This window comes from Brachycentrus maculatus, unplaced genomic scaffold (genome assembly GCF_059751285.1).
Source record: "Brachycentrus maculatus isolate JH-2025_06_01 unplaced genomic scaffold, ASM5975128v1 h1tg000194l, whole genome shotgun sequence".
Lineage (NCBI taxonomy): Eukaryota > Metazoa > Arthropoda > Insecta > Trichoptera > Brachycentridae > Brachycentrus > Brachycentrus maculatus.
Window position 1 is genome coordinate 342,297 of NW_028280945.1, and position 288,358 is coordinate 630,654.

A 288,358-nucleotide genomic window follows, 5' to 3' on the forward strand; every position below is an offset into this window, starting at 1 on the left:
TTTTTTCAATAAAAAGAAAAGGAATGTTGATAAAGAAAATAAGAAGAATAAATAATATAAATATGATGAAAAAAAATTGTTTTATATTTTCCTGATGAACAAATTTTCTTATGTATAAGTGGGTTTGCTTTTAAATAAGAGTGGCATTCTAAGCAGATTTTTTAAAATTTATCTTAATTGTGTTTTTTCTGTCGTCCACAACTTATTCATCTGTGAAACGACTCTTTCTACGGGGCATTTGTTCCGAGCAAGCATAAAGTGTATTCAATTTCTCTAAAGTTTTTTATGGTTAAATTTGTTATTACGAAAGTGTTGGAACAATTCAATCCAGCTCTTTTTTGAAAACGGGACATTTCGACGTCCCGAAACTTTACTTAGGGACAACGGGATAGGCTATCTAAAAACGGGACGAATGGTCACTTTATACTAAGAGTATACATATGATATGTGCAGATATGAGAATATAGTGTATTGAAGAAGATGCAATCAGTAACGAGAGTTTAAATACCTCGTCTGCGCAACACACGTTTATAAACTGATTGCGCAAAATATAACGATGCCATGTAATGAACATTTACATTTTTTTAAAAACTAAATTACCACGAGCCACATTTTGGGAGGAGGTCAATTTGCAAATCGGTTTTCTCAAACTAATTTTATTATTTATTATGCTCCGTAAAATATATTAATTTAATAAAGTATGTACGTGCAAGATGTGTTACAACATATCGACTCTGTACGTACGAGTACATATACTAAAGGAAGCTTATAAATGCAACATTACAGGAGACATTTTATTGAAGATTCATCTTACATAAAAAACCGGGTTTATTTGGGTGGTTATTAAAAAGACGATATTTAAAAAGACGATAGAAGTGAAACTTCTTTTAAAAAAAGAGAGATTTAGGGTGAGCGATAAATAGAAAGCATCCTTCAAAAAATTCAACAACACAAAATTTGCATAAAAATACTATTATTTTTTAACATCTCATCAAAGATGAAGAAGAATATGGAATGTTTTGAATATTGAAAGCATTAACTTTGTGGATCATCTTGATATATTATTTCGAGAAATAAAAATACTTTGTGTTCTGACTTGTACACTGTTTATTTTTATATATATATATATTTAGTAATAAATGTAACCCTGAAGAGGGCAACAGGTTGTTGCCGAAACTAGTTGGTTAAATAAAAATGTGAGTGGATCAGAACACAAAGTATTTTTATTTCTCGAAATAATATAAGAATATGGAAGTCTGGGATTTTACGGGGCTGACGACCGTCATAGGCTGGTTCACCGATTCTACCCATTATCGACAACCACACTACTCAAATTCTTGGAAGTTCTATATATATGAACCAATTTTGAAACATTATTCTTGAATGACTATAATCACTAGAACTTGAATAATGTTAGTGTCAGAATGTAAAGCTTTCTTTTTCTTTTCTCTACGTTAAATCTTTCTTCTTTTTCAAGTTACGAAATGTGCCTAATAAACGTGATGCATCCTGAAATTTCACTCGCAATTCTCGTTCAATAATCGATTATCGAATCGCCGCAAAAGACAATTCACTTTAAAAAATCTATTTTCTATTTGATGTTAACTTGGATATAAATACCAGGTTTCATTTATTTTAATGTGAAAAGTATTTCAATGGATCATTATCAAATACCGCATGTGAAAATTATCATGAATTTGAGAGTTAAGCCCATGTTAATTCTTGCCATATTTATAACCCTTGCGGATGCACCTAATTGTGCATAGGGCACTGCATCCACATTCATCCATTTATATATGTGTTTATTTAATATATTATTAGATTGAAACCAATATTTTTAGCTTTTCCACTTTATTTTTATTTGACCAGCGATCGGGTTTCGTCGTTACCGACATCATCAGACTGGTTTCAGACATCATCACCGACATCATCAGACCAGTCTGATGATGCCGGTAACGACGAAACCCGGTCGCTGGTCGAATAAAAATAAAGTGGAAAAGCTAAAAATATTGGTTTTAATCTAATAATATATTAAAAATGTAATTCCATCACGAAGTGTCAGTGGATAATATAAATCTATTATACTTATGTGTTTATATTTTTCACCAAGCTGATATTTGAATGTATGGTGATTATTCCAATTCTTTATTGATTCATTTGATTTAATACAGTATTTTTACTTTTTTTTTAAACATGCATATTATAAACCAGCAAATTTGATGAAAACTTGATACCTTGATGAATGTGATATATTCGTATCTCAATTTGAATGTCCAGAAAATCATGTTGCATTTTAAATTCACGAATGAGATAAGCATATTAATTCATTGAGATTATTATGTAAAATTGGCGCAAATAATCTTAATTTCATTCATTGACATTTCATTGCATCATCGTGTTGCATGAGTCGGATACAAATCAAAAATGGCTAAATCACGAAACGAATAATTATGATTTTTGAAATCGGTTTACAGAGATTCAATTGCAAAAACGAATAAAAAATAAAAAATAAAAATAGACAATTGATCATACTGGTGCATAAGGTACTGTATACAATTGACGCGGTATTAACTTGATCGTGAGTAAATACAAATGCAGGATAATCAGTCCTGCGCTCTAGATTTTTACAACATTTGTATGTGATACAAATAAAAGAGTTTTTCCTTAATAAAAAAACTTCTTTCATCTAACCATGGATGTCTGTAGCGAAATTCTTATGAATTCAAGCACTTCGAATTTGAACAATATATATGGAAGTTCCAAGAATTTTAGTAGTGCGGTTTTTTCTCTTTAACACTTTCTTCTTCTTCTTCTTCTTTTAAGACTAGGTCCTGTCATTCTCGGGTCGGTCCTGGGAGGTGGAAGACCAGCTATCCTTCCATCGTTTAGGTGGTCTTCCTGGGGGTCTGATCCCGCCTATGCTGCTGTCCGCTGCCACCCTCACCACTCGATCCGAACTCGCTCTTCTCACATGATCTCTCCAGAAACGTCTTCTTTCTCTTTCCCATCGCACAACATCTTCAACATCGCAGATTTTTCTTATTTCTGAGTTTCTTACTCCGTCGCGAAGTGTTAGGCCTGCAATGGGTCGTAGAGTCTTCATTTCGGATGTCCTAAGAAGGCTTTTTGTTCTTTTCAAAACCATAAAATTATTTCGAAGAAAAAATCATTTTTAAATGCGAAAACGGTGTTTTAAGAAGAAAATCAATTACGTTAAATGTTACCTGGATTTAGAGAAAATTAAGTTGCGACTTAACGAATGCTGGGCCTTAAGGTACAGGAGTCCGTCAGGACGATATTATGAAAAATATTTAAAAATTAAATTGAAAATAATGTGTACACTATTTCAGTAAGTCGATAAATGAATTTGGCTATATTTGATTTACAACGAATTAAAGTAAGAGTAATATTGATAGTAGAAATACAATTCGTTTAGTAAGTTGTAGCCGATCTTATCTAAGCCTTGAAATTAAATAAGTTCATGTTGGAAGAGAAGAAGAGACCATGGCCCATTTTTATTATTAAAATACCTTTTAATTATTTTGTGCATTTAAAGTTAATTAATTAAATACCATGAAGTATAATATGCACTACTTTTGGATATATTCTACAAAAAAAAAATCCCAAATATTTTTTTGAATTACCTACGAATAAGTTATTTTGAGTGTGTCCAAACCGTTGTTCATAAATCTGGATTTGTCCACCTTTCTGAGTTGTTTATATTGACATCTCAACATAGATGAATAAGAATAAGGAATCTGGATATTTACAGGGCTTACGACCTGTCATATGATGGTTGAAGTGATCATTTTACATACACAGTGTAACATTTACCATTCTACTCACGATTCACAGCCACACCACTCAAAGGATGTCATACCACTCTGTCTGTGCAAATATTCTTCGCCTCTTTCGCATTCATGCATCTTCTCATACACACTGACCTGGCCATTTTCAAGTGTTTGACATACCTGATCGTGATTCCCCGGTCTTCCTCTGCTTCTTTTCCGATTATATTTGCTTCATAAATTTGTTTTACCGTTCTTTCCTCACTCATTCGTTATACATGCCTAAACCATCTCAACATAACTTTCTTAATTTTATCGATAATGCTCACCTCAGTTTTGCATTCTTTCCTTATTTCCCCATTCGAACATCTATCTTACATCGTTTTGCTGCACATTCGTCCGAGGGATCGCATTTCGACTGCATTTAGTCAACTTTCATCCATCCTTTGTCAACTCCGTGCTTCGATTCCATATATTAGGATTAGCACTGTTGTGTGCTGCCAGCTTACGTCGATAGGTTTTTGTTTGCTATAACTGATTTATATGTTGTCCGTCTCCAAAGCGTATTGGTTAGTTAAAGTAAGCGCTAGGCTACCATGCTGGAGGTCTCGGGTTCGATTCCGGAGGGCAAAAAAAAATATTTGTAATTTTTCAGTCTATTATTTAGTCTAATATGACCCTGCAACGGAAGGCTGATCGCCTGGCTTTCGTGTATTTGACGACCAAGATAACACTGCTTCTATACGATGCAGTGCCCTATGCACCGTTTAGGTGCGGTTAATGGTAATTTATTTATTTATTTAAATTTATGTGCAGAAAAGAAATAAGTACACTGGCGGGCTTATTGCTAAAAACCAATATCTTCTTATCAACTAAAAACAGACTAGTGATATTGATTAAAACGTTTCATACCATAAATTGCTGTTTGCAATCAGAGGGTAGATATTATTTGAACATTTGAAAAAACACAAATTGTAAATTAACATTAGAAAAAAATATAAATTACAAAAGATGATAATAAGGAGGGCAAAGGAAAAAGGGAGTTTAGGGAAGGAGATTAGAACGAAGATTTCAGTGAACCATTAACTTTTTTTTAAAGAGAAATATATGTTATTTTTTGACATCTCATCAAAGATGAAGAAGAATATGGAAGTCTGGGCATTTACGGGGCTTACGACCGTCATAGGCTGGTTTGAGTGATCACTTTACACACGTGTAACATTCACCAATTCTACCCATTATTGACAACCACACTACTCAAATTCTTGGAAGTTCTATATATATGAACCAATTTAGAAACCTTGTTCATGAATCACTAAAACTTCACTAGAGACATCTATTGGTGAGATGTAAAGAAGCTTTTTATTAAGCAGAAACTCTTATATTAGTATGTGAGAGCCGAATCCCGGATTATAATCACACACATGAGAAACGCCAGAAAATACTATTTTCATTTTTATTATTAAGCTTATAATTTGACCAGATAATTTATTTACAACATTTTGAGTGTGTCCAAATACTTGTTCACAAAATCTGGATTATCTCCAATTACAGGAGTTATTTTCATATTATTTTTTGACATCTCATCAAAGATGAAGAAGAATATGGAAGTCTGGGCATTTACGGGGCTTACGACCGTCATAGGCTGGTTTGAGTGATCACTTTACACACGTGTAACATTCACCAATTCTACCCATTATTGACAACCACACTACTCAAATTCTTGGAAGTTCTATATATATGAACCAATTTAGAAACCTTGTTCATGAATCAAACCAGCCTATGACGGTCGTAAGCCCCGTAAATGCCCAGACTTCCATATTCTTCTTCATCTTTGATGAGATGTCAAAAAATAATATGAAAATAACTCCTGTAATTGGAGATAATCCAGATTTTGTGAACAAGTATTTGGACACACTCAAAATGTTAGAAATATATGTGTTTATATTATTAACACAAATATTTCATTTTCATACTATTTCTGTGAGCCTGAGCGGCTCATTATTAGAAATAGGTATCAAATTGTGGTAGAATGGGTTCGAACCAATAAACTGTGTCTTAAGAGTCCGCGACACCAACCACGGGACTACAACCCGACACATCATGTATTTTTTATTTCCATAAATTGAATTATCACGAGTGCACTGATTCAACGCTAGAGTAATTTATTTAGATTTCGTGCGTGTATCTAATCCGCTAATATTAAGTGGAAAATATATATAATACAAATTATTTTTTAACGACTTTGAGAATAAAGCAAATTGCAATGTCATTTTCGAGATGCGATCTTGACCTACAAAACGGGCTCTACCTTAAATATAAATTGCAAAGTTGAGAAAAAACAGGTGGCTGTAAACAAGACTGGCGGCTGCGTTACAAAATGCAAGATGCATCTTCTCCCGATCTTCATTTCAAAATGTATTTTTTTATTGACCTTCTCGTGATCCGATAATTATAGTTGTAACTTGAATGGGCCCTATTAAGGACACCTCGTAAATTATTTCTACATTTAATAAAACATACATTTTATTTAATGTAGTTTTACTCAAATCCTCAGGCCGTATGTATGTGTATGAATATATTATACAAAGGAATTTGACTTCATTTTAGAATAGGTATTAAAAACATATTTTTATAATTTTTTTATTCCTTACCTTTTAATAACTCTTTTCTTTTCAAAATCATTTAATTTTGAAGAAAAACATTTTTTTCAATAGAAAAACGGTGTTATAAGAAACTATTTCAATTATGTTAAATGTTACTTGGGTTTAGAGAAAATTAAGTTACAATTTAACGTATAGTTGGGCATAAATTCGCCACTGCCCTTTACAAAATAACGTTTTGCATTTTATAAGTAGCACGCAATCATTTTACTCATCAATTCATTGAAGTACCTACACTCTTCACCCAAAGCCAGTTTGAATAATATGAAATCTCCATATATAATTTGAAGGACAAGCTTCATTATCCTCGACCTTTCAAGATATAATATAATGCAACATTTACTTGTACAAGGGAAATTGAATTACATCGATTACTTTCGATGGGTGATTGACAGTTTTCATACAGAAGCACCGTTCACTTCTTACTGGTAGTAACATGAGTAAACTGACCATTTATTTTTGTCCTCAAAACGGGACATCTACCAATTTTTACGTTATTTTATGTATATTCAAGAAAACACGTCTTTATATAAATAAGTTAGTCTTTGCACATGAATCACCAGCCACCCGCTGTAGTCATTTGCACCGAAATCAAGATAGGATTTGTTCAGCAATGTTATATGAAACGGCTATACTACAAACAATCGTTTATTTTTTGTACTTTTTAAAAATGTGCGTGCGGACATTTCGACGTCCCGAACTTTACTTGGGGACTTCGGGACAGGCTATCTAAAAACGGGACGGTCCGGTTCAAAACGGGACGTATGGTCATTTTAAATATGAGTAGCAAGTGACAACTAGGGAGTGGGGAAATTACCGGAAAATAGCATTACCGGTAAATCGCTAACAAAAGTTTACCTGTAATTTACCGGTAATTATTAAGGCGTCAAATCGTGAAGATTGTGCCATTACTCAACTCGCAGGTTGACTCGAGAGAGTATATTAAACTAATTTATAATTAAAGTATTACCTAGTAATTAAATTAAATATAATTTTACTTTATGGATTAATATTTTACTCACTCGAGTTCCCAGCCGAACCACCAGGGCAACTGACACCTTAGCGCTAAATCAACATAGATGAAGAAGAATATGGAATGTTTTGAATATTGAAAGCATTAACTTTGTGAGTCATATTGATATATTATTTCTCGAAATAATATAAGAATATGGAAGTCTGGGTATTTACACGTATGTAAAGTGATCACTAAACCAGCCTATGAGAGGTCATAAGCTTCAGTTTTAAAAAAAACACATATTATTTTTGATATTTGTCCGCCTCCGTAGTTTAAAAGTCAGCACGCTACCATACTGGAGATCCCGGGTTCGATTCCCAAGGGGGGGGTCAAATTAATTGTGATTTTTTCACTCTAATATTTATACAATATTACCCTGGACTGTTGTCTGAAGCGGAGGGTTGATCATCCTTCCTTCATGTGTTAACGATAAAGATAACAGTGTGTTTACATGATGCAGTGCCCTATGCACCAACGGGTGGGTTTGAAGAAGATAAAGATTTCAAATAAAATATAAATTTTCGGTTTTCAGTCATGATCGCTAGTAAACTGGTACAAGTATATGCTAGACCTACAGTATGAACTATGGCCTATCGCGTATTTATAATGGATGAGGAATGGCATAATTCTTTCTCACAATTTGGTTTAGTTTATATTCTCCCATTATGGAGTGAGTAAGAATGAGTATTATCGCAACACACACAAAATTGCAGGTTGGGAAATATTATTACTCTCTGAGACATGATTTGCCCGATTTCGGCATTTTTGCGAAGATAAATTTGCATTTTTTTATTGTATTGTCACTACCTCGTTATCTGAACGGTTTTGATGAAATATTTTCGAATTATTCAAATGATAGACGAACTGAATGTTTGATTGCTATTGTTAATTTCAATATCAAATGGGTCATGGACCATTTCTAGAATACCTCTTCCGTTTTAAAATTAGACAAAATATTCTCAATATTATTAATATTTAAAGCATTTACTTTGCGGTTAGTCATTTTTACTTATTAATTTTTTTACAAAAATGTAAGTAATATTAGTATATAACCACTCACCGTAGAATGAGTGATTATATACTAATATTACTAACATTTTTGTACAAAATAAATTAGTAAAATTAGACAACACTCTGCTTGTGAATGTGATCAGACGTCATCACAAGATGTCCCCCATTTAGGCTGGTAATGTCCAATTATTGAAAAAGAAAGATTTAAATTGGAAACAGAATGTGCAAAAGAAGGTATGCAGTTGACAAAAATTGATGAGGCAATAGGACATAAAGAGACATCAGATTTAGTGGTGTCTTGTTTAGAAAATATGACAAGACTAATAAGAAAACTAAATGAGCCATGTGACAAACCTTGATTGATATAAGATATTAAGTCCATTGTGTCTTTTGTATTATTTTATGTTTTGTATTGTTTTTAGGGATCAACCTTATTCATTAAGTATAAACAATGGTTCGTACTTTTCTCCTCTAAGCACATGCCCCAGATAGGACAGCTTCCTTTCCGACTTAGCGGTACTGTAATTCAATCTGTCGTACCTCCATTAATATCTTTTCAGAGTTTCTTGGTTCGAACCCACTCTACCACAATTTGATACCTATTTCCAATAATGAGCCGCTTAGGCTCACATAAATAGTATGAAATTTAAGTAATTTTGTAAAGAATAAAAACACAAATATTTATCTTTTTATAATATAATATATCGCTCACTCCTTTCAAGAACGTCATAAATCAAAAAACTTGATTTTTCAGGAGAACGTTTTGAAAAAAACTAACTAACCATCACGCCGCTTCCCCGCAGGGGTAGGCAGAGAGAATCGAACGCCACACCACTCTGTCTTTGCAAACATTCTTTGCCTCTTCTACATTCATGCATCTCCTCATACATACCCGACGATTATTACGACTCCTAACGAGAACGTTTTGAAGTTTGAAAATTTAATACAATGTATTAAAAATAAATATCATGCCACTTATTGAACTTTTTACTATGCAACAGATCTTTTTAGGTAAAACCTGAATGTTTTTTCTCCATTTGAAAAATATTTAGAATATTAAAAAAAAAACACTTAAACAATACCTTTTTTCCAAAATGCAAAAACAACACTTTTTCTTCCCTGTAGCGGGTAAATATTAAGTTAAAAATATGCCTCTTTTGCTGGGATATAGTACATTTTCTGGGCATTCCGAAAACATGCACAACTCAAAATTGTCAATTTTTGATTTATGACGTTCTTGAAAGGAGTGAGCGATATGTATAAGGGAGCCTATTTGGTGATCCCGACTTGATTTGAAAATCCCATCTTCTGAACTGCAATCAGACGTTCTACTGTCCCGAGACGAAAAGTGATAATATTATGTAAATTTTATACATAAAAGTTATCGCACGCTGCAGTTTTCATTGAATGCCAGCGAAAGTTTAAGGTGGAAGCCAGTACAAGAATCAGGAGAGGAAATAGTGCTGGTAACTCTATGTAGTTAAATAATACGTGCATTACGATTCCAACAATGTCTTCCTTCGTTCACATAACACATCTTGCAATCCGTTCAATTAAGGAAAAAGGAGTTTTATTGTAACGATCTATGCAGAGTGATCATTAATGTAAGAGACCGGGTCAATTTCGATTACGTGTAAGGAATAATCATAGATTTGGAATTTATTAACATTTTGGACGAGTCCAAATCCGTGTTCCTTGGTCACACCCAAAATGTGAATAAAATAACTGGTCAAATAAGCTGCAAATAAAAACAAATTACGAGTATGTTTTCAAGCGTTTCCCAGTATGTTTAACCCTTCGCTGCATCGTGTATCAAATTTGTTACATAGCCAAAACTTCGTGTTAAAACATATATCATGTCTCACAAGGTTAATCATTGCATGTTGTTGCAAATTTGATACATAAATATTTTCTTTGTAAAAAGTTTTTCATTATTTTTTATTTGTTTTTCCTCTAATGTTTAGAGTAAAATACTATAGATTTTTTTAGTATTTAAAATGAAAAAAAATCATGCAATGAAGGGTTAATAATTAGATAAAACTATTGCACACTGAAAAAGCTTTCTGAAATCAACCATAGATACTGCCGCGACTTCACACATGGAGAGACGTGAGATTTATACGAGTATGATATACGGATGAGTTCCAAAAAAATGAGCAGTGTGGTTGTCAATCATGTGTAAAATGATGAATGTTACGCTGTATAAAGTGGTCACTTCACCAGCATATGATAGGTCATAAGCCCTTTAAGTACCCTGACTTCCATATTCTTCTTTTTCTACTCTCACGACTCGTAGGTTTTTGACCAATCTCGAACTGTTCCACACCCTCTACTCACCTGATCTCACTCGTTTTGACTTCAAAATCACAAGATCTTTGAAAGGAAGACAAAAGGAAGATAAAGGAAAAAGCGACGAAGAAGTTTAAGGACGTCACAGAAGAAGCGTTCCAGGACTGATTCCAAAAGTGAAAACACCGATGGGAAAAGTGTGTGCGTCAGAGAGGTAAATGCTTTGAAGAAAACCCAGATATATTACTTCAAGACAATGTACATAGAAGATAAGCAATTAGATTGACAAAAAGAAATAAAAGTTTTACCATCACTGATCCCCATCAAAATCATTGTATATGTTTGTTTATTTCTAACAGATAACGCAATTACAACTGATGAATGGCCATTAATATAATATGAGAATGAGATGAACTCACAAAACGTTGTTCGATATGAATAATTGTGTCCATTAGATTCCACTCTATCCTCTAGTGCAGTGTTCCGCAAAGTGTGTGCCGCGGCACACTGGTGTACCGTGGTGATTACTTAGTGTGCCGCGGAAAAAGTCACTTACCGGTAAACAAGCAAAAATAATTTGTGGAGCTGATCGGACATTTGAACAGAAAATTTCCGAAACAGAGCTAGCACATTTTTGGCTGCATATAAAAAAATTAATATCCACTGCTTTCAAAGCGTGCTATTGCAATTATTTTACTATTTGCACGACTTACACAAGCAAATTAGAATTTTCGCCTCTAACTACTATTAAACAAAAACAAAAAAGAACGCCTGTGGACGATCAACGAAGAGATGAGAGCAGCCTTATCAACAATTGCTCAAAATTTTGATCGCCTGTGCTCAGTTAAGCAGGCTGAGATTTTGCATTGAACATAATATGTAATATATGTTTTCGCATTATATTCTTCTTCTTCTTCTTCTTTATCATCTTGTTGTAGGCCTTGTGGCCTGTTTTTAAGAGGGATTAGCCTCCTGCGATGTCGATTCCCAGCTATCGACACATCTCTTTGGTGGTCTGTCCGGGAGTCGTCTACCATGGGGTTGGCCGTACAGTGCGAAATGAGGGAGTCTGGATGGTTCCATTCTCCTCACATATAATAAAAATAATAAAACCCTTATCCGCACCCCAATGGTGCATAGGGCACTGCGTCATATAAACGCAGTGTTATCTTGATCGTTTACACATGAAGGAAAGGTGATCAGCCCTCCGCTTCAGGTACCAGTCCAGGGTAATATTGAATAAATATGACAGTGAAAAAATCACTTATATTTATTTTACCCCCCTTGGGAATCGAATCCAGGACCTCCAGAACGGTAGCCGAGCGTGCTGACCATTACACTACGGAGGCGGACGGATATACGCATAACATTGTCTCCTTCGTTCCCTTCCCCACCTAACGACATCTTCGATTTCGCATATTTCCCTGATCCTGGCGTTTCTTATTCTATCTCGAAGACTCATGCCTGATATGCTTCAATAATTAATCAATATTAAAAAAACTTGGTGTACATCTAAAATTTCTTGATTTGGCAGGTGTACTTTGAACAAAAAAAGTTTGCGGAACACTGCTATAGTGTGCCGATGCCGCATGCTGTTGGAGATCGATGGATTATTTGAAATTTTGAAAGGGAAAGGTGATGCCTAGATGGCGACGATCATACCTGTACACACCGGGGGTCAACTCGAGTAGGAACTGGAGATAGAAATTATCAGAGGTAGGTACCTAAGGCTTCAAAGCTAACAGAGCCGAGACTGGTTTGGTATTGGCGCCAGCATCAAGATGAAATAATTGAAGATACCAAATACCAAATAATACCAACATTTTGAGCGTTTCCAAATACTTGTTCAGAAATGTGGGTTTTATCCACAAAGGAGTTATTTTTTTGATTTTTTGATATCTCAATAAAGATGAAGAAGAATATGGAAGTCTGGATTTATGTCAGGCTTATGACCTGTCATAGGCTAGTCAAGTTATGTTATGTATATTAATGGAGATATCAATATATGTACAAAGCATAACTTGCAACTAGACCCTGTTTTGAACTAGACCCTGTTTTAAACTTTTTTTCACTACTTGAGTATTATATTTTGATTATTTTGATGCTTCCATCTACAGGTTTAAATATAAACTTATGAAAAGTTTTTAACAAACGATATTTTAACTAAACGATATTTTAACTAGTAGATGGAAGCATCTGTAGCTTCCGAAAGTAAGAAAATATAATACTCAAGTGGTAAAAAACAAGTGTTTTATTCATAATTTAATCATATCATACCACAAATTAAATGTCGGGTTTTGTAGGGACATCGTACGATTGGCTATAAAGAGGAGGGTGTATATTTACTAGTACCCTGGTAATAAATCATACGGTATTAATTAAACCATATCCGCTCCCTAGGTGGAGCATATGGAGTCCACAAACTGTCTCCAGCCTTTTCTGTCGGCTGCCAGGTCCCTTGCATCCTCCCAAGTCAGATGCGCGTCCCGAAGTTCTGACGAGAACTGCCGACGAATTGTCAGCAGTGGTCGTCCTGGGCGGCGCGAGCCTGATGCCTTGTAAAAGAGGCAAGCTTGATTAAGGCTCTCAGGAGGCATGCGGAGTACATGGCCAAGCCAAATGAATAGCCTTTTCTTGACGACAGTTGTGACCAAGATTTGCTGCGTCCTACGCCTTATCTCTTCAATCCTCACAAAGTCAAACCACCGCACGCCTAAAATATATTTACTAGTACCCTGGTAATAAATCCAAATAAATAAATATAAGTATATTTACTAGTACCCTGGTAATAAATCATACAGTATATGATGTTTTATTCGACAGTCTGTATTATAACTCTAAGCAGGTACTCGTTCATTCATTTACACAAAGTGAGTGTTGTAGCTTGTAGTTTGAAGGTGACCTGACCCCACGCGACCCTAAGATGGAAGATAGAATAGGACCTGATATCGCTCACACCTTTCAACAACGTCATATATGAAAAATCGTCAATTTTCAGTTGAGCATGTTTTCGGAATGCCCAGAAAATGTACTACATCCCAGCAAAAGATGCATATTTTAAACTTAATATTTACCCGTTACAAGGCATAAAGTATTATTTTTTCATTTTGAAGAAAAGGTATTGTTTTATTATTTTTTTAAATATACTAAATGTTTTTCAAATGGAGAAAAAACCTTCAGGTTTTATCTAAAAAGATCTGTTGCACAGTAAAAAGTTCAATAAGTGACATGATATTTATTTTTAATACATTGTATTATATTTTTAAACATTGAAAACGTTCTCGTGAAAAATCAAGATTTTTGATTTATGATGTTCTTGAAAGGAGTGAGCGATATGATAGTCAGCCCGTTCGAGAAAGCTGTTGGTTTCTAACTATTGTTCAATTGAAAGTTATCATTTCAATATGATTGACTAAGCTTGACATTGAATACGTTGAAATATTTCTTCTTCTTCTTCTGGCCCCTAACCGAACTCAATTGGTGCATAGGTTACTGTATCGAATCGACGAGGTGAAATATGTTTGATGAGATGGAGGTTACGTAAGTGAAAAAGCTTTGGGTGAAAGACGTTTGTATTATATGGGATGTGAAACATTTACCAAGTTATTTGAACTGCGCAATTTCATGTGGCATTCAAAGAGTAAAACTAGTGTAATATAAAATCAAAATGACTGATTTTGTAGGTATTATTTATATAAACAAAAATAATGTAGATTATAAATTCCAATGATTAGGGAAAACTTTTTTATACAACTTGAGTGGTATAAAAAAACTTTTTCCTTCATCATTGCAACATGTTATACCACAAAGTAAATGCTGAAACAATAATTAAATAGATTATAAATATATAAAAAAAATCATATGTGGCTCAAAACAGATGTGAAAAACATGTTGAGGTATGCTAAAAATGGTTTTTACTGTATCCTGTACAAAAAAGGGTTTCGTCACACAAGTGTAGTTTTTCTTCTAAAGAGTTCAATTTTAAATATTGCGGTTGTGTTTGATTGCGTATAAAAGGATGATTTTTTAAATGTGCTGTACCATTTGCCATCTTTTGAATACTTATCAAACTAATAGTATATATTTCCCACGACAGATGGCACTAATTAATTTTAAAGAACTTCTAGCAAATAATTTATAGATTTCTTCCTTACCGACAACATTTGTGTATGTGTTCCAGAACTGTCAAATCTGTCAAAAGTCAAACTTAGCTTTAGTGAAAATGTTCACGCTTTGGACTTTATTCGAAGCCTCTATTTTATGCTTAAATGCCATTTGTATCTTAAATGAACAAAGATTCCTTTCGAAAGGTAAATTTTAATAATTTGTTATTTATTCCGGTGTTAAATTAGTCCTTTTTTATTACCCTTAACCTTACTAATGAAAATATTATTTTTTGATTTGCAGTTGGCTGGGGGAGTTCTGGACAGCCTCAGGGTTATGGAGAAGCCCCTTCCTTAAAACATCAAACCCTTAATTTAATTCAATCAATCAGAACTGTTACTAGAAGTAAGTATCTTTAAAATTATATGAATAACTCTCAAACTCTCAAATTTGTGAAAAGGACCCCCTTTTATTTAGTCAACCTTTATTCTGCCAAGTAGCCATCTTAAGATCAAGGTTTTAAACCAGAGAAAATATGAAAATTCAATTTAATAGACAGTTTGTTTTGTTGTAAATATTACACAGATCAGTCGCTTAAATCTTCAACACCATAGAAAGTCTGCCCTGTGGTTTTATCATAAAAGTTTGTGTTATCTTATTGCTTGTGTAACAAGTAACATAAATTATATATTACATCCCATCTTATCACATACACAGTAGTACTCAAGTAATTGGACGATACGTTTTATAAAAAGTCTAGTACAGCAAACCTTATCATTTTGATTTTTCTCTCAGTGGTAGTCATTAGCTGATTTGAGTGATTTCTTTATGCATTGTGTAACATTTACCCAACGCATAAAGAGATCGATTATTTAAATTCATTTGGACATGTGGATCTATTGAACAATGTTAGGGATATCCTGGAGAGACCACATCTCCAACGACGAGGTACTATGATTGATCGAGGAAAAAAAGCACCTACTCACGACTATCTTCAAAAGACGCGCTGAATGGATCGGCCACGTGCTAAGACAAGAGGGTTTCCTGCACCAAATAATAGAGGGGACGATCGAGGGAATAAACGCCAGAGGACGCCCACGCCGCGAATACCTAAGCGACTTATATGAAGACATGGGCTGCTCGACATATGAGGAGCTGAAGAGGACTTCCAAAAATAGGCGAGAATGGCGAAAGAGATGTCATCCGTTGCTACAGACCAATCCGCAGGATTGAGACCGGAGAGAAAGAGAACATTTACCATTCTACCCATGATTTTCATTCATTCATTCAAACCCTTATCCGCACCCCAATGGTGCATAGGGCACTGCATCATATAAACGCAGTGTTATCTTGATCGATAACACATGAAGGAAAGGTGATCAGCCCTCCACTTCAGATACCAGTCCAGGATAATATGGAATAAAATTAGAGTGGAAAAATCACCTATATTTATTTGACCCCCCTGGGAATCGAACCCGGGTCCTCCAGAACGGTAGCCGAGCGTACTGACCATTACACTACGAAGGCGGACTAAACTGATACCCATGATTTACTACTATCAAAATTTAAAGATTTTCCAAACGCAAACTTTATTTGAAACGTCACCCCTGAACACATAAGGACTACTGTATTTGTGGCTAGATGGGATGTAATGTATAATTGATATCACTGATGAATAGCTCCTAAATGGGTGGAGTGAAGTCCAGCATTTGCGAACAAAGATTGGACATACTGAAAATATTGTACCCATATATATTTACTGTCGTAAAAGAATCAGTACTTTTCTACAAAATATGTACTGTAGAACTGGGCTACTTGAACTTTGATGTGTTACTTGAGCCCAGTAGAAAAAAATATTTAAATCTGTATTTGGTCTACAATAATGAACGTATCGACATGATTCATTGTTTCCCTGACAGGTGACACTTATTGTCACGATACTTCTTTGTTTCTTTGTACTGGGCTCAAGTAACACATCAAAGTTCAAATAGCCCCGTTCTATAGTATTTAAGATATTAACACATTGTCATCAGGTAGTTTTTTCATCAACCCCGACTCTAATTAGTATACTAATTAGGGTCGTATACTAATCACAAGTAACCGCAAACTCAATTCCAATTTGTACAATGTTTTTTGGTTACAATGTCTCGCGCTCTACCAAAAGTAAGCAAATATAATACTTATAATCGTCTCCCGCCCTCTTACAGTATGTAAAATACGATTTTAAGGGTTTCTCGCAAATAATGTGTTAAATTAAAAAGCTTGATTTTATGCCGAGCAGTGTAGAGGTTGTAATTGATTTGATATGTGGGTATGGGGTTAGTTGTCTATTTACCATTAATACTCGAGTGTCGCCATAGAGGAGGCATGCTTGGATTGCCGTATAATCAAAATAAATCCTTATTTCTCAATATATTTAAAATAATATTTTTTTTAAACTTTTTAATTGAATTGAACCAGATCATAGTAGTACAATTAAATATCAATAAGTTACAAAATTTTATCGGTTTGGTGGTATGCATTACCAAAGAACTTTTCAGTACAAGGGTACTCGCTATCTCATTCAAGGCATGAGTTTAAACAATTCAATGGTTTTATGATAGCAATAAAATTACTTAGGTATATGATTTTACCTCTATGATTTTACTTGTGAATTGACATGGGATATGAGTTTACTTATGTACTTGGTATAAACTATTTTACCTAACTATTTTAAACTTAACTATCACTACACTTAGTTCATATAAAAATGTAAATTATTGGAAGAACTTTTCTAAATCGATGGCTAATACAAAAGTTCAACTGTATATTTTTTATGATTTAATTTTTAATTTGCATATTTTCTTTTTGTTTCAGTTCCTCTGCTCTTTTTGAACATCGTGACAATAATATTTAAATTAATTCTTGGCTGAGAAGAAAAATTTATATATTTAAATATTTCCTGTATTAAATTTAAAACATGCATATATTTTTTATAATAAATCTCATCCCTTTGTAAATTATTGTTTCTTTTTAACCACTTAACAGTCGAATTTTGGCGAGAAAATTGGTCGGTGCAGGAAATCATCACCAAAAACTAGAACCCGGACACCGATTGGGTTAGTCAATAAAAACAAATACATTAATATATTTGGCTCGGGCAAATCAATACCACCAAGTTGGAATACGATTTGCCCGAGCAGCACTCGGACTCATCAATGCAACACAAACTCCTTGCCCGAGTCACGCTCGGGATAAACTGGCAACTGGTTAATGAGATCTTAAGTAACTTAAGCTTGTAGTATCACGAGCTTAAGTACTCTCTTATGGTAGAGAAAGTCCAAAAGAAGTTTCTAAGGTATCTCTACATGAGAGAGTGCGGCCATTATCCTTGGCTCTACCCGACCGAGTTTCTCTAGGGTATGCTCGGCTACAATAGTTTAGAGACTAGAAGGAATGTGTATTTGATTACGCATTTTTATCGATTGTTGCGCGGTATGATCGATAATCCTGAAATTATCCAGAACATTGGTCTGTATGTTCCCGATAGTTACCTAAGACAGCGTCGGCATAGATTGTTTCACATTCCTATACACAGGACCAACCTGCCGATGGTTATGCCTGTAGGAAGAGCAACTGCTATGTTGAACAATATCTCATTGGATATTGATCTGTTCCATGTGTCTGAAGAATTCTTCTACACCTTTAGCAATAGTTCTTGCATATTTTATTATGTTACTTTTTTTAATATCCACTCTACAAAGCATCATTGCAAAAAAAGACTTAATTTCTATTTAACGTCTACAAGCCCATTCACTTCAAATACAATGCTATAACACCTAAGCATGTGTTTTTTTGGTGAACTTTGATGGAAACGACTGTAACAAGGCAAGGTGATCAGTTGTGTGCTTTAGTTACCAATCCAGGGTGTGAAGTTTTATAATGTGATGACAAAAATAATCAAAATTACCTTTAAACTGATAAAAGTAAAAAGTTTTATATTATCCACTGACACTTCGTGATGGAATTGCATTTTTAATTTATTATTAGATTAAAACCAATATTTTTAGCTTTTCCACTTTTTTATTTGACCAGCGACCGGGTTTCGTCGTTACCGACATCATCAGACTGGACCAGTCTGATGATGTCGGTAACGACGAAACCCGGTCGCTGGTCAAATAAAAAAGTGGAAAAGCTAAAAATATTGGTTTTAATCTAATAATAAATTAAAAGTAAAAAGATTTTTTTGTTGTTGTAAAAGTACACTTTCAAATGACGTTAAATGCACAATAGAAGAGTGAACACATTGATATGAAAACATGATAATAACGCATATCAAACAAAGATGTTATAATTAGTATGTCTTTCCACAGATGTCTTATAAAATTATTAACGTAGTTGTCTCTTGGGTTTCTGAACTATCGACTCTTGACGACTCTGAATGTATAGCCCCATATTTATTAAAATAAGTCATTTAGAAATACTAATTTGATTATATTACAAAAATCTAACCCTAAAGGTGGAAACTGATCAGAGCATTTTGTCGTAACGTAACATTCGCGGTGAGCATCTGAACATCGTATGAAGTACTCGGAACAAGCTTGGCTTACTGTACTATACGATTGCTCGCATCGTAACGTGTTACGTTACGACGAAATGACTCCGGTCAGTACCCACCATAAAGAGCACAACTTTCTCATGAATAACTTACTATTGTAGAGGTTAATTTATAAACACAATACCAATGGGAATGCGGAGTCTGAGTGTATGTTAATGCAAGGAACATGAATTCCTTGTGATTCGATTTTTTTTTTCGATTTATGAATATAAGAATAACTTTTTTTACCAAATAGTATTCATTCGCTTGCTACCTATGTATAGATAAACATATATGTTTATTCATGTTTTGCTGAACGATTATTTTTTTTAATTACAAATGTCCAAGTATCTCTGATATGTAGCTACAGCTTATGCAATGCCGCTTATCCTGGCCCTAGACTTCATACATTTTATAGCCTATTCCTACTAGTGAGTGGGTTTAATCTTTATGTTTTAAAGTAACTATATTTTCATATAATTCATGTGGGAAAATTCTAGCCAAAAACACTTTCTATCTTTACAAAGGCATAAGTTTAAACAATGTATCGATAATTCACATTAGCAATGAAGTTACCTAGGTACATGATTTTAGTTAAATGATTTTATTTGTTTGTTTACACAGGATATGAGTTTACTTGTGTACTATGTAGGTACTAGGTATCTTACCTAGCGGGATATTAATTATAAATATGTCACTTATAATGTAAGTATAACCATACGTCCCGTTTTGAACGGGACCGTCCCTTTTTTATATGGCCTGAACAACATAATTTGTTCATATTTACAGTATTTATTCCTCTTATTTTCTTTATCAACATTCCTTTTCTTTTTATTAATACATAAAAACTATGAAAAACACGCATTTTCATAAATATACACACTATTACGTAAAAATTGGTATGTGACCCATTTTCAGGACCAAAAAAAATGGTCACGTTAAGCATAACTGACTTCAAGGAAATTGAAATATTTGCAAAATTCATGTAAAATATGTTGTATTTTTTTCTTTCAATGTTTAGTTTGGAACTTTTTTGATTTTTATGTATTAAAAAACTGCCAACCAATTTTTTTAAATACAGTCAGGAACATTTTAAGCAATTCTTTATTATTGTTATTATTTAAATCTCAAAAATGCCCCGGCAGGAAACATTTTTCCCTATTTTAAAGAACACATTTGGTTTTTGCTAATAAGTACAAAAAATATTTATTTTAACATCCGAGATCCTCATTAAAGGGAACTGCTGTATCAAAATCATGTGTGCTGGTTATGTAAAACAATCATGATAGATGGCGCTAATATGTAAAATTCAAGAAATCATTTGGGATTACACAAAATAGCTTACAAATAAATAATGAGAGAAAACTTACATCTTGGCTCCCTGATTCTTTCGCTTTCTATTGATGCAGCGGTAACTTGACTGCAAATTTCTTGAAAAATTACTGATGGTCCTTCCAATTTCGTTGGTGTTTGTCGAGTCTATAAGAATTAAATGTAATAATTAAATAAAAAGAAACTTAACAAATTTCAAGAGTTTCAATGAAATAATAATAATAAAACCCTTATCCGCACCCCAATGATGCATAGGGCACTGCGTTATATAAACGCAGTGTTATCTTGATCGTTTACACATGAAGGAAAGGCGGTCAGCCCTCCGCTTCAGGTAACAATCCAGGGTAATAATATTGAATAAATGTTACAGTGAAAAAATCACTTATATTTATTTTACCCCCCTTAGGAATCGAACCCGGGACCTCCAGAACGGTAGCCGAGCGTGCTGACCATTACACTGCGGAGGCGGACAGGAAAAAAATAATAGAAAATTAATTAATAGAAAAAAATTAATAGAAAATATATATAAAATATCCATTTTGAATATGTTGTATGTTAAATACGATATTTTGCAGATGTTTTTCACGGATTCAGTATTTCAGGCGAAATTATGAAATCTATCACCGCATAAGTCCTTAATATCAGGCTGGTTTTTTTTTCACTGATATATTTAAGGTACATTGAATTTATGTCGTTATGATGATTAAATTTAATTGATTCCACGCATCGCATGGAACGCACGTGGCTAAATGCTATTATGTTTATTTACCTTTAGATATTGTGTCACATGTCACATGCTAAGCGTCTGACTTACTTTCCTTCATTAATATTGCACAAATGTTCATTGATCAGGTGACAAAGTGTGATTAGAATGATGCTAGTGAAGTTGTGAAAATTGTTTACTACGATAGGTTGTAAGGATAGCCAATGTAATTTTATTGATATCTATTCGGAATTCTACGCACAGCCAACCATAGCAAAACATTTTTTGGCAACCGACAACGTTTATATCTTAAACAGTGAAGGATTATGTTTTTATTAATTCCATTTTTAAACAATATCTTATTTATTGTTTCGGCATTTACTTTGTTGTAAAACATGATGATATTATTTAAGAAAACACTTATTTTTTTACCACTCGAGTTTATTTACGACGACTATTTTCAGAAGCTAAGGTTCCATCTTCAGGTCTAAATGTTAACTGTTACAATGATTAAAGAAAACACTTTGTTTTTTACCACTTGAGTTTTATTATAGACTACATGTTTCAGAAGTTAAACTTCCATCATTCAGGTCTGTATAATAACTAAAATATAAAATATAAAATTGTTCTAAAAATAAGGAAAGGGGAAAGTAAGGGGAAGGGGTTAGTCAAGGGACGGAGTTTGAAAACAAAGGAAAAATGGAAAGCAATGGTGAAGAATTTTGAAACAATATATTATTTAATAAATTATTATTAGAATTGAGGTTTTTTTGGATTTCTAAATTTTCAAGATAATTCATAATTTGGCCTTTATATGGAACAAGGTGTAATAATTTTAATTTATGAGAGTGAAATGACATACATTACATTTACTGTTACATTTACATTTAGACCTGAAGATGGAAGCTTAGCTTCTGAAACTAGTCGTCGTAAATAAACTCAAGTGGTAAAAAACAAGTGTTTTCTTTAATAATAAAATGATTTCTGTTTAGACATTCATTTTTACTTTGTTGAAAGTAATTGTATGTAAGTAAAGCACGGAGTTAGAAAAATAAGGTTTAAAGTAGACTGAATGCAGTAAAAATGCGATCACTTGGACGAATGAGCGAAAAAAAGATTTATCATAGATGTTCGAACGGTGAAATGAGGAAATATTGCAAGGCATTATTATAAGCATTATCGATTAAATTAATAAAAATTTGTCGAAAAATAAAATAGGGCAATTAACGAACAAGGTAGTAAGGTAACCTTGATTGTATTTAAACAAAATCGGGTTACAAATACATTCCAACCTCAATTCGTCAAATTTTTATAATTATCCAAATTAAATTAAATAAAAGCCCACAACCGACCCTGCTTAGTTTATTATGAAAACAGCTCTTTGACCTGCAAGTTGATTTATATTCCGTCTTATTTTATATTACTAGAAATGTGAGTGCTGGGTTTGAATGCTGATTCACTAAAGGAAATACTATCAGTAAACTATTCTCTATGATATCCGGAGTTCTATGAAGGAGAAAGTCAGAAAGTGTGCCCAACTGGAGCCATATTCTATTATAAGTTCTGAGTGTAAATACAAATCGAATTAACCCTTTTGAATTGTCTTTTCGGCAACCCTTGAGTCGAAAGATCCCAAAAAACATTAAAAAAGTATATAATTTAGAATTAGCTTCACATACGGTGTTTGAAAATGATGCGGAATGCATCGAAACACGTGTCACAATAGATTTTAAGAAATATTGGTATTTACTAAGTAAAACATTAATTAAAAATTAAATTTTTCTGGGAATTCTGTGTATATACAGGACTGGGTATGACCTGTCTAGTTATAAGTGCTAATATAAAATTATTATAAGGCTATTTTCGTTAGTTCTAATTGTGACCACATAAAAGTGGTATCTCTTTTTAAATTTAGGTATTACTTGGTGAATGCCTATATTTCTTAAACTCTATTCTGAATTGTGTCACGTGTTTCGATTGCAAACACCGTGAAAATGATGCGGAATGCGTCAAAACACGTGTCATAATAGATTTAAAGAAATAGTGGTATTAACCAAGTAAAACTTAAATAAAAAATGGATAGATATTACCTTAAAGTGACGGCCTTATCAATTAATGAAAAATGTTATCTTTATTGAAAAAACATACATGTTGGTCAGTTCGAGACAAACCACAATATTATTTTAATTATCTTTTAAGAGAAAAATTCATGATTTATACAAATATTTCAATTTCATACTATTTCTGTGAGCCTCAGCGGCTCATTGTTGGAAATAGGTATCAAATTGTGGTAGAGTGGGTTCGAACCGAGAAACTATGACTTAAGAGTCCGCGACGCTAACCACGGGGCCATAACCCGACACATATCATTTAGAATTTTATGAATCATTGTTACTAATACACATGTAACTTTATAAAACATCTGTAAGTTTAACATTCAAAGAAAAACCAGTTCTACCCTCGCCTACTAAGGTAAGTATATATCTACTTGTACCGACGCACAATTTTTCAGAAATGCACCCTCCTTAACAGATGGAAGACAGAGAAAGTCACGATCAGAAAGAGAAGGGTGTCCAGTACACGTGTACAGTTATATTTGAGGGTAGCTCAGATCGATAAAAGGTACTTTTCAACAGTTGTGCATGCGTAGCTATGCACCGCAACTACTTACCTAATTTAACCCTGCGTCACCAAAGTATCAATTTCTCAACTAGGGCTTAATTTATCTCGAATATGTAAAACGAAATTTTGTATAAGTATGCCAAAAATTATTTTATAATCTTCAACCTAATGTTTACTGTTAGCTATAAAAAATGTTATTAGTAACGAACTACTAATTGTATTGTACAATTACATTTTTTCAATTTTTTCGGGGGTGTGGCTGAGAAAAGAAATTTTGCTCAGTGAAGGTTTTGGAATTGATAAGTGACGCTTAGCAATGAAATGGTTGATTTCGTCAGTATATTCTGCAATATTCGCTTAACCCTAAAATATGTACATAAAAAAATGGCGATTGCTTTGAAACGAAGAAAAAATGGTTTGAATCTCAATTTCAAGCCCTACTTAAAACAAATAAACATTTTTAAATAAATGCTTTGAATTATGTACATATATAAAATAAACAAAAAACTTTACAAACATCTATACAAATGACGAAATTCTACCTTTAAACAAGGTTGATCTTAAAATGTACCTAGGCCGTAAATTAATGTACAAGTAGTTACAAAGTATCAAGAAACAAGACGAAAGTAAAAAAAAAATATCAGATACGAATGCCGAAAATTTACCTTTGGACAAGATTGATCATGAAATGAACTCAGGTCGAAAAATTAATGCACAAGTAGTGACAAAGTATATAGAAATAATAAAATAATGATAAATCTTGACAAAAAAAATTGTAAAATTAGCGTTTTTTTTGGTAAAACAAAAAAACTCAATCAATAAACTTTGCTTTGAAGAAAATAAATAAAACAACACCAAAAAACCATAAATATCGATACGAATGCCAAATTCTACCTTTAAACAAGGCTAAACATAAAATATACCCAGCTCGAAAAATTATTGTACAAGCGCAAGTAGTTATTAAGTACATAGAAATAAAGAAATATTGATAAATCTTGCTATGGTAAATAAAAACTCCTCTAAACATTTCGAAGATCCATTCCAAAGTCCCTAAAGACTACAATGTTCAACAATGCAGTCTACTCGCTCTAACATATGCCGCAAAGACAACAATTGTCGAAACATTCATGCCATTAGCTACAAGTCGCACAGATATTTAACGTTTGGAGTAGCATTGATAGAGAGAAAAAGAAATTATTGGATCCGCAACCAAACTAAAGTATCTCGCTGGTGAAGTGGAATTGGGTAGACAGACGGACAAAACATAGTCAGAATGGAGACTAAGAAAAACTAGGACAAAGTACTCCACCAACAGAAAACTGGGGAAGTTCTGATGAAACAATCTGCCATGCTTAGTATCGAAAGTGTTACGTCGGTACACAAAACTACTTTTCTCTTCACGCCGATATCAACGATAAATACAAATAAAGGAATTGTAGTTAGTATTAGATGAAGATTATCGCTTTATCTGTTATCAGATAGACTTGAGATTTTTCTATTGGCTTACTCACAGATTGGTCCTAGCAACAACACACATGGAACTGTTCACCGTAAGAACCTGCACGATTTTGTCTCTTTGTAAATACTAAATTGGCAATACATTATGTTTCTTTGTGTATGTACTACAATAAATTCATAATAACATGTTTATCATGGTTTAAAAAACATATAATTAACGTATAAGTAGTAACAAATAGCTACTGTTAAATTAAGTAATTAATATTGGCTATTTTGCACTTATATATGAAACTCAACCAAGGTTTTTGAAAACCTGTGTTGAGTTTCATCCTATATAGACATGAAAATATTAAATTGATGAAAAAATTGCAAATATATATTTTTTAAATCAAAAATATTATCGCAGACAAACTGAAGTGTTCAAATATTTTCACGATCTCTGTACTACGCGCTATTAATCTTGCTACTAGTTTACTCGTTAAAAATTACAATTTCAAAATTCAAAGATTGGTTGCGAGTAAAAAAGGATTGATTTTGTTTTTTTTTACTTATGTCAAAATTGTATCCTGCCTTATCAAAAGCAAACTGAAAATCATCGTACTGATGAGAATCCGGAAACGTGCTAAAAATAACGACATACAAACCTAACTTGATCAAACTTTCAAAAGAGATGCAAGAAAAATATTCGCTGTAAGTTGTGTTCTTATGGATCTTACTTTCAAAACATTTTTATCAATGAATAAAATACAGTTTTATTAAATTTACCCGTAATATAATAAAGCTCTAAAATTATAATTAAGGTGTAACAGAATTGCATATAATTAAGGTGAACAGATTTGGCTGACAAGAAAAAAAATATCGTTGTAATGTGCATATTTGGCTCTTCGGCTAATAAGTTTGCCGACTATGCTGGGAAATAACTAATAACATACTAATATTATCGGACATTAAAAGTTCCGTGAACGAGATAACATCCAAAATGCATTTCAGAAGAAAAAACTGAGACAATTATGTATCCTAGCTAATCGGTAATTTAAAAAAAACTTTAATAAAACAAGCTCTATTCTATTTTTTTACATCATCGATTTTAAGAATCGATTAAATATGTAGACTTGAATTCTGCTTACATCGATGTCCATATATATTTTTTATAAACCTTTACTTTTATTATTTATTGCGTTTTTTTGTGCATAAGTTTTTGCTTGAATATATGTCAAGGCGATTGTATTAAATAGGGTGATATTGTATGAAAATAATTTAAAATGAATTTAGGAGGAGAAGAACTGACAGTAAAAAATGTTAGAAAGCATATTTTATAAAATTTAAAAATACGTAGGAATAGAAGAAAAGTGCGCGATTTTTATATGTATATCAGCGTCTTTACTTAGTTTATTTTTATGTATTTATTGTTATTTTATCACATACGTAATTACATATTACAATAATGTGCCCTCATTGACTTTTCCTGTGCTGGCGGCACATTTTACAATATTTATAATTTTTAAAAAAATAATTAAAATCGTTTGACCTGCAATCAAATACAACATGGCCGAATGATGCGATCTATTTCAGATCTCCCCACCTCCATTATCCATTTATAAATAACCCTAATATATTTAGTTTCTATTTCTAATGACTCAATGGAAAATGGATGCAGGTTTTACAATTTTATTGCCTTACTCCTGCGATTTGAATTGCAATATTTTCGATAATAAATTATGCATTTTATTTTTGGTATTTAAGTTCTCCATTCTCTAACGAACTCTGCATTTTCTTCGTTTATGGCTATTTAAATTTATACTTAATATTTTTATGTTAATGCAGCAAAGAGCTATCATTTCGTGTATCAGTTCAATGGAAATGAAATTAAAATACATACGTTTCGATATAAAAATATTACATAATAAAATCTGTCAGTTCACATTAGTCACTTACTTTAATCTTACCTCTGCTTTACTCCAATTATCCCTTTATGTGAAATAAACGCCTTTTATTCACTTTTTTTCATAATCTTTATTTGTTCTTAATGGTGCGTAGGGCATTGTCACGGTTCCAATGCGATCGTTATTATATAAAAGCAAGGAGACCTGTTCTGCTCCCTTTTTCATGGACTATGGTATTGGATCATATTTCATGGGATGGTGAAATAATCTAAAAAAAATGGTTTTACACATGTTTAAATGTTGTTTTTCTACTAAATATCGCATTCCAAAGTAGGTATCTAACACAAGAAAGCTTTCAGTTATGAATCAGACGATTTTCCGTTTAGAATCCTGTTAGAAGTTCCTTTGTATATGTACAGACAACAAACATATTAAAATAGATATATTGACTCACAATCCTATAATACTTCGATGTTGGGTATAATTGTGGCTCAGATGGTAAATATATTCTGCAGACCCTCGCTCGTCCCCCACTCAGACTCGATTTGATTCACATTTCTAGACAATGTGTAAAAGGGAAACAAAACATCACTTGATGTTTCAATTTTAAGTAAGTGAAATATTTCAAAACCAAATTTTAATGACATTACTTTTCAGCACAGACAAACAGCACACAGTGTTGTATTTTTTTTGCTTTATCTATGTAAGTATCAAATAATAAAAAAAAGTTTGCACATAGCAATATTATTGTTGCAATTTTGGACGCATTGAATTGAAGTCATAGAGACAAAAACCATAAACGTCAAAAACTCCAGTTTTCCAGGATACAGATAAAAAGTAAATACATTGATTAAAACATAGATATATTATTTTTTTGACATCTCATCAAAGATGAAGAAGAATATGGAAGTCTGGGCATTTACGGGGCTTACCACCGTCATGGGCTGGTTTAAGTGATCACTTTACACACGTGTAACATTCACCAATTCTATTCATTATTGACAATCACACTACTCAAATTCTTGGATGTTCTATATATATGAACCTATTTAGAAACCTTGTTCTTGAATCACTAGAACTTCACTAGAGACATCTATCTGTGAGATGTAAAGAAGCTTTTTATTAAGCAGAAACTTTTATATTAGTATGTGAGGTCAGAATCCTGGATTATTTGAACAAGTATTTGGACACACTCAAAATGTTGTAAAACATAGGTATTTAAATGTTACGGCAAAGTTTATATGTATTTAATATCACAGCTTTGAAAGACATACGATTTTATTTAAATATGTTACTTTCTACATAAACATGGAATATATTTAAAATAGGTACGGAAATTAAAAATTGTCGGGTTGTGGTCCCGTGGTCAACGTCTCGGACTATTTAAGTCAGAGTTTCTCGGTTCCTATTTCTAATAATGAGCCGTTTAGGCTCACAGAAATTGAAATATTTGTTAAAATGATAAAAACACAAATATCTCTCTTTTTTAAATCTATTTTTAGGTGACAGTCCTCTTATAATTAATGCGTTTTATCATTATTATGTAAATGAATATAAAAAACCACTTAAAAAGAAAAAAAAAACACTTAGAAAGGTGTGTTGAGATGGTTTGGACATGTGGATTGAATGAGTGAGGAAAGAACGGTAAAACAAATTTATGAGGCGAATGTTAGTGGGAAAAGAAGCAGAGGAAAACCGAGAAAAACATGGCACGATCAGGTATGCCAAATACTTGAAAGTGGTCAGGTTGAGTCGTAACAATCGGCGGGTATGTATGAGGAGATGCATGAACGTGGAAGAGGCGAAGAATGTTTGCAAGGACAGAGTGGTGTGGCGCTCTATTCTCTCTGCCTACCCCTGCGGGGAAGCGGCGTGATGGTTAGTTAGTTAGTTGTTTTAAAAACCACTTATTACAATTATAAATTATAAACTTATAAAAAATCGTTATTTAAAAAAAAACAACCAATTAAAATTATGTATGCTATGGTAGTTTATGCATTTTACCTATAATATTTTTGTGTGCGTTTTAGGAAGAATATAATTTAATTAAAAAGGAAAATGAGTTATTCACGTTCAAATACAGAATACTTATAATCGAATTCATAAAATCGGGTAAAAACTAAACTATGTACCTAAGTAAAACTCCGCATAAAATGTGTAGATTGTACGAAGCCCTTATTTTTTAAACAAAAGGGTGAATATGCATGCTATGTGTATCTTCTTCAAACCCTCATCTGCACCCGATGGTGCACAGGGCACTGCGTCATATAAACGCATGTTATCTTGATCATTAACACATGAAGGAAAGGTGATCAGCCCTCCGCTTCAGGTACCAGTCCAGGGTAGTATTGAATAAACATTAGAGTGAAAAAAATCACTTATATTTATTCGACCAACCCCACCCCCCGGGAATTGAACCCGGGACCTCCGGTACAGTAGTCGAGCATGCTAGCTATTACATTACGGAGGTGGACATCTTACCACTACTTAAATTATCTACTTCTATTGATAGTACATAGTATAAATTTTGGATATGTGAACTATGGTGAATAGGGTATCTCATTTTGTTAATACTTAAAAATGGATTATATTAATGAAATTAGTCCCGCGGTTACTATTTTCATTACATGTTCAGTTATATTCGGTAATATCTATTTTTTCTTTAAAAAATGCATACACTCATACGTATAATTTCTCCAGAATCTCTATTCCTCAAAACATGCTAAAAAGTGTGCAAGTCATGAAAATTCCTAAAATCGTAAGTTACCCCCCCCCCCTGTGCTTAGTATATCGCAGAATATAAGTCAGTATAATTCTGCCTACCTACTGGGGATTCGCTTTTTGTTCGCGGCTCTATTTCGCCGTCGTTTTTCAGTCTTCAGTGAGTACTTCAGTAGTTCAGTGGAGTTCAGTTGTTCGGCGTTGAGCCGAGTTCAGTCGATTCCGCGCGCCGCCAGCAGATGGTTGTCCGTCGAGCTACGCTCTAATCGTAAAGTCGCAAGACACGTGTCCGGCGTTTCGTGTTTACACCCAGAAAGAGTATCTATTTACTGGCTATCATATTTAAAACTGGTCAAACTTTCGACACTTTAAATTCTTTTTTTGACGTAGGGCAACACGCCGTCGGTTTTATTTGAAAATCATTCGAATTTTGACGTTTGGCTTTGTAAAACTTCGCGCTTTTTTGGCACTCGATGTCGCGAGTTTTATTCGAATAACTGAAACGATATTTATGTTTTGTTAGTTGTGGATTATTTGTTCTAATGTTTAGTAAGGGATCTTCTCCAAACGGGACCTCTGAGTTGAAGAAATCGATAGAGATGGAGCATCTGAAGAGCAACGGCAAAGAGAAGTTGGACCAGCTGACGGTCGACGGGATGAATAAAAACTCCGACACCCCCGAGATCATCGGGAGATTTAGGAAGATCAGTTCCGCCAAGTCCATGAGCAATAATAATGGCAAACCCGAGTTTCCGGTCTCTGATAAACCGGATGGGGATGATGCGGAGGCCGGACTAACCTTCAAGGCTCCCGAAGGATCCCATGCTCCCAGCTTCGACGAAGTCGACAAGTTCCAGGATATTTCGGAGAAGGCCCAAGTGTTGCCCGCGGGTGGAAACAGGGCTAAAATAAAAAAATCGAGCTTCCGGAACACGGAGAAGCCGTCCAGGTTTAAGGATAATCCTTCTACCACGAGATTTCAAGTGCAGGTAAGAAAGTCACACTTTTATAATAATAATTTATAATAATAATGAGTCATCTTTTATAATTGTTTTGTTTACTGTAAGGAAATGTATATATATATATATATATATATATATATATATATATATATATATATATATATATATATATATATATATATATATATATATATATATATATATATATATATATATATATATATATATATATATATATATATATATATATATATATATATATATATATATATATATATATATATATATATATATATATATATATATATATATATATATATATATATATATATATATATATATATATATATATATATATATATATATATATATATATATATATATATATATATATATATATATATATATATATATATATATATATATATATATATATATATATATATATATATATATATATATATATATATATATATATATATATATATATATATATATATATATATATATATATATATATATATATATATATATATATATATATATATATATATATATGTATGTATGTATGTATGTATGTATGTATGTATGTATGTATGTATGTATGTATGTATGTATGTATATATATATATATATATATATATATATATATATATATATATATATATATATATATATATGTATGTATGTATGTATGTATGTATGTATATATATATATATATATATATATATATATATATATATATATATATATATATATATATATATATATATATATATATATATATATATATATATATATATATATATATATATATATATATATATATATATATATATATATATATATATATATATATATATATATATATATATATATATATATATATATATATATATATATATATATATATATATATATATATATATATATATATATATATATATATATATATATATATATATATATATATATATATATATATATATATATATATATATATATATATATATATATATATATATATATATATATATATATATATATATATATATGTGTAGATTTAGTAAATTAGGTTTTTAAAATAGTTTATTTTATGTAGCATAAGCTAACTTAAGAAATAACAAAAATAATAAAAACATAATTAAGTACTTAGATAGTATTAAAATATTATTAAATATAAATATACATGGACTACACTCATAATTAATATTTTACTCTTAATTAATACTTACATTTAAATATTATTATATTCAATAATTTGATCGCTGAAATAACGGTGCGGCGTTCAATGTTTTGAATAATCCATGGAAACTCGTATAAATAAACCAAACAATGTTTTTTGCTTTTTTTTGTGAAAATTGTGCCATATCGCTTACTCCTTTCAAGAACGTCACAATTTTCAGTTGTGCATGTTTTCCGAATGCCCAGAAAATGTACTTTATCCCAGCAAAAGAGGCATATCTTTTACTTAATATTTACCCGCTACAGCGCAGAAAGTGTTCTTTTTGCATTTTGAAGAAAAGGTATTGCTTAATTATTTTTTTTTTAAATATATTTTATATTTTTCAAATGGAGAAAAAACCTTCAGGTTTTACCTAAAAAGATCTGTTTCACAGTAAAAAGTTCAACAAGTGGCTTGATATTTATTTTCAATACATTGTATTATATTTTTAAGCTTTAAAAACGTACTCCTGAAAAATCATGTTTTTTGATTTATTACGTTCTTGAAAGGAGTGAGCGATATGTCGTTGGTATTTCTTGTCGAATATACAGCCCCCATTGCACATTCCATCATCTAGACATAATATCTCCCAAAAAGGGTTGCAGCAAATCAGCATCTAAAAGACAATGAAAATCTTTGAATCTAATCTAAATTTAAACTCTTTTTTGTACATATCGCTTCGTTATATTCGTTAAGAATTATTTTAGACGAAATTCTACCTCTGGACATTAAAAATGGACCTGTGTGGTCAAACGGATCTGCGATGCGAAGTGATGGGGCAAGTGAACAAGGCTGCAGCCATCTCAGGATGCCTGAAAAATGCTATATTGAAAAGCCCTGAGATGAAGATCGGTAGCAAAATTAAGATTTACAAAACTTGTGTCCGACCCATCATGACGTATGGAATCGAAAGTAGAGCGGACACCGTTGCCACAAAAAACGCACTTAGAGTGTCAGAAATAAAGACCCTAAGAAGCATATCAGGCAAGAGTCTTCGAGATAGAATAAGTAATGCCAGGATCAGGGAAATATGCGAGATCGAAGATGTCGTTAGGTAGGGAAGGCAACGAAGGAGACAATGGAGGTATGCGCATATGAGGAGAATGGAACCATCCAGACTCCCCCACATCGCACTGTACGGCCAACCCCATGGTAGACGACTCTGGGCAGACCATTAAAGAGATGGGTCGATAGCCGGGAATCGACATCGCAGGAGGGTAATCCCTCTTAAAAACAGGCCACAAGGCCTACAACAAGAGAAAGAAGAAGAAGAAGAAGAAATTCTACCCTCATTCAGTTAAATTCATAATATCTAGTAAGTTACTAGCACTAAAGACTCATGAGTATATTAATCGGGTTGTGGTCCCATGGTTAATGTCGCGGACTCTAAGTCACAGTTTCTAGGTTCGAGCCCCCTCTACTTGACACTTTTTTAAACGGCCTACAAAAAAGTATAAAATTAAGGTATTCGTCTATATAATAAATACATTTAAAAAAATCAGCCCCCCGCTTCAGGTACCAGTCCAGGGTATTGAGTAAATATTAGAGTGAAAAATCACTAATACTAAGCAATATTTCATTTACAATTATTAAAGAAAACACTTCGTTTTTTACCAATTGAGTTTTATTATAGACTACATGTTTCAGAAGTTAAACTTCCATCATTCAGGTCTGTATAATAGTTATTATACAGACCTAAATGATGGAAATTTAACTTCTGAAACATGTAGTCTATGATAAAACTCAATTGGTAAAAAACAAAGTGTTTTCTTTAATCATTGTAACATGTCTTACCACAAAGTTAATGCCGAAACAATAAATAAAATATTTCATTTTGTATATTTGATATCATGAATTGTTTAAAGCAAGGAAACCTGTCTACCATATTTTTACAACATTTTGAGTGTGTCAAAATACTTGTTCACAAATCTGGATTATCTCCAATTATAGATAATTGTAAATGAAGAGTTATTTTTCACATATTATTTTTGACATCTCATCAAAGATGATGAAGAATATGGAAGTCTGGGCATTTATGGGGCTGTCGATCGTCATAACCTGGTTTAAGTGATCACTTTACACACGTGTAACATTCACCAATTCTACCTATTATTGACAAACACACCACTCAAATTCTTGGAAGTTCTATATATATGAACCAATATTGAAACATTTTATCTCACCAATAGATGTCTCTAGTGAAGTTCTAGTGATTCAAGAACATTGTTTAATATTGGTCAACATCTTTGATGAGATGTCAAAAAATAATATATTTTTTAAAAACTTTAACATAATGTTTTCAACGTTTTATTACGTGTACGGTATCACATGTAACGTATCCAGCATGTTAATTGTGTATATTAATTATATATAATTTTGTCCGCCTCCGTAGTGTAATGGTCAGCACGCTCGGCTACCGTTCTGGACGTTCCGGGTTCGATTCCCAGGTGGGTCAAATAAATAAAAGTGTTTTTTTCACTCTAATATTTATTCCATATTACCCTGGACTGGTACCTGAAGCGGAAGGCTGATCACCTTTCCTTCATGTGTTAACGATCAAGATAACACTGCGTTTATATGATGCAGTGCCCTATGCACCGTTGGGGTGCGGATATGGGTTTGAATTGAATTATATAGAACTTCCAAGAATTTGAGTAGTGTGGTTTATAAACATCTTTGATGAGATGTCAAAAAACAATATATTTTTTAAAAACTTAACATAATATTTTCAACGTTTTATTACGTGTACGGTATCACATGTAACGTATCCATCATGTAAATTGTGTATATGTATTTTTTATTTGATAAAACCTATTATTTCGTAACGGAATCTTATTGAATTCCTAACAGAAAATAACACATTACACGAGTGTTCAATGTGCGTCCATGATGAATGCACCGTTGCACGTAGAATTTAGTGTTTTTTTTTCTTTTAAATATATTATTTTTGGATATTTGTAAAATTGTTAGACACGCTTAAAACGAAACCGTATCCAAAGTCCTACAGCAACCATACTCAATCTGCGCCCAGGTAAGCTATCATGCGCGGTCCTAAATATATTTATAAAAGAGTAATATATTTATAAAAAAAATTGGAAATTAGTACCTGAAAAATACAAGACTGTACAAAATTGTGACTTCCTGCACCTTACATCACATTTATATTTATTTATTTTTTTTTTTTTTATTCATTTAATATATTTACATTTTTATTTATAACATAATAACATTTGAATCATTTATACATATGTAGAACTTTTATATTTCGATTCGCTGTGCCTCTCCATAAAAGAGTCTGTGCTCTTGTGCTTGGAAAGGGACTTACACTCGTGGTTTAATGTTATATAATAAAAGATATAATAGTTTTTTTAATATATTTTTTTAAAGATTTAAATGTATAGAGCTTTAATTTTTTTCTTGAGGATTTTTATATCATCTATTTTTTTTATTTCTTTAGGGAGTTTATTGAAATGTTTGATTGCCAAATATTTGAAGTTTTGCTGAAATTGCTTGGTGTTGCATTTTGGAATAGAAAAATCGTTTGAGAATCTCGATGATAAATTCTTTGTTAAATTTAAATAGTTGTCACCCTTTAGTATTTGAAAAACTGCGGTTTTTTTATAAATGGATTCTATATTTGGGACTTGAAATTTTTTAAATAATAATTTTGTTGGAAATATTTTTTTTTTTCAAGATGACTTTAATTATGGTTTTCTGAACTATTTTCACTGAGTTCAGTATGTTGTTGTATGAGCCTCCCCATGCAATAATGCCATACTGTAGTAGTGAGTGAACGATAGCATAGTAAACTCTTTTTAGGTTGTCGATGGTTAGTATGTTTCGGATTCTAATGAATATATATATGCATTTTCTTATTCGTTTTACTAGTTCATTAATGTGACTATGGTATTTCAAATGTTGGTCTATTATTACACCTAGATATTTTATTTCTTTTTTTGGACATAAAACAGAACATAAGTTTTTGCAATTTGAATCCCTGCAGTCACCATTGTGAATTGTAATTTTTATATATGTCGGTATTTTGGGTTTATGGATACAAAATGGGATATAGAATGTTTTATCTGTATTTAGGGATAATAGATTATTGTCAAACCAGAATTTTAGGATTTTCATGTCCTTATTTGCGCGATCATTTACGGTATTCCAGTTGGGTCCGTTTATAACTATTGCGGTGTCGTCAGCATAGGATATTATGTTACCGCTGATGTTTTGGTGAAATATGTCGTTGACGTAGATGATAAATAGTAAAGGGCCTAAGACTGTACCCTGAGGTATACCGAAATTACTAGTAAGGGGTTGGCTATAGGCTTCATTGATTTTGACAATTTGGGTTCTTTCGAGAAGATAACTCTGGAAAAGTTTTAAGGCTTTACCCGTAATTCCGACAGATTTTAGTTTTAATAGAAGTTTATCATGAGAAATACTGTCGAAAGCTTTTCTTAGGTCGACAAAAATTCCTATACAGTTGAGTGATTTATCGAGAGAATCTTGAATGATGTATGATAGTTTGGCAATTGCATCTTGTGTGCTTCTTTTTTCCATGAATCCATATTGGTTTTCATTGATTATATTAAATTTATTTACATATGTGGACAGTCTTTTTTTAATGATTTTTTCAATGATTTTACCTATGTTTGATATGAGAGATATAGGTCGGTAATTTGTGACTGATTCTGGATTTCCAGATTTGTAGATGGGGATGATAATGGCTTTCTTGTAAATTGAAGGGAATATACCGGTTGTGAGGCTAAGGTTTATGATGTGTGTCAAAGGTTTAGAAATTTGTTTTTTTATGAATTTTAATGTATTAACAGAGTGTCCGTCGTATCCCGGGGCAGATCCTCCTTTCATATTTGTTATGATTTCTTTAATTTCCTCCTGGGATGTTATTTGTAATGATGCTAATATATTATTGGAAGTTGGAGTATCTGTTTTGAAAATATCGGAATTAGTTTGAGTAGGGATTTTTTGCGCTAAATTTTTACCAACACTGGCAATTTATTTTTTTTAAATTACTTATAAACATATTTAAAATATTTTTTTTTGCAAAGAGCTTGTGTCTTGTCGGTAGAGTTCTTTTTTAAAAGTTTTTTTAATCTATTTTAACCGAATATACACAAAAAATAAAACTATTTTACAATTTTCATAGAATTAAATCTTGATCATTTACCCATTCCTTTATTTTGCCTTTGTTCCGTATTTTATTTTGACCTCTTACCTCCGTCGGCAACAAATTAAAAATGTTTGGAACGATATATCTACATTTCTTTGTGAATCCATCGTATTCTAAAATGAAACGTGCAAAATACGTATACAGGAATCGACTTGATGTAGTATTAAGGGTAGCATGCAGCAATTATTTTTTTTTAAATTTCATCTATTTGAGTATTTTAGAAGATAGTAACATCAAGTCATTCATATAAATGAGTTGCACAAAATAAGTGCTCGTACAATTCCAATTAGAAAATACCTCAAATGTAAATTTGTATTAATACCTGGATGAGGGACGGGAGGAAAAGGGGAAAAGGGAAAGTTCAAAGATCAAGTCATCGACAATTTTTTTGAAACTAGAGACACGCCACGATAAACAAGTATAATAAACCATTTTTCGTCTAAAATTGTTGAAAATTTATCACAATGTCAAAAATCGCACAAATTTTGAGGTAAATGCTTTAATACACTTAACTTTTTTCACTATTGTAATTTTCGACGAATAGTATGCTGATAAACGATAAAATGTTTATTCATTCATTCAATCCCTTATCCGCACCCCAATGGTGCATAGGGCACTGCATCATATAAACGCAGTGTAATCTTGATCGTTAACACGTGAAGGAAAGGTGATCAACCCTCCGCTTCAGGTTCAGGGTAATATTGAATAAATATTAGAGTGGAAAAACCGCTTATATCTATTTAACCCCTCCCCTAGGAACCAAAACCGGGACCTCCAGAACGGTAACCGAGCGTGCCGACCATTACACTACGTAGGCGGTCGATGGTCGATGGTTAATGGCGGTCGATGGTCGATGGTTAGTATCGCTGTCCTGAATTGCAGACGTGATCACACTGTCACCATGAAATTAATAGTTTATTTAATACTTTTTTATTTGATGCAGTGCCCTTTGCACTGTTGGGTGCGGAAGAGAATCAAAAGATCAATACGCTTTTTAACATTGTGTTGTTTATAAAAAAAACAAACGCAATCGTAATCGTTTTACTCGAATGACTTATGACCTCCGCGTAATCAAACATGACAATAAAATGACAAAATGTATTTTAAGCTCACTTATTTTAATACATTGTTGCACAGATGTGTCCAATCATTTTTCGATTAAATGTTTAGGATAAATTCGTAACTTGTTCTCTTTTTTTTTATTTCCAACTTAAGGGGGAATTCGCAGTATTCGAATTCAGAACGCGGACGATCGCGGAAGAGGTCGGTCGTGCCTTTATGAGCGATTTAATAAAACGCGTATTGGAATTTAAGTTTTTTTTTAGATTATATATTGAAAAAATGTTTTTGTATTTTTTTAACTCTTTACTTACCTTACCTCCTTAACAATAATTATTTTCTTTTCGAAACCATATATTTATTTTGAAGAAAAACTTAGTACATATTTCAATACAAAAACGGTATTTTTGGCAAAAATTCAATTACGTTAAATGTTGCCTGGGTTTAAATAAAATTAAGTTGCGATTAATCGTATATTGGGCCTTAAGTATAAAACTTAAGTATAAAATTGTCAAAGCATCATTATCAGACGGGAGGAATATCTAATTTAACATACTTAACCTATAAAGGATTGTATTAGACTCGTTTTGTGTTTATAACAGCCGATACAATCAATATTTTCATTCATCATTTTCTTGTGGAAAATTCGCCTTCGTAAATACGTTGTTTTCGTAAGTTGGTAATGAGTGACGTCACGGAAACGATGTAATTATTTTAATATTGGCAACATTGCTTAATTATTGGCGGCTCTATTTGCTGATGTCTATGGTCCAAAGAGGTGTTAAGACACCTAATATATATTGATACATCGGCCTTAAGGCTCGAATTCAGGGTTCGCGTACAGTCAAATTAAAAATTGATATGAAAATATTCCGCATAGCAATTAGCTTTAAAAAAAAGCATCAAATTTACTTTATAATCGAATTTCGAAATAAAATTTAATTTTATAAAATAAAACAACTTTGTTTTAACCACTTTTTACTGGTACACTTTTTCCAACCATTTTCGACAAGAACCTTGTCATCATCAGGGTTTATGTACTAATTCTAAAACATTGAAATACTCATAGTTAGGTTATAGTTAATTACCCTTCCCTTACGATACCAAAAACTTCCACGCACTCCGTACACCACATGCAAATGTGATTTGAAAAAATGTGATTTGAAAAATGGGAAAAAACTCCTAAATGTTGCTTTAAATGAGAATTTCGCAGCGTCCACTCCGGACGACAACTTGTGAGCTTCAAATGGAATCGTCCAAAAAAATATAGTAAAAACAGAAATAAAATTTAATTCTTAATAAGGTTTTTTTCCACGTAAATACGTGGAAAAACCTTCTAAGGCAGGGCAAATGCCCTGCCTTAGAAGGTTTAATCATTGATTCAATGGAAACCTCCCAAAGGGTAATCTTCTCATATAAAATCAGTTCATTATGTGACGAGACAGAGTCGGCTTCTTGCCCATTTTTTTAAATTTAAAAGTTAATTTAACTTAGTGTTTAAAAGCGGGTATTTTTCATATTATTTTTTGACATCTCATCAAAGATGAAGAAGAATATGAAAAAAGATGAAAATTATAGCATAATAATGCTTAATTAAGGTGGGATAGCCAATATATAGCCTAGAATTAAATGTTCTTCAAACCCTGGTAAGATTTTATGCATTATTTGTTGATATCTCATCAAAGATGAAGAAGAATATGGAAGACTGGGTATTTATGGGGCCGACGACCGTCATAGGCTGGTTCAAGTGATCAGTTTATACACGTGTAACATGCACCAATTCTACCCATCATTGACAACCACACTACTCAAATTCTTGGAAGTTCTACATATATATTTGAACCAATTTTGAAACATTGTTCTTGAATCACCACACTTCACTAGAGACATCTATTGGTGAGATATCTAGATTTGTGAACAAGCATTTAGACAAACTTAAAATGTTGTGAGTGGGTATTTTATTCAGGCTAAAGGCCTTAAATAACGGGTATTATACAAACAGCGCAATTATAGTTAACGTTTTTTGCCAGTATACCCACAATATATTGTCGAAATTTATTATTTTTATTACTACTGCAAAAAACGGTCATTATACATCGGTACATCTGAAAATTAATACTAAGCTTTCTGCTATCGGATTGGTAAAAGGTATTTTTCATTTTCATCAGAATATTTCAAAATATTTGTAGTGTTAACAATATTCGATTATACCAATAAAATATGGTTTAAATATTTTTTTTATTTTAAATCAAAATATTTTTTCTAGCGATACGGACTTTTGATAAATAAACCGATGGGTACCTAACGTTTATTTTACCGTTTGAAACTTTGCTGGATAAACACTGATAAGGAATGAGCGATAAAGTTTGGAGTGGTATCGTCAATCTGCGGCATGTGTGCCTAAACCTTAATCACGATGTGATTTCAAAGCCCTTTAACTGACACTTTAATTATATTTTTTATCTTTAATTTAATTATGTCGTCCTCGTTCTGTTTTCCGTCTCACATTCGTCACACACACACACATATATATATATATATATATATATATATATATATATATATATATATATATATATATATATATATATATATATATATATATATATATATATATATATATATATATATATATATGTGATTTCAAAGCCCTGTAACTGACACTTTAATTATATTTTTTATCTTTAATTTAATTATGTCGTCCTCGTTCTGTTTTCCGTCTCACATTCGTCACACACACACACATATATATATATATATATATATATATATATATATATATATATATATATATATATATATATATAAATATGACTAATATCTGTTCCCGACGGATTCTCCAGTTCTTTGGATACGTTGCGCGTGGCAACGAGGATAGCCTGGAACGACTAGTTGTGATCGGTAGCCTGGATGGAAAGAGAGGGAGAGGAAGATCCCCACACGATGGACCGATCAAGTTAAGGCAGCAGCAGGCACCTCAGTGGTTGGAGCGCTACGTGCAGCGCAGTCAAGGGATAACTGGAGAAGAGTCATTGCTTCTGCAAGGGTCACAACCCTCAGCAATGAGGATTAAGACGGAGAAGAAGAATATATGACTAAGAAAATATAGAGGCACGATCAGATCAATCAGAACCTAAAATCTGGCGGTGCAAAAGTCTGCGTAATCGGAAGGCATGTATGACTAGATGTATGGATGTGAAGAAGGCGAGGAGTGTTTTTCAGGACAGAAGAGTGTGGCGTTCCATCCTCTGCCTACCCCTGCAGGGAAACGGCGTGATGGTAGTAGTAGTACATAGTAGTAGTAGTATATATACTAACGTACAAGCACAATTTGCTCTTTATTTTCTAACAGCCGAATAAGGTTCAATGTTAACATTTATTAAATATTCAATTTATTTATGTAAATTCATTCTGTATAAAAAGTTAAATAAACAAATAAATAAATAAAAAACAAATGTAAAAATAAAAAAAATAATAATTTAAGAGTTGGGAAAGAACCCATTCATATTTATTTATTTAAGAAATTTATTCATTCACCGGAATACTCATCGGACAAATGCCAAAGACCTTCTAATGCAAACCACGACGCGGTAAATCTATTATCTTAGGACGTAGTTTCAACAAGAAATTTCAATATATTTTTTTTATTTCCCTGAAAAAAGTTAATACGCCTCTGTTGTATTGGCGAGTTCTACGCTATGGAGCACAATGAAACGATTATTTTATTGGGGGTAAAAACCGCTATACATTATATTCATGTATTGTACTTATGTCATTGTATGGACATGTGTGTACCTACCTATTTATTTATTCAACTTATATAATCGTGCGTTCATTTCTAAAAACGAATATAGTTTGTGAGTGTGTAGTTTGTGGCTATGTTAACCCATACTGAAACATAGATGTTTTCAACAATTTTTTGATGTTAAAAACAATCATTATCTGAATTTTGGATAATTCATAAAACGTGTACTTCCTTAAAGGTGTATTCTGAAGTATACAAAGTCTGTACGCGATCGGCTGCGCCAGAAGTCACACGTTTTTTCCAACGTTTCAATAATAAAAAAATACTCCTTACCTTTCAATTACTCTTTTCTTTTCAATTCTTTATATTTATTTCGAAGAAAAACTTATGGAATTTTGTTAACTCATAGTGAAACATAAATGTATTAATTTTTTTTAAATGTTTAAAATAATTATATTGATAAATTTATATAATTTATATACTGCCTTTTGCTTAAAACATGTACTTCCTTAAAGGTGTACTAGAGTACACATACAAAGTCAGTACGCGACCGGCTGCATGAGAAGCCACATGAGTTGTCCGCGCACTATTTAAAAAAATGTATTGAAATTTGGTGAATAAATATTTTTTTAACTCCTTACCTTATAACTATTAATTTCTTTTCAAAACTATATTTATTTCGAAGAAAAACTTAAAATACCGTTTTTGTATTGAAAGAATAAGTTTTCCTTCGTAATAAATATATGTTTTTGAAAAGAAAAGTGTTATTGAACTGTAAGGAATTAAATAAAAATGACAAAAATATTATTTCAATATTCTTCTAACCCTTAACCGCACCCCAACGGTGCATAGGGCACTGCATTGTATAGAAGCAGTGTTATCTTGATCGTTAAATACACGAACAAAAGGTGATCAGCCTTCCGCTTCAGGTACTAGTCCAGGGTCATATTAAATAAATATTAGACTGAAAAATCACTTAAATTTATTTTGACCCTCTTGGGAATCGAACCCGGGACCTCCAGCATGGTAGCCTAGCCACTACACTATGGAGGTGGACTAATATATATATATATATATATATATATATATATATATATATATATATATATATATATATATATATATATATATATATATATATATATATATATATATATATATATATATATATATATATATATATATGTGGATATACTAATATGTATATTTCAATATACTCTAAGTATATTCTAAAAAAAGTCAAATTCCAATATATATGTATGAATATTTAAAAAAAAAAGGCTGTAAAACACTTCCGATCTCTAGCGCAGCTATCAGGGTTCTGAATTGAAGATCGCGAGTTGCCCTTAACAGCTTAGATATTTTTAACAAGCTTACATATATTTCAAACAATCTTTGTGTTGTCGTGATTACAGGTGAAAGCTTAAAAACGGATTCATCATTAATCGAAGATTATATGCATTCTTGTGTATGATGTAAAACCTCATATATTACTTACGTTACGTAAATTACGTCGCAAGTCTAAATGTAACCGGTTTCAAGTTCACGACCTTTAGGGCGTTTGTGCACTACACGGAATTTTACCGTCAGGCACTTCAGTTAGCATGATAAAACGGATGATTTGACTTGGATTGGCTTGTGCTTTAGTCTTTCTTTCTTCGGATCGGTGCGTGATCACGGTGCGCGTAAAATTCGATCACGCTAAACTGTCGTAGTTGCTTTTATTAAAAAAAAAACCGGACTGCCGGACGGTAAAATTCCGTGTAGTGCACCAGCGGCTTTAGGACGTTTGTGCACTACACGGAATTTTACCGTCCGGTACATCAGTTTGCATTATAAAAATGGATGATTTGGCTTGGATTGACTTGTGCTTTTGTCTTTCTTTCTTCGGATCGGTGCGCTTGATCGGAGCGTGATCACGGTGCGCGTAAATTCGATCACGCTAAGCTGTCTTAGTTGCTTTTATTTTAAAAAACCGGACTGCCGGACGGTAAAATTCCGTGAAGTGCACAAGCGCACTTAGGGAGTGTGTACCACCATTTGTATTCAAGCTCTCTCCAGGGATGTATTATTCATCCAAGTACTTGTTTATTTTAGTCATTTTCTAAAGAATTATTATTGAAAAGAGAATACAAAGAATGGATTACATATCATAATAAAATAATAATGATTTTACTTATATCAAATTCTTTTCTGCCGTGTCAAGCCCTACATTGGTACCACCCGAGGCAACAATTAAAAAAATACTGAATTAACCATCACGCCGCTTCCCTGCAGGGGTAGGCAGAGAGAGTTGAACACCGCACCACTGTCTTCTCTGTCTTTGCAAAAATGATTCGCCTATTCCACATTCATGCACCTCCTCATAACCTGGCCGCTTTCAAGCATTTGACATACCTGATCGTGCTGAAGTTTTTCTCGGTATTCCTCTGCTCCCTTTTCCAACTCCATTCGCCTCATAAATTTGTTTTACCGTTCTTTTCTCACTCGTTCGTTCCACATGTCCAAACCATCTCAACACACCTTTCTTAATTTTATCTATAATTCTTATCTCAGCTTTGCATTCCTTCCTTATTGCACCATTCGAACATCTGTCATAAATAATTTTGCCGCACACTCGTCTGAGAGATCGCATTTCGACTGCATTCAGTCTACTTTCATCCTTCTTTTGCCAACTCCATCCATCAGGGTTAGCGCCAGGACTCTTGCTATAACTGATTTCAGTGCACCATTCACTCTGTTGTCAGCATTCACTCTCCTTTCTTTATCTTCATCTATCTTTCCATCCCTAGGAAACATACTTCCCATTTATACGAAATCATCTACCTACAAAAAATACTCGAATTAATTAAAGAATTTTAAAATATTAATTATTGATGATAATGCGTGCATAAAGACTTGATGATCCTAATACTTTAACGTTAATTAAATTCGTGTGAACGTTATTAGCGTCACGCGAATACCACTTAAATGTAAACGTGAATTCCTCACACATGTAGTTTAATGTTTCGTTCATTTATAATTGCCTAATGTGATGACAGTTTTATGGCGTAGATACTAGATAAGAAAGATAATCTAACTAACTAACTAACCATCACGCCGCTTCCCCGCAGGGGTAGGCAGAGAGAATAGAGCGCCACACCACTCTGTCCTTGCAAACATTCTTCGCCTCTTCCGCGTTCATGCATCTCCTCATACATACCCGCCGATTGTTACGACTCCTAACCTGACCACTTTCAAGTATTTGGCATACCTGATCGTGCCATGTTTTTCTCGGTCTTCCTCTGCTTCTTTTCCCGCTAACATTCGCCTCATAAATTTGTTTTACCGTTCTTTCCTCACTCATTCGTTCTACATGTCCAAACCATCTCAACACACCTTTCTTAATTTTATCGATAATGCTTATCTCAGCTTTGCATTCCTTCCTTATTTCACTATTCGCACATCTATCATACATCGTTTTGTTACACATTCTTCTGAGAGATCGCATTTCGACTGCATTCAGTCTACTTTCATCCTTCTTTTGCCAACTCCATGTTTCACTTCCATACATTAGAGTTGGAACCAGGAAAGATAATCCCTTGCAAATAATGTATATTTAATTAATACGCTGGAAGCCAAGCTAGCGGTTCAATACGGCGTGCTGGTACCGACACTAATGTATGGAAGCGAAACATGGAACTGGCAAAGGAAGGATGAAAATAGAGTGAACGCTGTTGAAATGCGCTCCCTCAGACGGAGGAAAAATCATTGTATGAGAATTAAAAACGAAGGAATATAAGGCTGAACGAGGAATAATTGAAAAGATTAGGAAGAGTTCTTTACGGTGATATGGACATGTGGAGCGAAAGGATAGCGAGAGAATGACTAAGAAAATATATGTTGCGAATGTGAGAGGGAAAACAGAACGATGACGACCGAAAAAGACTTGGCACGATCAGATCAATCAGAACCTAAAATCTGGCGGTGTCAAAAGTCTGCGTAATCGGAGGGCATGTATGACTGACTAGATGTATGGATGTGAAGGAGGCGAGGAGTGTATGTCAGGACAGAAGAGTGTGGCGTTCCATCCTCTCTGCCTACCCCTGCGAGGAAACGGCTTGATGGTAGTAGTAGTAGTAGTAGTAGTAGTAGTTATCAGCTTTAGTGAGTACACCACTGTATTACACCAAAAAGGTTCTGCTCCCAATTTTGTTAAAATTCAATAAGTAATTTAATTCACTACGTTTCGAGTGTGTCCAAATACTTGTTCACAAATCTGGGTTACTCCACACAGGAGTTGTTTTACATTTTTGACATCTCAACATACATGGTAAAGAAGAATATGGAAGTCTGGGAATTTACAGGGCTTACACGTGTTAAACGTCCAGTGATCACTTAACCAGCCTATGACAGATCGTTAGCCCTGTAAATGCCCAGACTTTGTTATTTATCGCACTTGATGGTGCATAGGGCACTGCATTATATAAACGCAGTGTTAGGGTACTGCATCCTAAGTGGAGCTGAAACTATATAGAAGTATGTGCATTTACATGGCTTGCGACCGTCATTAGCTGGTTTAAGTGGTCTCATTCTTCAAACCCTCGTCCGCACCCGATGGTGCGTAGGGCACTGCATCATATAAACGCAGTTTTATCTTGATCGTTAACACACGGAAGAAATGTGATCTGCCATCCACTTCGGGTACCAGTCTAGGGCAATATTGAATAAATATTAGAGTGAAAGAATCACTTATATTTATTTGACCCCCCCCCCTGGGAATCGAACCCGGGATCTCCAGTACGGTAGCCGAGCGTGTTGACCATTTTACTACGGAGGCAGAGTTTAATGTGTCTTGCATAAAAATAATGTTTTCTTTTATTCTCTTATGCGAGTATGCATGTAAGATGAATTAATTAAAATAACATTTTGTGTGTGTGTCCAAATACTTGTTCACAAATCTGGATTGTCTTCAATTATAGGAGTTAATTTTCATATTATTTTTTGACATCTCATCAAAGATGAAGAAGAATATGGAATTCTGGGTATTTAAAGCTTCTTTTAATCTCACCAATAGATGTCTCTAGTGAAGTTCTAGTGATTCAAGAACAATGTTTCTGAATAGGTTCATATAAATAGAACTTCCAAGAATTTGAGTAGTGTGATTGTCAGTAATGGGTAGAATTGGTGAATGTTACACGTGTGTAAAGTGTTCACTTAAACCAGCCTATGACAGTCGTCAGCCCCGTAAATGCCCAGACTTCCATATTCGTCTACATCTTTAATGAGATGTCAAAAAATAATGTAGTTAAAATAACATGATGTGTTAGCAAAGTCATGTACATCTCTACCAAGTAGATATAGTGTGACGCGCGAGTATGTTAGTTTGCTCCAAAAACGTAAACCGTCTTTTAACCGTTTTCTACAAGGCAGACTGCTTTGTGAGTCAGACTCGTTCCTCCATGTCTCCTCGTCTCGCAGTGGTGGAATACTCAAATTAAAACATTTAAAAATATTATTATTAAAAAGTGTTCACTGTTGTGTGATAGGTTATAATAAATATATTAATAGATTTGGCGTTTAATTTGTAGAACTCCATATTAATTTAAGTATTAAATGTTAAATCAAGCACTGATTTTTTGAGTCTACCAAGTTGTATTTTATTGTTTAAAAAAACACATAAAAATTAATTTTATGACAATTGTTTCGTCTAGTTATGGCATTTTCTTTGAAGTGTTCACCATTGTGTGATAGGTACTATTAAAGTGGTTTTTTATTGTTTGAAAAAAAATTATATCCATTTTGTGACAATTGTTTCGCCTTGTGGTATTTTCCTTGAATATGTGCAAGATCGAAGATGTCGTTTTGATACATACATTCGATCATTATGAGGCGAATGAAGTTGGTATTAGAAAGAAGGGAAAATCGAGAAATATTTGGCATTATAAGTATTTTAAATACTTGAAAGTGGTCATATCAGGAGTCGGATATGTTTGAAGAGATGAATGAATGTAGAGGAGGCGAAGATTGTTTGCAAAGACAGATTGGTGTGGCGTTCTATGTTCTCTGCCTACCCTTGGTTTAATTGTTAGTTGGTTAGCTATTATGTGCATAAATATAAAAAATTTTAAATGAACGTTGAAATATCACATTTAAAGAAAAGTCATTTCATAGAATTTTAAATTTTTAAAGTCTAGATTTCGGTATTCCAGCACTGCGTCTGGAAATTAACCAGCGACAGATATTAGTCCGAATTTGGTCATGGAATTGCTATGCGCTAATAATAATGGTGCCAATGTATTGAATCATACTGTTACCAGCGTAAACAGATGACTGACAAATTAAAAATCAAATTTATGCATATCAAATATCAATTTATGTACAAGTACTCATTTTTTCAGCTGTTATCAACGAAACCCGTAATTAGTTTAATTCTTTTTTTTCATTTGTATATTAAAAATCTGTTTTAGTTTAGTAAAAAAATAAATTTAAAGGTTTTTTTTTACATTTTCTCCCACTTGTATTGACGTGCGCTCATAGATAAACGTAGGTTTCTAATAAATATTATTTTTAATATCAAGTTTTTGGGAATTGTAAATTCTGTCACATCACTCCATAGCTGCATGAAATACACTGCTTTTTGCTTTACCGAAAGGGTAACTATAGAATCATTGCGTATTATGCATCGATTTATGCTTGTGTAGAAATAGATGCATAATACGGAGTATCTAAAAAACTGTGTATTACAAATGAATCGGCTGATGCTGGCAAATGACGTCTCACACTTCGATCAGCTACAACTGCCATGGGTAATGAAATCTACCAATTCCCAAAAAGTGCGCACAATTTCTAATAAAAAGGTCTTCTATAAAGAATCCATTTTTGAAATCTAATGATAATGTCCACCTATCGATAAAAATCCATAAGAAATGAAGAATTACTTAGAAGAGCTGGATCACACAGAGAACTCTTGTCCAATATCAAGGTTCGGAAGATTTCCTATCTGGGTCACGTATTTCTTGCAGAAATACTACATTCTGCAAATCATAATGATGGGGATAACAGAAGGACGCCGAGGATTTGGCAGAAAGCGAACATCGTGGCTTCGCAATATCCGCGACTGGACCATGATGAGAGGAGTGGAGGGGTTGGTGGAACCTAACACGGCACACAAAGAAGAAGAACCCTCCATTTACCTATGGGCGCACATTGTACACCGACCGTGGCAAGCGATTTATGGTATTCATCGGGTCAGACATGTCTCTCTCTACGTTAGATTCAGTACTCAGTGCAAAACGGGTCGTTGACTTTTTTATGCTAGAATTACTAGAGCAAGAATAGTTCTCGCTAAACCGCTCACCATTTTCCGTGAGATATATGTATTAATCATCGTTTTTTGTTCGTAAAATTGTATGCAAGTGCCTTAATAGTCGTTCATTTTTCCTGTTTTTGGCACTTCAATAGGTCTTTTCTACAGATATTGTTAGCGATTCTTTTTTGACATAACGGAATACAGTAAAACCTCGATATAACGGACTAATTGTGGTGGAGAGGGTATCTCTTAAAGCCCAAAGTCCGTTATATAAAAAAAGTATTGAAATATGTAAGTGAAAAAAACATTTTTTTTGAAAATATGAACACTGTATGTATGTAGAAATAAATAAATTCAAACCCTTATCCGCACCCCAATGGTGCACAGGGAACTGCATCATATAAACGCAGTGTTATCTTGATCGTTAACACATGAAGGAAAGGTGATCAGCCCTCCGCTTCAGGTACATGTCCAGGGTAATATTGAATAAATATTACAGTGAAAAAATCACTTAAATTTATTTGACCCCCCCAGGGAATCGAACCCGGGACCTCCAGAACGGGAAATATAGCAAAAGAAATATAACAAAACACAAACAAAACTGACACTCGACTTGAAATGACGTTTCCGTTTGATTTCTAATTAAGCATGTATAATATTAACAGGACATTTTTTTTTTAACATTTGATTAATTTTTTTTGTCCGTTATATCCGAAATTCGTTAAAAAGAGGTCCGTTATTTTAAGATTTTACTGTACTGTTGAAAATGCAACTCCGTTATGTAACTCGTCTTTGATGGCCTCTTTAATTTCGCATTTTTCAGCATAGTTATTTTTATGATTTTAGAAGATCAAAAGAGTATGTTTTCATCGATATCTCAACATAGATGAAAAAGAACATGGAAGTCTGGGTATTTACAGGGCTTACAACCTGTCTTTTATTTTTATAACACAGCGCCAGCGCTGCAGCACAGCGGTCTGTTATCTTCGTTCGTTGCTCATTTTTCTAAAAAATTTTAACAGATGTTATGAAAGGATATATTATTTAGAGAAATAAAAATACTTTGTTTTTTTGATCCACTCACATTTTTATGTATCCTTATCGAAACCCAATAATTTGTACACTGTTTCTATTTTATATATATATATATATATATATATATATATATATATATATATATATATATATATATATATATATATATATATATATATGTTTAGTCATTTATTAAACCCTGGAAGGGCAACAGGTTGTTTCCGAAACTGGTTGGTTGTTTATAAAAATGTGAGTGGATCAAAAAACAAAGTATTTTTATTTCTCAAAATAATATATCAATATGATCCACAAAGTTAATACTTTCAATATTCAAAACGTAATTATAGGATGTCATTGATTGATTTGGCAGTTACTTTTTGGTTATATCTATCTATTTTAAATTTACGTTTTACTTGGTAAATACTAGTATTTCTTAAAATCTATTGTGACACGTGTTTCGATGCATTCCGCACTACTTTCAAACACCGTATGTGACGCTTAGTCTAGATTTTAGAGTTGTGTCCTTGGGACGTTGAAGGATGAAGAGGGGACAAAAGCTGTTTATTATTTTTAAAATCAAATATTTATTTATTATTATATATTTTTTGTTAACGTCCCAAGGAAACAACTCCAATATTTAGACTTATGTTCACATACGGTGTTTAAAAATGATGCGGATTGCATCAAAAACGTGTCACAATAAATTTTAAGAAATAGTGGTATTTACCAAGTAAAACTTAAATTAGAAATTACAGGATTTTGAGAACGTACCTACTTGCGAAAATTCTACAAAAAATATGTTCAGCTAACATGTTTCTTTTTTATAACTCTTTGATGTTCACAAGATATTTGAGAATTTTAATATGTATAAATGTTTTTGGTTATCTCATCTTAGAATATGTAGACCATGTGTTTATATTTAGACAATAAACACATGGTTAGATTCGATGTGTGTTTTCAAAAGTCCTCGAGAATTTAATGAATTATAAAAGTTCTGAAATGTACCTACATATATGTATTGCCCTGCCGAGTAAAAACGTCATTATTACAAAACGTTAGTTTTGCCAGAATCAAAGTTCACAAGTTAATTTGCCTTATAAAATACAATATTTACAGTTCACCGATTTAAGGCATTATTATGTTTTTTTATACAGTATGCTAATAATGCTGCTTTTCGTCATACAGTTATATGAATCGAATAATGTAAAATATGTTGTCATTTCTTTCACTTTGTTCATTATTGTCAGTGGGCGAATGTACGTTAGTAATTTGGTATTTAAAATACATGCATTTGTGATGATACATCTCTTCTTCTCTATATACCCCGAGATAAATGTCAGATGTAAATTGGTTCCATCAGATTCGGAATATGATTCATGCAATTTGTAGTTTCGAGTGTGTGTACCTACCTACGTACGTATGTAAGTTCTTAGTATCCCCTGTGACTGGATAAGGAACAGTTGTTCAACCATAGTTTTTACAGTTTACTTAAAAGAAAGTCATTTTAATTTGTTGCCCTGCTATCATTTTTAATCCTACAAATACTTATTAGGGCTATCCTTAATTATTTCACAAAATAATTCATATACAGGGTGTCCCATAATCCTTGAGGGGTGTTAGGCCAGCTCATGACTCACCAAAGCATGAATATATGACCTCAGTAAAAGTGTCTTAGTTTCCGAAATATTTCCACTTTTATGAATTTTCCGAACATACATGCTTTAGATCAGTTTTTCGAGTGCCACTTCTTCAAACTTTCATATTTTTGGGTTCTTATGTTTTAAAATCCTGAATATTCTGTTGATCACAGTCCAAAATATTACCAAAACTGGCTTGCTTTGACGGCAAAAAATATGAATGCCCGGTGAATGAATTTTAAATAAATCTTAGGTATCTTTGACTCTTCAAGATAAAATCATAGATGAACCTAAATACTTACAATATTATTTTATTGTTTAAAAATTTTCATAAGTAAACTCTTATTTAAAAGCAGGCCTTGAAGGCATTGCGAATTCGAAATTATTATTATTTCTATGTGATTATGTACCGTAATGATGATTTCTGAGCTGTTCCGAAGAATTTTACACCATCTGTACATGTTAATGAGTTTCTCTTTCTTAAAATTTTTCGCTCCTTTTTTATCCGCAAAACTTTAAAAAAATGTTGAGGTAAATATATATAATTATATAGGTGTCGGTGCATACATTGCATACTTACAGTTATGGGTTAATGAAACTGCAATTAAAAGAAGTCACTGCATCTTATATTTTGACATTGAATAATAATGGATTCGTTAGTTCAACGTTTTACAAGCTTTGTATTTATTTATTAGGCATTTATATCCCTTGGAGCTAGTGACAAGACAACAACGCCTCAATGAAGGTATTGATGAAAAATTATTGCCCCTTTTTAGCTAGTAATAAAATATCATCGCCCCTCTGTAGCTAGTGATGAGAGATCGATGTCTCTTTTCTAGCTTGTGATATAAGATTTCTACCTCCCTGGAGCTAGTTAAGAGAAATTATTCCTGTTTTGAGAGATTACTGACCTTGTTTTAACCAATAAATAAGAGATCATTGCGACTTTTAAACTACTGATAGGAGATCAATGCTCTTTTGTAGCTAGCAATGAGGTATCGACGTCCCTTTTTTCGCTAGCTTTTGATGAAATACATGCGTGTCTCTGGAGCTAGTGATGAGAAATCATTCCTCTTTCGAGAGATTACTGACCTTGTTTTAGCCGAAAATAAGAGATTATTGCCCCATTGAAACTAGTAAAAGGAAATCAATTCTTTGTAGCTAGCAATGAGATATCGACGTCCCTCTTTTAGTTTTTGATGGAGTATCTGTATCTCCCTAAAGCTAGTAATGAGAAATCGTTTCACATTGAAATTGTGATGACAGATTACTAACTCTTTTAAAGCTGATAATAAGAGAATATTGCCCCTTCGATACTAGTGAAAGGATATCAATGCTTCTTTGTAGCTAGCAATGAGAGATCGATGTCCCTTTTTTTGTTTTTGATGGAATATCTGTGCCTCCCTGAATCTAGTGATGAGAAATGGTTCCACTTTTTACTTGTGATCACAGATTACTGACTCTTGATAGGAAATCAATGCTTTTTTGTACTTAGCGATGGGAGACCAATGCCCTTTTTTAAAGCTAGTTTTGAGAGACATATATCTAACTAGGAGCCAGCTATAAGATACTTTTCTGAAATTTTACGATATATAACTTTATGACATTTTTTTTTCAAGATGGCGACAGCAGATGGAGGTCACACGAGTGACGAGCATTCGGGGGACGAGAGTGACGATCCCCTCACGCCACACCACGACTCCTATGTGCACGACACTAAGTACTTGAAGAGCTTCAGGTAAGTTTATTACCCATTGATACGGTCAAACCACTCCTAGATAAATCGCGCATATGTAGTGGTTGATGTTCAGGCTGAAACGCAACGAGACAATGGTTTCACGATCATTTAAGTCGTCCTTCTTGGGATGTAGTTTATACACCACTACATGTGTGATGTTTTCACTTTGGTAAATTTAGTTTGAAATTTAAATGCGCGGTTTCAATGCTGAGGAAGCGAAATCTACAATATATAAAAAAGAAAAAAACTCACGTTACACCATTTTAAAGCTTACGGGTACATATCGCTCACTCCTTTCACCGACGTCATATCGCTCACTCCTTTCAAGAACGTCATAAATCAAAAATCTTGATTTTTCAGGAGAACGTTTTTAAGGTTTAAAAATATAATAAAATGTATTAAAAATAAATATCAAGCCACTTATCGAACTTTTTACTGTGCAACAGATCTTTTTAGGCAAAACCTGAAGGTTTTTTCTCCATTTGAAAAATATTTAGTATATTTAAAAAATAATTAAACAATACCTTTTCTTCAAAATGCAATCAACAACACTTTCTACCCTGTAGCGGGTAAATATTAAGTTCAAAATATGCCGATTTGCTGGGATATAGTTCATTTTCTAGGCATTCCGAAAACATGCACAGTTGAAAATCGACGATTTTTGATTTATGACGTTCTTGAAAGGAGTGAGCGATATATCAAAAATCGTCAATTTTCAGTTGTGTATGTATTCGGAATGCCCAGAAAATGTACTATATCCCAGCAAAAGCGGCATATTTCAAACTTAATATTTACCCGCTACAGGGCAGAAAGTGTTGTTTTTGCATTTTGAAGAAAAAGTATTGTTTAATTATTTTTTCAGCACCTGGAAACACTAGACACAATGGTTTTGACAAAAAGCTGTATTTACGAATAAAATTTTGATTGATGAAATGTGTAATTATACATATATATGTGTATATATATATATATATATATATATATATATATATATATATATATATATATATATATATATAAGTGAAAAATCACAAAAACACGTACCGGAGAACATAAATATTAATGATTTGAAAATTTTCGAATAAAGCAATTATGTTTGCTTTGAGTAATGAATGACTCAAACAAATTTCGTTACCATCACAAAAAAAAATCATCTGAAAAAATGTCCCGGTGTATAATTATTTATTATTAACATTATATTTACTCTGGAAATAAGGTGTTAACCCTTTACTGCCCAAATGAATGAGATTCAATCCGTTTTGGGAATATATTTTTATGTTTATTTTACGAACTAATTTAAGGAACGAACTTAGTTTATATTTTGAGGTAATATTGATTATTTTGAATTACTAAGAAGTATAGGTTTAGATATAGTTTTCTTTTTTTTCCTTACAGAAAAAATGTTTTCACTTTTTTGAAAATATAATATGCGTATCACTCGTAACTGTTTTAATATGCGAAATTTAAATATGTCACACAGCTTTTTTGCTTCGCAAACCTTCGATAACTTGATTATTTTTTTTTCACTTTTAATCTTGACTAAGCTACAGTTGATTTTTTTAAATGAAAAAAACGATATTATTACATTTTTAAACGCAGTTTTTTTGTATTTAAAAAAATATATATTTACTACATTAATAGTGTCTGCATATAGTCAATATTTATGTGAAAAAATGATATGCAAAACACATTACAAAAAGACGGGAAAAAACTTATTTCGTTGCTATATTTTCATGATTGCTGACAGATTAGACCCTATTTTATGATGTTAAATCTGTTTTTAAAAATTGCAAAAACATTATATTAGAGTACACTGTGTTTTTGTCCGCCTCCGTGGTGTAATGGTAAGCATATTTAGCTACCGTGCTGGAGGTTCCGGGTTCGATTCCCAGGGGGGGGGATGAAAATAAACATAAGTGATAATACACTGTAATATTTATTTCAAATTACCCTGGACTATTCTCTGAAGCGCAGGAGTACCTTGCCTTCATGTAAGTAGCGATCAAGATAATACTGCGTCAATACGATGCAGTGCCCTATGCACCATTGGGTGCGGATAAGGATTAGAAGAAGTATTTTTTTAGGTCTATTGTAATTATAATATAAAAGGCTTTGAAGGGTCAAAAATACGTTTTTATTCACTATACAGCTCATTGAATTAATTTGCAACCGGAGGAACATTGCCATCGTAGAATATTTTGTATCTCAGTATGTGTCTTTTTCTCTGTGTATGTATCGTACATATTGTATATACGCACACAATATTTCCGTATGATCGTATGCAAATAAATTCATCGCTCACACTAGCAATGTAGATACGTCTTTTGACTCCATTGTTGCATTATTATGCTAATCTCTCGATTCAGAAATGTATATTGTATTTGAAATTATTTTATTATTACCGGCACACATGTCGTGTTTGCACAGAACCGTTCATTTTAATTTCACCGTGTGTATTTTGTAATTGAAATGAGGTTTCTATTGTAAAAATCGTTCTGGAACCCAGCCGTAATTTTGTCAATAAGGAAAACTTGTAAAAACCATATGTGGTGTATGTTACAGACCAGATATCACACATAATTATCAAAGAAAACAACGCAAAAAATAATAACCAGCTCTGATATTAGATTGGCCCTCAGGGCTAACAAAGTAAGGGCTTCAGATCATTAGTATCAGCCTAGGTACAAAACTCATGATAAAAAAAACATATCGCTTACCAGTTTCAAAGCAACTTTTAAGAAATGACGCAATTAACCTGGGCATTTTTTTTATCTTCTTCTTCTTCTTAGTCCTTATGTGCTCCACTGCTGGATATAGCCCTCTTTCTTGTCCTTCCATTTTTTCGGTCGGTTGCTGCTTGCAGCCAGTTTTTACCCCCCACAGCAGCTCGGCTGTCCAAACTCAAAACACAGTAAGGGACATTTTTGTAGTACGTTTTTTTTTGCATTTTTGGATTAAGTAGATTCTACTAAGCCCAAAAATGCAAAAAAACGTCCTAAAAAAATGTCCCTTACTGTGTTTTAATTTTGGACAGCCGAGCTATCTCGTCAGACCATCTTTTTTTAGGTCTTTCGACGCCTCTTTTATTCTCCCAAGGTCTTAAAATTTGAGGGGTTTTTGTCGCGCAACATGTCCTGCCCATTGCCAATTAAGTCTTGCTACCCCGATCTATGATATCCGCTATTCTTGTTCTGCTCCTAATGTCCTGATTTTGAGTACCTAGGTAATATTAAATGAAATCGAAATATATCCTTTGGTAATTTTTATTTCCCTTATAATCGGTGTCGTGTATTAAGTACCAACATTTTCAATAAGTGTGATACACTGTACACAATATCATATAAATAATACATAAAATCGAATTTTACTCATCTTTCCGTCTTTTGTAAACTTTAGTATCGAGGTTATATTAAACAAAATGGAAATATATCCTTTGGCAATTTTTATTACCCTTATAAATGGTGTCGTGTATTAAGTACTTATATTTTCAATAACTGTGATACACTATATACAATATCATATAAATAATACATGAAATCGTATTTTAGTCATCTTTGCGTCTTTTGTAACCTTGAATACCTAGGTAACATTAAACAAAATGGAAGTTTATCCTGTGGAAATTTTTATTTCCCTTATAAATGGTGTCATGTACTAAGCATATTTTTTTAAATAAATGCATTTATTTAAAAAAATATGCTTAGTATATGACACCATTTATAAGGGAAATAAAAATTGCCACAGGATAAACTTCCATTTTGTTTAATGTTACCTAGGTATTCAAGGTTACAAAAGACAGAAAGATGAGTAAAATACGATACATGATGCACAGTATCATATAATACATAATATCTTCTTTATGGCGTCTTTCCGTCTTTTCGCTTTTCGTAGAGGTGGAGTTTGCATACTTATTGATATTTTTTATTTGGTTTCGCAGGCATTTCACTAGGGAGGCTCTACCGCGAATGGACAATTACAGGAACATAATGTCCCTTCACGCTGCGTACAGGCCGACCCTTGACGAGCTGCACAACGCAACCCTTTCTTCAAAGGTTTGTCCCTTACTAGTACTTAATAATAAATAAAAAACAAATATGTATATATAACACACTTTATGATATCGTACATAGAACTACAAGATCTTCACACAGAAACACATCAAACAAAATATATAGAACTTCCATGAATTTGAGTAATGTATTTGTCAATAATGGGTGATTTTGGTGAATGTTACACGTGTGTAAAGTGATAACTTAACCAGCCTTTGACGGTCGTCAGCCCCGTAAATGCCCACACTTCCATGTTCTTCTTCATCTTTGATGAGATGTCAAAAAAATAATACGAAAAATCCTCCTATAATTGGAGATAATCGAGATTTGTGGACAAGTATTTGGACACACTCAAAATGTTGTCAACAAAATCCAATACATTTGGTCAAAAGAACTTTGATTACTATCCAATAAAGTTGTGCAACCTGCTTCCATTATCATCTATAAAGTCATTAAAATAAGAAACTATTAAATATAAAAGTACTATTCGTAAGTGGATAATAGAAGTGGGCAGATCTGAAAAATAGATCGGATCATTAAGCCATGTCGTATTTGATTGCTTAAATAAATTTCTAACATTATAATTTTAGAAGTAAATTTTGTAAAATGTGCCCTCGGCACGGGAAAAATCGGTGAAGGCACATTATTGTAATTTTTATTTGTAATTTTTATTATTATGAATATTATTTTTTAAATCAATGCGTAAATATGTTATGGAGGAATACCTAAAATCTTAGCCTTGTATTTATAATATTCATAGATATTATGGTTACTAGAAGCAATGTGTACTAAGTACACAACACCGGGAAGAGAAGGTTAAACATCCATATTGCATGAATTTTTGAAACTTGCATATATGCGACGATCCCTTTCACATTGATTGGATGCATTGCTGATTGTGGCGCCATCAGTTGGAAAATTTACTAAGCATAAAACTTAATTATCCTATGATTAATTATCATTATTTGCAACTGTAAATACCTGTTACTTTGCAGTTTCAACTTTATATATTTTTTTTATTTATTTTAATTGTACCTTTTTCAACATTTCGATGGTGGGGTGGTCAAGGCTTACTGTCATTTGTCGTATAAATAATTTCCCTTCATTACGCTACCACTGGGTGTGTCAGAGGCAGTGGCGTGCATAGAGTTTTTGCTCGCTGTATGCAAAGTAGGAAAATCAGCGCATTAATTTATAATTTAAAAAAAACGAATAAATGACTACCATCATAAAAGTGTTATAAATCAAATGATACGCGTTTTGTAGTTAAAAGATAACGAAGACGACTTCCGTTGACAGGAAGTCGCACACATGAACATTTTATCGTATAGAATGAAAAAATCATTTAATTTTCTAGTGATCTAGAAATTTGGGTCGTTTGTCAGTTATGCGGATAATAATTACAACCAATAGTGCATAGGGCACTGTATCAAATTGATGCATATTCAGTTTATCATTGATATCTCAATATAGATGAAGAAGAATATGAATGTGTGTGTATTTATAGGGCTTACGACTTGTCAAAGACTAGTTTAAATAATCACTTTGTGTACATGTGAAATTCACCATTTTAGCCATGATTGACAACCACACTACTCAAATTTCGAAGGTTGTATTTATCCTTTAGCTTATGGCAGGTCGAAAACCCTATTAATTCCTAATTTTCCATATTATTATTCACCTTTGTTGAGATGTCAATATAAATAACCCCTACAAATCCAGATTTGTGAACAAAATTTTTGACGCACTCAAAATATTGTAAAGTGATCAGTCATGCTTCCGGTATCATTCCATGGTAATATAAATAATTATTTAAGTAAAAAAAACGCTTATATTTATTTTCATCCCACTAGGGATCGAATCCGGACCTCCAGAATGGTAGCCAAATGTGGCAACTACTACGCTATGGAGGTGGACAGTAAATAGTTTGCTCTTGTTATTGAAATTGTAAATCATTGAAATAATTTAGTAATTTTTCAATATTTTTGAAATTGTCAATAAATTTATTTCATCAAATTATAATTACAAATCATAATAATATGCCTTCACTGAGTTTTCACATTTTAAAATATTTATTTATACAATTTTAACGAAAGCAAATCGTTTATCCAATCAAATACGACATGGACGAATGATACGATCTACCCACCTCTATTATCTATTTATGAATAGCTCTTTAATAATTTGTTTATATTTTTAATGACTTTGTGGATAGTGGAAGCAGGTTGTGCAACTATATTACAAAATAATAAAAGTTCTTTAGACCAAAAGAGATACGTTTGTTTTTAATATTACTATAGTTATATTTCTATGCGAGTTAAGGTAATATAGGCACTGTTCATGTGCCTGTATGGAATGCACGCCACTGACAATAAAATACAAAAGACATTGTTTAACCTTTACGTGGGAATATAACTTACCTATGCATGCTATTAATAGACTCAACTTGCATAACTTGCAATCTTCACTTCAAGAGAAAATACAACTAACTGGTTTTATGCGGGATTCTATATTCAGTCCAGGATTTTGATAACGTTAGTTGGTCGGCCATGCCTGGAAAATTCTTCTAAGGCAGTGAGTGGGCTTATTAAATACACACAAAAATGCATTATTTTACCCCTACGAGCAATGAAATACTACATATGGTACTGTATCAAATCAGGGGTGTCTTAACCTGATCTTCAAAAATATATACCCATATGGTCAGTACTGTCGTCCGGATTCTTGTATCTAGTAGAGGATTATATTCTTTTTCTTCTTCTTCTGTTTGTTGTAAGTCTTGTGGCCTGTTTTTAAAGGGGATTACCCTACTGCTATGTCGATTCCCAGCCGTCAATCCATCTCTTTGGTGGTCTCTCCGGGAGTCGTCTGCCTTGGAGTTGGCCGTGTAGTGCCATGTGGGGGAGTCAGGATGGTTCCATTCTCCTCATATGCGCATAACATTGTCTCGTTTGTTGCTTTACCCACCTAACTATATTTTCGATCTCGCATATTTCTCTTATATAAAAAAATCTAGAATAAAAATATATATATTCATGTTAGTACTACATAAACGGTCAGTGTGAATCCCTGCCCGCATATTTTATTCTTAAGACTAGCAAGTGCCTTGGTCGTCAAGTTGGCAAGCCTGCGCGGCGCTCTGTCATAATCTGTGCGCGATGTGTACTGAAGTTTTCAGACAAGATTTTGAGTACTTCTTTGAATTATAAGAACTACTTGTACAAGTGTTTTATTTTTTCCATTATTATTTTAATTAAATGTTTAAATCATCCCGTTTTTTCGAAAAGCTAATGCCAAATCGGCTGTCCAAACTTAAAACACAGTAAGGGACATTTTTTTGCAGTACGTTTTTTTACATTTTTTGACTAAGTTGAATCTACTTAGTCAAAAAATGCAAAAAAAACGTACTGCAAAAAAATTTCCCTTACTGTGTTTTGAGTTTGGACAGCCGAAATAGATAATGAATACCATTTGAGTCCTTTATTATATTTATAATAAGAAATATAAATGAATTGTTTTGATTGGCACTATTATTTTATTATGGTATTGATCGTATAATATATAATATTGTATTATCACCTAAGCAAGCTGCTCACCTATGATCTGTCGGCCTAATTTTGCTTGATACAGCTCAACAGATCTCAATTTTCTCATACAAAAAATAGTAATTTCAACCATCTGTTGACCAGTTTCGGAGCTACAATTATCAAACATGTCCCCATTCGGTACTTATTAATTATGATTCTACATATCGTAGTCGTATAGGAGAAAGTGACTTACTAACAAAATGTATAATGTTCAGGAGGACCATTTAAATCACTTTTGCTTGGTAAAAAAATAAATATCAATGCAGTTAGTCATTTTTAACAAGTCAATAAATTATACTTCCAAGTTTAAAATCGTTTTAGATTTTTTTCAGGGCAGTATTAAGCCAGTAAGATATCAAATAGTCAATGATCACGTTTTTTTAAGAAATGCACTTGGTCACTTTGTCCTGTGTGACGATATGGTTATAACTTCTATGCACTATCTGTGGTGTATAGGACACTATATTTCATCAATGTCGTATTAAGTTCGTAAAAAAATTGCCGTGATGTGAAAATTTAAATATAAAATAACTATTAATTTTCTTGATATTTCAACAAAGGTGAAGAATAATATGGAAGTCTGTGTATTAATAGTGCTAACGAAATATCATAGGCTGGTTTAAGTGATCAATTTATACACGTGTAACATTCACTATTCTTCACATGATTGACAACTACACTACCTACTCAAAAATTCGGAAGTTGTATTATGCTTCACTTGACACCTTTTTTCATATGCTTGTTCTCAGCGCCATCTATGGATGATTTAAGTAAGTTTTATGACCAGTTATACTCGTGAGCCCTATAAATGCCAAGACTTCCATATTCTTCTTCGTCTATGTTGAGATATAAATAAATGGTAAATAACTAAAAAAAGTGGAGAAAACTCAGATTTTAAAAACAAAACTTTGGGCACTCTTAAAATATTGATAGTTTCACTATTGACTATTTCAAATATGGTAAAATTTCATCTAAAACATACTTTAACATGATGCAGAATCCTCATGACAGGCCTAGAAACGTCAGATACCCCATCCAAGCTTAGCACGTTGCAAAATATAGACGCAAGTGCAACCTTGTGGGCAGGTAGGTACCCAGGATGACCGTTGCAAAGCCACAAAGTAGGTACTGAAAATACCAATGGATATCGTGTTACGGCCATTGGGTAACAAAACGTGGCGATGAATCGCTCCAATTAATATCCGTTCAACGGCATCAAAAAACATTTTACACGTGATCGAGTCCTCTGGTACCGGTGATCTAATAACGCTCACTCCTTTCAAGAACGTCATAAATAAAAAAAACTCGATTTTTCAGGAGAACGTTTTTAAAGTATAAAAATATAATACAATGTATTAAAAATAAATATCAAGCCACTTATTGAACTTTTTACTTTGCAACAGATCATTTTAGGTAAATCCTGAAGGTTTTTTCTCCATTTGAAAAATATTTAGTATATTTAAAAAAATTATTAAACAATACCTTTTCTTCAAAATGCAAAAACAACACTTTCTGCCCTGTGGCAGGTAAATATTAAGTTAAAAATATGCCGCTTCTGCTGGGATAAAGTAATTTTTTTGGGCATTCCGAAAACATGCCCAACTGAAAATTGACGAATTTTGATTTATGACGTTCTTGAAAAGAGTGAGCGATATGTACTTTTGTACCTTACTGTATCAAGTCATGTGCAGGGCAAAGATTAAGAACATTTTCCAATTTTGATTATATCCTATTTACATAATAAAAGTAATATTAAAAAGATTTTTTTTATTAAAAAAAAACAAACTAACCATATTTCAACAAAGATGAATAATTATGTGGAAGTCTGTGTATTAACAGTGCTTAAGATATGTCATAGGCTGGTCACGCCGCTTCCCCGGGGTAGACAGGGAGATTAGAACGTCACACCACTCTGTCTTTGCAAACATTCTTCGCCTCTTCCAAGTTCATACATCTCCTCATACATACCCGCCGATTATTTCGACTCTTAACCTGACCGCTTTCAAATGCTTGGCATACCTGATCATGTTGAAGTTTTTCTCGGTCTTCCTCTGCTCCTTTTTTCAATTACATTCGCCTCATCAATTTGTTTTACCGTTCTAACCTCACTCATTCGTTATACATTTCCAAACCATCTCAACACAAATTTCTTAATTTTATCGATAATACTTATCTCAGGGCTGCATTCCTTACTTATTTCGCTATTCAAAATTCTATCATACATCGTTTTGTCGCAAATTCTTCTGAGAGATCGGATTTCGACTGCGTTCAATCTACTTTCATCCTTCTTTTTCCAACTCCATGTTTCACTTCCATACATTATGGATTTTTTAAAGCATTGAAAACAGTTAAATCTGTATGTTGTAAAAACAGTTTTTACAGCTACAGTTTTGTCGAAAAAAAATGACTGGTCATATTATGCGCCTTATAAAAGTTGAGCACATGTAAATGTAAGGGTCTCTGCTAATTAAAAAGCTAAACTGAATTCAACCATAGATGCTGCCTAGAACACACACATGATAAAACGTGTCTATTTTATCTTGGTACACTGTTAAAAAACCTTAACTCTAAAATCCCTGTTCTTTAAAGCATTTATCCTGCATAAAATACCCGTTATGAAATTTAAAGTTGAATTTACTTGTAAAACCACGTAAATATGACATTTCAAACTATTAAGTGTTTTTTTTCCAATTTATAGAACTTTAAACTTTATAATATACATCATTATTCAAAATTTCATATTTTCGAGTTAACGTTTTTTGCCAGTATACCCACGATATATACTCGTATATAGATTTCAGTAAATACATAATATGAAAAAAAAAAGTTTTTTTATAAGCCTCCACTCGTACGCGAGTGATTTTGGCTGTTACAAACAAAATACATAGTAAAAATAATAAAAAGGGTAGACGAGGAGATAGAGAAGAGAGAAATACAAACAATTTATAATTAACTTAAATTAAGTTAAATATAAAATAAATTATTCAACCTACATAAAAAGTACCGTTCAAAGATAAATTTGTTCAAAGATAATAAAGTAGGTAACGTAATTTGGTGGTACCTTAATAATTTTTATAGGTACTTTTTTATTTTGTTTTATAACCTTTAGAGCTCAAATCACTCGTAAACGAGTGTAGGCTTAGTGAAGAAAAAACTAAAAAAAAACTACTTAAATCATAGTATTAAAAAGTATAATTCAGTTTTTTTTATCGCTTGTTATGTATTGTGTCAACTTGAAGGTCGTTTTTTCAAAACTAGTTATCGGCCCTGAGACCCATCTGGACAGGTGTAAAAACGCGAATCGATATTACTTGAATTTATTAAAGGGTAGGTACTAGAGCATTGTGTGAACACTGCCATGCTAAGTGAAATTCAAGGTACGAACCTTAAGGCTAGACCTGTATCTGGTATCAAGTAGTTGCAAAACCAGTCTTTTGCTCGAATTCACAAAGTCTGCCGAAGGATTGACCTTGAATAGGGACAAAAAATTGCGTATTTCACCCCCATGTACCTACTCAAAAATGCATTTAAATTCGTAATTTTCCCTATTGAATTATAGTCGCTCAGTACCTACCCATGTATCGAAAATCCAATCGTACATTTCGTAGCGTTTAATGAAATTTTCTATGACATGAAATGGAAAAATCTATTATTTCTACGCTTTCTTTATGCTTTTGTACACCGAGATGCGCCAATTTGATAGTTAGCTTTAATTAAATCGCATTAAAAAAAAAAACAAAAATTCCAGTGTTGAAAATTATTACCAATCTTAGCTTGACGAGCACGATTTTCGAATTCGGAAAAGTGGCGAATACACACGAAAAAAAAAGTTTTATTCGCAGAAAATGACAAACGCATGCAAGATTTATACAGGAAATTAAAAACAATGATAGATTGATAACGTGAAGCATTATGTTAATAATGACTTATGCAGAATACAGCCACACGCTAAAATCAGTGTCTTTACAAAATACAGCAAGAAAAAAAACGCAAATTGTAAGAAAATCTCATGAATAAATTAAGCCAAAAAATCTAGTTAAAATATGTTTTTTTAAACATTTACTGTTTTGTATGGTGAAAAAGACTTAAATTAAATTGCCTTCACGTAATTAACGATAATAATAATTAAGATAATACTGTATTGATGCGATGCAGTGCCCTATGCACCACTGAATTCGGATGAGGTTTAGCAGAAGAAGTACAATTGTACTGAATTGTGAATGACAAATCAAATTAGACATGTATAATTTCGATTCGAATTCTTACTTTGAATAAAATGTACGTACGAATTACATAGCTTATACACAAGTTAAAATTTAATTTAAAATACTTACCTTTTTGCAATCAAATGCCAAATATTCTACATATTTAAAGTTGATATATTTCATACTTATCAGTTATTTAGTTATTTATTGATTCGGATTGTTGAATGACGTGTTTATTATTTATTATTATTTTAAATTATTATTTGAAAAAAGTAGTCAATTTGCAGTAATAAGCTTACTAGTTAATCTCGAAACGTTTGTTTTTTAGCGTTTAGATCTTTCGAATACGTTTTTAATTTAAAAGCGATTCGTTTAGAGACTGGTCGCTCGCTTTCATTACCCCTTATTCTCTTGTAAATATTGTATATTTACCTCCTCTCCTTTCTGCGATCCGGCGAGCCCTTGAACATTGGTATTTCCTGCAAATGGTAATCTCTGTCCAAGGTTGTATAAAACTCCTGGAAACGGGTATTCCATCTTCCCCTTCTGTTTGACCGCACTGTTAACCCTTTCAGGACAACTGGTTACTGCTGCTAACCACAAATTTAAAATAAATTGTCTAAGTGCCTACAGGTTTCTAGTTAAAACCATAGTGCAATATGTTTTGCCTATGTAACAGAAATAGTGTTTGTATGGATTTCATGTTGGTATCATTGTCTTGGAGCTTATTTCAGGCTATTTATTGTGGCGATGTGCACATGTCGGGATATTTATAGGTTATCTGTATCTTAGTTTATCAATTTTGTCAGGTTATTGAACGAAATGACAATTGAGTTATAGTCATTATAATACTAAAAATAAGTAGTGTTATATATTACCTCATATTTTCAAGAATAAATGCTTTTATTTATACTTTATAAAACATGGTCTTTGTTGCTAACTACCAGGCACACGATGTGGATTTTTAAATTTTGTTGAGGGATAAATATTGTATCAACCTGTGTGCACAATTTTCAGTAAATTTTCAGTTGCTGTATACACTTACTTGTAAATAATTTCTGGAAATAAAAATGTGTTTAGTAAAATATTTTTTATTCTGCCCTCAAAGGGTTAAACAAACCGGGAACTGGTTTGTTCAGCACGTCGAAACGCCCTAGCAACTAGGATCTAGCTGCAGCAGAATGCTGTGAAATAACTGACGGTCGAATGCGGGCATACTTAAATATAATTGTTACTGTAGAAAAGAGGATTATTCACTGAATACAAGAAACCTACGCACATTTCACACCTAAATTCATTCATTCAAACCCTTAACCGTACCCCAATGGTGCATAGGACACTGCGTTATATAAACGCAGTGTTATCTTGATCGATAACACACGAAGGAAAGGTGATCAGCCCTCCGCTTCAGGTACCAGTCCAGGTTAATATTGAATAAATATTAGAGTGAAAAAAAAAACTTTTATTTATTTGAACACCCCCGGAAATCGAACCCGGGACCTCCAGTATGGTAGCCGAGCGTGCTGACCATTACATTACGGAGGCGGACAAAGAAGTATTATTTTTATAAAATTATATACATAAAGGCAATGCGATCAGTTTTATGCTTTAGGTGCCAGTCAGGGAAATATATAAAATAAATAACGCAATAGAAATATTTTGACTATCATAGAATTGTTTTACACACTGGTAAATCCCGGTTAAATGAAATCTCAGATAATCGAAATTCTTAAGGTGTATTATCACAGTCCTCTAAGTTATGACTTATCCAATGGATGGCTATAAATTTTATTTTATCGGCGCACACATAACCTACTTTGAGGGACATTATTCTAGTCTATACTGATCTTGATCAATGATCGGTGATTAAAACGTCGGAAAATATTGTTCTATGACCGATAACAGTTTTTTATGACCTAATGGACGTACGAGAATTGCAATGGTCTATTTTATGCAACGTCGAATGGCACTTAATATATGCATAATAAAAAAATAATTATAAAACTCTTATCCGCACCCAAATGGTGCATAGGGCACTGCGTCACATAACGCAGTGTTATCTTGATCGTTTTTACACATGAAGAAAAGGTGATCAGCCCTCCGCTTCAGGTACCAGTCCAGGGTAATATTGAATAAATATTACAGTGGAAAATCACTTTTATTTATTTGAACCCCCCTGGGAATCGAACCCGGGACCTACAGAACGGTAGCCGAGCGTGCTGACCATTACACTACGGAGGAAGACATATTTTTTTTTTTAATACATGCATACTCTAGTTTACCGTATTTCGAGTCTACTGTCATCCTTCTTTTGCCAACTCCATGTTTCACTTCCATACATTAGGTTGCAGCCAGGACTCCGTTGTGTACTGCCAGTTTAGCTTTAGCCGATAGAATCAAATAAAAAGAATACAGAAGCATATGGAAGTCTGGGCATTTACGGGGCTGACGACCGTCATAGGCTTGTTTAAGTCATCACTTTACACACGTGTAGCATTCACCAATTCTACCCATTATTGACAACCACGCTACTCAAATTCTTGGAAGTTCTATATATATGAACCAATTTCTAAACATTGTTCTTGAATCACTGAATCATTGCCCCGCAAATGCCTAGCTTTCCATATTCTTCTTCATCTTTGATGAGATGTCAAAAAGTAATATGAAATATAACTCCAATGATTAAAGAAAACACTTGTTTTTTACCACTTGAGTTTTATTATAGACTACATGTTTCAGATGTTAAACTTCCATCATTCAGGTCTGTATAATAACTAAAATATAAAATATAAAATTGTTCTATAAATAAGGAGAGGGGAAAGTAAGGGGAAGGGTTTAGTCAAGGGACGGAGTTTGAAAACAAAGGAAAAATGGAAAGCAAAGGTGAAGAATTTTGAAACAATATATTATTTAATAAATTATTATTAGAATTTAGGTTTTTTTGGATTTCTAAATTTTCAAGATAATTCATAATTAGGCCTTTATATGGAACAAGGTGTAAAAATTTTAATTTATGAGAGTGAAATGAGTGATTAGTATCTATTATGTGATTTGCAAATTCAATATATGATTTAATAATTTATTAAGAAATATATTGTTTCAAAATTCTTCACCTTTGCTTTCCATTTTTCCTTTGTTTTCAAACTCCGTCCCTTGACTAACCCCTTCCCCTTACTTTCCCCTCTCCTTATTTATAGAACAATTTTATATTTTAGTTATTATACAAACCTGAATGATGGAAGTTTAACTTCTGAAACATGCAGTCTATAATAAAACTCAAGTGGTAAAAAACAAGTGTTTTCTTTAATCATTGTAACATGTCTTACCACAAAGTTAATGCCGAAACAACAAATAAAATATAATTCCTATAATTTGAGATAATTTAGATTTGTGAACAAGTATTTGGACACCCTCAAAATGTTAGTGATGTAAAATACTTAAAATGATATTTTGAGTTATATAGATTACAACGTATATTTTTAGTCACGTGAATTGTAAAAGCCTTATGATTTTTATTGGATAACTTACTCCCAAGTATGTGTTTATTTACGTTTAGTTTCACGCCCAAATGTTTATACAAAATTTGAAGTATTAATAATAAATTGTGTACTTACCATGTGCTTTTAGTTTTTCACTCAATAAAAATGACTCAGTATTGATACAATATCCGATACTTACTTGATCAGTATATGAAAATGTTTTTTTATTTTATTTATCCAAGTGTTTCAATATTTGAGAATTTCAAACAGCATGAGCATTTTAAGCGCTCAAATAATATTATAGAGTAGCACACGCGTGTTTATAACAAGTTTGTAGATTTAAAGCAGGTATCTTTCATTATTATTATTATCTTAATATTTTTATGGGGTACAGCAGTGCATTTCTTTATGATAATGCAGGTAAAGTGTAGCGAAAGCTAAACTGGCGGTGTACAACGAAGTCATGGTACCAACCCTAGTTTTCGGGAGTGAACCATAGAGTTGACCAAAGAAGGATGAAAGTGGACTGAATGCAGTCGAAATGCGATCTCTCAGACGGATATGCGGCAAACGATGTATACTTGATGTTCGAATGATAAAAGAAGGAAATAACGCTGAGGATAAGCATTATTGATAAAATTATAGAAAATGTGTTGAGATGGTTTGGACACGTAAAACGAATGAGTGAGGTATGAAAAGTAAAAAAAAATTATGAGGTGAATGTAGTTAGAGATGAAAGCAGAGGAAGACCGAGGAAAACTTGGCATGATTGAGTATTTCAAAGTGATCTAGTCAGGATTTGGAAAAGGAAAATCGGCGGGTACGTATGAGGAGATGCATGAATCTGAAAGAGGCAAAGATTGTTCGCAAAGACAGTGCGGTGTGGCATTCTATTCTCTCTGCCTACCCTGGCAGAGAAGTCGCGTGATATTTATGTTATGTTTGTATAGGTGCGCATAGTAAGTAAATTAATTTTAATCCCTACAGACCTTACGTCCCTTAAAATGTGCGTTTTTTGGTACCCAAACCCTGATGCTCACAATCGTGATTTAGAGAAGAAATATATTATGTTCTGAAAATTAAAATCTTTCATTCCCATACTGAGATAAAATTCAATTATATTTGCGAATATATTCGGTGAAAAAGAAAATACTCGGTAACTTTACCTTTCTGACAATATGGACCGTTTTTTAAATGTAAAAGTCGTTAGAAAATAAGTCCAGAAAAAAAAGTTAAAGGACTTTTTTTCAATTGCAATCGGCTGGCTAACAGAAAAAAATAAACTGAAAAAGCCAGATTTCATGGAAGTCATTTTAATATTCTAAAACGTTTTCAGCTTTCGGAATTTTGACGTCCGAATTCCGACATTGCATTTCCCGCCCAAATCTGACACAAAGTGAGTGTTGCAATCAAATTTTACGAGTTCATCTCTTTTAGAGTAGGTAATATTTTGGTACCGTAGAACGGGGCTACTTGAACTTTGATGTGTTGAGCCCAGTACAAAAAGAGATTTAAATCTGTATTTGGTCTACAATAATGAACGTATCATGACAATAAGTGTCAACTGTCAGGAAAACAATGAATCATGTCGATACGTTCATTATTTAGACCAAATACAGATCTATTTTTTTTTGTACTGGGCTCAAGTAACACATCAAAGTTCAAGTAGCCCCGTTCTACGGTACCCACTCCGCCACCAGATGTTGCTATGCACGTGATTTAATTTCGCCCTTCGAAAGGGAAACCTCAAAAAACCGGACGGGAATAAGTACCTACCTACCTACCCACGAATGTCCTAACACGTTCCGGTATATTTTTACATTAATCACACGCGTTTAAACTTTAGACCGGTTGTCTGAACGCTGTCGATTATGCAATATGGGGTGCATTCCATTCCGGAGATGCAAATTGAATTTAGACCGCCATTATGCAGTCATTTGGACGATTGACACAATAATTTCTGATAAGGAAGGTCGAAAATAATGACGCCCCCTAAAAAAAATATAATTATTAGATTTGCACAATGTCCATCACCATACATTAAGGGGACACTCGCAATCAGTATGCAATCGGCAGCCCTAGAAGCCGGTTATCGTTTCTGCGCACAATTTAAAAAAATATATTTATTTGAACATGACTTTTTTAAAGAATACATATTGAAAAAATATTTATATCATTCTTTTTTAACTCCTTACCTTTCAATAACTCTTTTCTTTTCAAAACCGTGTATTAATTTTGAAGAAAAACTTATTTTTTCCATACAAAAACGGTGTTTTAAGAAAAAAATAACTCAGTTAAATGTTACCTGGGTTTAAGGAAAAAATAAGTTACGATTTATCGTATATTGGGCCTTAGGGCGGGATAATCGATATTATGCAACTTAATTTTCTTTAAATCCAGGTAACATTTAACGAAATAGAATTTTTTCACTTTTTAGCGCTTTTTTGGGTTTTATTTTTTTTCCAAATAATTATGTTTTTGAAAAGAATGAAGTGATTGAAAAGTAAGGAGTTAAAAAAAATGATAAATATACGAGTATGTATATTGAAAAAAAAATGTTTTCAATATACGTACTCGTGTTTTAAAAAAAATCTAAATTCCATATATCGCTCACTCCTTTCATGAACGTCATAAATCAAAATACTTGATTTTTCAGGAGAACGTTTTTAAAGTTTAAAAATATAATACAATGTATTCAAAATAAATATCAAGCCACTTATTGAACTTTTTACTGTGCAACAGATCTTTTTAGGTAAAACCTGAAGGTTTTTTCTCCATTTGAAAAATATTCAGTATATTTAAAAAAAAACAATTAAACAATACCTTTTCTTCAAAATGAAAAAACATCATTTTCTGCCCTGTTAATATTAAGTTGAAAATATGTCTCTTTTGCTGGGATATATGTAGTACATTTTCAGGGCATTCCGAAAACATGCACAACTGAAAATTGACGATTTTTGATTTATGACGTTCTTGAAAAGAGTGAGCGATATATTCTATTGAAGACTCTTTCTTCCTGTACTTAAAAATACTGTATTCCTTAAGATTTTTTCCAAGTGCTTGATATTTTTGAATTCATACCGCCGTTGATTGGATCTGACCTCGACATAGCGACATATAATTGCATTCTGTAACCTGACGACCACGCGGTGTACGGGGCTATATATAACCCAGGAATTATTGAATAAACGTCAGGCCGTGCTGATCTTGGACGCTGGGTGCTCGATAGTACCTACATCTACATACTTGAGATGCGACAATCATCATACATCTCCTATACGTACTGCTCTACTGGTAGGTGCATCGCTCATCACTCATAGCAGCTGTCCTCAGCTAAGGACGAACATTACAAGAAACCGTTCGAGGTGTGTGGAAAAGATTTACAGCATTTTGAGTGTGTACAAATACTTGTCCACAAATCTGGATTTTCTCCGATTAAAGGAGTTAATTTTCATATTGTTTTTTACATCTCAACATAAATGAAGAAGAATATGGAAGTCTGGGCTTTTACGGGGCTTACGACTTGTCATAGGCTAGTTGAGTGATCACTTGCGTGTGGAAAAGATTTACAACATTTTGAGTGTGTCCAAATACTTCACAAATCTGGATTATTTCCACTTATTTTTTTATAAGAGTTATTTTTTTTATTGACATCTCAACGTAGATGATTGAACAGTGGAATTGTAGAATGTTTCACGTGTGTAAAGCGTTCACTTAACCAGTCTATGACAGGTCGCAAGCCCTGTAAATGCCCAGACTTCCATATTCTTCTTCATCTATGTTAAGATGTCAAAAATTCACGTATTTGAACACTCTCAAAATGTTATAAGGAAGTTTTTTCTTTAAATCTGAATTATAAACAATGCGCCGGTAGCGAAAGAGTTAAAAGCGCGATGAAATCTAACATCGCATGCAATAATGGATAGATATTGCACAAAATTATCTACTCAAGTGTGATGTATGCTTCATAACTCGAGTGCCTACTTTGCTTCATTCATGATAATGATTGTATTGACAGATAAGTCACTTTGATTTGCAGTAATCACCTCGATAACATCTCATTTTCCCGTTAACACTACAAAATTGGATTACTATCGGATTTCACGCCCGTGATTCATTCTACAGGGTGACCCATACTTAAGTGAACGATCGAAAGGTAAAGACAGTATCGCATTTATTGACATTTCTCTTTTTTTGTATTATATCTATAAAGTGCAGGCATCTACAATAGAAGTCGCATACAAAAGATCTTTTCGATTACAGCATAAATATATCTTCCAAAATTCGAGTGTGTATTATAAAATAACAACTTTATAGTTTTTTCCACATAAGTTTTATTTGACCAGCGACCGGATTTCTTCGCAACCGACGTCATCAGACTGATCTGTCAGCCTTTTATTTTATCATATAAAATGCTGTTCCACCAAGAAATTAATGTCAATACATTTTTTTTATCAAATAGTGTGGTTGTCTGTCACTCACGGGTTGAATGGTAAATGTTAGTGTCTACAATGATCAATCATACCAGCCAATAATAGGTCGTAAGCCCTGTAAGTGCCTAGACTTCCATGTTCGTTTTCATATGTTTTTGATCTTTCAATAAAAAAAAGTTTTGTCACGTTTTTTATATCCAACCTCTTGGCTTCCAGTGACGTACGTAAAAGTTCTATCAAAAGCTTCTTTTTTAAAACGTCAGTCAACGAGCGAATCGTTTGGTCCAAGAAAATAGCCAGAAAACTAGAGAATGTCAATTCCGGTTTACGGTTAAGATGTCTTCTATTTTATTGCTTTTATTCTTGTCTTGTAAAGACACATTTCTGTTGGGTATGTCTTATTTTCACATAAAACGTTTTCAACCAGTTCGAAGCGTCCAACTTCCTGGTTGGGATGACTGGTTTTTCATCTCGGCGAACATTACTCACGTAACTTGACTAGACCCATATTCTCGAATTCAAACGCCTTTTTAACTATCTTCTCTAAATACATTCAAACTGAAAACAATATAATTTTCTATAGAAATACGCATACTACAATAGCTTCGCTCAAACTTGCTTCTTTAAAACTGATATTCTTCTTGGCTTGACTAGACCCATATTCTCGAATTCAAAGGCCTTTTTAACTATCTTCTCTTAAAATATATTTAAACCGAAAATAATATCATGTTCTATAGAAATATTTATACTACATGGCTTCGAACATACATATTTGCTTATTTAAAACATTCTTTTTTCTCTTTCAAACCCTTTTCTGCACCCCAATGGTTCATAGGGCACTGCATCATATAAACGCAGTGTTGATCGTTAACACATGAAGAAAAGTTGATTAGCCCTCCGCTTCAGTGAAATATCAGTGATGTTTTCACTTTAATATTTATTCAATATTACCATGGACTGGTACCTGAAAATTTACATTATCAGTTACACACACAAAAAGTGAACGATTATTCTTTTGCATTACATAAATTAAAACACAAAAAACATTAATAAAAAATAAAAATGAATAAAAAAAAGATCCCGCAAAGGCATGGTATTATTATTTTGTATTCTGTCCCAACTACGCAGCATGAAAACCGTACCAATTTTCTATAGTCTTGTCGCCCTTTTTATTAAAACTTTTTATTCTGATATCTACAATTTACTATTTTTATGCTGTAAAAAACGTACGATATTCAGCATTAACGTTAAATTCTAATAGTAATGATTTCCGCGGTGATTTGCAAACTTTACTTTCTTAGAACCATTTATAATTTTACCAGTTCAATCTTGGCCACGACCAAAAATCTTACCAAAAAATCCAATTGTATGGATTCACCGCCTGTATATCGTACATTGGTTCATTGGTTGTACGAATATTATGCCATGAGTCATGATCGTGGCCAATCTTACACTGAGCGTTCTTTGCATGTACTATATACAGAGTTACGAGTATTTATTATCGCAATAAGATTTTGCGGTTAGACTTGATTGTATCATATAAAGCCGGAGGTAATAGATTTTATAATGGACTTGCAAAAAATTATAACAACATAACTGTAAATGCGAAAAAGTCGGCGATATAAAGCTAATATTTTCAAATCCCGACAAAATCGAATGCTTTTCACTTTTATTTGATTAATTTCTTTATAAATGCAATTTTTATATTTAAAATCAATGCATACAATACGCAAAAAAAAATTAAGGTAGAATTTGGATATACGTACACATATCGCTCACTCCTTTCAACAACGTAATACATAAAAAATCTTGATTTTTCAGGAGAACGTTTTTAAAGTTTAAAAATATAATACAATGTATTAAAAATAAATATTAAGACACTTATTGAACTTTTTACTGTGCAACTAATCTTTTAGGTAAAACCTGAAGATTTTTTCTCCATTTGAAAAATATTTTGTATATTTAAAAAAATCATTAAACAATACTTTTTCTTCAAAATGCAAAAACAACACTTTCTGCCCTGTAGCGGGTAAATATTAAGTTAAAAATATGCCGCTTTTCCTGGGATGTAGAACATTTTCTGGGCATTCTAAAAACATGCACAACTGAAAATGGACTATTTTTTATTTATGACGTTGTTGAAAGTAGTGAGCGATATATGAAGTATACTAGTACATGACTGAAAATCATGTCAAAGGGATCAGTTTACTTAAGACTTTACTTGGTAAATACATACCACTATTCTTGAATAAATAGTGGTATTTACTAAGTAAAATTAAAATGTAAAATAGATATTTATTACCACAAAGTGGCGTAAACTGCCGTATTAATTAATGAAAATACTTAAAACTCAACTGCAATTCGGCTATGCATGTTTTTTTTTACTGAACCAGTTTTCAACGCCTCAATCAAGCCTTATGCTATTCAGTTTACAGTTAATATAATTGATCATCTGATTTCTGAAATAGCATACGTTATACTTATCTATTTCATATACTTACATTGTAATTTATAATTTATCCAAGCTGATTTATTTTACTCCTGTGAAAGATCTAGCTTTGAAATATTTTACAGAATTACCTCACTTTATCCTGCTGCCCATTCACATACATCATCGATTCCTAAACGTTTTTGGTGCTAATCTTTTTGGGGAAGAAAAATCACTTTTTTCTTATGTGGACCCCTTTGCCCACTAGAACCTCTAATACCCCTTACAACTTCTTCAGCGCTCCATAAAGCGTGATATTTCTCATATTGGGAATCACTTACCTTGATTATTTTATTTTTTAGTTTAATGTTCATGTAGTCAAACGGTATCGTATTTTTAAACGGATATTTGTTATGTAACAAAAATAATAACCGTATTTAGAAATTCCGCTAATATTTGACCTTGGAATGATAGTTTTTATAAGAAAAGAGTTTAGTTCATCCTACCCTCATCAAATTTAAACTAGCAAATTAATTTGTTCTGTATCCCATATTCGTAAAATCCTTAACGCAGGCCAGTTTCGTTGCCTTTAAGCGAAATTCCCAACGACAATCAGATAAAATAAAGAATAACTCTTTATTTATTTATTTAAAATTTCATTTCTTCGAGAAAAGCTTATTTTACATTTAGTTGATATTTCATTTAAAAAATCGATTCCTGATCAATGTAATATGAAAATATTTCATAATTAAAATTAATAATAATTAATAATTAATAATCAGTCTTGATACAGAAGCGGTTAGCTACGAAACCGGTAGACATTATAATTGGTTATAATAAAATATTTATGGTGATTTTAAAACAAAGTAAAATGGAAAATCACCAAGTTAGTGCTTCAAATATAAATTATATGAAAATATTTCGTTTACCTCGCTGAAAATACCAAACACACATGATATGTTAGCTAAAAATTACAATAATTGAAGGTTCATGCGACGATAAATGGAAAAAAAATGTATAACAGGGGTGCCTTTTTCTTTCACTTTTTGTCGTTATGTTTAATAACAATCGTTAACAATTTTTACAGAATAGACCTCTCATGAAAGTTTATTGACTTTTTTTTAAAACACTAACTTTTTTTTTAACAATCAGATCTGTACTATAAGAAGACTGGTTTATTTACGATATGAAATTGAATGAACTCATTTTTTTATCTGAATTCCACGCCGTAGGGATTTATATTCGCTATATCATATATTATTATAACAATAAAAATTCTCGGTTCATTTTATAACGGATATCTATATAACGAATATCTCATGTTTAATTGGCTGCCATAGTATTCGTTTTAATTAAAGGCACTATCAGTTATATTGTCACTATCAGTTATATCGGCTCTCCTGTAATATTGATATAGGTACCTAATCAGTTATTAGTAACAGGGACGTTTAAAGTTATGAAAAAGTCATATGATATTCGGGTGAAAAAAAAAAAGTTTATATATAAATATACACATACGTATATATATTTCAAACGAGTAAAGGTATTCAAAGAAATGTCGTTCCATACTTATAATTTTATAAATTACGCTTGGACACATAATTAAACCTTTTGTATTACACTAACTATAGAGGTGATTCTTATAGAATTTTCACAGCTAGAGTTGTTCTTGTGATGAAATCTTTATCGATTAGTGTGCTTAAATCATGTGTTCTTTTTTATTTATTCATTATCATCATATACATAATTACAAATAACAAAAATCGGTAGTGTGCCCTCACTGAGTTTTCCCGTGCCGAGGGCACATTGTACATAACTTAACACATTAAAAAAAATGTGAGTGTAATTCTTAAATGCATATTTGTTTAACAACATTTTGAGTGTGTCCAAATACTTGTACACATATCTGAATTATCTCCAACTATACGTAAATGCTCAAACTTCCAAATTCTTCTTCATCTATGTTGAGATATATAAAAATAACATATTTATTTATTTAAACCTCATACACAGAAAAGAACTAGTTAGAATAATTTTAGTATATGTAAGATAGCAGATATCGCTCACTCCTTTCAACAACGTCATTATTTACCCGCTACAGGGCAGAAAGCGTTGTTTTTGCATTTTGAAGAAAAGTTATTGTTTAATATTTTTTTTTAAATGACTAAATATTTTTCAAATGGAGAAAAAAACCTTCAGGTTTTACTTAAAAAGATCTGTTGCACAGTAAAAAGTTCAATAAGTGGCTTGATATTTATTTTTAATACATTTCATTATATTCTTAAACTTTAAAAACGATCTCCTGAAAAATCTATATCTTTAATCTGAAATGTAAGAATGGTTATAGCATATAATTGTTTGACTGTCATAAATTGTTATTTGTTGAATATTTCCTCTGCAGAGGCTCGTCTCGGAATAATTTGAAAAATAAATTTTTGTTCCATTATTTTTTTAACCTTAGTACGGTAAAAAGTCTATGCGAAGAGCGTTAAACTAAGTCATGTTTAGAGTTAGCGGTCTCGCACTCTAAGCTAGCGTTATATTTTTCGACCTATTTCTATTTATGGGACCGCATTCGCGAGTTTTGCGTTTAAAATGCCGCCACCCGTCACCTCGGCCTTCGCGACTGATCGCCGTCCCACTTAGGGCTCTAATTCGAGATGCCTTTCAATGGGCCGATCGCATCGCCACTAAATGGCCCAACAAAAGGCAGAGGATCCCGACAATCTGGTCCCATTTGTCGCATTATACGGCGTGTCGCATCTCCGCGTAACGATGCCCCGCGACCGGACACTTCGGCGGGCGGTGGCGGTTGCGGGCGCCACCGCGATATCGAGACACGCGTACGGAATAAAACCCACTAACCAACTAACCATCACGCCGCTTCCCCGCAGGGGTAGGCAGAGAGAATAGAACGCCATGCCACTCTGTCTTTGCAAACATTCCTCGCCTCTTCTGCGTTCATGCATCTCCTCACACATCTTCATCCCTTATCCGCACCCCAATGGTGCATAGGGCACTGCATCATATAAACGCTGTGTTATCTTGATCGTTAACACACGAAGGAAAGGTGATCAGCCCTCCGCTTCAGGTACCAGTCCAGTCCAGGATAGTATTGAATAAATATCAGAGTGAAAAAAAAAACTTATAATTATTTAACCCCCGCTGGGAATCGAACCCGGGTCCTCCAGAATGGTAGCCGAGCATGCTGACCATTACGGAGGCGGAAAAATCTCCTCATACATACCTATTTATTGTGTATTGTATTTCTTATTGCCGTTTTTATAGCTTGTACGTTTTAATTTTTAGTTATTTTAATTATCAAACACTCAACGAAACGTGTTTAACGTGTTGCAAAATTGTTTTCTATTTTCATTTTATTACTTCTGTACTATTTTAATTGATATTGTTTATAATGAGGCATTATTGTACATTGTACTTCTTACGGATAATTTCTTATTGCCGTTTATATAGCCTGTACGTTTTATTTGTTAGTGATTTTAATTATCAACCATGCGACGAAACGTGTTAAACGTGTTGGAAAATTGTTTTCTTTTTTAATTTTATTACTTCTCTACTATTTTAACTGATGTTTCTTACAATGAGGTATTGTGTAATGGACTTATTACCAATAATTTCTTATTGCCGTTTTTATAGCTTGTACGTTTTAATTGTAAGTGATTTGAATTATCAACCATGCGACGAAACGTGTTAAACGTGTTGGAAAATTGTTTTCCATTTTAATTTTATTACTTCTCTACTATTTTAACTGATGTTTCTTACAATGAGGTATTGTGTATTGTATTTATTACGAATAATTTCTTATTGCCGTTTTTATAGCTTGTACGTTTTAATTGTAAGTGATTTAAATTATCAACCATGCGACGAAACGTGTTAAACGTGTTGAAAAATTGTTTTCCATTTTAATTTTATTACTTCTGTACTATTTTAACTGATGTTTCTTACAATGAGGTATTGTGTATTGTACTTATTACGAATAATTTCTTATTACCGTTTTTATAGCTTGTACGTTTTAATTGTAAGTGATTTGAATTATCAACCATGCAACGAAACGTGTTAAACGTGTTGGAAAATTGGTTTCTATTTTTAATTTTATTACTTCTGTAATATTTTAACTGATATTGTTTACAATGAGGTATTACTGTGCATTGTACTTCTTACGGATAATCTCTTATTGCCGTTTATAGCTTGTACGTTTTTATTGTAAGTGATTTTATTTATTTCTGAAACACCTTACTAATTCCAATTGTTCAGTCCAGCTAATTTTCAAAAGTGTTTCCGTCGGTTTTACTTATTTTAACTGTGTTCTAATTTCGAGATTTTATCACGAATGGGCGGCAAAATAATGTATGATACGTGCTAGAATAGTGAAATAAGGAATGAATGCAAAATTAAGATAAGCATTTACGATAAAATTTATGTACAAAGGAGTGTTGAGATGGCTTGGAAATGTCGAACGAATGAGTGTAGAAAAAACGTCATAGATAAAAAAACTCTATTTTTCAGGAGATCGTTTTTAAAGTTTAAGAATAAAATAAAATGTATTAAAAAATAAATATCAAGCCACTTATTGAACTTTTTATTGTGCAACAGATGTTTTTAGTTAAAACCTGAAGGTTTTTTCTCCATTTGAAAAATATTTAGTATATTTAAAAAAATAATTAAACAATACATTTCTTCAAAATGCAAAAATAACACTTTCTGCCTTGTAGCGGATAAATACTAAGTTAAAAATATGCCGCTTTTGCTGGGATATAGTACATTTTCTGGGCATCCCAAAAACATGCACAACTGAAAATCGACGATTTTGATATATGACGTTGTTGAAAGGAGTGAGCGATACGTGTAGGTACTTCTTTTTCTGATTACATTTTGCTAAGAATGCTTCCCGGCAATTGAAGATAATGTCTCGACAGGATATCGGTTGACGCATTGCTTTTTATAATACAAATAGTACAAGTACGCTCGTCGCATTTTTAATTAGCGAAAGATTTATTACCTGTACTCCTATATTCTCTACGCACAATGACAAAGAGATTTGGCGTAACTGGCTGTCAACCATTTCTTCCGCGTTATGATCAAAGTGGCCAATGTTTTTTTGTTTTTTTTTTTTTTAAATTGAAAATTCGATTTTTTATATTAATTATTAATTATATAAATGATTACCTACCCGGAAAATAGGAATATTTTTATTTGAATATTTTAAGCATTAACTTTGTGGATCATTGTAATATTAGTATGTGTTATTTGTAGTAATAAAAACACTTTGTTTTTTAATCCACTCCCTTTTTTTAAATAAAAACCAACTAGTTTCAAATTATAATTGTTATTTTTTATAAAACAAACCCTGAAGAGGGCAACAGGTTGTTTTTTTATGCATTAATTTTAAATCAAACACAGATTTTTTGAGTCTACTAAACTGTATTTTATTAACAAAAACACATAAAAAATTAATATTGTGACAGTTGTTTCGCCTTGTGAGGGCATTATCAAACGAATAATGCCCTAACAAGGCGAAACAATTGTCACAATATTAATTTTTTATGTGTTTTTGTTAATAAAATACAACTTAGTAGACTCAAAAAATCTGTGTTTTAAAATTAATATTGTACATAAATTAAAATGGAGTTCTACAAATTAAACGCCAAATCAATAAATCAACAGGTTGTGGTCGAAACTAGTTGGTTTTTAATAAAACAAATGTGAGTGGATCGAAAAATAAAGTCTTTTTATTTTTCTAAATAATATATAGGAATATTGATTTATTTAGTTAAATTTCATGTAAAGAAAATAAATAAGTACATTGAATGCATGGCCACGAGGGAGCAGTTAGTTTAGCAAAGGAAGCGCGTCAAAATGGTCCTACTATACAAATTTAATAGTAAACTAATTTAGAAGTTAATCTCGTCATTAAAAAGTAAAACATAGATCAATCTGTGAAAAAACATTGGAAAGATTCTAAACAACATCGAGGAGCATATTACGCCCATATTCAAGCCGATATTCCACTCAAACCATGGTACTGGAACCTATCTCCATATAGATCTTCCATCTCGTTGGTATGTCGCATAATGTCTGGTCTCTGCTAATTGCCTGTGCATCTCTTTAAGATAAAGTGCGTATCAACCATATTGCGAATGTGGAAAGGATAAAGTAATGTAGATATTCTGTTATTATTAAAGAAAACACTTGTTTTTACCACTTGAGTTTATTTTTATGACGGCTAGTTTCGGAAGCTAAGCTTCCATCTTCAGGTCGAAATGTAAATATTTAGTTTACATTTAGACCTGAAGATGTAAGCTTAGCTTCCGAAACTAGTCGTCACAAAAATAAACTCAAGTGGTAAAAAAAGTGTTTTATTTAATAATATCATCATGTCTTACCACAAAGTAATTGCCAAAACGATAAATAAAATAGATATTCCTTACTGGTGTTCCCGGGTTCGATTCCCAGGGGAGGGGGGTCAAATAAATTTAAGTATTTTTTTTTCACTCTAATATTTATTCAGTATCACCCTGGACTGGTGCGTGACGCGGAGGGCTGATCATCTTTCCTTCGTGTGTTAACGATCAAGATAACACTGCGTTTATATGATGCAGTGCCCTATGCACCATCGGATGCGGACGAGGGTTTGAAGAATGAGACCACCTAAACCAGCTAATGACGGTCGCAAGCCATGTAAATGCACATACTTCTATATAGTTACAGCTCCGAATTGAGATAAAAAAAATAACTCCTCTGTTGAGCTAAGCCCAGGAATTTTGTACAGAGATTAGAACACTATAAAATATGATGTTATTTTAAAATTGAGTTCAGTGCAGTTATGTGGAAAGTAACGACACAGAACTAACATACTCGTACATTGTTCCACAGAAGAGTAATTATAACTTGTCCACGTTCCGTTGGTACACAATTGTTATTCTCAGAGTCTTTATGCCGCGTGTCGCCTGATTGTTTAACCATAGTCCACTTTGCGGAACAATTATTCCTTTCCAAGTAATATTTCTGCACGGTATGCGTAAGTTTTTACGACTCGGTTTAAATTGCTTCTTTGTGCATACGTTACTCGTGTTTTCTTACGGGTGTTTATTGTAGGATAATGAGTTCACTGCACGGCGTTATAGGGTGCATTCTTGACATACTTTAAGAGAAGCTTTTTCATTTTATTTTTGAACACATATTTTATTTTAAAAAATCGGTATATATATATAAACATGTATCGATTTTCAATAACCCGCAAAGCCTCTATTTTTACAGGCTTGTACCAAACTTGCGTTATTGTATCAATTTAGTAATAATAATTTTAATCAATTTGGATAATTTACATAGCGTAATTTTCGTAAAATAATAGTTTTTTAAAGGAATAACCCGCAAAGCCCTTACTTTAAGAGGCTTGTCTTTAGGTAGTATAGTAAGGATAGAAAAGGCTAATGTGAAAATACATCACAAACGTCCAAACCAATTATAAATAAATCTTTCTTGAATTAATTTTGCGATTGGCGGAAATCGAACCCGCGACGCCAGTTTCGCAGTCGAGCGACTACCCAACTACGCCACGGCGTAGTTGGGTAGTCTGGTTCAACTCACTCTGGGAATTGAACCAGAGCCTCCAGCATGGTAGATACACGCACTAACTATATAACGTTGCGGAGGCTACAAAGATTAGGAGTTTAAAAAAAGTTTTTTAGTGCGAAAGACGCCAAAAGATACCCTATAATTTCCACGAATTCTGCTGTACTTTTTTGTTAATCCGTTCAAGGCAACCTTATTTTTTAAATTGATAGCTCGTAATCGAGGCCTTTTTAAATACTGAGCGGCAATTTCCCAATTTAGAGCGAACTGCCAAAGTCAATTAGTTCATTAGGTACCTCAAATTAGAGCGAAAAGTCAACGTTATAATTAACCCCTCCCACATCCCCTTAGGCCATCTTAATTGAACTAAATTTCCAAGTACTGCGAATTCGCAACACGAAAAAGCAAAGGTGTGTATCAGGTTTTGTTGTAATGAGCTCAAAATTGTGTTCTAGGAACAGTGACGAACACAACAGGTAAAGTGAACTCCATCATTCGTCCGTTTCTAAATTCGTTCAACTTTTTAAATATTTTATTTTGACCACTTTAAATATATATTTTTTAATTATTTTTAATTATTCTGAGTGTTTGTGATGTATTTTTCACATTTACCTTCCCTACCCTTACTATCCTACCTGCAGACGAGCCTCTTGTAGTAGAGACTTTGCGGGTTATTCCTTTTTAAAAAATCGTAGTGATTTTCATTCTAACACTGCGTCAATACCATGCAGTACCCTATGCACCATTGCGAGCAGATAAACAGTTAGAAGTAGAAAATAACTCTATATTTAAGGTGAAAAATACTGTGAAATCTTAAAATCTGATTATTTTTTGTTAATTTTTGTTTGTTTAAATTATGTGGGTAAGAGTTGAGCTATTCTACCTTGCAGCCACTGAAACGCAGCAATATAATGTAATTAACTTGAGAGAACGAAAGGAGCCCTACAGACAATTATGTAGCGATATGTTGAAATTATTTTTTGGATTTTGCATTCTGTTATTGGCCCTTCGGTGAAAATTGCACTTTTTTCATTATAGTGTTTCAGTGCCATAGTACCCTGAACAAGGGGCGTGGCTTCCATATAGGCAGAAAAGCAGTGCCTATCCTAACTTACCCTCGTGACATATAAAAACGCAACCAGTACCTACCCTACCTTACTAAGTAGTACCAGCTTACCTTACTACCTACCTCTACTGCCTACACTAGTAAATAGTACCTAACTTACCTTAGTACCTACCTCTACTGCCTACCCTGATTAATTACGACAGGTGCCGTGGCGTAGTTGGGTAGACTCTCGACTGCGAAACTGGGGTCGTGGGTTCGATCCCCGCCAATCGCAAAATGAATTCAAGAAAGAATTATTTTCAATTGGTCTGGGTGTTTGTGATGTATTTTTCACATTTACGTTCCCTAGCCTGACTATCCTACATGCAGACAAGCATTTAAAATAGAACCTTTGCGGGTTCTTCCTTTATAAAAAAAATTAAAATTCTCTGTGCACGCCACTGCCTGAACGTGGCTCCTGTAAGTGTGGCGAATCGTCAATAGGAGGCAATATTTACACGGTATAACATAAAACAACATACTCGTACATTGTAATATATAGCATAATCGAATATGCTGGCTTTTTAATGTGATTCATTCATGAAAATACTATCTATGTGTGTTAAGATAATGACGATGAAATTACACTCTAGACTCAAATACAGTTAATGCTAGAATTAGTTTGTGTTTACAGTAATCAGCTATTTTTAGATGATGAATTCTGGAAAATACCAGTCACACGTCAAAAGTAGTAAAGCGTTATTATATTTATGTTTGCTTTAAGCAATGTCTCTAATCTTTCAAGAATACGCGTAATTCATACATACCATTATTGACACTTCAAACTGTTCTGATAGAAAACATTAAGTCAGCTAAATTGATAGTAAATCAAAACGTAAAAAAATACAAACAACACTTTTTGGAGTGTTAAATTTTTAATTGAAAAATTATAATGACCATTTTATATACATACAGGCGTTTCCGTGAAAATTTCACCCTAAGGGCGCTGAAATATTGACGACACAATTTATGATTTTATTATCTTAAATATTACAATTTTTTATCTGAGGGAAATTTTATGACCAACATGGGATAGCTATGTTTTTATTTAAATGTTTCTTCCTATTTTTTTCTAATTACTTATCATTTTACTTATTTTTATACTTTTAAGGTTTTTGTGCTTAATTTTTGTGTTTTATTTTCTTATACTATATACATTTTTCTTTGTTAAAGAAATAAAATTGTTCACATTTATATCTTACTTTGTATTTGGCGCATGTTTTTAAAATTATAATAATTAACAAATAAATGATTTCCTTGAGAATCCGTCGGAACCTTTTGATTGAAAAAAATAATTTTGACTCTTATTTACTGTTATCAGTTTTCAGTATTATTCGTACTCTCGGCGCTCTTTTTCAGATTTTCAGGAACGTTCAGGTCGTTTAAAATTGTTTATTTTTGGTTTCCCATTTATATTATTTTTAATCAATTAATTTTTCTTTGGTAAATACCAAAAAAAACTTTCAAACAAAGATAGATATTACCACAAAGTGACTGTCGAATCAATGAATGAATTTATGTAATTTTTCGCAACTAATTTCAAAATAAAATTCTTCGTATTTCGACTGAATATCTGGATATTTCCTGGATCGCCGGGATAACGCTCGTCACCTTATGAACATAAAACCATATTTTTTATTCTTTAATCATCAATATTTGAATCACTTAATTTTCATTTTAAAAGTTTAGAAAAAACCTTTATCACATTTTCTAAAAGGTTTATGAGTAAAAGGGTGACTCCAAAGACGACATTAGTAGATTTATTTAAGAAACGAAGGGATAGAGAACGAACGTATGAAAAATACATACATACCCAAACCAATTGAAAAAATCTATGATTTCTTTTGCATTGAATCCGCGTCATCAATTTTATAGTCTATCGTCTTCCCATCACTTTTTAGTTGGTGCAAAAATGACTTGTTTTTTTTTAAATAATCTTCATCCATTTTTTCCTTATCTGCAACCTGCAGAGCACATATCATATGAACATGTTTTAAAAAATATGGTAAAAATATATTGCCATCAATAGGAATCAACTTTGCAATGTTTTGTTTAGTGGCCGATATCTGGACAATTTAAAAAAAATTAAAAATACATATTTTCTTACTTAACGCTTTTTTCCGTTACATTTATTGATGATACCGTACAAGGCTAGCTTTATGTTTATTTAATTATTCACACGATGTACTGGAACGTGCATTATTAAACAATATTAATATTAATACGTTTCAAACATTTCGAATTCCTACATGTCCCTAGATTATTATTTGCATACTATGAATAGGAACAAGATTTTATTAAAAATAATTAAGTTTATTATGTCGTAAATTGCCCTGCCTTAAATAAGTTTAAATATAATAAACATTGATAAATTTATTTAAACATTGAAACGTACATTATTGTAAAGTATTCATATTGACACGTTTTAAACATTACGCATTCCTACATGTTCCTAGATTATTGTTTGCATACTATGAATAGGAACAAGATTTTATTAAAAATAATTAAGTTTATTATGTCGTAAATTGCCCTGCCTTAAATAAGTTTAAATATAATAAACATTGATATATTTATTTAAGGATTGAAACGTACATTATTGTAAAGTATTCATATTGACACGTTTTAAACATTACGCATTCCTACATGTTCCTAGATTATTGTTTGCATACTATGAATAGGAACAAGATTTTATTAAAAATAATTAAGTTTATTATGTCGTAAATTGCCCTGCCTTAAATAAGTTTAAATATAATAAACATTGATAAATTTATTTAAACATTGAAACGTACATTATTGTAAAGTATTCATATTGACACGTTTTAAACATTACGCATTCCTACATGTTCCTAGATTATTGTTTGCATACTATGAATAGGAACAAGATTTTATTAAAAATAATTAAGTTTATTATGTCGTAAATTGCCCTGCCTTAAATAAGTTTAAATATAATAAACATTGATATATTTATTTAAGGATTGAAACGTACATTATTGTAAAGTATTCATATTGACACGTTTTAAACATTACGCATTCCTACATGTTCCTAGATTATTGTTTGCATACTATGAATAGGAACAAGATTTTATTAAAAATAATTAAGTTTATTATGTCGTAAATTGCCCTGCCTTAAATAAGTTTAAATATAATAAACATTGATATATTTATTTAAGGATTGAAACGTACATTATTGTAAAGTATTCATATTGACACGTTTTAAACATTACGCATTCCTACATGTTCCTAGATTATTGTTTGCATACTATGAATAGGAACAAGATTTTATTAAAAATAATTAAGTTTATTATGTCGTAAATTGCCCTGCCTTAAATAAGTTTAAATATAATAAACATTGATATATTTATTTAAGGATTGAAACGTACATTATTGTAAAGTATTCATATTGACACGTTTTAAACATTACGCATTCCTACATGTTCCTAGATTATTGTTTGCATACTATGAATAGGAACAAGATTTTATTAAAAATAATTAAGTTTATTATGTCGTAAATTGCCCTGCCTTAAATAAGTTTAAATATAATAAACATTGATAAATTTATTTAAACATTGAAACGTACATTATTGTAAAGTATTCATATTGACACGTTTTAAACATTACGCATTCCTACATGTTCCTAGATTATTGTTTGCATACTATGAATAGGAACAAGATTTTATTAAAAATAATTAAGTTTATTATGTCGTAAATTGCCCTGCCTTAAATAAGTTTAAATATAATAAACATTGATATATTTATTTAAGGATTGAAACGTACATTATTGTAAAGTATTCATATTGACACGTTTTAAACATTACGCATTCCTTCATGTTCCTAGATTATTATTTACATACTATGAATAGGGACAAAATTTTATTAGAAATAATTAAGTTTATTACGTCGTTAATTGCCCTGCTTTATTTAAGCATTGAAACGTACATTATTGTAAAATATTAATAATGACACGTTTCAAACATTACGAATTCTTACATGAATATAAGAATTATTATTTACATACTAGGAATAGGAGCAATTTTTATTTAAAATTATTTTTTATTTATTTTTTATTTATTTATTTATTTTCATAATACATAGATACATAGATACATTCAATATACACATTCATTTCATATACACATTTATTATACGTATTACGGCTCTTTAGGCTGGCCTGTGTTGAGCCGAATACTAACATGGTAATACAATTTTTTTATTTTTTTTTTTTTTATTTATTTTTTTTTTATTTATTTATTTTTATTAAATTTATTAGGTCGTAAATTTCTGTGCCTGAAATAGGTTAAAATATATAAAACTATGATATATTTATTCAAGCACAACTTTAAACAATATCCGTATTAACACGTTTGAAACATTACGCATTCTTACACGTTCTTAGATTATTTTTTAAATAGTATGAATAGGCACAATATTTAATGCAAATAATTAAGTTTTTATGGCGTAAACTGCCCTGCCTTAAATAAGATTAAATAAATTACACATTGATAATTTTTATTCAAGCACAAAATTATACAATATCCGTATTAACACGTTTCAAACATTACGAATTCTTACATGAATATAAGAATTAATATTTACATACTAGGAAAAGGAACAATTTTTTTTTAAAAGTATTAAATTTATAAGGTCGTAAATTCCTGTGCCTTAAATAGTTTAAAATATATAAATCATTGATATATTTATACAAGAACAACTTTAAACAATATTCGTATTAACACGTTTGAAACATTACGCATTCTTACACGTTCGTAGATTATTATTTCCATAGTATAAATAGGCACAATATTGAATAAAAATAATTAAGTTTTTATGGCGTAAACTGCCCTGCCTTAAATAAGATTAAATAAATTACACATTGATGATTTTTATTCAAGCACAAAATTATACAATATCCGTATTAACACGTTTCAAACATTACGAATTCTTACATGAATATAAGAATTATTATTTACATACTAGGAATAGGAACAATTTTTATTTAAAATATTAAATTTATTAGGTCGTAAATTTCTGTGCCTTAAATAGGTTAAAATATATAAAACATTGATATATTTGTTCAAGCACAACTTTAAACAATATCCGTATTAACACGTTTGAAACATTACGCATTCTTACACGTTCGTAGATTATTATTTACATAATATAAATAGGCACAATATTTAATAAAAATAATTAAGTTTTTATGGTGTAAACTGCCATGCCTTAAATAAGTTTAAATATGTTACACATTGATATATTTATTCAAGCAGAAAATTATACAATATCCGTATTAACACGTTTCAAACATCACGAATTCTTACTTGTTCTTAGATCACTATTTACTTAGAATGAATAGGAACATGATTTTATTTGGAATAATTAAATTTATTATGTCGTTAACTGCGTGTTTTAAATAAATATAAATATATCAATGTTTGATTTCTTATCCGTCGCAATGAAGGCCAAGCAAAATGCATTAAAATTCCTTGCAGTTCTTTCAAAATTAGCACATTTAAGAGTATTAGAAAAAAAAAATTATTTGTTTATACATACTTTAATATATTTGTTCACAAAATCTGGATTATCTCCAATTACAGGAGTTATTTTCATATTATTTTTTGACATCTCATCAAAGATGAAGAAGAATATGGAAGTCTGGGCATTTACGGGGCTTACGACCGTCATAGGCTGGTTTAAGTGATCACTTTACACACGTGTAACATTCACCAATTCTACCCACTATTGACAACCACACCACTCAAATTCTTGGAAGTTCTATATATATGAACCAATTTAGAAACCTTGTTCATGAATCACTAGAACTTCACTAGAGACATCTATTGGTGAGATGAAAAGAAGCTTTTTATTAAGCAGAAACTCTTATATTAGTATGTGAGATCCGAAAACCAGCCTATGACGGTCGTAAGCCCCGTAAATGCCCAGACTTCCATATTCTTCTTCATCTTTGATGAGATGTCAAAAAATAATACTTTAATATAAGTTCTATTACAAATGTTAATCCCTAAAAATATAAATATTTATATTTTTCCTGATTTACGTTTTAAATTTGTGATTTTTTAAAAGAATATTCATATTATTTATTATATCGGACACTGGATTATTCACCCTGAACGGATGAGATGTCAATTTTAAAGGTGTTTCAACTTGATATGAAACACGTATCATTCTTCCCTTTTTATGTAGTTATGTAGTGTTTAAGCAAAACTTGTATTAATGGATGGGCCAACATAGTTAGTATTTTATGCTGCCCGGGTTGTCATGTAGTTATTTTTTAATAAAGAAAATTACGTTTTTTGATAAGCATATATTTTTCATTTTTAATTAATGTTTTACTTATTATTTTTTGATATCTCATCAAAGATGAAGAAGAATATGGAAGTCTGGGCATTTACGGGGCTTACGACCGTCATAGGCTGGTTTGAGTGATCACTTTACACACGTGTAACATTCACCAATTCTACCCATTATGGACAACCACACCACTCAAATTCTTGGAAGTTCTATATATATGAACCAATTTAGAAACCTTGTTCATGAATCACTAGAACTTCACTAGAGACATCTATTGGTGAGATGTAAAGAAGCTTTTTATTAAGCAGAAACTCTTATATTAGTATGTGAGATCCGAATCCTGGATTATAATCACACACATGAGAAACGCCAGAAAATACCATTTTCATTTTTATTATCAAGCTTATAATTTGACCAGATAATTTATTTACAACATTTTGAGTGTGTCCAAATACTAGTTCACAAAATCTGGATTGTCTCCAATTACAGGAGTTATTTTCATATTATTTTTTGATATCTCATCAAAGATGAAGAAGAATATGGAAGTCTGGGCATTTACGGGGCTTACGACCGTCATAGGCTGGTTCGAGTGATCACTTTACACACGTGTAACATTCACCAATTCTATCCATTATGGACAACCACACCACTCAAATTCTTGGAAGTTCTATATATATGAACCAATTTAGAAACCTTGTTCATGAATCACTAGAACTTCACTAGAGACATCTATTGGTGAGATGTAAAGAAGCTTTTTATTAAGCAGAAACTCTTATATTAGTATGTGAGATCCGAATCCTGGATTATAATCACACACATGAGAAACGCCAGAAAATACCATAATAATAATAATACACAATGTTGTAAATAAATTATCTGGTCAAATTATAAGCTTAATAATAAAAATGAAAATGGTATTTTCTGGCGTTTCTCATGTGTGTGATTATAATCCAGGATTCGGATCTCACATACTAATATAAGAGTTTCTGCTTAATAAAAAGCTTCTTTACATCTCACCAATAGATGTCTCTAGTGAAGTTCTAGTGATTCATGGACAAGGTTTCTAAATTGGTTCATATATATAGAACTTCCAAGAATTTGAGTGGTGTGGTTGTCCATAATGGGTAGAATTGGTGAATGTTACACGTGTGTAAAGTGATCACTCAAACCAGCCTATGACGGTCGTAAGCCCCGTAAATGCCCAGATTTCCATATTCTTCTTCATCTTTGATGAGATATCAAAAAATAATATGAAAATAACTCCTGTAATTGGAGACAATCCAGATTTTGTGAACAAGTATTTGGACACACTCAAAATGTTGTAAATGTTTTACTTAGTAAATACTACTATTTCTTAAAATATACTGTGACACGTGTTTCGATGGATTCCGCATCATTTTCAAACACCGTATTTGAAAATATACGGTGTTTGAAAATTATGCGGAATGCATCGAAACACGTGTCACAGTAGATTTTAAGAAATAGTGACATTTACTAAGTAAAACATTAAATAAAAATGGATAGATTTTACCACAAAGTGACTGCCGAATCAATTAATGAAATAATTTATTTTTCCTTATAATTTGCGCAACATTCGCGTTAATTATAATCGAGCACCTGCCCTAATTTGTTCATTGTAAGGTCACCGAGTTGATCCCCTGATGAGTGACTCACTTGCGTTGAAATCGCTGATTGATGACTCCCGGCCGAACAGCATTATTGTTCTTGATGATAATTAAGCAAACTCCTCCGCACCATGAACTGGCCTATGTGCAAGTACCTACACGCTCGTGTGTGCATGCATCTGACCTTTGTCTCAATAGGTAATCACAAAATGGATCAGTTGTGCATATCTACTTGTATAGTATTGTATATCTGGTCCTGAATTCAAAGGACTCTTTAACATCATTGACCCCTGGTAGCTCAATTTTAACAGATACAAGATTGAGACCAATTTTGAAGATACGAGTATTATTTTACATTATTTTTGACATTTCGATATAGATTTTTTATATAGATAATAAAAAAAACATAAATATTTCTCTTTAAAACAAAAAAACAGGTTTTATACCATTTCAGATACAAAAGATATATAGGGAGTTTAGATAAGGAGGTAGAGGGAAAAACTAAGGGAGAAGGTTTGATGGACAGTAAGGATTCTAATGATAAATAGTAACGTCTCAGATGTTTCTTAAAAGTTTACAAGACACTTTCTCTTTACTTTTAACTTAACTATTTTTGAGACCTTAAAGGGCCCAATGCAGGAGAGGTTAAATTGTTCGCAATTTGATTCGTTATTCTCTTTCTTCCAGCCAGGAACTGCCAACGGTTTGCAGGACAAAGGCCTAGCGGCCGAGGGCGCCCTGAAGTTCGGTTGGATCCAAGGAGTGCTGGTGCGATGTCTCCTCAACATCTGGGGTGTCATGCTGTTCCTACGACTGTCCTGGGTCGTGGGACAGGCTGGAGTCGGTGAGTTCTGGCTTTCGGTATTTCTTCTTCTTCCTGGCTCCATGCCAATTTATCGTCTATGTAGACTGTTGGGGATACGACGGATTCTTCAGTTCTTTGGACACGTTGCGCGCAGCAATGAGGATAGCTTGGAATGACTGGTTGTGATCGGTAGCCTGGAGGACAAGATGGAGAGGAAGATCCCCACACAATGGTCTGATCAAGTTAAGGCAGCAGCAGGCACACGGTGGTTGGTGCGCTACGTGCAGCGAAGTCAAAGGATAACTGGAGAAAAGTTATTACTTCTACAAGGATCCCAACCCTCGGAAATGAGGACTAAGGCGGAGAAGAAGAGAAGACTGTTGGTGACAGCTCTCCTCGTCCTCGGGTTGTAGGACCTTGACGAACTTGTTTCCTCTTTGCTTGCCTCTGGAATTCCGCAAATTGGTCCCGACACATTGCCAGTCTCTGGATCACCAAAAGAAGAATCACCCTCGCTGTCAGACAGGGTCTTGGCGTTTGTTTTCCCATGAACCTTTGGTTTATTTGACTATAAAGTTTTTATCCACCGACGGTCGTCAGACGTGGAACCAGAAAACCATTCCGCCACTCCCTATAATTTAATTACCTGATTTTGCGACAGAATTTAATTAATTTTATTCAAGAAGACATATGCGCAATATTAACATTGTCGTGGTTGATTCGGCCTTAAATTCTGCCATCCTTTTTCGTTAATATGAGTCATTTGACATGTCGAATAATAAAGTCGGAAGAGCGTGTACAAATTAGGAATTTGGCCTGATTGAAAAATTCCTAATTTGGCTATGTTTCTGCCATATGTACAATGCATAATCAGTTTCGTTCGCATAATCCAGATGCCATTCTGTGTTGCATAATTTTATTCCAAATTTCCACAGTATAACTGATTGTAACCCTGAAGTAGTTAACCAAATTTTATAACCAAATTTTGACCTGTTTCATCAATTCATTGCTTTACTATTAAAAAATCAATAATTTGACTGATTCCTATTGTACACCTATTACCTTTAGATAAAACACGTAATTCTTCAGAAATGGATAGGACACAGCGGTTAGGAAAAGAAGAATAAAAGTATTTTGTTAAAAAAGGAGTTGCATTGATTATTTACCTTGCTTATTTTGTACAAGGTTATAGATCATTTAGTGGATTTTTGTATCATCTAAATAATTTTTTATTTTAATTTTAATCTGTGCTGGAAACAGGAGAGATAATATAGTGTGGGCCAATCAGGAACTTCGAACTTCTCAGCATTTGTTCATTGCTGGGAGGAAACCACGTAAAACTCTTCAGGAGAAGCCGGACTGCTGACTGTCGTCAAAAGACCTTCCGTTCCACTAAAAGGGGTTCGGCATTTTGTGTCCTAGCTTGGTTTATGGTACCAATGTCATTCACTATTTTGATCATATTTGATACCACCTCTCGTGACAGTTCCTTGTGAACTATCACGGATCCGATGTCGAATAGGTCCTCACCCAGGCTCCCGCAACGCGCCTCCAGCTGTTTTACTTGAAAGCTGAAATGGAGGCAAAGCAAACTTAAGCAAACAAAAGCGGTAAACTCGTAAGCTTATGTAAATTGGACAAATCTTTAGACATTAGTAAATAATTTAATATTTTAATTTTTCAGTTCAGGCCGTTGTCCTCATACTTACCACAACACTGGTAACAACGATTACCGCGCTGTCTATGTCCGCCATCAGCACAAACGGAGTCATAAAAGGAGGTTTGTAATATGTATTTTTAAATCATTAAAATATGCCGATTTTTGCACGTGTTGCTTGCTATATGCCAATGATTGGGAAACTTATTAGCCAAAGAGCCAAATACGCACATTAAAAAATTTTTAAAAAAATCTTGAGAATCAAATCTGTTTGCAATTTTAATACACTTTAATTATAATTTTACACCTTTATTAAATTACAGGCACACTCAAAAAAACTTTATTTCACATATAATAAGGATTTTATTAATGTTTTGAATATTGAAAGCATTAACTTTGTGGATCATATTGATATATTATTTTGAGAAATAAAAAGACTTTGTTTTTTGATCCACTCATATTTTTATTAACCAACTAGTTTCGGCAACAACCTGTTGCCTCTTCAGGGTTTAATTTATGACTAAACATAAATATAAAAAAAAATTATTGAAGAAGAAGATTTTTATATATATGTTTAGTCATAAATTAAACCCTGAAGAGGACAACAGGTTGTTGCCGAAACTAGTTGGTTAATAAAAATGTGAGTGGATCAAAAAACAAAGTCTTTTTATTTCTCAAAATAATAAAATTTATTCATTGCTAAAAAAGCTTTTGAAAGTAAGGTAGGTGTATCCATGAAAGCACTACTAATTACGAATAAATCATGCATCTTCCCATACAAACCCGCCGATTATTCCGATTTCTGACCTGACTACTTTCAAGTATAATAATAGGTCGAGTAAAAAGAAATTCATTATTTTTGCATGAAATTGAAAGTCTTTATTTACCATAGTTAGAATAATCCAATTTAGATCAAATATGCACCGTTTTGTTCGATAACTTGTTGCCATTTTGAAGGTAATTTTATTATGCCTCTCTTATATAAAGCGAGAAACAGATTTCTACAGCCATCTTTTGCAAAAATAATGGATTTCTTTTTACTAGATCTAATATTTGAAATACTCGATCACGCCAAGTTTTCCTCAGTCTCCTCAGCCAGTCACATTCGCCTCATAAATTTGTTTTACTACTCTCTATTGACTTAATTGCCCAAACCATCCTAACACACCTTCAAAATGAAGTTGTTTTTCACGGAAATTTCGCAATTTCGCAAATTCGCTTATGGATATTTTAAAATAATTATTTGGGTGACCGAATCCGATTTAAGCATAAAAATACAATGAAAAAGACAAATGCTTTTCTTGTTTTTCTACGTTGTTTATACTTAGGGACATTATTAATAATTATGTTGGTTATTTTTGAGTTTATTATGACAGATAGCGCGTTGTCGTCATCCGACATTTTGTTTTGTCGTAGAATTATGTGGCTTAGGTACTGTTTTATACAAAAAAAAACTCTTTAAATTTTTAAAATGTATTCACAACATTTTGTGAGTGTCCAAATACTTGTTCACAAATCTGGGTTTAAACCACTTAGGAGTTATTTATACATTTAATTTTTGAATAAAAAACTGGTCAAATTATAGCAAGTCATGTGAACTCATATGCCCGAGTTTCATCGTTACCGACATCGTCAGATGGTGAGCAGTCTGTCGATGTCGGTAACGAAATGAAAGAGTTCAGGGGGAAGGACAACGATTTTTTGCTTAAAACACCGTTTTAAATTATTCTAAATAAATATATGGTTTTGAAAGGTAAGGAGTTAAAAAATATAAAAATATATTTATAACTGTATATTCTTTAAAATAATTGTGTGTGAAGAGACGTATGGCCCCTCGCACAGACGGTCGATTACTTAATTTGACGTTTGCGAGTGAGGCCTTAAAAGCATACGCTATAAAGTCACGTTTTAGAAATCGGTTGGATAGAAGGTATTGCTTCTGTATTGTTTTACTGTCACATTGTATTTTGAATCAAGTTTTTCGTTAGGTAGGTATTATTGACCCTTACTGGTCCAATGTCGAATCTCATTCGACATTATTTTTTTCCTCTTAGGTCCCATTTCGGATCTTATTCGACATTTTTTTCATCATTAGTATTATTTATTTAAATTCCAAGCTTACATTTTTGTCATTCGTATCTATTAAAACAGTATGTGGAGCAGAAGACAAACGATTTTTCCAATTTGAATGCAACTGTCTACCTAGATTTTTTTTTAAATTTTGGGGGACCGGAAAGGGTTAATAAACACAATGCAACAATGCCAGTGGCAGCGAATCGATTTCGCGACCCGTGGTCATGTCCGTACTTCCGGCTTTTCAGCTTTCAGGATGTGATTCTGCCCATCCTTTTATTCTTTCCTTTCATCGCAGCGTTGCGCTAAAAGTCGGCGGATATTATGTCGTCAAATGACGGCTGTCAACCATAATCACTTCATGATATTGTGTACACTTTTGTAACCATAATCGCACATTGCAAATGTTTGCATCACAGTGATGTTTTCACCATAATAGTATAGTACGTTCGCCGTGTTGCCAATAATTCCTATACTGATTTATCTTTCATATTATTTTTTGACGTCTCATCAAAGATGAAGAAGAATATGGAAGTCTGGGCATTTACGGGGATGACGACCGTCATTGTCTGGTTTAAGTGATCATTTTACACACGTGTAACATTCGCCAATTCTACCCATTATTGACAACCACACTACTCAAATTCTTGGAAGTTCCATATATATAGGGTCCGCCATCTAAAGTTTTTTTTTTCAACTAGTGCTTATTTCGTGAATGGTAACACTTAGCTCATGTCTGATTTGACAGATAATTAGTTTTATCATTCCGCTGAGCGAATATGGTTGTGTATACGCTTGAACAACGCTGGAAAATATTGCGACATTACTTTGAAAATCATGGTAATGTTGCAGAATGTGTGCGAAAATTGCGTACGGTTTTTGGAAGAAGAGAAGCACCGTCAGCTCCGTATGTTCGTTATCTTGTGAAAAAAGTGAAAGAAACTGGCATCCTCATCGATAAACCAAAGCGTGAAAAGCCAAAAACAGTGCGTACACCCGAGAATATCGATGTTGTGGCAGAAAGTGTGCGTGAAGCGCCATCAACATCAATTCACCGTCGTTCTCAACAATTGAACATTTCGGAGACATCATTGAGACGAATTTTGCATAAAGACCTTGGTATGACGCCATACAAAGTCCAATTGGTTCAGGAGTTGAAGCCAACTGACCATCCAATGCGTTTTCGCTTCGCTGAGTGGGCCTGCGATCGACTTACAGAAGATGCCGATTTTGCCAAAAAAATCATCTTTTCGGATGAAGCTCATTTTGATCTTGGCGGGTATGTAAACAAGCAAAATTGTCGTATTTGGGGCACAGAAAACCCGCACGCATACATTGAAAAGCCGGTACACCCAAAACGAGTCACTGTTTGGTGCGGATTTTGGTCCAGAGGCATAATTGGGCCATTTTTCTTTGAAAATGAGCAAGGAGTGGCCGTTACAGTCAATGGCGATCGTTATCGGGCCATGTTGAACGGATTTTTGTTCACAAAAATTGAAGAGGAGGATATTGGCAACATTTGGTTTCAACAGGACGGCGCTACGTGCCACACAGCCGAAGCTAGTTAGTTTTTTTTTTATAGCATTTTCAAAAAAAAAAAGTTATTTGGCGGACCCTTTATGAACCAACTCAGACACATTGTTATTGAATCACATTTATCATACTTATTATACATATATCAACATACTAAAAAACTATCGTATCAAAATACTATTATCAATAGCCTAGAACTTAATTTTCTTTTTTTTTAATTTAAAAAACTAATTTTGATTTTTTTTCTTCATTTTTGAAAATGTTACCTGGGTTTAAAATTAAAAACCCAGGTAACATTATAAAAATAAATTTTATCATTCGCAAACATAAACGGTAAATAATATGTGTAAGTCCCTCTCCAAGCACAAGGGCTTTATTGGAGAAAATTCAGATATATATTTTTTTTTAAATAAACTTTATTAAATTTTTTTTTAATAAATATTTATTTCCTCGAAATAAATTTTTTAGAAAGGTTTTTAAAAGAAAGAAGTTGTTAAAAAGTAAGGGGTTGAAAAAAATTGAGAAATTGATATAATATTAAATAAAGTTTTTTTTAATGGGTGGGTCCAATTGGAAACCAAGATTTTCTATAACAGACCAGGAATGTGGCAGGAGCTTTCATAAGTCGTCAGATTCCTAATCATCGATCCGATTTACCACACTAATATCACTCTAACATTTCGCAGGTTCAGAGAACAATACGCTCACTCCTTTCAAGAACGTCATAAATCAAAAAACTAGATTTTCCAGGAGATCGTTTTAAAAGTTTGAAAATAAAATGAAATGTATTAAAAATGAATATCAAGCCACTTATTGATCTTTTTACTGTGCAACAGATCTTTTAAGGTAAAACCTGAAGGTTTTTTCTCCATTTGAAAAATATTTAGTTTATTTTAAAAAAATAATAAAACAATACCTTTTCTTCAAAATGCAAAAACAACCGTTTCTGCCCTGTAGCGGTTAAATATTCAGTTAAAATTATGCCGCTTTTGCTGGGATATAGTATATTTTCTGGGCATTCCGAAAACACGCACAACTGAAAATTGACGATTTTTGATTTATGACGTTCTTGAAAGGAGTGAATATATATATTTTTAAAATATTTATTACTTGCCTTAGAAAATTCTCATCGCCTATTTATTATGTACAAGGACTTGTAGCATATATATGTAAAAATGATTATGGATTTGTATAGTTAATGATAAATGAATAAGGTTGATCCCATAAAACAGTACAATAGAAACAATAGAATAGACACAATGGATTCAATATCGTAAATCAATCAAGATTTGTCACATAACTCATTTATATATCTTATTCGTCTTTCATATTTTCCAAATAAAACACCACTAAATCTGATTGATCTTTATGTTCTATTGCCTCACCAATTTTTGTCAACTGCATACCTTTTTTTGCACAACTATTGTATATCATCACTCTAAAAAAAAACTTATATTACGGGGCTCGGGTATAGGTAATAATAACTCGTAATTAGGATGCAATCGGTTTATTCAACAGGTCACCATGACAGTTCAATGACAAGTGTGTGTAGCATCCCCTGCATTCGTCTCATAAGCGATATAACGTAAACATTCCTCGCGTACACCCCGCCCTGCCCCTAGCGGGCGCTTGAGGTCATGGTTCATGTTGCTACAAATATTACGCCGTAACACTTACGATTTAAGAGCAATTTTATAATTATTTAGAACTCTAAACCATTGTTTTTTCCAGGTGGAACCTACTACATGATTTCCCGTTCCTTGGGGCCTGAGTTCGGCGGTTCCATAGGCCTTATCTTCTCTATGGCGAATGCCGTAGCCTGCGCTATGTACGTGGTCGGATTCTGCGAGTCCATGGGGGACCTTCTTAGGTCCTTTGGTGTTTCTATTGTCGATGGAGGCGTGCAGGTATTAGATCCTTTTAAGGAACCTATCGTTACGATTTTATTCACAGATTGCTCGGCCGAAAATTTCCTGGTTAATGCGACAATTTTAAGTTCAAAATGTCAATTCTGTCTCAAAATATGGACAGTTTAGTTTTCTATTAATAATAAAGGAAAGTTGTAATTTTTTTAAAAGTAGAAATCAGTAGAAACTGCTAAAACAATTTTTTTGATGAGTCAAGAGTTACAAAAAGTAGATTATCATATACAAACTCATGATTGATATATACGTGTTCATACTTCTTATGGCATGCAGATGTAATTGTTATAAAAAAAAATTAAACCAGTATTGTTAGTTTTAATAATAATAATTGTCAGAGTTTCTGAGTTCAAACCTACTTTTCATAATAGATCACTTATGTCTAAGAAAAAAGTAATACGGGGCTCAGGTATTGGTAATAATAACTCGTAATTAGGATGCAATCGGTTTATTCAACAGGTCGCTATGACAGTACAAGGACAGGTGTGTGCAGTCTCCCCTGCATCAATCTCATAAGGGTATAACATAAACATTTCCTGGTACACCCCTGCTGCCCTGCCCCTAGTGGGCGCTTGGGGTCATAGCTCAAGTTGTTAGAATTACTGGGCCGTAACAAAAGGATAAAATTGGAAAATTTTTGTGTATAATAAGAACACAAATATTACTCCTTATTTATTTGTTGATGCCATAATTTTTTAAATTGTTTTCTTCTACAATAAATACATCTTTATTTTGTAATTATTTTATCATGTTATGTAACTGTTGGATACCATGTTTATTCATATCGTAGTCATACAGGTGAATGTGACCAACTAACAAAACGTAAAATGTTCAGGAGGGCCATTTAAGTCATTTTTGCTTGGCAAGAAAATAAACATCAATACAGTTAGTCATTTTTAACAAGTCAATATATTATACTTCCAACTTTAAAATCCTTTGGGATATTTTTCAGGGCAATATTAAGCTAGTAAGATATCAAACAGTCAAAGATCACGTTTTTGTAAAAACTGCACTTGGTCACTTTCTCCTGTATGACTACGATATACAAAAAAAAGAATAATATGAATAGTGGAACAAAGTTTCACCCCTGTGGTAGATCTTTAATCCAATAATCAACCCGTGTCCTTTCGGTATCATCTTCTATAACAACAGTTTCAAAAATATCCCAAAAAATTAGTTACGTAGATAGATTGATCGATACCTCCATTCAAATTTTTATTTTTTTATTTATTCTAGGATGTAAGAATAATTGGTTCAATCACTATAGTCATTCTGACGGTGGTTGTGGTGGTTGGAATGGAGTGGGAAGCCAAGGCGCAGCAGGGCCTGCTGATCATCCTCCTGGTGGCCATATTCGACTTCATCATCGGGACAATAATCGGACCCAAAACTGACCTCGAGACGGCCAAAGGATTCTTGGGATTCAACAGTGAGTATATACCGAAATTCTATCAACAACATTTTATTCAATTCATCTTTGGTCTAAGTTTATTTTAACAACATTTTGAGTGTCTCCAAATACTTGTTTACAAATCTGGATTATCTCAAATTGAAGAAGTTATTTGTCTTTTTTTTACATCTTAACATAGATGAAGATGAATATGGAAGTCTGCATTGCCTATCTTTATCCTTTTCCACTCTGACCATTTTTTCTCATAACTGATCAGCTACTCTGATAAAAAAAATGTGACGTTTTTCTAACATTAAAATAAATATTTTGTTTCCCTAATTTTGGGACACTCTGTCTGGCAATTCGTACGACGTATGAGAAGTAATTGTGTATAATATAGGTAATATATACAAATAAAGAAGTGTTATTCTCAAACAATCTCATTGAAGTTACTTTATAATAATGTTGTACCCCGTAGCAACAGATTTTCGACTTCACCTAAAAGGGACCCGGTTAACCATTGACTACCTGGACTGGTGAACAATTGAACGACTGACTGTCCCAAAAAATATTAGCGTATGACAAATATTCTATCACCCAAAATGATAATCTATTTTTCCTAGATTATATCTAAGTAATGGAAAGTTTTATTGAAGAAATGTTGGTTAATTCAATATGTTGCGATGATTAACCGCATTTATCTCAATTATTTTTTGGTAGAATATACTTGGGTGATAGAAAAATCAGTGATTAAACTTATACCTGCGCCAGGCCAGACATTGTAGCCCACGGAGCTGCCTACTAGAATCATACGGGCCAGAATGTCTGGCCTACGGAGTGGTAAGAGTTAAAATTTATGTTGGTTTTAATTTTGATTTTTGATTTCAGTGACACTAATGAACCAAAATCTTGGTCCCGACTACAGAATGCATGATGGAGTTGACCACGATTTCTTCTCCGTATTTGCTATCTTCTTTCCGGCTGCTACCGGCATTCTGGCGGGTGCTAATATCTCTGGCGATTTGAGGGTAAGAACACCTTGTACTGGAAATAGTTTGTTTGGTCCAACATAAAACATAACCAATACAGTTATCTCATTTGATCTAAAAAAAATATTTACTGTTTTTTGTCGTTGTTGTTGTGTAAATCGGTAGTGTAAAGGCAAAGGGGTATATCTGTCAAAATTTGTTCCACAAAATGTGTAAAATAGTGTATTCCATAATCTGGCAAAAGGATATAGCTGTAGTCGCGATACTTTTTTAGTTTTCTTAAGATATGTACATATAAAAATACATAAAACAAATCAGTTATTTAATTTCACAAGTTTTTTTTTGTTCTCCTGTAAAATTTGGTCTGAGACAGATATACCCCTTTGCCTTTACACTACCGAAATATGGTATTGATTTGCTTTCCTGTATTTAAAGAAAAAAAACATACATTATCAAAATGTCTCCTTTTTTCCCTTATTTCTTTTTCTTAACTCGATTTTAGACATTGTCTAAATATACTAAAATATCCTTTATATTATACTTAAGTATTTTTTATACCTGAGTAGGGGAGCCGGGGGAATTGGAGCCTACTAAGCAAAAAGTTCAATAAATGGCAAATTTATGGATACTTTGGGATCTACAACATTTTGAGTGTGTCCAAATACTTCACAAAATCTGGATTATCTCCAATTACAGGAGTTCTTTTCATTTTATTTTTTGACATCTCATGTTACACGTGTGTAAAGTGATCACTTAAACCAGCCTATGACGGTCGTCAGCTCCGTAAATGCCCAGACTTCCATATTCTTTTTCATCTTTGATGAGATGTCAAAAAATAATATAGTTTTGTTTCTAGTCGGACCGCTCCCATTACCCTCCGCTCCCCTACTCTTTAAAAGAATTTAAGAAAGTAATTTTGGTTGTATCATACCAGATGATGAATACTGCAATAAACTGATTTGAATGACATCCAGCTTAAATATCAAGGAAGACACCACATATTAGCATCTGGTCAACCGCGCAAATCTAACAATAATTCTTCTTTCCAGGACCCTCAAGGCTCTATCCCCAAAGGAACACTATTGGCCATCTTCGTGACAACTCTCTCCTACATCTTAATGGCTGTATTGTCTGGTTGGACAGTCGCCAGGGAGGCCACCGGAGACCTCATGGACTTGGCGAACGGAACATACCTCGACTGCGCCAACAGGACTTGCCACTATGGATTACATCATAGCTTTCAAGTAAGCCAATATAGATTACATTACAGCTTTCAAGTAAGCCAATATAGACTACATCACAGCTTTCAAGTAAGCCAATATAGACTTTATCACAGCTTTCAAGGAAGCCAATATAGACTACATCACAGCTTTCAAGTAAGCCAATATAGACTACATCACAACTTTCAAGTAAGCCAATATAAACTACATCACAGCTTACAAGTAAGCCAATATAGACTACATACAGCTTTCAAGTAAGCCAATTAAGACTACATCACAGCTTCCAAGTAAGCCAATATAGACTACATACAACTTGCAAATAAGCCAATATAGAATACATCACAGCTTTCAAGTAAGCCAATATAGACTACATACAGCTTTCAAGTAAGCCAATACCACACATCTGTCCTTTTAATTTTATACAGTTTTTTCCGGTCAATATTGATTTAACCACTTAACAGTCGAATTTTAACAAGTAAATTCACCGGTGCAAGAAATTGTCACCAACAAGTTGAAACAAGACTGCCCGAACACCGCTCGGGTTAGTCAATAAAAACAAATACGTAAATGTATATGGCTCAGGCAATTCAATACCAATAAGTGGCAAAACCATTTTCCTGAGCAGCACTCTGGCTCAATATAACGAGAAATGTGATACATTTATTTTTATATTTATATTTTGCAGTTACATATAAAAATAAAATAAAAATACTGTTAGCAAATGCAGTATTAATAAGATATTTAGATTCTAATATAAGATTGTATTAATCATATATGCAATAAGGGAGGGTGTCAATAATATACCTATTAACCTTATGTTTATCAAGAAAGTAGACAGAAAAATGGCAGTTATTTTTTCTTTTTCGCACACATTGTCTGATTCCCTTCTTTGTCTTTTAAAAGAATGAAATGAGAAGTGCTTCAATCGACGTAATAAAATTAACACAGCTAGTAGTCATATGTTTGCTCCATTCATTTTCATTCATGCGATCCCGTGATACGGTTCTAAAAATAATCCATTATCCAACTCATTATTTGCCATATAACATACTATTTTATAATTATATTTGTATGAAATAAATAAGTATGTAACTGGGGTACTGTTCCGTTCATTGTGATTGTTGTATAATGTCAATATTTGCATATTCACCGTACGTATGCTGCAATTCCTTGTGTATACATGTGACAATGGAATGGAACTAAATTCCTACTGAAATGCATTATATCTGTACATCAGAAAGATAACTCCATAGACGTATTTATGTGGTATGAGCACAAGAAATACAACAAAACCTCGATATAACAGAATAATTGGGGGGGAAGAGGTGTCCGTTTAGTCAAATGTCCGTTCAATCAATCAAAAAACTTTTTTTTTAAAATATGAACACTATTTAACCATTTTACTGCAGACCGTCGATATGTCGAAGTTTTATTACTGCGTAAAAACTGCGTACCGTCGGGATATCGACTTTTGCTGAGTGTGATTTTAGATGTCGACCTGTGTAGACGTGTCGCGGTGCAAACAATTTTTAATTTGTCAATAATAATAATAAATGAACTTTAAAAAAGTATATAGCGGTGAAAATAACACTAATTTATTATCAGTCTCATACAATGTCGAATTCGTCAAGAAGCGATGATGAAAATACTTGCGGAACTTGTTCTGCTGTGGAACATAGAAAATGTTTATTTTAGTCACAGTGAGGATGATATCAGAATGTTTACAAATCGAAGAATGCATATTTGTAGTGAAAGTAAAGCTTCCGAAGATTATTCTACTCCTTTGGGCGGTCTTGATACCGACACTTTTGTTCAACTTTTTTCCGACCTAAATTTTTCTACATTACATCTTTTCCATCTTTTATTTGAGTAGTTTGATATGTTCGCTACACACAATCGAAATAATTGCAAAAATCCCGCTATATTTGATAAAAATGTCCACAATTTTGTGCACACTTAATTAAAAGGTTATTCTTCCTCTAAAATTCTTCGCCAATTTCGGCATAATATGTGGAAAAAGACTCAGCAGTAAAATGGTTAAATATAAATAAACAAATAATAAATAAAACCCTTATCCGCTCCCAATGGTGCATAGGGCACTGCGTCATATAAACGCAGTGTTATCTTGATCGTTTACACATGAAGGAAAGGTGATCAGCCCTCCGCTTCAGGTACCAGTCCAGGGTAACATTAAATAAATATTACAGTGAAAAAATCACTTACATTTATTTTAACCCCCTTGGGAATCAAACCCGGGACCTCCAGAACGGTAGCCGAGCATGCTGACCATTACACTACGGAGGCGGACTAAATAAACAAAACAAACAAAACAAACAAGACGAAATAAACAAAACAAAACACAAACAAAGAAATTCTATTTAATACTCCCCTTATGTACTATCGCTCCGGCTGGGTGTAGTCTATGAGCAGGATGGGATTATGTCTCAAAATCTAGTGCTAGACGAATGACATGAGTATGATGGCCGCTAAAAATTGTTTACATACGGTGACACTTGAATTGAAACATGTATAATATTAACATCCGCCTCCGTAGTGTAATTGTCAGCACGCTGGGCTGCCGTACTGGAGGTCCCGGGTTCGATTCCCAAGGGGGGGGGGGGTCAAATTAATATACGTGATTTTTTTCACTCTAATTTTTTTCAATATTACCCCTGACTGGTACCTGAAGCGGAGGGCTAATCACCTTTCCTTCATGTGTTATCGATCAAGATAACACTGCGTTTATATAATGCAGTATCCTATGCACCATTGGGGTGCGGATAAGGGTTTGAAGTGAAGTAAAAATGTATTAAGGAATCGGGGGCGTAGAAGCTCTGACTTGAAGACTTTTCAATCAAAGCCTCAAATATTGAATGCTTTAAAATGTTTTCTTTTCCATTTAAGGTAATTGAATTGGTATCAGCCTTTGGCCCTCTGATCTACGCAGGATGTTTCGCCGCCACCTTGTCCTCAGCTCTCGCTTCCCTCGTATCAGCTCCCAAAGTATTCCAGGTATTTTTATTTTTAATTTATTTACTCATGTGTTAATTTTATTTAGTGTCGATAACTCTTCTAGCTGGCAATATTGCAATATCTTAAGTAATACATATTATAATACAAGGGAATGTGGAAGGTAGTTCTACCCGACTGAGTTTCTCCAGGATATGCTTGGCTACAATAGTTTAGAGACTAGAAGGAATGTGTATTTGATTACCCAATTTTATCGATTGTTGCGCGGTATGATCGATAATCCTGAAATTATGCGGAGCATTGGTCTGTATGTTCCCGTTAGTTATCTAAGACAGCGTCGGCAAAGATTGTTTCACATTACTATATACAGGACCAACCTGCCGATGGTTATGCCTGTAGGAAGAGCTACCGCTATGCTGAACAATATCACGATGAATAGTGATCTGTTCTGAAGCGGGATTCTTCTAAAACTTAAACAATTTATTAACTTTACTGATTGATTTGCAAATTTGTGTTAATAATATAAACATCTTAGTCATGTATATCGTAGTCGTACAGGAGAAAGTGACCAACTAATAAAACGAAAAATGTTCAGGAGGGCCGTTTTAAGTCACTTTTGCTTGGCAAGAAAATCAACATCAATGCAGTTAGCATTTTAACAAGTAAATTAATTATACTTCTAAGTTTTAAATCATTTTTGGAATTTTTCAGGGCATTATTAAGCTAGTAAGATATCAAATAGTCAATGATATCGCTTTTATAAAAAAATGCACTTGGTCACTTTCTCTTGTATGACTACGATATATTAATAATTAAATAAGTTGAATTGAATAGTAAACGCAGCAAAGGAATAATGAATATATTCTGGCTCAATAACTTAAGAGTTTGTTCTAAACTGCAAATTAGTACCAAAGTTGTTTCACTGTACCACTAAGACGCTGTTTAGAGCGCCTGCAGTCAAAGTAAATATTCCCACGATGATTACCAACCTTCGGCACGGAGATTGACAGGAGAATTGCTTTTCCCTTACGAAGTACTGTATTATACATTTTAATATATAGTGAAACCTCTATCTATCGTTCCTCAAATAATCGTTTTCCCGGATGTGTCGTTTATTTCTTCTACCCCGAATTCATTTCATACAAAAATAGATCGCATCGATCGTTTCTATCCACCATTTTACCGCATTCATCGTTTGAATTATGTTACACATTTGATATAATTTGTCTGTTTTTTTACTTTTTTTTTTAATTTTCTGAATTTTGTTACTTTCAACGACAATATTTTAATGTGCGGGATACAGACTATCGAAAGCTTGTGCGATGGATACAGCAGAAGAGGTCTGAAGATCTTTGGGTTCTGTTCAACTTTGTATTTTTTTTTTAATAAATACATTTATCAATTGTTTATTAGTTATTATATATTAGTTATTATACAGACCTGAATGATGGAAGTTTAACTTCTGAAACATGTAGTCTATAATAAAACTCAAGTGGCAAAAAACGAAGTGTTTTCTTTAATCATTATTACATTTATTAACATCTTAAACTTGAATTCTTGAAATTTCTACCTACTAATGGTTATGCAGATTGGGAGGATGGTATCTTTACTCGGTCGTATCTCCTTGTGTATTGACTTCTTTATCCCGCATTCATAGTTTATTTCAATAGGTCCCTTTAAAAACGATAGACAGAGGTTTCACCGTACCTGAATCATGATGTGTATAACGACATCATGATGTGTATTGACGTTTTTTCCAGGCTCTGTGTAAAGATGAGCTGTACCCAGGGATTGTGTGGTTTGCCAGAGGATACGGAAGGAATAATGAGCCAGTGCGAGGATACGTTCTTACATTCTTTATTGCGATCGGCTTCATTTTACTTGGTGAGTTATTCAGCCCACAAATATATTCACATTGTTACAATATCATGACCACCATATTGATAGCCCTCCATCTTGTTAGTATCCTTCAGTTGCCCGCACTTACACACTTAGTGACACAGTCCTCTTGTCTTAGTTGAGTTCTTCTATCTGAGTGATATTTCATCCTCGGTCCTGGAATCTGTCTTGGCCCCTAGGCTCTTCTCATCTGAAAATATGTTTTTTACAATAATTATGACCTGTCAGCGACTGGCCCAAGTGAATAATTTGTGCACTTGTATATTACGTGGCTCGGGTATAGGTAATAATAACTCGTAATTAGGATGCAATCGGTTTATTGAACAGGTCGCCATATGACAGTATAATGACAAGTGTATATAGTCTTCCCTGCCTCAATCTCATAAGGGATATAACGTAAACATTCCCCGCGTACACCCCGCCCTGCCCCTAGCGGGCGCTTGGGGTCATAGTTCATCTTGCTACAAATATTACGCCGTAACATGTATATATTTGTGCATTCATTATATTTTTATAGTTTAAACTTAGTAACTTACCGTTTACGCCTCTTGTGAGCAAGGGTAGGCAGAGAGAATAGAAGACCGTACCACTCTGCCTATGCAAGCATTCTTCGCCTCTTCCGCATTCATGCATCTCCTCATACATACCCGCCGATTATTTTAACTCCTGATCCGGCCGCTTTCAAGTATTCGACATACCTGATCGTGCCAAGCTTTCCTCGGTCTTCCGTTGCTTCTTTTTCCAACTACATGTGCCTCATAAATTTGTTTTTACCATTCTTTCCTCACTCATTAGTTCCACATGTCCAAACCATCTCAATACACCTTTCATAATTTTATCGATAATTCTTATCTCAGCCTTGCATTCTTTCCTTATTTCACCATTCGAACATCTATCATACATCGTTTTTCCGCACATTTGTCTGAGGGATCACATTTGGAATGCATTCAGCCTACTTTCATCCTTCTTTTCCCAACTCCACGCTTCGCTTCCATACATTTATGATTTTTGTTCACAATAATGCTTAAAACAATTCATAAAAATAAACAAAAGAAGAAAGAAGAATGGTTGACAATATTGTGAGATATTTTGTGGAAAAAATAGCTAGGATCACAATTCATTTCAGATAAAAACTTGCCGACCAACATAAATTTAACCTTGTTAGTCTAATCTAAAGTTCATAATGAGGGATTTCTCATAATGTCGTTTTATTGTCTATTAAATTAATATCAAAAATCACAAGACTATCAGTACGATTCTTATTGAAATCTGAAGATAAATAAGGGAGATATGAAGGTTTAAACTTTAAATATTTTGATGAAACCTAAAACGGCATCAAATTATACGTCATCGGATGTGTTATGGGGCGTATCCTTTTATGTATCTCCTTTATCGAGCTGTAATAGTAGTAGTGTGGATTCGTGACCAACTTACAAAAACAGGGTTGTCAAGTTATGGTCCCGTGGAAAGTGTTGCGGACTCTGAAGTCAGAGTTTCTCGGTTCAAACCCACTCTACCACAATTGAATACCTATTTCTAATGATCAGCCGCTCAGGCTCACAGAAATAGCATGAAATTGAAATATTTGTGTAAATAATAAAAACACAAATATTTATTACTGGGCTCAGGTACCGGTAATAATAACTCGTAATTAGGATGCAATCGGTTTATTCAACAGGTCGCTATAACAGTACAAGGACAAGTGTGTGCAGTCTCCCCTACATCAATCTCATAAGGGTATAACGTAAACATTCCCCGCGTACACCCCTGCTGCCCTGCCCCTAGCGGGCGCTTGGGGTCATAGTTTAAGTTGCTAGAATTATTGCGCTGTAACATATTTCTCTTTAAATAAAAAAATAATCATATTTTTACGCGGGCGAATTTTGCAGAAGAAAATGATGAATGAAAATATTGATTATATTGAGTGTTGTAAACACAAAACGAGTCTTGAACAATCCTTTATAGGTTGAGTATGTTAAATTAGATATTCCTCCCTAGTGATAATTTGTCCGCCTCCGTAGTGTAATGGTCAGCACGCTCGGCTACCGTTCTGGAGGTCCCGGGTTCGATTCCCAAGGGGGGTAAAATAAATATAAGTGATTTTTTCACTGTCATATTTATTCAATATTACCCTGGACTGGTACCTGAAGCGGAGGGCTGATCACCTTTCCTTCATGTGTAAACGATCAAGATAACACTGCGTCTATATGACGCAGTGCCCTATGCACCATTGGGGTGCGGATAAGGGTTTTATTATCATTATTATTATTAGTGATAATACCCTATTACAACTATGCATTGTGTCATTGATTGAAAAACAGTTTACTTATTTCAATAGGAGTTGACAACAAATTAACTAATGCAACAAATGGACACTTCTCTTATTGTTTTCTAGGTCAACTGAATGTGATAGCTCCCCTTATCTCCAACTTCTTCCTGGCGGCCTACACCCTCATCAACTTCAGCACCTTCCACGCCAGCTTAATCAAACCCGTCGGATGGAGACCTACATTCAGGGTAAATTAAACAACAAAAATTGTTTGCAATATTTTAACCTTACACACTATCTGCGGGCGGATTTGCACTCATAAAAGGTATAAATATCTCTGAAAAGAAGTGATAACATTTGACCGTACTATATACATCGATATGAGATCAAAAGATGCCGCAAAAGTCATGCGTAAAAATAACTCACACGCAATTTACGACGAGTCGAGTGAAAAGGTAAAATTACCCTTCTTGACGAACACCACCAGTCGAGTGAAACGATCAAATTACCCTTCCCGCAGATAGTGTGTTACTGCCGGCAGGTACATGTACGGCGGTACCCAGCACGCCGCGAATTTTACGACAAAAATAAAACCTTCTAAACATATCATTATTGAAAGTGTAATAACGTTTATTTAAAAAACTTGCGCCAGTCGTGCAGTCATTTTTCCATAATCATAAAATTAATTGTTCATGGTGCCTCTTTAATTTACGTTTAAAGTGGTAAAAACAAATTCTGTTTCAATTCTAAGTTATGCAAAGATATTCTCATTAGATGTCACTATGCATTCAATATATTTGTACATTTTAAATAATTGATTTTCTTTAGTAAAAAGCCCATTTAAAACGGCGCGTCTTAAGACGTAATTTTTGTATGAGCGGCGCTCCGTTCACAGAAAATCATGCGTCTTAAGACGCTTTTGGCAGTTAACCGGTTAAGTGTGTACTTGCCAATTATAGGAGTTATTTTTCATGTTATTTTTTTGACATCTCAACATAGTTGGAGAAGAATATGGGAGTCTGGGCATTTACGGGGCTTACGAATGTCATAGGCTGGTTTAAGTGATCACTTTACACATATGTAACATTCACCAATTCTACCCATGATTGACATCCACACTTCTCAAATTCTTGAATTCTAGATAATAGGGGGTTGAATTAATTCTCGCCGTTTTTTGTAGTATTTTGAATTGAAAATATATTTTTTTTTAAAAGTAAGAATTTATTCAAAGTATTGCCCTTCTTTCTCGACTACTTTGGCCCATCTTTCAGGAAGAAGTCGTGTTCCCCTATAAAAGAAAACCTTGTCTTTTGAGGCAATCCAATTTTTAACCCATAACTCGACTTCTCGATAACTTTTGAAAATTTCTCCTGATAATCCATGCTGCATGGACCGAAACAGATGATAATCGGATGGTGCGACGTCAGGAGAGTAGGGCGGGTGTGACAGAAATGATAAATAATTTAAAAATAACACGCTCGGCTACCATACTGGAGGTCCCGGGTTCGATTCCCGGGAGGAGTCAAATAAATACAAGTGATTTTTCACTCTTATATTTATTCAATATATCCCAGACTGGTACCTGAAGCGCAGGGCTGATCACTTTTCCTTCATGTGTTAACGATCAAGATAACACTGCTTTTATATGATGCAGTGCCCTGTGCACCATTGGGTGCGAGTAAGCGTTGAAGATAATATTCCTTACAAAAATATTGTGGATGCGACCTGACTTTATTATTGTATGTATCTCTTCTCAGTGAAGAGCCAATTCCGAAATGTTAAAATCATTTGTTGTTTATTTTCAGTTCTACAGTATGTGGCTTTCTCTGTTTGGGTCCGTCCTCTGCGTGGCCGTCATGTTCCTGATCTCTTGGTGGACCGCTCTGCTTACCCTTTCTGCAGTCCTGACGCTGTACCTCTACGTCTCTTACAGGAAGCCCGGTAAGGCTTGTCTTCAGTGTTTTTATTTTTATTTCTTTTGCTCATCTTAGTGGTTCATCTTAGTGGTCACTGATGTGATGGATATCCACGGGTTACTGTAATTTTTTTCATTGCTAATGACTACCTGTTACTTTTTCGACCTACCCCTTGGAAAAGTAATCTCTCATTAATTGATTCGGCATTTACTTTGTGCTATTTTAACCTTTTCCACTCTGACCATTTTTTCTTATAACTGATCAGCTACTGTGATCAAAAAAATGTGACGTTTTTCTACCATTAATTCTTTCTTTTATTCCCTAAAATAAGATTATTTGTTGATAATTTTATGTTTGCTCTCCACAGATGTGAACTGGGGCTCTACGACGCAGGCCCAGACATACAAGCAGGCACTGCTCTCGGTGCAGCAGTTGAACAGTGTTACGGAGCACGTCAAGAACTACCGACCGCAGGTCCTGGTGCTCACGGGCATGCCCGGCGCGCGCCCTCCGCTCGTGCACTTCACCTACCTGCTCACCAAGAACCTGTCCCTCATGCTGTGCGGGCACATCGTCAAGGTAAGGCCTGCTTGCCCTTTTGCAGTACCGAGTGGGATCGATCAGCGATCCTTCTTAGTTGTAGTTCTTTGATCCATCAAGAACTGTCGTGAACTTTAAGAAGCATATCATGATCGTATGACCATAAGTCATAAATTAAACCCTGAAGAGGGCAACAGGTTGTTGCCGAAACTAGTTGGTTGTTAGTAAAAATGTTAGTGGATCAAAAAGAAAGTCTTTTTATTTCTCAAAATAATAAATCTTTTTTGTTCCCAGAAGATGTCTTATAATTATGTCTTTATAAAAACCTTTGATCATGTAATTTTCCTAAATTGTTTAACATGAATTGTACCTTACAACAGTGCTGTATTTCCTCCTCAGGGTCAGATCAACAACAAGATGCGCTCAAGCTTGAACAACAAGGCGTACCAGTGGTTCACTAAGCACAAGGTGAAGGCCTTCTACTCGCTCGTGGATGATGTCTCTTTCCAAGCCGGCGCCAATGCCCTCATTCAGGTAAGCTCTTACAACAATACGCTGGATATGTTTGTCATCTTTGCTTCTATGATTCTATTTAGTTATATTCTAGTGAATGCGTTCATCCCCCAAATCAATATATTGCATTAAACACTACATTGGGTCTAGAATTATTAACACTCTGTCCACAGTTGGCACAACGTCTGTGACACCTTTTGTAATGCCATTTGCGCATTTGGCACACAGCTTGTGGCAGTAAGAGTGGTGACATTGTAATGATTTTTGACATCAAATATAGGTAATTTAAAAAAAAATCGTGATATAAAAATATATTTTCATCTCGCTCTTATGAGTTCCTGTGTTAGAGAGTGAAAGAAACACACTGTAAAGATGTTATTTCTTTTTTATTGTAGGCCTGCGGAGTTGGTAAACTGAAGCCAAATATTCTACTGATGGGATTCAAATCTGATTGGAATAAATGTCAAAAAGAAGAACTGACAGACTACGTTGATATTTTGCAGTAAGTATTTTATATTTTGCTTACTTTGATAAGCTGATCATGCACATATTTTCTGGACAAAATAAAGGACATGCAAGTGAATTCTCACCTTTTCTACCCTCATTAATTTATAACCACAATTTATCATGTGTTTTCTTCATGTTTTTGTGTAATGAACTATCAAGTTATCACCATGTTGATCCGATGCAGTGTGCTCTTTGCACCACTGGGTGTAGATATGAGTCAGAAAAAGGGTCAGAGATAAGACATCACTCGCATGATCTTTAGAGGTGTATTGATATCGGGAGACTTGCAAGATGAGATAACGAGTTGGTATGAATTGCCTATTCCGGGATTCGGAGCTTCGGATATCATGTCTGGTACTATACCAATTAACCTAAGCAATCTTTAGCCTTAGTTTTTTGGGGATCGGTGCAGTCGTGGAGATGAAGAAGAAGTCAGATTGAGTTAGGATTTATTCAGATAATATACAAAATGTGGCAGTAGACGAGTTTAAAGATGAATGACCCCACAGTCTATAAATTAATCATACCCTATCAAATATAGTCATTTCATGAACTCTGTTGTACTTTTCCAAATCATATCAGTCACTTTTTATAAGATTGTAATGGGTTATTTTTTGATAGCTATCGGATTTTTTTTATTTTTTAAAACACATAAACATCAGGAAAATGCATAAAATCTTTATTTTAATCGATAGTACGGTCTATATAATTTAATGTTTGAAGATTATTTCATTCAAATGTTGACTGCGGCTGCGCCTGAAATGGTCCATCCGCTTATTCCAATTTTGGCATACATTTTCCAACATTTCGGCCGGTATCTCACAAATAAATGCTTTAATGTTATCTTCCAATGCGTCAATCGAAGAGGGCTTGTTAGTATAGACATGAGCCTTAACATAGCCCCATAAAAAAGCGTGTTGGTGGTTTAATGTCCAACAATGTAAATTTGGTGCGAAATTTAGTCACAATAGCCCGAATAGCCGCTTCAGTGGGTCGATTAAACTGACCAAATGGAAGAAATAGAAGAAGACTAAAATGGTAGAAGCGCGCGATGAATTTTCTTAACAGAGCACGCATTTTGATAATAAAATTCAATGATTTGCAAGCTTTGTTCGTTTGTAAGACGATTCATGGTTAAATTATAGACCAAACTGAATATCTTTGACATGGACACAAAACACGAAACGTTCTTGAGCTGTCAAAATCAGTGTTGTCAAAAACAAAACAGTTAAAAAATCGCCCTTTATATGTGATTCCTTTCCTAAAGTGATAGAGTTGTTTTCTGCCAGCCAGGTTAATCAAAGATCTTCTAGCTATACAAATTTTTTTTCATTTTTTTTCCATTTCAGTAAAGCGTTGGATGTCCATATGGCAATCGTAATTCTGCGGCTGCAGGAAGGCTTGAATTACAGCCATATCCTGGAGGACGGAGAGCAGGCCATCGATGTGAGCGACACCACCAAGGATCAATCACTCAGCAAGTCCATGGCCGCCCACAGGGACTCCAGTGAGAGTCTAGTCACTGGTCAGAACTACACACAAATTTCACAAGGTCTGTATTCATCCTAGACCTGTTTGCGCATCACATGATGATGTCACATAGTAATAAAATATTTTCAATGTGTTACCATGATTGATGGTTTTAAATCGTAGCATGATGGCTGAAATTCTTTTTGAAATTCGTTTTGTTTTGTGTTGATAGACAGTTTTAGGCGAAGAAATCAAAGAGAGTCAAACAGTGAAAACATTTTTATTAAAACAATATCTAAATGTCTTTAAAAATGTATTAAAAGTTATAAATAGGAATATTTTAAAGCAGGTGCTTCAAATATTGATTGTACTCATCAGTATTATTTTAGAAATACAATTAAAAGTAGAATGTTTTACCCTATTACAGCAAGCAGCGTCTCCGATATGTCGACTCCCGCTACACCTTCCATGCCAAGAGCTAATGCCGTATCTGATGATCCCAATGCTGACGATACCCCCAACACTTCTAACAAGTCCACTGCTCATAATACTTCCACTGAAACCAACAGGTAACTCAAATCTCATATCGCTGGTTAAATGCCAAAGGACCACAACGCAAAAAAATAATTAAACGCTTTATTCCAAAAATGGTATCTAAATTGTCAACCTTTTCATATTCGAAAAAGACACCCATGATTCTAGCATTAGAAATGTCTATTTCTAACACTAGAATAAAAAAAAAATCTCCAAATAATATGTATATTACAATGATCCACAAAGTTAATACTTTAAATATTAAAAATATAAGTATATTTTTTTGAGAAATAAAAAGACTGTGTTTTGACCCACTCACATTTTTATTAAACCAACTAGTTTCGGCAACAACCTGTTGCCCTCTTCAGGGTTTAATTTATGACTGAAGAATTTAAACCCTGAAGAGGGTAACAGGTTGTTGCGGAAACTAGTTGGTTAAATAAAAATGTGAGTGGATCAAAACAAAAGTCTTTTTATTTCTCAAAATAATATATCACTATGATCCACAAAGTTAATGCTTTCAATATTAAAAAAATAATAAATATACAGGTAATATCTTACTATGTTTGCAGTAAAAACTCTTCCAAGATGGCGGACATGGTGAACGCAGTTGTGGGGGCTATGGGCGGCGGCGGGGGCGGAGGCGCAGGGGGCCCTAAGGAGCGGCGCTGGTCGCAGTACAAGGGAACGGGGGGCGGGGAGCTGCCCAAGTCCACGCTGACCAGCCTCACTTACTTCCAGAGGAAGCACGGCGCCGACGGCACCATCGATGTCTGGTGGCTGTATGATGACGGAGGTAAGGAATTGGACCAGCTGACAAAAATCCTGCCCATTGCCATTTGAGTTTTGCCATGCGATTCATGAAATACTCTACTTTGGTTTTTTTCCTGGTATCTTCATTTTGTTAGTAGTAGTAGCAGTAGTAGTGCTAATATTTTGTAGTAGTAGTAGTAGTTATCTGTGGTAGTTCATAAGGAACTGTCACGAGACGTGGTATCATACATCACTCACTCCTGTCAAGAACGTCATAAATAAAAAAAATTGATTTTTTAGGAAAATGTTTTTAAAGTTTAAAAATATAATAAAATGTATTAAAAATTAATATCAAGGCAAGAGAGGTGGCCATACATCGCTTACTCCTTTCAAGAACGTCATAAATAAAATAAAAACTTGATTTTTCAAGAGAACATTTTTAAAGTTAATATAATACATATAATGTATTTAAAATTAATATCAAGCCACTTATTAAACTTTTTACTGTGCAACAGATCTTTTTAGGTAAAACCTGAAGGTTTTTTCCCCATTTGAAAAATATTAGGTATATTTAAAAAAAATAAAATAAACAATACCTTTTCTTTAAAATGCAAAAACAACACTTTCTGCCCTGTAGCGGGTAAATATTAAGTTAAAACTATGCCGCTTACGCTGGGATATATGTAGTACATTTTCTGGGTATTCCGAAAACATGCTCAACTGAAAATTTAAATTGATTTATTTCTGACGTTCTTGAAAGGAATGAGCGACATGATAAATATAGTGAAGGACATTGGTACCATTAACCAAGCTAGGACAAAAAATGCCGAGCCCTCTTCTAGTAGAACGGAAGGTTTCTCCTGGGGTGTTTTGTGTGGTTTTCTCCCAGCAATGAGCAAATGCTGAGAAGTTCCTGATTGGCCTGTACTAGATTATCCCACCTGTTCCCAACACAGATTAATATAAAACATTTTTTTTAAATTAGAACGAAACAAAAATCCACTTAATGATTTATAAACCTTATACATAGTAAGCAAGGTAATTAATAAATGCAAATTCCATCTAAATAAAAAGCTGACAATAACAAATTTTACTCAAACTGCCGTCTCAAAAACCTAAGCACTTAATCATGTAATACATTTTTATTTCAATTTTGATCAAATGTTTTAAAAAGTCTTTAACCTAGCCGGCTCGAACAGGGGGATCAAAAGCCCACATTTATGAATTTTTATTCGATAACTTTAGTATTATAAAAGCTGCGTACTTCAAATTTTTTTGTAAACTCAAAAATAAAATTAATGAAAATTTTCCCATTTTCATAATTTCCAATCGTTAATTTCAAAACATTGGTTTTGATAAAAAACACAATCAGTCAGTACCACGAGATCTACATACTTATATATCACCACATAAATTATTTTATTTTCAAAATAATTCATATTTAAAGCCTTTACTTTGTGGTTAGTCATTTTTACTTATTTATTTTCTTACAAAAGTGTTAATTATATTAGTATACATATAACCACTCACCGAGATTTTTACGTCTACCGGTTTCGAGACGTACCCGTCTCTTCGTCAGGACAATCACTACCACAGCATGCAAACAATACCACCCTTCACCACCATAGCACCATTTACACACTTAAAATTACACAAAATGTTTAACACATGCGATTTTTGGTCGATTTAGGGTCGATAACGATTAACGGGATAGGTTAATTAATATTTTACTACTCAAGAGGTTAATAGGTCATTTTGGAAACAAACCATCATTACATCGACTAGTAAATATTACGCATTTTGAAATTAGCCAGTCGATATTTGATACGAGTTTAATTTTATGAAATATCAAATAATAATTAGTGTAATATTATTGTACTTTGTTTTGAATATTGAAAGCATTAACTTTGTGGATCATATTGATATATTATTTCGAGAAATAAAAATACTTTGTGTTCTGATCCACTCACATTTTTATTAACCAACTAGTTTCGGCAACAACCTGTTGCCCTCTTCAGGGTTACATTTATTACATTTATTACATTGTTTGTAATAAATGTAACCCTGAAGAGGGCAACAGGTTGTTGCCGAAACTAGTTGGTAAATAAAAATGTGAGTGGATCAGAACACAAAGTATTTTTATTTCTCGAAATAATATATTATTGTACTTCTTCTAGGTTTGACTCTGCTCCTTCCGCACATCATCTCCACGAGAAGTAAGTGGAGTAACTGCAAGCTGCGAGTATTCACCCTCGCAAACAAACAAGCTGAACTTGAGTTTGAACAAAGAAAGTAAGTCACACCTTAATCTAACCAGATACACCGGTACTATAATACCGTTGACGTTTTTTAAAGATTTATTTGTTTATTTATTTCATCATCTTCTTTTTCTTCTTCTTCTTCTCCTTTTTGTAGATCCTAGGGATCTGTTTGTGCCTCCGCATGTCGCTCTTGGGATGTCGACTCCCAGCTGTCTTTCCATCTTTTCGGAGGTCTGCCTGGGGGTCTGCGTCCTTCAGGGTTGCCTTGGAGGGCAATACGTGGAAGTCTGTCTTCTGACATTCTGTTTATATGTACCTTCCAGTATCGCCTTCGTTGTCGTCCCCACCTCACGATATCCTCCGTCTTACACATGCTCCGGATGTCGGTATTTCTTACTCGGTCTCGCAATGTGTTTCCGGTTATGGATCGGAGAGTCTTCATCATATACATAATTACAAATAACAAATCATAATCATCTGCCCTCACTGAGTTTTCCAGTGCTGAGGGCACATTTAATAAAATTTATTTAATCTTGTAATGTAAGAAAATTGTTTATCCAATCAAATACAACATGGCTGATGATGCAATCTGTATAAAATACAACGTCTTTTTAACCACTTTTTATTGGTACTTTTCTCCAACCGGTTTCGACAAGAACCTTGTCATCATCAGGGTTAAACATATACACGTACTTGTTTAAACATGTATATTTTGAACAATCGTGATAAGGAGGTTCTTGTCGGAACCGGTCGGAGAAAAGCGCCCATAAAAAGTGGTTAAAAACAAAGAAGATTTATTTTATAAAGTTTATAAAATGTGCCACAAAGTATCAGCGAAAAAGGTTCAAAAATATATTTTAGACCTGCCCACTTCCATTATCCACTTATGAAAAACACTTTTATATTTAGTTTATCTTTTTAAACAGGTTGTACAACTTTATTGCATAAATCAAAGTTTTTTTCACCAAAAGTGGATTTTATTTTAAGTGTTTCTGTGTTACGGATCTTGTAGTTCTATGTACGTTACCATAAAGTGTGGTAATTATAATTAGTGGGCTTTGCCGTGAGGTCCTTTATTTTTTTATACTTATAATTGCACTTTTTTTTTTCAGCATGGCGTCCCTTTTGGCCAAGTTCCGAATTGATTACTCGGATTTGACACTAATTCCAGACATCACTAAAAAGCCCTCGGACTCTTCCATCAGCTATTTTGACAAACTTATTGCTGACTTCCTGGTACCGGAAAATCCTGATGACCCGGATAGCGGTAAGCATTTTAATCCTTAACCGGTCAACTGCCAAAAGCGTCTTAAGACGCATAATTTTCTGTGAACGAAGCGCGCGCCGCTCATACAAAAATTACGTTTTAAGACACGCTGTTTTAAATGGGCTTTTATTAAAGAAAATCAATAATTTAAAATGTACAATTATATTGAACACATAGTGACATCTATTGAGAAGATCTTTGAACACTTAGAATTGAAACACAATTTGTTTTTACCCTGCACCATGAACAATTAATTTTATGATTATGGATAAATGACTGCACGACTGGCGCGCTCTTCATTTATTTGGTAAGTTTTATAAAAAACTTTATTACACTTTCAATAACAATATCGCTCACTCCTTTCAAGAACGTCATAAATCATAAAACTTGATTTTTCAGGAGAACGTTTTTGAAATTTAAAAATATAATTTAATGTAGTAAAAATATCAAGCCACTTATTGCACTTTTTACTGTGCAACAGATCTTTTTAGGTAAAACCTGAAGGTTTTTTCTCCATTTGAAAAATATTTAGTATATTTAAAAAAAAAAATTAAACAACTCCTTTTCTTCAAAAAAAACAAAGAACTCTTTCTGCCCTGTAGCAGGTAAATATTAAGTTAAAAATATGCGTATTTTGCTGGGATATAGTACATTTTCTGGGCATTCCGAAAACATGCACAACTGATAATTGACGATTTTTGATTTATGACGTTCTTGAAGTGAGCGGTATGTTAAGAAGGTTTAATTTTTGTCGTAAAATTCGTGGCATGCTGGGTACCGCCATACATGTACCTGCCGGCAGTTAAAAGGTTAAGTGTCAGGAGGTATTAAGTGTCAGGAGGAGTGTTTCCGGTAGGCAGATGCGTGCATTCTACAATATATAGGCAGAAAAGCAGTGCCTACCCTGGTTTACTCGCATTCCATGTAGAAACACGACCAGTGCCTACTATACCTTATACTTACTCAACCCTACTGCCAACCTGATTAAAAACTTTTTGCACACCACTACCGGTAGGCCATATCATTTTAAGAAAAGTACTACTACTACTACTACTAACATCACGCCGTTTCCCCGCTGAGGTAGGCAGAGAGGATGGAACGCCACACTCTTCTGTCCTGACATACACTCCTCGCCTCCTTCACATCCATACATCTAGTCAGTCATACATGCCCTCCGATTACGCAGACTTTTGACACCGCCAGATTTTAGGTTCTGATTGATCTGATCCTGCCAAGTCTTTTTCGGTCGTCCACGTTCTGTTTTCCCTCTCACATTCGCTACATATATTTTCTTAGTCATTCTCTCGTTATCCATTCGCTCCACATGTCCATACCACCGCAAAGAACTCTTCCTAATCTTTTCAATTATTCCTCGTTCAGCCTTACATTCCTTTCTTATATCGTCATTTTTAATTCTGTCATACAATGATTTTCCACACATTCGTCTGAGGGAGCGCATTTCATTTTGCTTTCATCCTTCCTTTCATCCATTTTTAAGAAAAGTAAAATCTTACAAAATCATTTTTCCAAATATATGGTATATATCGCTCACTTCTTTCAACAACGTTATAAATGAATAAATAAATTATTTTTCAGGACATCGTATTTAATGTTTAAGAATATAGTAAAATGTATTAAAAATAAATATCGAGCCACTTATTGAACTTTTTACTCTGCAACAGATCTTTTTAGGTAAAACCTGAAAGTTTTTTCTCCTTTTGAAAAGTATTTAGTATATTTAAAAAAAATAATCAAACGATACCTTTTCTTCAAAATGCAAAAAAAAAGACTTTCTGCCCTGGAGCGGGTAAATATTAATTAAAAAATATGCCGCTAATGCTGTGATGTAGTACATTTCCTGGGCATTTCGAAAACATGCACAACTGAAAATTGTCGATTTTAGATATATGACGTTGTTGAAAGGAGTGAGCAATATATTTGAACACTTTTTACTCTTACTCTGGACATTTTTTTTACAAAAATAGAACATGAAACAAAACCTGATACATAGGGCACTGCATCATATTAACGCAGTGTTATCTTGATTGTTCAGCCCTCCGCTTCAGGTACCAGTCCAGGGTAGTATTGAATAAATATTAGAGTGTAAAATCACTAATATTTATTATTACCCCCTCTGGGAATCCAACCCGGTACCTCCAGTACGGTAGCTGAGCGTGCTGGCTATTACACAACGGAGGTGGGCAATATATGGTATCTTTATTGTATATACCATGTATTTGACCATATATGTATATGTTCGCCTCCGTGGTGTAATGGTTAGCGTGTTTAGCTACCATGCTGGAGGTCCTGATTTTGATTCTCAGGAGGGTCAATATAAATATGGTTGATTTTCACTCTCATATTTATTTAATATTACCTTGGACTGGTACAAGAACAGCAGGGCTGATCACCATGCCTTCATGTAATTAACGATCAAGATAACACTGCGTGGCTATGATGCAGTGCACTATGCACCATTGGGTGCGGATAAGGGTTAGAAAAAGAAGAAGAAACAATAAATCATTACTTCAATAATAATGACCTTTTTAAAAATAGATACATACTTTAACAATTTCATCACCTGTAATACAAGAGTTGGTCAATATGTTAAGGTGGAGACTGACCGGAGCATTTCGTCGTAACATAACGTCGTAACATCGCTTGCGGCGAGCATCAGCGAGCATCCGAAACTATGGATGGGGCGCTCGGCTCGGTGTACTGACTGCCTGAATGCTCGCATCGTAACATGTTACGTTACGACGAAATGCTCCGGTCAGTCTTCGCCCTTAGAGATTATTATAACCACAATATGTTGTTTTGTCCCTCCAGCCCAAATCACGGACGCGGACCTACTGTCGGTGCGCGACAAGACCTACCGCTACCTGCGGCTCCGCGAGCTGCTGCAGCAGCACTCGATGGGGTCCAGCCTGGTGGTCATGACGCTGCCAATGCCGCGCCGCTCGCTGGTCTCCGCGCCACTCTACATGGCCTGGCTGCACATCCTCACCTCCAACATGCCGCCCTTCCTGCTGGTGCGGGGCAACCACACCTCAGTGCTGACCTTCTACTCCTAGGCGAGCCGGTCTCTCCAAGTCTGCACGCGCCCTAACCTAACCTAGACCATCAGTAAACTCTAACCTAACCTAGACCATCAGTTAACTCTAACATAACCTATACCATCAATAAACTCTTACCTGATCCAAACCATCAATTAAATCTAACCTAACCTAAACCATAAAAAAACTCTTATCTGACCTTAACCATAAATAAACTCTTACCTAATCTAAACCATCAATAAATTCTTACCTAACCTAAATGGTTAATAAACTTTAACCTAACCTAAACCGTCAGTAAACGATTATAAACCTCCATTGTCTTTTAAAATACTTGAATACTTGATCTCTCCAAGTCTGCACACACCCTAACATAACCTAAACCATCAACATTTATTTCGATCAGTTTTTAGCCCCCACAGTGACTATGTCTGTCGTCGGACCTTTTCAGGTCTTCCAATACCTCTTTTATTCTCCCAATGTCTCCATCTTAAAATTTTAGGGGTCCATCTTGTGGGGTCTTGTCTTGCAACATGTCCTGCCCATTGCCACTTTAGTCTTGCTACGCGGTCCATGATATCCACTATTCTGATTTTGCTCCTAATTTCCTCATTCTAATAGAAAATATAACTAACAATTATAATAAATATCTAACTCACGGCAATGTGCATCTATATTGCTTAAATTTATCATTGCATTTTAAGTATATCCAATATAAATTAGTTCAAATTTCTGGCGTAGAAACCAATCTTTACTATTTATTATTTTAGTTGTTACGTTTGAATGCTGGCATATTTGAAAAATGATACATGTAATTTAATTTTAATTAAAAACAGTCACCACTTTTTTTTTTAATTAATCTTTATTTTAAATTTTTAAAACGATTCATATAGACTTTATAAATTCTAAATCTGGTATTTTATTTTGCTTTAAAAAAATATATATCTAAGCTCAATCGCTTTGTCCTGAGCCATATTGGGTACTGGTTGCATATACCTTGAGAATTGCAGTGACTGGTTTTTAAAAAAATACTCATAAATTTTCACAGGAATCCCAAAATGGAAACTTCACCATGAATGAAAGAATTTTACGTTTGCTTGCTGACAAATTATTTAAATTAAGGATAGTTTGTTTTTCGTAGCTGATAAAATAGAAACATTTGATTATATGATAGTTTATTTTTAATAGCTAATTATGTATTTGTTTGAGGCAGCTGAAACATTATCTAAGATTCCAAGAATATAGGTTAAGAGTTGCAATATTATAAGTGCAGGCATTACTCACTTGAAGACCAAATTTCTACACATCTTCTCATCTGAAAGCTATGAGATGCTAAGATTTAATACAAACAATATGGTTAAGTGAGGATTGCGTGTAATTAGAACTATCATTATTCATTAATTGTTTATGTAAATTTTTTTAAGGCCCGTTTTCAATGATGAACCTTTTATTTTCTTTATACATGTTTGCAGAAAAAATTGAGTACTTAAATTATATTCCACTCATTTCTCATTCTCGTTCATATGACGTACATATTTCATACTATCGCTACATATTTTAACCATGAACTTTCCATAATTTAACAAAACTATGTTCCTATAGTACTCCATTTTTTAAAGAGTTATTTTTCAATATCTGACATAGATAATTTTCCTGAAAGTAGTACTATCATACGTGCAGAAATTGACGATTAATTGATGTTGGAGGTCTCGAGTTTGATTCCCAAGGGGATCAAAATATATATTTTGACTCTTAATATTTATTTAAAATCACCTTCGACTGATTCATTTATCTACAAAACATTTTTAATATAATTAAAAATAAAATTCAGATTTTTCGATCGCATTTCAAATATTTTATTCATGTTGAATAAATCATTTTTGTAACAGTTCAACCATCATTGAAAAACGAGGTCGTCTTTATTTATTTATTTCAAATATGTTTACGAAACGATTGGCTTATTGAGAATACTCTTCCCTATGTTTGTACTGTTGTTATTTAAATAATTAACTAGGTTTAGTCTTTAGACACACGTTTTAATATTAAAGTTACATATTTTGAAGTAGATATTATTGTGAGAAATGTTTATTTAAAAAAATGTATTTGGGGTTTTTTACTGTTTCGTAAGTGGTTTTATTTTAATTTTTAAAAACACATGAAACAAATATTTTACTCATTGCATTATTTTTTCGCCACACCCGTTACATTATATAAACTGATTTTAAATTTATATAACTAGTATTTTTATTCCATCAGTATTTGATTACCTTTATAAAGATTTACATTGTATTAAGAAATTGGAAATAAATAAGAACTATTTTTTTTCTTCTTAAAAGCGGCACCAAATTATTTTGTTTTATGACATGGTCAATAGATTTGTCATGTTATTTGAGCATAGCATGTTTTTTTTGTGTTCCTGTAGTTGGTTTTTTATTGTTAATATCAACATTTTATTTTGAGAATTTTAATATTGATATATCATAAAAATTTATATTTCACCAGCGCCTTTGATTATTTTCTTTCATTTGACCAACTGTACTTTGATGTTTATATGAGTAGCCCACTTGCAAACCACAATTTGTTAAAAAAATTTAATCGGTAGAAAATTCAAAATATTGACGTCCAAATTTAACATAATCTGCCAAAACTCATTATTAAGTTAGGAATAAAATGGAAAAGAAAAATCAATACTCTTTCAAAACTCGCTATGCCAATCGACAGTTCACTTTCTAAAATCTCTCAAAAAAAGCTCAAACCAGCAGAAGATTCAATTTTCTACCGATTGCAAGTGGACTACTCATATTATATTTGTATTTATTTCTAATCTTAATTTGACAGTTTTGAAAATGGACGTAAAATAAGTATTTTCAAGATAATGGACAACTTTGAAAACATAACTGTTATAAAACTAAACACCTTTAAAAATAACACCTTTAGCTATTTACTTATATAAATATCACACACCCATTCCAAAACAGACGTAAAATTAAATTGACATTATTTAAAAAATTAACCACGGAAAAAAACAAAATTTAAATTAATTTTTAAAGCAAATTTTCCATTTAAAACAATGTTTATTGATTGGAATATATTCCAACTATAGTCCATCATTTTTTGACAAAATTATTCATAGGTATTTAGAGGGGTTTTGAAAGAAATGTAATAAAAAAGAGAATGGATCTTTATCATCGGATGAATGTGTAAAAACTAAATTGCCAACTTTTAAAATTAATGTCTCGAATAAGTGAATTCGTTCTTGTTCTAGATTAATTTTTCTATTGCATAAGTGCAGAAAAATTGTTAATCGTAATAATATAATTGTTTGCCAATAATAGTTTGTTAGTAGATTAAATTTACAGAAATGTCCTTATATAATAAGTTGTTACAGTCCAGCCATTTTTTTGTTCTTAAGATAATTATATTTCTTTACAAAGTATGTTGCAACATTCCATCTGATTGAGGAGGGAACTGAATGTTGTGTTTCGAAAATATTACAAATCCACAAAAACCTATAACTGTTCAAGTGGGAAAAAACATCTTTTGGCTAACCAAAAGATGTTTTTTCCCTAGAAATTTTCCTATTTTGCTAAGAAAATAGTTTTTTTTTTATCTTGCAAATTTGATATAAAGCCATGGCAATTTTCAATTTTGCAATTGTTAAAATCAATAAGCGTATTTTTTTGTGTGATTGTACCCTCCAGTTAAACAATGATGTGTGTATGTGGAGACGTACAATTGAACTACATACTCTGAGAGCTGTATAGTCACAGAGTTCGATTGCCTAGATGGTACCATCTTGGGGTATTTTCACTTCTTTTAACAATCTATGCTTATTTATTTGATGTTCACACAATTCATTTACAAATGCAAAAAGCATCTGCTACTCTAATAAGTTAACAGCATAGAAAAAAGATCTTAACACATTTCGGAAGGGTATTTTTTACATCTGCAGACTGCTGGCGACAGGATTTGATAATTATGTCCATGTAGTCAAGACCTTAATAAAGAGATTAATATATATAATATTCATATAAAAACATTGGATAACTCCTTCTAATAAATCCTTTGAAACAAAGCCGGCGCAGAAAGTAAAAATACCCTTGCCGTCCTTAAGCATCAATCGACCGAACGGGTAGAAATACCTTTTCCATCCTTAGTGTGTTAACATTTAACAATTGAATAAATTCATATTACTTTTGTAATATTTTTGAAACGCAAGTTTTAGTTATTGTGACTTAGTGTAAAGTTGTACCTAGTACAAAAACGCAGAAGTATTAAGAGCGATCTGCCCTTTTTGTGATCTAATCTGTACTATAGATGTAATAAAAACATTTAATTATTTCTGTGTTTTATTTCCCACCTCAGATTTACTAATCAACCATGAAAAATTATCAATTAGATGGTCTTTTTACTGTAGGTTATTTGCCCAGAAACCACATCTTGTTACAATATGAAAATATCACTTATTTTCAAATTAACAAGAAATATGTATAACCGCTAACGGAGTGGCGTTCACAGATAATTAATTAGGGTAGACAGTAGAGGTAGGTTGTAAGGTAAGCTCTCTCTAACCCTTATCCGTACTTAATAGTGCATAGAGCACTGCATCATCTTGATCGTTACTTATATGAAGGCTAGGTAATCACTCCTGCACTTCAGGGACCAGTCCAGGGTAATGTCAAATAAATATTGTAAATAACTTTTGAGTGTAAAATCACTCAAAAGTGTAGTGGTTAGCGCGCTAGGCTACCATGCTGGAGGTCCCGGGTTCGATTCCCAAGAGGGTCAAAATAAATATTAGTGATTTTTCAGTCTAATATTGATTTAATATGACCCTGGACTGGTACCTGAAGCTGAAGGCTGATCACCTTTCCTTCGTGTATTAAACGATCAAGATAACACTGCTTCTATACGATGCAGTTCCCTATGCACCATTGTGGTGCGGATAAGGGCTAGAAAAAGAAGAAGAAAATCACTAATATTTATTTTCACTCCTCCCCCCTTGGGAATCGAACCGAATCTCCAGTACGGTAGACGAGCGTGCTGACCATTACACTACGGAGGCGGACAAAGGTAAGCTAGGTACTACTAGTAAGGTAGGGTAGTTGCATTTTTATATGTCACGCACCCGCGTGACAACTACCCAACTTACCTATCTACTTAACTATTCTAACTTACCCAAGTTAGGATAGGCACTGTTTTTCTGCCTATATAGAATGCATGCCCCTGTTGCTAACGTAGTACAGTACAGCTGCTTGTAAAATGGCGCGCTAAAAGAATGAGCGCTAACCGGAGTCTATTTTTCACATATATAAATGACAATGCTACAGCAAAATTACAACAGTGATCAACTATCGGATTTTTATATACAAAAACTAGTGCATTTTAAATGACAAAACAGTATTGTAGTACCGTAGAACGGAGCTACTTGTACTTTGATGTGTTACTTGAGCCCAGTACAAAAAAATATTTAGATCGTGGTGTGAAATATTTAAAACGTGCTTTTAAAACAGCGTTATAGTAAAACAGTGTAAATAGGGGTGGTGTTAAGTGGGGTATTACTGTAAGCAAAATGCTCTTTTTCAATAAATGAATTAAACTAAGATTAACCGATCAAATTTAAGCCGCAAGAAGGTACTATTATATCGTGAGTATACTGGTAAAAACGTTGACGCTGAAATCCCTGCTTGATTATCCCTGTTATTTAAAAATGAATAAAATACCTGCTATTAAACTTGAAGTTGAATTTTCTTGTAAAACCACATGTATATGACATTTCAAAGTACTTAGTGTATGTTGCCAGTTTAAAGAATGTTAAAAACTTTATAATTTGCATCATTAAGTCAAAATTGGATATTTTTGAGTTAGCGTTTTTTGCCAGTATACCCACGATATATTAAACATATTTTTTTTTTTGCTTTTGCAATATATTTTGTTCTTCTAAATCTTATCCGCATCCAATGGTGCATAGGGCACTGCACCGTATTGACGCACTGTTATCTCGATTGCTACTTACATGAAGGCAAGGTGATCACTTTTGCGCTTCAGGGATCAGTCCAGGGTGATATTAAATAAATATTAGAGTGTAAAATCAGTCATGTTTATTTTCACCCCTCCCCCCCTGGGGATCGAGCCCTGGACCTCCAACACGGTGGCTAAACACGCTCACCAAGGAGGCGGACAATATTTTTAGAAATAATAAACTTACAACATTTTGAGTGTGTCCAAATACTTGTTCACAAATCTGGATTATCTCCAATTATAGGAGTATTTTTCATATTATTCTTTGATGAGATGTCAAAGAATAATATGGTTAATAAACTTTGTTGGTTTTGTTGTGACATGAAAAATACAAAATACTTTATCTGTGAATATGCATATGCATTAACGCCCTCTTGTAACATGATATGCCAGAACTCTGTTTTACATATCAGATAATTAACTTATACTAAAATTACTCATTAAAAGGTCGTTTTGGTTGAAATGATGTTCAGTATTCCAATCATTTGTTTTATTGTCATTTGACATTCATGGCCAGAATCATATCGCTAATAATAAAATTGGTATTTATTTTATAATTATTATTTTTTGAATGAATACCTACTCAACGTGTGTTAAACGGTGAAATATAATGAACGAAAAATTAAGAAACTAACCGCGATATATTGAATATCGGTAACACAAATTAAGTGATACCAACAGAAAATACGGTTGCCATGGTCCATTAATGATTTTCCTTATTAAAATTTAAAATTTCTATGTCAATTTTGAAACAAACGTTAATACAATATTTTTTTTAAAAATGTGTTCTAATACATATAATAAAATGAAGCGTTCTTTGAACCGATCTTGTATCGCTCCTAAGTATACGATTTACGACCAGATAACAAGTTTTTATATTTATATTGAGCAGAGTTAATTTTAAGTTCGCCTCCGTAGTTTAATGATGAGCACGGCTACCCTACTGAAGGTCCCGGGTTCGATTCCCAGGGGGGTCAAATAAATATAAATTATTTTTTCACTATAATATTTATTCAACGAATGTAATTGGAAAAGGAAGTAGAGGAAGACCGAGAAAAACTTGGCACGATCAGGTATGCCAGACATCTGTTTTACATATCAGATAATTAACTTATTCATACTAAAATTACCCATTAAAAGGTCATTTTGCTTGAAATGATGTTCAGTATTCCGATCACGTTTTATTGTCATTTGACATTCATGGCCAGAATCATATCGCTCACTCCTTTCAAGAACGTCATAAATCAAAAATTGACAATTTTCAGTTGTACATGTTTTCAGAATGCCCAGAAAATTTACTATATCCCAGCAAAAGAGGCATGTTTTTAACTTAATATTTACCTGCTACAGGGCAGAAAGTGTTGTTTTTGCATTTTAAAGAAAAGTTTTGTTTAATTATTTTTTGAAATATATTAAATATTTTTCAAACGGAGAAAAAACCTTCAGGTTTTACTTAGGTAAAACCTGAAGGTTTTTTGAAAGATCTGTTACACAGGAAAAAGTTCAATAAGTGGCTTGATATTTATTTTTTATACATTGTATTATATTTTTAAACTTTAAAAGCGTTCTCCTGAAAAATAAGTTTTTGATTTATGACGTTCTTGAAAGGAGTGAGCGATATGTAAAGGGCACTTGGATAAACGATAGAAAATTAAGTTTTTGCTTCTTCTTCTTCTTATTATTATAGGCCTTGCGGCCTGTTTTTAAGAGGGATTAGCCTCCTGCGACGTCGATTCCCAGCTATCGGCCCATCTCTTTGGTGGTCTGCCCGGGAGTCGTCTACCATGGGGTTGGCCGTACAGTGCGATGTGGGGGAGTCTGGATGGTTCCATTCTCCTCACATGCGCATACCATTGTCTTCTTCGTTGCCTTCCCCACCTAACGACATCTTCGATCTCGCATATTTCCATGGCATTTCTGATTCTATCTCGAAGACTCTTGCCTGTTATGCTTCTCAGAGTTTTTGCTTCATTTATACAATAGTATACACACTTTTAAATAAACACGTCAGATAAAAAATTATTATAGTATTTGTATTTACATTTTGACATCTCACCATAGATGAATAAGAATATGAAAGTTTAAGTATTAACAGGGCTCTCATGGGTTGTTTTACGTGATCACATCATACATGTTTAGCATTCACCATTCTACCCATAAGGTAAGGAGTTAAAAAAAGATAAAAATGTTTTTCAATATACATATATATTCTAAAAAAAAAACAATCCATATTCTAAAAAAAAATGTGCGTGGATACACGTGTGGCTCCTCTCGCAGCCGGTCGCGTACTGAATTGTGTGATTGCGAGTACATCCTGCAGGCCCTATATACGATAAATCGCATCTTAATTTTCTTTAAACCTAGGGTAATTTGACGTAATTGATTTTTTTCTTAAAACACAGTTTTTGTATTGATAAAATAAGTTTTTTTTCGAAATAAGTACATGGTTTTCAAAATTAAGGGGTTACGGAAAGGTAAGGAGTTTAAAAAGAAGGATAAAAATATTTTTTCAGTATTTACAATTAAAAAAAAGTCTAATTCAAATACATTTTTAAAATCATATCCAGAGACGACGACCGGCTTTGAGCGCTGCCGATCGCACCTCCTTAAGGTTTTTCATCAAATAAAAAAGTAAAATGAAACAAACGATGATTTTCTATCAAACGTGCATAAAATAGTCTAAATTGTTTACTATTGTAACGACTATTGCGTTGGAATGACCAATATATAGATATTCACTAATTTTCCCCTTACATCAATCAATCTATATTTCAACCTAGTGTACAGTATCGAACAGATTAATTGAAACAAAACTTTTTTGGTTGTATTTTCGTAAAAAGTTTTGTAAAATCTTTTGTTTATTAGTTATATCACAAATTAATATTTAATATGATCTCATTTGGGCTCAATCAAAGATTTTACTGTTATTGGCCACAAAAAGACCAAAACCTTAAATAAAGAAGATTCTTTATATAAGGTTTCGGTCTTTTTGTGGCATCTATTATATAAGGTTTTGGATACCATTTTTTCGTGTCGGAACCATACAAAATGAGGTTTTCCACCGTAGTGCAATCAATTTTGGAGAGCAGATTCTTACAGATTGCCGATAGATTTTCAATTTGGTTCATGTCATGCAAAATTATTGACCAGTCCATCACAGTTCATTGTTTTTGTGTGAAAAATTTCTTTTTTTTTTAGATTTGTGGCAGGGGGTTAAATCCTGCCGAAATATTCCATTACTATTTGACCTTCGTTTTTTTATCTCTGGTAGTATCATTTCCAGTAGGATTGGGTGATACTTCTCGCTATTCATCATCTCAGTCACTGAAAGAAGCAGCCCTGGTCTATAATACGAGGAACACCCCCAAAACATTTTTTTAGACGGTGTTGAAAATACGAAAAAAAAGTTTTGAATCAATTAATCTGTTCGATACTGTATTTTCCCAATACCAAGTCAATCGAGCAAGATACTAACTTCTCCGTTTATTGCACATAACTATTACAAAATTGTCCGCTTTTAGAATCGTCGGCATATAATTACCGCTAAATCTCTAAAAATCGTCTAGCAATAAACTCTATTACCGCTGCAAAACATCGATGAGATAATTTTAATTTGAGATCGAACTAATTTGATTTGTAATACTTCATGAGTAGATATCTATTTTAGTGAAGCAGAAAGATCGACAAAATATCGACATAGGTCAGACTTACGAATTGCGTAGTTTCGTATTAAAAATCTACGTTCTATTTTCTTATGCTCTATTTAGTAATTTATCTAGAAAAAAATGAAGGTATATACATATTTTACAATATTTGAAACGTACTTAGAAATTGGAGGTTTCCGCAACATTTTAAAGCCCATAGATGAGTCTGACATAGGACATACTAAAGGGTCCGCCAAATAACTTTTTTTTTTTGAAAATGCTATAAAAAAAAAACTAACTAGCTTCGGCTGTGTGGCACGTAGCGCCGTCCTGTTGAAACCAAATGTTGCCAATATCCTCCTCTTCAATTTTTGTGAACAAAAATCCGTTCAACATGGCCCGATAACGATCGCCATTGACTGTAACGGCCACTCCTTGCTCATTTTCAAAGAAAAATGGCCCAATTATGCCTCTGGACCAAAATCCGCACCAAACAGTGACTCGTTTTGGGTGTACCGGCTTTTCAATGTATGCGTGCGGGTTTTCTGTGCCCCAAATACGACAATTTTGCTTGTTTACATACCCGCCAAGATCAAAATGAGCTTCATCCGAAAAGATGATTTTTTTGGCAAAATCGGCATCTTCTGTAAGTCGATCGCAGGCCCACTCAGCGAAGCGAAAACGCATTGGATGGTCAGTTGGCTTCAACTCCTGAACCAATTGGACTTTGTATGGCGTCATACCAAGGTCTTTATGCAAAATTCGTCTCAATGATGTCTCCGAAATGTTCAATTGTTGAGAACGACGGTGAATTGATGTTGATGGCGCTTCACGCACACTTTCTGCCACAACATCTTTTTGTTTTTGGCTTTTCACGCTTTGGTTTATCGATGAGGATGCCAGTTTCTTTCACTTTTTTCACAAGATAACGAACATACGGAGCTGACGGTGCTTCTCTTCTTCCAAAAACCGTACGCAATTTTCGCACACATTCTGCAACATTACCATGATTTTCAAAGTAATGTCGCAATATTTTCCAGCGTTGTTCAAGCGTATACACAACCATATTCGCTTAGCGGAAGGATAAAACTAATTATCTGTCAAATCAGACATGAGCTAAGTGTTACCATTCACGAAATAAGCACTAGTTGAAAAAAAAACTTTAGATGGCGGACCCTATATATAGAAGTTATTTATCAAGAAAAACACAAAGAAAGGTATATTTTTCAATATGTGAAACGTACTTAGAAATAGGTTTACGCAACTTTTTAAAAACCATAAATGAGTCTGACTTAGGACATACTATAAAGAAGTAATTTATCAAGGAAAACACAAAGAAAAGTAAAGTATGAAAAGTGAAATATTTTTCAATACTGGATATTGATCTGTTTCCACGTGTCCGAAGGAGTTTTCCGAAGCGGGATTCTTCTACACCTTTAAGTCTTCTTGCTTACTTTTAATATATGCGCCTTGAATATTGTTTGTTATGTATGTATATTTTTTTTATTGAATAAAATTGAATTGAATTAAATTGAAATAGACCATGGCATATAGAAACATACCCTCAACCAGATGCAAAATCCTACTGCGTAAGTTCTCATATATCATACTCTTTCTAATTGTATCTGCATTTGCAGAAATTGTACAGGAGAGAGTTTTAATTATTGCTATACTACCGCAAGAGCGGAGAATTTTTAAATTAAGTTTCATTCTGTGTTATTTATCTATGAATAATAAAATTGGTTTTTATTTTATAATAATTATTTTTTAAATGAATACTTACTCAATGTGTGTTAAACGGTGAAATATAATGAACGAAAAATTAAGAAACTAACGGCGATGTATTGAATATCGGTAACACAAATTAAGTAATACCAACAGAAAATACGGTTGCCATGGTCCATTAATGATTTTCCTTATTAAAATTTAAAATTTATTTGTCAATTTTTAAACACACCTTAATACAATCTTCTTTTTTAAATCTGTTCTAATACATGAAATAAAATGAAGCGTTCTTTGAACCGTCCTTGTATCGCTCCTAAGTATACGATTTACGACCATATAACAAGTTTATATATTTATATTGAGCAGAGTTAATTTTCAGTTCGCCTCCGTAGTTTAATAGTGAGCACGGCTAGCGTACTAAAGTTCCCGGGCTCGATTCCCAGGGGGGTCAAATAAATATAAATGATTTTTTCACTCTAATATTTATTCAACGAATGTAATTGGAAAAGGGAGAGGAGGAAGACCGAGAAAAACTTGGCACGATCAGGTATGCCAAATACTTGTCATACCTATTAAAAAGTGGTCAGGATAGGAGTCGTAATAATCGTTGGGTATGTATGAGGAAATGCATGAACGTGGAAGAGGCGAAGAATGTTTGCAAAGATAGAGTGGTGTCGCGTTCTATTCTCTCTGCTTACCCCTGCGGGGAAGCGGCGTGATGGTTAGTTAGTTAGTTAGTTATATTTATTCAATATTACCCTGGACCGGTACCTGAAGCGGAGGGCTCATCACTTTTCTTTCATGTGTAAACGATCAAGATAACACTGGGTTTATATGATGCAGTGCCCTATGCATCATCGGGTGCAGATGAAGGTTTGAAGAATTTTCAAGAAGAACAGTTACTTAAATAAAACGATCTTTACCTTGGTAGTTATTGACGATATTTGGTCGGCAAGTGGTTGAATATATTAATTATTTCTACATTCATAGGACACTACATCAAATTGGTGTAATGTTAAATTGGTCGCTAATTAAATTAAGGTAAGATGATCAGTTTAACGCTTCAGGTACCACTCAAGGGTAATATTAAATATATATTACTTTCCACCCCATGGGAATCGAAACTGGGATCCCTAGTTCGGTAGCCAAACGCGGTAACTTTTACACTAGAGAGACAGACGAAATAAACTATTTTCTCTTTTAAAATCTCTTAACCCTAGATTACAGTACATTCGTAAAATTTACGACGGACATTCAATCTGTGGTGAATGTAGTAACAACTAGCATGTATCTTAGTTTTTTTTACCAACGTTTCTATGTTCGTATTTTATATAAAGGTCTCAAAAAACATGTTGCACTAATTTATAGTAAACTTTTTTGGCAAAATATGAGTTTTTTTTATCGGTGTACATTTTACGATAGTCTCTTAAATTAAGGTACCGTAGAACGGGCCTATTTGAACTTTGATGTGTTACTTGAGCCCAGTACAAAAGAATAATTTAAATGTTTTGAATATTGAAAGCATTAACTTTGTGGATCATATTGATATATTATTTCGAGAAATAAAAAATACTTTGTGTTCTGATCCACTCACATTTTTATTAACCAACTAGTTTCGGGGTTTTTTTATTACTAAAGATTGAAGAGGACAGCAGGTTGCTGCCGAAACTAGTTGGTTAATAAAAATGTGATTGGATCAGAACACAAAGTATTTATTATTTCTCGAAATAATATTGAATAATTTAAATCTGTATTTGGTCTACAATAATGAACGTATCGACATGATTCATGGTTTCTCTGACAGGTGACACTTATTGTCACGATTCTTCGATCGATACCACGGTCTGCGTAAATATTTTTTTTGTACTGGGCTCAAGTAACACATCAAAGTTCAAGTAGCCCCGTTCTACGGTACATTGAAAAACGTTCCATGGTTCTAGGGTTAAAATCAATCAATTAACCTACATTTTCCCTTTCACCGTACAATTTACAAATTCACTATATGCTTTGTGATACTACCGATACTTTCTATCACAATTTTTCGGTATGCCCACTTTTATTAGGTAGATACACAATTTTTAAATTGCCTAACCACAGTCAATGATCCGATATGGAAGAAGAAGAAATAAAGAAAGAAGTGAAGATCGACTATATACGGAATGACTGAATAGGTAATCAAATACCAGAGGCGAGCTTGTCAATTAAAGTATTTAAAGCAGCTTTCTCCTAAGTACGTTGACAACGTGTCCCTTTTGAGAATGTGTCCCTATTATGGGCAGTCCGAAATAGCTCCTAGACACTATGTACTCCTGTCCACTCGTGTGTATTATGGAGCCAGGAGTTCCACCTTCTTCCCACACCTCTTCGACCCTCGATCTTTAGTTTTTTTTTAAATTTTTTAAGTCGATTTTCCTCTTCCCTTTAAATAATTCAAAGTTTATTTACTCAAATTTAATCAAAACGCTAACAATTATACAAAATTCTTATTATTCCCGGTTTTTCATTTCAAATTGGACGCCTTACAAATCAAATTGAACGTCATATTGTATTTCATAAAAAAATAAATTCAAAGTAGTACATACTCATGATTCAAAGTACAGTGGAACCTCTCATAACGAGCATAATTCGTTCCAGAATCTTACTCGTTAAGCGAAACATTTTTTGTTTTGGCTTACAAGTAGATTTCATGAAAAAGGGACTCACCCGTTCTCTGTAACTCGTTTTGCGAAATGTCGCTCGGGAAGAGAGCAGCTTTTTCACTTTTTTTGGTCGATATGCGAATTACTCGTTGTGAGAGGTTCCACTATAGTATTGAAAATCTTGTCTGAAAACATCGCACGCAGAGACTATGACAGCGCGCCATGCAGGCTTGCTAACTGGACGATTAACGCACTCACCAATTTTAATAATAAAATTTGTGAGCAGGTGAATACCTGTGTGAATCACATTGACGGTATATGTAGTACTAATATGAATGTCCGCATCCGTAGTGTAATGGCCAGCACGCTCGGCTACCTTTCTAGAGGTCCCGGGTTCGATTCCCAAATGGAGTAAAATAAATATATGTGATTTTTTCATTGTAATATTTATTCTTATAAAATACAATATAACGTACAATTTGTTTTATGTAACGTCTAATTCGATTTCGAAAAGTTTTATTTGACTTGTAAGGCATCAAATTTGGTGTGTCAAAAGTCCATTTTGATGTGTAAAACCTGCATTATCGTTATTTTGAGGATTCCCCTTTTAAAATGCATCACTCGCCACTGCAATTGTGCCTGTATCCACGACAGACGTTGCGGAATTACACAGTGTGAAGCAACACTATCGGAGTGGATCAAATTTCACGCAACTGTAGGAAAAACTTAAAACGTGGAATCGAGAAGAAAACAAAGCATTGGCCAACGCGATGGTGCACATTTTAGAAACATCACATTCCTCGTAGCAGTTGCATCAGCTGCATTCTAGCTGCCCGTCCGGCGGAACGGAAGGACAGATATTTTGAATCGTATTTTGTAAACGTTTTCATTCGATTTGTACACGCCTTTTTTCCTAACGTATTATTATCGAAACGCTAAATGGCGATTTTAAAATTCCATCACAGATACGGCACAAATACAGATTTAGAGCATTACATAAGTTGGCAGTTTTACGTTAAGTAACTACACACACACACACACACATATATGTATGTGTGTTTACGTTATATATATATATATATATATATATATATATATATATATATATATATATATATATATATATATATATATATATACATATATGTATATATATATATATATATATATATATATATATATATATATATATATATATATATATATATATATATATATATATATATATATATATGTATATATATATATATATATATATATATATATATATATATATATATATATATATATATATATATATATATATATATATATATATATATATATATATATTTATATATATATATATATATATATATATATATATATATATATATATATATATATAATATATATATATATATATATATATATATATAACCGGTAACTGAGTCTCAGACTGATCTCCTTATATTAACGCACAATATAACACTGCCGCGTAGCGATGCAGTGCCCTATGCACCATGGGAGAGAATGAAGATGAAGTGTGAAAGGAACACATAAAATCCAAGTAAAATATAAATCAACAATTCTAAGTATTCGGTCTAAATAAATGCAAAATATCGCTCTGGCACCAGGAAATGCATATATTCAGACAAAGTAAAAGGTGGCAGGTTACAATGCACTGCTAGATATCAAATCTATACTGTGCGAATTCCATATTCGGCGCCTCTCTATAGTACAACGTACAACTCAATATTCGTCTATCTTTTTTATAAAGCTCTTCTTCCTTAGGATCCAGTAGGTATTAGAGTCAACATGAGCTTAACCAATTCAAGAATTGTAGTTATGATTAATATAGAAAAACAAGTGAAAAGTAATTAAAAACGGGTAATGTTGAAACGGTTTTTGAAAGAAAAATTATCACGATAAGAAACCAAAAAAGTATATTATCTAATTAAAATTAGAAGTTACTAATATCTGGGAGTTACACTAATCCTTCAATTAAAAAGATTTATCCTCTGGAAATATATATGTATATATATATATATATATATATATATATATATATATATATATATATATATATATATATAAATATATATATATATATTTATATATATATATATATATATATATATATATACACATATATATATATATATATATATATATATATATATATGTATGTATATATATATATATATATATATATATATATATATATATATATATATATATATATATATATATATATTTATATATATATATATATATATATATATATATATATATATATGTATATTTATTTATTTATTTATTTATACGTCTTTAAGATAATATATGTATACGGTCAGGTCAGGTTAGGTTAAGTTTGGTTAGGTTAGGAGTCTAAATAATCGGCGGGTATGTATGAGGAGATGCATGAACGTGGAAGAGGCGAAGAATGTTTGCAAAGACAGAGTGGTGTGGCGTTCTATTCTCTCTGCCTACCCATGCGAAGAAGCGCCGTGATAGCTGGTTAGTTAGTTATATGTACGAATATATGGTATACGCATATGTACGAATATGGAACTTCTTCAAATACGTACAAAATACGTGTTCACCAACCAGAACGTTGAATTAAATCGTTCAATTTATTTAAGAAGTTATCTACGTCATAAACCATAAAGCATCATGACAGCAATTAAGCATCCGAAATCGTGAAGCGTAAATTTCGCATTTAAAAGAGCGATCAAACCAAAAATTGGGCCTAGAATATATGGTGATATGCACTAAGAAAGCGACCCCATATCGTCCTGTCGAGCGCCGGTGATTAGTTCCGCCGAGACGCCGTTCTGTTAGAATTCGGGACGCGGAGTGAGTGGCCGACGATTTCTAGAGATTGCGGTCGGTCGTATCAGACCCGCATAGGCATATATCCAAACTTTAAGGCTGAGATCTCAAACGCACAAATTCAGAACGCAATCTACCGCGCTAGGTGCTAGGGCTAGACTATATAGTTAAGAATATATTGGAATTTTACCTTTTTTTAGAATACGTATTTTTTTCACTCTTCTTTTTTATGATTTTTTTCTTTTCAAAATCATATACAAACCTACATATTATATTAGTTTTAATTTTTTAATTCTTAGTTTTTAATACAAAAGAGGTATTTTAAGTAAAAATGTAAAACACGTCAAATGTTACCTGGGTTTAAAGAAAATTAAGTTGCGAGCTATTGATTATTGGGCCTTAAAACACTGTTTTTGTATGAAATAATATGTTTTTTATGGTTTCGAAAAAAAAGAGTTATTGAAAGGAAAGGAATTGAAAAAAAATATAAATAAATAGGCACATTTCTTATTTCAGTTTATTTAACGCTGAGACTGAGCCACAGCACCGCGTGATTGACAACTCATAATTAAGGCTGAAATCTCAAACGATTAAATTCAAAAAGTTAACGGCCGCGCTAGGGCCGAACGTGTTTTCGTGGGTAATTTTTTTTTACAAAACGTTTGGAGTTTTTACTTTTTTTTGGAATATATATTGAAAAAAAATGTTTATGAATTTTTAAACTCCTTTTTTTATTGATTTTTTTTTACAAAATACATATTTAAATAATACAGAATAGTTGGTAAGTATACAATACATTTCAAATATAACGATTCTACCTCTCTAATAAAGTAGATACTTGTGTTTAGAGAGGGAGTTCGCTACTTAACAAATACGATTATCTATTCAAAACCATTAATTTGAAGAACGAAAACTTTTTTTTGTATGCAAAAACGGTGTATTAAGCAAGAAATACAATTACGTCAAATGTTACCTGGGTTTAAAGAAAATTACGTTTTAATTTATCGTATATTGGGTCTCAATAAATAAAACACTATTTTTAATTAATGTTTTACTTAGTAAATACCACTATTTCTTAAAATCTACTGTGACACGTGTTTCGATGCATTCCGCATCATTTTCATTCCGCATCATTTGGTGTTTGAAAATGATGCGGAACGCATCGAAACACGTGTCACAGTAGATTTTAAGAAATAGTGGTATTTACTAAGTAAAACATTAATTTTGTTCACTGTAATATTTATTCAATATTACCATGGACTGGTACCTGAAGCGGAGGGCTGATCACCTTTCCTTCATGTGTAAACGATCAAGATAACACTGCGTTTATATGACACAGTGCCCTATGCACCATTGGGGTGCGGATAAGGGTTTTATAATATTATATAATATTATATTAATTAAAAATGGATAGATTTTACCACAAAGTGACTGCCGAATGAATTAATGAAATAAAACACTATTTAGACGCACAAAAAATGCTACATATTCTTTAAAACATCTGTACCTAAAATTTCTGACACTCTAAAACCTCATTGAGAACTAGTTTTTGCGGACGTAGGCCATTATAATTCCAACACGAGTTCCAGCATTCCGGTATTGTTTTGTGTTATGTCGTGTTGTTAACTTCAGTCGAGTTCGTTCCGTATTGGGGGTAAGACGTGCGCGCGGTTGTCCTACAATTTTACGACAGCAATTTACGCGACAGTAATAAATGTGGTTTTTTACTAAATTATCATCTCGATTTTACAGAGAATAATGGTGATTCGACGTCATTATCCATGTTTAAAATCATAAATATCTCATCGATAGCAATTCAGATATTGTAAAAGTTGTTTTTGTTTACGTTTTTGTCTAGTTTGTAAATAATTTTACGCTGTGATTTAAAGAATCGGGATTTCACATCTTATTTTCGTCTCTCGTTTTTTTTAAAGATCAATCATTTATTAAGTGGCTATTGCATCATATACTGTGAAGTGTTTCTATGTAATTTTCAATCATTGGCTACTATTATTTCAACAAAAGAGCGCCTCCAATTGGTAAGATTTTGTTTTTATTTTTACTACTATAGCTGAATTTGGATGTACAATAAACCTCTATAAAAGAAAGCTTCCTTTAGGCCCTATTTACTTTAAATCGCAGCTTAATTTTCTTTAAACCCAGGTAACATTTGACGTAATTGATTTTTGTTCTTATAACACCGTTTTTGTATTTAAAATAATAAGTTTTTCTTCGAAATAAATAAATGGTTTTAAATAGATTTTTTTATTATTGAAAAGAAAGGAATCAATAAGTTTTGGTTGGTTGGAAGATATTACTTTTCAGCAATAAGCCCGCCAATGTACTTATTTATTTTCTGTACAGGAAGTTTAAATAAATAAAATAAATAAATACAAATATAAAAATATTTTCTAAAAAAAGTCTAATTCCAATATATTTTTTTTAGACATCGCGCGCGAAGGCACGACCGACCTCTTACGTGGTCGTTTGCGTTCTGAAATTGAATTTTGAGAATTCCTCTTAAGGTCCCGTCATTTTACCACAATTATAAAGCAAGCATGGATATAAGACATAATACAATAAAGCATCTCCCAGTAAAGCACAATCACAATTAACACAATTAAATACATCAAACAAAACCTAGCACAAACCTTTTGGTGAAAAGAACTTTGATCATTATGCAATAAAGTTGTACAACCTGCTTTTATTACATATAAAGTCATCAAATACCAAAACTCAGTATAAAAGAGCTATTCATAAATAAATAATGGAGGTAGGTAGATTTGAAATATCTCGCATCATCGGCCATGTCGTATTTAATTAACGATTTTCTTTTCATATAATTTTATAAAGTATTGTAAAATGTGCCCTCGGCACGGGAAAACTTAGTGGGGGTACATTATTATTGTTGTAATTTGTAATTAAGTATGATAAAACAATAAATAAGACAGACAAATCGCTCACTCCTTTCAAGAACGTCATAAATCAAAAAACTTGATTTCCCAGGAGAACATTTTTAAAGTTTAAAAATATAATACAATGTATTAAAAATAAATACCAAGCCACTTATAGAACTTTTACTGTGCAACAGATCTTTTTAGGTAAAACCTGAAGGTTCTTTCTCCATTTGAAAAATATTAGTATATTTCAAAAAATAATTAAACAAAACCTTTTCTTCAAAATGCAAAAACAACACTTTCTGCCCTGAAGCCGGATAAATATTAAGTTAAAAATATGCCTCCTTTGCTGGGATATAGTACATTTTCCGGGCATTCCGAAAACATGCACAACTGAAAATTGACGATTTTTGATTTATGACGTTCTTGAAAGGAGTGAGCGAAATGATAACTTAATAAGAGAAAAATGCCTCGGTCCCTTGAACTCTCATATCCGGGTTTGACTGTATTTAATACAACACTTAATTACATAAATTAATATTTGAAGCACTAACTTTGTGATTTTCCATTTTACAACTAAAAGCAAAAACAAAGCTACGTTTTATGTATTATGTAAAACAGGAAATTATTTTAATTTAAGGGGTAATTAAGATCACTCTTAGTACAAAAAAAACATACAATCTTAAAATCTGTCCTTAGTCAGTATTAAGGTCTAGATGTCTAAATAAATATGCTATATTTGAGCAAATCAGCATGCTACGAGTATATTTGAGCAAGTGCTACTTTAAAACACTTCGGCTGTCCAAACTTAAAACACAGTACGGGACATTTTTTTGTAGAGGTTTTTTTGCATATTTGAACTAAGTACAATAGAATCTATTATTTCGAGAAATAAAAATACTTTGTGTTCTGATCCACTCACATTTTTATTTAACCAACTAGTTTCGGCAACAACCTGTTGCCCTCTTCAGGGTTACATTTATTACTAAATTATTATATAATAACAATTTTTCGGAATTCGCGGACCACATCTTATCTTATAATCATTCGTTCAATTTTGAAGATGGGATAAAAATTTTGCATTGTAATAACAGAACTAGCCAAATGAATAATTTAGAGGTGTTAGAAATAAAAAAGCGGTTAAACAAAAATTAAATATAATTAATAACCAAATAAACATTAGTCAAAGTCCCATTTTTAATATTTTTCCCATAAAATCAAACCCAACCTAAACAGAGTTATCCCCTTCCTTGCTCTTACCCCTACCCTTTTGAAACCCAACAACTTGTACACTGTTTCTTTTTATATATATATTTAGTAATAAATGTAACCCTGAAGAGGGCAACAGGTTGTTACCGAAACTAGTGGGTTAAATAAAAATGTGAGTGGATCAGGACACAAAGTATTTTTATTTCTCGAAATAATATATCAATATGATCCACAAAGTTAATGCTTTCAATATTCAAAACACAATAGAATCTACTTAGTCCAAAAATGCAAAATAAACGTACTACAAAAAAATGTCCCTTACTGTGTTTTGAGTTTGGACAGCCGACTCTCCGTTAATATCTATCCATTTTAATACTATAATAATAGTTTTACTTGGTAAATACCACTATTATAATTAGTGGTATTTACCAAGTAAACTTAAATAAAACATAAATACATACTTATATTCCATTCAAAATGCGCGGTTTTGTTCGTGAATTCGGCAAATATTGCAACACAAAAAGGTATTTTACGATTTCTTTGTTCCCTCTTCCGCTTGAATAAATACCGGGATTCTTCCTGAAGTGTTTAAGGAATTCGGAAATACCTGAACCTTTATTATTATTTTTGTTACGGAATGCTATTCGTGAGTCACGCTTTCTAAGGATCCTACATAATTGTTGACCAACAAATGTTAGCCTAAATTAGAATCCCTTAACCATAAAAGGTTCATTGTCCCTTTTGAACTGAAACTTCTTAAGCAGCGATTGATAGTTGGACAAAAATTGAGAGTGAAATTTTAAAGCATGCGTCACGTTTGTTAGGCACATTTCGTAACACGAAAGAGAAGAAAGATATAACGTATAGAGAAGGAGAAAGAGAGCTATACATTGGGTTGCCACGGGAGTAGAGCAAAAGAGAGGAACGTAAACACAATGGTACAAAGTGATAGAATAAGTGTCGCGCATGCGCGCGTTGTAGATGTATACGTCGGATGCTATATATGAACATTGAGTTACCATACGTTGTTTACGTAATATTTATCATTGTGTTTTGACATATCCAACGAATCAACAACAAATCTGGAACTACAATAGATGCATTTTTTCTCATTATCATTCAAATATACTAACACTACCACCACACCGTTTCCCCGCAGGGGTAGGCAGAAAGGATGAAACGCCACACTCTTCTGTCCGGACATACAATCCTCGCCTCCTTCACATCCATACATCTAGTCATACATGTCCTCCGATTATGCAGACTTTTAACACCACCAGATTTTAGGTTCTGATTGATGCCAAGTCTTTTTCGGCCGTGATAGTTCTGTTTTCCTACTCACATCGCCACATATACTTTCTTAGTCATTCTCTCGTTATCCATTCGCTCCACATGTCCATGCCACCTCCAGAGCTCTTCCTAATCTCTTCAAATATTCCTCGTTACTTAAAAACATATAAGTAGATAAAAATATCTCATATTTTTGTTAATACGGCTTAATTGCATGAAAATGTAAAAAAACTGTTTTTGTCGAAATAAAATTTTGCAGAAAATTTTATATATTTACAAATATAAAATATTATATATTCTTTTAAAATTCTTTAAAAAAAGAGATATATTCGTGTTTTTGTTATTTTCAAGAATATTTCAATTTCATACTATTTCTGTGAGCCTAAGCGGCTCATTATTAGGAATATGTAGATATCAAATTGTGGTAGAGTGGGTTCGAACCGAGAAACTCTGACTAAGAGTCCGTGACACTAACCACGGGATCACAACCCGACACAATATAATTTAAATAGTCACTGAACACACACAAAAAAAACACAGCATCACTGGCACTTACCTGAACTAAGATTTGACCGGTTAAAATTGTGATAGGCAAAAAATCACGAAGAGGCCTTCGTTTAGTAATGGATGGATACGGACTGTTGATGATGAAGATTTAAAAAATCTAATAATTAGGAAGGTCATCTTAATCTTTAGTCTGTGAAACATATACTTATGCCATTAACTTCACTTTTTTGTTTTTTTTTTTTAAATGTTATTTTACACCAAGCAGTTTCTCTAAACAAGGTCATACTGTAACTGCGATTTCTATGAATACATATTATACTTCTTGGGTAATGTATCCAAAATTAAACACGGTTGTTGGATTGAATTTTACTTTTATTTACATATATGATATCGCTCACTCCTTTCAACAACGTCATATATTAAACAAAAACTTGATTATTTTATAAAATTTGTTTTTAAAGTTAAAAATAGGATAAAATGTATTAAAAATAAATATCAAGCCACTTTTTGAACTTTTTACTGTACAACGGATCTTTTTAGGTAAAACCTGAATGTTTTTTCTCCATTTAAAAAATATTTAGTACATTAAAAAAAATAATTAAACAATACCTTTTCTTCAAAATGCAAAAACAACACTTTCTGCCTTGAAGCAGGTAAATATTAAGTTAAAATTATGCCGCTTTTGCTGGGATATAGTACATTTTCTGGGCATTCCAAAAACACGCACAACTGAAAATTTACGATTTTTGATATATGACGTTGTTGAAAGGAGTGAGCGATATGTGACGCGTTTCGTCTTATTAAGACATTACCGAACACTCCTATGTGTTTGACAATGTCTTAATAAGACGAAACGCGTCACAAATCATATATGTAAATAAAGTAGAATTCAATCCAATAACCGTGTTTAATTTTGAATATATTACCTAACAATTCAATATGGAATTCTACCAACTGTCTGCAGTTACAATAAATACATATTATACTTTGTAGATATGTATAATTTTTAATTACTCTCATATGTGTTTTTATTTATTTTTTGTATTTTGTCCTCCTCTGTAGTGTAATGGTCAGCACGCTCGGCTACCGTTCTGGAGGTCCCGGGTTCGATTCCCAGGGGGGTCAAATAAATATAAGTGATTTTTACACTGCAATATTTATTCAATATTACCCTGGACTGGTACCAGAAGCGGAGGGCTGATCTCCTTTCCTTCTTGTGTAAACGATCAAGATAACACTGTGTTCATATGAAGCAGTGCCCTATGCACCATTGGGGTGCGGATAAGGGTTTTATTATTATTATGTGTATTTCCTCACCAAAACGTTACATTTCCGTTACAAATGATTTTATGTAATCAGGAATTCTAGCTTGTAAAATTGTTACGTTTTGGTGCTATTTAATGATTTCATATTGGTTTAACACGGGATTGGTCACGTTTTATCGCAATTTTAATTAAGATTTCGATAGAATACAGTAAACAGAACAGATATGCATTTAAAGGATTTTTGTGCAATATTCGAAATGTAACATTTTGGTGAGGACCTCCACATATTTAAACGTCTGTGATATTTCTTCAAGCCGAAATGTTACTGTATACCATGATAATATCGTCACTTGAATGCAGAACTGTCCTAACAGCATATAATGATATTTTACATGAGAGGAAGTTAATCTTTTGAAAGTGAGATCTCGAAATTATATGATACATAGTATTATTTAAATATTTAGATTCATAATGTTTAAAAGGCTATTTGTCTAAGTTAGCAATATAGACTACATGATAAATTGATCTTTATAAATTGTTTGTTCAAAATCCTATACTTCTGAAGTTATTCATCTATTTTCTTTGAAATTTTAACACAACGTTGCAGTCGAATGCGCGGGAGTTTTTGTATACATGCGACAGGTAAAAAAATAAAATTATTTCGATGGCAGCGCTATCTGTTGGACGTAAAAGTAACACACGCGATAAAAAACATGGTAATACTGAATAAATAATTGAGTGAAAAATCACTTATATTTATTCGAGTCTCACCCTCTGGAATTCGAACCCGGGACCTCCAATACGATAACCGAGCGTGCTGACCATTACACTATGAAGGCGGATAACTAGTTAATTATAATCAAGATAGGAAATAATATTCTGGACCCTATTCTAGTGGAACGGAAGGTCTGTTGATGATAGTCAACAGTCCACCTTCTTCTGAGGAGTTTTACGTGGTTTCCTCCCAGCAATAAGCAAATGCTGAGAAGTTCCTGATGGAACCATACTTTATTATCCCTCCTGTTTCCAACACAGATTTAAATAAAATATCTTCATTTAGTTAGAAGAAAAAAAATCCACTTAATGATCTTTAAACCTTGTACACAATAAGAAAGGTAAATAAAAAATGATATTCCCATTTAAAAAAAAATGTATGTAGTACATATATTATAATTATTTATACGCGGATATCATATTAGGTGTTAACCATGCTCTAGTAACGAATCTTATTAATTTTGAGTATACTTAATTATATTTTTTCTAAAGAAACACCAAAAAGCTTTTTATACTATGTATTATACAGAACTCAGAATAAATACATAATAAACTGTACATTAATTCATTGAAGGCGTTGACCAAATGATCCACTTTTAAAACAAAAGGTTAAGATAGCATTTCGTGGTCGGTACCCAGATATTTTTTTAACACGTTGACTGCCAACTACGAGATAACTTCTAGATTGCGTTCTTTGCTAGGACGCCGACTACGAGTTATCTCGTACTTGTGTTTATTTGCCATATTCGTGCAGCTACGATACAATTTGTAGTATATCAGTGCTAACATGGATATATGGCTTCTTGGAAGAGAACAAAAAATCAATGCTGGCTTACATAAACAGAAAATTTGTTAATAAATGAACAGAAAATATAATTATGGAGGTCCTCACCAAAACGTTACATTTTCATTATAAATGTTTTTATAAAATTGTTACGTTTTGGTGCGATTTAATGATTTCATATTGCATATATTTGAAGCACTAACTTTATGATTTTCCATTTTATAATTAAAATGTAACTTTGTTTTAAAATCACTATAAATATTTAATTATAACTTTATTATAATGTCTACCGGTTTCGAAGCTACCGCTTTTTTATCGGGTATTTATCAGTCTTGATAAAGAAGCGGTTAGCTTCGAAACCGGTAGACATTATAATTAAGTTATTATAAAATATTTATAGTGATTTTAAAACACATTTACATTTTAACTATAGATTTCATATTGGTTTAATACAGGATTGGTCACGTTTTGTCGCAACTTTAATTAAGATTCAATAGAACAAAGTAAACAGAACAGATTTGCATTTAAATGATTTTTTGTACAATATTGGAAATGTAACTTTTTGGTGAGGACCTCTACAATTATAAAAAAAATCAAAAACAGGAAGTAAAAGATTTTTTTAAAATACGATTTAATGAAATTGGCTTCTTAGACCACAATTCTGAAAATAGCCGTGGCAGTCAACGTGTTAACCCTTTCCGGTCCCCCAAAATTAAAAAAAAAAATCTAGGTAAACAGTTACATTCCAATTGGAAAAATCTTTTGTCCTTTGCTACACATACTGTTGTAATAGATACGAGTGACAAAAATGTGAGCTTGGAATTAAAATAAAGTATACTAATGATGAAAAAAATGTCGAAAAACATCTGACATGGGACTTGAGCAAAATGTCGATGAAAAATTGGGAAAAATCTTTTGTCCTCTGCTACACATACTGTTATAATAGATACGAGTGACAAAAATGTGAGCTTGGAATCAAAATAAATAATACTAATGATGAAAAAAATGTCGAATAACATCCGACATGGGACATAAGAGCAAAAAATCGATGTCGAATGAGATTCGACATTGGCCCAGTAAGGGTTAAAGAAGATTCAGGTCAATTCATCGACAGCAAAAAAAAATCTCCTATTTGTGCGGTTGAATAGAAATCAATAATACGTAAATTACGATTCTAACAAAACAGTAGACAATAGCGTGATGAGATGCTCATTGACGATCGAACTGACATCACGTCATTTCAACGCAGTCTCTTCTATACACCGCAGACTGCTGATAGAGGTTAAAAAAAATAACAATGAATTTGAGACATTTAAGAATATTTTATTAAAATTAAACACTTGAATATACCACTTTGATGAGTTTTATTTTTATTGACGACTAGTTTCGAAAACGACAGATGCTTTCATCTTCTGGTACAAATTAAAACATTCAAGCGGGATATTCAAGTGTTTAATTTTAATAAAATAATCATGTCATTCCACAAAGTTAATGCCGAATCAATAAATAATACATTTATGAATATTCAGGAACTTGCCTGTTAATGTAAAAAATGGGTTTTTAGCGCCCCCTCTGCTGAAAATAACCATCAAGATGAAGTAATTAACTAAATAACCATCACGCCGCTTACTGCAAGGCTGGGCAGAGATAATAGAGTGCCACACAACTCTGTTTTTGCAAACTTTCTTCGCCTGTTCCTCATTCAAGCGCCTCCTCATACATCTTCTTGGTTTCTCTGCTTCTATGACCAGCCACATTCGACTAATGAATTTGACAGGGGTTAATATGTAAAATAAAATGAAAACTTAAGAGGGATGTTCGGCTGTCCAAACTTAAAACACAGTAAGGGACAGTTTTTTGTAGTACGTTTTTTTTGCATTTTTGGACTAAGTAGAATCTAATTAGTCCAAAAAAAACGTACCACAAAAAAAATTCCCTTACTGTGTTTTGAGTTTGGACAGTCGTGTTGCCTTAAACCACTAGTACAATAAATATGGTTCAATTATGAGAAAATGTAAAAAAATACTCTTATTGCCGAGAGCTGAAGATTTTCTTAAGTAAATATTTCAAAAATTAATTCTCAAATTTGAAAACATTTAAGTTAATTTTTTGAAAATTAACTTTCGAAAAATAAAGTGTCATTTTCGTTGCAAATGGACATGTGGTAAGTAAAAATAGAGACGTCATTTCTCGGTAATAATGCTATATCGTGTTTCAAATGTGTAAAAAGTTGCATTCCTTCGGTGAATTTTCTAAAAGAATGGTTATTTTCACATAGTTGAGAACGTTTCCGCTGTTGGAATGGAAAATTTACTATTAAATTTCGCCTTCGCTCTCAGAGTTGAACGACTTGCATCACGCGAGATTGAGAGGAATATAACTCATATATTCCTCTCAATCTTTCGTGATTGCTCTCAAAACATTGTACGCAGTCATATCACTCACTCCTTTCAAGAACGTCATAAATCAATTTTTTTTACACAAAGAAATTTTTCCTTAACCCCTTCATATCTGGCGCATATTTAAGGGTACATTAAGTGCACCTTTAAACCTATAATCCTTAATGATTATTAATTTATTTTCCTATTAACGAAGTGTAATTTTGGGTATTAATAGTGTATAACAGAAGTCCCCTATTGTTTAAATAATTATCATTATAATATATTATAATTTTCATTAATTAAATTGGCAGTCACTTAGTGGTAATATCTATCCATTTTTTATTTAAGTTTTACTTGGTAAATATCACTATTTAATCATTTCTATTATACAACTCTATTAATTTCTATTTCTTTTGTTAATACAACGATAAAAATAGTGGTATGTACCAAGTGAAACTTAAATCAATAATCAAAACAATATTTTTTTTCATTATCAATTTCCCCAAATAATACGGTCATATTATTTATATTTGGCGTAATGCAAACTAAAACTTTTAAATCAGTGATCTTCTAACCCTTATCCGCACCCAATGTTGCAAAAGGCACTGCATCGTATAGAAGCAGTATTATCTTGTTCGTTAAATAAACGAAGCAAAGGTGATCAGCCTTGCGTTTCAGGTACCAGTCCAGGGTAATATTAAATAAATATTAGACTGAAAAATAATTAATATTTATTTTGACCCGCTTGCTAATCGAACCCGGGACCTCCAGCATGGTAGCCTAGCGCGCTAACCAGTAGTAAGAACTAAAAACTAATACTCATAATTTAGGTCGCACCCTGGCATTATTGCCCCCAAAAAAAAACTTTATCCGGGAGAATTATTCCAGGTTTGAAGGGGTTATACTAATACTCGGAGTTTTTAAAGAATTTTTCCGCGTATGAACAAATGTTCATCGTGCCGATGTTTTGTATAACGATATGCAATGCATCGAATACCAAAATACGAAATCATCGACATCGGGTTTCATATTTCCGGGGCGTTGATCGGTTTTATGCTTACCAAACACGCCAGTTTTCTGAATTCAGAATTCCTTATATACAAAATCCATACGAAAACTAAGCACACGTGCGTTTGTTTTTACGAATGATAAATAATCTTGACTTCTCAATACAGATGATGAAGAATATGGAAGTCTGGGTATTAACAGTGCTTACGAATAGGTCTATTTAAGTGATCACTTTATACACGTGTTACATTCACAAACAGATCCGATCTGTTTGTGAATGATCTATAAGAAAGAAGAAGAAGATGAAAAATAAAGAAAATAAATCTACACTTTGAACAGATCTAATGACACTGATTTTAATTAAATAGCGTAGATTTATAAAAACAGGACGATCTTTACTTATCTTGTATTTACGATGACTTGCCGGGGAGGGTCGATATTATATTTTATAATATTAATGCAGTTTGATTTTTTTTTAATATTTACATAAATTGTATACATTTATTTAAAAAACAGTTTTAAACATATATAAAACATTTTTTGCAGCCACCTTGTGTGTCTTATCGGTGAAGTACTTTTTACATACATTTTTTATCCATTTTAACCTAATATACACACAAAAAAGAGAGAAGAAATTATTTTACAATTTTCATAGAATTAAGTCTTGATCATTTACCCATTCCTTTATTTTGCCTTTCTTCCATATTTTATTTACCCACTATTACAAGAAGCGAGGTATTGTATTTCTCCAATGAAGAACAATAATATTATACTGACCCAGTTACTGACTAGCAAAGAGGCAAACGTGAAACTATTGAATAGGATTTCATTAATATATATAATTTACATACTTATACTAAAGAGCTCCGTGCAGCAATCTTCTGCCCTATCTTCTTTGTGTCAGCTCTTTGAACCTCTTTAACCGACACAACATTCACTTTCTAGTTTGAAGTTGTACCTCAAAATTGTAGATATTTTTTTAAATACAGTAAAACCTCGATATAACGGACCTCTATTTAACGAACTTCGCATTACATTATTTAACGAACATCATTACATTATTTAACGAACGGACAAAAAAATCCGGTCAAATGTAAAATAATTAAAAACGTCCTGTTAATATTAGTCATGCTTCAATTCAAGTGTCACCGCATGTAAAAAAGAAGCGGTCATGATAATCACGTTAAGTACTAGAATTTGAGACAATGCCGTCCAGCTCGTAGACTGCACCTACCCGGAGAAACAATAATACTGTCAAAAAATAAGTTATCAGTGGTAAGATCACATCTCAACGATCTTATAACATTTGTTGACTATTCGTCAGATAACTAAACACAACTATTTTAAACGCATTTTCGTTATTTCAGACATTTGATTGTGAAAAAAACAGCAAACTTCAAAAGTGCAAATAAAACATGATTCCTTGTTCAAAGTAGGATTACCGAAAGCAAGCGTGTCAAAATCAAACAGCAACGTCACTCCACGACGAGTGTCCGAAGACAATAAATATAATTTTGTTTTGAGTTTTTTATTGTTTATTTACATCTAAATCACCGGGGCACTTCTAGAAACACCACACTTTGGTGGTGGTTTTACAAACTTGTATTTATTAAGATTGGCAGTGACAGTGTTGAAAGCTTTGAAATGTAAATTCACAGTGAAATCGGCATACAATTTTGTTTCACATTTTCTATAAATTTTGCTAAATAGTTCATAAAACAAAAACAAAAATTGCCTTGTAAGAAAAGGTCTGTCAGGAAGTCTAGATGCTTCTGTATCAGATCTGAGAATGCGGCGGGACAGCTTTCAATATCTAAATACAGCGTTCATATTTAAAAGTTTTTTGATTTATTTTAAGCCTACTTTTATACAACGGACAACCCTTCCCCCAAGGAGTTCGTTATATCAAGTTTAAAAGTACATATCTCGAACACCTTTGCTCGAGAATTCTAATCTCGCAACTGATAATACCCTTATTTTCTGGTCATTAAGTTTTCCGCCAAACAGCTCAATTTGTCGATATTCGCCTTCACAATTTCCCTTTTACACTCACTTATAGATAATAACGATTAAATTACACCATTTAAATTCGATCTGATGTTAGTATAACAAGATATTGGAAAGCTATTTCACAAGATTAGTAATTAGATCATTACAATTTTCTAATTCCACAATTTGCATAACTATATTTATGAGTAGGCGTCATTTATTTGATGCATGTATCCGACTTAGCAGCTTTGGCACGTTTTTTTAAACAGTATTGTTAATTTTTATTTATTGATTTGGCGTTTAATTTGTAGAACTCCATTTTAATTTATATACTAATTTTAAATCAAACACAGATTTTTTGAGTCTACTAAGTTGTATTTTATTAACAAAAACACATAAAAAATTAAATTGTGACAATTGTTTCGCCTTGTTAGGGCATTATCAAAAAGTATTGTTAATATTTTTTATAATTTTATTGATTGATTAGGCAGTCATTTTAGTACTAAAATCTATCTATTTTCAATAAAAAATTGTAAAAACCATAGTTTTTAAAATCGATTTTGTTACGTGTTTTTTAATATATTCCGCATCATTATCAAACTCCGTATGTGAAGCTTTGTCTAAATTTTGGAGTTGTGACTTGGGAAGTTGATTGCATGGATGAAGAGAGGGAAGAAGCTGTTAATTTTTTTCTTTATCTAAGTTGATTTTAAAACAAAGTAACTCAACAGTGAGCCAAATGGATATGCCGTAATATAAGATACTCAGCCCAGCCTGCTTCTTACGATTGCGGAAGGCATTTGCGAAGGCACAAACTACAGAGAATGATCCCGCTTGACCTACATGGACCAAATTATCTCCGACATGCGTTGAAGCTTGTAGCTTGTAGCGCATTCGCCGAGTTGAAGGGATGAGCGGAGGATAAAATCGGCTGGAGACTGACCACGAAAGAAGCAAACCAATAATAACGCAGATTCAACCCACGAATAAGAATTTTGAAATAAAAGAAATTAATACAAATATAAATAAAAACAAACCCACACTTAGCAATGCGACAATGACTTATGTTTCCTCCCTGTTGTCCATATTGCCACTGATAAAAATTAAGAAACAGCTTCTACCCCTTCTTCATCCTTTAACATTACTAGGCACAACTCTAAAGTTTAGACTTAGTTTCACATACGGTGTTTGATAATGATGCTGAATGCAACGAAACACGTATCACAAAAGATATTAATATAAACATTGGTAAAAATAATTATTAACGAAGTAAAATTTAAAATAGAAATGTAATTGATATTTTAGTATTAACTGGTTGTCAGACATTTTATAAACAAAAGATTAGTTATTATATTATTAGATTAAAACCAATATTTTTAGCTTTTCCACTTTATTTTTATTTGACCAGCGACCGGGTTTCGTCGTTGTTACCGACATCATCAGATATAAAAAAATAGAATATATTCAAATTTAAAAAAAAGCTCTTAAAACATGTCAATCGAATAAGAAACACACAAAAGTACAAAGAAAACAAACTGTTATGTCATTCATAAGTATAAACAATAAGTATAAACAATGAGCGTAAGTCCCTCTCCAAGCACAAGAGCTAAGTCTCCTTTTTGGAGAGGAACAGCTAAACTAGTATTGAGATGTTTTTAATTTTGTTTTATTTGTTGATTGCCTTAGAAAATTTTCCTTGCCTTTTTATACAAGGATTAATAGCATATTTACTATGGTTTATATCTATCAATCAAGATCCGTCACAGCTTATTTTTTTGTCTTATACGTCTTATATGTAAGATGATAAGATGTGTTAATCATAGAATTGAATTAAAATGTAATATTTTTTGTTATACCAATATAAATTTATAACATATTATTTTTTGATAACATATAACTTTGAAGATGAAACATATTTTTTTTGACATCTCATCAAAGATGAAGAAGAATATGGAAGTCTGGGCATTTACGGGGCTGACGACCGTCATAGGCTGGTTTAAGTGATCACTCTACGCACAAAAATAAAAATAAAATTTTGTAAATAAATTTATAACGATTTTAAGCACATACTAAGCACATATTAGGACCCTCTTAAAAATAGGCCACAAAACCTACCCACAAGACCTACACCAAGAAGAAGAAGAAGAAGAAGAAGAAGAAGAAGAAGAAGACTAAGGACATTAATCGCATGACATCTGAAACCTATTTAAAAAAAATACAAATTTGATAAATTAATATTTAATAACGTGTATTTGTATGTACGTTATCATGATAATGTTCATTATAACACATTATACCTGTAGTATGCACTCATTGCAGCTCGGATAGCCATTCCTAGAAGTGGGATAAACCGGTATCTCATAGTGATTATAGTATATGTGATTACATGCACTGGCGGCTCTGACTTCTTCTATAGCACTGCACGTTGAATAGTGCCGCAGCATCGTCCGTGACAGAGATTGCTCTCGGCAAATTACACGGGACCTAGTTTAGTCGCATCTATTACTTACAAAACTGACAAACTTAGAATCACACTGCTCTCTGCGAACATTCTATATTTACATTATTTTTTGACATCACTTTAAGGATCGATTTTTTAAATTTACGCTCAAAGGAAATTTCCAAATTTCAATAAAAAACAAAAACTTCTTATCAATAAACCTTAAATCTAACCATGCTAATATTCAAGTAACGCTATGGTTACACGTAATAGCATACATTAGTTGTGATGGTGACGAACATCTTCGTTACCTCCGCATATCCGTTTGTATAGCAATTTTAATAATACACCACTATTATTTCCGTGGCATTCGAGCCCAGGTAATCGAACTGCCCCAAGAGCATCCGAACACTTGTACCCGCAATGCTACGCGTGTAGTGACCTTTACCTTGCATATTTATACCGTCGTTAAATCGATAACTCAGCTAAAATAATTATCACACACATTGTTCGGCCTTATAACGCGTTCGATACTAAGCTGAGGTCAAAAAACTGGCCGAGGTCATCTTGTATCACCAAAACGAAATTTCACTGCTCATATTTTTGCGATATCCAGGTTTGGAATACCGCACTCGATTCACACCTGGAATTTATGGAGATTTTTGACCTTTATAAAATAAAGCAATTTGGTTTTTAACCACTTTTTTATTAGTACATTTTTTCTCCAACCGGTTTCGACGAGAACATTGTCATCATCAGGGTTTAACAGGTACATGTTAAACCCTGATGATGACAAGGTTCTTGTCGAAACCCGTTGGAGAAAAAATGTAGCAATAAAAAAGTGGTTGAAAACAAAGTTGTTTTATTTTATGTATACTTTGTGGCACATTTTATAAAGCGTATAAAATGTGCCACAAAGTATCTGCGAAAATTTCAAGAAAAAAAATGTTGACCTTATCCTGCTTATAATGCCAATATTAAGGAGATATTTGTAAGCATAGAATGCATTTCACCGGAGACTATATTTTTATATATTTTTTTAATAAATAATTTTTAATAAAAAAGATAAACATTTGTGTTTTTATTATTTATTTTATTTTAAGTATTATTATATTTATTTTTTATTTTTTTTAAATTTTTTTATTATTCAATTTCATACTATTTCTGTGAGCCTAAGCGGCTCATTATTAAATATGGTATCAACTTGTGGAAGATTGGGTTCGAACCGAGAAACTCTGACTCAAGAGTCCACACTAACCACGGGACCACAACGCCGACACAACTTTTTACTTCTAAGTCTTTACCTTTCAATAACTCTTTTCTTTTCAAAACCCATAGAATTATTTAAAAGAAAAACTAATTTTTTCAATGCAAAAACAGTGTCTTAAGAAAAAAATAACAGAAAATTAATTTGCCACCTAATTTATTAATTGGGATTAGAAATCAGTAGTTCTCAGTTGTCATTTAGAAATTCATGGTACTTAGAATTACATAGCATTTAATAGAGTTCCCTTGTTTCAAATAAATAAGACCTGTACCTATGGGCCATTACAGCTCAGAATAGCCGATTTACGACCTTCCTAGCAAATAGTAATTTGTTTACATTTTTTTATGAACTTAATTAGTGCTTCAAAAAGTATTTAAATCAATATTAGACAAAAAAGTCCGCTTTATTTGTTTTAAGCGCTTCCATAATGGGCAAACCTAAAATCAATTGCTTTTCTAATGTTGTATATTACCTTAGATTAAAAAAAACGGACTGTATGAATTCAGAGTAGCCAATTAAAGACTAATCTAGCAAATAGTATTGTGCTCACATTTTTTTAAATGAACTTTCTTGATTGTTGTTTCAAATGGTATGCAGATATATATATATAAAAAAAAAACTAACCAACCATCACGCCGCTTCCCCGCAGGGGTAGGCAGAGAGAATAGAACGCCACACCACTCTGTCTTTGCAAACATTCTTCGCCTCTTCCACGTCCATGCATCTCCTCATACATACCCGCCGATTGTTACGACTCCTAACCTGACCACTTTCAAGTATTTGGCATACCTGATCGTGCCATGTTTTTCTCGGTCTTCCTCTGCTCTTTTTTCCACTTACATTCGCCTCATAAATTTGTTTTACCGTTCTTTCCTCACGCATTCGTTCTACATGTCCAAACCATCTCAACACACTTTTCTTAATTTTATCGATAATGCTTATCTCAGCTTTGCATTCCTTCCTTATTTCACTATTCGCACATCTATCATACATCGTTTTGTCGCACATTCTTCTGAGAGATCGCATTTCGACTGCATTCAGTCTATTTTCATCCTTCTTTTGCCAACTCCATGTTTCATATATTTTAATCGATCAAAAACGTCTCTGCTTTTCTTGTTGTAACCCTAGATTACTTAACTACCCTAAGGTTGACGTTGCTACTAAACATTCGTAAAAACTACGACATAGAAATAAAACAGTAATAAATAAGATACTCAAAAACTTTTATTCTTTTAGAAGTTATAGTAACATTCTTAGGATTTAAGAGATCACGTCATAAAAATATCAAGGTATATTAGGAAGGCATTTAAAGGTATAATAGTCAAGCAGGGGGGCGTAGAACGACGCGAACATCGTGTTTTCCAGGAATCGTCATTTTTTCGTCGTAATTTTTTTCATAAGGTTAAACTTTTCTTTAATGGACAAACGTAAAATCAATTGCCTTTTATTTACTAATGTATATTAACTTAGATTTTTAAAAAAATTTACCTTCGTGAATTGAATTGAAGTGATATACATTAGTGCACATTAAAGGGGTTAAGTGCATTTCTAAAGGCCCATTGGTCACCAGCTACAGAGTGTTATTGTAAAGGAAGCGGTCACTTGCACCATTAAGTTAAACATCCGGCTATTTGCATCATTATGGTCACCTTAAATTAATAAAGTACCTACTTAGCACTCTTTTGCCTCTATTGTATTAAAGCATCATATCAATAAGATAAACTAATCAAGTATACTTGTCCGTGAATTCGTGCGAAGCTGTGAAAAAATAAAGTGTAAAAAACAATAATATATGCCACGAGTTGTTGTGAAATGGAATAGAAAGAAAGAATAAATCACATAATTCTAGTATATTTGATTTCACAACGCTTGTCGGTATACAATATTTAAGCAGCTGCCAAGAAGCACGCTCTCTGCCATTATTAATTTTAAGTATTGCGTGTGTTGCGGCTAAGTTCAACAGATTATGCTGCCATTGCGATATAAACCTGTTTTTTATGTCTTTTACCTATGACATAGAAACATAGGCTGCGCTAGGGATAGGACGTGTTTCCACGCGCAATTTTTATTTTACTACGAATATTGGAATTTATCTTTCTTTAAGAACATATTTAAAATAAAAAATATAAAAAGGTACTTATATCTTTTTAACTAGCTACCTTTCAGTAACACTTTTCTTATCAAAACCATGTATTTATTTCGAAAAAACTTAACTTAAAAAAATTCTTCTACATAAAAACGGTATTTTAAGCAAAAATTCAATTACGTCAAATGTTACCTGGATTAAGAGAACATTATGTTGCGACTTATCGAATACTGGATCTTAAACCAGTATTACGAAAGATAATAATTATTAATACTTTTTAATATAAATGTCTTATTTCCTTAAATATATACAAATATTTTAAGCTACAATTCGGTGGTCGATGGCTGCCTATGTCCTATAAAGGGTTACAGGTATTAGAAATCACTTTCACTAATGTAATGTTTATTATGACAGGTTAGGAATGTGTCCCAATAACTACGACTGTTTGACAGTATATAACTTTGCTTTGGATGCGCTCAATTTATCTTTCATTTATACATGTTTTTCTTATAAAATTTTAATTATTCACATAGATAACGTTTCGCTAATTTAAGTGTTTTATTTACAATAATTAATTTAAAAATATATATATTGTGCCTTACAAAATTCCTTGGGTCAGAGCTTCCGAGAAACATATAAGTAAAGGTTAAAAAAAACAATTACAGTGAAACCTGTTAGATTGAACACCACTAGTGCACTGAAAAAAACGTTCAATGTAAGGAGGTGTTCAATTTAACAGGTAAATAAAAAATCATAGAAAAAAAATTTTTTATGCCAATACAAGTAATTTTTTTATTAAATTTAAACGAAAATATTTATTGTTTCTTTGAGAAAAAATTCATACTTTTTATCAATAACCAAAGGTGAAAGAATAAAAAAAAGTGGAATAAAAAAAAGGGGACAAAGAATTTACCAATATTTAGCTTATCTAAAATTATTTAATGTTCATTCTAACAGTGTGTAATTAAATGATAAATACTATTTTTAATGTTAATAAATAAATAACTTATATTTATTTTTGTAATAATATATATGTATAAAAGTATATTTATAAATATTTTTAAAATTATTTTATATTTATTTAAACAGCTAGACCCTCGGTAGGCTTTAAAAATATGGAACTGTATACATGTTTTTTTTTTATTTAAAAATGTTTTAAAAAAATGTGTTCATGATTTTGCAAAAAAATATATTTATTGCATAATATTACGGTTGAATATGTATTACAAGCAGTATGGATAAATCGATTCCACCTTCATAATATTTAATAGGTATGACAGTGGTATGTAAATTATGCAAAATATTTACAACCCGGACATATTGTACAGTACACATATCGCTCACTCCTTTCAACAACGTCATATATCAAAAATCGTCAATTTTTAGTTGTGCATGTTTTCGAAATGCCCGGAAAATGTACTATATCCCAGTAAAATATTAAGTTAAAAATTTTTAACTTAATATTTACCCGCTACAGGGCAGAAAGTTTTGTTTTTGCATTTTGAAGAAAAGGTATTGTTTAATTAAAAAGGCTTGATATTTATTTTTAATATATTTTATTATATTTTTAAACATATAAAACGGTCTCCTGAAAAATGAAGCTTTTTAATATATGACGTTGTTGAAAGGAGTGAGCGATATGTACATTAATCATAATTTCTATGACAATGCATTCTCCAAATATATTACTGTATGCATTTTACATATCATTATAAGAGTAGTATTTAGCTTGCTTCATGTTCTAATGTCACCAAGCAGGAACTCACGAAGTACCTACTTTGCTAAGCTTTAAAATAATATATATTTTGTTTACGCATAACTTTATAGGATTACTGTTTGCGTCAGCAATAATTTAACGCCTAGACTTTTTTATGAATGCATATATTTCGGAAACAAAGGATTATAAATTGTTTGTATTATGTTAACAAAATAAATATAATTTTAATTAATGTTTCACATAGTAAATACCACTATTTCTTAAAATCTACTGCGACACGTGTTTTCGACGAAAATGACATGACATTTTTTATGGTATAAAACAATAATATAATATATGGCATAACCTGACGTCAGTAAAACAATTCCTAAATATAGGTATACATGAATTAACCTTCCAACAGGCGCGTTCATAAAATTTATGACGAATGAACCTTATCGCTTTCTCCATCCTTACCACTTAATTGCAAGCATCCAGCTTCGAACTATTCGAGTGTCAGTGTCTCTCTAAACTACAGACGTACCTAGTGTGCTAAGAAGTTGTTGTTTTTCATTGAAATTTGGAAATTTCATATAAGCGTAAATTTAAAAAATCGCTCCTTAAGGTGTAAGTATATGGAAATAAACGTATAGTAAAATTTTTGATTTTTTATTTAGTTAAGAAGTGTTTTAACACGAAAACCTGTCAGTCCAACTGAAGAGAAGAGAAAACAATGGAAGAATTTTAATTGGAAAAAATAAATTTACACGATGGTGAAAGACAACGTACCGGATTTATGCAAAAAGCAAGGGGATTTTTAAGTACATTTATATTTTTTATAACATTACAGCAATTTTATAACATTTATATAAAGAAAACCCAATTAACATACAGAAAACTAGATGACAAAAAATTTTCAACGCACCCGCTGGAAGATTAATATAAATCAATTTGATGATATTATAATTGAAACATGATAGGGTGTACGTCTAATATTATAAAATAATCAATGGTCTATTCCACTAATAAAGGAACGTTTCACCCTTCCTTCGTTATAAAATGATAAATAGTAAATATTTTCAGAAATCGTTGTATTTTCGACGAAAATGATTGAAATGTGATATAGTCGTACCTGTAGTATTATAAATCCCAGTGCCGGTAGTGAAATAATAGGCACATGGCCAATTTGGTAACACAATGATACAACTCACTTTCCGTTACGAGACCTTTATGTATGTATCATGATGCATTGTTACGAGAATCACTACGCCTCTCGGATACAGCGTACTGCTACCGGCGACCAATTACGAATGGACATTGATATTAAAATTGAAATCGGCAGCGAATGTTGGAGCTGTCTGTTACAACCGTCAAAAAAGACTGTCAATGTGATTCCTTGATCGAAGCGTAATTGGATTTTTTTTTAAATTACTCTTTTCTTAACCTAATATAAGTCTTGAGCTACCCAAAGTAGCAACAGAACATATTAATAATAATAAAACCCTTATCCGCACCCCAATGGTGCATAGGGCACTGCTTCATATAAACGCAGTGTTATCTTGATCGTTTACACATGAAGGAAAGGTGATCAGCCCTCCGCTTCAGGTATCAGTCCAGGGTAATATTGAATAAATATTACAGTGAAAAAATCACTTATATTTATTTAACCCCCCCCCCCCTGGGAATCGAACCCGGGACCTCCAGAACGGTAGCCGAGCGTGCTGATTATTACACTACGGAGGCGGACAGAACATATTAGTTTGTTCAAATATATTTTTTCATAAAATAAAATAAAATTGTTTTCTTTTCATAAATATATCACACTACGTCAATTTATCAAGTTTATTTAGGTACCTACTAAATGTTTATTAACAACATTTTAAAGTGTATTCAGATCCTTGTTCCCCAATCTTTATTTTTTACATATCGCTCACTCCTTTCAACAACGTCATATATCAAAATTCGTAAAATTTTAGTCGTGCATGTTTTCGGAATGCCCAGAAAATGTACTATATCCCAGCAAAAAAAGGCATATTTTTAGCTTAATATTTACCCGCTACAGGGCAGAAAGTGTTGTTTTTGCATTTTGAAGAAAAGGTATTGTTTTATTATTTTTTGAAATATACTAAATATTTTTCAAATGTAGAAAAAACATTCATGTTTTACCTAAAAACATCTGTTGCACAGTAAGAAGTTCAATAAGTGGCTTGATATTTATTTTTAATACATTTTATTACACTCTTAAACTTTAAAAACGATCTCCTGAAAAATCTTTTTTTTTATATATATGACGTTGTTGAAAGGAGTGAGCGATATAAGTGCTAATTTGTGAACAAGGATTTGGACATGCCCAAAAAAGTTGTGGAATAAAATAGTCGGGTAAAATTATAAGTTGCATAAAAAAATTAAAATCATGTTTTCAGGCATCTCCCAGTGCGTGAAAATAACCCGGTTATAATCTTGCTTACATCTAAATTAAAGGGTGTCTGCTAAATAAAACCGTTCTCAAACCAATCGTCGATGGCTCTAGTGAACTCACACATAGGCGTCATGAGATTTATTATATATGTAGGAGTTTTAAAAAATTATGTAGTGTGGTTGTCAATCAGGGTGGAATGGATTCGATTTAAATTTGTTGCAGTCACGTAGAGTTATAGATCGGCTAGCGAATGACTCATCTCACAAATATATATTTTTTCAGGGTTTTTGCCGCGGCCGCGAATAAGGATTCGGCCAACGAACTAGGAAAAAAAACGTGCAACGCACTCTCTGAACCTGACCTTAAGGTAGATACTAAAGCGATATATGTAAAACTATTTTATTGTTGGTTTAAAGTATTATTTATTTTGAAACGCCGTACAGTATATGAATACCTTCTGTACTCTTCACAATGGCCTTACGTACATATTTATAATTTAATTTAAATGTATTATTTTTATAATATTGTGATAATAACGTACTTTATGTAAATATCTCTACTCATTGCCTTGTTGTTCAAGTGAGTCATGAAAAATGTGTTTTATTATAATACTTATGTACTTGTAACAATATTACGATGTTTGTACTGAATGATAAACCTTTTTTTTTTACTGGCATTATCCTTTTTTTCTTAAATGACATCGCCATCGTATTGTATGTATAAAATAGATAGAAGTATATCCTTTTCACAACATTGTTGGTGTGTCTAATTCCCGTTCACAAATATGGGTTTCTCCTAGTTGTTTTTACATTTAAAAACTAAAAATAACTCTTGAGCTGAGAGACCCAGATTTATGCACGGGGATTTTGACACATCAAAAATGTTGTGAATATTTTTTTATAGGCACCGTGGCGTAGTCGGGTAGACGCTCGACTGCGAAACTGGTGTCGCGGGTTCGATTCCTGCCAATTACAAAATAAATTCAAATTCAAATTTAATTGCAATTGGTCTGGGTGTTTGTCATGTATTTTTCACATTTACCTCTATCTACCTGCAGACAAGCCTCCAAATAGAGGCTTTGCTGGCAATTCCTATTTATAAAATTTTAAAAAATCTGGTTAAATTAAAATCAGCATAAAAATTTAAAATCAGGTTTTCAGGCGTCTTCCAGTATGTAAAAAATCCGATTAGGATGTTTCATTCATCTAAATAAAGGGGTATCTGCTAAATAAGAAAAAAATCCTTAAACCAACGTCGCCAAAGGTGAATGCTTCACAAAGCAAACCTGGATTTTCTCTAATTATTTATTATATCTGTTTCAAATTTTCGTTTACTTGTCGTTTTATTATACCGTTTAAAATTGGTTGATAACTTCTGACTTCTCCAATAACCTGATGTTAACCTATTGCCATACCAAATTTGAACTGTTTGATCACAGGGAATCTTTATACGGAGAGATCGGGGTCACTCGAGCCTGAATATCGAAAATTCATCAAACCCCACCTGACGGTTGGCTGGTAACAATTTACATAACGTAATGCGTGGTTCGCGGTTAAACGCGATAGGAATGCAGCCGTTTGGTCACAGTTAACGCCGACTGGGAGATTAGGGCTTGCTTACTAAGTACTGTCAACTGACAGCTTTCGTTTAAGTGGTATCCAGTCCTTTTTACCTTGTCACGAATGACCCACATCGAATTAGGAGTGGGTATTTAGTAAAGTAAAACTTGTACTTCGATTTTCAATGACCGAATTACAAGACCATTATGGAGTAAAATTTCATAAAAATATTAGTACAGAATATATTATTTGAAAAAAAAAATACTGAAAAGAAAGACTGAAGAAAACTTGGCACGATCAAGTATTTCAAATACTTTTAAGTGGTCAGGTCAGGGGTCGGAATAAATACGAATAGTCGGTATGGATGAGGAGATGCATGAATGTAAAAGAGGCGATGAATATTTGCAGAATCATTAAAACAGAGTAGTGTAGCGGGCCATTCTCAGCCTACCCCTGCGGGAAGCGGTGTGATGTTAGTTAGTTACTTTTTTTAAAGGAATATCCAGCAATTATTTAGTTAATAGTAATGAATGTAAGTTGTGAATTTTAGCGAAAAAAAATTAAAAATTACGAATTTAAACGAAGTTCAAAATTATTTGCAATTCCTGGTTATAAAATATGGTTAGAATTTGAAAATAATCCGCGGTGCTAAGTAAAAGCTATCTCAATCCAACATAGATGGCTGTTGTGAACTCATATGTACTGTGTCACGAGATTAATCAATATATCTAGGAGTTAAAAAAATTGAGTAGTGCTGTTGTCAATCATGGGTAAAAGGGTGAATGTTGCACGTGTGTTAAGGGATCACTTAACCAGCCTATTAATATCCGGTGATCAAATTAATACCCAGATTTCCATATTTATGCTGAGATGTCAAAATGTAAATACATATGAAGAAAAAAAACAGACAAATGAAATAACTAATTTTTTTTTTTTACAAAAATGTTAATAATATTAGTATAAAACCACTCACCGAGATTTTTAATTTTTGACATTAAAATCTCGGTGAGTAGTTTTATACTAATATTATTAAAATTTTTGTAAAAAAATAAAAATAAAATTACTTACCACAATGTAAATGACTTTAAATATTAATAATATTGAGAAATTACTACTAGTTTTTTCTTACTAAGAAAATTAAGAGAAAATGGGACAATGAAATACATACAAAAAAAAGCTAACTAACAAAACTAATGGGCAAAAGAATAACAGTATGGATTTTAATGAAAAAAATAACTGTATGGATTTTAGTGAAAAAAGTGAACGTAAAATATATCATAAATTAAAAAAGTAGAGCAAGTAGCTATGTATTACCATAAAGCATTAAATAATTAAAATATAGAAACACGAGACGATTTCTTTTACTCCATCAACGTTCAAAATGTGTAGCGTCTTCCATATAAATAAACATTTGGTCTCAATATTTTCGAAAGATAAATTATTCGAAATCATTGACCAGATGATGTCTTGAGAATTTGAGGCACACTTTTTCCTAATATCATACCACACAATTATTATAATTAAAACAGAAATTACTTTCACAATAAGTAGTCTAAGTATGTAGAGTGTAATGACATGTTTACTAACAGTAATAATACGCCTCCGTAGTGTAATGGTCAGCACGCTCGGCTACCGTTCTGGAGGTCCCGGGTTCGATTCCCAAGGGGGGTAAAATAAATATAAGTGATTTTTTCACTGTCATATTTATTCAATACTACCCTGGACTGGTACCTGAAGCGGAGGGCTGATCACCTTTCCTTCATGTGTAAACCATCAAGATGACACTGCGTTTATATGACGCAGTGCCCTATGCACCATTGGGTTGCGGATAAGGGTTTTATTATTATTATTAATAATACGTACGTTCATATGTATTACATGTAATATTTTAGCACATTAAAAAAAATGTTACTTGTTGTGCACGACCATGCGTTTCTGTGGCTCAGTTTGGTTAGATGGAAATTAAAGAAAATAGAAAGGATACATTACTAATACGTGTAATTTCACAATGAACAACTCGTGAACCAACGAAAATAACAGAAATCCATGAAAGAACACTGGAATCGAAAACATTGAAAGTGACAGCAGCTGTCAAGAAGCACGTTGTCCGTCGTGAACGTAGTTTAATGTGTGTTGCTGTTACGTTTAACACATGGCAACGGTATACTTCCTATTTTTACTAAATAAACAAAATATATTTTTTGTATCACAGTTAAAAATACCTGCCATATAAAAATAAGCGCGTATTCAAATGCAACGTTGTGTCAAAATTTCAAAGCAATTAGTAAAAACATAAAAATAAGGAGTTCACGCATCTGTAGAAGCTAGGTTGTAACAGGCATTAATAATAAGTTAGAAGAAAGGCAATTGAGGTTAGAGTAGAGACGTAGAGAACCTAAAAATATTGTGAACCAGGCAATCGCCATAGATCTTCCTCGAAAGACATCTAGAGGAAGACCAAAAAAATCATGGATACAGTATCCAGAAAAGACAACATGATTCGAAGGCATGGTCTAGGTGACGTTGTCCACGATAGAAGGACCTACAACCTGAGGACGAGGAGAGCTGACCCCCCAACAGTCTACAAAGACGATAGGTTGGAATGAAGCCAGGAAGAAAACGATGTCATCTTTAGGAAAAGGTGTTACATACACTTTAAAAATATATTATTTCGAAAGTGGTCTTTGCTGTTGCATTTCCATGCAGCTCACTGAAAACATGCTCTATTTTTTTTAAAGGGAGTTTTTAATATATTTTTTTTTAGTTTTTTATGTTTCATCATCAAAGTTTTAACCCTGTACTCAGATGGTCAGCTGGAGTGTCCCTTAGAGACAAAATAAAGAGTTCACGCTTTCGTGGAAGCCTGGGCGTAACACACATTGATAGGAAGGTAGAAGAAAGACAATTGAGATGGTATGGGCATATAGGAGAAGAGAACCCACACATGTAGTTTACAAGGCGATAGAAATGGACTTCCTCGAAAGTTATCTAGAGGAAGACCAAGAAATTCATGGATGAAGCAGAAAGATAATAAGATTCTAAGGCATGGCCTAGGTGACGTTATACAGGACAGAAGGACCTACAACCTGAGGACAAGAAGAATTGACCCCAGCAGTCTACAAGGACAATAAGCTGGCATGTAGCCAGGAAGAAGAAAGTTTTAACCCTGTACTGATTCATGGATTTTTGTACGAAATGAAATAGAAAATAACAACAATTAAGAAGTATCGTAGTACATAGCTTGGGATATTGTGCGTAAAATGAGATAAGTATGTTAGTCTATTAATAAATATTAGTATTGATACTTATTAGGGCCGATGAGTTGCATATGTGGACTTTATACTCGTGGCACTGATACACATGTCGCTTTTTGACTAGTAGATAATTCATGAATAAACATTACATCAATCAAGGTTGGTCACAACGCCAGTACTTATTTATAAATAAATTATCGAAAGTACTCATCGCTCAAAGATATGGGGTTTACTATAATGAGCAAGAAATTAAATACACATGTCGCTCACTCCTTTCAAGACCGTCATAAATCAAAAATCGTCAATTTTCAGTTGTGCATGTTTTCGGAATGTCCAGAAAATGCACTATATCCCAGCAAAAGAGGCATATTTTTAACTTAATATTTACCCGCTACAGGTCAGAAAGTGTTATTTTTGCATTTTGAAGAAAAGGTATTTTAATGTTTTTTTTTAAATACTAAATATTTTTCAAATGGGGAAAAAACCTTCAAGTTAAACCTAAAAAGATCTGTTGCACAGTAAAAAGTTCAATAAGTGGCTTGATATTTATTTTTAATACATTGTATTAAAACCGTTCTCCTGAAAAATCAAGTTTTTTGATTTATGACGTTCTTGAAAGGAGTGAGCGATGTGTTATATCTATCAATATAATAAAGCGGATATTCGCAACCACCGAAGACGTCAAATGTCTGTTCATGCCCGATTTTTTTTTTGAATGAATATTTTGGATAAATTTTGTTTTCTAAGAATTCTTATACTTATATAAATTTTTTTACTCCTCACCTTTCAACAACTCTTCTTTTCAAAACCTTATAATTATTTTGAAGAAAAGTTTATTTTTTTCAATGCAGAAACGGTGTTTTAAGGAAAAATCAGTTACATAAAATGGTACCTGGATTTAGAGAAAATTAAGTTGCGACTTAACAAATTCTGGGCCTTAAGAAGTCAAGATTGAATGTTTGGGTCATATGGAACGAATTAGTGAGGAAAAAAATAATAAATACATATATGAGGCGGATATAGTTGAATATAGAAGCGGAGAATGACTGAGGAAAACTTGGCATGATCAGGAGTTATGGTAAAAAATTATGAAAGTAGACTGAATGTAAGGAAAATGCGATCACTCGGCCGAATGTACGGCAAAGCGATCTATGGTAGGTATTCGAATTTCGGAATAAAGATTTTAAAGTTGCGTTGAAAAAAAGGTGTGTCGAGATGGTTTGGAAGTGTAGAACAAAAGGGTGAAGAAAAAAAAGAAAAAAATATATAGAAGCAAATGACGTGTGGCTTCTCGCGCAGCCGGTCGCTAAGTGAATTTTATGTTTGTGAGTAAGCCTTACTAAAAAAAGGCAGATTCGTGTAGATTGAATTGTGTCACATTTCCACAAAGGAGCGTGATCACTACGCATTGTTGTTGGGTTTTTTTAATTTTCGTGGAATCAGAGCATAAACGAGTATGTTATAATTATATGTAAGTACTTTTAAATCTTGAAACAAACCATGTTATCATTATGTTTAAACTGGGTAACCTATATTATTGATTGGATTATCTGTAAAATTTCCGATCTTTGATCTTTTGATGCTGCGGCGCTAATCGCTAATTAGATGAATGAATATCATTATTTACACATCAATAATTTAGTTAATTCTAAAATACATACTTAAATATAATAAGGATAAAATAAGACTGTCATTTAAATAAAACAGTCGCACAATTGTATTATGTATAAGGGTTTGAAAATATATGATAAGATGCCTGAATGTATGAAGAATGAAAAGAGTCTGAAAGAATTTTAAAATAAGTATTTTGTATACAGTAAGAAGATGTAAATATATGTGTTAATTATGTAAATGAAGTGTAAAAATAGTTGAATTAAATGTAATATAAGGTAACTAAAGAAATAAAAATAAATAAGTAGTTACCTAACTCAAGGAAGAATAATAAAATAATAATAATTATATACCTACAGCAAATCATCTTAACAAGACCTTAATTGAAATTATTAGACTTTTAAGGCTCGGTAATCAATAGCCTGGAACATAATTTTATTTAAACCCAGGTAATATTTGAGGTAATTGTTTTTTGTTGTTGCTTAAAACACATTTTTAGCATTGAAAAAATAAGTTTTTCATCGAAATAAATATATATATATATATATATATATATATATATATATATATATATATATATATATATATATATATATATATATATATATATATATATATATATATATATATATATATATATATATATATATATATATATATATATATATATATATATATATATATATATATATATATATATATATATATATATATATATATATATATATATATATATATATATATATATATATATATATATATATATATATATATATATATATATATATATATATATATATATATATATATATATATATATATATATATATATATATATATATATATATATATATATATATATATATATATATATATATATATATATATATATATATATATATATATATATATATATATATATATATATATATATATATATATATATATATATATATATATATATATATATATATATATATATATATATATATATATATATATATATATATATATATATATATATATATATATATATATATATATATATATATATATATATATATATATATATATATATATATATATATATATATATATATATATATATATATATATATATATATATATATATATATATATATATATATATATATATATATATATATATATATATATATATATATATATATATATATATATATATATATATATATATATATATATATATATATATATATATATATATATATATATATATATATATATATATATATATATATATATATATATATATATATATATATATATATATATATATATATATATATATATATATATATATATATATATATATATATATATATATATATATATATATATATATATATATATATATATATATATATATATATATATATATATATATATATATATATATATATATATATATATATATATATATATATATATATATATATATATATATATATATATATATATATATATATATATATATATATATATATATATATATATATATATATATATATATATATATATATATATATATATATATATATATATATATATATATATATATATATATATATATATATGCCTTTGAAAAGAAAAGAGTAAAAAAATATTTATTTGCCAAATTACGACATATATTCTAAAAAAATGTGCGTGGAAAACATGTGTGGTTTCTCGCGCCTCAAGCAGCGTACTGACTTTTTTTATATTTGAGATTACACCCTTAAGTAATGCGACATCTTATATCTCAACCCTTAGCACTCTTATGTCGAGTGTGGCTCAACATTTTTGTATTACGTCAACTCCGATGTTGACTCTGGCTCGACTTCTATTTTTATAATAATATATATTTCCCTAATAATATATGTAAATGAAATTTAAAAAAAAAAAAAAAAAAACGCACTCTACAATGTTCCAATACAGAACTAATTTAACACGATTTTTATAAAATTTATTGTGGATGTTAATCAATTAAGTAATTAATTTTCAAAATAAAATTATGTCTAAGAAATTAAGGAGTGCTAAGGGTTATTTCATACTGATTACGCAGAAGATAGACTTGGCTTTTGCTCTACGTGAGACCTTACACGCCTCCAATTCTAAGTTAGTACACTGATAGTGTAGTATTGTGTACCCTACAACACTGTGGGATGCTCGCTTACTGACCGATTCGCTTAACGGTCTAGTTATATGAGCGAAACTCGGTCGTTAAGGACGCTATATATATATACATCAACATATATCCTTTCCAACCCTCATAGGGTGACTATGGTAAAAAATATAAATATAAAGTAAATCTAGGAAAAATATAAAATAGTAAGAAATAATGTAATACAACTTTTAACACCAATTTGATACCTATTTTAAATAATGAGCCGCTTAGGATCAAAGAAATAGTATGAAATTGAAATATTTGTGAAAATAATGAAAATACAAATATTTCTCTATTTTAAAAAAATATAAATAAATAAGAAAATATAATAATAAAAACATGTATGAAACATATCGCTGGTTTAATGCCAAAGGGCCTCAATGCAAAAAAAAATAAACTCATTATTTTAAAAATGGTTTCTAAATCGTCAACATTTTTATGTTCGAAAAAGACACCATGATTCTAGCGTTAGAAATGTCTATTTCATTCAGGATCATGGGTGTCTTTTTCGTATATGAAAATAAATAAATTTTTAAAAACATTTTTTTGGAATTTAACGGGTGAAATGTAGTGAAAATGAAACGTACTAAAAATAATGCAGTGTGAAAAGTAAGAAAATGTCCAAATGTGAAACAAAGCATAAAACATACTTAAGTATGCAGTAAATGTAGCGAAAATCAGACATGATCACTGTATTTTTTGAGAGTTATAAACGTACTGACAGGTTCACATTGTGAGCTCTTTGCCGAGAGATTAGCCCAATCGAAAGGCGTCATTTCACTCACATATTATTTACATACCTGCATATCACACAAATGATATGTTAAAATGTTAGTTTTGGAAAGGTTATGTGTGTAATTTGTTCTTTGCCAACATTACTTATACATGCTAGAAAACATGTTAAATTAGCTATGGTAACTGACGGATAGAAGAGATTTGAGATCTTAATCAGTTGTTACTTCGAAGTATCACGATTAGTGACGTACTCAGCATCCAACCCGGCGATTAGACTTGACCATCAATATTCAATGCCGAACAATTTTCTGTATTATTTATTGCAATAATATAATAACCGCCACTTAATGGCCCGTTAACACTTTTACTCGACTTATTTCGAGCGGTATTTTTAATTGAATAAGAATTACAAATCAAAATTGATTCAAATGTAACCTACTTCCTTGAAAAGTAAAACTTTTTGCTTTCTACACAAGTCTAATATCGGTAGAAATTTTACATTAAATTTAACACGGTTTATATATTGGGAATGTTTAGTATCGCTCGCCACATGTCTGCGTATGTGTAGCAGATGTTATAATTACTATTTATTTGGATTATTGAACACCAAAATCTGGCCATTTGTGGTCAGTTACGGTTTCATTTTCAATCGCTGCAGTCGCTTCCGATTTTCACGCAAACATTCAAAGTTTTAATTTTTTTAACGAAAGTGTCTCGAAGTTAGTTTGCTTCCTCTTCAATGACATTGGCGAAACATACACAATATATTTCTACCAATATATCTACTCAGTTGTCCACCTTCCCCAATACCATCAAAGGTCTTTATTTTTATTTTTCCTAGCGATTTTGCAATGACTTTATTTAAATTTCATACCAATTTTTCCAATGTTTTGTTTCCATAATTTTCATATCTTTTTACGAAAGATGTCTTGAAGTTCTTCAATGATATTGGAAAAATCTAAATTTCTAACCAAAAAATTAACTATTTATTTCTACCAATATATGTACTCAGTTACCCCCCATCAACACCATTTAAGTTTTAAAAAAAAATCTAGTGATCTTTCAATAACTTTAGTTAAATTTTGCACCCTATTTTTCCAATATTTTATTTTCATAATTTTGTGTTTTTTCTTTATTTATTTCCATTACACTATTTCGTGTATAATATATTTCTCTGTAATTAACTTACACTTTCACATTTTCACTACATTCCTTCAAATAATACACTTCATTTACACTATCGCTTATTTTGTACACACTATCATCCTTTACTTGAGTTAAATTTTGTACCTTATTTTTCTAATATTTTAGTTTTATATTTTTTCTGTTTTTTTTTTTTAAATTTATTTTACACTATTTTGTGGATGACATATTTCTCTATGTTATTTACTAACACTTTCACATTTACACCACATTCCTTCAAATAATACACTTCATTTAAACTATTACTTACTTTGTACACATCTTTGTACTTTTCTGTGTAATTACTGAATATAATAAGTAATTACTGAAGTATACATTTATATTTTATACTATGTTGAATACAGTACATTTTTTTTTCATTTTTATTTGTTTCGCTTTATGTTTTCAAATTCTTTTATTTTGTTTATGTAATATGTATTCACATTAGTTTGTTCACAATTTTAATTTACACTAAAATCTTTAGATAATTTTTTTTTGTAATTTTTATACACCTTTTTCTAACGTATATTACCATTTCCCGAAGACAACAGTTATATACATATGTATATTGTAACACTATTTCACGTTAACTATTTTCATTTACATAATTTAATACCATTTTTTACAAGATCTTTTTCTTGCAACTTAATATTACTTTTAAATATCAGAGAACTTAGTTTCACCGTTTAAATGTGTTTTTTTTCTTCGATTTTTGTCGCAATATTTCATTTGCGGTTTACAAATTGCAAGGACTATTAAAATATAAATATTAGCCATTGTCCCCACTCTCACATTGTTTAGTTTTGAATTGTGTACACATCTTATTATTTCCTTTCACTATGTTCAGACAAGACGGATGACAGAGCAAACATAGAAAACCTTTGTTCGGGCTAATATGAACATTTAGTATTTTATGTACATGTTGTATAACACACAGTGTCTTTCTATTTGGCATACATTCAATTGTTTGAGATAATATGTGAAGAGTACAGCTAAATAATTGGTGTAAAACGTATCGTCAACTGAATTCAGAACTAACCTAACTGCGTTTAAGAAAAATTTACAAGGCATTTGAGGTCTTCAAGCATGTCGTAGTTTTTTTAAATATTTTTTTATTGTTTAATATTCACTTTTACTTTAAACGTCTCCATAGTGTAGTAGTTATCGCGTTTGGCTACCATTCTGGAAATCCCGGGTTCGATTCCCAAGGGAATATAAATATATTTTTTGGCCTAGTACCTGAAGCGTAAGATTGATCACATTGCCTTCACATAATTTACTTAAAAAAATGATTTGTTAAGCCTTTACTTTTAGAGGTTTCTCTACAGGTAGGGTAGTAAGATTAGAAAGATTAATGTAAAAAATACATCACAAATACCTAGACGAATTGAAAATACATCTTTATTGAATTTATTTTGAAAATTTTCGGAAATGTAACCCACGACGTCAGCTTCATAGTCGGGCGTTTACCCAACTACTCTACGTCGCCTGTCTTATCAATTTTACATTGCATCAATTTGCTGTAGTGCTCTATGCACCAGTGAGTTGGAAATAATATAAAAAAAGAATGTTAGAAAGCTATTTATTTAATCAAGATCATTATACCTAGAAGTTTCAAGAATTTGTGTAGAGTGGTTGTCAATCATGGATAGAATTGGTGAATGTTACGCGTGTGTAAAGTGATCACATAACCAAGTCTATGACGGTCGTAAGCCCTGTAAATAAATGCCCAGACTTCCATATTCTTGATGATCAATGTTGAAATGTCAAAAAATAATGCAAAAAATAACTACTAATGGGAGATAATCCAGATTTGGGAACAAGTATTTGGACTCACTCAAAATGTTGTATTTTACATACAATAAAAGATGACTGGTGCTGTTTCTACATCATTGAAACGATAAAATCACGAGTATCGCGCTCCAATATGAAGGATTACAAATTACAAGTTTCAAAGTATTTCAATATGTACTTCACCTAGGTACAAAGCGGAATTGTATCTCACATCGCCTTGAATAAAATGATAATCGTTTAAATACCACTAGTCGATTTGTTCAAATTCTCCTAATCCATAACCGATAGTTAATGCATCACGATTCCCACAGTAAAATGCTGGATCACAGTTAATCTACGATTATCTGATAATTTTACATGAGCAAATTTGCTAAAAGTCAAGGCTATTTGATAGTAAATCAGCTAAATATAAACAAATGAGAGACACCTCAATAAAAAGATAATAGTATTTGAGTACAGCAAAAAAATGTTTGATGTGATTGAAAGACCTGTATATGAAAGGGAAACATTCCATTGGTTGCAACAGTATAACAAATATTCCAAAGTATCTATTGTAATTTGATTTGTTTGCATTTTAACCGGTGGACGCAAAATAACTAACGATTTTAGCGTGTATATATTTTCATCGGATCACTCACTATCGCTCACTCCTTTCAACAACGTCATATATCAAAAATCGTAATTTTTCTGTTGTGCATTTTTTTGTAATGCCCAGAAAATGCACTATATCCCAGCAAAAGCGGCATATTTTTAACTTAATATTTACCCGCTATAGGACAGAAAATGTTGTTTTTGCATTTTGAGGAAAAGGTATTGTTTAATTATTTTTTAAAATATAATAAAATAATAATAATAAATCCCTTACCGCACCCCAATGGTGCATAGGGCACTGCTTCATATAAACGCAGTGTTATCTCGATCGATTACACATGGAGGAAAGATGATCAGCCCTCCACTTCAGGTACCAGTCCAGTGTAATATTGAATAAATATTAGAGTGAAAAAATCACTTATATTTATTAAACCCCCCTGGGAATCGAACCCGGGACCTCCAGAACGGTAGGCGAGCATGCTGACCATTACACTACGGAGGCGGACAAAATTAAAAATTTACTATATATTTTTCACATGGAGAAAAAACATTCAGGTTTTACCTAAAAAGATCTGTTGCACAGTAAAAAAGTTCAATAAGTGGCTTGATATTTATTTTTAATACATTTTATTATATTTTTAAACTTTCAAAACGATATCCTGAGAAATCAAGTTTTTGATATATGATGTTGTTGAAAGGAGTGAGCGATATGTCAACATAATAACTAATAGTGAAACAAACTCATGAGGCGAATGTAGTAGGAAATAAAAGCAGAGGAATACAGCGAAAACTTGGCATTATTAGGTATTTTAAATACTTGAAAGTGGTCAGGTCAGGAATATGATGAATATCGGCGGGTATGTGTGAGGAGATGCATTAATGTAGAAGAGGTGAAGATTGTTTGCAAAGACAGACTGGTGTGGGGTACTATTCTCTTAGCCTACCCCTGCGGAGAAGCGGCGTAATGGTTAGCTAGTAAGTTATTATTTAAAAAAAAATCAATTATTTACTTTTATAATTATACCTACGTATTATTTAACTTAACTAACTAACCAATTATTCCTTTCACTGCTTACACTAGGGAACTTCTAGAAACTTGGTGATGGTTTTCCATATTTGTATTTGCTTTACACGAGAGGTCAATCAGGAAGCCTAGATGCTTCTCAATCAGATCCGGGAACGCGGTTAGGAGCTTTCACTATGTAATTATATTTATTGTGGTGTAACATGTAACATAGCTTGTAAAGTGATCGCTGTAAACAGCCGGTGACAGGTCGTGTGGCATATAAATATTCAGACTTCCATATTCCTTTCTTATCTTAACAAACTCCTTCGTCTGAGTTTAGTTGTACTATAATCATATGATACAGTTCCTGTTCTAAAAACGACCTCTGCAAAACCTGCGGTTATTTGGTTACTGTGAAGCTAAAGCTAGCTGTTTGGACATCCATACTAACGGTGTAATGACCGCCTGCCCACACAGAGTGTCCAACTACAAATACATATTATTCATTGAATATCTTCCGCAGGCTCCCATTAATGGCCCCCATCTTTACAAGATGACCAAATCGATACATCTTTTATAGAGATTAGATTCTTCAACATTATAATGCTATGTCTTGGTCTTATAAAAATGACTGCCATTTCTTCAACATTCATGTTTTAGTAGTTTCAACACTAGTTTAAAATGCATCGATAAATTATTTTACGAAATTTTCAAAGACAATTATAGAAAAAATTAAAAGAATCTACCTGCCCCCATTCTACTATTTCATAAATTGTTTATAGTCTTAAATGTCACGAAAAATATTACATACGAGTAGTAAGATAATGACATGCATATATCGTATAAAATACATTTTCACTCTAATTTTTGTTTGTATGATTTAATACTGATTTAATATGAGAGTGGATTTACAAAGAGTAAATCCACTCTCAAGTAGATATACATAGGCTATAAACTTTAGTTGGAGCCTAAGTAGGGCCATAATAAGCGGTGTTGCATAAGCTGTAGCTAGATTAGATCAGAGTAATTTGTACGTTACATTTTCCAAAATGAAAAAAAAATGCGATGTAAAAAGTGACATAATGATATTACGTGATTCTTTACTACAGTTTTTTTCGCATTTAAATAAATCGTTTACCAAAATTTACCAATTCACCCACATCGCACTTGTAACTATTTGATATTGGTCAATGGTGACATTCACCAAGTGATGTAATTAAGTCAAAAACGGAAGCGTTTACTATTTTGAACTATTTTTCGGACATCACATAAACGCTAAGATTTACCGGTAAAACCAATCATTTACCAATTAGAACATTTGGTTTCCGTAATACTTTGCACTTTTGCATTTTATTTTATTTGATTATTTTTATCATTTAATATGGTAACAAAAGTTTTTCTTCGTATGTGATACGCGCGGTTTTTCTTCACCATTCCGCGCTAACCCGTATGACCTACGCGCACGAGAAAATATATCTGTTCAAAAATATTCAATGCGTATACACTGACAAATTTTTGTCAGGTATCACAAACGATGTGATTATTTTTGCTTGTTTATAAAAAAATATGCCTGAAAATAACCCGAAGGTAGGGTGGTTAATAAATTTTCTAGACATTTCTACTTTCACAATATTAAAATTAATAACGCAGTTCTCTCCAATAGAGAGACTGAGCTCTTGTGCTTGGAGATGGACTATCACTTATTTCAATTTTATTTTTATTTTTTCGAGAATTGTACAGCTTTACATTAAAAAAAGTATAAAATAAACAATAGTTACATTAACAATAATAAACATTACATTAAATTAGCAAAAATAGTTACATTTATAAAAATAAAGCCAATTAAGCAATTCTATATTTAGGTTTTAATAACTATTAAAAACATTTAAAATAAAAAAATATATATATATATATAAATAAAAAATTATAAACATATATATATATATATATATATATATATATACAATATATATATATATATATATATATATATATATATATATATATATATATATATATATATATATATATATATATATATATATATTTCGTTCAGTGGCTCGATAGATATCGAGTATGATTTATTCAGCATCCAATTTGCAATGGATAGCCAGGCGAAGGCCTCTCTTGTTCGTCTTATGTCGTAGAACCGGAAGCACAATGAATTCAGCTTCTATTATAATACACCATGCCTCACCGCAACGCAAATTGACCTGTGGCAAATCGATATACGTATCGACATAAACAAAAAAGTCTATGGGTAATAATAGGTAGTAAGTAGTAATATAACATTGTGTTAAGCTTAAACTCGCATTAATAAAACTCAGTTGGCTTCCGGCAATGCATGGAGCTGGACGTCTGGTCACGCCTAATTTTTTTAGAATACGTATTGGTTTTTATTTTTTATTTTTTAGAATATGTATTGAAAAAATATAAGTATTGAAATTATTTTATTCACATGTTTAGGTGTGTCCAAATCGAATTCACAAATCTGGGTTTCTCTATTTAGGAGCTATTTTACTTTTTGACATCTGAGAATAGATGAAGAAGAAATTCTTCCTCATCTATGTTGAGATGTCAAAATGTAAAAATAACTGCTGAGTGGAGAAGCACAGATATGTGAACAAGGATTTGGACATACTCAAAAATATTGTGATAAATATATTAACAGCTAGAAATATGTAATACGCAACAAAATTTGTTCAACCTTTGCCTTTCTTAGCTCTAAGTGATGAGAGTCCTAAAACCGAATCAAGTAACGACTTCTTTTAAAGATACCGTTATTTAATTCGGGGTTTTATGCGATCACCATGCCTATCCTAATCATATTCTTCTCGAATTGTGAATAATCTGAATAGCCTAAAATCTTTCTAGAGATTCGTCACCATATTTATAATAATCGGGCATTCGTCACTAATCTTTAAAAGTTACGTAGATGATTCGTAAAATCGGTCACGCCATCAAAAATCACTTTAACTATGGCATGACGTTCTTACTTCTAAAATTACGAATGACTTAATATTTTTATATTTACTAAAAAATATGAACGTAACGATCGTTCAGTTCAGTAGTATGGGTAGGACTGGAGCTTTCTGTTTTAAGGGGAACTCTCAGACTTCAAATTCAGAACGCGACCGACCGCGCTAGAGGTCATCATGCTTCCGCACGCAATTTAAAAAAATGAATTTGAATGAATGATTTTTTTTAGAATCTACGAGTATATATCCCTCACTCCTTTCAACAACATCATAAATTAAAGAAAAACTTGATTTTTCAGGAGATCGTTTTTAAAGTTTAAAAATATAATCAAATGTATTAAAAATAAATATCAAGCCACTTATTGAACTTTTTACTGTGCAACAGGTAAAACCTGAATGTTTTTTCTGCATTTGAAAAATATTAAGTATGTTTAAAAAAATAATTAAACAACACCTTTTCTTCAAAATGCAAAAACAAAAATTTCTGCCCTGTAGCGGGTAAATATTAAGTTTAAATTATGCCATGTTTGCTGGGATACAGTACATTTTCTGGGCATTCCGAAAACATGCACAGCTGAAAATTGACGATTTTTGATGTATGACGTTGTTGAAAGGAGTGAGCGATATGGAAAAATATTTTTATATAATTTTTATACTTCTTATCTTTCAATAACTCCTTTCTTTTCAAAACCATGTATTTATTTTAAAGAATAATTTATTTTTTCAATGCAAAAAATGGTGTTTTTTTAAAAAAAATACCTGGATTTACAAAAAAAATCAGTTGCCACATAACCTATTCTGGGCCTTAATTACACACATAACTGCATACTCATATTTCACTTTTTAGAGTTGTCTAATTGAGGAACTGGACGACAAAAAATGTATTATATATTTCAACAAAATTACAGCCTGGTTGAACTTTTAGTTTTTAATCTTTAATTATTTTGATTTTAATGCAGTCATTACTTTTTTTTAATATTACTGTAAATGCCAACTACTCGTTTTATAAAGTTGGCTATTATTTTTTTGTAAAATGTTGCTGTACCTTCAATATTTGCTAAGTACGTGGTTCAATTTATTGTACTGAAAAATACTTGAAAAACTATTTCAGGCGGGATAATCAGTAGCCTGAACTTAATTTTCTCAAATGTAATATTTAACTTTTCTTTTTTTTTCACCGTTGAAAAAATATAATTAAAAAAATAATATATAAATATAAATATATATATATATATATATATATATATATATATATATATATATATATATATATATATATATATATATATATATATATATATATATATATATATATATACATATATATATATATATATATATATATATATATATATATATATATATATATATATATATATATATATATATATATATATATATATATATATATATATATATATATATATATATATATATATATATATATATATATATGTATATATATATGGTTTTGAAAAGAAAAGAGGTTAGTAGGTATTGAAAGGTTAGAAGTTTAAAAAAAATCAATACATTATATGTATATTCCAAAAAATAAAATTCCAATACCTTTTTATTTTAAAAATGTACGCGGAAAACACATGTGGTTTCTCGCGCAGCCGGTCGCGTACTAACCGATTTTTATATTTGATAGTACACCCTTAACGGATTGAACACAGGTTTTTGGAGAGTTACTATTAAGTTACTAATAGACTTCAACTTCCTGTTAAAAATGTATCCTACAGTTGTCGCAAATGTAATTATATAATACAAATTTATGACATGTTTTTCATGTTGCATGCTTTAGTCATGAGTCATGAGTCATTCCATAGTCTATACACATTAAATACCTTGCAATATCAGGAGATACACGGTGTACTATAAAAAGTGGGCGGTTCTGGTTCGATATAGCGGACTGGCTGATAAATAAAATAATAATTATTTAAACGCCTACATCGGACAGTTTTAATCACATTTCAACTTCACAAAACATAAATATAACTACCATGAATTACACGCATTGACGGTGGAAATCTAAAAGGGGGTAAGCAGCACAAGTCGCTAAATAAGTCATTAATTAAAACATGCTTCTGTTTTTATCAATTCTGTTTATTTTATTATTATGTAAAATTCCTGGGTTTATGTGATTTAAATAAAATAAACATTTTGACATTTCAACAAAGATGAAGAAGAATATGTAGTCTGGGTACTTACAGGGCTTACGACCTGTCATAGGCTGGATTAAGTGATCATTTTAACCTCACCAATAGATGTCTCTAGTGAAGTTCTAGTGATTAAAAAACAATATTTCAAATTTGGTTCATATATACTTATAGAACTTCCAAGAATTTGAGTAGTGTGGTTGTCAATAATGGGTAGAATTGGTGAATGTTACACGTGTGTAAAGTGATCACTTAAACCAGCCTATGACGATCGTCAGCTCCGTAAATGCCCAGACTTCCATATTCTTCATCATCTTTGATGAGATGTCAAAAAATAATATGGGTCATTTGGTTTAGTAAAGATAGGTATTATTTATTGTATAATTTTGTCACCGTATTTCGTGATACTTTAATTTAAATAGAAGATGGTGAATAAGAAAATAAGCTAACAACAATATCCGTGTACCTCTACCGTTATTTATCAGGTTTATGCTTGGCATATTCTATACTTCATTCACTCAATACCCGCAGTGCGTAGTCAAGTAATATTAAAAACGAAAACAAAACTGGGAAGTTATGAAAATTATAATAAAACCTACCTTTTTCAAACCCTCATCGGCACCCGATGGTGCATAGGGCACTACATCACATAAACGCGGTGTTATCTTGATCGTTAACACATGAAAAAAACGTGATCAGCCCTCCGCTTCAGCTACCAGTCCAGGGTAATATTGAATAAATATTAGAGTGAAATCATTTATATTTATTTGACCCCCCCTGGAAATCGAACTTGGTACCTATGGTACGGTTCCAAACACCTACATATATCATATAAACGTATAATTATGGTTTTTGTCAATAATTTTAGTTCACAAATGCTATATTTGAAGTAAAAGTTTCTGCAAAATTTACAATTTTCAACCATAGACGGCATAGAAAACCTTGACGTGTTTGTGGAAAATATTTAAATTATTTTTGGCACATAAAATATGTACAACTTTCGATATTGTAAGTCATGGGTGAAAATTACAAAATGTTTGAAGTGATCACGAAAAACAGCCAGTGACTGGTCTTAATTGCTGTATTTACTCATACTTCCATATTCCCATAAAATTCGAGATATCGTTAAATAAAAAATTACCGTCTGAATTACAATAATTTCATTTACATTTTTGAACTTTCTCTTATTTAAATTATAAACAACGTCTCAGAATGTTTCATTTTAAATGGTTTGCTATTTTTTTTTCTTAAAAAATACTAATAAATATGACTCTTTAGTGGAATTACTCATGTTAAAGCAGTTTTTAAATAAATAAATAAACAAAAATTGTGATTGCAAATTTATCGATCTTAGTTCTCATTTTAAAAAAGCCATGTATGTATTTCTATTTTTTTATTAATATAAAATGCTCAGTTCGAATGAATGAAGTATAACTTAATTCTGAGTGGTTTTCAACTCTTCGGCAGAATAAGAAGTGAAAGTGAGGCGTTGTGGAACAAAATAATACAATCAAAGGTTGTCCGTACTACTGAGAGACCAAAATCGCTTGCATCGTGTGATTTTTCAAGTATTAATATCTTAGCGTTAAATCAGTATCGACAGTTATGCCACTGAAAATGTTTTGTAATCGGCCAGTTGCGTTTAAACCAGGTTTAATTAATGAACACCGGTTAGCGTGAAATAGTATTGAATGTTTTTACTGTTTATAAGCATAACCGACAGTTAAGTTTTACCGAAGTGTTATGGTAGTTTCGTTTAGTGAAAATGTTTAGAGTTAGAGTTTAGGGTTAAAAGGACTAAACGACTTTTAATTTTTTTTTTAAATTCATATTTGGAACAATATCTGCTATATATATATAAAGTACCTAACTAACTTACTAACCGTCACGCCATTTCTCCGCAGGGGTATGCAGAGATAATTAAACGCCATATAAACTACTCTTGTCTTTGCAAACATTCTTCGCCTCTTCCTCATACATAACCGCCGATTATTTCAACTCGTGACCTTACCCGACCGTTTTCAAGTATGTATTTGACAAACATGATAGTGCCAAGTTTTCTCCTGCTTCTTGTTAATTTATAAAAAAATATTAATACATTTGAATAAACGTCCAATTTCTTTTCATGTTTGCTTTGCTGTGTGGATTTGAGGCTTTCTGCATATTTTCTACGTTTTTGTAAGAGCCATGGTTTCTAATGCATATGTAGTAACTAGCAGTATACATGATTCATATGTTATACTTTTCAGACAAGTCGGAAACTCTTTATTATCTAGTATGTGTCTAAGTGTGCATGTGGATACAATAGTATGACAGAATACTTGAAATAATAATAATAAGTAATAAATAAAACCCTTATCCGCACCCCAATGGCGCATAGGGCACTGCTTCATATAAACGCAGTATTATCTTGATCGTTTACACATGAAGGAAGGGTGATCAGCCCTCCGCTTCAGGTACCAGTCCATGGTAATATTGAATAAATATTACAGTGAAAAAATCACTTATATTTATTTTACCCCCCTTGGGAATCGAACCCGGGACCTCCAGAACGGTAGCCCATTACACTACGGAGGCGAACGCAAAATAATATGTTGAAATAATATGTTATCCTAAATTACTATAGGTAAATTGTATAATTGTCATATCGCTCACTCCTTTCAAAAACGTCATAAATCAAAAATTGTAAAATTTCAGTTGCGCGTGTTTTCGGAATGTCCAGAAAATGTACTTTATCCCAGCAAAAGCGGCATATTTTTAACTTAATATTTAACCGCTACAGGGCAGAAAGTGTTGTTTTTGCATTTTGAAGAAAAGGCATTGTTTAATTATTTTTTTCACTAAACTAAATATTTTTCAAATGGAGAAAAAAACTTCAGATTTTACCTAAAAAGATCTGTTGCACATTAAAAAGTTCAGTAAGTGGCTTGATATTTATTTTAAATACATTGTTTTATATTCTTAAACTTTAAAAACGTTCTCCTGAAAAATCAAGTATTTTGATTTATGACGTTCTTGAAAGGAGTGAGCGATATATCTTTTTTTGGTCCATTTTGTTGGTTGCAAATGGAAGAAACGTGTCTCAATGTTTTTGATAAGCATTTCGGTAACGCTTCGGCAACAATTATACCGATTGTATAATTCCACCTGTACAGTTGTAGAATTAGGAAAACTTTTAACCTTAGAGACCCCAAAAAAACTGGACCAAATTGAGAAATAAATGATACGATATTCTTTTCGTTTATATATTTTTTTAAGCTAAATTTGTTATTTCATTATTATAAGTTAAATTTTATTTATTTATTAATGACATAATTTTTATTCTTGTTCTTATCCTTGTCCAGTCGAAATGGTGCATAGGGCACCGCAAGCGCCCTTGAGGTAGAATTTTACTATACTAGTAAATTTATTGTTATTATTATAAGCAGTATTATGTCAATCGTTAAATAGATGAAGGAAAGCTCTGCACTTCAAGTACTAATTTTAAAAAAAAAATTATTTGGCAGTCACCCAGTGAAAGGATGTTTCTGCCAGTGTCAAGTATTATTTTTATATTCAATAAAAAAATAACAGAAAATTATAATAACATTACAAAATTTCATAGTTTAAATGCGTTTAGCTTTATCATTTTAGATTTTTTTTAGATATTATGGAATTAAAATAAATATAAGTATCAATAAATAAATATCACGTATATTTAGTTTTACCCCCTGGGCATCGAATACGGGTCCTCCGGCATGTAAGTCGAACGCGGTAATCATTTCACTATGGAGGCGGATTTAAAGTCACAAGAAATCACACATATCAACATAGCAACATTTATAACATCTATGATATTTGTTTGACTTTTCAACAAAGATGAAGAACAATATGGAAGTCTGGGTATTTACAGGTATTATGACCTGTCATTTGCTGGTTAAGTGATCATATTTCACACGTGCAACATTCACCATTCTACCCGCAATACTCGTATTTTGAACTCCTAGTTATATGATCAATCTCATGACACAGTACAATGAATTATTCTATGTTGGATTGGGAAAGCTTTTTGTAGCGGAGAACTTTTTTGGGTGTATACAAGATCCGAACCCCGGATTATTTTTACATACTGGGAAACGCCTGGAAAGATGATTTTTTTTATTTTTTAACAAAATGTTGTGATTTTTTTTTGACATACAAGATAACCTTTTAATTGGATGTAGGTCATAAGCCGCGTAATTATCCATACTTCCATATTCTTCTTAATCTATGTTGAGATGTCAAAAAAACATAGTATCAATTAACATATAAAAAGTAATAATTAAGCGGAGAAAACCCAGATTTTTTAACAAGTATTTGGACACGCTCAAAATGATGTGATCTATGAAAATTTCCTCAATTATTTCTAATTGATTTAAGCCCTCGATTCACCGCGAATTTATGTCTTGATTCGCTTTTTCAGTCCTAATATTGCAATAGCAACACTTCAGAGTTTTGCAACATCCTCTGTTAGAATCCAAATAGAAGAAAATTTAGTGTCATAACAAATCGGCTAAAAAGCAAGGATAACTTGATTAAAATTAAACGTGTAGAGAGTCATACAAATACGGCTGGAGTAGTTGTAGCGAACCTATGGCACGAGTGCTATAGGTGGCAACAATTTAACATGGCACGCGACTGAAGAGAAAAAAATAAGTGATAATACAAAAAAATTAAATAAACTTACAGACGAAAGTACTACTACTTGTATTCTATTAAAAGTTACCAGCTATGAACCCGATATAAAAAAATGGAATCTAAAATCTCAGTTATAATGATATTTTAAAGGTTCTAGGGTTTTAAAATATTATAAAATAAAACAACTTTGTTTTTAACCACTTTTTTATTGGTACATTTTTTCTCCTATCGGGTTCGACAAGAACCTTGTCATCATCAGGGTTAAACATGTACTCACCCTGTGATGGTTCATGTTTAACCCTGATGCTGAGAAGGTTCTTGTCGAAACCGGTTGGAGAAAAAATGAACCAATAAAAAAGTGGCTAAAAACAAAGTATTTATTTTAATTTTATATAGTTTATAAAATGTGACACAAAGTAAGTATCTGCGAAAAACATTTTAATTCTTTTTTTTTGATAAAGTCTATTTTTTATTTATTTCTTTTATTTTGCCGTTAATAAGTACATGATTTTTTTTCGATGTCTTAATTAATGCTTTGTTAATATTAAGAATCTGACGTTACACAAACATTTGATGCATTTTTATTTCCATGGCATGTGGCACGCGACATATTTTCATTTTTTTTGGCACTCAAGTCTTAAAAAGGTTCGTCATTCCTGGGCTAGAGGATGTGAAGCAATCTCGTCATTGGATCGTCTTATTTCTTCCCATTATCCAATTTGAAACGGAGCGATGTCTCGCGTTGGTACAGACTTATTTTTATGTGGGGACTCTACTTTGTTCTTAAATAAAACAGAATAAAATAATTCGTCTCCTAATAGGAGAACAATCCTTACTACAAATAAGAAAGGGGAGGTTTTCAATTTTTCTTAAGTGAGTTCTTTTAATCATTTAGTAGTATCATTTGGTTATTTTTTGGTAGTTAATGACACGTTAACTGCGTTCAATATATCACGAGATGCTGACAAATTAGCAATTTTCAAAACGCTAAAACTGTCTTTAAAAAATTAAAAATAGGAAATTTCCTTTTTGATACTACATAGTACACACTCTATTCTTTGTGTGTAGTATTCACGCGCAGCTCATATTTATACTCACTTTGGGAAAAATTAGAACATATTAACATAAGTCGTCGAGGAGACTAAAGCTGCACTAAAAGTAAACATGTAAAAATAAAACGCGTTTAGCTATATACTCGTATTTATTTTTTCTCTTATGAAAAGCAAAGAAAAAGTCATAAAAATATTATCTTTTGGTACATGAATTTTAATGTATGTAATAATATGTCCGCCTCCGTAGTGTAATGGTCAGCACGCTCGGCTACCTGGCTGTTCTGGAGGTCCCGGGTTCGATTCCTAGGGGGGGGTCAAATAAATATAAGTGATTTTTTCACTGTAATATTTATTCAATATTACCCTGGACTGGTACCTGAAGCGGAGGGCTGATCACCTTTCCTTCATGTGTAAACGATCAAGATAACACTGCGTTTATATGAAGCAGAGCCCTATGCACCATTGGGGTGCGGATAAGGGTTTTATTATCATTATTAATAATATAGTTCTTAATTTGTTTAATTTATTTACATGTTAACGATAAATCGCAGGTAAATATAAACTGTTAGTAAGAATATCTGTAGATCTAGAAACTAGTCATGTTTACATAAAATAAAAAAGTGGTCTTACACAAGTATTTTCTTTTATATTTAAATCATGTTTTTTTTCATTATGTCAATGTACATAAAATCGATAAATAATAAATCGGAGTTATAATCATAACTTTGAATTACTCATCTTTATAAAATCAACTTTTGCCTTATGAGGGTTTTTTTCAAATTGTCATTGAATCAAACACAACCGTCATAAAATGTTATTTTAAGGAGGATTTATAATTTAAGTTATTTGTCCTTACAGATTGTAATTTGCTGCTTGCAAGCTTCTGCAGCAAAGCTGTAGATCAGGAACATCATCGATACGGTAAAAATATAAATTAATTTTATAATATCTCTAAATATAATATACTTATTGAAGGATTAAAAAAAAACTATCAAAAAAGTATTTGGTACAAATTTTTCGTAATAACACAAGTAAAAACAATTAATATTAAATGAAAATTGACCCAGAAAGACAATTTTCACTATTGGACGGTTCTATGGTCTAGCGATTTATTAATTAGTTTTGGTATAAAGAAAGTACATAATGACAAAATTATTTCGTTAATTGAATCATGCCTTTGTTGATTTTTTGGTTTTAAATGGAAAAAATTGTCGACTTAAAATACGTTTTTTTTAGATAACGCTTCATTGATAACATCTTTGGCTTATTAATAATTATCAATTTGTCATCTTTACAAAATAATATAAAGTTTAAAATATCTTTATAAAATATCCTGATCATATTGTGAACCAGGCAATCGCCATGGATATTTTTTGAAAGACATCTAGAGGAAGACCAAATAATTCATATCGCTCACTCCTTTCAAGAACGTCATAAATCAAAAATTGGCAATTTTCAGTTGTACATGTTTTCGGAATGCCCAGAAAATGTACTATATCCCAGCAAAAGAGGCATATTTTTTACCTAATATTTACCCGCTACAGGGCAGAAAGTGTTGTTTTTGCATTTTGAAGAAAATGTATTGTTTAATTATTTTTTTTAAATATACTAAATATTTTTCAAATGGAGAAAAAATCTTCAGGTTTTACCTAAAAAGATCTGTTGCACAGTAAAAAGTTCAATAAGTGGCTTGATGTTTATTTTTAATACATTGTGTTATATTTTGAAACATTAAAAACGTTCTCCTGAAAAAACAAGTTTTTCGATTTATGACGTTCTTGAAAGGAGTGAGCGATATGTTTAATGTGGTTGTATACGAGTACACATAGGCCTATTATTTTATTTATTGTTTCGGCATTATCTTTGTGGTAAGACATGTTACAATAATTAAAGAAAACACTTTGTTTTTTACCACTTGAGTTTTTATTAAAGACTACATGTTTCAGAAGTTAAACTTCCATCATTCAGGTCTGTATAATAACTAAAATATAAAAAAAAAAATTTTTCTATAAATAAGGAGAGGGGAAAGTAAGGGGAAGGGGTTAGTCAAGGAACGGAGTTTGAAAACAAAGGAAAAATTGAAAGCAATGGCGAAGAATTTTGAAACAAAAATATTAACAAATATATTTTTATTAAATAATATATTGTTTCAAAATTCTTCACCATTGCTTTCAATTTTTCCTTTGTTTTCAAACTCCGTTCCTTGACTAACCCCTTCCCCTTACTTTCCCCTCTCCTTATTTATAGAAAAATTTTATATTTTATATTTTAGTTATTATACAGACCTGAATGATGGAAGTTTAACTTCTGAAACATGTAGTCTTTAATAAAAACTCAAGTGGTAAAAAACAAAGTGTTTTCTTTAATTATTATTATCATAGGCCTATTCATTACACAAATGTCGTTAGTTGCATATAAGCAATGCTATCATGTTAGTACTGTGATTCGATCAACTTTGATGGACACTCCTGCATGAAATTTAGCCTACAGTTATTATTGTGTTCATTTAATTATTTTATTTATTGTTTCGGCATTCACTTTGTGATAAGACAAAATGGAATTGTGAATGAGAATATTTCTTATTTATTGATTCGGCGTTTAATTTTTAGAACTCCATTTTAATTTATGTATTAATTTTTAATTTTCAATGTCGACATTCGTTTGAAAACGCCATAACTTCGCGAAACAACTGTCACAATATTTAGTTTTATGGTTTATTAAAAAAATAAAATACCACTTAGTAGACTCAAAAAATCTGTGTTTGATTTAAAAATTAATATATAAATTAGAATACTTATTTTTTACCACTTGAATATAGTATATATTGAGATTAATACTTATAGGCCTTTTTTATTGTTTCGGCATTTGCTTTGTGGTAAGACATGATGAAATTATTAAAGAAATCACTTGTTTTTTACCACTTGAGTTTATTTTATGACAACTTTTTTCGGAAGATCAACTTCCATCTTCAGGTCTAAATGTTAACATTTAGACCTGAAGATGGAAGTAGTAAAAAAGTGTTTTCTAAAATAATTTATTATAGGGTTTTGCGATTGGATTAAAAACCTTCAGATACAAATTATTATCGCAAATAAAGGTTTGCCTTATCATATTCTTGTCCAGTTTTGGTTCTCTGAATTTTTAATGTATTAAGTAAATAAATGAAATACTGGTTTTAAAAAACACGCATTTTTTAACGAAATAGAAACCAGTTTCTTGTTTTCGATTTCAACGTTTGTAAACAGGTTTTAATATCATAATCGGCCATTTCTCATCTTATTTCTATATTTTGTTATTCGTTTTATAATTTTTTTGTTGCAACAAATCTTCCACTTCTACTGAAAAATAATATTGTTGAATTTTTTACAATTTTATGAGACAACGATTTATTTTGTAAGTTAAGACAGCCGTTCAGAAGCACGCTTTCTGCCATGAGCAATGTTTATTTTTGCGTATTCTGCTGTTCCGTTCAACAGATGGCGCTGCGATTGCGGTCATAAAATCTGTTTTTCAAATAATGTTTTTACCTCTCACAGGTAAAAACAATAGTTACAGCTGACAACAGCTTTTACATTTTTTTTTGTTATTATTTTCATTAATTTTTATTAACATAAATTGTATACATTTATTTAAATCACAATTTTAAACATATTAAAAATAAATTTTTAATTTTTTGTCGGTGCAGTTCTTTTTAAGTAACAGTTATAACATAACAAAAACATGCCCATATTTGAATGCTCGTTGTGTCGAAATTTCAAAGCAATCGGTGGATAACTTTGGAAGATTTAAGATTTTGAACAGATGAACCTTTCCTTTTTTTGTATTATGTATGTAGCAATTCATCTTAAGTCAAATTTAACGTGTTTTTTATTTTAAATTTATAATTCTTGTAATAGCGGACGTCATATTTGCATTCATACTGTCTCTCTTATTCCGAAAATAAACAATGACCATACAAACTAATGATATTCTCGGATGACTTAAATCTACGTGAGGGGACGATTGTAGGATTGGATTGCCTGCGACAAGACACGTCGCGTGTGGTGAATACTAATTCAACAGTCACAAAGAAAACCGAGCTAAGTCAAACAAATTCAAACGGCTGTGTAAGGTTCAAAATTTGACCAGTAACACAAGTCTGTTTTTGTTGTTTGGAAGTTATTGCTTCTTAGTTATAAGCCCGCCAATGTATGTACATGCAGTGGTGTGCACAGAGAATTAACCCTTTGGACGCGTAAACCGACTAAAGTCGCCCTAATTTTTTTCTCCTTTGGACGCGTAAATTGACTATAGTATATGGCTTGTAAAAGCCATGGATTATAGTCAATGGCTTATACAAGCCATGGACTTAAGTAAACAAATAAAATGAATTTTATAGAATTCTTTATTTTTTAGGGAAAATTTGCATTTTTCAAATCAACTTTTATTTTTTGCTTAACGCGTTCAAAGGGTTAATAAGGGTAAGCAGTAGAGGTGAGTAGGAAAGTAAGCTAGGTACCTACTGCTTACTAGGGTAGGCAGTAGAGGTAGGTAGTAAGGTAAACTAGTAGTAAGGTAGGGTAAGTACTGGTTGCGTTTTTATACCATATGTCACGCGGGTAAGATGCTTTTCTGCCTATACGGAATGCACGCCACTGTGAATATATATTGTGTAAAAGAAGTTTATACACTCATTTGGTAATAAAAAAATCATTTTAAAATTAAAGTTTTACTGGAGACTTTTCTTAGAATTTCTTAAAATTGTAAAAAATGTTTCGATGCATTTCACGTCATTTTTAAACACCGTATGTGAAGCTCAGTCTAAATTTTAGAGTTGTGTTCTCGGGATGTTGAAGGATGAAGAGGAGGTGGAAGCTGTTCCTTATTTTTATTCATTTATTATTATTTATTTTATATCAGTGGGATCATAGATGATAGGGGATAGATATTACTACAAAGTGACTGCCGAATCAATTAAGGCTGGATAATCAATAACCCTCAACTTAATTTTCTTTGAATCCAGGTAACATTTAACGTAATTACATTGCTTGCTGAAAAAAACGTTTTTGTACTGAAAAACTAAGTTTTTATTCGAAATAAATACATGGTTTAGAAAATAAAACGATTATTGCAAGGTAAACAGTTAAAAAAGTGATAAAAAATATTTATTCGAGAAAATTCAAATTTATATTTCTCTATTTTCTCACGCAACCGGACGCGAACTGATTTAGGATATTTGACAGTACATTTTGTATTGGAGGAAATGTTTCAATACGGTTTTCCTCAAATTGTCAAATACTATAACTACCGAGAAATGGTTTTACTTTAATGCTAAGTTTTAATCTTTATTTTTTGTACCATAAATATGGAATATTTGTTTTAATGCGTAAATAAAAGTTGACGAGGAAAAGTACAAATTAAAACTCGTATACACCCGCTTTTCTTTGTGGCAATTAAACCCAGTCAAAAATAGCCAATAGGATAATGCAGCCACTGATGAAAATTAATTTTGTACGGTAGAACACTTTTAACACAAAAACGCTTTACACGAAAATACGGATAACACGTTTCGGTCCGCTTATTTCAGTGTTCTTTACTTTATATATTTTTTTATAGTGCTATTCAGTGTTATCAGCAAATAATAATAAAACTTAGTAAGTTTTCATAAATTAAATCATAAATACATTGATACTAAGTTGATGTTAGTTTTATTTGTGATTTTTTCAACTTAGAACGTGATGGAATGCACTTTTTAATGTGAAATATTTTTTATAACAATGTTTGAGATTAGTTGAACGAAATTGTGTTTTTTTAGTAATTGAAAAGCATAGTTGAAATATTGTTTGTTTTGTACAAAACAAGTTGATTTGTAACACGGCGATTTCTAATAAGCTGAAACGAAGACAAATTTTTAATCTGCACATTTTAGTACATATTTTTCCGTTTATCAACCCTTTTCAGACTCAAATAAGTTAAATAAATGTCGTTTTTTTTAATAAAAGGAAGAGTCGTTAAAAGGTACTGATATTGGGAATAATATCCCTAAAATTCATACTCATACGTGCCATTCGATTCTTGGGAGGATCAAAATTAATATGTTTGAATTTTTCATTTTAATATAACTTTAATTTTTCATTTTATATATTAGTAGAGTCTGAAATAATATTTCACTAAGATACTACTTTTTGACCATTTGACTATCAATTTTTTTCTATAATATACTGGAAATAGAAACAGAGGCAGACCGAGGAAAACTTTGAAAGATTCAGTAGGCCAAATACTTGTAAGCGGGCAAGTCAGGAGTCCGAATAATCGGCGGTTATGTACGAGGAGATGCATGCATGCGTAAAAGGCGAGTACTTGCAAAGACGTTCTATTATCTCTGCCTACCCCTGCGGAGAAGGGGCGTGTTGGTAAGTTAGATAGTTAAGGTGAAAAATCCAGTGTACGATGAAACAAGTAAATAAATAAATGCTATTACAAAATTTTGAGCGTCCTAATAATTGTTCACAAATCTGGATTATCTCAATTTTGGAGTAATTTATTTACAATATTTTGACATCTTAATTAAGACATCTCAACATTTAGACATCTCAACATAGATGAAGAAGAATATGGAAGTCTGGGCATTTACAATAAGGGATTATTTTTCTCCAACTATGAGTTACAATTCTCCAATTGGAGTTATTTTTTTAACAATATTTTGACATCAACGTCTCAACACAGAAGAAGAAGAATAAGGAAGTCAAGGCATTTACAGGACTATAACTGGTTTGCGAAACCAAGCCTATGGGTTGTAATCCCTGTAAATGCCCAGCCTTCATATTCTTCTTCATCTATGTTGAATTAAGTTATGCTACGTTAAATTTAAAGTGTTACAATGCCCATAAAGAACGAGTATACTTCGAAAATGCAATTTTATTACGCGATTATTATCTAATCTATTACGTACTTCATAAAAAAACAAGAGCAGTATGGTTCATCGACAACAATGGTTATGTATTGTATGAAATCGAACGTGAGACCCGAATGAAAACAAACTTTTCTTCGAATAAAACAGTTTTTTTAATGTCTCATATCAACGGAACAAGCGTTATGTGACGTTATTACATTTTATGTGGGAAAACAGTAAACGGTAGGCGTGGTTGTGTTACATGCAGGTCACTGGTTCAAATCCTGGGAAGACTACGTAATTAGTCCCATTGTTTGGATGCTAATTGCCGTGCATAAGATTAATCTCTTCAAGAGACTGTTGGGCTAGGTCAAACTTATCAGCGAAAGAGCCAAATATGGACATTACAACGAATTTTTTAAATTTTTTATTAATATATTGATTTGGCGTTTAATTTTAGAACTCCATTTTAATTTACGTATCAATTTTTAAATCAAACACAGATTTTTTGAGCCTACTAAGTGGTATTTTATTAGCAAAAATACATAAAAATAAATATTGTGACAATTGTTTCGCCTAGTTATGGCATTTTCAAACGAATGTGTTTTGTCAATAAAATACAACTTAGTAGACTCAAAAAATCTGTGTTTGATTTAAAAATTAATACATAGATTAATTTTTTTCTTGGAAGCTGAATCTGTTTGAAATTCTTCTTCTTCTTACCCCTATCCGCGCTCAATGGTGCATAGGGCACTGCATCGTATTAACGCAATGTTTTTTTTTAGTTTTCAAGAAACCCAGATTTGTAAACAAGCATTTTGACACCCCCAAAATGTTGCCAACATCCAAAGTTTATTTGAAAATAATATAATATGCAATAACAGTTAACACTAACCCAAATTGTTATCGGTTAATTTTCAGCCACTGAAAGCTGAAAGCATTCTCCGCGTCCGTGGAGATACATAAATATTCATTTTATGAAGATTAAATTTTAGTTGGTTATTCGAAATCGGAAATGGAAATCTCGTAAAGTAATGCATAAATGAATTTACGCCTATAAAAAAAACAACCATCTTGAAACACTTAATTTACCTGCTCGCCGTAGATTTCACGTTTCTCCGGCCTTTTCTTGCAATTTATGTATGTAAATTCTTGATATTCTTTACAATAAGTGTGCACATGTTACTACAGACAATTTTAATATGTTTCTAAGAAAAGTTGCACTTCTATTACTTGTTTTCTATTACCAGATTAACTTCGTCAGGGATAAGAAACCCGTGGCCCTAATACTATTAAATGATATTTTTTTGTATATATTATTTTCAGAAATAAAAAGACTTTGTTTTTTGATCCACTCACATTTTTATTAACAACCAACTAGTTTCGGCAACAACCTGTTGCCCTCTTCAGGGTTTAATTTATGACTAAACAACTATAAAAAAAGAAACATTGTAGAATTTTTGTATAAATGTTTAGTCATAAATTGAACCCTGAAGAGAGCAACAGGTTGTTGTCGATACTAGTTGGTTGTTAATAAAAATGTGAGTGGATCAAAAAACAAAGTCTTTTTATTTCTCAAAATAATAAATCGATATCATCCACAAAATTAATGCTCTCAATATTCAAAACATGAACTTTTTCTTCTTTGTCTATATTAATTTTTTTATAAAGGCAATAATATAGTTTAATTTTGATTGTAATGTAAGATGATGATATTTTACCGTGGCGATGAAAATTACTCATGGGGATATGGGGAATATTATATGTTACTCTTATGTATGTGAAATGTTAAAAAAAAAATAATAATATAAATATTGTGGAATTTTTGTTTATGTGAATGTCAGATATATCATATTTCTACATTTTACTACTTATTATAATAATTTTAACATTTCACCGTTTACTTTGTAACAATTAAGATATTTTAAAGGTTTTGTCTAGATTAAGAAATATAGAAAAAAATTATCTCAGAATTTTCCTAATTGAGTTTATGGTATACGCCATATAAACCTTGAGAAGCCATTAAATTCAATATATATCATATTTCTACATTATACTACTTATTATAATAATTTTTACATTTCACCGTTTACTTTGTAACAATTGAGATATTTTAAAGGTTTTGTCTAGATTAAGATATATAAAAAATAATTCACTCAGATTTTTCATAATTGAGTTTATGGTATACGCCATATGAACCTTGAGAAGCCATTAAATTCAATCATAAAAATTCTAAGAGTTAAATAATTCTCAAATATCAAAATTATGAAATAGTAAATTTCTCAAATATTTGATTATTCCATATTTTAGATGGTGGGTGCTCTACCTCACTCCACACTCCACCTCAAATTTATAAAAATCAAATATTTGAGAAATTTTCTATTTCATAATATGGATATTTGAGAAATTTACTCTCAGGATTTTTACTCTTGAATTTATACCCTATATAAACCTACGGAAGCTATCACAATCTACCTCAAGATTTTGAATCGGTAAATAAATATTTCATATTTTTACTCTCAAAATTTTCATTTTTGAATTTTAACGCTTGGATACTCCACCTTATCAAGGTTTGGAATTAATAAATACTTGAGAATTTTACTAAATCAGAGTTTTGATAGCTGAGAATTTTACTCTCAAAAATTTCATTAAGAGTTTCACCAAATTGTAAAATTAATATTCTAAAATTTTATATCACAATTTCGATGTTACAGAATATGATAATTTCCAATTTCAATCAACTTCGCGATTTGAATATGAGAATTTCAAACAGCAGAGTTTTGATCAACTTTCGATTAAATAAAAAAATCTTTATTTTGAAATCGCAAGCGTAGAGAATTATTTTTCCATTATAAAATTACTCGTTTCTACATATTAATTTGGTTTTCATTTTTCGTTGCCCTGCTTATTAGACCCAAACTGAGGGTTGGGCAATTCTAAAATCAAAATCAACGAAAACGTCGATTATGCAAATTTAAAATTGCTCGGTTACGCAACCGTTAAGTCTAACCGGTTATTTACCCCATCTTCGGTAATGGATTTCGGTAGGTACTCGGGCAATCATGCATGGTGGTTAGAGAAGTGAGAACCGGTGAAATACGGTGAAATAGGTAGATACATACCAACTTACGAAATCTACTGAAATATCGCAATTTACAAAATTCATAAAATATATTAGATTCTTTTAGAACAAATAGTGTTTTTTTTCATATTATTTTTTGACATCTCATCAAAGATGAAGAAGAATATGGATGTCTGGGCATTTACGGGGCTGACGACCGTCATAGGCTGGTTTAAGTGATCACTTTACACACGTGTAACATTCACCAATTCTACCCATTATTGACAACCACACTATTCAAATTCTTGGAAGTTCTATATATATGAACCAATTTAGAAACCTTGTTCTTGAATCACTAGAACTTCACTAGCGACATCTATTGGTGAGATGTAAAGAAGCTTTTTATTAAGCAGAAACTCTTATATTATAATATATTATAATATATTATATTATAATATATTATAATATAAGAGTTTCTGCTTAATAAAAAGCTTCTTTACATCTCACCAATAGATGTCGCTAGTGAAGTTCTAGTGATTCAAGAACAAGGTTTCTAAATTGGTTCATATATATAGAACTTCCAAGAATTTGAGTAGTGTGGTTGTCAATAATGGGTAGAATTGGTGAATGTTACACGTGTGTAAAGTGATCACTTAAACCAGCCTATGACGGTCGTCAGCCCCGTAAATGCCCAGACATCCATATTCTTCTTCATCTTTGATGAGATGTCAAAAAATAATATGAAAATAACTCCTGTAATTGGAGATAATCCAGATTTTGTGAACAAGTATTTGGACACACTCAAAATGTTGTAAATAAAGTTTTTAATTATATTTTAATCATCATGTTATTCCACAAATTTAACGCCAAATATATTTTTTTTCAATCTCATTATAATTTTTTGTTAGTTTAATAAGGTGTTTGTCTCAAAATGTGAATTTACCCCAGTCAGTCAGACAATGTGATCAATCTTTTATATTTTATTTACACGCATCAAATGACAAAGCGAGCGATACCATTTACTATTTTGAACTAAAAATTAAACGACTCATGTTTTCTTTTTGAACTTTCAGCAGCCGGTTGGCCTCCATTCAAATCTATTTAGTAAAAGGTATTTTGTTTTACAATCCAGTGATTTTACAATCGTTGCAGTCGGTACATTTTTATGTACAACACATTCTCTTGCTTTATGATTTCTCTCTAAATATCTAATTTAAATTCTTCTTCATACGGTGCATCAAAATAATTACGGTTATTGTGTGTATTGAGGCCCAAATACGATAAATCACAACTTAATTTTCTTTACACCAAGGTAAAATTTAACGTAATAATAAAAAAAGGTTAGAAATTAAAAAAAATATAAAATATTCTAAAAAAAAAATAATACCAATATATGTATCGTCCGCCTCCGTAGTGTAATGGTCAGCACGCTCGGCTACCGTTCTGGAGGTCCCGGGTTCGATTCCCAAGGGGGGTAAAATAAATATAAGTGATTTTTTCACTGTGATATTAATTCAATATTACCATGGACTGGTACCTGAAGCGGAGGGCTGATCACCTTTCCTTCATGTGTAAACGATCAAGATAACACTGCGTTTATATGACACAGTGCCCTATGCACCATTGGGGTGCGGATAAGGGTTTTATTATTATAATATATGTATATTGTAAAAATTGTGCGCGGAGACGCGTTTGGTCCCTTGGACGGCTGATTGCTTTCTGAATTGGATGTTTGCGAGTTCAGCCTTAAGGGTACCGAAATATTGTATTTTCATACTATTTCATTTGTTACTTACGGATGATATATTTATAATTAAATTTTAATCCAAAAATCTTAACAGTAAAATGATGAAGAATTTGGAAGTCTGGGTATTTACAGGGTTTCTGATCTGTCATCGTCTGGTTTAAGTGATCACTTCATACGCGTGTAATATTCACTATTATTTAATTGACACGTTATTTTACGAGCGAGTTCTCTACACCGAGTGATTATAAACTTGATTACAAGCTATTAGGGATCCTTGTTTGTACACTGTTAAAAATTTAAAACTGATACGCCATTTTTTTAGTTTTAAGTTATGCCTTGATAGAGCGCAATATTGTACACCCCTAAAACGTTAATTTTTTTAAAGATTACAAAATATAGATATCTTACTAGAATCCCGATGAAAGGAACGTTATAATGCTAACATGAATTGACCCGACTTGTGATTGAATAAAACGCACTTATGGTGGCCTTCTGGAGGCTTGAAGTGAAGGGTTTGACGTCACTGATCGTTGACTAAAACATTGTTGTTGCTATCACGAAGAAGATGTAAAAATACTATAGAATAGTATACATTACATACTTGAACAACTCACGAATATCTATCTCTTGCATGTAATATATCCGTGGTAAAATACCTAATATAACGATATTTTTCCTTCCTGCAAATTATATTTTTTATACCATACCCCTACCCTTTTACTCCCTTCCTCACACACACACTCCTACTCTTTTTTAATTATTTATTTTTTCTCTCTTAATGTTTTAATAGTTATTATTACATAAATGTGGAATTGTTAAGTTGGCTTTATTTTTATTATAAACTTTTTTAAATGTGAAGCTTTACAATTCACGAACAAATAAAATAATATAAAATAATTTGACTGCTCAAATTATCAAAGCTTTCCGTCGATGTTAGGGCCCTAAAAAGGAAAATTCGCAACTTAATTTACTTTAAACCCAAGTAACATTTGATATAATTGATATTTTTTGCTTGAAATACCGTTTTTGCTACTAACTAACGTAAAATATCATAGTTAGTTGGTTAGCCTGAATCACAAAAAAACTTTTAGATTTTTGTAAAATATTTTTTTCTCAAGACTTTAATTAATTTGAGAACAAAGACAATGAGCTTGAATCACAGTTTATCGGACTGATTTCGGTCACTCCTTTTAACAACGTCATATATCAAATATCGTCAATTTTCAGTTGTGCATGTTTTCGGAATGCCCAGAAAATGTAGGCATATTTTAACTTAATATTTACCCGCTACATGGCAGAAAGTGTTTTTGCATTTTGAAGAAAAGGTACTGTTCAATTATTTTTATAAATAAACTAAATATTTTTCAAATGGAGAAAAAACATTCAGGTTTTGCCTAAAAGGTCTTTAGCACCGTAAAAAGTTCAAAAAGTGGTTTGATATTTATTTTTAATACATTTTATTATATTTTTAAACTTTAAAAACGATCTCCTGAAAAATCAAGTTTTTTTTTATATATGACGTTGTTGAAAGGAGTGAACGATTTATAATTTATGTTTTTTATTTTCATTCCGTATTTTTAATAAATTATTTTATTCGGCAGGTACTTTGTGCTAATATTTTTTATTTTTTTAAATTCGAAACTTACTTGGTAATGCAGCAATTAAAATTTAGAAAAAAAACGTTCTTGGTCTCTACTCCAGTTCCTATGGGTCAACAATTGGTGACATATCATCGTCATGTAAAATTTACGCCTTCCCAAGAAGGGTGGGGCTAAATCAATTATTAACATTAACGGATACAACATTTTGAGTGTGTCCAAATACTTGTTCATAAAATCTGGATTATCTCCAATTACAGGAGTTATTTTCATATTATTTTTTAACATCTCATCAAAGATGAAGAAGAATATGGAAGTCTGGGCATTTACGGGGCTGACGACCGTCATAGGCTGGTTTAATTTGAGATAATCCAGATTTTGTGTTGTAAATAAATTATCTGGTCAATTTATAAGCTTAAATAATAAAAATTAAAATTGTATTTTCTGGCGTTTCTCGTGTTTGATTATAATCCAGGATTCGGACCTCACATACTAATATAAGAGTTTCTGCTTAGTAAAAAGCTTCTTTACATCTCACAAATAGATGTCTCTAGTGAAGTTCTAGTGATTCAAGAACGAGGTTTCTAATTTGGTTCATATATATAGAACTTCAAAGAATTTGAGTAGTGTGGTTGTCAATAATGGGTAAAATTGGTGAATGTTACACGTGTGTAAAGTGATCACTTAAACCAGCCTATGACGGTCGTCAGCCCCGTAAATGCCCAGATTTCCATATTCTTCTTCATCTTTGATGAGATGTTAAAAATAATATTAACGGATACGATTCCGAATACCATAGCACCATGTTTGTACCTATTGTAATCCAATACAATAAACCGGTTTGTATAATTTGTTGCATAATTGATTGTTGATATATCGCTAATAAACACGGTACCTTATTGTCTAATAGGAGATAATTCATCAGCCGACTACGTAATAACAATACGCAGACAGTACGCGCCAAGTTAAAACTAGATTGTAAGAAATGCAAATTCAATGCATTATTGGCAAATAATAGAATTTGCCTAACACCACTTATCCTTGATAAGTCGTGATTGCAGAAGGAGATAAATATATTCAAATACTGTACCAACATTTGTTTTTAAATTTTTAATTGCGTTGTATTCGATTGTGTATTGCAAACTCATTTGAAACAGGGTGATGTTTTGTAACATTATTTGTTTGTGCTCTAAGCTTTTACGTAACACCAGCTCACCCCCAAATTAACTTGTTTATGAGATCCTGTAACTATCGTAAAACCAGCTCACCCTCAAATTAACTAGTTTATGTCATACTGTAACTATTGTATTACCAGCTAACCCTCAAATGAACTACTTTATGAGATCCCGTAACTGTCGTTACACCAGCTCACCCTTATTTAACTAGTTTATGAGATCCTGTAACTATCGTAACACCAGCTCACCCTCAAATTTACTAGTTTATGAGATCCAGTAACTATCGTAAAACCAGTTCACCTTCAAATTAACCACATTTTGAGATCCCGTAACTTTGTTACACCAGTTCACCCTCAAATTAACTAGTTCGTGAGATCCTGCAACTATTGTAACACCAGGTAAACCTCAGATTACCTATTTCGTGAGATCCCGTAACTATCGTTACACCATCTCATCTTCAAATTACCTAGTTCATGATCCCGTAACTATGTATATTTACGGATCTCACTCGTTCATCATTTTATCTGTTTATTTTTTTGTATTATTTGTGCATAAGGTTATATAAGCAGTATGAATTCTGTCGTTTTTATCTTCCTTACAAAGGTAAAACCTCAACTTCCGTATGCAATCGATGTCCAGATCTGTGAACACGTCGACAATCTACATGTTTACATCTCCGCAGTTGCATTTGCAATCCTCGTGTATCTAGTACGCGTAATAAAGTTTCTATAAGCACATTCCTTCACGTGCATCACGAACAGGAATGGATGCATCATAATAATTGAACTACTTCTACCGTGTATTGTAATAGATCTGCAAACAAAACAAAGGACTAGCAGGTCGAAATAGATACCAAAATATTATATGTATTGAGCAAAATTTACGAAGTCGTAAATGCAAAAAAACTTTTACAATTCTTTAATTCGGCTGTCCAACCTCAAAACACAGTAAGGGACATTTTTTTGTAGCACGTTTTTTTTGCATTCTAAATGCATTTGCATTGTAAATTCTACTTAGTCCAAAAATGCAAAAAAAACGTACTTCAATAAAATGTCCCTTACTGTGTTTTAAGTTTGGACAGCCGAATTGCGTTGTATTCGATTAGTTGATCAGTTCAATTATTTGTAGGTATTTGTATTTTTCCAAAATAGTGTCTTAAAAATTATTTTTCTTATATTGCATTTTCATGGTGCATGGGGCACTGTATCGTAAAAGTGCAGTTTTATCTTGATCGTTAATTGCATGAAGGCAAGGTGATGAGTCCTGCGCTTCTTGCACCAACCAGTCCAGAGTAATGTTAAATAAAATATGAGAGTGAGAATCACTCACATTTATTTTAACCTTGCTAATAATCGAACTCGGGACCTCCAGGATCATAGCCTAACGCGCTTATCACTACACTACGGAGGTCTTAAATTAGGAAAGGATAATAAATTAGGTTTTATTCTGCGATAGCTGGTGATATAATTAGGAGAGAATCTCACCTACCGTATACGTTATCAATAAAAGTTTCTGCTCTGTTTACTTCATATGTAATTTCACAGATGGCATGCAACTCGCAGATAGATGAACTCGAGTGTGAAACGATTCCGGTCATAAGAAATTGGCATTTACAAGTTTTAACAAAATAATAAATATGGTTTTTCAATCATGGGTAAAGAATGTCGCAATTTAAAATATGATTATTTTTCGCAGCGTATTATGTATGGAATTTTCTTTACGAGGTTCGCCTCCGTAGTGTAATGGTCAGCACATACTGGTGATCCCGGGTTCGATTCCCAGGAAAGGTTAAAAATAATAAAAGTGATTTTGTCAGTCTGACATTTGTTCAATATTACTTACCCAGAACTGGTATCTGAAACGGATGACTGATCACCTTTCTTTTATGTGTTAACGATCAAGATAACACTGCGTTTATATGATGCAGTGCCCTATGCACCATCGGGTGCGGATGTGGGTTTGATGATGATGATTATTATTATTATTTTGAATGGGATTTTCCTTACAAGGTCAAATTTTTGACAGAAACAATGAATACCGATAAATATCTTTAAAAAAAACACACAAATTTTGGCAATATATTCTCTTTTCACTTTGATTATTTTTTAAGTATACTTGATTAATGTGATAGGTAATAAATCAAAATAATTGTTTTAATTAAAAGTGTTTTTCGTTACTAAATAATTCATTTGTTGTTCGTAATTAAGAGAAAATGCTAATTTAAATTTCAAAGAGATCGTAAAAAATATTATGATTTGTATTAAAAAAAACATGTTTTTAATGCCAATTTATCTCAAGTAATTGGGTGTACTTTACCTGTACATTTATTGTAATTATTGCAAATTAACAATTAACGTAAAACACGTTTTTGGACAATTTGATCAAACCCGAAACGGTATTGGACAGTTAAAACAATTGTAAAGTAGAACGACATTTTAACCGTCAGCGATTATACTTTTAACCGTTTATTTTTGTTTTATTGAACAAAACATCTTTGGGCCTCTCTTTAGTCCGGCCCAGTGATTTTTAACCTCTTCCTAGTACATGACATCTATAGACGTCTTTGTACGTTAAGTTATTATATTCGATACGACGTCTATACACGTTGTAGGAAATTTACTTCACATTTGTCTACTTGTGATAAACAGAGATTCATTAACCGATTTCACATTTTTTATTTTTTTTTATAAAATGAATATTTTTTTTTTCAAATATAAAATTCTGTCATTCGTCTGCCTTGAATGATTGGAGATGTTGATATTGTTTATTTTTGTATTAAGATAACTGTCTAATTTTTATATCTTCCTCGATACAAGGTGAACAGTCACAGTAGACTAATTCGTTTAACAATGTCCAAAAAACACAAACCTTGACGAGTCGAGTCTTCTTTTTGATACCTAACCAGCAATTAAATATATTATGAAATGCAACTAAAGGAAACCGTTTCCATTATTTTTTTACAAACATTCCATCTGTACGAAAAAAAAAAAGATAATTGCATTTAAGCTACATACAATCTCTGTATTATAAAAAATATCTGGTTTGTCACGTAAATGATCGCGTTGGCGACAGAGGGTTAAATATTGAGTTAACTATAGAGTTTTACTTGGTAAATTCAACTATTTCTTAAAATGTATTGTGATACGTATTTCGATGCATTCAGCATCATTTTCAAACATCGTATGTGAAGCTTAGCCTAAATTTTAGTGTTGTGTGTTTCGGACGTTGAAGGAAGAAAAAATTTAGACCAGGTTCACATACGGTGTTTGAAAATGGTGCGAAATGCATCGAAACACGTTTCATTATGGATTTTAATGGTGTTAACAAATTTACGTGTTTTAGTTTATTTTTTATTTAAATTTTATTCGGTAAATACAAATATTTCCGAAAAACTATTGTGACTAAGAAAAGTGGTATTTACCAAGTAAAATTTTAATTAAAAATAGATACATGATACCACAAAGTGACTGCAGAATCAATTTATGAAATCGTATATTGCTACATGATAGAGTGCAACTTCATTTTCTTTAAACCCAGGTAACATTCAACGTAATTTAATTTTTTTTGCTTAAAACGCCGTTTTTTTATTGAAAAAATAAGATTTTATTCGAAATGTATATGTATATGGTTTAAAACAAGAGTTATTGAAAGGTAAGGAGTTATTTTTTTTTTTCAATATATATATTCCAAAAAACAAAACATAGAGACACGTCTGACGCTTAAGTACTAGTTTTATGTTTGCTAGTACTCCCTTAATAATTTATGGGCATTTTTTTAAATTTTGCATATCTAGTAAGTATGATTATGTATGTAAATTTTTTTCGGCCCTACAAAAAACGTTGTGTAGTGCAATACACCTATGTTTTAAATTATATATGTTTTAAATTGCGCCTTCATCTACCCGCGCCTACATTTGCCTCGTCTCCGCACACCTCTAATATGTGATTAAACTATCTTGTCTACAATTTAAATTCGCAACTGTACTTTCTAGGTAGATATTAGTATACTAAAACAGAGAATCACTGACCTGTTTAAAGCGGGACAATGCTCCATTATCCGTCTCCAGATCTCGGTAGGCTGCCCAACGAGCGTGACAGAGATAACTGTATGCTGCGATGCTCGCTTCGAATTGTACACTGGATTCTTCCATCTGATGGCCGTGGGCTGAAGATCGTATCTGAAATATTTTAAAATCGTTTTAATAAATAAAACATTTTAAATATTAAAATCAAACACTGATTACTAGGGTCTTCTAAGTTGTATATTTTATTTAAAAAAAATTAAATTTAATATTCTTAACATTATTAATACTTAAAGCATTTACTTTGTGGTTAGTCATTTTTACTTATTTTTTTTTTACGAAAATGTTAATAATATTAGTATATAACCACTTACTGAGATTTTTATATCTACCGGTTTAGAGACGTACCCGTCTCTTCGTCAGGACAATCACTACCACAGCCTGCAAACAATACTACCCTTCACTACCATAGCACTATTATGCACTTAAAACTACACATAATGTTTAACACATGCGATTTTTGGTCGACCCAAAGACCAACATGCATTAAAGGTTTCAGCACAAACATGCGTTACGAGCCGAGAGTGCATGTTTAACCTAAAAATAAATAAAAATATAAATTGAAAATTGGTCGTTACATGTTAGGACATTATCAAACTATTACACAATTATTAAAATCAATCACTGATTTTTAGGGGCTACTTAGTTGTACATATATTGTGTCGGGTTGTGGTCCCGTGGTTAGTGTCGCGGACTCTTATTAGAGTTTCTCGGTTCGAACCCACTCCACCAAAATTTGATACCTTTTTCTAATAATGAGCCGCTTAGACTCACAGAAATAATATTAAATTGAAATATTTGTGTAAATAATAAAAAATCACAATTATTTTTCCTTTTTTCAATAAAAAAATATTTTAAAAAATACTTGAAAAAAAACTAAAAATAAAAATTGTTAATTCGTCATGACAATTGTTTCGTCCTGTTAGGGCATTATTGAACTACGAAGGCGAAATAATTTTCACGACGAATTTTTATTTTTATGTTAAAAAAACATATATATGTAAGATACAACTTAGTAGATCGTAAAAATCAGTATTTTTTTTTAAATATGGAGTTTTACAAGTAAACGTTAAATCAACAAACAAAAATATATTTTATTTATGAAAGAAACTACGCGTAGGCATATGAGTTTATTAAGTTATAAATTTTGATATCTCTACTTAAATTAAGAAGAATATGGAGTCTGGGCATATTTACAGGGCTTACGACCTGTCTTACGACTGGTCAAGTAATCACAAGAATGGAGAATATTGCACACACGTGCAATATTCACCATCCTACCAATGACGGATTACACTGCTCAAATTTTTAGAACTCCTACATATATCCTTAATTTCATGACGCTTTACATATGATTTCACGAGAGCTATCATGTTGGATTGAGAGAGCTACGACCTGTCATACGGTGGTTTAAGTGATCACTTTATACACGTGTAACATTCACCATTCTAGTTTTTCCCAAAAGGTATTAAAAAACAAAAAAAATCACCCAGCGAAAGGATGCTTCTACCAGTTTCAAAAAGTCTTATTTTTATTTACAAACCAAAAAGTAATAATATAAAAATAAAAATACATTATTTTTTTTACCTTCCTCCTTAGTAAGACGCACATGTTTACATTGTGACACGACTATAGACAGCTAACCTAAAAATGAATAATTTGCACTTGAAAAAGATTTTTTTTAAACTATGATATCACAAAGTAATGTTTGGTTTAGAGGTGGGTAAGATCCGATAATTTAGAAGATCCACATCAGCGAATCCGTACCCTGATACCGAAACAATAGATCTTTCGTCGGATAAATTGCACTAATAAGACTGAAGAATTTCTATCACAAATATTATGACGACTAAGAAATAAAAAAAAGGTTATCAAGGTATTTTACACATATTTTAAGCAATAAAATGACATATTAGTGAGGTACTGTTATTCTATCACTGCGGATGTGTTCGTCCCTCAACACGCGTTTCGACATTTTAAGTACTATTGTGAAATATTTTTGGTTTTTAAAAAAATATTAATTCAATGACTCTAGTGTCTCGGATAATCTGCTTTCCGGTTAACTCGACCCCGGAAAATCGGGAGTGTACTGTAGTTAAAAATTGTCTTAGTTTAATCATTAATTGTATTTAAACCTTGGTAAAATTTAACTTTATTGAATTTTTTGCTCAATACATTTTTGCTTATAACTGAAATATATATGCATTTAATGCCCTACAACAACCTAATATTTCATTAGAAACATTTTAAAAAAAACTATCTTTTATAACAAATAAAATCTTCTTCAAAACTCAGTCAAAGGGTAAAAAGGCGGTATAATCGATAACCCGCAACTTAATTGTATTTAAACCTAGGTAAAATTTAACTTTATTGAATTCTTTGCTTAATACATCGTTTTTGTATTGAAAAAAAAACTCGAAATAAATACAAATGAGTTTATGGTTTTGAAAAGAAAAGATTTATTGAAATGTAAAAAAACACCGTGTGGCTCCTTGCGCAGCCGGTCTTTTACTGCATTATATATTTGCGAGTACCCCCTTAATGAGAGAATAAGGTTGTATTTAAAAAAAAACAAAATATTTTTCATTTTTATATTGATTAAAGATGTTTCTATGAAAGGGTTATATTCTTGAAACTATAACACGTTCTATGTGGAGCAAACCGTACATAGGGTAATCTATTGCAATGATTGGTTTGTGTTAGATGTTATTAAATGAATAAACTGATATTTAAAGATCATGTCTTTCTATTTGCAGATAGTTCCGGTGAGAGGAGAGTATAGCGGTGTACTGAGTTCGAGATGAACTTATGATGGAGTCTCCAGTGAGAATTAAACCAGGTATGTTTAATTATAAATACTAGTATTTTGCTACAGTGACATCACTTGACTAAAAAATTAAATTAAATCTTCATAAAAATATTTTTTTCCAAATTTTAGTTCACAAATTTTGAATTTTGCTCCACTGGAGTTTTTTTGTTTTCAATAAAAAAATCAGAAGTATTTGTGTTTTTATTATTTACAAAAATACTTCAAAATCTTACTATTTCTGTGAGCCTAAGCAGCTCATTATTAGAAATAGGTATCAAATTGTGGTGGAGTGGATTCGAACGGAGAAACTCTAACTTAAGAGTCTGCGACACTAATCACGGGACTACAACGAAGACTACGATGAAGAATTTTGGAAGTCTGGGTATTTACAAAGCTGATTTAAGAACCGTCATAGCCTGGTTTAAGTGATCACTGCATATACGTGTAACATTCACCTCTACCCACGATTGATAGCCACACTACTCAAATTACGGAAATTAAGTTTATGCTTTGAAAAGATATCCCAAGTGCTTCTTTTTCGACGACATCTATGGTTGAAACCGCAGGTTTTTCAATAGTTGAAACCTTCATAAAATGTATGATTCTTCCCAAATTATTTTACATACTAGGAGACCCCTGGAAATATGATTAAAATTTTGAATTAACTTATATTTTGACTAGAATTTTTTTATTAACAATATTTTGAGTAGCTCATGGAATACCTTTTCAATTACCTATAGATATTTTTAAAAATATTTCAATTTATCATTTTTCTTTTCTTTTTACAGGGACCGCAGTCTTGTTAGCAGTCTGCATTTTCGTACAAGCCTGCTACGGATTTCCAAATCAAAAATCCAACGAGTTAGAACAGAGCAATGAACAAAATGGAACGAATATCGACGAATCCAAATCACTTTCCCAACAGAATAAATCAAATAACACGTTACATTTCCATCCAAGAAACAGTACATGGAACTTCCAAAGAAAAAACAACACAAATGTGACACAATTTGTTACAAGCACCCCTAGAATAGTGGCTAATATTGCTACAAGTACCCCTAAAACACTTACTAATATTATAACAAATAGGATTAATGAAACAGAAGTTGAAACAACCACTTTTAGTGGAAGTAAAATTAGTTTTAGGGGCTCTGTTAAATATTTCACAACTCGAGTTCCTTTCAAACCAAAAATACCTCACATGAGAAGAAATATTACTAAACTAAACCAGGACAGCTCAGAAATATCTACTGAAAACATTTCTACTACAAGTAAAATACTCGAAACAAAACAAAAACATGTCGACCTGCCTAAGTTTACAAGAAGAAATAACACTCGGCTCAAAGAGGAAGCTTCGAACAAATCTATCTATGTCGCCACAACGACACCCGTAATAAACAAATATAAAGAAAAAACTACGACACATAAACCCATAGAGATCAAAAAGATCAAACTGAATACTGTGGAATCTCCGAGATATACAAGGAGAAATATTTCTAGGTTGAAAGAGGAGGCTTCTAGCAATTCTAACACGGTTATTACAACAGAAGTTCCATCCGTAATAAAGGAAAGACTATCAATAGTGAATAAACCAGTGGAAAAAGCGAGAGAAAGACAGAACAGTATTGAAACAACTACTAAGCCTAAAACTGCAAATAGATTAGACAGCAGTAAATCTATAGATTATAGTTTTAATATAGACAAATACACGTCTGATGAATTCCACGACATTAATAATGTATATTCTCAATCGATTTCTCCCGAAATAGAGCATTTTATTGTACCTGAAAATGTTTCAGATTATTACGTAAATGTCGGATCCGACCCGTACATGTCATCGCCGGATTACGACTATCATCCATCAAAGTCATCGGTGCCATTGACAACGCCCGCTTTCGACTTTTTCGACAGAAAATTCAAAGAAGTATCAGATAGCATAAAACAAAATTTAGCCGACGCTGATGCGGAATATGCTCGAAATGATAAGTCATCAGAACGGGTAGCTGATTCTGAAGCCAACACTTCGAGTATGGAAGTTGACAACGTTGATTTTGAAGAACTTCTATCTCGGGCACCAGACAACAATACCAAAGTCATGTTTAAAAATACCCAACAGATAATTCTATCGGATACAAAAGATCCTTCCAACACGCACATGGACTATGCGGATTTCAATGGAACCAATGTGTTTTACGAAATGTCAATGGTTTCTACTGAATCGTATGATATTACATCTCCGCCTACAAAAATAGTATACCCTACTCCGCAAAATGCAACTCAACAAAATGAGATTACAACTTCCGCATCTTTAGCTTCAAACAGAATAGATAAACTCGTACCTACAGAGAGCAATAAGGTATCTAAAATTGTAAGCAATGAAACGATCAGAAGAATCGATCATTTCAAAACAAACGGGACTAGAAGAGAATTTTTAACTACAATAAGAATGAGAGCTCACACAACTCCTAAACCGAGAATAAGAATATCTTTGAAAACAAACAGAAACTTACGAAATACAACGGTATCAATTTCAAAGAATGAAGAGGTTTCGACAACCAAAGCTCCCGAAGTTGTCAAAATGTTCCCATTCACCAGAAGGCGAACGACGCTTACAACCGTCGCCTCAAACATTGATCCGATCTTGCAAGAAGCCAATAGCACCTCGAGAGTCAAAGACTATACTAATTCGATAAGAGATAACTCTATTCCTACTCTTCGCAAGCGAGGCTCTGTTGCTGGGGACTTGAATTCTACAAATTCCAGCTCCAAGGATAGTGAATATACCATCCCCCCAACTGCCTGGGCTCTTATAACACTTAGGGACACGCCCAGTTTTAAAAAGGTGAATTCTTCATCTGGAGAGACTCCGACACCTCCACAATCAGACAATTTGATCAAGACCGAAGACGACTTGCTAAAACCGGCTAAAACTTCAGGTAAATCAACATTTTAACTACTTCATTCTCCGATAGGCATTAAATTATAAGGAACTTATGATTTATTTTGTTTTATAGGAATCCTAAAAATTATAATTTAATGTATTGGTTTTGTAACAAATGTTAAAAATTATGTACCATATCAAAGTATCAAAGCATTTCTAGATATGACTTAACCGGTTAACTGCCGGCAGGTACATGTATGGCGGTACCCAGCACGCCGCGAATTTGACGACAAAAATAAACTTTCTAAACATATTGTTATTATGTAGTGTTTTAACGTTTATTTATAAAACTTGCCAAATAAATGAAGAGCGCGCCAGTCCTTCAGTCATTTATCCATAATCATAAAATTAATTGTTCATGGTGCAGGGTTATCACAAAATTTGTCATAGAAAATATGAAAACTAAATTATATGTCAAAAGTAATTGTTTATGTTAGTTTAATATTAAAAGTATACAGACACACACACTTTGATTTTAAAAAATTAAAAATTATAAATCATCAGAATCGACACTAAAATCACTGTCATCAGATTCGGCAGTGACGGCAACTCGGGGATTATTGGACAACCCTGAGCGCCATTAGTTGTTCGGATGACAAAGCTATCTTTAATTTACGTTTAAAGTGGTAAAAACAAATTCTGTTTCAATTCTATGTATGCAAAGATATTCTCAATAGATGTCACTATGCGTTCAATATATTTGTACATTTTAAATAATTGATTTTCTTTACTAAAAGCCCATTTAAAACGGCGCGTCTTAAGACATAATTTTTGTATGAGTGGCGCTCCGTTCACAGAAAATTATGCGTCCTAAGACGCTCTTGGCAAGTAAAAGGTCAAAAATCGATTCCAAAAGTAAAAAAAAAATCTATATTAAATACAAAATTAAAATATACACACTCGAAATTAAACTCTCAAGTTTTTTCAGGGTTTTGATACTCAATGGTACAAATAAAAAAAAATTACATTATTATGTTCACTTATTTACCATGTTTAGTAGTAAAATCTTGTCTTCATTGGTTTTCAGAAGTGCATTCCTTGCCGTCTGAATCGCAGCCGGCGTATGAGAAATACCCACCCATCTCCACAACTGCAACATTAAAAATGAATGAAACCACTCTCCAGACATCAGCCTCCAATAAGTTTAATACAAAAGTAGTTATTCCCGAAAATAATGGCTCGACAAGTAATATTGGTAATAAAACCAAAGTCGGAAAGGATGCTGTTCCTGATAGCGATCATGGTTATTCACTGTATGAATCAATAACCAAATTGCCTAGTGACGTGACAACTCCCATTTATGATATTCTCCCGGATTCCACATCTATCAATTTTATGTCCATGGATTATTACGGCCCTACCAGTGGTGATTATTCGAGTGACGATAGCACGGACACCCTTACAACTGAATCTGCTAATCTCGACAGTGTTTCGAATACTGAAAATGCTTTCGAGCCTTCTATGGATGAAACAAATGTGAAAACAACAATGCGCAACATTCCTCTACCGGAATTGTTTACCTTCTCTCCGGAAGATTCCGGTGAATATACAACTCAGTTGTTGAGCACCACTGTTGGATTATCAACTTCCACGGCTAAAGATGCAATGGTTGAAGCTAATGCCATAGTGACTTCCACTGAAGAGGCTTTAACTACCACAGATAGTGCAAATCTTGGATCAATGATCCCAATCAGCGAACCATCGAACAGTACTAATACCGATATGAATCCTGATGGTCATCCATCTACAACTACCAGGTATTCGAATGAACTCACAAGTACTTTGAGTTATGGTTTGCCTAGCTTCATGACGGATCAAAATATCTTCAAAACGACGACAACTGATGACGAATTAGATGACTTTAGCTTTAGTACTATTTCTTCTGACATGACAACATCTAAAGTATCAACTGAAAATTCAAATCCTCCAGATTTCACAACAGAAATCAAAAACACTTCTCAGGATATCGAAGCGGCTTCGACTACATATTACGGATCAACAAACCCCGATATATCGACTACAACATTTTCTCAAACCACTACTAATTTGGTAGTTACAGGGAAATCAACAAATACGGAGAGCTCTACAATGTTTGTGACAACTTCTCCCGAAAACAGAGAACCTAAATACAACGTCGCAGCGAACGAAGAAGATAAAACAGTAAATTCTTCAGATAATCCGGACGATTGGCAAGATACTTCCGATGTTAATGTAGACATAAGAGGACCCGATGTTTCCGATAACAAAGGGAATAAAGTGATGCCAGATAGCGAGAGCGGGGAGATTGATTCCGAGTTTACTGACACCGACAATGAAATTCCTAGTGTTGGAAAGAACGACAGCCAAAGTGAGTTTGCGACGGAGGCGACTAATATAGAAGTTATTGATGCTAACCATTCTGAAGTAGTTAGTGATCCGATGGAGGCACCTCCCACAGAGACGACTACGGCGTATAGTGAGGGCATGGGGAAGTTCGATACTGATGACAACACGGGAGCTGTTGCTGCCATCACCATCAGCGTTATTGGGGTTGTAGCTCTTCTTCTGCTTATTATACTGCTGGTAAGAATTTTTAATATTAATGTATTTTTTATTCAGTAGTTGAAAGCACATCATTAATCAAAACCAAGTAATATAAATTTTATATTACTTCTAAGGTTTTATTCTAAATTTGCATTATGAAATCACTTATCTATCTGCATTGTGAGGAAGAAAATATTATTTGAAGGGAGTAAAGTGGCTACTTACTTCTAGTTCATTAAGGCAATAATTAAAGTGTCTATAATTTCTCTCATTTCCCATGTCTTGAAATTTATTTCTCTCTCAACCCATGATATTTTAAGCAATCTTCTAAAGCATCATATTTTAAATGCTTCAATCTTATTTGCGGTCGCTAAAATGAGAGTTCACGTTACAAGGATACAATGAAGCACTGAAAATATGTATCATCCTACAATTCTCATGCGTAACTTGAGGTTTTAATTTTAATTTCTAAAGAGGTCACACAATTTGAACAAACAATTTTTCACTATTTTAATCCTTATTTAGATTGTTTAGGAATGGTTCCACTAGTCATTTAGCCAACAGCCTGGATATTTATATTGATGCATTATTTCTAGTCCATCTTTTCCCATTATGACAATATCTTTACAATCACATATTTAGTTTTAGACACTTTATTTTTAAGAGTAAAAATAAATTAATAAGAACAGAATACATTGCCATAGAAATAAATCACTTTTTAGAATGAAAACTCACTGTTGGGCAGGTATGATTGTGGATCGAATGTTTTTAACATAAATCTAATCTTAATTTATCAAAATAATTACTTACAAAACTCGTAAGAAGAGATAATTAGGCTTGCAGTACGCTTGTTCTTGAAACGGTAGAAGGCCCTGTCTCCGGTGATGAATTGCAACGAAATATCTTCAATGTAAGGAGCATAATATTTCAAATAACAATATGTATGCCCATTACACTGAAAACATTATGTGCATATTTGTCCATTGCATGTTGCATCCATGACGATATTCAGTTGAATATCCTCTTGCCATTTATTACATAATACTACAATTAACCTAGCATAATATTTTATTAAAACTTTAAATATTTATCTAAGTTAACTGTCGTATTTTGTAAAAAACATTGCATGTAGAATTCTCTTCATCTTTCTCGATTCAGGGAACCACAGGGTCCACAGGGAACAAGATCAGGATACATGAAAATAAAGATGAGTGAATGAATTACAAAACCTAATCAATTAATGAGTTTTTAAAAAGGACCCTAAACTTTATTTAAAACTTATAATGCCAAATGATGCACAAATTTGGTTACATGTTGCGTATTTCTAGGCTCATATAAAAAGTTGACATCAGATAGAAATATAAACGAGAGAAAGTAATGAATACTATCCCAATTGAAAAAGTAAGCCACTTATTAGTCATATTTTCAAGATGTAGATGTATATGTAGGACTAAAATTTGAATATTACCAAAACAAAAAACCCTTAAGTGTGGTAGTTATATAATGGAGAGATAAATCACTCGATAATTAATTGAATAAATTAAAATAATTAATTAAGTCCGAACTGAAATACCCCATTCTTTAATATAAATAGAGTATATAAAACGCAATTGAATTTGAACAAAAATGTTAATGCTTGATGACATCTTGGCAGCTAATAATACATTTGCCAGGTTGATGACACAGCTTTCAAAATTAGTAAAATTGTAAAAGAAGGAAAGTATCAAAAGTTAATGCTTTAAAATGTGTCGGGTTGTGGTTCCGTGGTTAGTGTCGCGGACTCTTAAGTCAGAGTTTCTTGGTTTGAATCCACTCTACCACAATTTGATACCTATTTCTACTAATGTGAACTCACAGAAATAGTATGAAATTAATAAAAACACAAATGTTTCTCTTTTTTTTAAAAAAAAAAAAGTAAAACTTTACAAAAATCTTATGATTAAATATTATTGTTAATATTTTACACTTTTAACCTTAATAATACATTGTTAACCACATAGAAAAGCAAAAAACATAAATTTGAAGAAAAAACCATTAAAAAAGACATAACGATGTAAATCGTGGCGTAGTCAGGCAAACCATGATAAATTATAAAGCAAAAAGACTTCTTACTCGGAATAGCCAACTTCTGACGTAGAAAAATAATTCTTAAAATATTTCAATCAATAAAATTATATAAAATTTTAATGCATAAATAATAATTCCACAAAAGTTATATCATATATTGACAGTTCTGTTTATGAGAATATTTCAATGTGTTACGAACCTTGAAAAAGTAAATTCCTTTGTCATGGGCATGGTTTACTCTGGATGTTTCCTATCATTCTTTGTTCCCCTGGTCCAAATTTAAAAAATGAATTCATATTATGTTTATTATTACACGCTTTCTCAATAACTAAAAAGAATTATCAATGTAAAAAGAGAATAAAACCTTTTTTTATTAAGTTTCATTGAATAATTAGATAAATGCTTAAACTTTTGTTCATCCCTTTTTGCATTTCTGTATGAAAAAATCTTAATAAATTTGTTTCGACTCCTTTTTGAAAATCATAATCGAAGTGATTTTATATAAGGTAAGCGTAAATATATTTATTCTAAACCCGGAATAATACTGAAATGAGAAATTGAACAAATAAATAAAAAATATGCTGAGATTTAAAATCTTAGTTATACAAAATTAATATAAACAATTTATGCTTACATAACATAAATATAAATATTCACACACTTTTTAGATTAATTAAATGTTAGTTTAATTTAAATTCGTAAACTATTTATTATTGAGATTTTATAATTTATTTTATATGAATTATTCAATTCACTGCAAGTTCACTCTTTTGCTGAATGCTTATCTCACCAAAGTTTTCAAGTAACTGCATTGGTAGAGGGGGTATACAGACTTTTATACTAAAACACCATAATGACTATTGTTTCAGTCCATCTCAGGTTGAAAGTTGGGGTGAAAGAGATTCAACCTAACTTTAACAAAAAACTTATAAAACTGTCAGCCTCAGTGTAGTGGTCAGCACGCTCGGCTACTGCTCTGAAGGTCCCAGGCTTGATTTTCCCAGGAGGGTCAAATAAAAATATTAGCGATTTTTTCACTGTAATATTTATTCAATATTACCCAGGACTGGTACCTGAAGCGGAGGGCTGATCACCTTTCCTTCATGTGTAAACGATCAAGATAACACTGCGTTTATATGATGCAGTGCCCCTTGGACCATTGGGGTGCGGATACGGGTTTGAAGAAGAAGATACACTTTTTTCACTTTCATAGTTACCTGCAACAGAACCTACTAGACTTTTCTTTTTTTGCATCATCATCAAGGAAACTTTTCTAACCCGTTATACGTCATTAAATAATAATAAAAACGATTTTAAATTATTTCAATAGCGCCATTTTCGTAAAATACTACGTGAAAAGGCGTCTCGCTGTGAATAAATTACAAGGAACAGAAATCTATCAAAAGAAATTATCAATATATTAGGAAAAGAAACATGCATTTTTTATACCAAAAATAATCTTATCATAAATAATCTTACTCTTGTTTCTTACTACTGATAGAAGAGCAGTTCATGCCATCAAATCCGCAATAGCAAAGCAACGTTTGCTAAATTTGGTGCACTTTTTGGGAGTTGGTAAGATTTCATTATCCTTGGCTGTTGTAGCTCATTGAAGTGTGAGACGTCTATCAGCAGATTCATTTGTAATGCACAGCTTTTTAGATACTCCATTTCTACACAATACATTTCTACACAAGCATAAATCGATGCATAATATGTAATGAGTCTATAGTTACCATTTCGGTAAAGCAAAAACCAGTGTTCTTTATGCAGCTATGGAGTTACGTGACAGAATTCAGAATTCCCAGGAAATCGATATTAAAAATAATATTTATCCGAAAATCTTCATTTGTTTATCTATGAGCGCACGTCAATACAAGTGGAACAAAAAAAAAATCTCTGGTAAGTCGGACAAGCTACTCCTGATGTCCATGTTGAGGACAATAAGTTTTTAAATTCCTTTATCTTCTTCAAACTCCACACCTGATGGTGCATAGGGCACTGCATCATACAAACGCAGTGTTATCTTGATCATTAACACATGAAGGAAAGGCGATCAACCCTCCGCTTCAGGTACCGGTCCAGGGTAATATTGAATAAATATCAGAGTGAAAATAAAATAATATTTATTTGACCCTACCCTGGGAATCGATCCTGGGACCTCCAGTATGGTAGGCAAGCTTGCTGACCATTACACTACCTAGGTGGATAAAACATATTTAGCAGTTGCTTTTTTCTAAAAAAAAATTATTGAATATGGTTTTTACTTATATATTTTCTCTGCATTCTTCATTTAAATTAATTTAAACTTTACAACCTGACCATCCCTATACAGTTGTGTGACCAAACGTCCCGAATCATGTGGGATAGTAAATTTTCATGTTTTGTTATTTATCAAGTTTTCTTATATATATATATATATTTCATTTGTTTTTATACACTTATGTTATAAAGCTCTTATTAAAATAAAAAAATATGATTATAAAATAATAAACTGAATGATATATTTGATTTTTACGATCAATGTAAAACTGCATTATTCTGATGTTTTACAAACCAGCAAGTCAACAGTCAATAGACTTAGAGGATTAATCTAGCAAAACTTGTACATAGTGACATCTATGGACTTCTTTTCTTAGTTTCTAAATGTTTTTATACAATTATCTGTGATAATAACTTTTATTAAAAATATAATAAAACTTCTTTTATATATTACGAAGTTGGTAAATCGAAATGAAAATGATATATTAGATATCTCAAAAGAGGTGAAGAATATATTTATAAGAAGGAAATAAAGAATTTTGGGCATTTTTAGGTCTAAAGTGATCACTTTATTTGATTGAGAATACATATTTATTGATATTATTATCTCGTTATTCTGTCCTCCTCTGTAGTGCAGTGGTTAGCATGTTTAGTTACCGTGGTGGAGGTTATGGGTTTAATTCCTAGGGTGTCATAATAATAATTAGTGATTTTTCACTCTTAATTTAAATCTGTCTGGACTGGTAACAAATGCTTAGACTGATCACTGTGCCTTCATGTGATTAACGATTAAGATAACACTATATCAATACTACGTAGTGCCCTTTTCACCATTGGGTGTGAATAGTAGTGAGTTATGTATTGTGTAATAGAGTTGAATAGTTTTATTTTTTTAAGTAATTTTTTTAATGCTTCAATGCCATTTCTGTACATAAATACTGATCTTCAGTCAGTTATATTGTATTAAAAAGATTAAACATGAAAAAAAGTTAAATAGTTTTAAGTTTTACATTTATTTAAATCACAATTTTAAACATATTAAAAACAATTTATTGCAGAGACCTACCAAGCCTTGTGGAGTTCTTTTTGAATACATTTTTTATCATATAATTTATATTTGAAGCACTAACTTTGTGATTTTCCATTTTATAATTAAAATGTAACATTGTTTTAAAATCACTATAAATATTTTATTATAACTTAATTATAATGTCTACCGGTTTCGAAGCTAACCGCTTCTTTATCAAGAAATCAGTCTTGATAAAGAAGCCGTTAGCTTCGAAACCTGTAGACATTATAATTAAGTTATAATAAAATATTTATGGTGATTTTAAAACAAAGTTACATTTAAATTGTAACATTTTTTATTGTTTTAAACGATTTTACACAAAATAACACAAGATGTACACACAAAATAGAGTGAAAAATTAAGAATAGAATCATTTTACAATTTTCATAAAATTAACTCTTGATCATTCACCCATTCCTTTATTTTGCCTTTGTTCGAACGGGACGATGGAGACGGCAGTCATATAGTGGTCAGCAATAGCGCACTCCAGAACACAAGCTTGTAGTAGTACGCACTCCCTATCACGCACATAAATATGGTCCAAACACAAGCTAGTCGTGAACTGTTGTATTACAGCTTCCCTAGTTGTATCATTTATGCACCTTGTCATACCATGTGATGCCATCACATTTTCATATGTATCTTTAGAGTCCAGCAAATTAATGTTGATATCACCAATTAATATCACTTCTCCTTTTTCAAATATTATTCAGCAGGTTATCTATTTGTTTTAGTTCCCATAAACTCACTCACTGGCATGAAACCAGTTCCTGATGACTAAATTATTTTCATTAAATTAATTGAATCGAAATGCTAAATACTATGCTCCATTATTTCAGTTTTCTTTGATTGCTCTGAAAGGTAGAAAACTTTGTCCCTTCTCGACTTCCAAAATATGGTCAGTCTAATATACACATGTCTATTACTTTGGCCTTGTGTAACTAATGTTTCTCCTTATCCTAAATCAGTGTTTTTAAAAGTGTAGGATGTTGTCACGTAATTTTAATTTTTTTTAAATATTTATTTATGGTTACCAAAATCATGATTTTTGAAAGAGATGAATGTAGATCTGAGTGTGAAATATTGGTAAATGGGGAGATTTTGGAACAGGTAGATGATTTCATATATTTGGGTAGTATGTTTTCTAGGGATGGAAAGATTGATAAAGACATAGAAAGGAGAGTGAATGCTGGGAACAGAGTGAATGGTGCACTAAAATCAGTTTGAGCAAATAAAAATCTATCAGTGGAAGCTAAACTGGCAGTACACAATGGAGTTCTGGTTCCAACCCTTATGAATGGATGCGAAGCATGGAGTTGGCAAAAGAAGGATGAAAGCAGACTGAATGCAGTCGAAATGCGATCCCTCAGACGAATGTGTGGCAAAACGATGTTTGATAGATGTTCGAATGATGGAATAAGGAAAGAATGTAAGGCTGAGATAAGCATTATCGATAAAATTAAGAAAGGTGTGTTGAGATGGTTTGGACATGTGGAGCGTATGAGTGAAGAAAGAACGGTTAAACAAATTTATGAGGCGAATGTAGTTGGAAAAAGAAGCAGAGGACGACCGAGGAAAACTTGGCACAATCAGGTATGTCAAATACTCGAAAGCGGCCGGGTCAGGAGTCGTAATAATCGTCGGGTATGTATGAGGAGATGCATGAATGTAGAAGAAGCAAAGAATGTTTGCAAGGACAGAGTGGTGTGGCGTTCGATTCACTCTGCCTACCCCTGCGGGGAAGCGGCGTGATGGTTAGTTAGTTAGTTAGTTAGAATTTGATTAGAAATAGAAAAATCCACATAGGGCATATTTGCATATTTTCATTAAAGAATCAGTTAGCTCTTCATTTATATTGACATCTCAACATAGATGAAGAAAAATATTGATGTTTAGGTATTGACAGGGCTTACAACCTGTCATAGGTCAGTTTAAATGATCACTTTATACACGTATATCATTCACCATTCTAACGACAATTAACCACCATACTACATGATTTTGAAAAGTTGCATATATCGTTTAATTGACACCTTCTATCATATGCGAGTTCTCAGCACTATCTATGATTGAGTTGAGTAAGTTTTTATTTAGCAAAAACCTTCACAAAATGTATGTAAGGTTTTTTCGTGAATTATTTTACATACTAGGAAACACTTAAAAACATGATTTTCAATTTTTATTAAACTTATAATTTGACCGGTTATTTTATTCAAAATACTTTGAGCGTGTCCAAATCGTTATTCACAAATCTCTTGTTTTTTAAATTACAAGTTCCAAGAGGATACCGTAGAACGGGGCTACTTGAACTTTGATGTGCTACTTGAGTCCAGTACAAAAAAAAATTATCCGTATTTGATCTACAATAATGAATGTATCGACACGATTCATTGTTCCCCTGACGGGTGACACTTATTGTCAGGATACTTCGATCAATACCACGATCTAAATATTTTTTTTGTACTGGGCTCAAGTAACACATCAAAGTTCAAGTAGCCCCATTCTACGGTATGAAAGCAGAAAAGTTTGGGAACTAGTGTTCCAAATGATATAATATTTATATGAAATTCCGACAAGAAAAAAATTCTGGATCAACTGAAATATAAACATTTAAACAACAAACACTTGGCTTTGTTTATGTTAAAGTAATAACTTTGTTCATTAAATCATTCTTGTGTTTAGTCAGCTATGGTGGTGTAATGGGAAAAAATCCCAGTTTTTTGTTGTTGTATATTTTCATTTCATGATTTCACTTTCTTAAACAGAATAATACGCTAGAAATCAATTAAATATTTAATTTTTTCATTTAATTTAATTTTCTTTTTATTTACTCATATTAGATTAGCTTCGGAAGTATAAGGCTCGCCACTGTGTAATTTATTGCTAAGATAACACTGCATCAGGCCAATAGGAATATTAGGCAATATTCAACTGACATTTCCAAATATTTTCTTCAGGTATTGTGTCCTGATTTGATAATATTTTTCTGCAAAATTCTAATTATATTTGAAAGAAATTGAATTCTGCAAGATATATCTACTATATAAAATTATAATATCTTGATTCATAGCGATTGATTTTGATTAATATCTAAATTCTTAAATTCCTTCATGCTCTTACTTGAACCTATGTGGTGCATAGGGCACCACATCAATTTGATACAGTGTCAACTCGATCGTCATATCATGAAGGCAGGGTGATCAGCCTGCGGTCCAGATTTATAGATATACAAGTGAAATATTTGAGAAGAAGAGATGTAGAAGATTTAAATGATGGCGCTCAGGGTGAAATAAATGTGTGTTATATGGGAAAGAAAATATAGGGTGAAAAGTAGATACTAAAGAAGAGGAAAAGGAGAAAAGCAGAAATGATTGGAGCACTCGGGGTTTTTTTGTGTAACTTTCACACAGATAATATGCTAATGGTTATAACTATCGTCAAGAAAAGGTGATTTAGTTAGCTAGGCCATGTGCTTTGTATGTTTTCTGAGAGCCTTAGTCAAGCTTGCCTCTTTTACAAGGCATGTGGTAGACAGTTTTAGGACTTACGCTTCACTTAGGGATTGAATATGAATTGGCAGTAGAAGTAATATGCTAAATTGCTAGAAAGTTTTAGGTATAGCCACTCCCAAATAGTAATGAGTAATTCTCACATTTCCTAGTAATATAAACAATAAGCCCTTTGTGTAGTTTATATATGTATGTGGATTGATAATAATATCAGGGGAATATTCAGTGCTTGGGCTTTTTAACCTTTTGCTAACCATGATTCCACTTGAAGAAAAAGTATTAAAAAATCAAGACCACAATGTTATTTTGTTGTGAAATCACTTGAAAAATAAAGGTTTGCTTTAGAAATATGTTTTCTTGTGATCGTTGATTATATAAAAGCAGGGTAGTCAGTCGTGCTTTCCAGATTCTTGGAAAAAGGAATGAATGTTTGATATGGTACAGATTGTTATAAAATTATCGTTATTAAATTGATACTTATAGAAGTTTGTCTAGCTTTCCATCAGTATGACGATTAAGAAAAAAACTGATCACTGGCCAAATGAAATGAATGTCGAAAAAACTAAATAGCTGTTGTTTTATTAGATTACTATCGACTAAAGTGAAGGAGCTTAGCATAAAAGACATGACTGCTTTATCACAGAGATAATAGAGAGAGGATAGTAGGTACAATGTGAGAGTAATAGAATAGTAGCAATAGCAGCAATTGTATACTCATTAGACATTTGCGATCTTATTAGATAATGACTTCTTTATAAGCAGTCAATACTATTATTTTTTTATTAAAAAAGAGAAATATATAAATTTCATACTGTTTCTGTGAGCCTAAGCGGCTCATTTTTAGAATAGGTATCAAATTGTGGTAGAGTGGGTTCAAACCGAGAAACTCTGACTTAAGAGTCCGCGACACTAACCACGGGACCACAACCCGACACAATACTAATTTGCTTTCTGGATTCTATCATTTGAAGCTAATCACATCAATCAGTTCATGAATTTGGTTGCGTAAAGTGTATTTTTGGCTCCTAATATATTTGACAATTAGACATTTTATTTTATTTTTTATTTATTTAAAATAAAATACAAATATATATTCATTTAAAAATTCATTAACACAATCAATATATTTTTTTGTAGAGATCCACTTAGCCATTTTGAGTGTCTTGTCGGTGGAGTTCTTTTTACATATGTTTTTTTTTATTGTTTTTATCTAATACACAAAAATAAAAAATAAACAAAATAAAAAATAAAAATTATTTTACTTTAATTTTCAAAGTATTATTTCTTAATCATTTACCCATTTCTTTATTTTGTCTTCTTTATTTTATTTTGACCTTTTACCTACTTCGGCAACAAATAAAAATGTTTGGAACTATATATTGAAGTGTTCTACTCCCATTTTTAATGTTAATTCTTGGGACCATCAATCCTTCATTGTGGGTAAATCGTGTATCATGGTTGTGATAAAAATAATATAAAAAACTTAAACTGGAAAGAAATATAAATGGAGAATAAGTTATGAACACTATCCCACTTGGGTAACCTAAAATGTAACTGTTACCCATTAGTCACATCTAATATATATACTGAAAATTGTCTTCCCAATATTTTGAGGTAGTGTCGTATTCGCATTGGAGAGGTTAAACTTTACAAGACCCGACCAAAGCAATTACATTGGTGTGATATACTGTGAGGCCAGCACATTCAGATAAGCAGTCCATTCAGCATTCTTACAAGCGCCTATTTCACATTTCTCAGCGTCACCTTACAGCACTGGGTATGATTAGCAAGGGAAAAGGATTAGTATTTCAGTTGTTGATTTAAGAATAATGTCACACACATGTTTTGCAAGAGACCTCACAGATCTTGTGAAATTTGAATATAATTGGTTTACGCAATATGGCTCCATAAGGTTCTAATTCTAATTAGATTTCTTCTTGTTTATTGACCTCAAACCATGGACTTTTCTCAATATACCTTAATATAGGACAATTGTGAAATGTACCATAAGAAAAACTCACATTTTACCAAAAACGTTTACTAAAAAGACTTACTAAGAAAATATGTGCAAAATGTTTTTTTGAGAACTTTATATAAAATACGAACATAAAATATAAGTAAAAAACTAAGATACATGCTATTTGTCGCTACATTCTTATTGTGTGTTGCCTCGGTGCTCTCCATAGATTGAACGTTTATTGTAAATTATACGGAATGTCCCGTAATCTAGGGAACTCTATTCTCCCCCAGATTAACATATTGGTTACGATGTGCTCACACTTATACATTTCAGAAACCTCTTTTTACAGCTGTGTGTACATATTTGTGCATTTCAGAAACTTTATGTTGCAAGGTTAGCACATTTTTGTGCCTGTCTGTTACCTTTAACTTCAAATACAAAAAAATACATCCAAAACATCTAATTTGTCATATTTGCTTTGCTATATAGCAGATAGGTGTCACTATAATACAAAAATATTATCAGTTCTTTTATGTTATCATTATTTTGATGCCATCAAATACTGTCCGCCTCAAATTACAGTTTTATAACCCTAGATTATGGGACATTTGTAAGAGATCCAATTTGTGGGGGTCACGAAGAAACACATGAAAAGAATGTAGTGATAACTAGCATGTATTTTAATTTTTTACCGATATTTGATGTTTGTATTTTATATAAAATTCTCAAAATTGTGTTGCCCTTATTTTGAAAATGTAAATTTTTTGGTAAAATGTGAGATATTTTATTGTCATATATTTTACAATAGTCCCATATTGACACATTGTTGTTTTGCGGTTTTTTCATCACTCCAACCAAAATTAGTATACTAATTAGGGTATACTGAGCACAAGTAACCGCAAACCCTATTTCGATCTGTACAATGTTTTTTGGCATCTCGCGCTCTACCAAAAGTAAGCAAATACAAAGCATACGCATTATATGACGCTTATATAATCGTCTACCATTCTCTACCAACGGTATGTAAATGACGTTTTTAAGCGTTTGCTGCAAACAATGTTTTAAGGTATATTTAAGCAAGTCCAGTGGTCTAGGGTCAACAAGCTTCACTGAAACTGATATGTTAACTTGATCTAAATGCATGAAGGACATGATTAACATGATCTAATATTGGATATATCTATTATATTGTTACGGCGCAATAATTCTAACAACTTGAACTATGACCCCAAGCGCCCGCTAGGGGCAGGGCAGCAGGGGTGTACACGGGGAATGTTTACGTTATACCCTTATGAGATTGATGCAGGGGAGACTGCACACACTTGTCCTTGTACTGTTATAGCGACCTGTTGAATAAACCGATTGCATCTTAATTACGAGTTATTATTACCTTTACCCGAGCCCCGTAATAATATTATAGGAGTGGAACATATTTGATGGGGTACAGATAAGGAGTTTAGGGTTAATGAATAGGGGAAAGGAATTGAATTGTTTCTGTGATTACAGGTAGTAGCACGGGGTCGCAGAAGCGGTGGAGGATATGGTCAGCGATGTACTCCGGTTTCCCTGGACTCCTATAGTCTGGACAATGTGTCGGTGAATGGCTCCACCAGACGCAAGGCACGACGTCCCTCCAAACGCTCCTATGGAAACCCAGCCTACGATGAATCGGTGAGAGACTGCGTCATTCATACTGTAATCTCGAAATTTTGTATTTATATATGTAATTTTGTCCTCCTTATGACCCTATTGGCGTGAAATTTCCTCAGATTAAGCAGATATGAATTTCGAAGTCAACACACATATTGACAGCATTCTTTTCAATACATAAAAATACTGTCACACTCTCCTAATATTCATTGTTTCACTTTTTATTCATTTATTTGTATTATATGACTTAAAAACTGTATTTCACTATTACCGGTTTGGAAGTAGTTCCTTTGATGTTTTTTTAAATATATTTTTATTAGTATTTTTATAATAGAATTTCGGGTATTCTAAAAATCGAGAAGGGTTGAAAATACAGTTAAAAAATACAAACATCTAATATGCGGACTCTACTCTTTTTTGAGACAGTCACAGAAAAAAGTAATATCTGCATTTGTCTCCTTGCACATAAATCTGGTAGACAAGTTTTTCAATTGATTGTAAATTTAATGTTAATTTTAAATTTTTGACATCTCTGACATAGATGACAAAGAATTGGGTTGAATTATGGGTATTTACAGGCCTTACGACCTGTCATAGCGCGTAACATTCACCATTCTGCCCATGATTGACAACCATACTACTCAAATTTTGGAAGGCATACATATATAAACAATATCATGACGTTCCAAGATTGAGTAAATGTAAAATATTTCCTAAGTGGAGACACAGATTTTTAAACAAGTATTTGGACACACTAAAAAAATGAGTAAATTTTCATTTTACTACTTTCTTTTAGGGAGCTACGTCACATCCGATGCAGTTTGCAGCATTGGCCAATTTCTCGTTGGACCAGGAGTCCATTGTCAGCGAGTTCAACGAAATTCCGGTCATCACCGTCAGAGCCGATGAGATCCCCCCCGGCTGCGAGTCCAAGAACCGCTTTTCCAATGTCATCCCTCTTCCAGAGACCAGGGTCACCCTGAAACTTATGCCGGGAGATGATTCTTCGGATTACGTCAACGCCAATTACGTTCGGGTAAATATTTTTATGTAAAGCAAGATAAAAATATACAAAAATCTTTGCCACATTATGATTATACGAGGCCTGTTTGGGGAACAAGAATAAGTCAGAAAGAGTGAGATCAGGTGAGTAAGGTAGGTGGGAAAGAACAGTGAAGAACATTATAAGAAGAAGTAAAATGTTAAATAAATTTTTTGTAATCAATATTTGAAATATTAACTTTCTGATCATTCATTTTATACCTTATAGAAAACTAAGCATAGTGATTTTATTTTATTCAATGTTTTTATTTATAAGTTATGCTTTATTTATATTCAGGGTCCAAAGAATTTAAAGAATTATTACATCGCCTGTCAAGCTCCCATGGGTTCCACAGTCATCGATTTCTGGAGGATGATTTGGGAACAAAATTCCAGGGTCATCTTGATGCTTACGGAGTTTATGGAGAATGGTGTGGTAAGAAGCCTTCATTTTATTTGTATATTTTTTACCATTTGCAAAGTGAAAAATATTTTAGATATCTGAATTTAACTCTCAAGTTTGAGGACTTATTTTTAAAAGCTTAACGATTTAATCCTTACTTAATGACATTCAAATGTAGAAATTTGTGTTACTTTTATTCGTATTATTGTTTAATAGAACTATTTATTTTATGAACTGTATTTTTCTTTGCAGGAAAAGTGTTTCGAATACATTCCTCCGTCAGAAGTATCGGACAACAGAAGAATATTCGGTGACTATAAAATAACGGTTAAGAAGCGCGAAATCCGTGACAAATACATCATTTCGCAGTTGCAGCTAAAAAACCTTGTCACAAGAACTTGGAGAGAAGTCACACACATGTGGTACTTCTGGCCCGCTAAAGGAGTTCCGGACGAAAGTCATTCCATCATCGCTTTCCTCATCGAAGCCCGTAGTTACCTCAAAGCGTCTCAAAATGCAAAAGAATTTGATGAAGATGGTCATGATTCCCTGGTCACTCACAACGGGCAAGGTCCTAATCATACCCAGGTGTCTATAGACCCGGATGAAAGTGTCTCAAACGACGACAGCGAAATTAATATTTACAACGTCCAGAGAGGTGAAAAGTCCAAAAATGGAAATGCCTCGAATGGGACGTTGAGTTATAATGATAGCCCGAAGCGAGGGGGCCCTCTAGTGGTCCACTGCAGTCCCGGGACTGGCAGGACGGGGGCCGTGATCGCTTGTGATATCGGGATTAGAGACTTTGAGATGGTCAGAACTGTCGATGTACCAAAGACTGTGTATAGAATCAGAAGAGATCGGGCCAACAGCGTCCAGACTAAAGATCAATATATATTTATTTATAAGGTGGGTATTATTTCACTCCTATAATAGCACTCCGCTACTGTAGTATAATGGTCAGCATGCTCAGCTACCGTTTTGGAGGTCCCGTGTTCGAATCCCTGGGGGGGGGGGGTCAAATAAATAGAGGTGATTTTTTCACTCCTATATTTATTTCATATTACCCTGGACTAGTACCTGAAGCGGAGGACTGATCACCTTTCCTTCGTGTGTTAACAAATAAGATAACACTGCATTTGTATGATGCAGTGCCCTATGCACTATTGGGGTAGGGATAAGGGTTTGAAGAATGAAGAATAGCTCTCTAGCTAGGTTGATGTGTCCATTGACAGTTAGTATCCTCCTTCTTCCTCTTCTTCTTGGTGTAGGCCTTGTGGCCTGTTTTTAGGAGGAATAAGCCTCCTGCGATGTCCATTCCCAGCTGTCAATCCATCTCTTTGGAGTTGTCTACCTTGGTGTTGGTCATGTAGTATTATGAGAGTGTGTAGTGTAATGCAATTACTATCCAATCATTTGTTTCAAATACTTGAAAGTGGTCTGGTCAAGAGTCGGAATAATCAGCAGGCATGTATGGGGAGATGCATGAATATAGAAGAGGTGAAGATTATGTACAAAGACAGATTGGTGTGGCGTTCTATTCTCACAAAGTGGTGTGGATGTTAGCTACTTAAATAGTTGGTATCCCCTACTGCCCACATCAGTGATTTAGAGCTATTTTATCATAATTTTTCTAATTATTTTTCAATGTTTTTTCAGGTCCTAAGTGAATATGCAACAAAGCTTACAGGAGGAGTTTTGGACTCAATATGATAACACCATGACAATTATTTAGCGTAGAAAATGGTATTATAATTCAACCAAATTTTTATCCTAAGTATTGTTGTAATCTATAAATAATTTAAGTCCTTAAAGGAAGCATACCTTGACCAATGATTTTTTCTAAAGAATCACATTTTTAAGGTAGATTTAAGAATACATTTATTACAACAGTTATCGCAAAAATATTTTGATATTATATATTTTATAGTATTTCTTATATGTACCTTTTCTGATATTTTTATATGCATGTACTTGAAACTCGTATTATGTAACTTTTGTGTTATAATAAATTATCCAAGTAAGCTTTGAAGATGACATCTTTAATATAATATGTAATTACTCCGAAACAAACATTTTCATGCAAGGTAACATATTTATTTTTAAATAATTAGTTTTTATATGTAATCATAGATGAAAATAATAAACACAAATAATTCTGTCTTGCCGTTTGGTTTAAAAATACGCATATTTCATTACAAATGTATATTTTTGTAAAGATTTAGTATAATTTTAATGTAAATAAGTTTATTACGATACGTGAATGCATAAAATGTATGTAACATATGGAAATAATACCTAAAAGACAGTTAATGTTATATAATTTCCTATTTTATCAATAGATTTATGTAAAATTAATGTTAGAAAAATATATTTACTGTCGTTACTCAAAGAACTAACTGGTTTAAAGTGTGTAATCGAAAAAATATTTATTTTAAGTAAAACAAACAAATAAAAGACCTCAATATTTGCAGCTTTATATAAAAATGAAATAAAAATGTGAAATCTTAATTAAAAATTCATTTTATATTGAATGCTTCATATTTTTATAATATTTTTAGTATGTTTAAATATTTGTTAACCAAGGCTGGCATGTTTTTCATTGAGGAGCTATTTATATCACAATTTCATTGGACTCTCATTTCATATTTGGGTTCAAATGGAAGCCAAGAGTTTCAATACTAGACCCGAAATGTGGTGGTAGCTTTCAGTGTACTCTCATATACATGAAGAAGTTTGTTGTAGAAAAATTAAGTTGTACTAGCTTGTGTAATTTTTACACTGCTAATAAGAGAATGCTTGGGGATATATAATGTATGCCTTAACTTAATAAAACAAATTGACATAAAGCAATTTAACCTGTCTGGGAGTATGGCTGTACGTGGTTGTCCAAACGAACCTTTCCTCTGAGGAGTATGGGTGTACATGAACTGCTGCGCTTATAACTAAAGCCTTCTTCTTTCTGGCAACATCCCAGCTTATTGTCCTTGTAGTCTGCTGGGGTCAGCTCTCCTCGTCCTCAGGTTATATGTCCTTCTGTCCTGGATAACGTCACCTAGGCCATGCCTTCGAATCATGTTATCTTCCTGCTTCATCCATGAATTCCTTGGCCTGCCTCTAGATAACTTTCGAGAAAGATCCATTTCTATTGCCTGGTTAACTACACGTTCACTTATAACCAAAGCTTGGTAACATTTATTTCTATAATGCCACTTGTACTGTCATCTGTGGTCATATTTAAGTACTAAAACCAGACTATTTTTCTGTTTAACCCATGACATTTTACAAAAAAAAACTTTGTTATTCTAATATGAAGATGCCAAAATACATTTTTCAATAATTCGCAATTGTCTTTCAAATAATATGCACTGCCATTCATTAAAACTTATAAATTAATAATGTTATTTTCTTTCAAAAATAAAATTTTATCTTTTTAAATACTACTTACTATTCATAGAGTAGTATGCACTCTATATCATTTTGCGAAATGTGTAAGGATATTTAGTTGTATTTATTAACTAAACTGAAAGTATTAAAATGGATACATATCGCTCACTTCTTTCAACAACGTCAAATATCAAAAAACTTGATTTTTCAGGAGATCGTTTCTAAAGTTTGAAAAATAATAAAATGTATTAAAAATAAATATCAAGCCACCTATTGAACTTTTTACTGTGCAACAGATCTTTTTAGGTAAAACCTTCAGGTTTTACCTAAAAAGGTTTTACCTAAAACCTTTCTCCATTTGAAAAATATTTAGTATATTTAAAAACAAAAATTAAATAAAATATTTTCTTCAAAATGGTAAAACAACACTTTCTGCCCTGTAGCGGGTAAATAGTTAAAAATATTCCGCTTTTGCTGGGATATTGTACAATGACGTTGTTGAAAGGAGTGAGCGATGTGTTACTGCAAAGTGATCGTTGAATCAACTAAATTTAATCATCATACTAAGTTTTACTTCATGTCTGTTTTTTATCATTTAGTCCTTAAAGTGCATAATGAACTGTAATGAATCTCTAATGAAAATATTAATTATTCTAGAACTCTAGAATAAATATTAGTTTTTAAAAAATAAGCAATTTTAAGAATTAAGGTAACATAGCTATGAATTTTTTTGTTATGTTTGTGTAATTAAAATTAAGATTTATATCTTTAGTGATATTATTGTTGGTATATTTTGTAATTTTAAATGTTGAAACTCAATAAATGTGATGTGTAAGATTCATCTTTTTTTTTTTTTTCTTTGTAAAACCATTATACAGTGAAACCTCTATCTATCGTTTTTAAAGGGACCTATTGAAATAAACTATGAAGCGGGAAAACAATGAATGCGGGATAAAGAAGTCAATACACAAGGATATACGATTGAGTAAAGACACTGTCCTCCCAATCTGCATAACCATTACTAGGTGGAAATTTCAAAAATACAAGTTTTAGATGTTAATAAATGTATTTATTAAAAAAAAAAATACAAAGTTGAACAGAACCCAAAGATCTTCAGACCTCTTCTGCTGTATCCATCACACAAGCTTTCGATAGTCTGTATCCCACACATTGAAATATTGTCGTCGAATGTAACAAAATTCAGAAAATTAAAAAAAAAGTAAAAAAACAGACAAATTATATCAAATATGTAGCATAATTCAAACGATGAATGCGGTAAAATGGTGGATAGAAACGATCGATGCGATCTATTTTTGTATGAAATGAATTCGGGGTAAAAGAAATAAACGACACATCCGGGAAAACGATTATTCGAGGAACGATAGATAGAGGTTTCACTGTACTAATAAAGCTAAAAGCAGAGGGAAAATGCAGAGGTTCATCAATTTATTTCTCTAACTTTGTACATAGGTAAATAGATTGCCAAACGATGAAAGTATGTTTACGTTGGCAAGCCTGCAGTCATATTTCCATGATTTATAGTTTAATAGGATTCAAAAGAAAATTCAAAAAAGTAATTTCAAACAAAAATATAAAATTTTTGCTTATTAAAAAAAATACGAAGTAGGTCAAAATTGTGATCATTTTTTGAAGGTTGAAGTTAGGTATATACCTATCTTCAACCTTTATGCCTCAAACTAATGAAATCTTTTGGCCCTATCCATACTCAAGTGGTGTATAGGGCACCACATTGAAACACAACATTGTGTAACTTGATCACTGATTATAAAAAGGCACGATTAGTTCTCGGCTCTAGACCTATTGAACTTGGAGTGGAATACTTTGATGGCATTCGGACGACGTAAGTGAAGGAACTCAAGGTGAGGAATATTACTGTAAGATGAAAAAGAAAACGAAGAAGAAACAGTTGGTATTCAATTAAGAATAAATAAAAAAAATGTCAGTTTATATTTGGGGTTCTAGTGGTCGATTACAATGGATAGATGAGTAGTCCACTTGCAAACCACGTTATGTTAATTTTTTTTTTTTGGCCTGTGGCGGCAGCCGACTAAATATTAAATCCTCTACCGATTTCAGCTTTTTTGAGAGATTTTAGAGAGAGAACTGTCAGATTGTCAAGAGAACCAATCCACAGATTGGCATGGCAAGTTTTGCGAGAGTATTGATTTTTCTACTCCATTTTATTCCTAACTTAACGAGTTTTGGCAGCTTATGTTAAATATGAATGTTAATATTTTTCATTTTCTACTGATTAGAGACATTTCAAAATAAAACTGAATTTTTTAAGTGGTTTGCAAGTGGACTACTCAGATATAGTTTACTATGTTATGTTAATAATTTTATTGGTTATATTTACTTTATTATTAAATTAAAGTTGAGAAAAATGTATTTTTACTGAATATACATAAGTTAACATAAAGTTATCTACACTACATAGTTAACATGTTAACTTCCATTTAGAATCGACGCCTGGAACAAAAGCAAAATGAGAAAAATATTCTGTTTCATACTATTATAAATATATTAATATTAGTACTTTTTTTAATAGGCATAAGTATGTCATGTGAAGCCAAACGTCAGATTGTAATTACATAAATAATTCAAAGATGGCAGTAAGTATCACAAAAATCAAACGAAAATAGAAAGCACATTGCCATCTATGAACTTTTCCCGAAAACTCTTCACATCTTATCTTACCCTCTCTTCTACGAGCCCAATGGTGTATTGGGCACTGTATTAAATCGCGGAAGTGTTGTCTTGATCGTGTAGATAGATTGTATTCACCGCAAACCAACCAAAAATCATGCCAAAATCATAAGAATCTACAAATAAACCAAATGACACCATAAAAAATACACAAAGAGCATATAATCAAATCATCGCTCATAAGAAAATCCTGTAATAATATGGTCTATTGTTACAATATAATTTGACATCAAAATGATACACTAAAATACGCGGGTACCTGATGGGAAAATTTAGTGACAACACAGTAGTTTATTTTTAGTTTAATCTAGAATATCCTAGTTTATAATACAATACTTGCATCTTTTACGCATAATTATTACACAATAAGGATTCAATTATTTCAAAATGTGTCTCTAATATAACTGCCCCAAAAAAACGGATTTTGACAGTTATAAAATTAAAATTCAATTTTGATGCGTAAAAACTCTGTAAAGTTGTAGTAGTTTGCTTATTTGGGTTCCAAGATAAAGATTCCAGATTTGATTCCCAGGAGGGCGAGATAATTATAGACTGTTTAATAATAATATTGAAAGCATCGAAACACGTATCATTACGTTGAATTTAATATATTGTACATTATTTTTAACTCTAGTATTTGTTTAATGTCACTCTGGGTTTGTAATGAATCATTTACAGACAGGAAGAATATCTAATTTAACATAATCAACCTATAAAGGATTGTATTAGACTCGTTTTGTGTTTGTAACAGCCAATTTAATGAATATTTTCATTCATCAATTTCTTTTGGAAAATTCACCTTCGTAAAAACGTTGTTTTCGTATGTTGGTAATGAATGACGTGACAGAAACAATGGACTTATTTTAATGGTGACATTGCTAAATTATTGGCTGCTCTATTTGTTGATGTCTATGGTCCACCCTCCCACCCCCCCATTCATATATAACACAAATGGTAGTGTAGTGGTAAACAAACAATCCACACAACTACTATTATAGTTCTAAAAAGCAGAGACATTTTTGGATTCGCCGCATAAAACACCCGATTACGTATGGCGGTGCCAGTTTTTCTTTTATTAAAATATCTCAAGTTTTAACCTTCATATCTCCCTTACTTCTCTACAGGTTTCAACAGGAATGTTACCGATAGTCTTGTGATTTTTCATATTAATTTATTAGTCAATAATGACACATCATGAAATTGATCCATTGAAGCCCTGGATTGCTTTTACGTAATTGAAAATGAAGATAACACTACGATGATGCGTTGAAACACATTAAACAATACCTCTTTTGGTCAAAAGAACTTTGATTACTATGCAAATAACATCTTGCTTTTATTATCCATAAAGTCATTGAAAATTCAATTAAATATAAAAGAGCTATTCATAAATAAATAATGAAAGTCAGTATATTTGAAACAGATCGTATCATTCGGCTACGTCGTATTTGATTGTATACCTTAAACAATTTTCTTTCATATAGTTTCATAAACAAATATTGTTAAATGTGCCCTCGGCACGGTAAAAAACATAATTTGTAATTATACGTATGTACGAAGAAATAAAAATTTAATAAATATACATTTTATTGAAATTTGAGAGTTAATTTGGTTTAATTTGGTCATTTTAAAGAGATAAATTGAAGTTTTGGCAAAACGTAAATTAAAGTGACAAGTCAAATTCAAATTCAATTTCAATTTCAATATAATGCTGTACTCGAATATTCCTGTTGATACCTATGAGGGCGATGCAACTTGATATGAATGATCTCAACAGAGACAATGCATCATGATTCTTCGTATTATTTTAAACGTCTATATAATAGACATTCAAATTCATCTCTCGAAAATCACAATTTTTTAGTTGTTACTTGTGACACTAGTGTCAGTCGCAAAGCGATACGGAACAGGCCAACATGAGCGATGAATAGGCAAAGGCCATGCTCCTTACCCATCAATTATAAAAATTGATAAAAAATAACAAGTTTTGGTCAGTTTAAGGTGTAAGGTAGGTAGGAATCACCATCTACCAAATTAGGTAAATATCAATATTTAAGTGGCGTATAAGGTAGCAGCGCACGCGGTTATCGGCCGACATTTTTCACTTTCGGAATTCCGAATTCGTGAATCCCATATAAATAATACTTACAAGGCACACGTCCGTTTTTTTCCGAGCGGAAAATATTTCAAAATGAAAACTTACGCATTGAATTCGTACATTCGGATTTTTTCAAATGAAAAACGCTGGCGGAAAACTCGCGTATACGGCTACCTCAGATATTATTTTCCAATACAATTTGTCAACGCTAAAAATCTTAAAATATAAATGTTTCTTTGGTTTTTTTTAGTACAATTTTTTGTTCCCTTATCCGAGCCCAATGGTGCATAGGGCCCTGCATCGTATCGAGGAAGTGTTGTCCTGATCGTTAATTGCATAAATGCAAGGTTTTAAGAACGCTTCCTGTACCAGTCCAGGGTGAATATGATTTATATTTATTTAGATTTCTCTGGAAATCAAACCTGGGACCTTACAACACGGAAGTCAAACGCGCTTGCCACTACGTTATGGAGGCGGCAAAATAATTAAATATGATTGATATAACTAAATATTAAAAATAAGTACTAATAAATTATTGAAGTCCAGGTACTAACCCTAATAACTAAATCACTCGTAAACGAGTGGAGCTTTGTAGACTGAATACGGTTGAAATCCCATCTCTTTGACGGATATGCGACATAACGATACATGATAGATGTTCGAATTATGAAATTAGTAAAGAATGCAAGGCTGAGATAAGCGTTATCGGTAATTAAATTAACTAAGGTATGTTGATATGGTTTGGACATGTGAAAGAAAAAAGTGAGGAAAGAACGGCTAAACCAATTTGCGAGGCGAATGTAGTTGGATAGAGAAGCAGAAAAGGACCGAAAAAAACTTGGCATGATCAAGTGTTTCAAATACTTGAAAGTTATCAGGTCAGGAGTCGGAATAATCGGATGGTATCTATGAAGAGGTGCATGAATGTGGAAGAGGTGAATAAGGTTTGCAAAGACAGATTGGTGTGGCGTTCCATTCTCTCTGCCTACACCTGCGGAGAAGCGGCGTGATGGTTAGTTAATTAGTTTATTTTAATTTTTACTATGAGGTCAAGGGATCTTGCATCCCTTATGTCACTGCGACCATATTAGGTGTATTGTGACCTCCCTCTGTGTCATAGCTCACTCTCAAGACCTACGTGAGTCATGTCTGTCTTGATGGTAAGAGCTTTATCTTCTCGGAGTCTAGTAGTGGTCCTCCAAGGATGTGACTTCGGTTGCGAGCGAGTGCGTCACAATTACAAAGAATCTGGATGTGTGTTTCGTTATCCTCCATACAAAATCTGCACACTGGGGATGTGATCTTAAGTTAATTAGTTTATTTTTATTTTTAAAACTTTTATCTCCCCTTTTAAAATGTCCTTATATGCAGTTAGGATAGTTCTGCATTTAAATAAGAACATGTAATAATTTACTTACTTTTGTAAAAAAAAATGTTTATGTACAGTATACATTCGAATCGTGTATCAATCTTTTATCGTAATGTGCAGGCATTATTTAATGAAAATAACGTGATAATTCTCGAGATTATCTTTAAACGATTTTATTTTCAAAGGAAGTTTGATTAATTCTGTGATATATTAACAATATAAAAAAAAAAAACAAATCAAACAATTCGAGGAAAGATTCTTATTGTTAGTTATCGCTAAATATCAGAGCGATAATTTTTTTTGAGACTTTTGTAAATACTACGTGAATGTCAGAAAAAGCTCCATTGAGAACCCCCCAATCTCCTGTATAAAAGTATAAAAGAAAAATAGAAAAAGAAGGTTTGAAAAGCAAAAAACGGATACGGAAAAGCTTACCTTTTGAGCCAAAGGCTTGCTATAGAAATTTACGCAACATTTTATTTCTATGTAACACATTTTAATATTATTTTTGCTGCAGACAATAAGTGTTTTGAAATATACACACACAGACATATATGTATATATGTATATATATATATATATATATATATATATATATATATATATATATATATATATATATATATATATATATATATATATATATATACATATATATATATATATATATATATATATATATATATATATATATATATATATATATATATATATATATATACATTTATTATAGCGTTAAGTTATTCGGACGTGTATGTTCTAGTAAATATGTCAGTAAATATCATGCCGAAATCACAAGAATCTACAAATAAACCAAACGACAGCATAAAAAATACACAAAGAGCATATAATCAAATCATCGCTCATAAAAAATCCTGTAATAATATGGTCTATTGTTATAATATAATTTGACATCAAAATGAAATACTCAAATATCTATATATATATATATATATATATATATATATATATATATATATATATATATATATATATATATATATATATATATATATATATATATGTGTGTATATATATATATATATATATATATATATATATATATATATATATATATATATATATATATATATATATATAAATACATTTATTATAGTATTAAGTTATTCGGATGTGTATGTGCTAGTAAATGTGTCAGTAAATATCTTCACACACTATTTATTGATTGGTTGAAATAAATTTCGCGTTTAAATACGTATAACTATTTTTTTTTATCCTAGCGAAGCAAAACGGCTGTCACATAAACAAATTTTTAAATAACAATGTTTATAAGAAATTGTATGTATGTATATTTTTCAATGATTTTTGCTGATACGTGGCACATTATATAAGCTTTATGAAATCAATAAAACACAATCTTTGCTTTCAACCAAATTTATTTTTGGTACTTTAATTTCAACCGGTTTCGACAAATACTTTGTCTTCTTGATGGACGTAACTATCACTAAAATATAAAAGTGGTGTAAAACAAAGTTTGTCTTTTATTAATTTGATAAGCCATATGATTGATTACTTGACATACGTTGCATGCTCATTTTTCTCTCTTTTACTATGTTTTATCACTTATACTATCTTTAGTATAAATGTTACTTTTTTTCAATGTTTTGAAATGCGTTTTTTTATCTTATAATCTTTATTATGTATTTATCTTTCATCTAATGATAATATTCATTCACACCATGTCTTACGCATATTTTTTGAAGAATGTTTATTTATTTTGTAAAAATATGCCACGGGCGTGAATAAATAAATAAATTAATTCTTCGATCCTAGCTACGAACTAAACCGGGTTAACATACTGGAATTTATGAAACATACTTTAACCCTGGAGGTCAAAGAAATATCAAAGAAAAATGGCTCCATTAATTCGCTTCGAATATCAACCCCATGTCGTTTTATCTCCAGAGGGTAGTTAGTTTTCGCTAGTTTACAAACCAGAATATTTTTAACATCGTGTTCTCAAACTTCATTCATACTCCAAGTACATGAAATTTGCTTATCACTTGTGTTATTGTCTTATGTACACACAAATACAAATTAAATTTAAAGAATCCTTAATGTCAATAGACAATTTTTCTTCTTAATTAAAAAAACAAGCAAAAAACTAAACACAAAATTAAGAAAAAAAAAAGTGAGGTATTGATGAAAAAATGTACTTTTGTCAATACGAATTTAATTGATCAAGAAAAATCCCCATAAACTTACTCATAAATTATAGAAATAGTGTAGTGTAAATGATTATAAAAAGTAATTTTTACAATCTCTTTTGATTTGATTTTTAAAAAATGACATTTTTTACGTCTTTTAAATCCTCCAATAGATCGTTTCAGCGATGGTCGCCATAATGTAGACAAACAGAAGTGTTGACACAGGACGGCATACTCAGACGACACTCAAAAAGAAATTTTAACTAGGTACGAATACAAAAATACTATAAAAGATATTATAATGGACAAAGGTGGTGTGAAAATTATCAGTAATAACTCGCTAGTGCTTCGACTTTGGCTTTTTATAAATAAGTATTTATATTATAGTTCTAAATGAGTGATAAATCTAGAATGGTCTTTCCAAACTTTGTGGGTATGCCTACGATTGCAACTATATTGTTGTCACTAATATGTTGCTAACATACCCACATTCCTTACATATATTATATGTATATAAATATATGTAAGGAATATGTTTATAAATTATGTATGAAAATATTTATAAGAAACATTTTTTGAATTCTGGTAAAATTTACTATTTTTAGACAATTCAGTTTATCATAAACAACCTTTTTTTTAAATTTCTTTGTATTAACATATAACTTGTTCATTAATTTGTTCATTTTTCACTTGTTAATATGTAACATACATATGAACAAGAGAAAAAATTACATATGTAACATATTAAAACATTTTCGGACATAATTTATGTGTCGAAAAAACTCATAATCGCAAAATACACGAGTAGGTAAATTTCTCTAAACACTGAAACAGGGAATTATAGTAAAAAGTATTTTTATTTTATTTTAAAAAGTGATAACTGACAAAATTGGCCGACGACGCCACCGCGCATACATCCGGAGTGTCTCTCCGACGGCGACGTACGTGGTTATAAAAAGGCGTCGCAACGCCTTTTACAGCACTTGTTGCTCGAACGTCGCTCCGTCAGTGTTGTACTAGTACGCGCGTCCTGAAAAACACCAAACAACCATTGAAAATATACTTCATGATATCTTTCACCATATCCAAATTTATATTAAAAAATAAAACAGTTAAAATCTTTCATTTCAATTCTTTATATTTTATAACGAAGTAAATAAATAATTTAAAACGTGAAAAATATGTAGTCGGTTTAATAACGTATACAATTTGAGTTTTGTTTCAAAATGTAGTTGAATTTAATGGTGATTTAACGTGACTCGGAAAGAAGATAAACGTGAGTAACTAATGAACGCATTTAATCTGTTTTAAATGAACTGTTATTATTTCAATGTAATTTTTCAATCTGACTTAAAATACGTTAGATTAACGATATCTATGTATATATTTTACATATATACCATTTATGATTAGTAAATAAAAACATTTTTGGTTGCCTGTTGTGTAGTGGTTAGCGCGTTTGGGTACGACACATCGTTGTTTATCCCGGGTTCAATGTATTAAGGCATTTAAATTCATATTTGAGAATAAACTTCTTGTTATTCTGGACTTGTTCTGGACAAGATCTTGTTTTTTTTTTAATGTTTTAAAAGTCAAAAAGAAAATAAAATAGTATAATTTTTTTGATTCTTTAGTTCCACGAGAAAGCATATAAATGTTATTACCACGATAATGGTTCACAGTTTTTAAAAAATAAAATCATATATACAATGAATACATTGAATTTTTGGATAATATTTGGACAGAAAGACAGTAAATATATGTACACATGTATAGTTAAAACTTGATATGCATGATTAGGTGTAATGACTATGATTATAATATTTACTGCATGCTATTTTTTTATTCGATAATATTTCTTCTTCTTTTTTCTTCACCTTTCGGCATTTACCTTCTTATTTTTCTTCCTGAGCTATCTCTCCGCTGATAAATAAAAGCCTCTTCTAACGTTTCCCATTCCTCATTTGAAAAATTCTCCTTGAACGATTTATTCCCACGTCTAGAATTTCATCATTAACCTTTCATTTTAAGGGGTTGCCCATTTTGTTATTTTTCATATATCGCTCACTCCTTTCAACAACGTCAAATTGATTTTTCAGGAGATCGTTTTTTAAGTTTAAAAATATAATAAAATATATTACAAATAGAAAATGATCCACTTATTAAACTTTTTACTGTGCAAGATATCTTTTTAGGTAAAACCTGAATGTTTTTTCTCCTTTTGAAAAATATTTTGTATATTTAAAAAAAATAATTAAACAATACCTTTTCTTCAAAATGCAAATACAACACTTTCTGCCCTGTAGCGGGTAAATATTAAGTTTAAAATATGCCGCTTTTGGTGGGATATAGTACATTTTATGGGCATTCTGAAAACATGCACAACTGAAAATTGACGATTTTTGCTATATGACGTTATTGAAAGGAGTGAGCGATATATCTAGAGTCCTTCAAAAACGTTTACTGTATACGTTAAACAGATGTCAAAGAAGCGATTTTATTTAGCGTTCATTCACTGTGACATAAACCTATTTTGATTAGAGGCTATTTTTTTCACGACGGGCAAATAGTCGTAATGGATTTCCTACCTTCCAAGGTGACGATACTTACCTTTTACCTTCGTTTTTGTGGGTGATAATTGCTAACGGAATAGGGGTCAACCTGATAAGCGAAATTCTAACTAAACGCCTTATTAAACGGCACAATTATGGTTAAGTACTCGAATAAACATTTTTGCCGCTGTAATCGGTTGAACAACAATGAAAAAATATGTTATCGTATAAGTGGAAGAAGTTTTGAAGTACCTTTGGTAATCTGAACAGCACATTGTACCTTCAAGTGGGTTTAGACATGTGAAAAGATCTGACATGTGGCATGATCGAAATGGTGATAACTTAATCATTTATGTTTCCGGCCACGAGGTGTTGTAACTCATTCTAGTTAAATGGAAAAAAATAATATAGAAAGCATACACTTCTTATATGTATAAATTAAAGTAATTAAAATATTAATATACAACATTTTGAGTGTGTCCAAATACTTGTTGACAAATCTGTATTATCTCCAATTATAGGAGTTATTTTTCAAAAAGCTTCTTTTCATCTCACCAATAGATGTCTCAAGTGAAGTTCTAGTGATTCAAGAACAATATTTCTAAATTGGTTCATATATATATATCTATATAGAACATCCAAGAATTTGAGTAGTGTGGTTGTCAATAACGGGTAGAATTGGTGAATGTTACACGTGTGTAAAGTGATCACTTCAACCAGCCTATGACTGTCGTCAGCCCTGTAAATGCCCAGACTTCCATATTTCTTCATCATCTTTGATGAGATGCCAAAAATAATATGAAAAATATTAATATGTAAAACCACATTCAAAATGCTTGTGTCAGCAACTGTCAAGAAGCACGCTGCTCATCATGAGAATGTTTGGTATTACTTGCGTTTTATTTTAATGTATAACAGATGGCGCTGCCACTGGGATAAAAAAAGTGTTATAAATATTTCAATTTAACAACACTGCTTAGATTTTTGGAACTCCTAAATATATCATTGATCTCATTACACTGTACGTATGAGTTCACAAGAGCCATCTATGTTGGATTAAGAAAGTTTTTATTTAGCTGACACCTTTTTTGGATGTTTGCAAGATCTGAACCCCCGATTATTTTTATTTACTGGAAAACGCCTGAAACAATGATTTTTAATTTGTAGCTTATAATTTGACTACCTACTTATTTTTTAAAAAATATTTTGAGTGCGTCCAAATATTTGTTCACAAATGTGGCTTTTCTCCACTTAGCCCAAATTTGTGAACAAGTATTTGGATACTCAAAATGTTATAAAAAACATAGAAAACCATATACATATTTGAATATTTCCATGAACGCGTATGCAAAGTTTTCTGGAAAATAATGGCTGAGGTAACTGGACATTTAATTTTATATTAAATATCTACTATCCCAAAAAAATACCGGAATTTTTCGGGTGTCCAATTTTTCCAAATGCGATATTTAGGTCATGGTGTGTTTGTACATCCTGGAATTTTTATATTGAATCGTACTCAAAACATAAAACTAAAATTTCAATAGTCGTTCAAGATATAGAATATTATTCTTTTTAACAAAACAAGTAATCTTTATCGTGTTGTGGAAAATGCATTTTATTAGAATTCAGAAAGAAAACCTTTCATGGAAAAGAGATATAACAAATGATAAACATTTATGTGCGGAATAAGAGTGAATCCTATCCATTAAAACTGTATAAAGAAATATTAAACATTAATATAAAAGCAGTTTTATTAATTCCAGGATTGAGTAAAGACGATGTATAGTGCGTACATCAAATAATTGTTCTTCCAAATTACATAAAATAATCTTTCTAATTATTTCTACTTGCGTCAGAAGGTGAAACAATTAGTTAAATAAAACGATTCTGTGGATTCTTGGGTTAATTTGTTATAAACAGTAAGAAAATTACAATGGCTCCATTTAAATCAGTGATCACCACACGGTAGCTCGTGAGCTACCTGTAGCTCGTCAAGGCTTTTTCGGTAGCTTGCGTAGGATATTAAATTTGCCCAGTAAATTTTATTTTTAATCACACGTATTTTCAATTATTATTTTGTTCATAAATATTAACATTTAAAGTAAGCATTTTATGTTTTATTTTTCATCTGATGTTCTGATTTATTTTAATTAATATAAAAATATTATGTATGGTACGATAAGGCCCGATGGTAAAAAAACTATAAATAGGAAATTTGTATAGGTAGCTCACCAGACAAGTTCAATTTCTGAAAGTAGCTTAAATCCTTATTGAGTTTGGAGACCACTGCTTTAAACCATCAGGCATAATATTAACGTTTTGTTTATCACTAAAAAAATTGTCGTCAAATATTATATAGTCAATTGAGTAGTCACTTACTGGCATTGAGTAGAACAAGACTCATTGCCAAATACATACTCCATTAATTGATTCGGCAGTCACTTTGTGCTAATATCTAACCATTTTAAATTTGATTTTCACTTGGCAAATACCGCTATTTGACAAAAGTGGTATGTATCGAGTGAAATTCAAATTTAAAATGTAAACTCTAGTCTTCGTTAGTAAGATGTTTGTACGGCGTTTGAAAATGGCGCGGAATGCATTAAAATACGCGTCACAATAGATTTTAAGAAAAAGCGGTATTTACCAAGTAAAAATTTAATAAAATACAGTAGATTTCTTCTAATCTGTCAACTATGGTACTGGAGGGTATGATGGATAGGCAAAAAAGGCAGGAATATCTGAAATTACAGATTAAAAATATAGTAAATATATTAATTGTAGGTACAGTAAAAAAATCACCTAAATATAAGTCTTTTTTCGTACCACAAGTGTAAAAAGTGATCACTTTAACTGGCTTATGATAAAGGTTGTAAACCCTGTAAATACCCATACTTCAATACTCATCAAGGTTGACATATAAAAAAAACATTTTTATTGTGTTTAAAAAAAATCTATTTAACTAATAATAATGGAAAACTGGTATTAGATATTTTACGGTATTAGAGAATCCCAGCGTAATTTTTTTGGGAAAAAATATATTTGTAACTTAAATTTATAATGAGAAAAAACTAAGCTCTATTTGAAATATTTATTTTAATGTTAAAACAGAGGTGATGTAATTTAAAAAAAGACATGTTACTTGAACCACGTTCTTTCTAGGCGCCCTGTAGTTCTTACCATCCCCATAAACTTGTCAAGTATTGTGTGGCAGGTAATAAAACGTACTATAAATTTTTATATTACATTAATGCATATTTCTTTGTACTGGCCTTTATATTGGAACATAAAAATATGCTTCAAGGTACCTCTCAACATGGGTATTTATTATCTTATAAACTCTTATTTCACGTATTTATGTACAAAAATATCTTCTTCAAATGAAGTGTTATCTTGATTACACATGAAGGAAAGGTGATCAGGTCTCCGCTTCAGGTACCAGTGGGAATCGAACCCGGGACCTCCAGTACGGTAGCCAAGCGTGCTGACCATAGGCATGAATGAGTGAAAAAGAAACAGTAACACAAACTTATGAGACGAATGTTGTCGGTACTTGAAGCAGAGGAAGGCCGAGGAAAACTTGGTATAATCAAGTATTTCAAATACTTTAAAGTGATCAGATCAGGAGCCGTAATAATCGGTGGGTATGTATGAGGGGATGAGTGAATGTTGAAGATGCGAAGATTGTTTGTAAAGAGAAATTAATGTGGCATTATATTTTCTCTGCCTACCCACTCGGAGAAGAGGTGTGATGGTTAGTTAGTTAGATAATATAGGAAAAGAGCTGTCTTTAATATTGAATGAATTTTGTTGAGGGTGGACAGTTAAAACCCATACATTAATAGGGTTTACAGCCTTTTTATTAATTTGTTTACGTGATCACCATATAGCGTCACCATTTTGCCCATGACTGAACATCCGTACAATATAAAATGTGAAATTTGTGTACATTCCATGTGGCCAATACTGTTTGCCATTGAACATGTGACGAGAATGTTTTGTTTATGAAAACATCCCCCTGTTATGAATTATCGTATTTCAAATGAAACAATACACCCTCCTTTAATTTCCTATAAGTACGCCCTAATTATCATATATAGGTAGCTTAGATTTTAGCTACACATGTGTTCGGATTCGCAAACTAGAAAAATATTATAGTTTGATCTTATAATAAAGAGCCCATAAAAAATAAATAAAATGGACTCTTACGACCAAAAAAAGGTTATTTTATTAACAACCAAATCAAACAATTAATAAAAATTAATAAAAATTAATAAATAATTATAGCTACTTAATGTTTTATTTTGAATTTTCAGAATTTTGATCCACCAAATATTTTTTTAATAATTTTAAAGAGATTTGGTATTTGATTTATATATTAAATATTAAAATCAAATACCTACAGATTTTCAACACAATTGTGTTTTATTATAAAAATTAAAATAATAACAATTTTTAATTATTTTTTTTAAACTTAAAAAATACCACTTTTTCTTAAAATCTACTGCAACACGTGTTTCGATGCATTCCGCATCATTTTCTAACACCGCCACCGTAAGTATATGCGAAATGCATCGAAACAAAATGCATAGAAATAGTGGTATTTACTAAGCAAAATTTTTAATTAAAAATGGATAGGTTTTACCACAAGGTGACTGCCGAATCAATTAATGAAAAGTAGTGAAAATTATTTCACCTTATTATGGCATTGTTCATGTAAACAAACGACTTGAGAAAAAATAATTAAAAAATCGTTTAAGTACGATTCACGTAAGTCGAAATCATGTAAGTAGAGGACTTAATAATAATAAAACCCTTACCGCACCCCAGTGGTGCATAGGGCACTGCTTCATATAAACGCAGTGTTATCTCGATTGTTTACACATGAAGGAAAGGTGATCAGCCCTCCACTTCAGGTACCAGTCCAGTGCAATATTGAATAAATATTAGAGTGAAAAAATCACATATATTTATTAAACCCCCCTGGGAATCGAACCCGGGACCTCCAGAACGGTAGCCGAGCATGCTAAACAATACACTACGGAGGCGGGCAAGAGGTAGAGGACTTACTATATTTATCTATTTTTCGGTTTACTTTCTTTTATTTGACGTTTTTCATGTTCAAGCATTTTTTTTCATTCTTACTTGTACAACATCTTATACGTATAATAATAATTGTAGTCTGTGTGTGAAAATATTAAAACTGTGTTTGAATAATCAATAGAGTCCTCCTAGTTCGAAGCCGACCATGAATCTTATCAACGGAAAGATGTCCTGAATACGCTCAAAGAATAATAACTGCACAATAAAAAAAAGACTGCTGGTATAGTGCATGTCCACTATTACATAAAAAGGGACTTATCATGGTCAGCACTACATTGGTTATAATATATTATACTTCGAAATAAATTGAAGCGCATTTATCCAAAATACATCAATACAAAAATATTTTTCTTAAATGAACTAATTAACTAACCATCACACTAGTTCCCTGCAAGGGTGGCCTGAGAAAATAATTGCCTCCCCACTTTGCCATTGTAAACATTCTTCACCTCTTCAACATTCGACCTGATAACTTTCAAGTATTTGGAACACTTGAAAACCAAGTTTTTCTCGGTCTTCCTCTGCTCCTATTACCAACTACATTCACTCGTTTGTCTTCCTCACTCATTCGTTCTACATGTCCAAACCATCTCAAAACAAATTTCTTAATTCTACCGAAAATGCTTATGCCTTGTATTTGTTTCTTATTTCATCATTCTAACATCAATCATATATCGTTTTGCCACACTTCGTCTGAGAGATCATATTTCGACTGCATTCAGTATACTTTCACCTTTGTTTTGCTAACTTCATGCTTCACTTCCATACATTAGGGTGGATACCAGAACTCAGTTGTGCACTGTCAATTAAATATTTTTTTATTATTGTTTTTATTAGAAGCAAAGACAACGTAATCTATACTGCCAACATAAAGTACAGTATATTTAAACGTTCAGTATTTTTAATTATTTTTACATATTATAATTTTTTTTATTGTTAAAGTTTGTATTTTTTTTTTGATACATACATTTTTTTTACTAAATGTATTACGCCTCTGTATTAGGCATAGCCTGTGTTGAGCTGAAATACTTACATGTTAATATAATCTTTTTATTTATTATTATTTGTTTTTATTTTAATTATTACATTATATTATTAGATTACATACAATAGATACAATAACAATTTACAGTATAAAGGTAATTTAATACTGTAAATTAAGGGTAAAAAAAATATTAAGGGGTTGAAATTGTTTGGTAAGGGCAATTTTAAAATGTCCCCAGCCCTAATGTTTCCTTTACCGAACTTACAGCCATACAAAAGTCGCATTCTTTGATATGAGTCTTCATTTGTTTATTCATAAGACAAAAATCTTTGGTATGTATGTAAAATGTCCAAGTTTAATTCTATTCCCGTTATTATGACGTGTAATTTTAAATTAATTTGATATCGCGTGTCTAATCAGCAAGTATTACCTCTGGGAGATGTGGCCACTCCTATCACATCTTGTCCTCAAAATATTTTCATTATTTAAATGTGTATTTTTAAAAGGTTATAATTTATTCACGCAATACATAACGTACCGTATTTACAGACTAAAAGACGCGATTTCTTCATATTATTTTTGACATCTCATCAAAGATGAAGGAGAATATGGAAGTCTGGGCATTTACGGGGCTGACGACCGTCATAGGCTGGTTTAAGTGATCACTTTACACACGTGTAACATTCACCAATTCTACCCATTATTGACAACCACATCACTCAAATTCTTGGAAGTTCTATATATATATGAACCAATTTAGAAACCTTGTTCTTGAATCACTAGAACTTCACTAGAGACATCTATTGGTGAGATGTAAAGAAGCTTTTTACTAAGCAGAAACTCTTATATTAGTATGTGAGGTCCAAACCCTGGATTATAATCACACACATGAGAAACGCCAGAAAATACCATGTTCATTTTTATTTTTAAGCTTATAATTTGACCAGATAATTTATTTACAACATTTTGAGTGTGTCCAAATACTTGTTCACAAAATCTGGATTATCTCCAATTACAGGAGTTATTTTCAAATTATTTTTGACATCTCATCAAAGATGAAGAAGAATATGGAAGTCTGGGCATTTACGGGGCTGACAACCGTCATAGGCTGGTTTAAGTGATCACTTTACACACGTGTAAAGTGATCACTTAAAAATGCCCTGCGACTCTTCTTTTAAAAATGCCCTGCCAAATTCAGGTTCAGTCCTATATTTGAAATTCTTATAAAAATGTCCAAAGTTTCATTTAAAATTTCCACCTGTCTTAACCTCTCCGGGAGTAAAATAATTGATGTCCGACTTTCTCTGAGGAGTGGGTTCTTTTTACATTAAAATTTGTTCACGAAATCTATGTATTTTGATGATAGAAATTGTGTAAAAAATTCACCATCTCTAGGTTTTATTTAATGACAAAATTACATATAAATATCCACAGATGTCATTGCTATACAAGTTACATATTACCAACTGACAGACGGACGTTCAATAACGTCGATATTTCTTCGAGGAAAATTTGAACCGACGTTCATTTACGTCCATACTCCCGGAAAGGTTTAAAATGGCCATATATTCTATGTCGCGGGAAATCTTTCTCTACCTGGAAAGATTGTAGAGATGGGAATCGTAAAATAACAAAATGTAGCCCACCATATGCGGATTTGTAGTACCTACACAAAAACACACATATGTACTACATTCGCTCACTCCTTTCAAGAACGTCATAAATAAATAAAAAACTAGATTTTTCAGGAGAACGTTTTTAAAGTTAAAAAACATAATACCATAAGTATATTAAAAATAAATATCAAGCCACTTATTGAACTTTTTACCGTGCAACTGATATTTGAGGTAAAACCTGAAGGTTTTTTCTCCATATGAAAAATATTTAGTATATTTAAAAAAAATATCAAACAATACCTTTTCTTCGAAATGCAGAAACGACACTTTCTGCCCTGTAGCGGGTAAATATTAAGTTAAAATATGCCTCTTTTGCTGGAATATAGTACATTTTCTGTGCATTCCGAAAACATGCACAACTGGAAATTGACGATTTTTGATTTATGACGTTCTTGAAAGGAGTGAGCGAATTGTGTAATTCGATGTCATGGATTCCACGAGAGCTCCTAAATTCAGTGGATTTTAAAGGTTAGTTCGGCTTTGTTTTTTTTAGTCTGGCTTTGTAATCTTATAATTAAAAAGGTAAAAATGTTACTTTTAACTTATAGTCCGTAAAATTTGGTAGGTAAACATTATACTTTGGTGTTGCCGTAATAAGAGCAACGGAAAGGAAAAGTGTACGGGGTAAGATAAAGTTTTATTTTCTCAGCTGTAGCTAATAAATGCGATAAAAGACGCTTCAATTGATGTGTACATCGTGCAAATTTTTAACCCTCTCCTACATAAAGACTTCAAATTATATTTTTAAAATAGCTAAGTTAAAAGTGCCGATAAATAATTGAAAAAAAAAACTTACCTTACATTTTTTTCGACGGAAAATTATAATATTTTAAGACATGCTAGATCAAAATGTCTCCTTGGCGGCTGTAGGAAAATTGTTGATTAGGAAACTCGTTGAATTTTCGACAATTTAAGCTGTGTTCATCCGTGGGGCCAATAAAGATAAACCAATTGAATCGACAGAGCCTTTGATGCCAATAGATTCAATATAAAGTCTTTTGTACTAATATTTACTGAAAAAATATCTAGAATTTATATTAAAATCCTGAAAACTCCTGAAAAATTGATAAATGAAGATTTACCTGAAACATTATTTATTCATTCATTTATTTTTATTTTATTTTATTTGTTCGGGAATTGTACAGCTTTACATCACCTTATTTATATAATACCATAGATAAACACCATAATTTATATAATACCATATACACCATAGACGAAGAACAATATGGAAGTCTGGGTGTCTGGTGAATGTTGCACTTGTATAAAGTGATGAGAGGTCATAAGCCCTGTAAATACCCACACATAATCTTCTTCATCTATGTTGATATTGAGCGAACAGAAAGTAAAACAAATTACAATCTACTTTCATCGAATTTCTTCGTTCTTGTGTAAATACTAGCGTACATTCGCCGAAAATCGTGATTTTAAGTAAATAAATTATACGCGATAAAAGAGGTAAACTTCTTTATCAAATTCGAGGTATAAAACATAAAAACACTGTCCCATAAATGTACAAATGACGAATGCACTAAAAATCATAATCCATAATCGTATTTCAAGAATAGGAGACAACATAAAACTAACTAACTAACTAACAGAGAGAATAGAACGCCACACCACTCTGTCTTTGCAAACATTCTTCGCCTCTTCCACGTTCATGCATCTCCTCATACGTACTCGCCGATTGTTACGACTCCTAACCTGACCACTTTCAAGTATTTGGCATACCTGATCGTGCCATGTTTTCTCGGTCTTACTCTGCTCCCTTTCCCACTTACATTCGCCTCATAAATTTAATTTACCGTTCTTTCCTCACTCATTCGTTTTACATGTCCAAACCATCCCAACACACTTCTTAATTTTTAATTTTTTAAGGAGACAACATAATTTGACAATATTCCTTACATACAAATGACCTCACATGCATGAATGAATAGAGGTTCTGCTTAATAAAAGCTTTCCTCATCCCAGCATAGATGGTTATTGTGAACTCGCGCGTACTGTGTTACGAGTTTGGTCAATACATCTAGAAGTTTAAAAAAAAATAGTACTGTGGTGGTCATTCATGGGTAGAATTGAGGAATGTTACACGTGTGTAAAATGATTACGTTAACTAGCCTATGACGGTCGGAAGCCCTGTAAATGCCCATACTTCCATATTCTTTTTCATGTATGACGAAATCTCAAAAAATAATAAAAAAAAAAAAACAAAATAAGTATTCGGTATGAATAAAGTCGGTTTTATGTAGATCCTGCACTATCCTGCACTATAGCCGTGATTAATAAATTAACGTACTGACTAATTTTCCATCACCCCGCTTTCCGGCAGGGGTAGTCTGAGGAATAGAATGCCAAATCAATCTGTATTTACAAACATTATTCGTTTCTTCTTGATTCATGCATCTTCTCATACATACCCGTCGATTATTCCGGCTCCAAATATGTATAAAAAAATAAATAAAATAAAAAGTGGTTTACTGTTTCTCTCTATGATTAAACACTAAAAAAGTTTAAAAAATAGCATTTATCATTACTAAAATGATGAAGGAAACACTCGTTTTAATACCACTTGAGTTTATCAATGACTACTTGTTTCGGAAGCTAAACTTCCATCGTCAGGTCTGAATAATAACTTAAATATAAAATAAAAAGCTGTTTTTTAAATAAGGTGAGGGGTAAGTAAGGGGGAGGGGGTTAGTCAAGGGGCGGAGTTTGAAAATAAAGGGAAAATGAAAAGCGAAGGTAAAGAATTTTAAAATAAAATATTATATCATAAATTTTTATTTGAATTAAGGTTTTTTAAGTTTTCTAAATTTTCTAAATAATTCATAGTTTGACCTTTATGTGGTACAAGGTGTAATAATGGAATGAGTGATTTGTGTCAATTTTCATTGCTTACTGTGTATCAATTTTACGTAAAAATATCAAATGTTGAAAAAAATATTCACTATCTACAAAAGATCCATTACGTATATTTGTTACGACATCTCTTACGTCACTAGAGATATCCAGAACCAGTTATATTTCTGTCTACATTTTCGGGTTTATTGGATTCAAATAATAATTTCATTATCGACCGCTTTGGCCTATTTTTTGTGAGTGCTTTGTTTGTCTTTATTGCACCGTATTATTTCGAAATAATGAAAAAAACGTTTAAAAAGGGAGTTTAGTGTATGGTATAAAAATATAATTACATCATTAGTGCAACATGTATTGTAATATATCATAAAACAATTCATCAGGATATTCCCAGGTCCAACATAACGAATCGTGTTGCGTTTATTTCATAAATAGTGGAAATGGCTACAAAGGAATGGTAATTTACTAAATAAAACTTATGATTTTAAATGATAAGGGTTATATACAGAGGTTGAAAATATATTTTTTTCTTTGAATTATAGTTAAAGAAAGAAAGGTCAAGCATTCAACAGAAACACTGAATGTCCCTACAATAAATCAATATAAGTGGATAGTTCAAAATTAGCTTCTGAAACTCTCATACTTGGAATGGGAATTGTAATTTCAAGAAATTTTCCATTCATGGAAAGCGTGCTTTTCCGAAACTAGCTATAAAATCTGTCTAGTTGTGGTTCCATGGTTAGTGTCGCGGACTTTAAGTCAGAGTTTCTGGGTTCGAGTCCACTCTGCCACTATTTAATACCCTTAATTAAGGCCTTAATAGAATAATAGAATTCATTAAGCGTCCGGCTGCGCTGAGAACTGGTCGTCACTTCACGCCAAATATTTTTGACTCCTTACCTTTCAACAACTCTGTTTTGTTTTAATCTTATATTTATTTTGAAGAAAATTTAATTTTTTCAATATAAAAGCGGTGTTTAAAAAAAACACATCAATTGTTATCAGGGTTTAATGAAAATTAAGTTGCGTTTCAACGTTTTTTGGGTCTTAACAGCTGCTCAGGCTCAAAAAAAACAATTTTTGGATGTAAAATAAAGGCACAAATATTTTTCTTTTCTTTAAAAAAACGGGGAAAAATCTGAATCATACTAATAACAATGACAAAATATTGTTGTTGAAGTTATTAGTAAATAACAAATAAAGAACACGCTTACGTTTAAAACGTGATACACGGAAAAACATCTGAAGAGGGTCTGACGTCATTAAACGGTCTGCACGAGATATTTGCTGTACAAATTTTCAGTTTCATAATAATTTTCCACGTAAATTCAATTCACTGTTTTTACTTTTCCGCTGTTACAAGATGAAACAAATTATTTATCACTTTAATAAATAAAATATGTTACAAATAAACATCTTTAATTGATTCGGCAGTCACATTGTGGTAAAATCTATCTATTTTCAATTGATGTTTTCCTTAGTAAATACCACTTTATCTTAAAATCTACTGTTTAATTACGGTATTTGATGATGCAAAATGCATCGAAACACACACACATATATATATATATATATATATATATATATATATATATATATATATATATATATATATATATATATATATATATATATATATATATATATATATATATATATATATATATATATATATATACATATATATATATATATATATATATATATATATATATATATATATATATATATATATATATATATATATATATATACATATATATATATATATATATATATATATATATATATATATATATAAATATATATATATATTTATATATTTATACATATATATATATATATATATATATATATATATATATATATATATATATAAATATATAACTTTTAATTTTTCTATTGGTCTGGGTGTCTGTGATGTATTTTTTTTTACATATACCTTCCCTTTTCGATACTATACTATCCTACGTGCAGACAAGGCTTTGCGGGTCATTCCATTAAAAATTATAACACTGAATTAGTTTTTTTTGTGACAGATGTTTTGGCTTGCGAGGAGAGGACATTTTAAAATGGTGTCAAATAATATTTCGAATCATAACTCGAATTTAGAGATTATAGAAGCTTGAAAAGTTTCACTGCACATTTATTTGATATCTTTCTGGCGTGCATAGATTAAATTAAAAGATTAAGCGCATTTTATGAATTCTTATGTATGACTCAAATTTCTTTGAAATTACTGACTCATATATATATATACTTAATTTTTAAACAAATTTTACCACTACGAAAAAAATCCACATGCTTAAGCTTACATATTTACGAGTAGATAAGTTATAACTCATTTGACATATTCCAAGTAAGGCTTAAAAGCTTTCATTAAGTCGAGAACAAAATCAATCATACATTAAAAACAAACAATTTGAATATAAAATAAGATCAAAAGAGACTTTCTTTCAGTTTTCTTTAGAGCAGTGATTCCCAAAGTGGTCTATATCGACCCCCAGGGGTCTACGACGACTTGGAAGGGGTATATGTCAGCGAAAAAAAAATTGGGGGTCCATGAAAAAGAAATGGAGGTCAACGACATCAAATTTATTCCTAAGACTAAAAGCATTTATTTTTTGCTTATTTATTTAATTTAAGAGAGAGTAATTTTAATTTGAATTAACCTTACATGTGTGTATTTTTTGAATTTTCATTACACTTTATAAATTATCATACACGTTATAAATTTCAATCTTTCAATGTGCACTACATACATCGACTTTCAAAAATACATTAGAAGATAGTGAATTTGCTGAAAAATAATATCAGGTAAGGAGGGATCTACCAAAAATCGAAAAACATGGCAAGGGGTCTACGAGACAAAAAAGTTTGGGAACCTCTGTTTTAGAGCTTCCATAGTGTTAAAGAGTGAGAAAGTTTTAGTCAGTAAATCAACAAACTAAAAACTCAAGAATAAAAAATAGAAAAATCTGTATATTTAAAAGTTTCAAACATTTATTACTCAAAAAGAAAATCGAATTCTATATACTCGCTTATGCTGAATTAATCCTATATAACATACTTTGCGCTGTATGATACATATAGATAATAGAACTAATATGGTCGCAGTGATATAAGGGATGTAGGATCCCTTGACTTCACAACGTTAACAAAAATCATACATATATGTTAAGGCCTATTATTCGTTAAATAGCAACTTAATCTTTTTTAAACCCAGGTAATATTTCAAAAAATAATTTTTTTGAAACGCCGTTTTTGAAAACTTATTTTGAAAAAATAAGTTTTTCTTCTAAAACAGATATTTTGTCCTCCTCCGTAGTGTAATGGTCAGCACGCTCGGCCACCGTTCTGGAGGTCCCGGGTTCGATTCTCAGGAGGGTCAATAAATATAAGTGGTTTTTTCACTCTAATATTTATTCCATATTACCCTTGACTGGTACCTGAAGCAGAAGGCTGATCACCTTTCATTCATGTGTTAACGACCAAGATAACACTGCGTTTGTATGATGCAGTGCCCTATGCACCATTGGGGTGGTGATAAGGATTTGAATGAAATGAAATGTAGTAACACTTTTTTTCAATACATATTCTTAAAATACAAAAATAACAATATGTATTCAAAATAAAATGGGCGTTACTTGACGTCCGGCTCTATGGATTGCTGGAAGCTTACTGAATTTTATTATTGCGAGTTTGGCCTTAATACTTTAGTTTTATGGCAGTAGGTTTTATTGTAAGTCGATCAATGTTGCCATTCTTGACTTCATTTTCTCACATTTCCCGCGTTTATCAAATTCCCCATGTTATGCAAACAATCGGAAAATGTACTCACCACCCAGAAATTAGGTCTAGGTTATCGCCTCTATTTAAGTGGCAACACTCAAAGTGAATTGGTTTACTGTTTGGTGTATGGAGACCTTTATTATTACCACTCACAGATACGCTAATGCCTCATAAAAAACAAGTAGTTCGATAAGAAGAGCGCGGAGAGGAATCCAGAAATGTTTTCGAGCGGTTCGATACAAATTTAATTATTTTACGCGTTTCTGTTAAAACGTTGGTAGACTTGTTATAAATAGAGATTTAACTACAGGGTGGCGCAAGTAAATTTAATTTTAATTTTAAAGAAATAACCAGCAAAACCCTTACTTATTTATTTATTTATTGGAAATCAACAGCCATTAACAAAAAAAAATATAAATAATAAATATACAATATAAGGAGCCGATAATGAGGCCAATTACTGATTTCACATTTTATACAACAATATAATATATATATATATATATATATATATATATATATATATATATATATATATATATATATATATATATATATATATATATATATATATATATATATATATATATATATATATATATATATATTTATATATATATATATATATATATATATATATATATATATATATATATATATATATATATATATATATATATATATATATATATATATATATATATATATATATATATATATATATATATATATATATATATATATATATATATATATATATATATATATATATATATATATATATATATATATATATATATATATATATATATATATATATATATATATATATATATATATATATTTATTTATATAAATATATATTTTAAACAACAAGAAAGAGTTAAAATACTATTAAGCTCAAAATAAAATGTGTTTACCTGATGTGGCTTGTGGTGTGGTATGGTGTGGTGTGTTGTATTATGTGTTGTGTATTTTGTGTTAGAGTAAAGAGTGTGCAAGGCCTAGAGTTATAGTCGTGAATTATCCCTAAGCCGAGTTCCGAACATGCTTCGCACATTACATTCAGAGGCTTGTCTGCAGGTAAGATAGTAAGGATAGGGAAGGTAAATGCAAAACTTCTTCTTCTTCTAACCCTTATCCCCACCAAATGGTGCATAGGGCACTGTATCGTAAAGAAGCTGTGTTATCTTGATCGTCAACTACACGATAGAAAGGTGATAAGCCTTTCGCTTCAGGTACCAGTCATGTTAAATAAATATTAGATTGAAAAATCACTAATATTTATTTTGACCCTATTACGCTATCCACTACGCTATGGAGGCGAACAATGTAAAACATATCGCTCACTCCTTTCAACAACGTCATATATCAATAATCGACAATTATCAGTTGTGCGTGTTTTCGGAATGCCCAAAAAATGTACTATATCCCAGTAAAAGCGGCATAGTGTTGTTTTTTAATTTTGAAGAAAAGGTTTTGTTTAATTATTTTTTTAAATATACTAAATATTTTTCAAATTGAGAAAACTAATTTAGGTTTTACCTAAAAAGATCTGTTACACGGTAAAAAGTTCAAAAAGTGGCTTGATATTGATTTTTAATACATTTTATTTTATTTTTAAACTTTAAAAACGATCTCCTGAAAATTCTAGTTTTTTTGATGTATGACGTTGTTGAAAGGAGTGAGCTATATGTAAAACATACATCACAAAAACCCAGATCAATTGAATTTATTTAAAATATTACTACCTGATTCTATGTTGCTATAATATTGAATTATGTAAAATAATTTTAGAGTTGATCATATGCGTAATTATTGTAATAAGGAAAACAATTGTTACGAACTTATTGATTTGACAATGAAGACAGATGTTCTGTGAAACAAACAAACTTAATCGAACCCAATTAAGTAATTCGGAGTAAAGTCGAATCTAAGGGGTCATAACGCGAATTTCATTTCAATTTAATTTACGGTACAAAAATAATTTTAAAAAATTCAGAATTACTTGATACTTTAATTTAAAAAATTCGGATTTGGTTTTTATTTTTCGCAAACATAATCTTCCCACTAATATAAAAAAATACTATAATTTATATTTGAAGCACTAACTTTGTGATTATGCATTTTATAATTAAAATGTAACTTTGTTTTAAAAGCACTTTAAACATATCATTATAACTTAGTTATAATGTCTACCGGTTTCGAAGCTTACCGCTTCTTTATTAAGACTGATTAATACTTGTCATTGATAAAGAAGCAGTTAGCTTATAATTAAGTTATAAAAAAATATTTATAGTGATGTTAAAACAAAGTTACATTTTAATTGAAAAAAAACTGTTTTAGGTTCAAATTCTGAGCAGTCTCACTACATAGTATATTTTTGGTTGGTTTGAACGTATTTGTTTAAATGTCATTATTACTGGAAAAAACGCATAAACCACCTCTATGTATCCTTGAAGCCCTAAATTTTCATCATATAGTTCTTCCATGGTTCCTCTACCGCTCCCTTTCAACTCTTTGCCTGATGCTTGTTTTCTTACCTTATTTTAAGCAATTTAAAATTTTATAAATAAACAATGTTGTAATTATTTGTCAATTCAAATACGATTAAATGTAATTTATGATTTTTCCCATTATTCTTTGCATAAGAGCTATCTGCCCTCTAATTTCAAACAGCTGTATAAAGTTCATTTAAACATTGACTCGTATCACTAGTCTGTTTTAGGTTGGTTAGAAGATATTGATTTTTATCAACAAACTCGCCAATATTCATTTATTATGTACAAGAAATTTAGTAAATAAATCAATAAAATTAAATTGAATTTGGGTCTCAAATATAAGTTCTGATTTTTTGCGTCTTGTCGGTGGAATTATGTTAGTTAAAATTTCGATAGATTTGGAATTTTGACTTCCATTTTCTTCTGCATAAAAATGATGTTTCTTGTCAAATTGAGACACTATTTATTTTCATCTTGTTCTGTGAATCAAGCACAATACCTTATGCATTATAACACATATTATTGACCACTATGGTATACTGACACAATACGAAACTGAACTTTAAATTAATTTAATATATTATTATATTATTTCGAGAAATAATATATCAATATGATCCGCAAAGTTGATGCTTTCAATATTCAAAACATAATATATTATTTACAACATTTTGAGTGTGTCCAAATACTTGTTCACAAAATCTGGATTATCTCCAGTTACAGAAGTTATTTTCATATTATTTTTTGACATCTCATCAAAGATGAAGAAGAATATGGAAGTCTTGGCATTTACGGGGCGGACGACCATCATAGGCTGGTTTAAGTGATCACTTTACACACGTGTAACATTCACCAATTCTACCCATTATTGACAACCACACTACTCAAATTCTTGGAAGTTCTATATATATGAACCAATTTAGAAACCTTGTTCTTGAATCACTAGAACTTCACTAGAGACATCTATTGGTGAGATGTAAAGAAGCTTTTTATTTATTATTTTACAATAGATGTCTCTAGTGAAGTTCTAGTGATTCAAGAACAAGGTTTCTAAATTGGTTCATATATATAGAACTTCCAAGAATTTGAGTAGTGTGGTTGTCAATAATGGGTAGAATTGGTGAATGTTACACGTGTGTAAAGTGATCACTTAAACCAGCCTATGACGGTCGTCAGCCCCGTAAATGCCCAGACTTCCATATTCTTCTTCATCTTTGATGAGATGTCAAAAAATAATATATTATATTATTATTTCTTTGAAGTATCACCACTTTACCACTGAGAAAAGATTGTATTATTCACTGAAGTAGTGGTCTTGATTTATCTCGTAATGAGCGCTTTTTACAAGATTTTTGCTGATCTAACAATGCCAAATTATTATTGGCGCATGTTTAAAAGGAGCCGCTCGATATTCACTAAATCGACGTCCTATCAATTCATATTTATTAGATATTAGATGAATGCGTTCAGTGTAAAACGAATCACATTTTTATTGCGTCACATCAATTTAAATCACAATTAGATATATCATATCACAATCGAATCATATCACATGATACATGTCTATGTATGTATTATATCAATTATTAAAATTATATATTTTTATTTAAAAAGTTAAATTTGTATACAATTTCATTCATTTTCTGTACATTTCTACTTAATACAATCTCATAACTTAGGTTGCGCTGAGCCTCTCCAAAAAAGAGACTGAGCTTGTGTACTTGGAGAGGGAGTTTTTTTTAATTTTTTTTTATAGAGATATGTTATACTCTTAAAAAAATATATATTACTGGGGAACATATATTTTTATACAGTTTGAGGGAGTTATCTTGTTTGTTAATTTTTATGGTACAGTGTGTATATGTTTACAGTGTTCGTTAGCTATTTTTAAGGGAGCTTGTATCTTTTATATTTTTAATTTCTGAAGGGAGGCTGTTGATTTATTTATTCCAGATTATAAGTAATTTTTTTGGTACATTTCTTTATCAGGGCGGTTTTTCAATAAATTTATTACAAGAATTTTAATCTATCTAGTTTTTGACATTGACTAAATGTGTATAAGCATTTAACGTCCAATATTTTTGTCAAAATCGTGGTAAGCGTTAATTAAGTAGTTGGAAAAAGGGGGGTTTCTTTGTTATTTCATCAACTTTGGGCATGTTCACTATTTCTCATTTTGAATGATCATCCCTTTTGCCCCATAATTCAAAGCGTAATAAGCATAAGTTTTAATTGATACATAATTTCCTTTTTATCTTTGTTATTAGTTACTTGTATTACAAACAAACAAAAAACACTCAATTTTTCTTTTATCTTTTCAGAATCGCAGGTGATGAAGCAGTGATAGAGATAATACATCAACAATTAAAAATATAAGTAAAAAAAAAACAATTAGTTACATGTAGAGGTTAAATGTTCAAAACAATTAGGTAATTAAAAAACAGATAGTTTGAAAAGTGGCATAATAATAACGAAAAAGTTATCAGTATGACGTTTTATCATTTAGTGGAAAATAAGTGAATTTAGTAAAAGACAATTGATTTAGCTGATAATAAGATAATTTACTAGTGACATTTTTACTGTTGAAAGTTTTCTAAAATGTCAATCGATTCGAATGTCGAGGGGCGGTTTTCCGTGACCAAAGTGGAGGGTGCAGAAGACAAGGCTAGCGGTTATGGCGGCTTGTCTACCAGCATCATCACGTCTCCGCTTCGAGACCACCCAGACGCGTCCGGAGGAATGTGGGAGGCAGATGGAGCAGCCAAACGGAAGAGATCCCTCGCCCAGATGACCAGAGAAGCACTGCCGAGATTGGACAATTACCGGAACTCAAAGCGGGCATTGAAAAGACCCAGTTTAGGAGAACTGCATGGTGATATCAAGGAAAAGGTAAAAACAACATTTATTTTAATATTTTATTGACATCTCAACAAAAATGGAGAAGAATGTGGAGGTCTGGGTATTTACAAGGTTTATGAACTGTCATAGGCTGGTTGAGTAATCACTTTACACACGAAGCGAAGTTTCTATGCTGAGCTTTTAAAATAAAACGGTAAACTCATTAATTTGTATGCGAGGTCCGAATCCTGGAAATAATCACACACACGAGAAACGCTAGAAAACATAATTATTTTGTTTAGCTCATAATTTGACCAGTTAATTTATTTACAATATTTTGAGTGTGTCCAAATATTTTTTCTAAATTATCTAGATTATCTTCAATTAGGAGTTATTTTTTATATTATTTTTTGGCATCTAATTGATATGATAAATAAAAAAAACAGGTGAATTATATTAATTGTCATCTCATCAAAGATGCAGAAGAATACGGAAGTCTGGGCATTTACGGGGCTGACGACCGTCACAGGCTGGTTTAAGAGATCACTTTACACTTAACGTAAATGCCCAGACTTTTATACTCTTCTTCATCTTTGATGAGATGTCAAATAATATGAAAAATAACTCCTATAATTGGAGATAATCCAGATTTGTGAACAAGTATTTGGACACACTCAAAATGTTGAATTATATGAAAAAAATATTACAATGTATTTTTTTAAGTGCTGATGCAATTTTTTCTAACTATGACAATCTTGGAAATGAAATTCTTGTCAACAAAGAAACTTTTAGAATAGGTTCCAACATTTTTATAACGGAAAAGAAAAGTTAGTGTCAAAAGGATAGGGAATTCAAAGTATGTGTAATACGTGTGTTGTAACATAAAATAGTACAAACTAGGGAATATATCGATCGACAGGGTGCAATGTAATAGGATTGTACTCGTAAAATAAACAACACCCTTTTTGCAGTCAAAAATTAAAAATTTGTGCTGTATATAAATACACAAAGAGTATTATTTATATTTTTAAATAAATTAAACTCATATTTTGTTTTTATCCACTTGATAATTGATATTTCATGTGATATTGATTTTCATGATATTATTTGACTATTTCATAAAAATAGAACCAACAATGAAAGTGGTTAAAAGCAATGTTACATAAGATTATTCGAGAAAAAGTTATGTATATATATGTATAGGTATATATATATATATATATATATATATATATATATATATATATATATATATATATATATATATATATATATATATATATATATATATATATATATATATATATATATATATATATATATATATATATATATATATATATATATATATATATATATATATATATATATAAATACATATATTTATATTTATATTTATTTATATAGAAACATATTTTATTTACGTTAGGTGCTATTGCATTTTATGTAAAAAAAATGGTTAAATGATGATTAAAAACTACAGAAAAAATAATAAATAATTATTTTGTTACAATCTTCCCTGTGAATATTGTATCAAGTCTTTTCACATATTATGTAGGCTAAGAAGTTTTCGTGTGTATAGGTTAAAAGTAAAAATACTAGCAACAAAGTTTTTTTCTGAAATGATACGGTTCCTTTTGCCACGACCCCTAATTTGGTAGACAGAATTTTTGTTCCCTTAGTTTCTCATATCCTTCGACATTTGAGGTGATATTTGAGGGCGACAGGGTAAAGACGTCAACCATAATAAACACATAAGTCATCCCATACTTTTGCTCCAAAACACGTCAACTATTTATGAGAAATAATATACCTTTTCTTCAAATAGAAGTTTGAAATTGAGAACTATTCAAAATAATTTAAGAATCAATTTGATATATGCAGGTTCATAGATAGTATAGTTTTTTTTTTATAATTCTTTCCCAAGTCCTACCATTTTTATTTTATTTTTTATGATAAAGTTGTCTCGAGTAAAATATCTCTATTTTGCGGCTAACCAAAAGAAATGGTGCTCTTTTTATCGGATCATAAAGTTGGTTAGAAATAGTTTTGGGTATAAGGCCAAAATATTTTTCAATATTGGATAATTTTTTGTGCTGGGTGAATTGTCAAAAGGGGAATACTACTTAACGGTGGATTTGGACCCTATTTTTCCCCGGCGATATTGTATAAATATAACAGTCGAACCCAGTGTAAAATGTGGGATGATATTTATGTGCTTGTCTCCCCTACATGTATCAAATTTCTGCCAATATCTCGCTGTTTGTGAGACATCAATAATTATATTTATAGAATCTTCTCCGTATCCATGGTATTTTCCCTTTGAGGGGAGATGGTGAATGCTTGTCATGTTGTTGTTTATGTGGTTATATTATACATATACGTAATTAATTTTCTATTCAATTGATATAAGTTTGATATCAAGTAGGAAGCAATGAATGGTTTGTTTATTGAAGAATTCAGTAATAAACTGTACGAGGAAATGATTCGGTTGATATCTTTGATTTACATCGTTATAATTAAACAGTAACTAAATTATTTTTTTACAGGACACGAAAAAATCTATGTTGATATTGGAGAGATGTAATTTTTTTTATAATATTTACTTTCTAGTATTTTGTGTAATCAAAGATAATTGAAAATGTTTTTCTCACTTATTTTTTTTTTTTTTTAAATGTTAACAATATTAGTATATGACCACTCACCGTTCATCGAGTCAAAATTTGTTACATTTTCGAAATCCTCTAATATCCCAAAAAAATCTTTCCTCAAATTAAAAATAACGTTATTGAAAGAAGTTTTAATAAATGCCTTCAAGATAAGAAATGATCGGTGAGTGGTTATATACTAAAATTGTTAACATTTTTGTAAAAAAATAAATAGGTAAAATTGACTAACCACAAAGTAAATGCTTTAAATATTGATAATATTGAGAATAATGCTTTTATTAATTACAAGCACATTTTATTATTTTTATTTATTATATATTTTTTAATAATAGCTAAATACGTATGTTGTTTTTAACCAAGTTTTTATTTCATTCTGTTATGGTATAAAAAAATATATTTTTGGCAAATAACTACCCCTAACATTGATACAACCGTCGACATTTTTGGGAACTTTCTATGACGAGGCATAGTATCCCGCTTGAAATATTGGAATGTTCGCTTTCATATCGGTAAGAGACTGGACGATTGATGATTGATTACATCTTACTTTCCAGAAAGCACCGCATAAAAAGTATGGTGGTGTCACATATAGCGATTTGGGTGGCCGAGTGGTCATACGATATCGCCAAATTTGAAGATGATGCTCACGAGATATTTGACGCAAAACGGTCATAAATTATTTACGCATTTCTGCTTACATTTTCAGCAAATTCAGTGATCATTTTTACGAAATATCAAAGAAAACATAGAATGACAAGAAATACGAAAACGGTGCTAATTTTTCATCTCCATACTATTTTCTTATAATTTCAAAAAGAATTTTCATTTAAAAAATATAGCATGGTACATAATTTCTCAAAATGAAAATAATTAGTTGGTAAAATTGCACAATTTTATCGTATTTTAATTTAGTATTTTTTACATCAAGGGACATAATATTTTGTTTATAACATATATTTTACTTAAACATATGTTTTACTTAAAACATTGTATACATAACAAGTAGCTTGTCTAACTTAAATAAGCTTGCACGAGTGCGAGTCATTCTTTATTTTATAGGATATTACTTACTTTTTCACTTTATTTTTTATAAAAACCATTGCTTTTATATACTTTTAATTTGACCAGTTGATAATGAAATATTTTTTATTCGATATATGAAGATACATTCATTAGATATGTCAACGATTTAAAGCATATTTTATCTTCATCTTCAAACCCTTCTTCGCACTCGATGGTGCATAGAGCACTGAATCATATAAACGCAGTGTTATCTTGATCATTAACACATGGAGGAAAGGTGATCAGCCCTCCGCTTCAGGCACTAGTCCGGGTTAAAATTGAATAAATATAAGAATTAAAAAATCACTTATATTTATTTGATCCCGGGACCTCCAGTACGATAGCCCAGGTGCTGACCATTACACTATGGAGGTGGAAATTATTTATAAACATATTTTTATACGAAGGGTATAAGATTTTGGATCGTGGGCAGTCGAGGTAAATTATAGAGTGACGGGGGGTTTTCCACTATAGTGCATATTTGCGTATCAAGTATGTACATATTGTATCTATAGTAAATAAATAGTGGGCGAAGAGTCGGTAAACACGTGTTTATCCAGTTGCAAGAAAAGCAATTTCAGCGTTAGTTTCCAAGAACGTTCTGGAAATTGTTTCATTAGCTGTAAATTGTGGGTTAACCGACCCCTATTGTCTGGGATACGTTGGAGCACTATTATAAAACTCATTTCAACGTTCCTAGGTGTACGTACCTCCTATTATTTTGCAAAAGCATTTAGGTCTATTACGGATCTAATGGTGCAGAGGACACCGCATAGGACTGTTGTGGTGTTTACTTGACGGTGATTTATTGATAATTAGCCTCTGTGGTGTAATGGTTAGCGTGTTTAGCTACCTTTCTGGAGGTCCCGGGTTCGATTCTCGGGGGGAGGGGGGTGAAAATAAATATTGGTGATTTTACACTCTAAAGGTGGAGATTGACCGGAGCATTTTGTCGTAACATAACGTCGTAACATCGCTCGCGGCGAGCATCAGCGAGCATCCGAAACTATGGATGGAGCGCTCGGCTCGCTGTACTGACTATACGAATGCTCGCATCGTAACGTGTTACGTTACGACGAAATGCTCCGGTCAGTCTCCACCTTAATATTAATCTGATATTACTGGTCCCCGAAGCGCAGGAGTGATCACTTGCCTTCATGAAAGCAACTATCAAGATAACTCTGCGTCAATACGATGTAATACATGTAAATTAAACTAATCACAATCCGAAAATTTAAACTGCGTTTTACAAATAAAATCTCAATCGTCACAAAAAAATGCTTTGCGAATTTGTAATCAGAGGAAAATGTTCCAAGAAAACCAGAAATTCTATTTTTTTGAGATGGGAGCTGCATTTATTATTTACCTTACTTATTATGTACGAGGTACGAGGTTTATAGATCATTGTGTGGTTTTTGTTTCTTCTAACTAAAAAATATTTTTCATTGTATTGAATAGAAGTGATAATCTAGTATGGGCCATTAAGAAATTCTTATTAATTTTGAAAAAATAAAACAACACAGTTTTAATCTCTTTTTATTGGTACACTTATTCCAACCGTATTACAATTAGTACATAAACCCTGACAATGACAAGGTTCTTGTCGAAACCGTTTGGAAAAAGTGTACCAATAAAAAGTGGTTAAAACAAAGTTAAATGTGCCACAAAGTATCTGCGAAAAACATTCAAGAAAATCTTATTGATTTAATGAACAAAAAGTCAAATTTTGTCGATCTGTGTTATCAATAATTCTTCTTCTTCTAACTCTTATCCACACCCAATGGTGCATGGCGCACTGCATCGTATTGACGCAGTGTTATCTCGATCGCTAATTGCATGAAGGCAAGGCGATCAGTCCTGTGCTCCTTATGCAAATAAATATGAGAATGCAAGTCACTGATATTTATTTAGACCCTCATGGGAATCGAACCCGAGACCTCTGCGATTGTAGCCTAACGCGATTACCACTACACTACGGAGACCTGCACGAATATCGCTCACTCCTTTCAAGAACGTCATAAATCAAGAAACTTGATTTTTCAGAAAAACGTTTTTAAAGTTAAAAAATGTAATACAATGTATTAAAAATAAATATCAAGCCACTTATTGAACTTTTTACTGTGTAACGGATCTTTTTGGGTAAAACCTGAAGGTTTTTTCTCCATTTGAAAAATATTTTTTTTATTTAAAAAAATAATTAAACAATACCTTTTCCTCAAAATGCAAAAACAACACTTTCTGCCCTGTAGCGGGTAAATATTATGTTAAAAATATGCCTCTTTTGCTGGGATATGGTACATTTTCTAGGCATTCCGAAAACATGCACAACGGAAAATTGACAATTTTTGATTTATGACGTTCTTGAAAGGAGTGAGCGATATGTACGAGTCCTTTGTGGATGTCCCTTGTGACCGCTACTAGACAGTATACAATCAGACCTAAAGCAATAAACTGAACAGTTTTATAACATCTCCTATTATGATTATTGATTAGCGGTGGCTTTCCAATAATTTGTAATACGAATCACTTAGCTATCACTTAGCTCGCATTAACTTATTAAATGTAGGTAATAAATTCCGAGAATAATGTACTTCACACAATCATGACGTTTTCAAACAATCAATAATGCCTCTGTGTGCCATGACGTCAGTTTGCAAAAGAATCAATAAAAATATTTAACAACATTTACAAGGTGCTCTGAAAATAAGTGATCACAGCCATATTAACATATTTTTTTTAATTTCTTTAACTTTATTTATGTGTATTTGTTGGTATATATATTTATATTTTCAAAATATAAAACAAACACACACACAGACACATACAAACAGACGCATACACACAGACACACACAAACACGTTATTTTATTTTATATTAAACGGTGCCCGGAAACAAATGTTATTTTATTATTTATATTCAAAGCATTTACTTTGTGGTCAAACATTTTAATTGATATTAGTAATGTTAGTAAATAACCACTCACCGACTACTTCTGTCTACCGGTTTCGAGACGTACCCGTCTCTTCGTCAGGACATACACTACAATTTAACAATCATGCGAACAACACTACACCACACCCACATTTCCCAAAAGTTTCCCAAAAACATGGTGGGACTAACAACTCGCTCTGCATGTTTTGCATGTGTAGTGATAGTGTATATGAATAGTACTAAGTGGGTGTGGTGTAGTGTTGTTCGCATGATTGTTAAATTGTAGTGTATGTCCTGACGAAAAGACGGGTACGTCCCGAAACCGGTAGACAGAAGTAGTCGGTGAGTGGTTATTTACTAACATTACTCAATTAAAATGTTATTTTAATTGAAAAACAGTTTACGGTAATGGCAGTGTCATCTGTTGAATATATTAGAAACATTTGTATATTTCTTTTCGATTTTGTATACTGTTATTTGTGTTTATCAACTTTCGGTTGGTATTTTATGATAATATATGTATATAATGTTTATGCCATATAAACCGTAGAGCCTAGCACACTTCACCACAAGATTTGAAATAAAAATTAATAAATTCCTAAATACTTGTTAAAACGATTTCTAAATATATATTTCTGAGTAAGCTTTGAAAGTCTTAATTCATATTTGATACACCTTCGCTGGAACGAGCTTATTTGGGTAGTTAACGATTTCATAGAGTTATCTTCCCACACACTAGACTGGCTTAAAGAACGAGGATCAACATAAGAATGAATTATTTTCAGGCAACGCATAAACCTACAATCTCTAACACATTTTGAAATAATCTCGTTGCTCCAATATGATATGAAAGACAGGAGATTTTGATATATTTAACAAAAAACCGGAAAAATCGGTATGAAAAAATCTATCTATTACACGTTTTTTTTCAGAATTTTATTTATTTGTTAAAAATATTGCAGCTTTGTATTTTATTTATTATTTTGTACATTTACTTATTTTGTTGGATTATTTTTCATGTGTTTTTTTTATAAATATTTTATTTGCGGAAACCTACGTGTGTGTCTTGACGGTGTATTTTTTTCTACGTACTTAGTAAAAATATTTTTCGATATTTTTAAATATCTTTTTTAACATATTATAAACACAGGAAAAGATCAAATCTAAACTTATCATACAATTCTTAATAAATTTACTGTTTATCATTTACACATTCCACTATTTTCCCTTAGCATATAATACATACATTTTATCAAACGTATTTAGTTGGGAAGATAAATTATATCTCATTGTCCTATAAACTACATATCTTGTTTATTTACGATTGTGAAAATAATTTACTAAGAAAAAATATTTTTCGATTCTTTATACGATTGAAATACGGAGACACTTCTTTAAAGCATTTATTGAAAATGGCATAAATAAATACACATATTTTTTATTAAAAATGACGCACGATATAACGCGTTTCTATATTTTCCAGTGGCATGTTTTTCTTGTTCAAAGGGGTTACATCACTTTGGAGCTTTATATATTCACATATTAGTTTATGAATAATTAGAAAAATAAATATTTGAAAAATTGCTGAAGAAATGAGGGACCCTTTTTTTAAAACCCTTCCTAAGGTGGGTATGAATCTTCTGTAATTTTTCCTTAAATCATAACAAAAAGTATCAACTTTTAAGAATAGTATTAGCTATCGGTTGACGTAATGGATGAGGTTTTGTTTTAAATTTTGGAAATGATAGACTAAAAACTCTTTTTTTATCGAAATTTTGAGTTTAAAATTTTTATAACGCTTCAACATGGCTTCCAATCAAAATCAAAAACATCTTACGTCAGTTGGTAGATAATATCATTAAAAATATGTATCATAGATTAAAGATTTTTATAACATGAAGCAATATCTGCCGACCAACCAAAAAACGATTTCAGAAAAAAAATAACAAAAAATGTTGGTACAATAAATCTCCTAAAGGTTTGGTTAATGTCATTAATATCACTTTATGTAGAAACGAATTGATTTAACTAATATTGGTTCAATTTTCAATAGGTTCCAGGTATAAACCCTAAGTGAAACTATTTCTGACGAGTTACGTAAACATCAATCGAATTAACTATCATAATGATATTATCATCGTTAATCGTCATTTGTATAATATAAGGTATACAGTATATTTACTGATCTGATTTGATCAATATTCGCATGTAGTCAATATCAATATAAAACATTTTTTTTTCGTAAATAAAAACGGTTCATTAATCTAAAACATCTTCTAGCTCAGGGGTTCCCAATCTTTTTCAGCCCGCGGCGTACTTACTAGTTTAGTATTTTGTCATGGCGCCCTTCATTAGTAAGCTATTTGGAATAGATAATGTGACTATGTATATATGTATATACATTATAGTCGAAAGAAATAGGTACCCACAATAACAGTAGTTGAGTAGAAAGTTGCTAGCTCTCGAAATAGAAATTGTTGCTTTATAGGTAAGCGAGAATATTTGTGGTTTCGGATAATGATAGAGGATCGACTCACGGCGCCCCTCTTGACTTTCTACGGCGCACCAGGGCGCCGCGGCGCCCACTTTGGGAACCCCTATTCTAGCTCATGCATGCGTCATGTTCTTCTGGGATAACCTCGGTTCGAATTCTAGCACAGAAAAAATATTTTTTACTATAATAAATGTCCGACTCCATAGTGTAGTGGTTAACTACCATGCTGGTGGTCCCGAGTTTGATTCCCAAGAGGGTCAAAATAAATATTAGTGATTTTTCATTTCATTATTTATTTAATATGACCCTAGTTAAGTATCTGAAGCGCAAGGTTGTATCACCTTTCCTTCGTGAATTTAACGATCAAAATGACTCTGCTTCTAGTACAGATAAGGGTTAGAAAATAATATGACGAATTAGTGTCATTGTTTTTTTACGCGCATTGAAAATAATAAAAATAATTAATTTGACAGTCACCTAATGGTAATATTCTATTTTAATTGAAATATTACTTGGTAAATAATCCTATTTAATAAATGAAAGTAGTATTAAACAAGTAAAATAGAAATTTAAAAAATTATTAAAGAAAATAATAATCGGATCTGATTCTGTACGATAAAGTATTGCCAAGGAATAGAATCGGAGAAATATAAATTATGTAATTCTGATGAGTGATGATAAAGAATGAGTACCGATGAAATAGCAAACCTTTAAATGATTTATACTGATTTGATTGATTTATACTGACTGGACCGATCGCTGGAATAAATCAAATCCTCGTCACTCTCATCTGTGTTAGTATAAGATTTTCTCTAGACCAGTGGTTCTGAAGTCAGGGAGCACTATTGATCACAAGGAAAATTCGTGGTACACCAAAACTAAATATCCAAAAACATATAAACATAACTTTTATTAAAAATAAACCTGATTATTTTATTACACAGAAGTTGAAATTACATTAATTTAAAAAAATACATAAGAATATAAATACTCCAATGAAACGTTTTGAGGCGAAAATGATTTAATGTGACTGAGCTTTTCAGCTTTTACGGATTTCAGCGATATTAGGTTTAATATTTGATACAGCTACTCTCATTTTTTCATTCAAATTGCTAAACCAAGGTTCACAAATCCTTTCATTGAACCCACTGTTGATGAAGCACTGTCTGTACAAATTCCTACACATAACTTCCAAAATATTTTCAATTTTTCTAAGTATGATCATAAAGATATACTCAAGTCGCACAATAAATGAGCAAACATTAAATTTTGGTTTTCGCAATTTCGCAGGACACTTGCAACAAGCTCGCAGAGCACCAGTGCTTCGCGGAACACAGGTTAAGAGCCACTGCTCTAGACTGTTTATTGGTTATATTCTACAAAAGAATTTAACGATTCAATTTTAAAATAATGGGAATCAGTAAAAAAAACTAATAATGTAATGTCGTATTAAATTAATTAACTAAATAACCATCACGCCGCTTCTCCGCAGGGGTAGGCAGAAAGAATATAACGCCCCACCACTCTGTCTTTGAAAACATGCCTCGCCTCTTCCACGTTCATGCATCTTCTCATACGCACCCGCCGATTGTTTCGACTCCTAACCTGACCGATTTCAAGTATTTGGCATACCTGATCGTGCCAAGTTTTTCTCGGTCTTCCTCTGCTCCTTTTTCAATTGGAAATTAATTAAATTCCTTAAAAACGTATAAATGCAGTGCTACGCATTCCATGGACCAATATGGTCATCAACGCAAATGTGCTCCAAAGAGCAAGAGCAGGGAGATAGTTGCTGACTGATATCAAGGTCCGGAAGGTGTCTTATCTGGGGCATGTGCTAAGAGGAGAGAAGTACAAGCTATTGTACCTAATCATAAAAGGAAAAATAGAAGGTCGACGAGGTGTGGGCAGAAGACAGATCTCCTGGCTCTGGAATATACGAGATTAGGCAGGGATCAGGAACGTCGAAGCGCTGTTTAGAGATGCCTAAGACAAGAACAATTACTTTCAAGTGATAGTCGACGTCAGGGGGACCTGACGTGATGCGTATAAAATAATGTAGTGTCACTTGTCTGCATCTGTCATTGTGTGTCAATTTAAAAAGTCATCTTATATTATCAAAAAAGGTAATTGAATAGCAAACATCCAACTGACAAGTAAAACGGTCATGTATCATAGAAATATAAGAAAATTTACAGTTGTCAAATAAAAATCTTTCTCCTCTTCTAATCCTTATCCGTACCCAATGGTGCATACGGTACTGTATCGTAAAGGTTGCTGATAATTTTTTTTTTATAAAATTAAATATTTATTGTAACTGCAGACAGTTGGTAGAATTCCATATTGAATTGTTGGGGAACATATCCAAAATAGAACAAGGTTTGTTGGATTGAATTCTTCATTTATTTATGTATATTTTAATACGTGACGCGTTTCGTCTTCTTAGGACATTATCAAACACTCGTTTAGTGTTTAATAATGTCCTAAGAAGACGAAACGCATCACGTATTAACATGTACATAAATAAATGTAGAGTTCAATCCAACAAACCTTGTTATATTTTGGATATATTCCCCAACAATTAAATACATCATGAGGCTTATTATCGAGGTTTCAAGTATTTTCTTATGTTAATGAATTTTTGAAAAATGACTATAAATTAATCGGGGTTGTAAGTACCGTCGTTTTTTCTACTCCTCATTCTGCACAGGCTTGTCTGGAATCAATATTTAAAACTGAAATAGTTTTATGCATATTTTAAAGGAACACAAAAAACTTATAAATAAAATATAATAATAATATGTATGCCGTGTATGATGAATTCACGCATATTGTTTTTGCAGTTAATCAGATTTTAGACATAATTTATATGACGTTTACAGTAATGTTCAATTGCACTCAATTTACACGATTTAATAAAAAGAGTTTTCCACGAAACGTTATCTATTAGACGATTAGTCATATAGAAAAATGTTTTGAGAAGTCTGAGACAGGTAGTAATTTTATTGTACTTTATGTCGTCTTCAAAGGAACGCTAAACTGAAGATAAAAATGCGGTTTCGTCCAAAATTATGTGATTATAACCAGCTACAGCCAGCCTTAATCAGAATTGGTCAACTTCACGCAGGTGGTATTTTGCAAGGATCTTAAGTGGAACACCACTACGACACACGACTCAAAAATTTCAGAATTTACTTTGTCACAAATCATTCAGAAACAGAACCTCTTATTGACAGGTGTTTATAAGTGGTCTGTGATCCTGTTAAAAGTTGGACATTGTTTTTGTTATTTTTCTTCTTTAACCTTCTGTTCTCCATTGCTGGATATAGGTCTTTTCCATATTTTTCCATTTTCTTTGGTCGATTGCTGTTTTTGCAGTCAGATTTTACCCCCTACAGCAGCTTTGTCGTTGGACAATCTTTTTTGAGGTCTTTCCAAGCCTCTTTTATTCTTCCAAGGTCCCCATCTCGAATTTTTGGGGTCCATCTTGTGGGGTCCTCTCCCCCAATGTGTCCTGCCCATTGCCATTTGAGTCTTGCCATGCGATCCATGATACTTCTATTTTGATTCAGTTCCGAATTCAATATATTATTTTATCTTTCAGGCTTAAACCAAGCATGGATCTTTCCATGGATTGTTGTGTGCATTTCAGTTTTTCTGCTTTTGATATATGTGTAGACGTTTCTTTAAAAAAAGCCATTTAAAAATAATTAAAATTTGATTACTCGACTTCTACGCCAGAGTCTCCGATCATTTATTTAAAATACTGCAACTTCTATATAACACTTTCCTTATCATTCATCGATGACATTGTGTAATACTATTTAAAAAAACACTACTTCGTATATTACCATACCACAAAGTTAACAATGCTCTTAATGTACAAAATATATTGTAACTTCTTTATTTTACATAACTTTATTACAAAAATCGCTCCTAATTATATGATATTTCAGATAATTCGCGGTAAGTTTCTCTAGCTGTCATTGATTATATTTCCTTGGGAAAGCCTTGATATTTGATAGAAATAAAATAAAAATAATATTTCAAACAAAAACATTAAACCTTTTTATTTCCGTCACAGTGCGCAGTGGTGTTCCCCTTAACGCATGAAAATTGAATATAATAGCGAGGAACCTCTAGGTAATAATTGAAAATCACTTAGAAGGCAGAATGGAACAATGGGCTGGTGTTAAACACGATAATTTGATAGTTGTTACTCTAATGGAGATTGCCAACTTTTCGGTGTTATTATGTGCCGATTTCAGCCTATTTTGTGTGCGTTTGTAATATAACAAGGAGGAACTATACACTTCCTAAGTACATAGTACGATTAGCATCATTTTCACGTCGGATTCCTTCGTATTATTCAAGTAAAATTAGTTTTCAATAAAGCTTTTTGGTACCAATGTCAAGTTTTTCAATGGACGTTTATTAATTTATTGCAAGTTGTAGCCAGCCACGCGTTGCTGTTACTCAGTCTGGTATAATAAAAATAAAGAATAAAGAAAATGCACATTTGTGATACGTTTAATTTCACAATTCTTATAAAGAAATGATAACATCAAGAATCTATGAAACAACAATGCAATCGAAAAAATTTCAAATGCAAAGTGACATCAAGTGACAAAGCATCTATCAAGAAGCATGCTGTCCGCCGTAATAAATATTGATTACTCTGATATAGCGTTCAACAGATGGTGCTGCTATTTTAGAGAAATTTGTGTCTTTTTTATCTCTTACAGTTATATAAAACGCGCGTGTTCGAATGCAACGTAGCGTCATAATTTTAAAGCAATCGGCTGTTAACTTAAGAAGATTAAAGATTTTGATCAAACGAACAATTAAATTTTTCTGGGATCATTTCATGTCTCATCATTTAATGAAAGATGAATTTATTAATTATATATACAACTGGATGAGAGTAGGATTCAGAGGGTGGGGAATAGTAAAACATTTTTATGTAGTTATTATCAAATATTAACCGGATTTGTGAATACTGATAATATTATTTAACCATTATATTGATATTGATATTGTTGTTTTTATCTAGATAATATAATAATAATAAAACCCTTATCCGCACCCAAATGGTGCATAGGGCACTGTGTCATATAAACGCAGTGTTATCTTGATCGTAAAGTATCATAATTTTATCTAGATAAGTATCAGAATTCGATTAATCAATGAAACATATTTTTTCTTACCGTATAACGAGAATTCCATACATATCGCTCACTCCTTTCAAGAAGGTCATAAATCAAAAATCGTCAATTTTCAGTTGTGCGTGTTTTCGGAATGCCCAGAAAATGTACTATATCCCAGCAAAAGAGTTATATTTTTAACTTAATATTTACCCGCTACAGGGCAGAAAGTGTTGTTTTTGCATTTTGAAGAAAAGGTATTGTTTAATTATTTTTTTTAATATTCTAAATATTTTTCAAATGGAGAAAAAACCTTCAAGTTTTACCTAAAAAGATCTGTTGCACAGTAAAAAGTTCAATAAGTTGCTTGATATTTCTTTTTAATTCATTGTATTATATTTTTAAACGTTAAAAACGATCTCCTGAAAAATCTAGTTTTTTTATTTATGACGTTCTTGAAAGGAGTGAGCGATATGAGACTACCTAGATTCTCATCACCTGCATTCTAACCTTATTTATACTATATATAATCACAATTTTCACTACTAAATTTCCTGATTATAAAAATTATGCAGTGAAAATACAGTATTGTAGATTTTTTTGTGTATGAAATGACTTATCAATGACCGAGATATTATAATAGAATACGATGAAGGTCGTCACAATTTCTAGCCGAAATAATTGGCGAAATTTAGAACATTTTTTCCCACATCTAAAACATTTACACGCCTGATCACCTTTTCACGCGTAACTTAATCCATTAGTAATTACTTACATAATAATCGTTAGTCGATAAAAATAATTCTATCATAATTAATGGTCAATGAGCACCGTAAACATTGAGATCTCAATAATTCGTTGATTTTTTCTTTATGTACTAATTTTAAATCAAACACATATTTTTTGAGTCTACTAAGTTGTATTTTATTAACAAAAACACATGAAAAATTATATTGTGACAATTGTTTCGCCTTGTGAGGGTATTATCAAACGAATGTGAAGATCAAATGGACTACGGTCCTTATGTAGCTATACAATTCTAAGTGACAGTTTTAACACGTGCAGCAAGATTTTTTCTTTGTTCTCGATTTTCAATGATCTACATATTAACACTCTCCTTACCATTCGTCGTTCACTTTGTGTAATACCAATAAAATAATAATAATAAAACCCTTACCCGCACCCTATGGTGCATAGGGCACTGCGTCATATAGACGCAGTGTTATCTTGATCATTAACACATGAAGGAAAGGTGATCAGCCCTCCGCTTCAGGCACCAGTCCCGGGTAATATTGAATAAATATTACAATGAAAAAATCACCAATATTTATTTGACCCCCTCTGGGAATCGAGCCCGGGACCTCCAGTATGGTAGCCGAGCGTGCTGACCATTACACTACGGAGGTGGACAATGCCCAGACTTCCATATTATTCTTCAAACATATCGATTTGTCAAAAATTATGTAAAAAATAACTCCTAATTTGAGAGATATCCAGATTTGTGAACAAGTATTTGGAAATACGCAAAATGTTTTAAATCAACTTATTATCTTAATTTTTGGACTAAACTCATAAAAGAAATTGGCAATGAAAATACACGTGTACCCTTTAATCAAATTAACTTAATCAAATTTACTTAATAACTTAAAGACCCCAAAATATAATACTAGTGCAGCTCAAAACCACTATTCTTTTATAGGAATAAAACATTTTAATAAACTACTTGCAAGAATAAAAAATATAATCAATTTAAAATCTTTCAAAAATGATTTACAAAAACATATAAGGCAAACTCCCGTTTGATTACCATTTATTATTTCTTATTTATATGTACAAACCCTGTAAGCGAACTCCCTCTCTAAACACGAGCAATCTGCTCTCTTAGTAAGGTAGCACGTAAAAAAAAATATGTAACTATGTTGATTATTTTGCCATACAATGTGTGATTAAAAAATTTATAAAAAAAAAATTATAATAACAAAAACCTTGAGAAAAGTTTCTCTATTCAAGTATAAAATAAATATTATATTATCCCAAGAAAATTAATCCGAAAAAGAAAGCGCCTAGTTACGTTTCAATGAACTGAATTATTTTATTCGGATGGAATAATGAAGGGTGAAATAAAAGATTTCCATGAAATAAGGTGATGTAACATCATAGCATACAAAACTGTGTTTTCCATCTTCACTCTGTTGTCAATACGAACATCTATATTATATCACAAAACACACGATGTATCAAGAGTCGTGGTGCCAACTTCAGAACTATCTAGATATTTCGACCTATCAATAACGGAGCCTAATTTTAAGAGGTGATTTGTTCGCCTCCGTAGTGTAACGGTCAGCACGCTCGGCTACCGTTCTGGAGGTCCCGGGTTCGATTCCCAGGGGGGGTCAAATAAATATAAGTGATTTTTACCCTGTAATGTTTATTCAATATTACCCTGGACTGGTACCTGAAGCGGAAGGTTGATCACCTTTCCTTCATGTGTAAACGATTGAGATAACACTGCGTTTATATGAAGCAGTGCCTTATGCACCATTGGGGTGCGGATAAGGGTTTTATTATTTTTATTAATTTTAAGAGGTACTTGATGCTTAGAGTAAATAACCTGTTGGGATCCTTTGATCTATTACTACAAATCAACTTTAATTGATGACTTCTTCATTGAATTTGAGGAATAATAAAATTGTGAATAAAAACAATTGGTCTAAGAAAAATTTAAAATTATATTTTCAGGCGTCACCTAGTATCTAAAATAATTCAGGGAGAGTCCTGCATACATTTCATACAGATCTCTGCTGATAAAAAAAATATTAAATTCAACCATGGATGGATCCGAAGAAGTATCATGAACAAGATGTTTTCAATTGAAATTTGAGAAAGTGGTTATCAATCATGGGTAGAATGGTGTATGTTACACGTGTGTAAAGTGACCACATAAACCAGCCGACGCCAGGTCACAAGCCCTGTTAATTCCCAGGCATCCATATATTTCATCTTGATATCTTTCAAGGAAAAAATTCAAAAGTAATTTGGTATTTAGACCAAATCACCAATCTGTGAGCAAATTTTGTTGGAAAATTATAATTTTTTAAATATTAGACAAGGCGAACTAACCAAGTAACGTATATGTAGAGGTAAATAAAAGTTTATATGATCTGGAAAAAAAATTAAGATTTTTTTTTTATGATTAGAAAAACAAATGTTTTTACTAATTATATATTTGGATATTGAAAATGAAAGAAAAAAGAGGTAAAATTTTCACTGATTTGATCATTTTAGACCCTTCGATGTCGCACGGGTACTTTCAACAATTCATTTGTACCCTGTGAATATGTCTACACAAAAAGAACCACAACCTTAGTTGTGTAATAATATATGTACGTGTGTATGTAGGTTATATTTAATAATCATACATTCCGTTTTTTATGTGACACGTGACCCGAAATATTAATTTATTTAACTCGCGCTTTCCGGAGACGTTCGTTCTTTCGCGATATTGAAGCGCCATTAAAAATATACATATAAGTATGTTATTGTTGAATTATTAATTGAGAAATACGTATCCATTTTTAACGAATATTATAAAACTAAACCACAATTTCATCCGCCTCCGAAATACAATAGTCAGCACGCTCAGATACCGTACTGGAGGTCCCGGGTTCGATTCCCAGGGGGGGGTCAAATAAATATAAGTGATTTTTTCAATAATTTTCCTTCAATATCACCGTGGACAGAGGCGGAGGGATGATCACCTTTCCTTCATGTGTCAACGATCAAGATAACACTGCGTTTATATGATGCGGATAAGGGTTAAAAAATGTATGAGGAAGATAAGAAAACAAATCTTTTAGGTACCATGATTTTTGTTACACCCCGTATTATTTTTCAGTACAGTCAACAGTTCCGAGAAAGGGGAGTTAGAGGGGGTTAAGGGGGTTATAGGGGTTATGGGTTTGTTTGTAGGTTTCAGCGATCTGACATGACAGCTAAGGGCTGATTACAAAAGAGGAAAGGTTTACTTTTTTAACAGCGTCAACGATGAGAGGCGAACGCTCTTACTCGTGGATAAATCAAGTGATTTGTTCAATGAATAAGCTTAATTTGTTGTTGAATTTTATCAATCAAACTCTTTTTCGCATCCCAATAGTGCATAGGGCACTGCATCATATACACGCAGTGTAACCTTGATCGTTAACATACGAAGGAAAGGTGATCAACCCTCCGCTTCAAGTACCAGTCCAGGGTAATATTGAATAAATATTAGGGTGAATAAAATCAAAAAAATAGTTATATTTATTTAAACCCCCCTGAGAATCGAACCCGGAATTTGCAGAACGGTAGCTGAGCGTTCTGACCATTGCACTACGGTGGCGGTTGAATTTACTCAATTAATAATTCAAAAAGTATGGAAAATAATGCCAACGCAATGGATTAAAAAGTATTGTATTATCTATTATTAGATAAAAATGTAAATGCTAATGCATAAATATAGGTAAAATGTCATAATGTGCATCAGATTAAACGCTTTAAAATGTAATACATTATTTGATATACATGATATTACTGTAATATTAAGTTACGTAATAAAATAATGTATAAAAATCCGATAGCTCAACAGGCATACGGACTTTGTTTTTATTTATTTTATTTTTTTATTTATTTCAAAACATATTACATACATAAATCACATAAACATATAATATTCCCGATGAGTAATTTTTATTTCTCATTTTGGGACATGGGATTAAGGTTAACAAGAATGGAACGCAAGTAATAAAGTAACAAAAAAGATTTTTTTGAATAACCAAAACTATCAACAAAAATCATAAACTATCAAAAAGATAACTATTGTTAGTTATCTTTGGGCAATTGTGCGTCGTGAATTTGTCTTATGAAATAAATAAAGGTAATTTCTTTGAGCAAATTATGTACGTAATACCTTCATAAATGCGAGCGTCTGACGCTTGCCGCTCCGCTGCTAGGAATATGAACCAAAAAGTGGTTACATAAAGAATGCGGAATCCTTTCCAAATGATAACCCATTGGAAAACCATAGGTAGTAATTGGGAACACTGATTTTGGGACTCGTTATTTTACTAAATATAATTAAAGGTCTTTCTTAATTAAAAAAAAAAAACTGATTTTCCTTAATTGACTAAATTTTGTTATCATCTCTAACTTATTATTCGTACATATCGCTCACTCCTTTCAAGAACGTCATAAATAAAAAAAAAACTAGATTTTTCAGGAGAACGTTTTTAATGTTTAAAAATATAATACAATGCATTGAAAATAAATATCAAGCCTCTTATTGAACTTTTTACACTGCAACAGATCTTTTTAGGTAAAACCTGAAGGTTTTTTCTCCATTTGAAAAATATTTAGCATATTTAAAAAAAAATAATTAAACAATACCTTTTCTTCAAAATGCAAAAACAACACATTTAGCCCTGTAGCGGGTAAATATTAAGAAAAAAATATGCCGCTTTTGCTGGGATATAGTACATTTTTTTAAGCATTCCGAAAACATGCACCACTGAAAATTGACGATTTTTAATTTATGACGTTCTTGAAAAGAGTGAGCGATATGTACATTTAAAAAAAACTGTTGAACATTATTTTTTGCGTTTTTATATATATGCAGGAACTACAAGACGTTTAATTCAGCTAAAAGTCTCAAGTTCGATTCGTAGGGGGCGAAAAATAAATGTTTTAAAATGTTTATATTGCAGGACCAATAATTCGTTCTGTACGCAATTAACGATCAAGCGAACACCTCGTCAATATTTTGCAGTTAGAAGAAAAAAATATGTATAAATATGTATATATTTTCTTTGTAAATAACAAGCATGCTTCTATTTTAAAGGCTTGTTTGGAGGTAGGATAGTATAGATAGGGAAGGTAGATGTGAAAAATACTTCACAATCACCCAGACGAATTGAAAATATATTAATCGATCATTTTCAATTTTTTTCAATCATTACATTGATTTAAAATATGATCTCCTTCTTCTTCTTTAGCCTTCTGTCTTCCACTGCTGGATGTAGGCCTCTTCCGTATCCTTCCTTTTTTTCGGTCTGTTGCTGTTTGCATCCAGTTTCCACCCCCCACAGCGGCTGTTTCGTCGGACCATATTTTTGCGGTCTTCCGACGCCTCTTTTATTCTCGCAACATATGATATAAATTGTAAATTGGTTTAAAAGGGATCGTTTCATGTATTTTTAATTTTAATTTTAATTTTACTTTATTTTATTTTATTGGAAGGAAAAACAACAGTTACAATATATGATAAATCAGAATACAAAAAATAAAATCATGAGAACCAATTACAGTTCTTCACAACTATGCATAAGAAAAGTCTATATATAAGAAGAGACATGATGAGACAGACAAGAGACATGAAGAGACATTTAATAAATATATCAGTCGGTAACTTCGCGGTAAATGGATTTCATGTGTTCGAATCCCAAAGGTAAATTATTTACATCACTACATTGAAACACCTTTAACTTCATTTTGCGCAGGTACCAACTGTAAAGAATTTAAATACCGAATGGCGGGATGGCATTTTAAGACACGATTCTGCAATCGGCTGCCGATAAGCTTTACATTATACATTAATATCGGCAGAGTTAATGGATCATTCGCGGATGAAAAGTCTCTGGAGCGATGCCAAGCACTTTAATAATCCAGAAGCAATGATTAATACGATATGTGGAAGAGAGGAAAATTTGAGAATTCGACGCGAACTTCTTTTAGCTATGCATCTTCAATGAAAATGTTCACTGAGAAAATTTCCTGGATTCGAGTTACAGTAGACTATCGCTTTAGCGGAATAAATGATGGATGGTGAATTAACTTTACAGATATTTACAAAAAAAATACAACAAAAAAAAAATACATTAAGGTTGGATAATCAATACCCCGCAACTTTATTTTTTTTAACTCAGCTAATATTTAACATAATTGCATTTTTCGCTTAGAACAACGTTTTTGTATTGAAAAATAAATAAATAAATTCTCGATATAAATATATGGTTTTGAAAAAAAAGAGTTATTGAAAGATAAGGAGTTAAAAAAAATATTTAATGGCCAAATTCCAACACATTTTAAACAAATTGTATGCAGATACTGACTGTATATTTGAGAGTATATATACCCTTAACAATATCGAATCTTTTTCTTCTTAATCCGATAGAACAATTCATAACACCGACGCAGTGTTTTCTTAGTAATTTATTATTCACATGAAGACGAGGTGATCAGTCCTGGACAATGCGATTTTTATATTAAGGTGAATAACTACAAGTAGCTATTTATATTGACCCTCTGGGAATCGAATCTGCGACCTCTAGAACAGCAACTAAACTTTGAAAGAGGGCTATAAGATTTTTGTTGATTTGACGAATCTATTTCGATTCCGTTAAAATACAAATAAACTTACTTGAAATTCATTATCTCCACTGAAAGCTAAATTAGGAAAGTGGTTTTGATAGATTTAGTTTAAAAAAAGAAACCTTGAAGAACATACTCGGACTAAGATACGAATGCGATTACTATAGTACTCTGTAAAATTTAAACAATGGATACTATGTAATGGACAAAAAGGAGAACATTACAGAGTGTATAATGTAATTACTTACGCCAGCTAATCCCAGGTTGTAATCCCTGTGAATGCCCCGACTTCTATATTCTATTCGTACAAATAGAATCCTCGTCGCTGTTAAAATACGTATTTCATATATTTTGGGTTATTTGGCAGAATAATAACTTTACCGAAAAGCCGAATTTAATTATAATCCGTTTTAAAAAAAGTGTTTCGTCAGATCATAAAGGGAACTCAACCCGGTTTTAAGCGGCAACACAAACAAAATATGAGATACGATGATCAAGCTACCCTCAAGTCCAAAAAACAAACTGAATCAAATAAAAAAAAATGGTATTATAAAATTGAAACACTTAATTTCGTATTAGGTATTTTATACTGAAAATGAAATATTCCGATTTTCACAAAAGGGGTACCTACTCACTTTTCAGTGATTTTCGAAGTATAGAACATCTTTACGCTTTCATTCGATTCTGGTAAATCTAGATTCGTTTGGTGTGTTTCCTATTCACTTAATTAAAATTAGTAATGCGATTAAATTTTAGATTTTATATCCGTTCGGCCAATAATCTTACTGAAATTAATAATCACCAATCTACGTAAATAAAATAGTTTAACTCGTTTTTCTAGTTGTAAAAAACACAACAAATTACCGGTGAGAAACGAAAATACAAATGTTTATATATATATATATATATATATATATATATATATATATATATATATATATATATATATATATATATATATATATATATATTATATATAATATATATATATATATATATATATATATATATATATATATATATATATATATATATATATATATATATATATATATGCATATATATATATACATATATTTTAGCCTTATTTACACCCAATAGTGCATAGGGTACTGCATCATATTGACGCGGTCTTTTAATGATTATTTACTTACGTGAAGGCAAGGTGATAATTCCTGCGCTCGAAGATGATGTTTAATAGCCGAACACTTTAAACAGTACACTACGGAGGTGGACGATATACATTGCACGTATATAGCAGAATGATACAGATAAATCAAGAGTAGAATTTAAGTCCAACTGGAAACGCATACGAATCAGATGTTACATAATACATTTATTGTGGTAGTAGATTCATAAGATATGCAATAACGTACCGGGCATAACTCTTGAAATCTTCTAAAAGTACCTATCAGTTTAATGGAAGTCCATACAAAAAATTAAATTGAGCGGACCTTCTCTCTCTTTCCTATGTCTTGATTATTATAAAATTATTATTAAATAGGTACTCGATCGTTTTAAAAATTATTTGTACAAAAAAATAAGCTCAAATTAAATTTAGGTAGCACTGAACTTTTTAATTCGTTCAGCTGAATGAATAAAAACATAATAGCTGTCAACAATGTACCTACCTATCTGCATAATTACATCGTTAAATTTGTTTGCGTTTGTCTGGCTTTTTACTTTAGTTTTCCAGAGAAAATTTCGTTTATTCAATTATTATTTAATAAAATATGATAATTTTAAACGGATGAGGGCAGGACACTTAAGGTGCGCATATCTAACAAAAAGCAGAAAACAACGATTAAATTAAA

The 288,358-nt window shown here is 32.0% G+C and overlaps 4 protein-coding genes across 6 annotated transcripts in view; all 4 read left to right on the plus strand.

Annotated features, from left to right (window-relative positions):
• The first annotated feature begins 14,927 nt into the window (after nucleotides 1–14,927).
• Nucleotides 14,928–17,869, plus strand: LOC148307703 (immediate early response 3-interacting protein 1). The gene is made up of 3 exons (XM_088262954.1): nucleotides 14,928–15,076; nucleotides 15,174–15,275; nucleotides 17,727–17,869. The coding sequence occupies exons 1-3, from the start codon at nucleotides 14,989–14,991 to the stop codon at nucleotides 17,780–17,782; spliced, it is 246 nt and encodes an 81-aa protein (XP_088119080.1). The 5' UTR covers nucleotides 14,928–14,988; the 3' UTR covers nucleotides 17,783–17,869.
• Nucleotides 17,870–30,324: 12,455 nt separating this feature from the next.
• Ncc69 (sodium chloride cotransporter 69) lies at nucleotides 30,325–127,765 on the plus strand. The gene is made up of 22 exons (XM_088262951.1): nucleotides 30,325–31,154; nucleotides 53,934–54,052; nucleotides 57,987–58,101; nucleotides 93,547–93,703; nucleotides 95,349–95,444; nucleotides 100,659–100,834; nucleotides 102,086–102,278; nucleotides 103,128–103,267; nucleotides 104,278–104,472; nucleotides 107,353–107,460; nucleotides 109,179–109,302; nucleotides 111,713–111,834; nucleotides 113,392–113,527; nucleotides 113,870–114,081; nucleotides 114,442–114,576; nucleotides 114,951–115,057; nucleotides 116,412–116,614; nucleotides 116,960–117,101; nucleotides 117,639–117,862; nucleotides 119,997–120,111; nucleotides 121,193–121,347; nucleotides 124,177–127,765. Exons 1-22 carry the CDS (start codon nucleotides 30,708–30,710, stop codon nucleotides 124,419–124,421), a joined length of 3,666 nt encoding a protein of 1,221 aa, XP_088119077.1. The 5' UTR covers nucleotides 30,325–30,707; the 3' UTR covers nucleotides 124,422–127,765.
• A 15,108-nt stretch (nucleotides 127,766–142,873) lies between these two features.
• LOC148307705 (uncharacterized) lies at nucleotides 142,874–234,079 on the plus strand. Of its 3 annotated transcripts, XM_088262948.1 has the most exons (11): nucleotides 142,874–143,282; nucleotides 165,538–165,622; nucleotides 190,876–190,938; nucleotides 211,307–211,389; nucleotides 212,148–214,295; nucleotides 215,328–216,862; nucleotides 229,197–229,361; nucleotides 230,137–230,376; nucleotides 230,680–230,817; nucleotides 231,037–231,693; nucleotides 232,444–234,079. In XM_088262948.1, exons 4-11 carry the CDS (start codon nucleotides 211,359–211,361, stop codon nucleotides 232,495–232,497), a joined length of 4,968 nt encoding a protein of 1,655 aa, XP_088119074.1. In that variant the 5' UTR covers nucleotides 142,874–143,282; nucleotides 165,538–165,622; nucleotides 190,876–190,938; nucleotides 211,307–211,358; the 3' UTR covers nucleotides 232,498–234,079. The 3 variants fall into 3 exon arrangements, with proteins under 3 accessions (XP_088119074.1, XP_088119076.1, XP_088119075.1); XM_088262950.1 differs by lacking the exon at nucleotides 190,876–190,938; XM_088262949.1 differs by lacking the exon at nucleotides 165,538–165,622.
• A 9,484-nt stretch (nucleotides 234,080–243,563) lies between these two features.
• The window catches only part of NKCC (sodium potassium chloride cotransporter), a 68,305-nt gene continuing 23,510 nt past the window's right edge, over nucleotides 243,564–288,358 (plus strand). Inside the window, exons 1-2 of the mRNA XM_088262957.1 lie at nucleotides 243,564–243,809; nucleotides 264,326–264,893. Coding sequence (XP_088119083.1) covers nucleotides 264,603–264,893 — 291 coding nt within the window. The 5' untranslated portion in view covers nucleotides 243,564–243,809; nucleotides 264,326–264,602. The remainder of the gene's footprint in view (nucleotides 243,810–264,325; nucleotides 264,894–288,358) is intronic.

What these genes read in the sequence shown, in the direction of transcription:
- Ncc69 (XM_088262951.1), top strand. Translation starts at nt 30,708, where the DNA reads ATGTTTAGTAAGGGATCTTCTCCAAACGGGACCTCTGAGTTGAAGAAA. An exon ending in GATCGGCTTCATTTTACTTG is followed by an intron (nt 109,303 to 111,712) that starts GTGAGTTATTCA and finishes ATTGTTTTCTAG; the next exon opens with GTCAACTGAATGTGATAGCT. An exon ending in TCCTGATGACCCGGATAGCG is followed by an intron (nt 121,348 to 124,176) that starts GTAAGCATTTTA and finishes TTGTCCCTCCAG; the next exon opens with CCCAAATCACGGACGCGGAC.
- LOC148307703 (XM_088262954.1), top strand. Translation starts at nt 14,989, where the DNA reads ATGTTCACGCTTTGGACTTTATTCGAAGCCTCTATTTTATGCTTAAAT. An exon ending in ACAAAGATTCCTTTCGAAAG is followed by an intron (nt 15,077 to 15,173) that starts GTAAATTTTAAT and finishes TTTGATTTGCAG; the next exon opens with TTGGCTGGGGGAGTTCTGGA. An exon ending in AATCAGAACTGTTACTAGAA is followed by an intron (nt 15,276 to 17,726) that starts GTAAGTATCTTT and finishes TTTTTGTTTCAG; the next exon opens with TTCCTCTGCTCTTTTTGAAC.
- LOC148307705 (XM_088262948.1), top strand. Translation starts at nt 211,359, where the DNA reads ATGATGGAGTCTCCAGTGAGAATTAAACCAG. An exon ending in TCCAGTGAGAATTAAACCAG is followed by an intron (nt 211,390 to 212,147) that starts GTATGTTTAATT and finishes TTCTTTTTACAG; the next exon opens with GGACCGCAGTCTTGTTAGCA. An exon ending in AATATATATTTATTTATAAG is followed by an intron (nt 231,694 to 232,443) that starts GTGGGTATTATT and finishes ATGTTTTTTCAG; the next exon opens with GTCCTAAGTGAATATGCAAC.